This window comes from Chiloscyllium punctatum, chromosome 18 (genome assembly GCF_047496795.1).
Source record: "Chiloscyllium punctatum isolate Juve2018m chromosome 18, sChiPun1.3, whole genome shotgun sequence".
In the NCBI taxonomy this organism is placed as follows: domain Eukaryota; kingdom Metazoa; phylum Chordata; class Chondrichthyes; order Orectolobiformes; family Hemiscylliidae; genus Chiloscyllium; species Chiloscyllium punctatum.
Genome location: NC_092756.1, coordinates 89984567 through 90272924, shown reverse-complemented (window position 1 = coordinate 90272924; position 288358 = coordinate 89984567). Strand labels below are relative to the sequence as shown.

Sequence of the window (288358 nt, the reverse complement as noted above, 5' to 3'; positions counted from 1 at the left end):
ATGCTTGTTGTTACAATTCTCCTCTGCATTTCATATACCTCGTTGTTTGTGTGTAAATTTTAAAGTTGTTATATATTCAATAAGGAAGATTGTTTTTCTAACATGCTTTCACTCATTTCAATTGCATCCTCTTATTCCACTGGTATTCCTTAGGTTCACTGTGTCCGTATAAAATACATTGGTGAGGTTTTGTGGCACAGACGTCTTGCACTCCAACCTCTCAGCCAAAGGACCCAGTTTTGACTTCCAGTCCAGCTACTTGATGACTATGGAAGGTGCATTCATAACACGCCAGTCTCCTGGGTGACCTCACTCAAGCTGTAGCCTCTGGTGACAGGCTGGTAGGCTGTTTCAGAAAACACTATCTACAGAAAGAGACATAAGCATGTACTGTGTCTGCCCTAGTACACAGCCAAAATTGAAGAAGGATGAAGAATACATTGACGCTATAACTGTCTCAAAATAAGACCTTAAACTGAGGCCTGGTGTGCTCTGTTGGACAACATTAAAGACAAGGAGGGGAGTTCCATTTTGTGCCTGATTATCTATCCCCCAACATCACAAAAACAGATTGCCTGCTCATTACCATGTTGCTCTTTGTGGGATCTTGTAGTGTTGGCTGTGCTTTTCTTGTAGTGCAAAGAAAGGACTCAGGAGAATGTGAAGAATCTTGGGACATTCATATGCACATGTTATGTGCTTAATAAGATCACCAACACGTGTGTTTCCAGCCTTGCATCTTAATGTCGGCAGTCTGCTGAACATAAATACTGAGGTCCAAATCCAGGAAGTGAAATGGAATGCACTGTTGACTCTTTCTTTTCAGCTTGTAAAAGAATAACAAAGACTAAGAATAATATTTGACATTGTTTCCCTCCCCCATTCCCCGAAAGAATACTCATGTTTCCGTCAACAGTGTATCGACCTTGTAGCCAGCCCGTTGTGATGAGTAGTTATAAATACCATTCACAAGAATGTGCCTTCAACTTCGAGATGTTAACCCATACATCCTTTACCCCAGTCACCATAGGATTCATTAGACACAATATTAGGATATGGTTTAAAATGGAGTGTTTCAGCCAAAGAGGTTACTGCATCCCTCCAGGAATCAGCAAAGATCGTCCTTTTCGCAGAATTAAGGGGTTTTCTGGTAATGCAGAAGTCCACAAAAAATTTATCCAATTGCTTATGACGTTTTGGCATGAGTAACCTCAATGGACAACTAAAGGGTTTACAGGGCACCCTCCCCAAGACACAAAAGCAAAACAGCACCATACCTTCGGGTGAGACAGTGGCTTCGTGGCAATGTTACTGGACTAATATCCTACAGCGGCAGATTATTTGAATTCCACCTTAGCAGCTTGTGGAACTTAAATTCAATTAATAAAATCTGGACTTGAGAGCTAGTCACATTGATACTAATCATGACTACTATCATCAATTATTGTAAAACCCATCGGACTCTGTAATGCCCATTACAGAATGAAATTAGTCACTCTTACCCTGTCTAACCTACGTCTGTATGATCTGAAGGGATGCATGAGACCTAATGGAATTAGGGAATAGCTGATGGATATATTACTTACTGGTTAATTGAGTGTATAGCTATGGAGAGCTAGTAATCAGTGGGATAGGGTTCTTGTGGCACAGTGATAGTGTCCCTACCTCTGGGCCAGAAGGCCAAGGTTCAAATCCCATCTGCTCCAGAGGTGTGTAATAACAGATTGATTAGAGAAAAAAAGAAATCAACTGGGGGGATGTCAATTTCATGGAGTGTAGCTAACTGAAATAAAACTCTCACTAATAATGTAGATTTGACCTATGTTTAAATACAGTCCCTGATGGATAATAAATATGTGATTTGGGTGACATGGTGACACAGAGGTTAGCACTCCAGCCTCACAATGCCAGGGACCTGGCTTGAATTCCACTCTTGGATAACTGTTGGCGTGGTGTTTGCACATTCACCCCGTGTCTGTGTGGGTTTCCTCCGAGTTCTCCGGTTTCTGCCCATAGTCCAAAAGATGTGCAGGTTAGGTGGATTAGCCATGGGAATTGCAGGGTTACAGCGATGGTGTGGGTCTGGGTGGGATGCTCTTTGGAGGGTTGGTGTGGACTTGATGGACTAAATGGCCTGCTTCCACATGGTAGGGAGTCAATAGTAGACCCGCAGCAACGTGATTGACTCTTAATTACCTTTGAAATGGCCAAGCAAACCACTGAGTTCAAGTTTCAATTACAGATGGAAAACAAATGCTGGCCTCACAATGACAGTCACATCCCAAGAACAAAGGAACGAAATATAAGAATTGAAGCAGAGATTATGTAGTGGGTATTGTACTTTATAGTAAGGTACATCATCATGGATATTTTATTGGGCATTTATAACCTGATAAACTGGGACTGGGGTCCCATTCCCCTTCAGATAAACCCCCATTGTAAAGAACTTGGCACCAGTACTTGAATAATCACGAGGGTGCTTAAAGCAACCCTTTTCCAGGAGGCATTTCAAAAGTTGAAACATAGAACAATAGACAGTTAAAAGTACAGAAAAAAGGCCATTCGACTTCTCTATACCAACTCCCAAAAGAGCTACCAGCTCGTCCCATTCTCCACGCCTATGTCCGTAACCCTCCAAATCCATTACTTTGAAATAGATATCCAGCTCTCATTTGGAATCTTCTATGGAATCCACTTCCTCCACTCTCCCAGGCAGTGCATTCCAAATCCTAAAATCTCTCTGAGTAAAGAAGTTTCTCCTCATCTCAATCCTAGCACTGTTGCTGACAATCTTGAAGTGGACGTGCCGGTGTTGGACTGTGGTGGACTAATTTAAAAATCACACAACACCAGGTTATAGTCCAATTTAGAAGCACTAGCTTTTGAGGCGCTGCTCCTTCCGCAGGTGGTTGTGAAGCATAAGACCGTAAGACACAGAATTTGTAGCAAAAGATTACAGTGTCATGCAACTGAAGTGATATGTTGAACAAACTTGGATTGTTGTTAAGTCTTTCATCTTTTAGAATGGGTTTCGGGTTTCGGTTCTAAAAGAACTTCTTTCGGGGCAACTTTTTCATGCAGTGGGTGGTACGTGTATGGAATGAGCTGCCAGAGGAAGTGGTGAAGGCTGGTACAATTGCAACATTTAAAAGGCATTTGGATGGGTTTGGAAGGGATATGGGCCGGGTGCTGGCAGGTGGGACTAGATTGGGTTGGGATATCTGGTCAGCATGGACTGGTTGGACCGAAGGGTCTGTTTCCATGCTGTACATCTCTATGACTATGACTCTTGAGATAACGCTGACAACCTTGAAATTATGATCCTATTTCAACTTCTTTTTAAAAGAAGAGTTTGCTTAAACTGTAAACTATGGGGTAGGTTTGCTGCCACTATCATTTCAGGGTCTGCTTGATCTAGTGTGGTAGAGATAAACCACTTGATGGTCTAAGAAGAAGAGGTCCTTATCTTAAACACGTTTGGAGTTTATTCTATGTTAGCAACTAGGTACAAGTTCCATGAAAGTAATAGATATTGTTACTGAGACAATGAGGAGGACCTGAATGGTCAGTCTTACTCTTTTGATATTCTAAGCTGTTCTCTAATCCGGTCTGAATTATATAAGTATAGTAGGTTGTGCTTAAAACACCATCGGAGAAAGTGAGGACTGCAGATCAGAGTTGAGAGTGTGGTGCTGGAAAAGCACAGCAGGTCAGGCAGCATCCAAGGAGCAGGAGAATCAATGTTTTGGGCAAAGGGCTTATGCCCGAAACGTTGATTCTCCTGTTCTTCGGATGCTGCCTGACCTGCTGTGTTTTTCCAGCACCACCCTCTTGACTAAAGACACCATTGTTTGCTAAAGGCACTCCTTAAGGTAAAATCCTTCCAGAACGGTGGAGTGCATTGAGAAGTCCCAAGGACATGAAAGACACTATGTAAATGTGATGCTTCCAATAAGTTGAAAATCACACAACACCAGGTTATAGTCCAACAGGTTTATTTGGAAGCACTAGTTTTCGGAGCGTCGCTCCTTCATCAGGTAGTGTGAGGATAGCCACTTGATGAAGGAGCAGCACTCCGAAAGCCAGTGCTTCCAAGTAAACCTGTTGGACTATAACCTGGTGTTGTGTGATTGTTAACTTTGTCCGACCCAGTCCAACACTGGCATCTCCACATCATCCTGTATGTTTGTGTGATGCTAATTTTTCAATTTTGATTTAACATACATTTGTCTGAAACTTATTGAAGGTTTGCATTAGTGAATAAGATCCCAACTTATTCGCGTGAAATTCATCCACCTGTTATTTAACCCACAGAAGTAGTGGACAGAGGAATCTCAAACTAACACATAGGGTAAAGCTTGCCTTACAGATCTCTGAGATCATTGTAATTCTGATCTTGAACATCTCTGATCTTAACTGCTCCACCACTAACAAAGTGATTTTGACTGACAACATTCCAGTGAAGAGCCTTAGGATACTTTGCTACTTTAAAGGTGCTGATTAGGTTGGTGATGTTGAAAGTGTAAAATGTAAATGGAAATAATAATGAAGAGAGATGTGACACTGGTTGCTGGCTTGACTGTTAGTCATTTTGCAACAATTACAAAAAGGCAAGATTTAGCCCTGAATGTGCGTGTTCACTCAAAAGGAAAGTTTGCATTTTTATAGTCTTTGTCACAGCTACAGAGCAGCACGGTGGCTCAGTGGTTAGCACAGTCCCCTCACAGTGCCAGGGACCTGGGTTCAATTCCAGCCTTGGTCTGTGTGGAGTTTGCACATTCTCCCTGTGTCTACGTGGGTTTCCCCCAGATGCTCCACTTTCCTCCCACAGTCCAAAGATGTGCAGGTTAGGTGGATTAGCCACGCTAAATTGCTCATAGTGTTCAGAGATGTGTAAGTTAGCCATGGGAAATACAGAGTTATAGGGTCTGGATGGGATGCTCTTTTGGGGGGAGTTGGTGTGGACTTGATGGGCTGAATGGCGTCCCTGCACATTGTAGGGATTCTATGTCCCAAAGCACGTTCCAACCAAATAAAGTACTTGTTGAAGTGCAGCCACTGCTGTAATGTGGGAAACAGGATAGCCAATTTATGTCCTGCAAGCTCCCACCAAGAGTAATGCAATCATGATCATGGAGTCATAGAGATGTACAGCATGGAAACAGACCCTTTGGTCCAACCTGTCCATGCTGACCAGATATCCCAACCCAATCTAGTCCCACCGGCCAGCACCCGGCCCATATCCCTCCAAACCCTTCCTATTCATATACCCATCCAAATGCCTCTTAAATATTGCAATTGTACCAGCCTTCACCACTTCCTCTGGCAGCTCATTCCATACATGTACCACCCTCTGCGTGAAAAAGTTGCCCCGTACGTCTCTTTTATATCTTTCCCCTCTCACCCTAAACCTAGCCCCTCTAGTTCTGGATTCCCTGACCCCAGGGTCTATTTACCCTATCCATGCCCCTCATAATTTTGTAAACCTCTTTAAGGTCACCCCTCAACCTCCGACACTCCAGGAAAAACAGCCCCAGCATGTTCAGTGTTTCCCTATAGCTCAAATCCTCCAACCCTGGCAACATCCTTGTAAATCTTTTCTGAACCCTTTCAAGTTTCACAACATCTTTCCGATGGGAAGGAGACCAGAAGTGCAAGCAATATTCCAACAGTGGCCTAACTAATGTCCTGTACAGCCGCAACATGACCTCCCAACTCCTGTACTCAATATCCTAACCAATAAAGGAAAGCATACCAAACGCCTTCTTCACTATCCTATCTACTTGCGATTCCACTATCAAGGAGCTATGAACCTGCACTCCAAGGTCTCTTTGTTCAGCAACACTCCCTAGGACCTTACCATTAAGGTGTAGAAGTCCTGCTAAGATTTGCTTTCCCAAAATGCAGCACCTCGCATTTATCTGAATTAAAGATCATTTATTTTTGTGATTTTAACTGGGGGAAGAAACAAAACACCGAGGAGAATTCCCCCCCTGTTTTTCTTCAAATGTAGTGACTATGGGATGATTTAATCTCACCTGAGAGGGCAGATTGGACCTCAGTTTGACATCATCTCTGACAGTGCAGCAACCGCTCAGTACAACACCATAGGGGGTCGGAAGTGAAGTGTCTCTGGGCTATGAATCCATGGCCTGCACATCCCAGGGCTGAAACTGCCATCCACTGGGGCCACATGTGCTCCTCCTACAGGGAGATTTCTTGTTTCAGATTTCCAGTCTCAGCAACTTGAGTTATTTGACAGAATCCTGCACACTTTCGTAGTTGCCTTCCGTTGTGGCACAATTAATTTGCTTAACTTTTCCTTTTGCTTTTTTTTAAATCTTGATGTCCAATAATTCTTATTATAGCTTTCTGCGACAAACAATGAATCTTCATTGTCCATTTGAAGGCTGTTGAGAAACCCTGGCAGCTAATGGGTCCCAGTTGGATTGTCACTGATGGATATATAGCAACCCTGTGTGAAGTCGACATGCTGAAAGGTTTGGGACACATTTGACATAACCTTGCGACTCTGTGAGAACTTGTTATTTCCCAGTCCCAGTCTGGACAAAGTGTCTATTTTTAAAATTGCCAAGGCCTCACATTGAACAGAAGCGCTGCGGGCTAAATGATACCAAACCACGTGCTCCCTCCTGTGTACCTTTATGGTGAGGTAGTGCATTTGTATTGAGTGCAGTTATGAAAATTTCCATTTCGTGGGGAAATTTCCTCCGTTTCCTGACGGCGATGGATCTGGGTGGTGGAGCCCACCGGCCTCTGGACTGTCTGACAGAATATTCAAGCATGACCTTAAGCAGGATCTGATGACAACAACTACATACATTGATCTAGCACCTTTAACATCACAAAACATCCCATGGCACTTCATACATTGATCTAGCACCTTTAACATCACAAAACATCCCAAGGCACTTCACAGGAGTGTCCTAAAACAAAACATGTCGCTGAGACACATAAGGCCAAAAGCACGGTCAAAGGTGGAGGTTTTCAAAGAGTGTTTTTCAGGTGAAAAGCGAGGCAGAGGGACAGGAAAATGTAGGGTGGATTTTCCAGAGCCTGAGGGCTAGGCTGCTGAATTCATGGCCACCAATGGTGGAATAATTCGGGAATAGAACACTTGACAATAGGGAATAGAACTAGTGGAGGCACGATGGGCTGAATGGCCTTCTTCAGTGCCATATTGTTTTTGTGATTCTATGAGTTAAATTGTGGAGATGCACAGGAGGCCAGCAACAATGGAGCATAGATACTTGAAAGGACTGTGAGGCTACAGGAGAGGTAGGGAGGATTGAGGTCGCGGAAGGATTTGAAAACAAGGGCGAGAATTTCAAAGTTGGGGTTTTGCTTGTCTGAGTGGGGAAGGGGATTTGCTGTGAGTCAAGTCTCAAGCAGTCACATTTTGCACAACCTCAGGCTTACGGAGTGAGGGGAGTGGGAGACCAGCCAGGAGTGTGTTGGAATAGCCAAGTCTAAGGTAACTGAGACAGGATACAATACAAATGCACTACCTCAGCATAAAAAAATATTCAAGCATGATCTTAAGCAGGATCTGATGACAATAACTACATACATTGATCTAGCACCTTTAACATCACAAAACATTCCATGGCACTTCATACATTGATCTAGCACATTTAACATCACAAAACATCCCAAGGCACTTCACAGGAGTGTCCTAAAACAAAACATGTCGCTGAGACACATAAGGCCAAAAGCACGGTCAAAAGCACACAGGAGGGAGCACGTGGTTTGGTATCATTACTTGTCTGAGTAATGGCACAAATGTGAGGTTAGAAGCCCATCATCACACCAAAGGTAAACTACACATTCAAATATTACTGTGTTTTCACACAATGTTTATAGCAGGGGGCAATGCATTACCTTTCAGGCAGCAGCCAGGTTTGAAGTTCCTTCCTCCCCATCGTCTCCAGCAATGGAGACAATTGTAGCTTCCTCAGTGGCTCAGACAGCTCAGCCATGCCAACTTAACCTAGACCTGGCACCAAAGTTGACACCAGCACAGCATAGTATGGGCAGAACATAAAATCCACTCATCTAATCCATTCGTAGATATAATCTCATCCTCCCGTTACCCCTGGATGGAAGCAGAAAAGAGACAAAACAAAACTTCAGGAAAAATTTGAGGTATTTTTCTGTGATTCACCAATGACAATGCCATAGTTACCCATAATGCCTCAGTAGACTCAGAATTTGGCAATCCTCTCACTTTAGTGTGTCCTGATTTGATTCAGGTTTTTTGTGGTATAATGGGATTCATGTAAATTATGATGATTTATTGCTTATCGCTAATTGGCCAGAGGGCAGTTAACAGTCACTCACATTGCTGTGGATCTGGAGTCACATGTAGGCCAGGCCAGGTAAGGATAACAGATTGCCCTCCCTAAAGGACATCAGTGAACCATATGGGCTTTTCCAACAATTGACAATGGCTACATGGTCATCATTAAACTATTAATTCCAGTTTTTTATTGAACTCAAATTTAATCATCTACCATGGAGGGATCCAAACCTGGATCCCCCGATGATTACTTGGGTCCCTAGATTAATAGTCTAGTGATAATATCTCTAGGTCATTACCTCCGCTTAAATAGTACATCAGTAGTTGAAGGGCATTCCCTAGAGGTTAGGAACAAGTGACCTGCTGGATAGGCCAAAATTTACTTCACTGGAGCATAGGAGGTTGAGAGGTGACCTTATAGCAGTTTATAAAATAGTGAAGGGTATAGATAGAGTTAAAGGTAGTTGCCTTTTCTCTATGCTGGGGGATTTCAAGACTAGGGACATATTTTTAAGGTGAGAGGAAAGAGATTTAAAAAAGACATGAAGAGCAAATTATTTACTCAGAGGGTAGTTCACGTGTGCAATGATCTTCCTGAGGAAGTGGTGGATGCGAGTTCAATTACATTTAAATGAGTACATGGATAGGAAAGGTTTGGATGGACATGTGCCAGGAACAAGTAGGTGGGACTAGTTTAGTTTGGGATCATGCTCGGCATAGACTGATTCAACCAAAGGGTCTGTTTCCATGCTGTATGACTCTATGACTCTGAGGGATAGTGTATGTTCGGAACCTGGCAACCCAGAGAGACTCCAGATTCGTATCTCAATGTCCATGTAGTGGCATTGACTTAAGGTTTTAGATAAACATTATTCAGGAGTGAAATGAGCATCTCCATCTATTTGATCACTCAAGTCTTCCTATCCTATTTTGTCTCCAACTTCAGCTGATGCGTGATAAGTAACATTTGTGCCAGGCAATGATCATCCCTAATAAGAGATTATCTAACCATCTCCTCATGTCATTTAATGGCTTTACTGAAACCCCCACAATCAACATTCTGGGAATTGCCATTGACTGGAAATGAAGCTGGCCAAGTGATATAAATACTGAGGCACCAAGAGCAAGTCAGAGACTGGGAATTCTGAGGTAAGTAACTCATCTCCAGGCTCCTGTGCATTATCTGCAAGTCACAAGTCAGGAATGTGATGGAATATGTTCCATTTGTCTGACTGAATGCAGTTCTAAAGACATTCACAAATAAGAACTGAAGACTATAAGAAATAGGAACACAAGTAGGTTTTTCAGTCCTTTTAGTCTACTCTGGCATTCAATAGGATCATAGCTGACCCGACATTCCTCACACCCATTTTCCTGTTCTTTCCCCGCAATCCTTGATTCCCCAAATGATCAATAATCTACAGATCTCAGTCTTAAACATATAAAGGACTCTGTCCCTCCCTGAGTTCTCTGTGGCAAGGAGTTCCGAAGACTCACAATGCTCTGAAAGAAGAAATTCCTCCTTATCTCAGTCATAAATTGGTGTCCCTTTATTCTGAGACCATGCCCTCTGGTCCTAGACTCTCCCAGAGGAGAAAACATCTCTCAGCATTTACCCTGTCAAGCTCCTTAAGTATCTAGACATCATTTAGGACAAGGCAGCCTGTTTGATTGGCACTTCCACCACCACCTTAAACACTCACTCCCTTCACCACTGGCACTTGCTGACAGCAGTGTGTACCATCTACAAGATGCATTGCAGCAAGTCACCAAGGCTCCTTCGACAGCACCCTCCAAACCTGTGACCTATGCCATCTAGGAAGATAAATGCAGCATACAGATGGGAAAACCATCACCTACAAGTTCCCCTCAACTATCCATTTAGTGGCAAGGTCTACAGACCAGCTGCTACGTTTCCGTTAATGTGACAGTATCGGAATTTCATGACCAATGTATTGGCTTTAGAGTACTTCCTGAGGTTGTGAATGGTTTGTATTTCCCATTTTGCTTTCAGATGTTGCATCTTTCTCTGAGGAAACTTGCAAACTAAACGTGGGCTAGAAGGGGTAAATCTTCCAAAGACAGAGAGACTTAGAAACGAAGGACATTGTGGTTGAGAACAACATGACATCTAACTTCAAATCAAAACAGAAAATATTGGAAATCGTTCAGCAAGTTTGGGTAGCATCTGCAGAAAGAGAGAGAGAAACACAGACAGATCAGGTCGATAACCTCTCCTCAGAACTCTAAGATCTGATTAGATTACATCTGACTTGTGCCTGGTCTGAAACTGCTTGTCCTTGAGTTTGGGTTTTGAAATAGAAATGTGTGCAATATTCACACACACAAAAAAAGCAGTTTTGACTAAAACATTTCCTGCCTTTGCTTTGGTTGTGTCAGCAAGCATCGGAGACGAACATCTGGATTCGACCAACGGATTTCTTATTCTGAATGTGGTTGACAATGTGATAAGAACCACATAATCTGTTTTTGCAGTGCTGGTTGAGGAATAGATATTGGCCAGAACTCTGGGAATAATTCCCCTCCTCGTTTCCAAAATAATGCCGTGGGATCGTTTATGTCCACCTGAACAGGCACACAGTTTAATGTTCTCATCAGAAAAGCATTAAATGGGTTTAATGCACTCAAGTCTTGGTGTGGGACTTGAAACCCAGATTTTGAAGGCAAAGATGAGAGTGTTACCAACTGAGTCACAGCCAATACACTCAGTTGTATCTTCCAACCAGTTGCTGCTCCTTTCCAATGACAATTGAATAACCGCTGGAAATCAGTATGAGAGAGGTGTGCAATCTGTGCCACAGCCTTCTCATTCGTCCCTGACCGATAAAAAGAACAAAATTCCTTTCGTTAGACAGTTTGTTGATGGAACATAACCTTAGGGGCCAGGAGAAAGACTGGTAATTATGTTGAGTTTGTTGGAAAAAAAAACGAAGTGAATTAGGATTATGGCAATTTCTGTTGTACCCAGTATTGGGAAACCAAGATGATGACTAGAAAAACAAGCAAAGCCACAGGACAGCAGTGGGAGACATTAAAAAATAAGTCAAAGTTCACATGAGCTAGTAATGACACATCATGAACAACAGACAAAACAAAACTGGCTGAATGGTGGGGTGGGGGGGGGGGGGGGGGGGGGGGGTTGTCCAATCGAGAAAAGGATAGCAAAATGAGAGTGCGGAAAGGTTCGGAAACAATGAAAAATTATTTAAGAACACAAGGAGAAACTATAAAATTAGATAGTCGTAAGTGCTAGCGTTACAAAGTACTGAAGAAAGCCATTCAGTCCATTAAGTCAATATTGGAGCTTTATTACCCTGGAACATATATTCAACATGCAGTTGTAAAACAGAAGAACAATCATGACGAGGTAGTCACCAAAAGATTCTTGTGATAAATGAACATGAAATGTGAAATTTTAAATAAATATTGTGCCTTGACATTTAACAGGAATACTACTGTGGTGCAAGAAGCGATTTAAAAGGATGTAAAGTTATTTAGGATTTTTAAAATGAGGTTATATTCAATAAACAAATCAAAAATGAGACAGAATAGAATCCCTGGTGTTGAAGGTTGCTCCCATGGATATTGAAAGCAGTTTTCAAAGAGATGGTGGCGAATTACTTTTTTCTTTATTCATTCATGGGTTGAGGGCATCACTGACTAGGCAATACTTATTGCCGATCCCTAATTACTCAGAGTGCACTTCAGAGTCAACCATATTGCTATGGGTTTGGAGTTACATGTAAAGATCAGGTAAAGAGGCAGTTTCTGTCCTTAAAAGATTTTAGTGAACCGATATGATAAAGAATTGCGGCAGTGGACTGGAAAATACTAACACGTAATGTATAAAAAAGGACATAGAAAAGGTCCAGAGAGTTTTGGTCAATTAACTTAATCTCAGTAGCAAAAATGATAATGGAATCCTTAGTTGTAGAAAAATGCGAAAGGTATCCACTCCAAAAGGGGTCATTCTTGACCATCCTTGTAAAATTCTTTGAAGAAGTGACAGAAAGGATAGATAAGGATCATGAAGCAGATGTAATATATTTATATTGCAATGAATCAGTGGTAGGAAACTGCACTAAAGACTTGCGAATAAGTTCAGAATATGTTGAAATAGAGCACATTCTGAAGTAGCAGGATGGCTATAAAACAGAAAACAGAAAGTATGAGATTAAAGTAGGTATTTTGACTGGCAAAAGGCTGGAGGTGGTGTTCCACAGAGATTGGTGCTAGGATCACATGTTCACCATTTACTTTAACAACTTGAACTGATAGCCATTTTCAAACGTTGCAGAAAACACCAAGTTGGGAGAGTCGTAATTGCAGAGGTGGACTGCATAAGGATTCAGGAATCCACAAATAAACTTGCAAAATGGTGTTGTCATTGACCAATGAACTTCAACATAATTAAGTGTAAGACTTTGTTAGGAAGGATAGGGAAGGCACTTCCAAAAAACAAGTGTGTAAACAAGTGGAGGAATTCAGAGGCAAAGATAAATAGATGACATCAACTATTGTTACCACAGAATAAGGTTGAAGCAAAGGGCAGAGGTTCACTCAAGGAAGCTAGATAAGCACATGAGGGAGGATAGATATCCTGACTGAGTGAGATAAAAGAGGAGACAGATACAGAGCTCAAACATCAGGATGGATTGACCATCCTGTAAACGCTTTGCAATTCATTGCACCCAATGTCCTAGTTCAGTCTTCAGCTGGCTGAAGAAAAGAGTAATTGAGGACCAGCATCTCAAAACCGGATGACAATCATGGTTTCCAAGGCAACAATGATCTTTATGCTCCTGTACACTAATACTGGAGAATCAGTGGTGCCTTGACAAGATCCTCCAAATGCAGAAAGGCATTCAACACTTCAACCCCAGGGCATCAATGTGGACTTCAACAGCTTCCTCATTTCCCCTTCCCCCACCTCATCCTAGTTTCAAACTTCCAGCTCAGTAACTGTCTCCTTGACTTGTCCGGACTTGTCCGACCTGCCTATCTTCTTTTCCACCTATCCACTCCACCCTCTCCTCCTTGACTTATCACCTTCATCTCCTCCCCCACTCACCCACTGTACTCTATGCTACTCTCTCCCCACCCCCACCCTCCTCTAGCTTATCTCTCCACGCTTCAGGCTCACTGCCTTTATTTCTGATGAAGGGCTTTTGCCCGAAACGTCGATTTCGCTGCTCGTTGGATGCTGCCTGAACTGCTGTGCTCTTCCAGCACCACTAATCCAGTATTTGGTTTTCAGCATCTGCAGTCATTGTTTTTACCTTATTCCAACAGCAGTGTCCTCTCCCAACCCAACTTGCTCAGCATCCAGGGGCTAACTATTCAGACCCAGCTCCTCAGAAGGAGACCTGATGGTCGTATGTCTGACACCAGACTCCTGAAGAACTGCTCGCCTCAGAACTCAAGCATGCCTAGAGAATCCCAGAAGGACAGCACAAAGGCTTTAGGGACGTTACTTGCAGCAGAGAACTCAAAGCTAGTCCTTAACCTCTGCAGGCTGCAGCAACAATCCTGGAATCTCACAATGTCTCAATTTAAAATATTTCACCTTTGCTTTTGAGTCTCTTCATGAATCATCTCTGTAGAATCGCCCAGCCTTGTAATCCTCCAAGATCTCAGCAATTCTTCAATGGTGGTTTGTTTCACATCCACCATTTTCATTGCCCCCCTCCCCGCCACCATTGATGGTCTTGCCTTCACCTGCCTGGGTCCCAAGCACAGGAATTCTTTCCCAAAACCTTTCCATCTCTTTTCTACTTCATTATCCTTTAAGAGACTATTTAAACCAATTTCTTTGAGTCGATACCATCTCTTTACATGATGCGCGTCAAATTGTTTCTGATAATCCACCTTCTCCGATATTAAAGGTGTCATATAAATGCAAATAGTTGCTGCTGTGGAGCACCTTGAAATGTTGTGCTACATTAAAGGTGCTATATAAATATAAATTGTTGTGGCTGTTGGGTTATATAAATATGGTTGTAGTTTCTGTTGGAGGGTTGGCAATCCTCAGCAGGTAGGAGAAAGTGAGGACTGCAGATGGTGGAGATCAGAGTGGAAGAGTGTGGTGCTGGAAAAGCACAGCTGGTCAGGCAACATCCGAGGAGCAGGAGAATCAATGCTTCGGGCATAAGCCCTTCATCAGGAAGGAAAAGCTGTGCTTTTCCAGCACCACACTCAATCCTCAGCAGATAAGATTAAATTAAATTAATAATTTCAACTTCCTCTAACCCAGCCCAAAGTAAAACGCGTCTTTTAATTTGCATGTTTCTTTCCATTTTGTCACAATCTGAAGGAAACTTGTTGTGTTCGTGATGGTAACCATGGAACCTCTTGCACAAGAGCAGCTGGTGTTGCAATGTCTTGCTCTACCTTGCCTTATCTTGGTAAAGAGGCACTAAAATATTTACATACAGTAAGGGTGTGTGTGTTCGTGCACATGTGTGCGCGTTTGGAGATGGGGATAGGTGGGATTGTACTACAGGAAACAATTACCCTAATCCCTCAGCATTAAAAATATTGAAAGGACCAGTCAAAAGATAATTCTGCAGCATTTTGTAGTCGCATTCAGTGAGAAGCTGAGTCACAGATCAGTCAGTAGCTCATTATTAGCTACCTGCAGCCTTTTGTCCTAATGGACATGGTTGTGCCATCACACTGAGCTTTTCTCAATATTTAAAAGAAGGCTATATTCTACTGCCATTGAAAACATTATGAAGGCTCAGTAGATTGGCACCTGGGATGAGGGGTTTGTCCTACGATGAGAGCCTTAGGAAATTGGATTGATATTTTCCAGAATAAAAGCTAACTATTGTGGATGCCGGAAACCCTAAATAAACACAGAAAGTACTGACGAAGAATTTTATCAGACTTGAAACACTAACTCTGCTTCCTCTCTCCACAGATGCTGCTAAGCTTTTCCAGCACTTTCTGTTTTCTTAAATTTTTATTATTCCCTGCAGTTCAGAAGACTCGGAGGTAATTTCATTGAAACATTCAGCGTGCTGAAGGGGCTTGTTAGGACTGACGCTGAGAGGTTGTTTTCCCGGGGGTGGAATCTAGAACAGGGGAGCAGAATCTCAGAATAAAAGGGCAATAATTTAGAACTGACATGAGATATTTATTCCCTCAAAGGGTTGTGAGTCTTTAAAATTCCCCCCCACCAAAAGATTACTGAATGCCCCATTATTTAAGTTTGGAATACATGCACTCTAAAGAAATCAAGGGATATGGGAAGCAGATGAGGAAATGGAGTTGAAGTCAAAGACCATTCTTAATGAATGGCAGAACGGGCTTGATGGAAATATTGGTCTACTCTACCTCCTATTTCTTGTAACTTTCATCTCTGGAGTCTGCCATCCATTCTTGGCAGTGCATGGAAATTGTCATTGATGAAATAGTCATTCCTAAGGCCAAAAGACCAGTGATAATCAAGTAAAAAATCAGGATTCATTGGCTTTGGATTGATATGTGTCCAGGATGGGAAATGGCCACAGGCTAAGCTACATGAGAAGAAAGATTAGAGTGGTGCTGGAAATGCACAGCAGGTCAGGCAGCATCCGAGGAGCAGGAAAATCGACGTTTCAGGCAGAAGCCCTTCATCAATATGTGCCTAAAAAGTGTGAAACAACACCATTCCTGATGAAGGGCTCCTGCCGGAAATGTCCATTTTCCTGCACCTCGGATGCTGCCTGACTTGCTGTGCATTTCCAGCACCACTCTAGTCTTGACTCTAATCTCCAGCATCTGCAGGACCCACTACATGAGAAGAAAGCCTGTGCCAAAAAACAAGGTGCTCAAGAATACCATCAGGAGAGAAAATGAAGGCCTCAATATCAATCATGATGCGGCAAATCTAGCACATGATTAATGTAAAGTCTACTGGGAGTTGTAGATTAGATTACTTACAGTGTGGAAACAGGCCCTTCGGCCCAACAAGTCCACACCGCCCCGCCGAAACGCAACCCACCCATACCCCTACGTCTACCCCTTACCTACACTACGGACAATTTAGCATGGCCAATTCACCTGACCTGCACATCTTTGGACTGTGGGAGGAAACCGGAGCACCCGGAGGAAACCCACGCAGACACGGGGAGAACGTGCAAACTCCACACAGTCAGTCGCCTGAGGCGGGAATTGAACCCGGGTCTCTGGCGCAGTGCTAACCACTGTGCCACCGTGCTGCCCACTAGTTGTTGGGTATTGCATAGAGAAAAGGTTAACATGTGGACTCATTACTGGCAGCCATGATTGAACTCACTACATACACACCTTGGACAGCTGAGATGATAAGGCAACAAAATGCTCAGATCTTGCAATAGACTACAACAAGGACATGTGGTTTTAGAAGCTCCAGAGCAGTTGCAAGCCAACAAGAGTTCGGTCTGTATTACCGCGAAGGGATAACTTCAGTTGTAGCATTTGTGACAGACTTTCTTCTCCAGAAATGGCTTGTTCAGCCATCAGAAGGATAATGCCGAAAAAGAGGTGGCCTTGCCAAAGTTCTGGGACTGCATTCCCCTCATCACTTGTTCCGGTTGGCAATGGTCAGGAGTTGGCCGTATAGTTGGAGAGGAAGCTGACTGGAAAATTGAAACTTCAGGTGCCAATGGAAATAAAAAGAACTTAAATTTGTTTCACACTTTTTTAGGCACATCAATATATCACAGAATCCAACTGAATTTTAATCACAATTGTAACATGACAGTTAATTTGCTTGCAGAAAGTGGATATATCCAGCCATTGCAATAGTTCAAGATGCAGGTCCAACACCAACTCCTCAGGACAGTCAGATGAGCAATTGATGTCAAATCTGTCCCCGGAAACTGCCTGTTCTCAACAAATTTAGTAAAAGCACTTCAGCTCCCAGGCCATGGACATTTTGAGCTGGACGAGCTCTCTCCTTGCTGCCCTACCAAACGTTCCCGACTTCGGGTTCTCTGCAAAATGATGCACAGTAAATCATGTTCTAAATACTTTTATTAAATGCTCTGCATCATGGGGGGATATTAGAAAATGTTTCAATGAGGGGTGTGGGGTATATCCAAGATTATTACAATGGGAGATGAGGGGTATATCCAAGAGTGTTACAATGAGACTACCACAGATAATGTGGGAGAAATTCAGGTTTGGCAGTATCCGTGGAGAGAAAGCAGGGTTAATGTTTTGGATCTAGTATGACTCCTCTTGGTCTAGTGAAGAGTGTTGTAGAGTGCTCTAGGGTCTATCAGAATGTCACAGTGAGGGGCGTGAGGTACATCAGAGTGTCACAGTAAGGAGTGTTAGGTTTATCAGTTTGTTACAGTGAGAAGTGTGGGCTATATCAGAGTGTTACGGTCAGGGATGTGGAGTATATCAGAGTGTGACAGTGTAAGAAAAGTGTAACACTCTGATATACTGACATCGCTTGCTGTAACACTCTGATGTCCCCACATCCCTCACAGAGTGTTACTGTGAAGGGGTTGGAGATGTCAGTGTCACAGTGAGGGATGTGGGGTTATCAGGGAATGTTACAGAGAGGGGTGTGGAGCATACTGGAGTGTATTACAGTGAGAGGTGTGGAGTATATCAGAGTATATTACAGTGAGAGATGTGGAGTATATCAGAGTGTACTACAGTGAGGGGTGTGGGGTATATCAGAGTGCTTTACAGCAATGGGGGTATATCAGAGTATATTACAGTGAGGTGTGTGGGGTATATCAGAGCGTATTACAGTGAGAGATGTGGGGTATATCAGAGTGTATTACAGTGAAAGATGTGGGGTATATCAGAGTGTATTACAGTGAAAGATGTGGGGTATATCAGAGTGTATTACAGCGAGGGGTGTGGGGTGTATCAGGGAGTGTTACAGTGTCGGATATGGGCATATTGGAGTGTTACAGTGAGGAATGTGGGTCTATCAGAGTGTCACAGTGAGAAGTGTGCTAGGCAGAGTGAAAATAATGGTCTTCAAAGTAAATGGTGGATGTGTTTGAGTATGGTTAGCATGGCCAAGTAAGAAAGATCACTGAAGTGTAGTCACCAATTCAATTTCATCCCTAAGTTGTGCTCAGTTTCTGATGTCATCCAGTATGGAGTTGGCCTCAGTGACAATGCCAGCACTGGGGATGTAGGTTGACATCAACAATGCCCTTTCTGACTTATCCCAGTGGGAACAATCTCATTATAAGTCAGAAGGTCATCTGTTCAGGACTCTACTCAAGATTGTTAAACACATAGTCTCTGCTGTGCTGCACTAGTGGAGGTGCCAGCAATAAGATGTGATGGTCAAATCCCTATCAAGCTGGATGTAAAAGATCCCTTGGGACTGTTTGAAAGAGGAGCAGGGAAGTTCTCCTCAGTGTCCCAGCCAATATTTATCCTTCAATCAACATTATAAGAACAGAGGGTCTGGTCATGATCACATTGCTGTTTGTGGGAGCTTCCTGTGTGCAAGTTTCCTACATTACAACAGTGCCTGCTCTTTGTTGGTTATGAAAGCAATTTGGAATGTCCCAAGGTTGTGAAAAGCCGCTGTACGTGTATAAGCTCCTTCTGATTTCATTTGTTTCGCTCTGTGCTGTGACATTCTTCATTTCCTGTCCAAGGGTTAAGGCACCCGCTAAGTCAAATTATTTTAAAATACTTCTGTAGTGAGCATATCCCTCACATTGTCAGTGTTATTTGTGGCTCCTACTAATCCGACATGGATTAGCAATAGAAAGCACCTCACCACCTTTCAAGCCAGTACCCTGAAAAAGCCAGCAGAAGCTTAACTTTCTCAACACTAAATCAATTGTCACAGATAAACGGTGTGTCTGTATGCAGAGTTCACACTGAGACTAGGGCTTTCTTGGGTGTTCCCACTGCCGCAGGAATCAGATAGCCAGAAAAGCTGTAATGCTGAGCCTCCAGCTAAAGAATCCCCCAGGTCCATTACCGCGTTAGGGACCAAGCCAACTGGTTGCACTTACGGGAAATATTTGAATGATCACAGTTTAGGGCATAAACACCTCTCGGTTCAGGAAAGTCAAACTAAGGAAGCACTCCTGGTCCAGTGACAAACAACTGAGACTTGGTCAGAAAGAGGAAAATAAAGGCAATATCCTCCCCACTATCAAAGCTACCCATGAGAAGTAGTCATGTGAACAAGATTCCAAAGTGGTGTTGCTACCCATGCATCATGGGCAGGACCTTCAATTCTTCATTAGGACATCATTGACAATGCCAGCAATAATTGCCCATCCCTTATTGCCCTTAATCTGAGCAGTTTGCAAGGCCTTTTTAGAGAGCAGTTGAGTGTTAATCACACTGCTGAGAGTCTGGAGTCTATGTACACCAGTTTGATTAAGGATGGCAGATTTACTTCTGTCAAGGGCGTTAGTAAATCAGATGAGCTTTTACAGCAACTGCTGATAGTTTGATGGTTCCCATCGCTGAGACTAACTTTCCATTCCAGATTAATTGACTGAATTCAATCCCAACAGCTGGCATGCTGGGATTTCAACCCTTGGCCCCACAGCATTAGCATGAGCATTATTAACCTGTGGGTTACTAGCCCAGAGACATTATCACAATGCTGCCATCTCACCAGTTTGAGACAGGTTCCCAAATTGTTGAGTTGCCAGGTGCTGAGGGATGAACCGCCCCTCCCTCTTTATCCATCCATCTCATTGGTGGGTTACAACAAAGTTACTTTCGAAAAGATCTCTCCTTTGCTTTCTCGCAGACTGGTTAATTTGCCTTAAAAAGAGGCAAATTAACCAGTCCTGGACAAGTTAACAGACAAGTCACTTTAGTAGTTACTAAATGCAAGAACAAATAATAATAGAACTCACGTTGATAACAGATAAGTGAATCCAAAAATAGGTAAAAGATATTGTAATCAGTCTCTTTGTGGTTCATGAAGTATTGTTAGTGGAAGATTGATACTTGAACATTCGATTTGGGGATTCTTGATTTTGCGATGAATGGAAATCCTTTTGTCCTGGTTTTTTGACAATGGTTGGCTGGTATCATTTACATCCTGTTTCCTTCTGACCTGCTGATTGGTTAACTAGTTTCTAGTACTCAGAGTTAGGAAGGCATTTACCTATAACACAGGGGTGTCCAGTCTGTGGTTCTTTGACTGACCTTCATGGCACACTACTACTTGAACCCAGGCTTGTACAAGAGTGCCTCAGTTGACAAACTTCTTCCACTAACACACTATATTCCACTAGTACACACAGACCAGAGTTGCAGGTTTTTAAACTCCTTTTGTTTACATGTTAGAAAAGGGCAATAAACAATAAGAATGTCTGTAAGAAGTGGCTTTCTACCAAGAAGGGGATCCTTCTCATTATCTCTTCGTGTTACATCCCACTCTCTGTTTGAAGTCTCTCTACATTCTTTCGACACAACAATCCATGGGTCCCATATGGGGCTTTGCGAGACAGTGACTGAATTTATCCCCGCAGTCTTTTTTCAGTCTCTTTCAAAAATATATTTTGGAGCTAAAATGTAAAATGCCCATAAGCACTTAGAGGTTCTCATCCATTGTCAAAACACTTTGAAAGTGGGAGGTTGGGGAAATTTGAAGCATACACTTGGATCATGTATTCAAGACATTACAAGTCCAGACAATCATGGGATAAGATGGTAATTCTGTTAGGATTGTCCCGGCTACCATTAAACCCCCTCATGCAGGCTGAACCCGAACAGGAGGGAGCCAGTGAGGTTTCCTTCAGTTCCCTCAACCTGAACCCCATATGGGCACAGTGGGCGGATCCTGACACCATCTTATAGAAAGGCTTCTCCTTTAAATCGATGTGAACCATAGCCACAGTTTATTTTAAAGTGTGTAAAAATCTTTCAGTGGACACATGCATCCTGAGGCCCCCTTCAACTGCCCACCTCTGCCAGCCATGGAAATCCAAATCTAGGGTGTGCCCATCAGCTCACTTCACTGTCCACCAGCCCTGATAGGAGAGTCTTCCCCAGATGGCCAGTTAATAGGCAATGGGATAGGTTGAAAAGAGGGCCCTTCATATCAATCATAAAGCAAGCGAACTGCAAAAGAGATGGAGGAGAATGGGGTGGAAGGGTGAAGAGAGAGGGGAAGAACAAATGAACAGAAGCTGAAGCTAACATGAAGAAGCTTCCTGCTCCCAACAGTTGAACTTAGGGTCATGTATACACCAGGGACTTTATCACGTCAGGAACTGCGTGATCACATAGCTCACTCATATCAAAAAGATCACCAGCAAATGACCCTGCTGATAAACACAAATCTTGTTGTCTTTCAGCCTGTGTGTTTTTTTTATATTGGATTTTGAGTAATTTCTCCTTGTTTGGGGCCTGATAACCCATTGTTATGTCAATATCATTAAACTGGAGCAGGGCAGAAACTTGCCAGAGGGAACATTCCACAGGAGCCGGCCTGGAATCCGACAGATAAACTCTCCAACGCCAGCGTGTCCTGCAAACACTTAACTCTCCTGAGAATGACTGATTCTACACATGGGCTGCATTAACTATCTCTGCATTGGAATGAACTTTAGCATGTGGTCTAGTACTCCAATGGTGAGGCAAAATGAATTTGAGGGATGTGGGAGAGCTCAGATAAATTCAAATTGAAATATTCTGTGGACTGCAGGTCAAAGGGGTAAATACCCTTGGGGGTATGGTTAGGAAGGCAGGGGCTGACATCCCTATCTTCCCCCATCTCTGCGGGGGAAGCCATCTCCAAAAACTGGCAGTTTTCATACAGTGATGGTAGAGTGGGTGGGGGAAGAGTCTCACACACCGTTGGTAGAAAGCTGTCTGCCCTACAAAATGACCCTTAACAAGGCCTTTAATTATAACAAGCAAATGCTCATCACTTTGGCACAGAAAGCCTCTATAGTTTGCTGCTAACCACCAGGAACAGGCCTGAGTCCAGATGGGGGGGGCGGGTGGGCATCATCAGGGTAAGGCTTCTGTCATTTTACTGCCAACCCGCTTCTCAGGTTGGTACCTGTATGTTGGTAAAGTTCTGCCCATTTGACTCTGTCATCTTGAGGAAGGTACAGTTCCTCGTGGCTTTCTCCAAACAATGTCACTTTTCTAACCAATCAACATCCTTTTCTCCTGCAATATAAGTTATTGCGATCATTCAAAATTTGTCATTTGTGCATTTGTCCTGACGGGTGCAAGACAACAGGCTTCAGAAAATTATCTTTTCCTCAGTAATATTCAAATTCTGTTCTGTTTTGTCAACAGCTTATTGTTGCCAGGTTTCTGTCTGTTGCTGCTATACCCTCTGCCTTCCAAGACTGTGGCATGATCCATGCATTTTTTCAACCTATTTATCCATAGTAACTGTGTGATTAACATTCTACTCAGCAGGTGAAATATGGAAACATCGGAAAACAGGTGCAACAAGAGGTGTTCTACTGAAAATCACATCATCCTCACAACACAGTACAAGGGTGAAGGGAAAGCTATTGAATGTAATAAAATCATGCACTCTCAAGAGATCAATTCCTCATCTTTATCTACATGTTATTAATGTCAACTGTGACTTGTAGATATCACAACACGCTTCTAAGTCCCGAAGGATGTGAGTTCAAGAGAAGCTTCAGAAAATTGAATGCATAATCTAAGCTGACATTGCAGTCCTGAGGGAGTGCTGCAATGTCAGAATTGACCCCTTTCAGATGAGATGTTAAACCGAGGCCTTGTTTGTTCTCTTCCAGGATCAACAGAAAAAGTCCCACGGGGCTATTTTAAAGAGGAGAAGATGAATTCTTCCCTCTTATTCTGACAAATATGTTCCCAGCATAGGAGATATAATGCTGCTATTAACAGGACCACCAGAATCCATCTGCCCTTGAGTAGACAATGCAGTTGCAACAAGGTACAGAAAAACAGTCTTTTAGATACAATCCTCATACATGTATTTTTAAAACAATTTCTGGGTTCTCCTTTAACTTGAAAATGCAGGGCACAAATCACGTACTAAAATGATGCAACAAACTGTTTGGTACCCAGCTATTGTGAACTGTAAAATGTATAAATAGTAGAATTAATGTCTTGGGGTGGAGGGGGGGAGATCCTGTCAATTTTAAGAAATTTAGCTTGCAATTAGTAAACTGGCATTTTGAAAACATTGCAAACAAGCATTTCATTTCACAATGCACACCTCCTTATCAAATTGGCAGCCAATTTAATAAAATAGTAAATTCATCTAAGTACTGAGATGGATGTTTTAATAAAATGCACTGATGATTCATGTATTTATTTCACAGGCTTTGCTACTATATTCCCAAAGAGAAATTACCAATAGCATGAACACATTTAGGTCCTCATTTTTAAAGAATGTGACAACAGTTACCAAGGTGATAATCAATCCCAGTGATTGACAGGTATGTGAACCCTGGGGTTTTTTTTACTGTGCATTTGCGCATGCGTGTGTGGTACTCCACCTAGTGGTGGCACTGCCCTCAAATGCAGATAATGATAAATGATTATTTGGTTGTTATCATGTTGCTGTTTGTTGGAGTTTGCTGTGTATAAATTGGCGATCACATATCCCACATGACTACAGTGACTATGTTTCAAACGTCTGGAAAAAGGCTTTGAGAAAGCTGGAAAAGAACATTTTGGGATACAACATATAAGTAGCTGAAGATATGGTGGATGTAACATGCTCGCGAAGAACAGTTGAATCTGGACTGACAGTTCCCAAATCTCGCACCATTAGGAGATTTCCTCATCTCCTGTCTGGGTCTGTTGTAAACTCATTCATGGAAATCAGTTGCAATAATTGCCCGTTAATGTCATTATCACATTACTGGGAGTGAAATCTAGATTAACCTTTCTCATTCTTTGCCCAAGAACTCCCTTAAATTGTTTTCAAATTCTTCCATGGCCTGGCACACCCCTCCCTCTCTGTAATCTCCTCTCTCTCTGTAATCTCCTCTAGCTCCATAAACTTTGAGAAGAATGGGCTCTTTGAATTGTGGCTGTTGTGCAACCCTTATTTTAATTATTCCACTATTGGCATCCAAGTCTTAATTGCCCAAATTTGAGAATGCCCTCCCTACATCTTCCCCCAATTTTCCACTACCTAGACACTCCTCTGTGACCAAGCTCTTGATCCTTAAGTGGCTGGGTGTGGAATGTTGTTTTATCACTCTCCTACGAAGCGGGTACTTGGGGTGCTTCATACATTAAGGGTGCACTAAATAGTCATTTGGTAATACAGAACTTAAGTATTGCAGTTTTATCTAGTTGCTGTGATGGGATTTGAACCCCATGTCCCCAGGGCATCAGTTTGGGCTTCTGGATTACCAGTTTAGCTGCATTAACTCCACCAACTCCCCAAAAACAGGGTAGCAAATGGTATAATAATAGCAGCCACAATTTATTTTTATATTGCTGATAAAAGACACATTTTGTCAAAGTTATTCATTTTCCATTCATCAGGACAATTTGCAAGAATATCAATTTAAGGTCTTATTCAGAGGAAGGTATGTATTCAGCAGATGTACAGTTTTTAGTTTGCAGTAACCTCCAGACCAACAGATCTGGAAAGAAGTCCACAATATTTTGACTCAGGTAAGTGGAGCAGAAAAAAAACCTGTTTTTTTCTCTGAAGTTCAATGAGGAGAATGTAGTGAGTTAGCCTGCGTCTGTTTGTCTCTTGGAGAAACAGACAGAATCACATCTGGTGTGTGCAGAAAGTCAGCAAAAAGAAATGCCTGTGACCTCATCATGAGTGTGAAATGTTAAAGTGAACATAGGAGCAATACTTTACTGGAGTCGAGTTTCGATAGAAGATATTGCCAGGAAAAAGGGTTGAATCTTCCTTTTCTGCTGTTATGATAAACTCATTCCAAATTGTCAACTAGCTTTGTTTTCTTTCCCTTATCTCTAATAAATTTATGTTCTTTTGTTAAAAATACATCAGTAGCCTCATACAATTATGTTCAGAAATTGATCATCGCGGTAAGTAAGTTGCAAGTCAAGTTTTACTCTGCAAACTCATTTGTTTAGTATTACCATCAACTAGGATTATAACTTTCGGTCAGCAACAAGATGGTACAGGAATCTCCATAAAGTGCCTTGTGTAATACTTTACATCTAATTGTTCCCGAAGTGAAGTAAGAAAACTCCATTAGTAGCTATTCACCCTCCCAGGCTGACTGGCATTCACTCCTTTATCTGTCCAACTGATCTCTCTCTTTTAGCTCCATCACCAGGTATTATTCACTCTTTACGCCCTTCTATCCTCTGCATAAAAATAATCAACATTTTCCTAGCTACAGTTCTGAAGAAGTGTTACTGAACCCAAAACATTAACTCTGATTTCTCTCCACAGATGCTGCCAGACCTGCTAAGCTTTTCCAGCAATTTTTGTTTTTGTTTCTGATTTCCAACATTGTCGGTTCTTTCATTTTTTTAAATTAAGAAAACTCCTCCCCACGTCACCATCTCCATAACAACCACTTGTTACCATCCTCAAGAGAGTCATGTGAAATGGTCCTTATTAACCTCTGGCTTAACCTTTCTTTTCCTTCACTTGCTTGAGCGTTTTATTGTTCCTATTAACTAGCAATAAGTTACCATGGAAATGTCTGGCCAAGTAAATACTATGGCCTCATTCAAGACTAGTGGGGGCTGCGTGGGGGGTGGGTGGAGGGGTATAATGGCATGTAAGCTCAGGTTCCGGATCTCCATCCAGCTCCCAAGGTGAACTGTATTAAGAGGCCAACAAAGACCTGTAAACAACGAGAGCCGATAGGCCACACCCTCCCAATCACAAGGGAGACTGATTCAGAGGGGAATGGTGGCTGACTGCTCCCTGATCTCACTTGGAAACAGGACAAATGACATTTTCTTTCAATCTCCATGGCTTGCAGAACAAAGGCAGCATTTGCGGCCTCTTCCGAATTGCCCTGGCAACTGAGCGGCTTGCTTTAGGTAGACCGTTGAATCGAGTGCGTCATGGGGATACTGGAGTCACTGGAGTGGGGGCTAGACTGGGCAGAATTACAGGCTTCCCCTCCCCAGATTAGGACAAACAGATTTTCAAAACACAAAACCAAGAGCTCCCTGAGGTAATGTTCCCTCATAACGCAGAACTCCCTTCGAAGTGTCTCAACAGCTTCTCGGTAACTGGCGTGGACGTGAACTGGCACCTTTTCTGCTTTTTCAAAGTTAATGCAAGTCCCAAGGAAACCATGCTCTGGTGATGCAAATAAGTTGGACATGTGCCTTCTGCCTTCCTGTCCCACCTCCACTCATGCGGAAATACTTCCCACACATTATCCCGCAGTGTCACGTTATGGGATGAAACAGTGTGCGATACCAACTGTTTGCAGGTGGCGAAGGGCCACCAATGGTGTTGATTGCAAGGTGAAGCCACAGATCAAGAATGTATGCATGAACCTAACTGCAGTGAGTTCATTCAAACTCATTCCATTCATGCAGAATCAATGGGGAATCTGGAAAGCGGAATCTTTGAACCATCTCGAGGAAAATGTCAGGACACTGGGACATTTAATTAAAATTCCAGACTGTCCTGGCCAAACCCGAACACTATATCAGCCAAGATCATTGGTCACCCGCTAAGAGTTGGCCAAAACTAATAGGAAAATAAGTAGGCCATTCAGCCCGTTGAGTCTCTCTGCCAGTCAATAACATAATGGTCGATCTGATAATTTTCAAATCCCCTTTCCTACCTTTTCTCTATAGTCCTTGATGCCATTACTGATTAAAGACCTGTCTATCTCAGTCTTAAACATACATAATGATCCAGATACAATAGCCCTCTGCAGTAAAGAATTCCACAGATTCACTGCCCTCTCAGAGAAGAAACTCCTTCTTATTTCTGTCTTAAATTCTGAGATTATATCCTCTGGTCCTGGACTCTCCGCAAGGGGAAACAACCTTTCCGCATTTACCTTACCAAGTCCCCTTAAGATCTTGTATGTTTCAAAAAGATCGCCTCCCATTCTTCTATATTCCAACAAGTACAGGCCCAATCTACTCAACTCTCTTCATAAGAAAGTCCCTCCACTGCCATTATCAGCCCAGACACCCTTCTTTGGACTGCCTCCAATGCCAATATATCTTTCCGCAGATAAATGGTCGGCTGTAGTCTGACTAGTGCCTGGTATATTTTTAGCAAAACTGCAGTGAGTTCATTCAAACTCATTCCATTCCTGCAGAATCAATGGGGAATCTGGAAAGCGGAATCTTTGAACCATCTCGCTTTGAAATAAAGGCCATCATTCCATTAGTCTTCCCTATTGCTTGGATGCTTTTATGATTCATGGACATGGAGTCCCAAGTCCCTCTGCTCTAGTTTTTCTCCATTTAAGTAATATTCAGCTCCTCTGTTCTGCCTGTCAAAGTGCATAACCTCTCATTTCCCCACATTATATTCCATCTGCTAAGTTTGCACCCACATGCTTAACCTGTCTATGTCCCTCTGCTGACTCATTGTGTCATCCTCACCACTTTCTTTCCCACCTGTTGTTGTGTCATCTACAAACTTGGCTACATTCACTTTTCCCATCTGGTTTTTCCCACAATCCAGAAGCATCCCTAAATTGTTTTTTTTTCTAATCTTATTGCTTCAGTCCACTAATTTCCATTCAATTGTGTAATTTAGCCTGGTTGGGTTTGAACCCATGACCTCTGGCTCTGTCCCTTAAAAAAAACTGCACTAATCCACATGTTTAGGGAGAAATTATAGGTTATAACCAACCAAAACAGGTTAGGCTTACTCAGAAAGTTTCCTATGTTCTCAGTGCTATGTTTAAAGGGACATTCTCTATGGTTTTCAAAGATTGTAAGATTGAGGAACTGGACAAAATTGTTATGCAAGCAAGAAGATGAATGTTGGCTTGGTTCAACGTGTTATTTATTTGAATGCAAAAAGGGGGAAAAGGGCAAATTTAGTGACAGGAAAGCTTCTGGTGAAAAATGCCATCATGCATTTTGAAGGGCAGCCAGATGGTCAGATGAGGAGAAAACAAATAGAAGGCTTGTGCTGATAGAGTGAGATGAAGAGAGAAGGGAGGAGGTAAATTGGAAACATAAAACAGGAGTCTGCGGAGAAGAAGCTGGGTTTCTACTTGTGATGAGCATCATCAAGTTCAATTGGGTGCCTATGGGTTGTGTGTGTAGGGACCTTTGCCAGACAGATGTACAGTGCTGTGGAGTGGATTGGAATAAGGGTCAGTGAGGTCTGCAGTGCTCTGATGAGGTGGAAGGGCATTGCTTTTGGAATGTGTTGAGTAGGAACTGAGCCCTCTTGCTGAAATAAGTAGCTTGTTTTCCCCCTCTCTCCCAATTCCAGGTAGCTTTTATTTTACACGGGGAGCACCTCTTCTGGCACGATACCCCATAACCACTGGTCAGTCCTGACTGGCTGTTGCCAACTTGGAAATGGGGGTTTTCTCTGGAGGAATTGCCACATGGCTGCCCAGAGTAATCACTGTGCATATAGGGGTGGAATGGCCTCTTGCTTTAACTGTAGATTCTGTGCATCCCCCCCTCCACACCCCTTTCAAGACATTATCATCAAACCAGAATGGTTTTGGATGTTGGGGGGGTCTTCCTAGGATTTAAAGATTGGTCTCCTGGTCACTATCAGCCAGGGCGTTCAGAATTCTGCATGTTTTCTTTTTCATTATTGCTGAATATTTTCTGTTATTGGTGAACAGCAATATTATTTGAGTGGCACAGGGAGATCGGTTGGAGGGAAGAAGGGATGACATGTGACAATATCTATAGAAAAACATCCATTTCAGAGGTCTCAATATCAGCCAGGAGTGGCTCGGGTGGGCAAACCATAACGCTGTTGGTCCATCTGCTGAAGTGAACATTGCAAGGTTTGTGAAGGTTTGTAGCTCAGTTTGAGGTTTAGGGTGTAGGTTTGCTCACTGAGCTGTAGGTTTGATATCCAGATGTTTCGTTACCTGGCTAGGTAACTTCATCAGTGGCGACCTCCAAGTGAAGCGAAGCTGTTGTCTCCTGCTTTCTATTTATGTTTGTCCTGGATGGGGTTCCCCATCCAGGACAAACATATAAATAGAAAGCAGGAGACAACAGCTTCGCTTCATTTGGAGGTCCCCACTGATGAAGTTACCTAGCCAGGTAACGAAACATCTAGATATCAAACCTACAGCTCAGTGAGCAAACCTACACCCTAGAAGTGAACATTATATGAGAGTTGGAGAAAAACAGCGAGATAAGTACCGAGCTCCGACCTCAGTTCCTATCCTCAAAACTTTCTAAAAGCAGTGACTCTTCCCCTCACCATAACATTCCGACCTCACCTAGAAACATCGAAAATAAGAGCAGGAGTAGGCCATTCAGCCCTTTGAGCCTGCTCTGCCATTCAGTATGATCATGGCTGATCTTCCAAGTCAGTACCCTGTTCCTACTTTGTCTGAATACTCTTTGACCAGTGAGCAAACTTACATCCAGAATCTCAACCTGAGCTACAAATCTTCTCAAAACTCACTCTTTGATCCCTTTAGTCTTCAGACCCATATCTGGCTCCTTCTTGAAAACATTTGCCCTCCACCGCTTTCTGTGACAGAGAATTCCACAGACTCACCATTACCTTGGTGAAGAAATTTCTCCTCATCTCAGTCCAAAACGGTCTATCCCATATTCTAAAACTCTGGCCCCTGGTTCTAGACTCCCTGGTAATCAACAGAATCCTTCCTACATTTACCCTATCTAATCCTGTGTGAATTTCATAGGTTTCTGTAAGATCCCCGTCTCATTCTTCTGAAGTCCTGAGAATAAAGCCCTAATTGGTTCAGTCTCTCTTCATATGTCAGTCCATCCATGCATCCAAGGAATTGGCTTGGTAAATCTTCATCACAATCCCTCCATAAGATTAGATTAGATTACCTACAGTGTGGAAACAGGCCCTTCAGCCCACCGAGTCCACACCAACCCTCCGAAGAGTAACTCACCCAGCCCCATTTCCCTCTGACTAATGCACCTAACACGGCCAAATCACTTGACCTGCACATCTTTGGATTGTGGGAGGAAACCCACGCAGTCACAGGGAGAATGTGCAAACTCCACACAGACAGTCACCCGAGGCTGGAATTGAACCCTGGTGCTGTGAGGCAGCAGTGCTAACCCCAACATGAAGCTGACCTTTCAACAGACATTTCATAGAATTCCAACAGTGTGGAAGCAGACCATTCAGCTCACATAGGCCTCCCAAAGAGCATCCCATCCTCCCCCATCCTATTCCTGTAACCTTGCATTTCCCAAGGCCAAAGCCTGCACACTAAGGGCAATTTCACAGCCTATCCACCAAACCTGCACAACTTTGGACTATGGGAAGAAACTGGAGCACCCAGAGGAAACTCACACAGACACAGGGAGAAGGTGCAAACTCCACACAGACAGTCACGCAAGGTTGGGATCGAACCCGAGTCCCTGGCGCTGTGAGGCAGCAGTGCTAACCACTGAGCCACCATGCCACCCAAAGAAATCAAGTCAAACAGAAGCCATGCATTGTGGGAGAAACACAGCCAGTATGGCAGCAACTGCGACAGTTCAGAAATCCAGCCAAATCTGGCCTGTGCTTGCTTCCCACTGCCATTACGTGAGGTGTATTGAGTTTGATTTGCTAGCACTGCACGTTCTCTCTTCCGTGGCAGTGCAATTTAAAAGTGACTGCCTAAGCAGGGACTTGAACCCTGGACCCTCAGATTAAAAGTATGATGCTCTACCGACTGAGCCACCCAGGCTCATGTAAAAAATATGGAATGCTTCACGAATTTGCGTGTCATTATTTAACTTGCCTTATCATACTCCACAGCAGAGTGCTGTGCACTTGTTTGGTACAGGTCATCACATGTACAACTTGTGGACACTCAGCTGAACTCAACAATGCACATCATAACGGAATACTTCGCTTAACACTCTTGGCTTCCTTTCTTTGCAAACATCACTCTCCCATATATCCATCACTGACAAAACCCCACAAACTGGCAGCAACCATTGTTGCTTCATTTTCCACCCCAACTCGACTCGTTCAATCTACCTACAGCCTGCCTCCTGTCTAAATGTCTCATTATGAATCTACCATTCTGAGAAAGATTTGCCAGGAGACATCTTTTGGATCAAGGTGTGGGGAAGTTGCAACAAAATTCCTTGCGACAAATTCTAGCTGTTGAATACTGGGCTTTGAGCTACCGGAGCAAGAGTGATTCTTTACTAAACGATTCAGGACAAGACAGGGCCCCTGCATCCCACTGGATTACAAACCCTTTTATGCACCTGTGGAGAAACACCTACAATGTTGCACACTACCCAACTGTGATCCCTCCACTAGACTAAATGGTGACATGGGTTTCCTCCGGGTGCTCTGGTTTCCTCCCACAGTCCAAAAAATGTGCAGGTTAGGTGAATTGGCCATGCTAAATTGCCCGTAGTCTTAGGTAAAGGGATAAATGCAGGGGAATGGGTCTGGGTGGGTTGCTCTTCAGAGGGTCGGTGTGGACTTGTTGAGTCGAAGGGCCTGTTTCCACACTGTAAATAATCTAACCTAATCTAATCTATAACACCTTAAACTCAACAAATGGGGAGGTGATCGCTTGGCTTCAGGGATTTGCATTCATCAAATAAATAAGGCCAGAAGTTGGGATAATGAATGACTGCTTTTCTGAAAGATTACCAAGACATCAATAAAAAAAAAGCCAAGATTCCCTGAGATGAGTTTGGCAGAAAATGTGTAAATTTTGTAAAGTGGTGCGATTTAAGTGTGTCATATTTAGTAAACATGTGAATAAACTTTATCTGATTTATGTAATGTTTCACTTTATTTGTGGTTTGTTTCCTTACATCTCTGATTCTTCCCAACAGACAGTTGGAACTTACAGCCACATTTAATGTCTCTTTTAGTTCCTTCACTATTTTTTTCCCAAATTGAGCACACACCATCTTGCTCTTGCCCCCATAGTTAGACCCATGTGACTGTGTTGGGGTGAGTACTCTATAGTTCTCCATTAACCGATGACATATGGGAAAGATGGCAACCATAACCAACCAGAACCAGCCAGCGGCAACCACCATCAACTTTTGCCAAACTGCTCCCAATTTTGAATTGCTATCTAGACTGCACTGTTGACCTGCTTAGCATCGCTGTCGAAAAGAGTGGTGTTGGAAAGACACAGCAGGTCAGGCAGCATCTGAGTGCAGGAGAGTCGATGTTTTGGGCATAAGCCCTACACCAGAATGCATCATTCCCTACTCCAGGTGGTTGAGATTAATACAGAAGTTCCCATAAGCAAAACAAATATGCTGAGACCTTCAGGGCTCACAAGAAGCGGATTTAGCAAAAAAAAAGAACTCTGAAAGGTCACCACGTGATTCAAGGACATTCAAACTAGAAGGCAAAACCCAAGCTTCAATGGTACCACTGTCACTGAATCCCCAACCACCCACATCCTATTCTAGACCAGGAGCTTAACCAGATGAACTATAATCATTATCATTACGATCAACAACAATTCCGTTAAAAACCACTCTGTTTTTATTTGTTTATAGGAAATGAAGCCGAGGCCAGTTTACACTACCCATTTTGAATTGTTCCTGAGACGGTGGTGAAGATTCTTGAACCAGTGCAATCTGCATAGTGACTTGTATTTCACTAAAACGGCAAAACAAGGTGTCTCAGACTCAAGTTGAAACTGAGCCACATAAATACTTTATTACGGCAATTCAAGTGATCCAAAGTTTGGTCAAAGTTAAGTGTTAAGACATATCTTAAAGGAGGACAGAGAAGGTTACGTAGAAAATTCCAGTGCTCGGTACACAGGTGTGATCATCAATGGAAATTAGGAATGTGTAATAGGCAAGAGACCTCAGAGGGTTATACAGCTGGAGGTGGTTAGACGTTTATCACAGATAGTGGTTGAAGCGAGTAGCATCGAGCATTTGAGGGAAACAGTTGAGTGAGGTTGATATAGATGGGAAATCTTGGGAGGAGACTTGAGTGTAGCAGAGACTAGTTGGGGCCAAATAGTCTGTTTCTGTGCCATATGTCCTGTGGAATCCTATGTAAGTTTCAAAGGGATTCAAACTCAAGGATGAGAATTTTAAACTTGAGGACCGCGAGACAATGAGGATCAGTGAACACAGGGTTGTCACAGGAACTTGGAGCAGATTAAGGTGCAAATGGGATAGTTTCAGCTGAGTCGAAATTTCAGAGGAAGGGAGGAGATAAGAGGCCATCTTGATTCAAGAGAAGATCCAGATTTCCACAAAATTGGGGGTGAGAGACACAGATGGGAACAAATGTACGTGGAGATAATTTGAAACTTTCTTCCCAAGTTGATAAAGTCTTGCCAGTCAAGAAGGAAAGCAACTTGGCTTTTAAGCAGGTGCCACTGGCTTCCCGACAGATGAAGCCCAGGTCCTGCAACACTCTGAACTGTACCATCGAGCAAGGAAGTGACATTACCCACTCATGACTAACGGGGCACAGTGGATTACGGAGAAACCTCGCTGCTTAACGTCCACAATAAGTGAGCGACAGGCCTTACCATGAATGCGTGCATCTGCCAACCTGGGCCTCTGAGTTAAAACAAAACTGTTCAGGGGAAAAATAATGGAGTGTGCCACTTGCAAAATAAATCTCCCTTTGTCTGACTAAACAAAAAAATTCCTAAATACGGTTTTAAGCAGATTATGGACTGACCCATCTAAAGCTTCTAGGCACCTGGTTGTTTCAGTTTTTGAAAGGAAACAGCTGGGTGTGATCAGCCTAAGTTGCAGAGAAAATGCTGCCTCAGTGTTGCTATTGTTACCGGAAGACTGCGAAACCACACAACGCAGGCATGTCTAAGTACTTTATGAAGCTCCTGCCTTCTGAAACAGCTCACCTGCAAGTACTAAGGTGAATACACTGAGATCAGCCTGAGTCTGGAAAGCAATTTCTGTCCCTTTTGTGGACCCTAATGTCCATCCTCATCCCTGACCCCCTTCCTTACCCCAACCCTCTTCCTCCTGTTATACTCAAAAACAGAATGGTATTTAAATTGACTCCAAATCTACTTAGCCGCATTCCATTAAACACACACCTACTGATTACTAAATCCCCATTTTAATTCAACAAATTCAAACCCAATTAACTCTCAATTCATATAGCCATCATCTGTTCCCTTTTTCCATTAGGTCTCAAGGAGCCTTTGTGGTGCAGTGGTAGTTCCCTACCTCTGAACCAGGAGGCCTAGGTTCAAGTCCCATCTGCTCCAGAGGTGTGTTATAACATTTCTGAACAGGTTGACTGTAAAAATACTTTCCTTAGGCATTCTTTCAGACCATATTAGGTAGTAACATCCTAACCCTTTTGCTTCAAACCAAAACCATTCCTCATTCCGAAACTTTTCCCTACCCCAACTCCTGTTTTAATCTCAACAGCCTTCCTAAGCCACTGACCCCTTCCATGTTCCATTTCTCTTATTCCGAATGGCTGTTCCATGGCAAACACTGAGATGTTGCTCCCTCTTGGCTGGGGAACCAAGAAAAAGGGTGCACTTTCTCAGGATAAGGGACTGATCATTTAGGACCGAAATAAGGAAAAATGTCACATTGAATGGGTTGTTAGTCTGTGGAATTTTCTATCTCAGGGGATTGTGGATGCTCCATTAGTGCTTTTATTTAAGGCTGAGATAAATGGGTGTTTGGTCTGTTTAGGGAACCATAACGTATGGCACCAAGAGAGAAAGTTGAGTTGAGGCAGAAGTTGAGCCAACATTACCATGAACAGCAGAGCAAACATGAAGTTTGTATGATCCACTCCAGCTCCTGTTTATTATGATCTCCCCTTCAACCTGCAATGGGACTTATTTCTAAAGAGAATCAAATGGCAATATGCCAAGAGTTTTATCACAACATGAATTGCGTAAGTGTTTCAGGCCAAGCCATGAGATGAGGAAGCTTCATTCCCCTATTGGTTGGATCAAGGCTTTTGGGGGCACTCATTGAAATACCATTGCCTCATCATGGGTTATTTGGGACTGCACTGTTCTCCTCTGCCTGATGTTGTTAGTTCTTGGCAGTGAAGCTATGAACCAACATTCGCAAGTCTTTCAATCAGACACCACTTCTGCATGTGTAGTAATAATGAGGTTTGGGGCCTATTTTGATTTCAGGCATCCTCAAGGGTTGGGGGAAAATGATGGCAAGTGCACTGATAATCTAACCATTTTAGCAACATTGTCTTTAAAGTGTCAAATGGGACTTTGTATATCAGAGCACATTGGTCTCTACACACACACACACACACACACATACGGGGACACGCACGCACACACACACACACACACAAGGACAGTCTTATAATAGGTACATAACTGACAAACAATATTGATTTCAGATAGTTAGCAAGACAAAGCAATGACAACATAAGGAAATTTATTTCACACAGCGAGTAGTTAGGATCTGGAATGCACTGCTTGAGGGTGTCAAATGAGGCCTTCAAGAGGGAATTGGATAAATATTAAAACAGAAAAAAATTTCAAGGCTACGGTGAAAAGGCAGAGGAGTTGGAATGGCTTAAAATCTCTTCAAGAGCGTGTCCATGGATATGACAATGACCTTTTGTGCTGTAATCACTCTATGATTCCATACCATAATGTTCTATACGATTAAGTGTTTATGGAGTAACGTCTCTGTGGTGATGCAGGAAAACAAAAGACCCCCGTGAATAAGTTGGACAAGTGTTTTGGCACCCAATGCTGCAGGCCCTTTTCAAATGGGCTCCTGCCACATTGTGTCAAGTTCCTAGGAGTGACCCCTCCCCCCTGGTAATGCTCTCCTACAACCTCTTCCATCATGCAGATATAAAAGCTTGAACACACACACACTGGCAGGTTCAAGAACAGCTTCTTTCCTGCTGTTATTAGACTGCTGACTGGACCTCTCTAACTTCAAACAATGTTTTGTGCACCACCTCTGCAGCTGTAACTTTGATTGTCTCACTCTGTCTAAGCACCCTATGATCTATATTTCCTTTATTTGTTAGGATCTGCCTGTATTACTCACAAAACAAAGCTTTTCACTATACTTAGTTACATGTAACTGCAATAAAACAAATCAAATCAAATGTTGACACCATTAGTTATTGGTTACTGATGTGAAGTGGTTGTTTCAATTGGTCAAGAGCTGGTCATCATGACAACAACTTCTCTCTCCAGTTCCTGTTAGATACTTGGTGCTATATTTTCACCCATTTTATAGAGTATTTTAGCAGCTCAACAACATCTAATCAATCATCAAGGAGGCAAGACAGACAAAATGACTAAAAGTCATTGGACTTACCACTTTTCCTCCTATCATTTTATCAACAAATGCACGGAAAGGTTACATTGCTGAAGCAGAGACGGAGTGAATTTCTATTCTATTGAGATTGTAGATGGTGTCTATTACTCATTTGCTTTTTACTAATTAAAAATGCAAATCAGCACATTTGATCTTAGAGTTAGCCACATGTTGTTATCGTGACTATTCTATCAGCCATGCTCAGAAACAGGGAAAGTTAATCAGCAAGCCAGATCTAACAGCTCACTGATAAAATCATTTCCCCTCCTGACCCACATAGACTCATAAACCGTTACAGCACTGAGGGAGGCCATTTGGCCCATCATGTCCTCATCAAATCAACAAAGATCTGAGTACACTGATCCCATTTTCTACCTCTTGGTCCATAGCCCTGAAGGCTATGACATCCCAGTAAATGTCTACTGATTACAGGTAAATGTTATAAAAATTTCTGACTCAACCAGTCTTTCAGTTAGTGAGTTCTATACTCCCACCATGCTCTGGGTGAGAAATTTCTCTTCAACTCTCTTCTTAGTCTCTGCCACGCACCTTAAATTCATTTGTCCTGGTGATTAACCTCTCTACTAATAGACAAACTACCTTTGTATCCACTTTCTTGACACCCCTCACAATCTGATACACCTCTATCAGGTCTCCTCTTCCCTTCACTACTCCAAGAAAAACTGCCTCAGTCTATCCAATCTTCTCATAGCTCAGACCCTCAGATACCTTCTCTTGTGCTGGCCCATCTTTCCTATAATGTGGTGACTGTACACAGTACTACAGTTGTGGCCTAACCAGCATTTTATACAGTGCCAGTATTTGCCTTTTTAACCACCTTAACAACTTGCCCTTTTATCATCAGGGATCTTTGGATATTCTCACCAAGGTCTCTTGACTTAGTCCCTCAGCACTTCCCAAGGTCCTACCATTCATGGTATAATCCTTTGCCTTGTTGGCCCTCTCCAAGTGAATTATCTCACACTTTCCCAAATTGAATTCTGTTTGACACTGCTCTGCCTACCTCACTAGTCCATTAACATCCTCCTGCATTTTACAACCATCCTCCTCACCATTTGCCACCTCAACAATTTTTGTGTCACCCAGTAACTTCTTGATTATGCCCCTACATATAAGTACAATTCATTAATGTACACCACAAACAGCAAAGGCCCTTAAGACAAGCCCTGCAGATCCCCATTGGAAACATATTTCCAGTCACAGGAACCTCCCTCTTCCAACACCCTCTGCTTTCGACCTCTCAGCCAATTTTGGATCTCAAGAGTCACTTTGCATTGTATTATATGGCAAAATACTTTCTTGACAAGTCTGCTATGGCAGACCTTTTCAGAAGCTGTGCCAAAGTCTATGTAGACTGTTCAACTGGTGGAAACTTTGTTTAGTCTCTCCAAACCTTCCACAAATTTGAAAACTGCAATCTGATTTCCCCTGAACATTCTCTGTGCTCTGTTGAAAAATTGTTGCTTGTATTCTCTCCACAAAACTGAATAAATGTTGGCCTTGTCATTGATGTCCACATCCCATGAGTGAATAAATTCATATACACACACACACCAGATATAAACTTTATGAGTGATCTCTCAATTGAGGCTTCTCTTCAATGTAAGCATTCCCAGACTCTTCAACCTCTGTGTAGTTCTGTGCTTGATTAGGTGAGTCTGGGAACTGATCCATGTTCACTGTGCTTGATGGTTTCAGTCTGGGTGTTTACTCAGAGCAAAGTGAATAGACACCACAGAGGCTGAGTGCTGGAAGCTGAGCTGTAAACATGAAATCAGATATTTTGTGACTGCAGAGATGTTTTACCACTCTTGTACATAAATCCATTGCACACTTAGAATGTAGTGTCATCTCTGAATGGGTATGAGTTAAATCAAATATACAGTGTGCTATAGTTCCCATCTCTCATATTTGGTGGGCTTTTTTTTGAGTTTCTGCTGCCTGGATGTGTCTTCCTGCAGTACAGCACAGAGGTTAAGTATGACCATATCTGGGTCTTATGCAGATGCATAATGAGCCTTTGAAGATTTTTCCAGCATTTAAGAGTTATTAGCACCTTTCACTGTTAATTTCAGGAAATTGAAGAGAAAAGGGAAATATGTGAATTTATGTAGAACCTTTCATGAGATCAGAACATTCCAAATCTCTTCACACCCAATGAAGCAGTTTTAAGGTGCACTCTTTGTTGCAAAGCATGAAAAACAGAAGTTGATTCACACATAACAAAGTTAAAAATCACACAACACCAGGTTATAGTCCAACAAGTTTAATTGGAAGCATTAGCTTTTGGAGCACCACTCCTTCATCAGGAGTGATTTTTAACTTTGTACACCCCAGTCCGAAACCGGCATATCCAAATCACACATAGCAAGCTGCCACAAACAGTAGCTTGATAATGGTCAGATAGTCTGTTTCTTTACAATGATAATTAACATTGGCCAAGACACCATAGAGTCATAGAGATGTATAGTATTGAAATAAACCCTTTGGTCCAACTCATCCATGCCAACCAGATATCCTAACCTAATCTAATCCCATTTGCCTGTAATTGGCCCATATCCCTCCAAACCCTTCCTATTCATATACCCATCCAGATGCCTTTCAAATGTTGTAATTGTACCAGCCTCCACAACCTCCTCTGGCAGCTCATTCCATACACGTACCACCCTCTGTGTGAAAAGGTTGCCCCTGAGGTCTCTTTTATATCTTTCTCCTCTCACCCTAAACTAATGCCCTCTAGTTCTGGACTCTCCCACCCCAGGGAAAATACCTTGCCTATTTACCCTATCCATGCCCCTCATATTATAAACCTCAATAAGGTCACCCCTCAGCCTCTGATGCTCCAGGAAAAACAGCCCCAACTTATTCAGCCTCTCCCTCTGGTTCAAACCCTCCAACACTGGCAACATCTTCGTAAATCTTTTCTGAACCCTTTCAAGTTTTGCAACATCCTTCCTATAGTAGGGAGACCAGAATTTCACACCGTATTCCAAAAGTGGCCTAACCAGCGTCCTGTACAGCTGCAGCATGACCTCTCACCTCCTGAACTCAATGTCCTGACCAGTAAAGGAAAGCAGAGAACTCCTTTGCATTTCTTTAAAATCATCCCATTATGGCAGATGGTGCAATTTGGATTCAATAAACATCTGGAATAAAAAGCTAACCTAATTGTTTAATTAAGGTATTTAAGAGGGCATTGGCAGATTTTTGGATAAAACAATATACAAAGATATTGAGGAAAAGGAGATTGGCACCAGGAAGTGAGGCTCATTTAATGACCTGGTGCAGGTATGATGGGCTGAATGGTCTCTTTCTGCGCTGTAACACTTCTGTGATTCTGTGATGGTGTCAGATGTAATCAATGTCAATGGTTTAAAAGCCCATCTGGCTCATTAATACCCTTTAGGCAAGGAACTCTGGTGTCCTTACCTGGTCTGGCTTACATGTAACTCCACATCCAGATTACACCAGGTTGGCTACTACCCGCATTTACCCCAAATCCTAAGACTCATTTTACAGTCTTTACATCTATTTCAGAAGCCTCCATCAATTCCCAGCCTTTATCGCCTTCTCTGACAACCGTATTTGTGACAGTAATCACACAGCACACAGGTGGAGGCCATTCGGCCTACCATGTCTGAACTGGCTCTTTGCAAGAAATGTCCAATTCACCACCCACCTGTGATTCCACATATTCCAGCCTGGTAGCCCTTCCTTTGCAAATATTTATTCCCTTTTGAAAGTTCTGATTGAAACTGTTGCCAACTCCACATTCCATATCAGAATAAGTCACTGCGTTAAAAATAATAATTTTCTCTGTGGTTCATCCACCAATTCTTTTCGATCTCTGTCATTTAGTTACCCGACCACCTCCCAGTCGGATTGCATTTTGTTAATTGCCAATAATGTACACATTAACCCCTCTTCCTTTGTGCAGGAGCATCAGGCTCTGATCATTTGCTTCCAGCTGAGGAGTCACTGTGCCACATCACTATATATCCTGCGTTTGCAACATGACTTTCAACCCTGAGTGTGTGGCATTCTCAAATTCTTCTCTCTCAGCTCGGAAATGAAGGAGATTTCAGCTCTGATACACAAGCCTGGAATTCAGCCTACATGATGTCCGTCACACTCCCCTCATCTTCAACACAACTTGACGCCAGTTATTCTTTCAGATAGTCAACATTTGTTTGCGATGACTCAGTCTCAGGCATGTAAGACTGGATTTGACCCAAGTTAACTCTTAAATCCCATGACTACTAGATCTTCAGGACTGAGGAATTAGGGAGCTTTAGCTATCCATATCTAAGATCTCCATGTCCCCAATTGTGGGGGCCATTTACCCCTCCCAATCTCATCATCGCAACAGTAGGGGTAGCTCTACCCCACTGACTGTAGGAGGAGTTCCACCCCAACCACTCCAACTGCAGGGAACAGTATCCCCACCCCTCTGATAGCAATGGGAGCGTTACCCCAATCCCTCCAACTGCAGGGGGGAGCTCTAAAGTCCCTGACTGCAGTGAGATCTATAGAGGCTTTGGTGTAGAGGGATCAATGCTCTTGACCTCTGTTGTGCATCATGCCCGACATGGGGAACTTATTAGATGGCAACCCACAGATGTCAAACCCCCAATATCTGGAGATGTCAGATTTGGATATATAGCTGGCTTCCCCCAGGGTGTACGTTGCTAATGACTACACACACGACACAGAGAATGCCATATCACAATACTGCGGAATTCATCAACAGGAATGGGTTCCATTCCACCAATGATCACTGTTACCACTTCCTGGAGATGTGTGCCCACCATCCTGGCAGCTGCCACGATTCCTGCATCTTGGAACTCTCTTGTGTATATGGGTTGCTTGAGAGTCCAGGGGTCTTACAAGTTTGATCACTGGGGGGTTAAGGACTACCCACAGCGACCATGGCTCATGACAGCACTGGGTAACCCCTTAACAGATACAGAGCACAGATACAATGTTGCTCATGCTTCAACTAGGGCTGTGGTGGAGCAGGTGATGGGACTGTTGAAGATAATGTGGGAGGACTCTCCAGTATAGAATGGACAGAGAGTACTGCACTATTCCAGCATTACTGTGCACTACACAATCTGAGAAGGCCACAAGGAGATGTGCTGGATGCTGAGGAACTGGGAGAATGGAAGCAGTCTTCCAGGAAGGAGAAGGCTGAGGACAAAGGGAAGGAGGAAACTGTCCTTGTGCATTAAAGAGCCCTGTTGTGTTGGGTGCAGCAGACCACCATGGAACAAACAATAGTCATTAGTCATGATGCCAATATTTGGTTTGGTTTGTGGAGGAAGAGCCACAGCCTCTATTGGTTTTGTCTGTGTTCCCTTTCGGTGGCTGTAAATAAAAGCTCATGTTAGGAACTGTCTGATTGCTTTCCAAAATATGATGTTCCTCTCCTGGACAATGACAAGATGTTGGCATACAGTGGGCACTGGGGACAGGATGACAGTGACCCGGAGAGGATGGACCTATGCTTGGTGGTTAAACAGCGACTAAAGTAAGAGAATGGGGTTGTATGTGTGAGGGGGTGTCAGCCATACTGGCTATGGGCCCTGAGCTATGTGAATGTCTGCTGTGCCATGGCATTGCTGATCAGGGGCCATGCCAGATTGCATGGAGTGGGGTGTGTAGTCAATGAGGTGAGTTTGGTGATAATCCATCCAAAAGCAAGACACAACTCGCACTTAGCCAAAAAAAGTAAAATTCAGTCCATCTGGTGTAGTAATTGACCATCTGTGTCTAGTTTATAAGTGAAGAGTCTGTTTACTTTGCCCGAGTTTGTCTGTAAATCTCTAAACTGGGCGATTGGGAGTTTAGAATTCATGTCCATGCTGGTTTAATGCTATTGATAATCACCATCAGATTAACGACTGAGTTACAGACAATGATTTAATACAAATACATTAATCCCTAAAGTCTGACTTTTAAAGTTTATATGCAGCTATTTAAGTTTCCTTGTTCACTTATATTATGTCTCGTGGCTTCTGTTATTGTAGGTTTTCATTAATTTTGGATCAGGAGCTAAGCAATTATTATAGTGCTTATGGTTCATCATGTCTCCCTCAGTGACTCTGTCTCGATCTTCCTCTGCCTGGCTGGAGGCTCAGTAAATTGGACCACTAGCTGGCCAACCACATGGGACTCTCTTGTCTCTTGTCCCTTTGATCCATCAGATCTTAACCAAATCTCCTTGCCCTTCTCACCCCATCCCCTCAAGCCTGGCTCATGCAATTTGGAGACATATCAGGCCTTTGTATACAGGCATGTCAGACGGAGTACTTTCCCTCGATCCATGTGATCAACAGCTTCAATAATTTTAAAAGCCTCAATTAGATCATGCCTTGAAAAATAAGTGAATACAAATGAAATTGGAAGGGTTCTTGTGGAATAGTAGCAGTGTCTGAGCCAGGAGGCCTGGGCTCAAGTCCCACCTGCTCTGGAAGTGTGTGATAACATCTCTGAATAGCTTGATTAAACATATATACTATTAAGTGGAAACCTTGTGATTCATCAGTCTGTAATAATCTTGCATCTTTAATCACTCCTGAACTTAGCATCAATGATGGAAGTGCAGTGGCTCAAATTTGACTATCCAAAACCTCGAGTTGCCTGATAATTGGAATGCATTCATAAACCTCCTCGGGTCAATTTTAATTGAGTTAACATTTTTTTAAAACATGACATTCAGTTGATAGCTGATACATAGGCACAGTATGGTTCCAGGTTAGTTACCGACTTTAGCACTTCATTCACCAGTCTATCTCATGCTCCAAGTGAGTCTTGACTCTCATTGGACTTGGCTTGACCAGAACTGTACATGGCCCAAACCACCTGACCTGAAATCTGGCAACATCCGAAATCCAGGATCAATCAGTCCCATGGGTGCCGAATTCTGAGTTCCCTACCCTTAGAATGAAAGGAAAACCACCCATTTCTTGCTCGCTGTCCTGACCTTTATATCTTGAACTGGGATTTACTAGAAATTGCCAAAATACAGATGGGATCCTAAGCAATAGGCCTTTAACTGACCTCAGCATGTGTCTGGTCATTTTTCCCATACAATGAGTGCCTAACAGGTACAGTTCCAGAGACGGGCTGTAATTTGGTGACTCGTCATCACATGCTTCACATCCTTTTCTCTCCTGGTCATTGCTATAACTGTGAGCAATGTCAAAGGAGATCAGCTAATAGAAACTCTACATAGAGGAATCTCAGTCAAGACAAAGGTTTTTTGACAGTTGGAGAACCTGATTTAACATGTTCAGTAATGCTTGCAACAGGTGCTTGCAGAACTACATGACCTCAGTATATATTTTGAAATGTATTTTTATTCCATTTGTGATATGTCTAGGCTGGCCCGGCATTTATTGCCCATCCCTAATTGTTGTGGAGAAGGTGGTGCTACTTTCTTAAATTGCTGCAAACCTTAGGGTGTGGAGACAGTGAGGATTCTGTTAGGGGAAGGTGTTCCAGGATTTTGACCCAGCGACACAGTTCCCCTCATTCCAACTGCAGTCTGTTTTGGAATCTCCAGGGAGATTAACGTTGTACCGTGGTTCCATTGCACTCAGTCAGGTATTAACTCTTTCAGAACCTTTCAAACTCGTATAAAATCAAAAATCAGTACGCAGAGGACAGGGCCAGGTAGTGTCAGATTGATCGATTGTAAACAATCCCTTCCTCCCTCCAACCCTTACTTCCAACCCACAAACCTGCAACTGAACAGTCATCCATCAAAAAAAGTTGATAAGTTGAGAATTACCAAGTTGGGACAAAGTGGGACTTGGACACCAGAATGGACTTCTTGGGCCAAATGACTCGTTCCTGTCCTGAAAAGTGTAATAATTCCATGCAACACTCAGCCAAAATCAAAAGCTGAATGCAAAGCATATTCATCACCAGCCCAACTTCATCCCGGACTACCATCTGAACTATTGTCATGTGGATGAGGTAGTTTGAGGCTCACCTTGTATACACTGGAGCTTGGAAAGGCAAGAGGAATGTATAACATCCTGCAGGGTCTTAACACGGTAGATACTGAGAGTATGTTTCTCTTTATGTGAAATCCTAGAACCAGGGATCACTGACTCAAAATAAGGATTGCTCATTTCAGACAGAGATGGGGAGTTTTTTATTTTCTCTCACTCTGGGTCATGAGTCTTTGGAACTCTCTGTCTTGAAAGGAAGGAGAATCTCTGAATATTTTTAGGTCGATTAATGTTTGAGAAGCATGGCAGTGAAAAAAGATCGAGGCGAGAATGAGAGTAATCAGATCAGCCGCAATCGTATTGAATGACAGAGCAAGCTTGAAGGGCCAAATGGCCTACTCCTGCACCTAATTCATATGATTGTATGTGGGCAGCCAACCAGACATTACAGCAACCACAAACATTTCACTTTGGCTCCAATGTGGCCTTCGTTCAAACTTTAAAAAAGGCAAACGTAAGAAGAAGTACAAGTGGTTTCGACAATAAGTGGAACAGGCTCCCAAATGCAGCAAACTTCACCCCTTCTCACTGACAGAGCTTCTCGCTGTCACCCTCAGGGTCATCTCTCTTGAGAGAACCAGTCTGACTGACATTGACTTTCATCATCTCTGTCCAAATTGACATCTAGCAAATTAACAACCTTTCTAGAACCGAAGGTTCACACGACTAATTCCTGGGGTGGAAAAGCTAGCCAAAGAGGATACAGTTGGACAGGTGAGGCCTGTATCTATTTGAGTTTAAAAGAATGAGAGGTGATGTTGTTGAAATATAAGATTCTGAGGGGTTTTGATAGAATGGATGCAAAGAGGATGTATTTCCCTGTGGTGGAACATAAGAACAAGGGGTCAAAGTTTAGAAATGAGGGACCTCCATTTTAAAGCTGAGATAGTGAACAATTTTTCTTTCCGAGGATTGTTGGTCTGTGGAATTTTCTCCCCAGAGACCAATGGAGACTGGCTCATCGAATATCTAAGTGACACAGATCCTAGATCAACAAGGGAGTCAAGGATGGCAGAGGTTTGGGTCCTCCAGCAGTAAGATTGGAGAGGGTGGACAGGCCTCAGACTGAGTTGAGGTCAGCTCAGCCAAGATCTTATTGAACAGCAGGATAGACTCGAGGGGCTGAACAGCCTACTACTACTCATACATCTTGTCCTCTTTATCACTCACCATTGTAAAGCCAATGGGGTAATTGCCCGCCATTTTACAACAAATGGAATAAAGATCTGACAAATGGTTGGCTGTTCCCTTGCCAGAAAACATTCAAAAATCAATGCCACTGCATCCTAAACTCATTTGTTTAGTTTGATTCAATGACCTTCCCTAGTTATTCATTTCACAGCTTGATTGCCCTTTGGATGAAATGTTTTATGAGTCTATTGAGGTAAGCTAATGTTGGTCATAAATACTTCATTTTACGATAGATGCCTGAATGTTAATACAGGGTCAACAGGGGAAATAATTTCCTTTGTATAATTCTGTTCCTAGAACCACGCAGGATATATCCCACAGAATCTAACCAATGTTCAATAGTGATGATAGTGATTGTGCGCACTAGCTTTCTCCTTATGCAATCTTGTACGTTATTCAGGTTTTTCCTAACAATTGTTAATGGCAGTGTTTATAATTCCATCAGAATTCCTTCACGATCTTTCATCACATAATGGCACCATTCCATATAGTACACATTTTCTCTGTTTGATCTTAGTTTATCCTTAGCAGCCCTTCCAGCTTCCTCACTTCTAACACAGTTTACTGTATGTTTGAAAAGTCACCACAAGCTTTCTCTTTATCTCCATCGCCTCAATGCTAATGATTCAATGGTCAACACTGACTTGCATTTATATTGTGCTTTTTCACATCCACTAGACATTTCAGACCTTTTAATAGCCAAACAAGTACTCTTGGGAGTGTCATTGACTGTTGCATAATTCAAGAGTAAAGTCTGCACAGGATCATGAGATTCTGCTATGCAACTGAATGTGCCAATTATTAACTCACAGGTCTTTAGGCACTTGGGGTACAGCACTCCTTGAGATAATGGGACCCAGACTGTAGAATTTGCTTGCTATTCTTTCCTTCTCTGCCACTGCATTTCCTCATGGACTCTCTTAAAAGTGTTTTGCAGCTTGTTGGACAAGTGGTTGCCATTTTGAAAATTTGGTAACCGGGTGATCCCAGTCATTAATATCAATACTGTCACATTCAAATGGACCATTAGAGTCTTTCAAACATAAATCTTTTGAAGTGTAATCACTACTGTAAATGTAGCCAATACAGTGGCCAACTTACACATAGCAACTACCAGAAACCTGCAAGATAACCTGCTTTAATGATTTTGATTAAGGCACAAATATTGGCCAGGACATGAAGTATGACTATCTTGCTATTCTTCCAAATTATAGCATAGGATTTTTCTGTCCATCTACATGGGGCCTTGGTTTTAATATCTCACTTGAAGGTCAGCATCTCCCTCAGCATTGCACAGGGTGTATCAGCCTTCACTTTTGGATTCAAGACCTGGAGCGTGACTTGAGCTTAGTATCTTGTGAATCAGTGTTGAATGAACTACCGATTGAGAAACAGTTGACACTTGTAATGTGGTGAATGGTACTAAGGCTCCTCACAGGAATGTTATTTAGTACAACGTGACACTGAACGAACAAAAAAGGCCTCAGGAAAAATAAACAAAATTCTTGGTCATAGGGTTGGGTATTAAGGAGTGCCTTAATAAAAGAGGAGAGAGAGAGTTTGGGAAAGAAGAAATTTGGGGAGGGAATTGAAGATCCTAGGAGCTAGATGGTAGGAATCTGGAGATTTTCCCTAGAAGATCCTAGCCTCCATCTTTAAAAGAGGAATAACAAAGGCATATTCCTTAGATTATGTCACTTGTAACCAAACTTTCCCAAGTAAATAATTTTATTTGGCTGTTTGGAACTGCAGATCTTGAAGCTAGCTGAAAAGAGAGACATATTTTCAAAACTTTCCATCTTGCACACATCAAGACAAATGCAAGAATACTAAATTTCAAACACTCACCACAAAGTATATCACAGGAACCACTGACTGATTGGTGAGTTGATTCTGATTGGTCAATATGTTGCCATGGAGAAAGCACCAGGCTCTCCAAGTTTCTGGGTAATTCAAAAAGAAAGGGACAAGGCTTGAACATACGTTTTTTGTTTGCAGAACATGGGTCCCTCCAGTTGAGTGCATTTTGCTTTAGGTAAATGTAAATTAGCTAAGTTACAAGCTAATCTTAAAGATCTTAAATCTTAAATCTCATGCAGATATTAGCACACCATTTGATATGTGGCAATCGTGCATTTATCCCGATGAGTGTAATGTGAAGAATTCCAGCAATATGTCTCTCTTTCTTGATCCAGGTTTTAAGCCATCCATAATGACAGTGCATGAAAGGGGTCTTTTCATAACCTCATCTCTTTGTCATGAAGCATAGATATGAAAAGATTTCTGATAAACCATTACATTCCATCAGTATTACATCAGCTATCATTCCAGTAACATCTCTGGGAAAATCCCCAGCAGGTTAATTAATGCTTTTCCTGAATGTATCCCAACAACAATTTAACAAGTTCTGACTTTCCATCACTGGATCCCATAAAACTGTTTCAACACTTTTCCTGCAACCAATATTAAACGTTGTAAACTGACCTCACCCAAATTCTGCCATTGACATTCTAACTCATATCAAGTCCCATTAGGGCGGCACGGTGGCACAGTGGTTAGCACTGCTGCCTCACAGCTCCAGAGACCTGGGTTCAATTCCCGCCTCAGGCGACTGACTGTGTGACGTTTGTACGTTCTCCCCGTGTCTGCGTGGGTTTCCTCCAGGTGCTCTGGTTTCCTCCCACAGTCCAAAGATGTGCAGTTCAGGTGAATTGGCCATGCTAAATTGCCCGTAGTGTTAGGTAAGGGGTAAATGTAGGGGTATGGGTGGGTTGTGCTTCGGCGGGGCGGTGTGGACTTGTTGGGCTGCAAGGCCTGTTTCCACACTGTAAGTAATCTAATCTAGCCTACCACCTTTGTGCTTGCTGACCTACATTATCTCAGTCTAGAAGTAATTATCGTCTTTGCCTTCCATGATCTCACACTCCCACTCTTTCTCTGTGATTTCAACCTCACGCCTTCCCAGGCCATTAACAATAGTTCTCGAACCCAGAGCTACTGGCTTGGCGATGGGATACTATTTGTTGGGTTCAACCATTTGAATGGCCTCTGGAAATCTAAATAAAGAACCACTCTTCGACATCCTTTTACCAAGCAAGCTAATGAGCTTCTCAAAAAACTCAATTAGGTCAAACATAATCTATCCTTCAGAAAGTTAAGCAAGTGTCTACATGCTCCTTAAAAACTATCACCAGCTCCCCCCCCCCCCCCCCCCTACCAATTCAAATGCTCAGTCACTCATCCAAACATCTTTTCTTGGTAATCTTTTTTTCTAATCACACACTTGTGAAACATCTCTGGGAAGATCTTGCTATGTTAAGGGCAGTACTGTGTATATCAGTACAAGTTGTTGTTGCATTCCCAGATGAACTTCCTTGAATGGATATGGATATTGGGAAACGGTCTCAGCAGATGGAGCTCTGTCCTGGTCCCCATGTTAAAAATCATAATGTCACCAAGTTGTGGTTAGGAGCAGGGGTTAGGGGCAAATGCTTGTGTTTCAATGGACACACAGGGTAAATGTAAGGTTTGTTCAGGTTTGTCTCAGTGCTGAGTTATGTCCAAGTTACCTCAGCTAAATCTCATCCTTTGGCATGTTGAAAACGTTTGGGCATATTCGGAACAGGAAGAGGCCATTCAGTCCCTTGAGGCTGTTCTGTCATTCAATGAGATCATAGCCAATCTGTGACCTGAGTTGATATACCTATGCCCCACATCCCTCAATATTGTTGGTTAACAAACCACCCAACTCAGTTTTAAAACTAAAAATTGATCGGGTGTCAATTGACTCAAATAGAGATTCAAACTTCCACTCTTGTTTTGAACTAGATTTGCAAGAGGATTTGAATCATGGGGCATGTGAACAAAATAGATAGGGAGAAACTTACCTACTGGTGGAAAGATTGAGAATAAAAAGGCACAGATTGACAATAATTGCCAAAAGTAGCAAGGGAGACATGAGAAGAAATTTGTTTCCATTGCAAGTGGTTAGGATCTTGAATGCGCTACTTGAGAGTGTGGAGGAGGCAGGTCCAATTGAGGTTTTCAAACAGGAACTGGTTATTATCTGAAAGGGAAGAACATGTATAATTATGGGGGAGAAGGCAGGAAAATTGGATCTAGAGGAATTGCTCATTTGGAGAAAAGGTACGTTCCAGATGGATCAAATAGTCTCCTTCTGCACTGTAACTATTTGGTGAGCTATTCTGGCAAAGTGTTCCTTAGCTTCACTCCTGAGAAGTCTGGCTCTAATTTTCAGACAATTTGCTTCAGTCTGAGATACCTCATCCAGCAGAAATACTTTTGCCCAATCTGCTCATTTTGATCCTCTTAATGCTTCACAAACGTCAATCAAATCAAGGTAGCCCAGTGGCTAGCACTGCTGCAGTACTGTGCCAGGGACCTGGGTTTGATTCCACCTTGTCAGCATGGGTTTCCTACCACAGTTCAAAAATGTGCGGGTTAAGTGGATTGGCTATACTAAATTGCCTATAGTGTCCAGGGATGTGCAGGCTAGGTGGATTAGATATGGAAAATACAGGGTTACAGGGATGGGGCGGGTCTGGGTGGGATGCTCTTCAGAGGTTTGGCATGGGCTGAATGGCCTGCTTCCATATGATTTATCATTTTTTATGATTTGCTAACCTTCTGAACTTCAGGGAATCCAACTGTTAGTTATTTGTAGCTTAACTGCTACAGAAAGTGAGGGCCTTTATCAGGAACCTGATGAAGGGCTTATGCCCGAAATGTTGATTCTCCTGCTCCTTGGCTGCTGCCTGATCTGCTGTGATTTTCCAGCACCACAATCTTGACGCTTAACTGCTAGAGTTCAGGTATTGTTCAACAAGTACTCTGTTAATGGTAAGAAGCTCATCACTGCATCTATGGAAGCTCGTGAGTGCAGACCAGATCATCCTCAAATGGGCCAAATGGCCTCCTCTGTTCTGATTTCTTATGTTATTATCAATTAAAGTTCTTGCTGTTATTTTCCTTTATGACTACTTAAAGAATTAATGGAATCACTTCAAGTGTATTCCAAAAACTGAGAAAATTTGTTTGACTTTGGCAAGAGCTCCCCCTTTTTCTGATTTCTAGCTGTGAAACCCTCATATCAGGAATTACAATGGCATAGAAAGAGGTTCCAGTGATGCACTCCCTCACCACCCCTCACTCTCCCAGTGCTGACCTCTGTTGTTCATTTTTTGTAAAGCAATGGTCGTGACTTGGAAAGAGGAAGTGTGTGCTTTTCTTTCTCTAAGGTGAGAGCATGTGCTGGTTGGGTCAGATCTGTGCCAGTTAAACTTCAATCTGTCACTGAAAATGAATGTGCAGAGACCCAGACATGTACTCGACTGTGGAGAGCATCTTAGTTCAGTTCAGTCACTGTTTCTGAGCAGAAACCCTGTCTACCAGCCCAGGGAGACTCTGTAACAAAGCCCAAACCAGTGTATGGGGATGCCAACAGCTACCTAAGCACAGAGTGTGAAACACACTTACAGCATTCAAATCCCTGTGGTTCTGTACCAGATGCCACACTGATTCAATTGTAGAGACCAGCACGACTTGCCTCTGAGTCAGAAGGCTGGAGGTCCAAGCCTAACTTCCAGAGATCCCCTGAGCCTAAAAACGAGGCTGACTCTCCAAGGGCAGTGTGCAGGAAATGTCACACATGTTTGCAGAGCCACCTTTTAGGTAAGGCATCAAAGTGAGTCCCCATCTCTCCTCTCAGGATCTGCTTTCTTTCTTGAGGAGTCCCAGGCAATAATTAGCAAATGTTGCAAGTCACCGTGCTGTTTGTTGGAGCTTGCTGTGCACAAATTAATTAATTGCTGTAGTTCCTACATCAGTGACTGCACTTCAAAACATGCTTCATTGGTTCTAAAGTGCTTTAAGGTATTGAAAAGGTCCTTTATAAATGCACGCTCATTCTGCACTCAATAAGCCAGAGAGGAGTTACTTGTATCCTTTCCAAACAGCTTGCAAGAAAGTGCTTCAGCAGAGAAATGAGCAATGTTACAAACAGCAGCTTGATGCAAACATGTCTCTAAATAACCTTTACTGCTCCATATCAAATAGAGCAGCATACATTTAAATTGCATGAAGAGGAAAGCCAGTGAAATACTTACATCTGTGTGTGTGTGTGTGTTTGTGACTTTCAGATCCCGCCCTCTTTCAACAGCATAAAACCTACGGTCCACAGCATGAGAGAGCAAAGAGTCTGAGCAACTCTCAGGAGCTGGACAAGTACTGATTTTGGTGATCCTGACACAGGTACCAGTGAGGGAATACTGTACTATACAGCCTGATAACTCAGAGAGTTTGAAGTCCCAGCAACATCAGATCAAATCAGGTAGGTGCTTTGAGTTTATTTAATTTTAAACAAATACCTGTTAGATTAGCATTTGTAATATGAAGTATAAAATCTGATGTGCTTGAATAAACTCTAACCTGCCCTGACATTGTGGTGAGGTGAAACTCTTATCCAGAAGGTGATGATAGCTCCTAGGATACAGGAGTTGATCATTTGTACCAGTTCCATCTCATGGCTCAGTGCATAGCAATCCCCTCTGCTGGGGCACAGGGCTCTCAGTTCAAATCTCACTTTGTGATGTAAGTATTAAAAAAATCTAGGTAGATTCTTCAGTGTATTACTAAGATGCTTTTATCATCAGGGATGCAATCTCTTGCCCTGAGATGTTAAACCAAGACCCCTTCTGCCTTCTGTAGTGAATGTAAAAGATTCTATGTCACCAATGCTGTGCTAAGCTGTATGGCCTCACAGCTGTTGGGAAGCTTTACATTTGCCAATCAGTGTGCTGTCCATTTTCCCTGCAGCCATCCATGGCCCTCAGAGCTCTGTACAGCTGCTGGAGAATTTCGAAGGAACATTGCAAGGCATAGTTTTGAAAAAGAACAGGGTTGTTATCCGTCCCCCTAACTTCCTACCTGATACTTACTCCTCAATCAACATCACAAACAAGCTTATCGGTTGTTCTTGCATGCCAGTTTGTGGGAGCTTGCTGTTTGCAAATTGGCTATTACGACAGTGCAGTGCTATTGGCATCATTGTGCATTGCAAATCTGCCTCCAACTGCACCAGCTGAGGTTACCATGAAGGATTCTCCTTCTCAACCTCTCCCCTTTGCCTGAGGTGTGGTGACCCTCAGGTTAAACCACCACCAGTTCTTTCCCTCTCTAATGAGAGAGTAGATCTATGGTCCTCTGGGATTATAGTATTGTTACCTTACTTCACAAAGTACTTTGACGCATTAGATGGATGTGAAAAATGCTAGATAAATGCAAATCTTTCCAATGGACTATCCTACTTACCTATGAGGATTAGATGATTGCTTAACTTCGGATGTATTGCAATCGTCCCCCATGTGTTATAGTTTCTCAAGTTCTCCATCTCAGAGAGGCCAATTCTCTCATCTTGCTTCCAACCTGCATTAGATCAGATAACCCAATACAGCAGAAGCATGCACAAACTAATCTGGGCAATTGCTTATACTTTTGCCTGTCAGACTTCCCACACATCACTCGCTAGGCAGGAGTATGTTTCTTTTCAGGCAGTCTCTTGGGATTGAGAATGAATTGCTTCCACTCTGGCTTGAAGTATTTCTTTGAAAACAAGCCAACGATAAAGCATTATTGCTGAGCCCTGCCACATGCTGTCACTTTATGGATACATCTCGATGTGACTTATCAGGCAGGATGGGGCTTGAGGATAGTAAGGGCTGGCACCAACCTCTGGAGTTTAGAGTAAGAGGCCACTCGAGTGAAATATACAAAATCCTAGTGGGGCCGTGATGGGTGGATGTGGTCAGGATGTTTTCCTCCTGTGGGAGAATCTAAATCCAGGGGTCATTGTATCAAAATAAGGGTTGACCTTTTAAAATAGAGATGAGAAGAATCCTGTTTTCTCACAGAGGGTCATGCATCTTTGGAACCCTCTTCCTCAAAAGATGGTGGATGCAGAGTCTTTCAACATTTAAGGCAGAGGCGGGTTGTTTGTACACAGAGAAGGGAGTGTAACATTATTGGGGTAGGCAGATCAGCTATGATTTTATTAAATGGCAGAACAGGCTCAAAGGGGATAAAAGGCCTACTCTTGCTCTTAATTCATACCTTAGCATATGCCCTGAGTTTAATTTCCAGTCAGGGCTGAGCTATCTCAGCTGGAACTGGAGTCAGGCTAAGAGTAGAATTCGCCTCAAAGCCAAGTTTGTGAGGAGGTGGGGGGAATAGCAGCCACAGACCAACTCCAGATCAGTGACCCGAGTTGCACTGTGAAGGTGCGTGAGTGCTGGTCTAATGGCGTTCAGCTCTGCCATTCCTCCATTGACACCTGGGAGACCGCGTGCACTGAGGACTGAAACCAGAACCTTTAGTCAGGTATATTGTGGGATAGTTGAGTTCGTGAGAGTCTGGCTATTCAACTACGAGGTACCTGGCATCCAAGCCCACTCTGGCTATAGGCTGGTGAGCCATAGGGTGGCAGTGGTGGGGGGGTTGCTGGGAGGGGAGTAGGTAGGGGTGCGGTGTGCGGTTATGGAATACCTCACTGTCAAGCTGAAGCATGAGTGGGCATGTACATGACCATGAGTCACTGATTTGCATTCAGGAATGGTAACCAAGAGCTCAGTTTTTAACCCGTCCCTAGCCCAGGGGCACTGAAGACAGTGGCTGCACTGGCTGAGAGAGCCTACACAGCCAGTGTTTCTGTAGCCAAGAATATTCTGCTTTATGCAAACTGGGTTATCTATATGAACCATAATGACTCACCAACTGCTGTCTTATGAGCTGGCGTGTGTTTAAAAGCCAGACCTTCATCCATTTGTAGATGTAGGGGCTGCTGGGTAAAGGAATATTCAAATAAATCAGTCATCAGCCAACTCAGGATTCAGCGCCCACAGCTACCTATTCAGCATGTTATTCAATCTGTTTAACTGTCCAATAACTCACAGAACTTTTCAATCACCAAAGAAAAAATCATAGTTATAGAGCCATAGAAATGAAACACAGCATGGAAACATTCTTCTGTCCAAATCATCCATGCCGACCAGATATCTTAAATTAATTTAGTCCCATTTGACAGAACTTGGGCCATATCCCTCTAAACTCTTCTTATTCATTTACCCATCCAGATGCCTTTTAAATGTTGTAATTGTACCAGCCTTCACTACTTCCTCTGGCAGCTCATTCCATACACACCACACCTTTGCGTGGAAAAAGCTGCCCCTTAGGTCCCTTTTAAATCTTTCCCCTCTCACTGTAAACCTATGCCCTCTAGTTCTTGACTCCCCCAACCCAGGGAAAAGACCTTGCCTATTTACCCTGTCTATGCCCCTCATGATTTTATAAACCTCAATAAGGTCTTCCTTCAGCCTCTGACACTCCAGGGAAAACAGCCCTAGCCTATTCAACCTCTCCTGATAGCTCAAACCAACCAACCCTGGCAATATCCTTGTAAACCGTTTCTGAACCCTTTCAAGTTTCACAACACCCTTCCTATAGCAGGGAGACCAGAATTGCACACAATATTTCAAAAGTTACCTAACCAATGTCCTGTACAGCCCCAACATGACCTCTCAACTCCTCTACTCATTGCTCTGACCAATAAAAGAAATGCCCTTTTCACTATCTATGTACCTGTGACTCCACTTTCAACGAACTATAAAACTGCACTCCAAGGTCTCTTTGTTCAGCAACGCTCTCCAGGACCTTACCATTAGTTGTATAAGTCCCGCCCTGAGTTAACTTTCCAAAATACAGCATTTACCATTTACCTAAATTAAATTCTATCTGCCACTCCTCAGCCCATTGGCCCATGTGATCAAGGTCCCCTTTCCTATCATTCATTTCCCAATAAAGGCACTCCATCCCTCCCACATGATTTCAATTCACAGACAGACCTTTCTCACCTCAACCAACTCTTCTTGGTGGTGTCTGCAATTAGATGAGCATTGATGTGTCACTTCTAATACTGTGGAACATCCCAGGGATGCATCAGAGGCACGGTTATGAAACAATGCTTGACACTGAGTCAAGTAGGGAGTATTGGGACAAGCAACCTAAAGTTTGGTCAAACAAGTTGGTTTTTCAGGAGCAACTTTAAAGGAAAGGAGATAGAGGTGAAGAGATATGGGGGTTTAGAGAGGAGATTCCAGTATGCAGGATTGGTCAGAGTATTGAGTCTTGGAGTTGGGAGGTAATGTTGTGGCTGTATAGGAGATTGGTTAGGCCACTTTTGGAATATTGCCTGCAGTTCTGGTCTCTTTCCTTCCTTTTGGAAAGATGCTGTAAAACTTGAAAGGGTTCAGAAAAGATTTACAAGGATATTGCTGGGGTTGGAGGATTTGAGCTATAGGGAGAGGTTGAATAGGCTGGGGCTGTTTTCCCTGGAGCATTTATAAAATCATGATGGGCATGGATTGGATAAATAGACCAAGTCTTTTCCCTGGGGTGGGGGAGTCCAGAATTAGAGCGCATAAGTTTAAAGTGAGAGGGGAAAGATATAAAAGAGACCTAAGGGGCAACCTTTTCATGCAAAGAGTGGTACGTGTATGAAATGAGCTGCCAGAGGAAGTGGTGAAGGCTGGTACAATTGCAACATTTAAAGCATCCACCTATCTGGATGGGTGTAGGAATAGGAAGGGTTTGGAAGGATATGGGCCAGGTGCTGGCAGGTGGGACTAGATTGAGTTGGGATATCTGGTCAGTACGGACGAGTTGGACCAAAGGGTCTATTTCTGTGCTGTACACCGCTATGACCCTATGACTAGTAGTCCAAATGCAAACATAGCAGACCATGGCATGGGAGATGCTGGTGTATAGGTATTGTCACTGGCCCAATAATCTAGGGGTCCAGACTAATGTCATAGGAACAAATCCCACCATGTCTTGTGGGAATTTAAATCAAAATATTAACTAGTCAGCAGTGATAATTATTATCAATTGTTATTTTAAAACAAAATTGGTTCACTAATGTCCTTTAGGGAAGGAAATTGCCATCCTTACCTGGTCTGACCTACATGTGACTCCAGACCCACAGCAATGTGGTTGACTCTTAACAGCACTCTGAAATGGCCTGAGCATATCATTTAGTTCAAGGGCAATTAATGATGGGTAACAAATGCCAACTTTGCCAGTGATGTCCACATCTCATGAAAGAATAAAGAAAATTATATCAAGAATGTGGAGAAAAAGGCTAGCATTGGAGGGTTTGCAGAGATCTCCAAGGGTTGGAGGCTTGACAAGGAAGGGACTGACATCATGGAAGGATCCGTAAACTAGGATGAGGATTTTAAAGTTGACACGTTGCTGGAAGGCTTTGGGTAATGTGACATCATCAGAGTTTTGGACTAAGTTGGGAGATGGAGGTAGACAGTGGAGAGTTGAAATAGTCGACTCTAGATTTCTAAACAAAAATGACCAAAGGATAAGTTAACCCATTTGGGGCACTGTCAAAAGTGATTCTGTCCTCAACTAACATCCGCTCACATCCAAGCTATCTAGTAGGATTTCTGGGTTCAGAACTGAACTCTATTCATATTCTAGATAAGTTGTTACTTGGGTACTTTTTGGAATTACCCAGTAGCTTGGGTAGTCTATAGTTCCCTATGGAAACACTTCCACAAATCAGTCGACTTGCCAACCAGTTAGCATTTTCTACTCTGTAGTATAAATTGTTGCGACAGTTTTAAAATTTGGTATTCTTGCATGAGTCCTCTTGAGTGCAAGATGAAGAACTTTCATGTCTCTTTGTTCGTAAAGGTTAAATATTCTTAGCAAGGACACAGGTAGGTGTCTATTGGCCCAAGTGGGATGGAGATATTCATCTGATGGATTTCCTATCATTGTCCAATGGCCCGGCCTACTGGAGAGTTTCTTAGCAGGCAGGAATGAGATTTAAACTGGCTGTGATATGCCTGCCTCCCATGACTGAATAGCCCAGCCATCCCTTGCAATCTGTGTGCTCACATACAATCAATGGTGACTTGGACAGTTACAACTGGACCTTGAAATATAGTCAAGGAATTGGAAGGTCCAGGAGACAGTAAAATATTCAGCTTTAACCAACTGTGAATTGGAGGATTGTTAAAGTTGATCAATTTGAAGCAGCCCTCCTTACACAATACCAATAAATATTCAGATTTCAAAATAGCTTCCTGGTAGCTCAAGTGTCAGGCCCCTCACAGCTACTGTCCAGCAAACCTGTGGAACCGCTCCAGGTGGATGATTGATTCTTCCTGCAATGTTGTATTAGTCCAGGGCTTGTGCAGTCATAAAACAGTGAAGAGGAGATGACAGGTTTGAAGCCTAGGTAGTAGCTATACACAATGGACCTACACTCATTAGGTTTATGTTACATCCCCTGCATCACCAAACTGTACCAAAGTCTTTATTGCTGAGACCACTCTGACAGCATCATGGAAAGCTTTTCTATCCTATACTAAATTAGGACAATTTAGACTCTATATCTACTCTCATTTTGCATCTGCCCTGGGAGCATTTGATGGGGACAATGTAGAGATAGATCTACTTTGTGTCTAATCTCATCTTATACCTATCCTGGGAGTGTTTGACAGGTACACTGCAGAGGGAGCTTTATTTTCACTTTAAAAGCATAGATGGACCTTTATGCCACACCTAAACCATTGCTGTCCCTGTCCTGGGAGTGTTTGATGGGTACACCATAAAGGGAGCATTGCTTTCAGTTTGCTTTCAGATTACAAGAGTGGATGAAGCTTTATTTTCAATTTAAAAGAGTAGAGTTAACTTTAGATTAGATTCCCTACAGTGTGGAAACAGGCCCTTCGGCCCAACCAGTCCACACCGACCCTCCAAAGAGTAACCCACCCAGACCCATTTCCCTCTGACCCATTTCCCTAGCCCTATGGGCAATTTACCTAACCTGCATATCTTTTGACTGGGGGAGGAAACTGGAGCACCTGGAGAAAACCCACGCAGACACTGGAAGAACATGCAAACTCCACACAGATAGTCGCCCGAGGCTGGAACCAAACCTGGGTCCCTGGTGCTGTGAGGCAGCAGCGGTAACCACTGAGCCACCATGCCGTACTATGTATTTAATTCCATGCTGTATCTGTCCTGAGAGTTTTTGATGGGGACAGTGTGCCAGGAGCTTTACTTTCCATTTAAAAGGATAGAGAGAGTATTAGTCTGAACCTAACCCGTGCTGTATTTGTCCTGGAGTGTTTGATAGGGACAGTGTAGAGAGAGCTTTACTCTGCATCTAACCTGTAACCTCAGAAAACTGGGGTGAACTCTGTATGCAAAGACCAAAGAAAGCTGGAAAGGTTTCAGTCTCATGAAATGACGTCTGATACGACAACAACAGCAACGATTCATCAGAAATATATAAACAACACGATAAAGTTCAAGTCGGAAGTTAATGCTGACGTCTGATTCTCTGGAGACTATTAGATGCAACCATGATTCTCTGTTTGCCACTGTGCTCCAATGAAATTTATTCTGATTATTTATGATTAGTTCATCCCATTACTTTTTTTTTCTTAATGTGAATTCCCTGTGTTAGTTTGAGAACACATGCCAATGTTTGCAAAGTTTCACAGGGTGTATTCATATTTAGAGTCTCCAAGGGTTCCTTTTCCCAATCCATTCCCACCCTCCACCATTTACAGTACTAAAATTACCTTTCTTAACCACTTTCAGCTGAAACTAGACATCCTTTCTGGGGAAAGCCTGTTTTCAGAGAGCTAAACTGAGTAGGGAACCTGAACTCACTGCTTCCTGAACAAGTGGTGGCAGCAGATTTTAAAATACATTTGAAAGGAAATCAAATACTTGAAAAGGAAAATAAAACACAGGATCAGGAAAAGTGAGATTAATCAGAGAACAGTTTTTTCCAAATAGTACAGCACAGGTACCATACAAGAATGGACTCTGTTGTAAGGTCCTATGATTTTAAAACAGGTCATGGAAGGTACAGTATATGGATTAAATACAGAGAAAACCTTCCTCTGCACTGTCCTCATCAAACACTTCCAGAACAGGGACAACATGGGGGGAGGGGAGTTAGATATAGCACAAAGTTTCATTTACTCTTTTAAACTGCAAGTAAAACTCTCTCAAACTGAAATCAAAACTCCTTATACTCTATTCAATTGAAAATAAAGCACCCCTACACTGCCCATGTCAAACATTCCCAGACAAGGACAGTATGGGGTTAGATACAGTGTAAAGTTTCCCCATCTCTTTTAAATAAAGAGTAAAGCCTTCTCTAGTCTTTTAATCTGAAAGGAGGGCTCTCTCTGCACTGTCACCATTACACTCCCAGGAGAGGTACAGCAGAGGGTGAGAGACAGAGGAAAGCTCCATCTACTCTTTTAAACCAAAAGTAAATTGAAAGTAAAGCTCTTTCAAATCTTTTAAACTCAAAGTAAAGCTCCCTTGACACTGCCCCCATTAAACACACCCAGAACAGCGAAAGCACCAGGTTAAATACAGAATAAAGCTTCCTCTACTCTTGTCTCCATCAATGTGTTAATTCCAGCCTCCACTCTCCTCCTATGATTGGTTGAACATTTCCAATATCTATGTTGGTTGCCTGATAAGTCATTGACAATTTAGTAGTGAAATACGTGCTGTGTGTTCTCAGTTGCCAGAGAAGTACTGTTAATACTGGAGTTGAGTAATTTGCATGTTCAGTAATCACTGAGCATAAAGCAATTTGTGAAAGTGCACCACATTGATAAATCAATATTGCATGTCAGGTAAAGCAAGCAGTCATTCTAGTTTTGAATAAGAGTCATATTGGACTTGAAATGTTAACTGTGTCTTGCTCTCCATAGTTGATGCCAGACCTGCTGAAATTTTCCAGCAGTTTTGTTTCAGGTTGTCATTCCAGGCAATTTAAATCAATCTTTACAGATATGCAATGACAGTCCTCAGGAGTAGGTGGGACTTGAGCCTGGGATTCCTGGCCTAGAGGTAGGGTCACTACCACTGCACGAGAGAGTCCTAGAAGCTCATTCTATACTGCTCAGTGGCTCCCTCCAATGGTCATAGTGTAGCATTGTGGTTCTGAGAACATCTTTGCTTATATAAGATTTATAGGCATTAAGACAGAATGGGTGCAGTCCATCATCTGCCTGTCTGTCAGTTGCTTTCATTACCTACTTGCATTTGTGTTGCTCATTTCTCTCTGGATATTGCCTATTTTCATCTACTACTTACGTAAACTCGTTCAAATGAGCTTTAAACTGTGACCCCCTTCTACACTCTCAGGTGGAACGTATATGGTTCTGTGGCTATTATTTCTTGGAAAAGCTGTGGTATTAACCCCTAGAGTCTTGATTTAAAAAAAGAGTATCTCTCAGTCAACATCTCATTATCCCAAGCATGTTGATGGATTCTTGCTATTCGCAAGCCTGCTTGTTGTGTCTCCTGAATGATAACACTTTGGGAAGACCAATGGCCATGAAACGACATTATGAAAGTACAGGTCATTCATTAATTTTACCTGTCGATTATCCACATCACTGTCTCCCTCACTCAAACCAAGGATGTCAGTTGCACTGACTGGTCTTCTCTGCCACCTGGTGTCCACTGCTTGAAAGGGTTCATGTGAAGTCAAGACAATATCATAACTGCTTAGTTGAAGTACATGTTGTTAATCACATTCCCGCTTATGATCAGCAAGTGCCCTTTATTATGGAAGGGGTAGGAGTGAGGACAGATGCCAGATAGCTGTCAATGTCAGCAGGACAGAAGAAAAAGCATCAAACGAGCAGTTACATTGCAGACTTGGAGACTTATTAAAGGTACAGATAAATAGACAAAGTCTTTTCCCTGGGGTGGGGAGTCCTGAACTAGAGGGTATAGGTTTAGGGTGAGAGAGGATAGATATAAAAGAGACCTAAGAGGCAACTTTTTCACGCAGAGGGTGCTACGTGTATGGAATGAGCTGCCAGAGGAAATGATGGCGGCTGGTACAATTGCAACATTTAGAAGGTATATGAATGAGTATATGAATAGGAAGGATTTGGAGGGATATGGGCCGGGTGATGGCAGGTGTGACTAGATTGGGTTGGGATATCTGGTCGGCATGGTGGAGTTGGACCAAAAGGTCTGCTTCCATGCTGTACATCTGTATGACTCTATTTCACTTTTTGAAGTACATTTATTGTTGTAGGGATCAAGGGTTATGGGGAGAAGGCAGGAGAATGGGTTTGACAAACACCTCAGCCATGATCAAATGGTGGAGAAAACTCAATGGGCTGAATGGCCTAATTCTGCTCCTATATTTATTGAAATGTAGCAGTCGACTGGAAGCACACCAAGATCCCACAAATAGCAAAGTGACATCAACCAAATCATGTGTTTTTTTGCAACATTTTTAAGAAGAATGTATTCATGTGATCTGGGCATTGACAGTGTTTATTCACCAAGCTTAACTGCCCTGGAGAAGATAAGCCACTTTTTAAAAAAAAACTTATGCAGTCCTTGTGTTTTGGAAGGACACTGCTGTAAGGGAGGGAGCTCCAGGATCTTGACTCCAGTGACACTGCAGGAACACAATTCCAAGTCAGGGCGGTATTGGGCTAGGAGGGGAACTTGCAATTGGTGGTGCTCCCATGCATCTGTGGCCCTTGTCCTTCTCGGTGGTAGAGACTGTGGATTTTGGAAGAGTGATGTTGGTTGGATAACATTTGCTAAGGCTCTGCACAGTACTCCCTCAGATCCTCTTCAAAATTGTGGCAGCAGGATCTTTTATACTAATATGAGAGGGGAGTTAGGGCCTCAGTTTAAAAGCTCGCCCGAAAGAATGCCCCTCCAACAGTGTAGCACTCACCCAGCCCTACACTGGACATGCCGGTCTCCATTGTGTGCTCAACATGGAGTGGGTGAGCAGGTGAAATGGAAGGCAAAATGAATTGCAGTCAATCCACAAAGCTCTGGTAAAATTAAAACCTTATGATTTAATGATTTGCCGTGAAGTGTTCTAATCTGTTGTACAATGGAGCGTTGCCATGGACGCAGTACTGACATCACATTACCTAAACTGGCAGTCTCATCATAGTGTAACTGAGCTGGACTCTAGAGGGTGGGGGAAGGGGGTGTCTCAAAACCTTTTGAACAAAAGTCAGTAAATTATCTGCTAAAAAAATGGTCATGAGCAGCATTAATGTAACCCTGAGCCTTGCAGGCTCCCAGGTCAGCAGTGGAAAGCTTCCCTCTCTCGGCAAAATGGGGGGGAGGGGCTGAGGGTGACAGTGTAGTGTTGGTCTCTGAACTATTGGCTACAATAGTTAACAATGTGGTTAATAATGAACATTATTTATATTTACAGGTAATTCTCCTACAATACCATAGTTGCATTCCAGCAAAACCTCGTTTAAAAGTATAGCAGAGCCTGAATGATGGTTGAAATCAGATTTATTAATGAAACAAAGTAAATTTAACACAATACATTTAGAAAATATACAAACTCTGCTCTCTGTACAGTACCTCTCTCAAAAAGCTGCTCTGTTGGCAGCTGACATCGCGCACGCGCAGAACAGCACCATGAGTGGCACCGACATCTTGTATGCGCGGAAACCAGAGTGCACAGAAAGGCAAGAATACCAGGGCATGTGCAGAACGGTGCAGAAATTTCAGTGCGCAGAACGAAGTGTGCCAACTGATTAGGGCAGCATGATGGCTCAGTGGTTGGCACTGCTGCTTCACAGCACCAGGGTCCCAGGTTCGATTCCAGCCTTGGGCGACTGTCTGCATGGGTTTCCTCTGGGTGCTCCGGTTTCCTCCCACAGTCCAAAGATGTGCAAGTCAGGTGAATTGGCCATGCTAAATTGCCCATAATGTTAGGGGTGTCAGTCAGAGGGGAAATAGGTAGGTGTGGACTGGTTGGGTCATAGGGCCTGTTTCCACAATGCAGGGAATCTAATCTAATCTAATCCCCGCTGAAATTGTGCTATTCCCAAAGGAGGTAAGCGTCCTCCAAAAAAAAACCCAATTCCCTAATTCTTCAGTAACATTATAGCCAAATCGGGCTGCTGAAACACACGTTATACCAGGACATCATGAAATACCTGAAGGTGCTTCACGGGAAGGTAAAATGAATCATGAGCCACATAAGGAGATATTAAATCAGATGACCAAATGCTTAGGCATAAATGAGCTTTCAGACTCTGTCACAGAGATACACAGCACAGAAACAGACTCTTTGGTCCAACTCATCCATGCCAATGAGATATCCTAAATTAAGCTAGTCCCATTTGCCAGCATTTACCCCATATCCCTTGAAACCCTGCCTATTTATATATCCATCCAGATGCTTTTTAAGTGTTATAATTGTACCAGCCTCCACCACTTCCTCTGGCGTCTCATTCCATACATGCACCACCCTCTGTGTGAAAACGTTGCGGCTTAGGACCTTTCTAAATCTTTCTCCTCTCATCTTAAACCTATGCCCTCTAGTTTTAGGCTCCTCCCACCCCCAAAGGCCAGGGAAAAATCCTTGTCTATCCATGCCTCTCATGATTTTATAAACCTCTATAATGTCATCACTCAGCCTCTGATGCTCTAGTGAAAATAGCCCCAGCCTTTTCAGCCTCTCCCAATAGTTGAAACCCTCCATCCCTGGCAACATTCTTGTAAATCTTTTCTGAACCCTTTGAAGTTTCACAACATCCCTTTTTTAAAAGGGGAAAAAGAACGAGAGAGGCAGAGATGAGCAGCGAGGGAATTCCAGAGCATGGAGCCTCGACAAATGAAAGTGTGACCATCATTGGCAGGACAACCAGGAGCACAGGAACAGGAGTAGGCCATTCAGCCCATTAAGCCTGCTTTGCCATTTAATATAGTCATGGCTGACTTAACACTTAAATGCTTTTTTCCCACTTCACTCCTTTAACCCTGTACACCACTGGTAATCAGAGATCTATCAATCTCTACCTTTAAACTTACACAAAGACTAAATTCCACAGCCCTCTGCGGTAGGAGTTCCAAAGGTTCACAAGTTAAAATCAAAAGTTCTCCTCATCTCAGCAAGTGGCATCCCCCTTATTTTTAAAATTGTGCCCCATGGTTCTAGATTTCCGACCAGCAGAAACAGCTTACCTGCATCTAACCTGTCTGTCACTCTGGGTATTTTGGAGGCCTCAGTGAAATCACTCTGCTTTCTTTGAAACTCTCGAAGAGGTTGAGTTTGTCCAATCTCCTTTCAGGGGATACTTCCACCCTCCCAGTCTGGTGAACGCTTGTGTTCCCTCAATGACAATAACATCCTTCCTGAGACAAGGAGATGCAAGCTTCTGTACAACTGAAGCAATTAGGGATGCTCACAAGGTCAGAATTCGAGGAGAGCAGATATCATAGAGGATTGCAGGATGAAAGAAAGTTACAAAGATAGGGAAAGACAAGGGGGCTAATGATGGTTAGGCCAAGCCAGGGCTTGAACTCAAGTTAGAGAATTTTATCAACTAGGTGTTCCTTGACTAGGAGCCAGTGCCATCTAGTGTGCACAGGATAGGGATAGGGGAAACAGATTTGTTGCACTCTCAGACAGTCAGCAGCAGTTTGGAGAAGAGAGAATATGGGACATCTGCCAAGAATGTGTCAGGATTATCAAGCCCAGATGTAATAACACTGCAAATGAGGATTTAAACAGCAGGTGAGTAAGACAGGGGTCAGGGCAGGCAATGTTTCACAAGTAAAACAAAAGGTTTTAGTGATGGTGTGAATGTGAGGATGTAGAAACAGAGAATAGGAGCCGGAGTAGGCCATTCACTTACTCCACCACTCAACATGATCTTGGCTGATCATCCAACTCAGTCCCCTGTACCCTGACCTGAGGAAAGAAGCTCATCTCGAGGTCAGCAAGAATGTAAACAGACTGACTTGGTCTGTTGCCAATCGGCTGCTAGGGAACATTAACCAGACAGTGACTTGCCATTTGATTAATTCTGCTGTGTCTGTGGATTTTCAGATCAGAAGACCATGACAGTAGTGTTTGTGCTTGTCGTAATGTTATACTTCCACACCGGCGTCCTTGTTGAATCGCAGGAGCTGGCCAGGACCAAAAGGTAAGAGATCATCACACTTTCTATTCCATGCTATTGTGTTTCCAAACTACAACAACTGACATTTATTAACCATTTAACACAATTGAAAACAAAGCACGACACAGCACAGGAAGTGCAGTCAAAATTTAACACTAGGGCCCTTTCGGGGACATTAGGACCTGGTAAGTTTGGTTAATAAGAGAGGCTTTATGGAATGAATTAAAGAAGGAAAGAGTTAACCTCACAATGGGAGACTCACTAGGAATCACTCATTTCTACAACTCAAACATACATCAGACTAATTTAAGACCTGTAAGTTTGTACTCTCTATCAAAAGTGATTTGACACATTGGGTCATATTGACACAAAATGGCTCCTGGTCAATCATTGTCTTAATATTAAAATTCTTCTCCATGTTTTCAAATCCATCCATAGCCTCATTCCACACTTCCACTCCGTCTCTAATTTCCTCCAGACCCACAACCCTCCAGGATATGTGCACTCCCTCTAACTCTGCCTTGTGCAAATGTGATATTAATCACTTCACCATTGATGGCAGTACTTCCATTTCCTCTCTATGTCTCAGCCTCTGCGTCCTCCTTTTAGACCCTCCTTAAAACCTGCCTCTTGGAGCATGTTTTTGGCAATCTAGTCAAATCTGTCCTCATATGTCTTGGTTTCAAATTTTGCTCCTGCAAATGTTTCATCACATTAAAGATGCCATACCAGTATAGGTTTTTTGCTGAATCTATTGGGGTTTCTAATTTAACCTGATTCTGTGTTTCTCGGTCCCTCCACAGGAACCCGGTTCCCTCACCAGCTTTCCAGTTATTTCTTCAAAAACTGCAAAATTCTAACATGAAGCTTTTGGAGCCACAGGTGAAGAGTGTCCCGCAATCCCAAATCACCTCTGCATCTGATCCTGCTACAGATTTCCTGGATTCCAAATCGGAGAACAGCGATGGAAGCATCAATGATAGGTATTTTGTAGTTCTTTAATAGTCATTTGGTGGATGTGGGCATCACATGCAGGGACAAAATTTGTTGCCAATCCCTATTTCCCCTTTGAGAAGACAGTGGTGAGCTGCCTTTTTGAACCACTTGAATCTGTGGAGCGCAGGAAGGCCCTCCGTGCTGTCAGGGAAGCAGTTCCAGGATTTTGACCAAGCCAAGTTGAAGGAACAGCAATATATTTCCAAGTCAGGATGGGAAATTGTAGGTGGTGTATTCTCATGTATCTGCTGCGGTTCTCTTTCACTGTAGACCTAGGACATGCGGTTAATAGTGTGCCAGGGGAGCTGCCCAATAGAGCTCCCTTTTTGTTTCAACTGGGGAAGGGAAGAAGATGCTGCACCTGATTTCTTGATGGGACTGCATTCCTGCCCCACTTTGTTCACTAGTTAGCCTGCCTAGAAAGTCGGCACTGGGTCAGAATATTAATGGGTGTGAGGCCATCACAAACAGCCCACTGTTTGCAGAATGCAGGTCCCTACATATGAATTAATTTGCAAACTAAAGTAATGTGTTGCAAGCCTTGCCTGCTTTTTTAAAAATTTCCTGGCAGCACAGAAAGAAATATAATTTGCTGTTGCTTTCTCCATGACAATGCTTTGGCCAATCAGAGTTCAACCGCCAACTAATTAGTATCTTTTACTCAAGTAGTATAAGTTGCTGTGATAATTTGAAATTTGGCATTCTTGCATTTATCCTGAAGCACAAATAATCAAACATTTAGGCAACACATCTCTCTTTTCAGCAATGTCAGGGAAACAATCTTGAGGAGCATTGGAGACTGAGGGGTGTCCTTATAGAAATTAATAAAATCATGATGGGCACAGATAGGGTGAATATGCAAAGACTTTTCCTTAGGTTAGGGGAGTCCAAAACTAGAGGGCATAGGTTTAAGGTGAGAGGGATAAGTATTTAAAAGGGACCAAAGTGGCAACTTTTTCATGCAGATGGTGGTGCATGAATGAAATGCGCTGCCAATGGAGAGTGTAGAGGCTGGTACAATTAAAACATTTAAGTCATCTAGATAGGTACACAATTAGGAAGGGTTTAGAAGGATATGGGCCAAATGCTGCCAAATGGGACTAGTTTAGGATATCTCGACGTCATGGATGAGTTGGACCGAAAAATCTGTTTCCATGTTGTACATCTGTATGACTCTCCTGCTATGGGGGAAACAGTGGAAGAGGACAGGCATAACAGGTTGCATTTATGTAACAAATTTTATGGAGTAAAATATCCCAAGGTACTTCAAAAGTTTGATTACAAGTTAATAGTTTGACAGCTTTCATAAGAAGATATGAGGTGCAAAGGTTTTGTTAGAAAGGGAAGTGTTGAGAAGCATCTTAAAGGAAGAAAAAGAGACAGTGCACTTAAAGGATGGATTGCAGAGCTTAGCTCTTAGGCAGTAAATTGGGCAGCGCTTTCAAAAAGGTCAGCATATCCACAATGGGATGAATGGCCTCTTATCTAATTGGAATTCATGACTGACTGTTTTTTGGTTTGGTTTGAATTCCAGCACAGTGCCAAAAGATCGAGTCAAGCGTGGCCCCGACAACAAATACAAGCCCTCGCGCTGCTTCCTGGGCATCTGCAACACGCTAAACCTGGCCTACAGGCTCTACCAGCTGGGACCTAAAGGGAAGGAGCCAAGTCCCCCAAAGAGTACGGATGACCCCAACGGCTATGGCAAACGTCGGCGGAGGAGTCTTATCTCCCTTCTCAGCTGGTACAGGAAGCTCCAAATGCATAGACTGGCGAGAAAGAAGTAAGGGGAGAGATTCTGCATGATGTCCTTCACTTCCGCCTCTCACCCAAACTGCACCACACAACCCAGACATGCATAGTCCGCAACCAGTGCCTCTTAGGGGAGTGGAGGAGGTATGGGGGAAAGAAATCAGATGTAAAGTAAAAATCAATAATATCCTCTGGAGAAGGAATCAGCCATTCTTATCTGGTCTATCATCAAGCCTACAGCAATCTGAATGGCTTTTAATTGTCCTCTGAGAATTAGGGATGGGAAAAGAAATGGGACAACAATAGAAATTGCTGGAAAAGCTCAGCAGGTCTGGCAGCACAGTGGAGTGAAATCAGAGTTAACATTTTGAGTCACTCATCTGAAACGTTAACTCTGATTTCTCTCCAAAGATGCTGCCTGACCTGCTGAGCTTTTCCAGCAGTTTCTGTTTTTGTCTCTGATTTACAGCATCTGCAGCCTAGTCCAGCAATGCTCACGCCCTGTGAATGAATTTAAAAAGTAATTATGTTTTTGTTTCGGCTAAACGTAACACCAGATACACTGGCTTCTCCCCTCACGAGAAGGAAATAAAAAAAGGCCATGAAGAAAAAATTCCATTTACCCCTATCTCCAAAAACTGAAAGAGATTGTAGACTTTAAAAGAAAAGCTTATCCGGGTCCGATTTTCCAACGTTGTTTTAGAGTTTGCAGGTGGGCCTGTTAGGTGGCCACCAACATGGCACCCCCACCATTGAGAAATTTGACTTGTTGCCCACCTGGTGTCTCAAGTTGCCAGAAGTTGCTAACCATTTAGCTTCTTGTCCTAAGGACGACCAATGGAGGCCTCCTCCATGGGGGTATGCTCGTTATCATCTTACCGTGGAGATGGGCAGGTCACAGTCAAAGCCATGGAATATCAGACATCCCAACCCTCACCTATTCCAGAAGGGAAAACCAATTTGAGAAACAGTCATGTTTTGATATGAACATGTTGATCTATTTTGAAGTGTAAACGGTGAGTTGAACTAGTACGCCTCATTTGCCAGTTCCGATTGGGTTTTGCTTCTGGGGTGTTTCCCACTGGGGAAGTTGGAGGCCCATCCTTTCTAACCCCACATATCTGGTCGGCATGGATGGGTTGGACCAAAGGGTCTGTTTCCATGCTGTACCTCTCTATGACTCCATGACCAGTCATGAAACAAGACACCTTTCTCACCCACGCTCAAGGCAGGTGATAGAGCAGGTGGTAGATATTACTCATCAACCATTTCAGACATGTCATGTCAGACCTCTGGAGCAAGTGGGACTTGAGATTAGAGGTAGGAACACTACCACTGCACTCCAAAACCTTAAATCCAGGAGGTGTCCAATAATTAAGTGTCCAATAATTGATCGATGGATTTTCTCACCTAAACTTTGAGTGAGATGGTGAGAACAGGATATTTCTCCACAGACAACTGGCCCAATTATTTCCTCTCTGAGCAGTTGCAAGGAGGAGAAAATTGCACCCTTTGAATCAAATAATCAAACAACTTTCCCATTCTCTGTATTTGCTCCACTCATATATATAATATGTATTTATATATCAGAGCTATTTATTTGATACAATTCACAGACTGATCACAAAATGCCTGGTTTGCAGGAAGTGTCAACTCCTTTAGCACCAGAGCTAGAATTTAGCAAGAATTGTCAGCCTTAAAGATGCCATTCCTTCAAAAAAAAAGCTTTTTGCCAATAGAATGGTGTGCTAATAAAGGGCTCATCCTGCAGTGGAAGTGAGGGAAAGGGGTAACTGGAATCTACATCATAGTGCCACCTCATCAGTGCACATTGTTGAGTGGAACTGGTGAACCAGTGGGCCCACCCACCAAACACCCCAGCCCCAACATCTCGTCAACAATAAGAACAGTGCCCCTTTTAATTAACTGACCACTGTCGATGGGCCAAGTTTTCCTCACTGAGGGGCAGGAATGCCTGCGGCTGATGCCGAGAGAGAGGTATAGTCTCCTGTTGACTAGCTCTAGCCTTTCAGATCCAAGGTATAAGCTGCACCCTCCAATGAAGACCAGCAAACTCTGTGACCTATGCGGTCAGAGTGATCAGTGGAATGCTTCAGCTCTCGATTATGGGCATGGTAAAGTTGTTGCATCAAGCATGAATGATTTTATTTGGTTACTGGTTTGCAGAGCTCGAGTCACACACAACTCGGGCTGTTTTCCCTGGAGCGTCAGAGGCTGAGGGGTCACCTTATAGAGGTTTATAAAATCATGAGGGGCATTGATAGGATAAACTCTTTTCCCTGGAGGAGTCCAGAACTAGGGGGCATAGGTTTAGGGTGAGAGGGGAAAGATAAAGAAGAGACCAAAGGGGCAACTTTTTGTGCAGAGGGTGGTACGTGTATGGAATGAGCTGCCAGGGGAAGTGGTGGAGGCTGGTGCAATTGCAACATTTAAGATTCATTTGGATGGGTATATGAAAAGGAAGGGTTTGGAGGGTTATGTGCCAGGTGCTGGCAGGTGGGACTAGATTGATTTGGGATATATGGACAAGTTGGATTGAAGGGTCTATTTCCATGCTGTACATCTCTATGACTCCATGACTTCAGTCTGCCACAAAAAGCCCCTCGCTTGCCCCATCTCTGCGAAATGAACCCCCTATAATAAGAAATTCAGTTTCTCAAACAATTGTGACACATTGCTGCCCCTGTTTGGTGGTAATGAGAATAGAAGGAGATGAAAGGTACTCCGCAGTATCTCCTGGTACCCCCTTACAGGACACAGACAGCAGTCATGGAACATTCACCAGCAGACACTTTCCCACAGAGCTGTGCGGAGTGAACACTTCAAACTACTGGGAAGGGGAAAAACACATTTGTGTTTATGTATATGCAATATTTATATGTATGTATATGTACATGTGCATATATCATACAGGATGTTTATAGAGTTATTTTAAATGTTTTGATTCAATACAGTTCAAATATTTAGGATCCAGCAGCATTGACAACTCATGAAATCACTCTATAATAACCAGAGAACATCAGTGAGTTAGATTGGAAAACTATTTGGATTGGAATGAGGTGTCTTCTCAAAGGCTGCCTATTTCTACCTCCTAGATACCACCCCTGTCTCGGCTCATCCACTGCTGAAACCCTCACCTCATTCAGGCCTTCATGACCTCTTACCTTTACCATTCCAATGCATTCCTGGCTGGTCTCAAATTCTACCCTCTGAAAACCTGAGGTCATTCAGAACTCCACAGCCTGTGTTGTATCTCATGGCAAGCCTTGTTTCTCTAGAACCCTCTGACTCCCTTAGCCTCCTGATTAAGCAAATTTAAAGTGCTCACCCTTCTTCGCAAATTCCTCCATATCTTAACTCCCCCCTTATTCTGTAATTTCTTTCAAATGCTCAGATCCCCGCACTCCTTGAATCCTAGAATCTTGAGCACTCCAGTGGATTTTAATTGATCCACTGTAAGTGACGTGGCTTGAGCTGCCAGGTGCTAAGTTCTGAAATTTCCTGCCTAAATCTCTCTATCTCACTTTCTGCTCAAATGCCTCTCTTTTGATCACCTGAACTAATATCTCTTCTTCCGAAGAACAGTCATATCACACTCAAAAGATTAACTCTGTTTCTCTCTCCACAGATACTACTAAACCTGCTGAGTTTCTCCAGAACTTTGTTTTTATTTCAAATATCGCCTTATGTGGATTGGTGCCATACTTTGTTTTACAATGCTCCTGTGAAGTGCCTTGGGACATTTTATTATGTTAGAAGTGCTATCTAAATATAAGTTGTTAGCGAGTTTTGAGAAGATTTGTAGCTCAGTTTGAGGTTTTGGATGAAAGTTTGCTCGCTGAGCTGGAAGATTCATTTTCAGACATTTTGTCACCGTACTAGGTAACATCATCAGTGAGTCTCTGGTGAAGCTTCAACGGAGACTCACTGATGTTACCTAGTACAGTGACAAAACGTCTGAAAACAAACCTTCCAGTTCAGCGAATAAACTTACATCCAAAATATCAGTTGTGCTGTTGCTGGTGTACCACCAAAGGTAATGGTTATGTTGAACCTAGAAATTAGAACTGTATTGTGACAAAACTTCACAAATAATGACTTTATAATATGTTGTTTACAATTTGCTTCCATCATGTGTACATCCAAAGTCAATCAATTTTAAAGGATTTTATAAATATGTTGGACATATATGTGTGTGTCTTTTGATACATGTACATATACACATACGCTGTGTAACTATTTTAACACTGGAGCTCACTGTGGACTGTTTTGGGTTAAATGTTGCCCTTACCTAGAGACTGGGGCAGTGGCTGATCCTGTGAGAATGAAGAGTTTAATTTTCATTGCCTCCTCCCCACTTTTATTTTTCAAAATGAGTTTGAGGGGGAAAGTACCCATGGGGGGCCTTCAATCAAGAAACTTTGACTTTCTTTGAAAGAATGGAAACGGAAAACGTTTAAACAATCAGTAGATCAGGGTTGGGTGGGGTGAGGGTGGATGAAATTTATAGAAACTGAGTGACTCCCTCAAACATTCTAGAGGAAAAAAAGAAAATTCACTTTCATTATTGATGGCATTTCTAAGCAATGCACTAAACTCTTTGACTTGAGTAATACTTGAAACAAATTGTAAATTAACAATTAACTTAAGTAACAGTTGCATTTTGAGTGCAATGGATGTGCATAGTATAAGGTTCTCGTGTATAGTGTACTGTACATTTTAAATACCTTTTCAAAGTTGATATTTTAAAAATTAAAACAATATTTATGTCACAACTTACTTGTGTTTATATAGTGTTCATTTAAACTGCTGACTGTAGTTGAAAGAAAACGATTTTGGGGAGGATCTTTAATTTAAGGAGTTAATTTTAAAAACACAGGAAAATAGGATGTGAGGGTAAGTGTGATGCCAAGTTTGACACCGACGTAAATAGTCTCCTCCTCAAAACCTGACTACAAAATGCAATATTTACAGCAATGAATATTATATTAGTAGTGAGGCACCTCAGAGTGCAACAGGATGAATAGAGAAAGGTTTATCTCTACTGCAATCCTTGTTATCCTGCTGCCACATTCCCATACTGACTTTCAGATCACATTTATTTAGAATCATAGAATCCCTACAGTGCAGAATGAGGCCATTCAGCCCATTGAACCTGTATCGGCCCTCCGAACCGCATATCCCCCAGACTCATCCCCTTACCCTATCCCTGTAACCCCGCAGTTACCAAGGCTAATCCACCTAGCCTGTACACCTTTGGACAGTGGGAGGAAACTGGAGCATCGGGCAGTAAGCCAGAGCCAGTTTGTTGCATGACAAAACAGGTACAAGTTACATTGACTAATTTGTTATAAGTACTAGGACTATCGTGAACCAGGTATGTTACCTCTAACCCTATCAGGATCAGGTACAAGACTGCCTGATGCTCCACCCAAAGACCATATGGCATAATCAGACTAGATGAAGCTTGATGTATCTTCAACATTAACTTTTTCAGAACCATTACCTTCTCTGACAAGGGGGATACCATGGTTTGCATCAACAGTAATGTCACCAAACAGCCAACTGAAGTATTCATGAACAACAAACTGCATCTCACTTTTAATGTGGTGGATTGTTCTGAAATCTTTTCCAGGAATGATTATGAAATATAGTTTGACACTGAAACAAATAAAGTGGTATTTGGGCTTAGTCAAGGAGGAAGGTTTTAAGGGAACAGAAGAGGGAGCATGGTGACTCAGTGGTTAGCACTGCTGCCTCTCAGCGCCAGGGACCTGGATTCAATTCCCACCTTGGGCAACTGTCTGTGTGGAGTTTGCACATTCTCCCCATGTCTGTATGGGTTTCCTCCCACAATCCAAAGATGTGCAAGTTAGGTGAACTGGCCATGCTAAATTGCCCGTAGTGTTAGGTGTAGGGGAATGGGTCTGGGTGGGTTGCTCTTTGGAGGGTTGGTGTGGACTTGTTGGGCCGAAAGGCCTGTTTCCACACTGTAGGGAATCTAATCTGAAAAAATAGTACAGAGGTTTAGGGAGGGAATTTCTGAATTTAGGGACCAGTTACTCTAAGCATGGAGGATTGAGATTGAGCTTTTTCTTTACTGGGATGTTTGCATCACTGGCAAGGTCTGCATTTGTTTGAAATTGCTGATTGCCCTTGAACCTACTGGCTTACTAGGCCATTTCAAAGGGCAGCTCAGAATTGACTACATTACTGTATATTTGGATACACATGTAGTCAGTATCAAGTAAGGACAGAAGTTTCCTTGGTGAAGGACATTAGTGAATAGGTAGGATGATCGTTATCTGGGACTATATTTATAGTTATTCTCTAAATTTAAATTTCACCAGCTGATATGTTGGGATTTGACCTCTAGTGTCCAAAGAGTTAGCTTCTGGATCACTGGTCCAGTAACATTACCACAATACTACCATCTGCCATTGATGCTTAGAGATGGGCAAGTGGAACATGGTATAAGCTGTGAGATTGCGAGCTTTGAATGAGCTGAAGTTCATGGAAGATGGAAAGTCAGAGGCCAGACGAGCATTGTATCAGTCGATTTTTCAACTCTCATTAACCCAGTGATCCCTTGAAGACGCTAAGAACCGTTTCTCGATGGGATTCTAAAAGTCCCTACCCAATGATAGCTTGACTAGAGTCCACTGATCATCTTGTTCCTTGTGATGATCATTTCAGGTTCCGTTCCCAGACTGTCTGTCGGGGATCATGAATTCATGAGGGGGAGCAAGACAGAAATTAGGTGAATTGCAATTTCAGGCTGAAGTGCACATAGTTCCAATAGAGTCATACAGCATGGAAAGAGACACCAGTCCAACTAGTCCATGCCAACCAGATTTCCAAACTAGTCCCACCCGGTTGTGTTTGGCCCATATCCCTCCAAACCTTTGCTGTTCACGTAATTATCTATATGTCTTTTGTAACTGTACCTACATTCACCACTTCTTCTGGCAGTTCATTCCATTCAATAACGATTCTTTGTAAAAAAAAATTGCGCCTCATGTTCTTTTTGCATCTTTATCTTAAAAATCTTGCCCCTACTTTTGAACTGCCCCATCCTAGGGAAAAGACCTTTGTTATTCATCTTATCTATGCTGGTCATGTTTTATAAACCTCTATAAGGTCACCCCTCAACTTCCTATAGTCTAATAAAAAATGTCCCAGCCTATCCAGCTTATTTTTATAACTCAAATTCTCCATTCCCATACACATTCTGGTAAATCTGTTCTGAACCCTATCCAATTTAATAGTGTACTTCCTATAATAGGGCAACCAGAACTGCACACAGTACTCCAGAAGAGCACTCACCAACATCCTTTACAAGCTAAATATGATGTCCCAATTCCTATAAACAAAGGTCTGAGCAATGAAGGTAAGTGTGCTAGATGTCTTCTTAACCATCCTGTCTGCCTGTGATGCAAATTTCAAAGAATTATGTACCTGAACCCCTAGGTCTCTCTGTTCTACAACACTACTCAGGGCCATACCACTACTCGTCTAAGTCCTGCCCTTGCATTTATCCAAATTAAACTCCATCTCCCACTCTTTAGCCCACCGACCCAATTGATCAAGATCTCTTTGTAATCTTAGACAACCTTCTTCACTGTGCACTATAACCATCAATTTGGGTGTCATCCGCAAACCTACTAACCATGCCCTCCTATATTGTTATCCAAATCATTTATGTAAATGATAAACAAAAGTGGACCCAGTACCAATCCCTATGGAACACTGCTGGTCACAGGCCTCCAATCGGAAAAACAACCCTCTACCTCCACACTCTGTTTCCTACTGTCAAGCCAATTTTGTATCCAACTGGCAAGCTCACCCTGAATCCCAAGAGATCTAACTTTACTAATTACTGTACCATTCGGAACCTTGTCAAAGGCTTTACTAAAGTCCAAGTAAACAATGTCTACAATTCCACCCTCATCAATCTTTAGATTATTTCCTCAAAAAAAAATCAAGTTTGTGAGACACTATTTCCCTCGCACACAACCATGGTGACAATCCCTAATTGATCCCTGCCTCTCCAAATGCATGTAAAACCCATCTCTCAGAATCACCTCCAACAACTTGTTCATTATCCCTGGAGCCATTCTCATAAGTATCTTCTGCACTCACTCACATTAGGGAGGGTTTGGAGGAATGTAGGCAAATGCTGGCAAATGGGGCTAGATTAATTTAGGATTCTGGATTATTGGTGCTGGAAGAGCACAGCAGTTCAGGCAGCATCCAAGGAGCTTCGAAATCGATGTTTCGGGCAAAAGCCCTTCATTAGGAATAAAGGCAGTGAGCCTGAAGCGTGGAGAGATAAGCTAGAGGAGGGTGGGGGTGGGGAGAAAGTAGCATAGAGTACAATGGGTGAGTGGGGGAGGGGATGAAGGTGATAGGTCAAGGAGGAGAGGGTGGAGTGGATAGGTGGAAAAGGAGATAGGCAGGTAGGACCAGTCCGGACAAGTCATGGGGACAGTGCTGAGCTGGAAGTTTAGAACCAGGGTGAGGTGGGGGAAGGGGAAATGAGGAAACTGTTGAAGTCCACATTGATGCCCTGGGGTTGAAGTGTTCCAAGGTGGAAGATCAGGCGTTCTTCCTCCAGGCGTCTGGTGGTGAGGGAGCGGCAGTGAAGGAGGCGCAAAATCTCCATGTCCTCGGCAGAGTGGGAGGGGGAGTTTAAATGTTGGGCCACGGGGCAGTGTGGCTGATTGGTGCGGGTGTCCCGGAGATGTTCCCTAAAGCGCTCTGCTAGGAGGCGCCCAGTCTCCCCAATGTAGAGGAGACCGCATCGGGAGCAACGGATACAATAAATGATATTAGTGGATGTGCAAGTAAAACTTTGATGGATGTGGAAGGCTTCTTTAGGGCCTTGGATAGAGGTGAGGGAGGAGGCGTGGGCGCAGGTTTTATAGTTCCTGCGGTGGCAGGGGAAAGTGCCAGGATGGGAGAGTGGGTTGTAGGGGGGCGTGGACCTGACCAGGTAGTCACGGAGGGAATGGTCTTTGCGGAAGGCGGAAAGGGGTGGGGAGGGAAATATATTCCTGGTGGTGGGGTCTGTTTGGAGATGGCGGAAATGTCGGCAGATGATGTGGTTTATGCGAAGGTTGGTAGGGTGGAAGGTGAGCACCAGGGGCATTCTGTCCTTGTTACGGTTGGAGGGGTGGGGTCTGAGGGCGGAGGTGCGGTATGTGGGCATCTTTAACCATGTGGGAAGGGAAATTGCGGTCTCTAAAGAAGGAGGCCATCTGGCGTGTTCTGTGGTGGAACTGGTCCTCCTGGGAGCAGATCCGGCAGAGGCGGAGGAATTGGGAATACGGGATGGCATTTTTGCAAGAGGTAGGGTGGGAAGAGGTGTAATCCAGGTAGCTGTGGGAGTCGGTGGGTTTGTAAAAAATGTCAGTGTCAAGTCGGTCATCATTAATGGAGATGGAGAGGTCCAGGAAGGGGAGGGAGGTGTCAGAGATGGTCCAGGTAAATTTAAGGTCAGGGTGGAATGTGTTGGTAAAGTTGATGAATTGCTCAACCTCCTCGCGGGAGCACTAGGGGGCGCCAATGCAGTCATCAATGTAGCGGAGGAAGAGGTGGGGAGTGGTGTCGGTATAATTACGGAAGATCAACTGCTCTACGTAGTCAACAAAGAGACAGGCATAGCTGGGGCCCATACGCGTGCCCATGGCTACCCCTTTGGTCTGGAGGAAGTGGGAGGATTCAAAGGAGAAATTGAAAAGGGTGAGGACCAGTTCGGCCAAATGAATGAGAGTGTTGGTGGAAGGGTACTGTTGGGGACGTCTGGAGAGGAAAAACGAAGGGCTTGGAGACCCTGGTCATGGCAGATGGAGGTGTAGAGGGATTGGATATCCATGGTGAAGATGAGGCTCTCTCCCCCCTGTCTCAGTGATCCCTGGGTCACTCTCCCCCTGTGTCTCAGTGATTCCCTGAGTCATTCTCTCTCCCTGTGTCTCAGTAATCCCCGGGGTCACTCTCGCCCCCTGTGTCTCAGTGATCGCCTGGGTCACACTCTCCCCTGGGTCACACTCTCCCCTGTGTCTCAGTGATCCCCTGGGTCACACTCTCCCTGTGTCTCAGTGATCCCCTGGGTCACACTCTCCCCTGGGTCACACTCTCCCCCTCCCCTGTGTCAGGGTGATCCCCTGGGTCACACTCTCCCCCAGGTCACACTCTCCCCCTGTGTCTCAGTGACCCCCTGGATCACTCTCTCCCCTATGCCTCAGTGATCCCCTGGGTCACTCGCTCCCCCTGTGTCTGAGTGATTCCCTGGGTCACACTCTCCCCCTGTGTCTCAGTTATCCCCTGGATCACTTTCTCTCCTGTGTCTCAGCGATCCCCTGGGTCACTATCTCCCCTGTGTCTCAGCGATCCCCTGGGTCACTCGCTCCCCCTGTGTCTGAGTGATTCCCTGGGTCACACTCTCCCCCTGTGTCTCAGTGATCCCCTGGGTCACACTCTCCCCCTGTGTCTCAGTGATCCCCTGGGTCACTCTCTCCCGTGTCTCAGTGATCTCCTGGGTCACTCTCTCCCCTGTGTCTCAGTGACCCCCCTGGGTCACTCTCTCCCCCTGTGTCAGTGATTCCCAGTGTCACACTCTCCCCTGTGTCTCAGTGATCCCCTGGATCACTCTCTCCCCTGTGTCTCAGTGATCCCCTGGGTCACTCTCTCCCCTGTGTCTCAGTGATCCCCTGGGTCACACTCTCCCCTGTGTCTCAGTGATCCCCTGGGTCACTCTCTCCCCTGTGTCTCAGTGATCCCCTGGGTCACTCTCTCCCCTGTGTCTCAGGGATATGCTGGGTCACACTCTCCCTGTGTCTCAGTGATCCCCTGGGTCACACTCTGCCCTGTGTCTCAGTGATCCCCTGGGTCACACTCTGCCCAGTGTCTCAGTGACCCCCTGGGTCACTCTCTCCCCCTGGGTCACACTCTCCCCCTGTGTCACACTCTCCCCTGTGTCAGGGTGATCCCCTGGGTCACTCTCTCCCCTGTGTCTCAGTGATCCCCTGGGTCACTCTCTCCCCTGTGTCTCAGTGATCCCCTGGGTCACTCTCTCCCCTGTGTCTCAGTGATATGCTGGGTCACACTCTCCCCTGGGTCTCAGTGATCCCCTGGGTCACTCTCTCCCCTGTGTCTCAGTGATCCCTTGGGTCACACTCTCCCCTGTGTCTCAGTGATCCCCTGGGTCACTCTCTCCCCTGTGTCTCAGTGATCCCCTGGGTCACTCTCTACCCCTGGGTCACACTCTCCCCTGTGTCTCAGGGATCCCCTGGGTCACACTCTCCCCTGTGTCTCAGTGATCCCCTGGGTCACACTCTCCCCCTGTGTCACATTCTCCCCTGTGTCAGGGTGATCCCCTGGGTCACTCTCTACCCCTGGGTCACACTCTCCCCTGTGTCTCAGTAATCCCCGGGGTCACACTCTCCCCTGTGTCTCAGTGATCCCCTGGGTCACACTCTCCCCTGTGTCTCAGTGATCCCCTGGGTCACACTCTCCCCTGTGTCTCAGTGATCCCCTGGGTCACTCTCTACCCCTGGGTCACACTCTACCCCTGTGTCTCAGTGATCCCCTGGGTCACACTCTCCCCTGTGTCAGGGTGATCCCCTGGGTCACTCTCTCCCCTGGGTCACTCTCTCCCCTGTGTCTCAGTGATCCCCTGGGTCACACTCTCCCCTGTGTCAGGGTCATCCCCTGGGTCACTCTCTACCCCTGGGTCACTCTCTCCCCTGTGTCTCAGTGATCCCCTGGGTCACACTCTCCCCTGTGTCAGGGTGATCCCCTGGGTCACTCTCTCCCCTGTGTCTCAGTGATCCCCTGGGTCACACTCTCCCCTGTGTCTCAGTGATCCCCTGGGTCACACTCTCCCCTGTGTCAGGGTGATCCCCTGGGTCACACTCTCCCCCTGGGTCACACTTTCCCCCTCCCCTGTGTCTCAGTGATCCCCTGGGTCACACTTTCCCCCTCCCCTGTGTCAGGGTGATCCCCTGGGTCACACTCTCCCCTGGGTCACACTCTCCCTGTGTCTCAGTGATCCCCTGGGTCACACTCTCCCCTGTGTCTCAGTGATCCCCTGGGTCACTCTCTCCCCTGTGTCTCAGGGATATGCTGGGTCACACTCTCCCTGTGTCTCAGTGATCCCCTGGGTCACACTCTGCCCTGTGTCTCAGTGATCTCCTGGGTCACACTCTGCCCAGTGTCTCAGTGACCCCCTGGGTCACTCTCTCCCCCTGGGTCACACTCTCCCCCTGTGTCACACTCTCCCCTGTGTCAGGGTGATCCCCTGGGTCACTCTCTCCCCTGTGTCTCAGTGATCCCCTGGGTCACACTCTCCCCTGTGTCTCAGTGATCCCCTGGGTCACTCTCTCCCCTGTGTCTCAGTGATATGCTGGGTCACACTCTCCCCTGGGTCTCAGTGATCCCCTGGGTCACTCTCTCCCCTGTGTCTCAGTGATCCCTTGGGTCACACTCTCCCCTGTGTCTCAGTGATCCCCTGGGTCACTCTCTCCCCTGTGTCTCAGGGATCCCCTGGGTCACTCTCTACCCCTGGGTCACACTCTCCCTTGTGTCTCAGGGATCCCCTGGGTCACACTCTCCCCTGTGTCTCAGTGATCCCCTGGGTCACACTCTCCCCCTGTGTCACACTCTCCCCTGTGTCAGGGTGATCCCCTGGGTCACTCTCTACCCCTGGGTCACACTCTCCCCTGTGTCTCAGTAATCCCCGGGGTCACACTCTCCCCTGTGTCTCAGTGATCCCCTGGGTCACACTCTCCCCTGTGTCAGGGTGATCCCCTGGGTCACTCTCTACCCCTGGGTCACACTCTACCCCTGTGTCTCAGTGATCCCCTGGGTCACACTCTCCCCTGTGTCAGGGTGATCCCCTGGGTCACTCTCTCCCCTGGGTCACTCTCTCCCCTGTGTCTCAGTGATCCCCTGGGTCACACTCTCCCCTGTGTCAGGGTCATCCCCTGGGTCACTCTCTACCCCTGGGTCACTCTCTCCCCTGTGTCTCAGTGATCCCCTGGGTCACTCTCTCCCCTGTGTCAGGGTGATCCCCTGGGTCACTCTCTCCCCTGGGTCACTCTCTCCCCTGTGTCTCAGTGATCCCCTGGGTCACACTCTCCCCTGTGTCAGGGTCATCCCCTGGGTCACTCTCTACCCCTGGGTCACTCTCTCCCCTGTGTCTCAGTGATCCCCTGGGTCACTCTCTCCCCTGTGTCTCAGTGATCCCCTGGGTCACTCTCTCCCCTGTGTCTCAGTGATCCCCTGGGTCACTCTCCCCCTGTGTCTCAGTGATCCCCTGGGTCACACTCTCCCCTGTGTCAGGGTGATCCCCTGGGTCACTCTCTACCCCTGGGTCACTCTCTCCCCTGTGTCTCAGTGATCCCCTGGGTCACACTCTCCCCTGTGTCTCAGTGATCCCCTGGGTCACTCTCTACCCCTGGGTCACACTCTCCCCCGTGTCTCAGTGATCCCCTGGGTCACACTCTCCCCTGTGTCTCAGTGATCCCCTGGGTCACACTCTCCCCCTCCCCTGTGTCAGGGTGATCCCCTGGGTCACACTCTCCCCTGTGTCAGGGTGATCCCCTGGGTCACACTTTCCCCTGGGTCACACTCTCCCCCTCCCCCTGTGTCAGGGTGATCCCCTGGGTCACACTTTCCCCTGGGTCACACTTTCCCCTGGGTCACACTCTCCCCCTCCCCCTGTGTCAGGATGATCCCCTGGGTCACATATCTCGATGTTTCTCCCTCCTCGCCCTCATGACTCAATGATCACCTGACTCTCTCGATCCTTGCCGCCGAGTCTCTCCGCAACGCCCTTCTCTCGCGGCGAACTCTCTCTGACGTCGAAGGACCGTTTGCCGCCGCTGAGTCACGTGGCCCGACCTTTTGCGTCACTGGCACGGGCCGGCCTCGTGACGTCAGGGGCGGTCAGCTGACGGTTTGGCGCGAGCGGCGGCCGCGGAACCAAATCTGGAGCGGCCCGGCCAGGACTGGGGAGGGAGGTAAGCGATAAGGGGAGGTGCTGTCCTGTTAGAGGGCCGCGCTGTGATGGGGCTGCAGTTTGGGGAGGGGTCGTGTTTCGTTAGAAATGCAGGAGGGGGGCTTTAGCCTCCGGGAAGTGTGTGGTGACGGTGAGGGGTCACAGTAACCGGGAGAGGCAGCAAGATGGGGATGCTGTCTGGGGAGGAGAAGGGGCTGCAGGGCGGGGAAGGGTCTGCAGTCTGTAGGGGGAGAGGAGAGGAGGAGAGGAGGAGGAGGAGGAGGAGGAGGAGGAGGGCTGCAGGGCGGGAAAGGAGGAGAAGGGTCTGCAGGGTGGCGAAGGGACTGCAGTCTGTGACGGGGGTGGGGAGGAGAAGGGCTGTAGGGCGGGGAAGGGTCTGCAGTCTGTGGGGGGGGGGAGGAGGAGGAGAAGGGTCTGCAGTCTGTGGGGGGGGGGGAGGAGGAGGAGAAGGGTCTGCAGTCTGTGGGGGGGGGGAGGAGGAGGAGAAGGGTCTGCAGTCTGTGGGGGGGGGGGAGGAGGAGGAGAAGGGTCTGCAGTCTGTGTGGGGGGGGGGAGGAGGAGGAGAAGGGTCTGCAGTCTGTGTGGGGGGGGGAGGAGGAGGAGAAGGGTCTGCAGTCTGTGGGGGGGGAGAGGAGGAGGAGGAGAAGGGTCTGCAGTCTGTGGGGGGGGGGAGAGGAGGAGGAGGAGGAGAAGGGTCTGCAGTCTGTGGGGGGGGGAGAGGAGGAGGAGGAGAAGGGTCTGCAGTCTGTGGGGGGGGGGAGAGGAGGAGGAGGAGGAGAAGGGTCTGCAGTCTTTGGGGGGGGGGAGGAGGAGGAGAAGGGTCTGCAGTCTGTGGGGGGGGGGAGGAGGAGGAGAAGGGTCTGCAGTCTGTGGGGGGGGGAGGAGGAGGAGGAGAAGGGTCTGCAGTCTGTGGGGGGGGGAGGAGGAGGAGGAGAAGGGTCTGCAGTCTGTGGGGGGGGGAGGAGGAGAAGGGTCTGCAGTCTGTGGGGGGGGGAGGAGGAGGAGAAGGGTCTGCAGTCTGTGGGGGGGGGGAGGAGGAGGAGAAGGGTCTGCAGTCTGTGGGGGGGGGAGAGGAGGAGGAGGAGGAGAAGGGTCTGCAGTCTGGGGGGGGGAGAGGAGGAGGAGGAGGAGGAGAAGGGTCTGTAGTCTGGGGGGGGGAGAGGAGGAGGAGGAGGAGAAGGGTCTGCAGTCTGTGGGGGGGGGGAGAGGAGGAGGAGGAGGAGGAGGAGAAGGGTCTGCAGTCTGTGGGGGGGGAGAGGAGGAGGAGGAGGAGAAGGGTCTGCAGTCTGTGGGGGGGGGGGAGAGGAGGAGGAGGAGGAGAAGGGTCTGCAGTCTGTGGGGGGGGGAGAGGAGGAGGAGGAGGAGAAGGGTCTGCAGTCTGTGGGGGGAGAGGAGGAGGAGGAGGAGGAGGAGGAGAAGGGTCTGCAGTCTGTGGGGGGGGGGGGAGAGGAGGAGGAGGAGGAGAAGGGTTTGCAGTCTGTGGGGGGGGGGGGGGGGGGGAGGAGGAGGAGGAGGGTCTACAGTCCGTGGGGGGGGGGGGGGGGGGGGGAAGGGGACTGCAGCCTGGGGAGGAGAAGGGATGCTGAGCAGGGAAGGGGAATGCAACCTAGGGAGGAGAGGGACAAGAGTTGGGAAGGGAGCAGCAGCGAGGCAGGGAGTGTGGTCTTTTGGTGAGCATATGATGGTTAATGCAGCATATGATTGTTAATGCAGTTCTGTTTTGAATGCCAGGCCTCTAGGAATTCCCATGCCTATCTTTGTTTAGCCTGTCCCAGGATGGATGTATTGTCCCAGTTGAACAGGTGTCCCTCTTTGTCTCTGTGTATGGATACTAGTGATAGTTGGTCGTGTCTTTTGGTGGCTAGTTTAAGGCGGTACTGTGGCTCAGTCATTAGCACTGCTGCCTTACAGCGCCAGGGACCTGGGCTTGATTCCAGCCTGGGGCGATTGTCTGTGTGGAGTTTGCACATTCCTCCTGTGTCTGCGTGAGTTTTCTCCTGCAATCAAAAGATGTGCAGGTTAGGTGAATTGGCCATGCTAAATCGCACCCACTGCTCAGACATATGTCAGTTAGGGGCATTGGTCAGGGACAAATATAAGTGATCATGTAGGGAACGGTTCTGGGTGGGTTACTCTTCAGAGGGTCGGTGTGGACATATTGGGCCAAAGGCCCTGTTTCCACGTTGTAGGGATTCTAATTTTAATTGTAGTTGGTGCTCTGGTGGCTAGTTTCCTGCCAGTCTGTCCAATGTAATGTTTGTTGCAGTCCTTGAGGTATTTTGTATATGATCATTCTGCTGGTTGGTATGGGGTCCTTTAATTTCAACAGGAGCTGTTTCAGTGTTGTGCAAAGTTTGTAGGCTACAATGATGCATAGTAGTCTGGTTGTCATTTCTGAGATGTCTTTAATATATGGCAGGATGGCTAGAGTCTCTGGGCGTGTTGTGTGTTCTTGATTAGGTCTGTTGTGTAGGAGCCGGTGGACTGCGCGTATTGGGTACCCGTTGTTCCTGAATACATTGTACAGATGTTTTTCCTTGGCTTTTCTTAATTCCTGGATGCTGCAGTGTGTTGTGGTGTTTAAAATAATGTCCTGATGCAGCTCTGTTTGTGGGTGTTGAAATGATTGCTCCTGTAGTTGAGTATCTAGTCGGTGTGTGTGCCTTTCCTGTGAACACTAGTCTGTAGCTCTCCATTGGCTTTGCATTCTTCTGTGTTGTCTAGGAAGGGGAGTCTGTTTTCTTCCTCTTTGAACTTTATACTGATAAAGATGTTTTGTTTGTGTGTTTCTCCTAATTGTTGCATTTCGTGATGACATCCACACAGCGGACCCAAAGCTTGGGCTTGATTGTGGTAAGTGCTGTTTGTTCTAACCCCTGCATAACTGCTTCTGCTAAGAGTCCAGATGTTGGTGATCCCTTAGGCATCCCATTGATTTGTTTGTAGGTCTTGTTGAAGGTGAAGTGGTTGTGAGGCACCGGTCTACTAGTTTGAGGATACTGTCCTTGCTGACGGAGTTGGTGCTGTCAGGTGTTTGTGTCCTTGGTTCATCTAGCAGTGAGGCCAGTATTCCTTTGGCTTGGGTGATGTTTATTGATGTGAATAGGGCTGTCACATCAAAGGAAACCATGATCTTGCTGTCCTCTACCTTGGTGTCTTTGTTAAGGAATTTCTGAGTAAAGTGAATGGTTTGCACTGCAAACTGGAACACCTAGGAGAAGACTCAAGCCACTCCATCCAGGAGAGAGGAGAGGGTTGCAGTTTTAGAGGTCATGGTGACAGGGCATGTGAGGAATGGGCTGCAGTCTGGGGAGAGGTGGAGGAGTGAGGAAAAGGCTGCAGTATGGAAGGAAATGCAGGAATAGGTGGATGCTGCAGACTTGGAGGTGCAGGAGTTAGAAAGGAGGGGCATGAGTGAGAGACCTGTAATTTTGAGGGAGAGTTCAGGCAGAACAGGATGTGAGGGGTGGGGCTGTGATATGGAAGACTGTAGTGATGGGGAGAGGGCTCCAGTCTGGGGTGGAATTGGACATGGTAAAGACCAGGGGCAGGAGTGAGGAGGATCTGGGGTTGGGGCCACAGTGATTGGGAGGGATCAGGAGTGAGCAGTGGCTACAAATTGCCTGTTGTTCCTGGTGTTGTACCAAATATAAGAGGAGAGTTGAGAGAAAGCACTGACCAGGATTCTGTACTAGATTCGTATAGCACGGAAGCAGACCCTTTGATCCAACTTATTCATGCCAATCAAGTTTCCTAACACCATTAAACAAATCCCATTTTCCTGCAGTTTGCACATATCCCTCTAAATCTTTCCTATTCATATACCTGTCCAAATGTGTGTCATATGTTGTAAGTGTACCTGTATCTACCTCTTCCTCTGCAAGTTCTTTTCACATACAAGCCTATATGAATTATTTCTTATAGACAATTAGACTACAGCTAAACATATTATATAAGAAATGATTTGGAGTTTTAGTCAGTTCCGGGGGAGATGGAAGGGCCAAAGATTGGGAAGAAGTCAGAGAGGAGCAGTTGGAGGCTAGTGAGTGAGGAGAGGGATTGTGTACGGGAGGTTATAGTAGGGGGACTGAGCTGGGAGGAGTCTGAGGAACTGATGTGTAGAGTAAGGAAGGTGCAAGAGTGGGTAAAGAACAAAGGTGGTAAAGCGGGTAAGGAGTCTGAAGAAGGTGGGTCAGAGAGAACAGAGGAGTGTCTAGAAAAGGGAGGAGTTACAGAGAAAGTGATGGAAGGGACCACAGTGAAATGTGCCTTAGGTTAGAGGGAGGGTGACCATGGAGATAGATCATAGATGAAGAGAGCTCATGGAGAACATTCTTCATAAATAAGGAAGGATAAAGGGGAGTTAGGTGATCAATTCGAATAGAGAACCCTCAGACTTGTTTAGTGGATTGGTGTAGCAACATATGATCAGGATCCTGAGGAAATAGCTACAATTACTAATTGGTCATTGACTGAGAGTTTCACAGGACAGAGAGCTGAGTAACAAGGGCAGGTCACAGGAAAAGGGTGGGTTGTAGACTGAGAGAAGTGATGGGGGATGTATGTCACTGAGGAGAGTTGAGCATTGGGTCACAGAGGAGTGACAGAAGATATGAGTCACAGACTGAGAGAGGGGTAACTGTGGAGACGTGTCACAAACTGAGTGATAGGAGGCTGTGCCATCCATGAGGGAGGTGGAGGTTATGGATTTGGAGTAACAGGCGGATAAATGCCTCGTATGGAAGAGAACCAGAAAGCTTGCAGGTGGGTTTCATGAGTTTGTAGATGTTCAAGGGTTTTGTCCAGAGGTGATTAGAATGTGGAATTTGCTGCCATTAGGTGGTGAATAGTGTCAGTTCATTTTAGGAAGCCAGGCACTATTAAGAGGAAGAAAGGTACGGAAGGAGATGTTGATGAGGTTTGAGGGAAGACCTGAGCATATTAATTGACTTGTGTTTGAATGTTAGTATATTGAAATCATTTTGTATATATCTGAAGGTTAAATCTCTTTGTACCCTTTTGAGAAACTAGAGTTATCACTAGGTTTTTAATGCTGGTGGATGTGCTTGAAATATGAAATGCATCAAGCAGTGTTCAATGTTTTTTAATCAATCGATTCAGAGATATTGATTTACGCTTCTGGAGCAGGTGGGATCTGGGCCTCCTGTTTCAGACATTATCACTGCACTACAAGAGTTTTATTTTGTTTTGTCCTTACAAATGTCCTCTCATATTTTTATCTGCACTTTATAACTGATGATGCTACTCTCGTTTTCACTTTTGGTGCAGAATGCCAGCTTTGGACAGGCTCAAATGGAAACCAGGTATTTGCGTCCATCAAGTCAACTGACCAGTTTGAGCTGCTTTTGGATAGAAAAATTAAATTTGAAATAATTAAAATCAAACTTGGAAGGCAAAAATCTGAAAGACTTTGTCAAGCTTCAGAAAACATGTAAATCTATTATCAGACTTAGCTAATAGGGCAGAGCAATTATTCATAGGCAGAAATAATGATAATGGAATACCAAGAAATGTGATGGGCCATTTCAGCACTTGCCACTCTAGCCGATTAGTAGATAGAGGTGCTGCATGAGATACAAATTAGCAAGATGGCTTTCCTTATGGCTTCACCACACTTTCCCTGTATTCTAGTTTGATAGATTTTTGCATCAACTGACCAAAATAACCTAGCTGGTAATTAGAGCAGGTGGTAGCTTTTCTTGGCAGAGAAAACCTGGTAGACAAAAAATTGTTGTATGAGCAAAGTTGAATGTCTGATCCCAAACACTCCAGTATTTGCATTTCTACTGATCTGTGTTTGAGAAGCCAACTGTCATTGCCATCTGAGTATCAGGGCCCATCGAAATAGTTGATGCAACTACTCAGACACAGCTTGATAACCTTGGATGTCTTCTTTCATTATGCATTCAATGTGAAATTCAAAAGTTGAGCCTTTCCTACTGAAGCATTTTAAACATTACTGTCATTCATTTGTTCTCACGTTATCGATGCCAGCTTTGCCCCAAGAGGAGTGTCCACCCAACTTGGCCAAGTGATTTTAAACTCCACTTACCCAGAGACACTGAACACCTCTAAGGCAGCCTGACTTACCTAACACCCCCCTCTACGCAATTTGTTTCATACACATCAACAAAAGGTTTCGATTGAGTTGCCTGTAGTAATCATGGTGTAGATAGCAAATAGTAAATCGTGTTGGTTCTTGAAGAGCTTTATGACAAATTAACAGGATTAAGACCAATCAAAAATAGTTAGAATGTAGCTACAGTTCGTCTTACATAAACTAGCTGCCGAGCAGCCTCCTGTTATTCCTCTTTAATTTTGATATTATGGTTTAAAACCTTTCAGTGTCTCTCAGGATACTTAACACTGCTTGGGAGAATTCAGTTTCATGTGAATGGCAAAAAATCCCAGATGCCCCTCCTTTCCTTCACTTCTTCCAGCAGGAATACGGAACTGAATATTTCCCCACTTGTGACAGGTAATGCTTCCATTCCTGATTACTGTCATGGTCGAATGCCCTGAGACGCAATCCAGTTCTGTGGAGTTCAGACTTCCATTGCTTTTTCCCTGTTCAGCTGTTGTAATCATGTGAGGTGCATGTTGCTAATGCAGCAGTTTTGGTGAAAACTTGAATATTATGTAGCTAATTTTCCAGAATTGCAGTAAATCACTGACTATAAAAGTGCTTCTTTGCCTGTTGAATTCTTCGAGATGTCCAGTGGTTGTGCAAGGTGCTTCTGTCTATTAACAGTGGTGATTGTGATATTTTTCATATCTCAAAGATAAATGCTTATAAATCCATATTGCTTTGAAATCCAAAATTATTTCACAGCCTGAAATGGTTGTTCTCTTGATTTATAATGCTCCTTTTTGCTTCGTTCGTTTATTTTTTGATCATAGTTTATTTTAGGTGTAATCAAACAGTCCCTCTTGCTGTTTATCTGCCTTGGTCTGTTGTTGTGGGTGATATCACATCCGGTCCTTTGTCTGCGAGGTTGGTAAGTGAGGTCCAAATCTATGTATGTTCATGGAATGCCCAGGAATTCCCTTACGTGTCTTTGTTTAGCCTGTCCCAGGATGGATGTATTGTCCCAGTTGAACAGATGTCCTCCTTCGTCTGTGTGTATGGATACTAGTGATAGTTGGTCATGTCTTTTGGTGGCTAATTTAATGTGGCACAGTGGCTCAGTGGTTAGCACTGCTTCCTCAGTGCCTGGGACCTGGGTTTGATTCCAGCCTCTGGCGACTGTCTGCGTGGAGTTTGCACATTCCTCCTGTGTCTGTGTGGGGTAATATAAACTAAATCTAACGATGTGCGGTTAGGTGAATTGACCATGCTAAATCACTCCTAGTGCTCAGAGATGTGTCAGTTGGGGCATTAGTCAGGGATAAGTATAAGTGATAGGGTAGGGGAGTGGTTCTGGGTGGGTTAGTCTTCAGAGGGTTGGTGTGGACTTGTTTCCACACTGCACTGCCAATCACAGCTGACCTTAATATCAATATGAGGGAAATTTACTGGTAAATGTAGCATATCACATGTTGGCTTGAAAATCAGCTAGTTATAGAACTAGGCAGAAGAGGGTACTGCAGATGCTGGAGATTAGAGTCAAAATTAGTGGTACTGGTGAAGGGCTTTTGCCTGAAACATAGATTTTCCTGCAGCTTAGATGCTGCCTGACATGCTGTGCTTTTCCAGCACCATTCTAATCTTGACTAGTTGCAGGACTATAAAAGGAGAAAGTAAATGGAGATTGGCAAAGCCTTTTTGATCACTGGACCCAGATGGGCATGGTGCCTTCTCAAACATAGACAAAACCCCTGAGTTTTGTCTATCAGGGGTTATGGGGTAATGGCAGGAAAGTGGAAGTGAGTATTACCAGATCAGCCGTTATCATTGATTTGCAGGACAGACTTGATTGGCTAAAAGGCTTACTTATGCTCCTGCATTTTATGGTTTGATGCTGAATTTTTAGTCTGAGTATGTTCTAGGCCAGACCTAGATAGGATAAAGTTCATTTGTAGTCTGTTAGCATAAGAATTTAGCATATGGTCATCAATAGCATATCACATAACTTGGAGGATGGGAAAAGATAGCTGAGAGATGAAGACTTTTTTTTTCATTAACCTGTCTGGACGTACTTTGGCACATCTTCAGGGCAAATGGGACTTGGAGCTGAACTTGAACCCTCAGGCCTATAGATCTGAACACTGATTTTAGAGAGGTTTGGCGCAATGCTGTTTCACTTCATGCATCTCAAACGCTCATCATCTGTATCTTTAAGCACCATTTTCTCAACTTTTGCTGTCAACTTCACCAATTTTTGTATATGTAACTCCAATTATGTGTTTCCTGTACTTTAAAATTATGCTCTTTAGTTTATATTGCCCTCTTTATTCAAAACATATCATTCCACAGTTCTCTGCATCACATTTCTTCTGACATGATTTGTGCATTTCAACAGTCTAAGCCCTCTTGATTTTTTTAAAAATATTAACTTGTGGGATATGCTGTTTGCAAGGTCAACATTTATTTCCAATTCCTAATTGCTCTGGAAATGGTGGTGGTGAGCTGTCCTTTAGAACTGCTATAGTTTATGTGGTGTGGGTGGACACAGTGCTGGTCAGCAGGAATGCCAGGATCTTGGAGAAGGTGAAGACTGCAGATGCTGGAGATTAGAATCGGGAATGTGGTGCTGGAAAAACACAACCGGTCAGGCAGCATCCAAGGAGCAGGCGAATCGCGGTTTCGGATGTAAGCCTTTCATCAGGAATTCTCTCTGAAGGGCTTACGCCCGAAACGTCGATTCCCCTGCTCCTCAGATGCTGCTTGACCTGCTGTGCTTCACCAGCACCACGCTCATGTGCCAGGATCTTGTCCAGTAATGGTAAGAACAGTGGTATAGTTCTGGATCAGGCTTTGTGATATGGAGGTGAACCTGCAGATAATGGTGTTCCTGTGCATCAGCTGCCTTTGTCCTTCTAAGTGGTAGAAGTTTCAGTTTTCAAAAATCTTGTTTAAGAAGCCTTGGTGAATTATTGCAATGCAGCTTGTAGATGGTACACACCACTGCCACTGTGCATCATTGTTGCAGTGAGTGATGTTGAAGGTGTTTGATGAGGTGCCACTCAAGCGGGCTGTTTTATCCTGGATGGTTTTGTTATTGGAGCTGCACTCATCCAGGCAAGCAGAGAGGTTTCCATCACACTCCTGATGTGTCTCTTATAGACAGGCTTTGAGTAAGGTGAGCTATTGCAGAATTTCCAGCATTTGACAGCCACAGTATTTATGCACTGGTTTAGTTCATTGTCGGGTAACCCCATACTATGTAGATATTGGAAGGTTCAGTTTTGGTAATGCAATTGAATGTCAAGGGATAATGGTTAGTCTCTATTGTTGGAGAGCCTAATTCAGTATCTGAGGAATTGCTGATGGTACTGAGTGTATTGAGCAGTCATCAGTGAACATTTACACCTCAGTTCTTATGATAGAGGGAAGGGCATTAATGCAGCAACTGAAGATGTTTGTGCCTAGGACATTACCTTGAGGAATTCCTGCAGTGATATCCTGTAGCTAAGATGATTGACACCCAGCAACAATAACTATTTTCCTTTGCTTGGTATGACTCAGTGGAGAGTTTTCCTCTGATTCTCAGTTTTGCAAAGGGTTCTTGATGCCACATGCATATACCGATCTATGAGGTTACACATCTTGGGTTAAAAGCAATTCTGCTTCTGATGGCTACAGTGCCTCACGAATGACCAGTTTTAAGTTGCTAGGTCCTTTGAAATCTGTCCCACACAGCACAATGATCATGCTAGACTCCATGACAGAGTATCCTACTATCCTCTTCATTACGTTTCCAAGTTCTGAGCCACAAAACTTAGATAATTATGATATATCAAAAACCGTAGTGGTCCCAGCATCGGCATTTAAAGTACCACTGCTTACACTCCAGTCTGAAAAACAACCCTTCTTCACAATTTTAAGACTTCAAATGTGCTGAGTCTGTCATGGGACACATTATTGGATGCCTTTCACAGTGTTGATGTTATCAGTATTTCTGCTGTAGTGTAAATGCAATGATTTGTGTGCACAAATCCCACTTTACAGACTTGAGCACAAGAAACACAGTACAGACTTCGCAAAGCGTTTTGTAGTCCCTGCTATAATGCAAGAATTACAGCTGCCAATCTGTGCATATCATGTTTCCAAAAATTACAATGAAACAAATGATGAATCATCTGTTTTATTGACGTTAGTTGCGATATAGATATTTGCTACAGCTCAGAGGAGAATTCTTCAACTCTTCTCCATATAGTGATGCAAGATACAAAACAGAAATTGCTGGAAAACTTCAGTTGGTCTGGCAGCATCTGGAGAGAAAGCAGAGTTAAAGCTGTTCTGAGTATGTCACTGGACTTGAAATGTTAACTTTTCTATTCACAAATGCTGTCAGACCTGAGTTTTTTCAGCACTCTTTTTCTTTGATTTCTAGCATCTGCAGTTTGTTTTTGGTTTTTTGTTAGTGTTATTCGGTCTTTTACATCTATTTGAGAAGTGCTTTGTTGAAGGAATCATTTGGAAAAACTGCATTTCAGTATTATATTGAAGTATCAGGTTATTTACAACATTCTGACTTAACTGGAGTGTTATCATGAGCCAAGGCTCATATCTGAGTGAGAGTGCTCATAGTATTTTGTTGTCTCTTGTTTAAACATTAAATTTAATTTCACAATTTGTCATGGTGGAATTTGAACTTGTGTTGTTGATCTTTATGTTGCTAGCCCAGGCCTGCAATGTCAATAGGAGAAGGTACTGAACCAGTATTGTTGTTGAACCCCCTTTATAGGGGAGTGTTATGAGCATGTGAAGTAGGTGAGCTTATATTGTGAATTGATTGTTAGGCTTGCTAAAGTTAATGTTTGCAATGCCTCAAAGGAGATACCAATAGTTTGGCAAAACGTTTTTAAAAATTCATTCATGGGACAAGGACATCACTAGCTAGGCCAGTATTTAGTGTCCGTCCTAATTGTACAGAAGATGGTTGAGTGTCAATGACATTGCTATGTTTCTGTATTCACATGTAGGCCAGATCAAGTAAGGAAAGCAGTTTCCTTCCCTGAAGGACATTAGTAGGCCAGGTGAGTGTTTTTTTTTCCTGACAATCAACAATGGATTTATGATCATGAGACTTTTTATTCCCATTTTTTTATTTAATTCAAATTTTACCATTTGCCGTGGCGTGGTTTGAACCTGGATGCCCAGAACATTCCCTAGGTCTCTGGTATTATTGCTGGGCAGTTAATCCACTAGGCCATTACATCCCCATCTGTTCTTGGCACCACAACTAGATGAGCCAAAGAGAAAGGCATTAACAACCAAGGAGTGCAAAATATTTGTACCCAATAGAACCATTTTGCATGACAGATTTATAAAACCAATAAGTTTTTTGTGTAGCTTGTTATCTTGGATAGCATTATTGAACCTTGGTTCCGCAGAAACTTAGTTTTGATAGAGTTAACACTAGGTGCTGCACTGACAGTTATGAGGCACCTTCACATTGTTTACTTAAGTGGTCTGAGCAGTTTCCCTCAATGATGTTGGCAAGTGCTTTTGGACAAGATATTAAACTGAATCTCATTCTCTATCTGTTAGAGTGCATATAAAATAGTCCATGGCACTATTTCAATGAGTGGGGGAGTTTTCCCTTGTTCCTTGGCCGATATTTGATTTAATTTTGAAAACCGATTATCTGTTTTAGGGAGTTTAGGGGTGTGCAGTACACAAATTAACTGCTGCTTTTCCTACGTTGCAACACTAATGACATTTCAGGAAGTACTTCTTTAGAGTATTTTTTCACATTCTGTTTGGGCATGGGAAGGTAGTGGAATGTTAATGACACCTTCGGGTGTGATGAAACAGACCCAATTTTGGCTGTCCTAAGTACTTTCACCTGTAATGTGAGAGCAATGAATTGGAGTTGACATAAATGCTCTTAAAAGTGGGTTAGTTCTATATAAGTTTGTAATCAGAAGTTTTTAAAAATCCCTCACTCTTGAAAGTTGAAGGAAAGAGCCTTAAAGTGTTAATGAGAGTTTAAAATGTCTGCTGGACTACATTGAGTGACAGGCCGACTGGTGCAGTTTAGGAAAAATACATTCATATCTGTTCTAGCAGTTTCAATAGAGGTTCCTTGTTAAAATTCTAGAAGGACCTTTTATTATGTCATTATAAACATTTGCTTAAGTTTCAAAAACTACACTTTTCAGCTGGGGTTTGAGTTCACAGTTTGGGCAACTTGGAGTTAAAGGATTATCTTTTGCAGGGTCTAAATGAAAGTTTTATTTTTCTAAGAAATTGAACACTTGAATTGTAAAGCTTTGAATAGATTACATGAATGGGAATTTTTAAAATCATGAATAAAGCCTAGATTAGATTTTTAAAAGTTCAGTTTTCCTTATCGCTTTGAACTACTCTTGCTAGAGAAAATGCAGCCCTTAGTCTTTCACCTAGGGCTCTGAGAAATAAATGTAATACCACCACCACCACACTGTTTGGAAAAGTTCAAATGTAAGGACAGGAAAGGCCAACAGATGCACCAGGTCATGGTGCAGCTGGAATTCTTGATCCTCAATGCCCCTTAGCCACCAGCAGTTGTTTTCTCTGGGAAAGTCAAAAACTTGTCAGTTTGAGGGAAAGGATCACTAAAATTTCTTTGATCCTTGAGCAATCAAACTGAGTTCCAGGAGATCATGGTGACCGTAAAATGAATTGCACAATACTTATTATTTGTACGTTGTGATTTTAGCCATAGCACTTGCTCATTCTTCTTCCTTTCAAATCCATATCTGCTGTATGAGTTGGCAATTTGTTCCAACGGTGAGTACTGTCAGCAAAAATAAACTTTTTAATATCATGTATCTTGCTCCTTTCTAATCTAATTCATATACACCGTTTAATCCCCTTGGTAAAGACAGGCAACATCTATACTTTTCTTGGTTAAAACATACCCAACTCTTGATTTTTTAAGTTAAATATTAATATAATGGCTTTTTCTCATGAAGGTCTCTAAAATCACCCACAAGAGGGAACAAAAACAAAAGCCAATATTATAGATGAGGCTTTCCAAGGTTTGTAGAAGAACAATATTGCGATTTTTGTATTGGATCATCATACCATTCGAATATACTTGATGTTTTGCTATTGCCTTGTACTTCTTGAGAACTTAAGGATATTAATATAAGTTTTGCATCTGGCTACTTACCTACTCAACAATTTTTTGAGTTTGATATCTTTACTGCATAATACACATTTGGCATTAGCTGTATTCATATCATGAACAGCATTTATTCCCTCTGATAACAGCTTCATTTCCCCCATCAAATCTGTTCGCATACATGCGCAAGTGTTTCTATTGTCAATGAATTACTGACACCACAATCCAGGTCACTAGTAAATGTTGTCAAGACCATTGGTTCATAGACCAAATGCTGCAGTTCCTGATGCAGAAATACAGCCTCTAACAACAATCTTTTCTATTTATGAGCATGCAATCAATTCGTTATTCAATACAAGATCCACTTGCCAAAAGATTCATGTTTCGTTAGCCGCGTGTTTAATATATGGAAGAAAGAACTGAATGGTAGAAAATAAGTTGATTTAGGAAGGTGAAACAGTGTTTTGAAGAACCAAGGATTGCTAATGGATCACTGCAGTTTTTAAAAATAAGTAACCCGAAACTCATTGTAAGAACTATTTATACAGCTGCTCGTTCAAGCAGTAGTGGATTTTTTTTTGCGGTTGAGCTGTAGCCAAAGGTTGTGAAGTTTCAGCCAGCAACAAGTAGCTGATTGGTCAGTGGGCTAGTCATGAGTTCCTAATGACAAAGATCTTCTTCTTGTCAACATTGTGATTGGTTTCCAGGTGGCTGGACAGCTTGGTAATGTGAAAAAGATGGTGAGAAGTTGGTGAGAAGTCATCAGATCTGCACAGGCTCAGAAGCTATCTCTGTTCCTTATAGTACAAATCATTTTATTAAATCCACGTTTTATTTCCTATTCACTTCTTCGTCACTTTTTGTGATTAATCTGTTGAGACATGCTGTGACACATTTCTGGAGTGGGTGGGACTTGAATGACCTGTATCATCCAGTGGCCCAGAGGTTGGAACACTATCACTACATGACGAGTGCTCTCTGAGAGTTTGTAAACTGCTCAAACTCGGGCAGCAGCAGGGTTTAAACAATCCCTCCACTGAGACTGGAACCTGAATCCAGAAATTCAAACCACTCAGTCTCATGTTGATTATATTTTCTAACAACCTGTTCAGAGATGATATGAAGCACCTCTGGAGCAGGTGGCTCTTGAACCTGGGCTTCTGGCTTAGAGGTAGGGATACTAGCACAGCACCACAAGAATTCTTGTTTCTAGTTTCATCTTAAATGTATCTACATGACTACAGTTGAAAGAGTAATGCCTAAATTAGGTGAACCCAGTGTGGATAGGAGCCGTTCTTTGCACAGGTCTTCAAAGGATAGAAAATCACTTAGTGTTTCTGTTCCAGATCTCTCTTCAGTAATTCCTTCTGCACGATTCTCCTGCTTCAGCAATCAGTGAGTGCAATGTAAATCTTTGTGTACCTGATGACATTCAACAGTTGGGCTCTAAATCAGCCACTTCGATTAATATAATGATGGACTACTGACAACTGCGAAATGATATTCCTTGATGAAAAACGGGGATATTTGTTAATAAAGGCAAAGGCTGAGTCATTGTCACATTGTTGTGCTGACAGTCTGCTCATGGTGGAAAAGTACATCTGTAATTGTGGATTTTGTGGCTTTGAACCTTTCGCCTTATGTAGTGTTTGAAGGCATTTGCTCATATCATATTCAATTTTTATTTGTTTATCCATAGCATATCATTGCAGAGTTTTCAGCAGTATTTTCATTTGCTATAGGAGGGAAGGCAGTTATGAATATCTTCTATAATGGCCCATAAATGTAAGGTCAGGGAAATATGTTCAGCTTTTAATGACTGTCAGATAATTACCTTAGTACACACTGGATTATACAATCTACAAGAGACTGAAACAACTCGCTCAACGTTCCTTCAAAAGCAGCATCCCAAACTACAGCCTCTATTGACCAGAAGGACAAACCGATGCATGAGAACACCTACTGCATTTCCCTCCATACCTCATACCATCCTGACTTGGAACCATATTGCAATTCCTTCACTCACTGGGTTTAAAATCCTGGAACTTTCTTCTAACAGCAGAGTGTAGCTACTTTGAATGGAGACAGCAGTTCAAGAAGGCAACATGCTATCACTTAGAAATTGGCAATAAATACCGGCCTTGCCTGAAATATCCACATCCCAAACATAAGTAAAATAAAACTTAGAAAGATTTCCAGCAACTGATATCATTTTCAGTTCTGGGTGGACCTATCCCTGAAGGTTTTATTGCAAACAGCTCTGAAGTGCTCTCAGTTGGTCATCTGACATGTTCAGCCTCATGGCACACCATCTTCCTACGCCAGTTGGATATTGAATGCCCTCTTTAGATTTAAACCAAAGAGGTGATTCTTGACTGTCTATTTTTTAAAAATACTATTTTAATATCTGTTAATTTTTTTTCCTCCGATTGCTCACAGCAGTATCTGACAGATTGAACTTGAATTTCTGGAGATGACCCAAACAATCCAGCTGGATAAAGTCTATGGCAAATACAAGTTATTGTAGCGAGTTGTTTGGTGTCACTTATTTGAGAAAAGGAGATTTTAAAAATTAGCATGTCTTGCAGATAAATGCAGTTCCTAGTGAGTGATATTGATCTCAGAAATTCCAGCTTTGACAGTTGGTAGATTCATGGAAACTTGCAGCACAAAAGGACATACAGACCAATCCTGTATGTGCTGATACTATAAATGAGTAGTCAGCTTCGTCCCATTTCACTGCTTTTGTTTGTAAATCTTAAAGTTCCTCACTCTCAAGAACTTGCCTAAATGTTTTTTAAAAATATTTACAGAATCCGCTTCCACCTTTTTGGGTAGAGTTCAGCTTGGTAGCTCAAAACACTTTTTCTGATATTTTCAAAATCACTTAAAATCCTTGACTTCCCCTCTGGCTCATGCAATAGAGTTTTAAGGAATCATTTTTCAACAAAAATCTCTCACTGTCTTAAACTTGCGTTAGATCACCTCTTAACCTTCGTTTATTGGAGAATAGGCTGAAGCTTTCAAACCTCTCCTTGAATTGAAGTTTATCCTGGTAAAACTCCCCTGTACTCTTTCTAATGCTTTTTCAGCTTTCTGAAATGTGGCAGTATGAAAGAATCGTCTATAGTACTCTAGTTGAGGCCTAACCAGTGATGTGTAAAGTTTATATAATCATGACATAGTTACGAAACACAAGGATGCCCTTTGTCTCATCGTGGGCACTGGTTCTCTGAAGATGTGCCACTCCTCTGCCTTTTCCCTTCAACTCTGAAATATTTTCTTTTCAATTAGTTGTGTAATTCCCATTTGAAAGCCTCATTCGACTCCACTATAATTTAAGATAGTGTATTCCAGATCCTAATCACTTGCTACGTTTTGTTTTATTCATTTATGTTGTTGGCTGGCCAGCATTTATTTCCCATCCTTAGTTGCCCTTGGTGAGTTGCCTTGTTGAAATGCTGCAGTCCACCTGCTGTGGATTGACTCTCAATGCCATAAGGGAGAGAATTCCAGGATTTTGACCAAGTGAAAGGTTTGGTTCTTTTGCCATTGATCTTAATATTGTTTCGTCTGATTCTCAATCCTTGCACCAGCAGGAACACTTTCCCCACTACACTATCCAGACCCTTCATAATTTGAATAACTGTATCAAATCCCCTCTCACTACTTCTCCAAGGAGAACAGTCCTAACTTTCCAAATATTTCTGCATAACTGATGTTCCCCATCTCTGAAACTAATCTTATTCATATCTGCTCCACCCTTATAATTCCTTTACATCTGTGTGCCACCTGTGTAACTGGACTCTACCCCAGTTGGAGCCATGCTGTTATTTTCTTGAAATTGAACATGGTTTTCTTGCTTTTGTACTGAGAACCCAAGGGATAAAACCACTTCTGGCACTTGTTTTGATTTGTGGACAAATACATAGAGAAGTCTCTGTTCCAACGGCCTTTAAGTATTTTACTCCTTGTTTTATATTTACTTTTTGTCATCTTCCTGGTAAGATAACTATTTCCCACTTTGTATTTAAATATTGTCTAGCTCTTAACTACACATTCTGCCAACTATGTCTATTTAAAGTTCTATACTATGTTCCTCACGGTTCAGCAATTTCTGACTCTGCTTTTAATCTCTATTTTTCTGTTTATTAGCACAAGTAACCCATGTGCTTCATAAACCACATTCTCATCTTGTCCTTAAGGGATTTGTGGATATAAATCCTGAAATCTCTGTTTTTTTTATATAGTTAGTAGAACTGACCAGAATTGGGAGTACTGTTACTGCTAACTAATGTCAGTCAGAGTTTCCACCTCTGCTTGGAAGAAGTGTGCACAAAGATGAGGATCAGATTGAACTCAGCTGTGGTGTACTGCATAATGGAATTGCCTACTAACTCTATCCAGGCTGAGACACCAAGCACAGTACAACAAATCAGTTGTCAGTGCAACTCTTGCAATATTGTACACCTTCAGTTGAAAACAGGCAAAACAAAACTAGCTGATTTGTACTGGGAAATCTGATAACATTTCAGGTTTTATCATTACTCTGGAGATCTGTGAGGTATTGCAAACCAACTTTTGCCTTTCTGCCAAAAAGAATAGTTTAGTTTTAATTGTTTTAATGTTAAGTGGCTCCATGGTGACATTAATAAATTACTGCACTTGCTATTTTGAGATTAATTTATTTGTATTGCTAATAGACTGACTTTTTTCAAACAGTGACTTTTTGGAAGCAGTTGCAGTTTTTGGTTAATACTGTTATATTCTTCCAAAATTATTACTGGCACAAAATATTGGAAAATTTGTTGTAATAAAGGATGGACTTGTAAAATATGAACCTTTTTTCCCTCAACATGCTAAAATACTTGCCATGTGTTTCCAGCATTTTCCGATTTTGTTTCCAGATTTTCTGTACAGTTTCACTGTCCTAATTCTGATTTGTGCAAGCCTCCCCTTTGTACAGAATGCTACTGATGCAGTGATTCCAACAGTTCAAATGGTTTAAATCTGTAAAAGAAAGAGATTAATTTACCATAAATTTAAGTGCAAGTCTTGTTACACATTCCTACCATCCCTCCTCTTTCTTGATGCTTGAGTTACACTTTAAGCAGTGAAGGTGCTGACTTCAAGTCAACTTGCTAAGCTTGTCTAATAAGAACCGGTTGTATTAACTATTTATAATTTGATTGGTTATTTACTGTGCTATTCTGCACTTATTGAAGGCAGCAACAACCACTGGGTAAGAGAAAAACACCTACTTATGCAGATTCATCTTTAAAACTATAGAATATGAAACTGTGGGGTAAAATTAGTGTAATGGGCTTTACTCTGTGTTAGCTTATTTGAAAGCATTTCATGGGATTATTCATTGGAGTGTGACATACCTCTATTAGTATTAAAATGTGAATATGTGGATCATGTTACATGTTCATTGCAGAAGCTCATTAACGTCATTGCTTGGATTCCTTGTTTGGAGTTTTCAACTGTTTAACAATCTGCAGCAGAGTACGGTGGAACAGAGTTTGAATGAGAGGTTTGTGGACTGGAGAAATCTTGTTTCTGGACTGTGCTAACTAGCTAAGAGAGATCAAACTAAGAATTTGATTCTTATAAACCCCAACACCAGGTCATTTAGAAACTCTAAATTGCTCCTCTAATTTTGCCCTGATGATGATGCTTCAGAGGTACGAAACCTTCCTCAAGTGACTATTGTGTATGTGTGATCTGCAGCTGGGATTGCATTTGGGATGTTCAATTATGGGACATGCACTTACTCCAGTTCTTCACTTAATGCATGCAACATCAAGGTGAATCACTATAATGGGTCACTGAGGGATGAAAGGATGTAAGTTTGTAGTAACTCACTCCTCCACTGCTCTTCTGTGATCTCAGTCATCTCACTAATGGGAATCTACTGAGGACCAGCTGCAATTAGATGAAAAATTGTCTTTGCCAGTGTCTGGTGGATTGGGAATAGATTTTCTATTGAGTTACAGGAATGAGATGATCCATACATCTCACATGACACTGTATGAGCAAGAATTTTGTTATTAATTCTTGGTCCTGATGACCTGAGAATTGACCAGTGCATTGGCTCGTGTGGCACTGTGTCAACTGACATGTCAGAGGACCTCGAATATTGTGAAATAGTTGTAGATCATTAGCCACACAGTGCTGCCTAGAATCTGTAACAACTTAGAGCCTTAATTTTACCTCAGCCAAGTCTTGCACAAGCTGACATTGTACATTCTTTTACCACCTGGCTTTTTAAATTGAGAAATCTCAGTGAACTGCAAAGGTACATTGTGGCAAGATTGAATAGTGTAAAAGAGAACATAACGTAAGTCAGAAATTAGTTTTTCAATGTCAGTCAGCAGCAGTCAAAGTTGTATGTTAAAACTCCTTTTGGGTCCAAATAATGTAAAGTAACACTGCATAGTCCTGCTGGTAAAGTGCTATGATGTCAGTGAAACCTTTCTTCGATGTGATGCTAAAAATAGCCATATCTGTCTATTGCCATGTTATATGGACATTAAGGATCTCTTGGAAATGATTTAAAAAAAAAACAGTGGGTCTCCTGCGAACCTGGTTTCCTTAGGTGGCACCACCACCCAATGTGGATCTGTTTTCCATTTCATTGCCATTGTACATAACACACTATCAGTTTGCTATTTCTGCATCTAAAAGTTTTTGGTGAACAGAACTTTACTGAACGAAATGTGCAAACTAAAATAAACCTTTTGTATCTTTGGACTATATTGGTTGTGTTGGCCTTGCAATTTAGTTTGCAGTTTATTTTAATTTTACTGGTAACATTCAGCTGCTCAATTATGTTTAGTCTTTAAAGCTTTGTCTATTGCAAGTTTTAAATGTTATACAGCTAGAACACAGCTATGTTCTGGTGGTATATGCACGTCATGTCCGTGTTTAATTTTAAACATTTACAGACTCTTATTAAGCTCTTCCTGACTATAACCTCTCACCTAGTTTTCTCAGTCATATGCCTTGTCAGCATAGTGCACCTCCCTCCTCATGCTATGTTGACTCTGCCCTTTGGCAAGCAGCTTGGTGTGTTCACGCTGGAGTTACAAGACTACTGTAAACCTTTGTACTGTAACATTTAATTTCATTCTGCATCGTGCATTTGGTTGACATTCAGAACACCATTTGGAGTTCACAGGGTATAATATATTCTACTTTTGTAAGGTTGTCTTATTTTGGTCACTAACAAACTTCCTTAGTTAAACTGCATAATTTGCATTCAAGAGCTATAATTAGACCATGATTTGAAGTTCTTATTTCTTTTACTTGCATTATGCTTTTAGTGTTTTAGAAAATTGAAATGATATAATACTGTTGATTAAATGACAAGACAGTGGATCTAAACTGATCAAAAAACTAATTTGTTCACTGACCTTTGCATATTATTAAGTGTAATGTTCTGAGGATATTCAACTTGGCTTTGTTTAAAAAGAAATGTTTTATTTTTTTTTTCTTGCCTTCCAGAGACATCAGTTGTTTAATGGCATTGTGTGATTCTGTAGGTACTATTTTCTTTCTAATTGGGCTTGCTGTTTGTCAGTTGAGGTAGCAGTCATAGTAAGCTCTTGACCCTCTTCTTATATTCATATTTGTACACTTCCTAGCAATAGTCAATAAGAAACCCTCCACCGGCACAGAAGCTAGTCTGAAGATCAAGGTGGTGTTATAATGTTAAATCCCATGGATTCTTATAATAGTTAGGCTTTTAGTTATTTTTGATGCATTTTCCGCTAACTCTTCACATGATATGATCTTTAAGCTGAATTGATTTCTATACTGCATGTATCCACCGTAAAATCATCAATAGTATACTTCTGGTCATATGATTAGAGTACTGTTTTTATGAATCATTTGTAAGATTTGTACTTGGGTGCCGGTTGTCGTGGTTGTGTGTATGTTCGCTGAGCTGAGCAGTTGAATAGCAGACGCTTTGTCCTGTGTCATTCATTGGCTATGAGTCTTGCTGGCTCAGACAGCTTTGATTGTCCACCCCTAACTGCCCTGGAGAATTTTGTTTTAAGTGACTATTCTATCATAACTAGATGCAGAGGTCAGCCATTCAGCTCATTAGATCTGTGCCATTCAATGGGATCATTACTAATCTGATAATACTTCATTCCACTTCCTGCCTTTTACCCCATTGCCCTTGATTTCCTTGCTGATTAAGAATCTGCCTATGTTAGCTTTGGATTTGCTTAATGACCCAGCCTCAACAGCTATCTGTAAGAGAACTCCAGAGGTTCACAATCTTCAGAAGAAATTTGTCGTCCTCTCTTTTAAATGTGCAACCACTTATTCTGAGATTATGTCCTTTGATCCCAGGCTCTCCCATAAAAGGATTAACCTTTGAGAGGAAGCACATTTAATTCAGAAAGTGAGTAACATGGAAAGTAATTATACCATCACAATCAATTGTAATTTATCTTACAAATGTTTTATTGGCACATCCGACCCTTTTATTCTCTGGTCTGTCCAGCCTTATTAAATAGGACTTTAGTTCAGTTTTCCATTTTGTTCAGTTACATTGTTGGGGAAAAGTTAAAAAAAGATTTTGATTTCGGAAGAATATTTTCTGGTCAGAATAATTTGAGGTAGGAGCATCGTATTTGAAACAACTGAATTTTATAGTTGATTTGGTGAGCTACTGAGTTATTTAGAGTATTGTAGAGTGAATTCTTGTATTGTTACTAACTTCAGTTGACAGTAGATTGCTATAACCGCAATGAACTTGGGCTGTCGTCATTTTATCTGATGGTTATCCAATTGATGTGCATGGTTTCCAAGTCAGGATATAATTGGACAAACAATGAAGCTTGACATCATACAGCTGTCTATTGTCAGGCTGCAATTAGATGAACAATTAAGCTTTGAACATGGAGAATTGTACATTTTTAGTACCCTTTGAGCTCCCAAATGATATCCCCATGACCTGATTACACTAGTGGGGCACAGTGCGCCATTTGCTATACGAATGAAGGAGCCAGTTTGTGAACAGTAAATGTTTGACAGAATTATGCAGAAAAGGCGAAGCATGATCCTGATTTAAGTGAGGCTAATGCCATTTTGGAGCTCAATGCTCCAGCTAATAACCTCTGTTAAAGTTGCACAGCTCTGTCTGTGTACAGCAGCACCCCAACTACTGCTATTTTAAAAGGGTCATCAATAATGTGATGCTTTTGATTTCTTCTGGTGATCACTATAACTTTACAGATGTTTGGTGCTCCCTATCATTGTTTCAAGTTACAAAATTGCAAAGACAATGATGGAGCAGGTGCTTGATAGTGTTTTTGGTGATTTCTAATCTCCTGTACAAATCAGTTTCTCTGTGTCACAGATGCCCTTTGTTGGCTTTCCCACACTTTGCAGTTATTTGTAATTGAAGTCAACTAATTGACACAAGAATTCAACCTAGCGCACCTAACTAGTAAGCATTCCTGCAGAGCATTTGTGTCCTTCCTTACAGAAGGTGACAATTACCGTGCACGGTTCTCTGGAGACAGTCTCACCAATGCCCTATGTAACTGACACACATCCTCTCTAATTTTATGTTAAATGATGTTCTATTAGGTTTCTAATTTGCTGTATGTGCCTTCTAACCTTTTATGATTCATGCACTTGATTACTCAGATCCCTCTGTAATCTCTTAGCTTTACAGTATCTCACCATTTAGATAAGATACATATTTTTCCTGCTGAAATAGGTGACTTTACATATTCCCACATTGTATTCTAAAGGTTTGACATCTTTGCTCACTTATTTAATCTATTTGTATAATTTTGTAGCCTCCTATGTCACTTCACAACTTTGTTCCTTCCTATCCTTGCCTTGTCAGCACATATGGCCACCATATTGTCCCCCCTGCCATCTAAATCATAAACTGTCAAGGTCTCATCGCTGACCCCTTTGGTATATCACTCATTATATCTTAACAACAGTTTGTGCTTACCCTCTCTGCTTGTTAGCTAGCCAGCCAATCTTCTATCAATGACAATTTCTTGCTCTCTAAGCAATGAGCTTTTATTTTCTACAACGACCTGTGATATAACGCTTTATCAGATGTCTTCTGGAAATCCAGTACAGACCATCCACTGTTCTCCATTATCTGAAGTGTATGTTACTTCCTGGAAGATCTCCAATAGCTACATCAACTTGACATATCTCTTTCATACACCCATGTGGATTCTGCCTGAATACACAGTCATAGAGTTCGACAGCATGGAAACAGACTCTTCGGTCCAACTTGTCCATGCCGATCAGATATCCTAACTTGATCTAGTTCCATTTGGCTCATATCCCCCCTAAACCCTTTCTAGTCATGTACCCATTCAGATGCCTTTTAAATGTTATTAGACCAGCCTCCATCACTTCCTGTGGCAGCTCATTCCATGCATGCACCACTCTCTACAAGAAAAAGTTACCCCTTATGTCCATCTGTCCCCTGTCACCTTAAACCTATGCCTTCTAGTTTTGGACTCCCCTACTCTGAGGGGAAAAAGACCTTAACTTTTCACCCTATCCATGCCCCTCATGATTTTATAAACCTCTCCGCACTCTAGAGAAAATAACCTCACTCCATTCTGTCCCTCCCTATAGCTCAAACCCTCCAACCCTGGCAATATCCCTGTAAATCTTTTCTGCACCCTTTCTAGTTCAAGAACATCTTTGCTATAGCTGGGAGACTGGAATTGAATACAATGTCCCAAAATTGGGCTAACCAATGTCCTGTACAGCCACAACCTGCCTGCCTAAGCCCTGTGCTTAATGCATTAACCAATAAAGGCAAACATGCCATACGCTGCTTTCACTACCCTGTCTACCAGAAATTCCATCTTCAAGGAACTATGAACCTGCAACCCAAGACCTCTTGCTTTCACAATACTCTACAGGGCCCTTCCATTTAAGTGTATATGCACTGCCCTGATTTGCCTTATCAAAATACCTCACATTTATCTAAATTGCGCTCCATCTGCTGCCACTCGACCCATCGGTCTATATATCAAGATCCTGTTGTACACCGAAATAACCTTCTGTGTCCATTACACCAATTTTTGGTGTAATCTGCAGACTGACTAAATCATCCTCCTATAGTCACACCCAAATCACTTATGTGAATGACAAAAAGTCTTGGACCCAGCACCAATCCTTGCAGCGCACAATTGATCACAGGCGTTTAGTCTGAAAAACAATGCTCAGTTACCACTCTGTTTTCTACTTTCAAGCTAATTTTTGTATCCAAGTGATTAGTGCTGTCTGCATTCCATGTGATCTAACCTTGCTAACGTGTCTACTATGCAGAATCTATTTGAATGTCTTTCTGAAGTCCGCATAGACAACATCCACCACTCTTCATCAGTTCTCATTGTCCCCTCTTCAAAAAATGCAATCAAGTTAACTTGGCTAGCATGTGCCCAACTGTAACGTATTAATAATATCTTTTAACATTTTACATTTGGACGTTGGACGAACTGGTCTGAACATTCATGATTTCTGTTCTTCCCTTTTTGAATTAAGGGATTGCATTGGTTACTTTGCAGTATAGTGGAACTTTCCCAAATCAAAGGACCTTTGGAAAATTAAAACCGATGCATCCATATCTCACTAGCCACGACCTTTACGACCTCAGGATGAAGCCCATAAGGATGCAGGCACTTACCAGCTTGCAGCTCCAATGTTTTATCTGGTGATTGGTGATTTTACTAAGTTACTGCTTCCCATTTCCTGCTTTATTACTGCACGTCAGATGTTACTTGTATCCTCTATAGTGATGACTGCAAAACATTTGTTCAATACAGTTGATATTCCTAAAATATTGCAATCTTACGAACTCAAGATTGTAACAGTGGATTAATTATACATTACTACACCACTCTCATTTGTGAGCACTGCTCAATTTGGCTATTCTGGAGTGCTGTCACAAAACCACTTTCGTAAGGGAAGGACAGTTATAGAGTCATATTAAAAGGCGATTAAACCATAGTGAGAAAAGAAGGCATCGTGTGGTTCAAACCTTTACCACTTCCCTCCCTTTAAAGCTCAGATACTCACTAAGTCAAATAGTTTAACGATTATTACTTTAAAGATAGCAAGCATTCTGCTTTAGTGTTGCCCAAACTTTCCCTTAATGAATATAGTCTATTGTTGTTAAGTACACTTTAGTTTACTACTTGTGGATCAATTAATTTTATTTGGCAAAAGTTTCCAATCTTACAGCAGTCCATTAACTGTAACTGTAAAAATATTTTGGAATGTCCTGAGGATAGCTATTAGTTTTCAACAACTTAAATTGGAAAAAAAAACTAGGCATTATTCAAAGCTGTCATATTGAGCATTTTCAAAATGACTTAAACAGGGTAACCAGAATAAGAATGTAAGTAATGGGGAGCAGGAGTAGGCCATTTGCACCCTCCAGCTTGGTTGAGGATTCCTGATGAAGGGCTCCTGCCTGAAATGTCGATTTTTCTTTTTCCCTGCTGCTCTGCTGCCTGACCTGTGCTTTTCCAGCACCACTCTAATCTTGACACAGAGAAGCCCACCTTGCTCCATAATCTGTTTAAATTTCCAGAGGCAAAGAACTAATCCAGAGATCACTGTCTAAAGTAAAAATTAACTATTTTATTATTTAAATCCAACAGAGAACATTAAACCATAACTATTGATAACTCCTTCCTCTTAACCTATCTTTTGCCTCCCGTTCTACAATACTGGTCTGATTTTTAAAAAAAAACCTGATTAAGATTTACAAAAAAAAATCATGCTTCAAAACCAGTCCGCTCTTTCGATTCTCCTTTGTAGATTTTCCTCTGTAGGTTTTTCTCTAGGTTGGCTTTGGTGTTCTACTGCACAAATTTCTTATGGACAGTTACCTTTCAGAGGACTATTCAGCTAGCAGTCTATACTTGTTGGTTTTCTTGGCAGTTCTCCCCCTAACTGATGAAATGTCCAGTTTTATGCCCCAAAACATCAGATCATGTCATTGGTTTGATGTCACAAAAACACTAAATTCAAATCCAATTGGATTTTGGTATCTGGGGCATAGTTTAAACTGGCCAAATTTGAATTTGTTTTTGTTCCATGACAATGCAACTCCAGCTATTTGTTTCAACTAAGCTTAAGTTTTTAAGTTGTTCAGGACATTGTGCTTTCAGTCAGTTTTTGCTAGCTTCCTCTCTCAAAAGTACAGTACACCTTGACACCCCAATTACCCTGAACTCAGAATATTGTAGGATGGAAGCCAACAATTAATTCCTCACAACAATTTAGAAAAGCAAAAGTTTGCAATAAGATTTGTAACTTCCAATGCAATTCCTAATTTAGGGCTAAATAATAGAAACTGAAATGAAAAGAAAAATTACATTTACATATTGTTGTTCAGTGTCTCGATGTTGCAAAGTACATCATGCTAACTGAATTGATTTTGAAATATAGTTCCTAATGATCTGTAGGCACCCAGTTAGCAGAAACAATGAATCTGTTTTTGTGATTTAATGTGGACTGTTGGCTCAAATGTTATGGGGCGAAGTGTTGCTGGAAAAGCACTGGTCAGGCAGCATCCGAGGAGCAGGAGAATCAACGTTTCGGGCTGGAGCCGCCCTTCAGGAATGAGGCTAGGAGCCTCTGGATGGAGAGCCTCCTTCCTGATGAAGGGCTGCAGTCTGAAACATCGATTCTTTTGCTCCTCAGATGCTGCCTGACCTACTGTGCTTTTCCAGCAACATGCTCTAGACTCTGATCTCCAGCATCTGCAGACCTCACTGTCTCCGTTATGGGGAGAAGGCAGGAGAGCAGAGTTAAAAAAACATATCAGCTATGATCGAATAGCAGAGCAGACTCTATGGTCTGAATGGTCTAATTCTGCTTCTGTCTTGTGATCTTCTGACCAGGACATCATCTCCAGTATTAATATGTGTGTGCGTCAAGATTTTGCTTTAAGTATTTATCCAAAAAAAATGGAAAAAAGAATTTACATCTACATGAAGCCTTTCACAGCTTTAGTGTGTCCTAACACTTTCATAATTAAATGGCTTTTGCAATAAAATCTTGCTGTGAAGAAAATATGGCAGCCAATATTTGCACAGCAATCATCTCTAAACAAAATTTGATTGTGATGCATTTATCAGTGTTTTTTAAATATTAATTGAGGAATAAACATTGTGAAAGCTGCCTTGTACTTCCACACTAATTGGTGGACGGGAGGTTGGTGTTGGATTGGGGGGGGGGGGGGGGGGGTGTGCTGCTGCCTCGTCACCTGAATGCAGAGCAGCCTGAACCAAGAACTCCGAGCCCCAGAGAAAAGTCATTGAATCAATTAATGGAATAATCAATTATCCAAACGAAATAGTTACCACCCATCTCGTTCAGATAAGAGGTTCCTGTGTATATGACTGAGTAAAGATTGACTCCTAAATCATCCTTCAATTGGCTTTCTAGAAGTTAACATTTAAAGTAGCACCATGAGATCTTTTACATTTACCTGAGGGGTCAGGAGCATGATCAGTTTAAAGCAATGCTAATGCTGACCATTAAGAGCTCCCTCACACCTGCACTGGGGTGGTTACTCGAGACTTGTATGTTTGATTCTGGAGAGTATGACTTGAACCAGCACACTCAGGATTGTGTGAAGCTGTCTTTCTGGACTTTGCGCTCCAATCCATGTGGTGTGACTTGAACTGATTCAGAGGTGAGATTAGTGCTATTGATCCCAAATGACCTGTTTAGATTAAGTAGGGAAGCTTTATTTGTATGTTGAAGGAAAGGACATCAGAGGAACATTCCCTTCCATAAAAGTTAATATTGTGAGTCATACAGGGTGGAGAAACTCTACTAATTTTTTGTTATAATATGTTTAACTCCTTTTACAGTAGCTGGCCTGGCTCTATTAAAATGTTGGGCTTGGAAAGTAGGTGCACTTCACTTGTGGCTTTTGTTGAAATCAAGCCAAGAATGAGGCATGCCTTTCTAAAATAGAGACTGACCAATATTTTGAGTCATAGGGAACAGTGGTTTATGGTTTGAGAGCAAAAGCAGTTTGCCAGCATTCCGATGAAGCGAACTTACTGGGACAATGGGTCACGTGACTGACTATCGTAAAAATACTAATCCTGAAATAATAGACTAGATTAGATTCCCTACAGTATAGAAGCAGTCCCTTTGGCCCAACAAGTCCACACCAACCCTCCAAAGAGTAACCTACCCAGACCCATTTCCCTCTGACTAATGCACCTAACACTGGGCAATTTTAGCATGGCCAATTCACCTAACTTGCATGTCTTTGGGTAGAAGTAATAGTCACATTATCATTGAATGCATATGCACAGAAAGAGACCATTTGCCTCACTGTGTTTGTACTGGCTCTCTGAAGGAGCCAATCACCAGTGTCACTCCTCTGCCTTCTACAACAGCCGTGCATGTTCTTTCATTTCAAATTGTAATCCAGTGCCCTCTTGAATGTTTTGATTGAACCTCCACCGCACTGTTAGGTAGTGCGTTCTACTTTCTAACCACTTTGTGTGAAGAAGATGCTCTTTCTGTCCCCATTTCTTTTTTTGTCAATTAATATAAATCTTTGTCCTCTAGTTCTTGATCCTTCCAGCTATGGGAACTTTCTCCTCTGCATTTTTTTGTGTTCGTACCCTAGTGATATTAAATATTGGGGGGGGCTCAGTGGTTAGCACTGCTGCCTCACAGTGCCAGGAACCTGGGTTCAATTCCAGCCTCAGCAACTGTCTTGTTTGGAGTTTGCACATTTTCCCCATGTCTGCGGGGTTTCCTCTGGGTGCTCTGTTTCCTCCCACAGTCCAAAGATGTGCAGGTCAGGTGAATTGGCCATGCTAAATTGCCCATGGTGTTAGGTGCATATAGTCAGGGGTAAATATAGGGTAGGGGAACGGGTCTAGGTGGGTTACTCTTTGGAGGGTCAGTACAGACTTGTTGGGTCAAATTTTCATACTGTAGGGAATCTAATCTCTGCCTAGTTCCTTTTTTTAAAATGTTTGTTGCTAAGGAAAACAGTCCAGACATGTTATTGTATCTACCTCGACTGGTATTTCTTTTCCTAAATTTACTTGTTGGACGTAGGCTCCGCTGGCTTCGTTGCCCCTGAGAAACTGCCTTTTGAATCACCTCAGTCTATATGCTGTTAGGGAAGGGATTTCAGGATTTTAAGCCAATGATGGGCATTGTACCAAGATAGAAGCATAGATTAGCTGCCCATAAGGTCCTGGCTCTCTGTTTACTTTGAAAGTAAATAGATAATTTAAAATATAACTATTTAAACCCAGCATTGAGTATCTTTTCTGGGACTTTGGGGACACTCCACCTATCAAGTATTGGCCCAGAGGTTGCTGCCATTATCAGAGTTTAAATACCTTGCATGTTACCACACTCCCAGTAAAATATTAGAGAAACCCTTTCATCTCTAATAACCAAGTCATTTATCACTCTGGTAGAAACAGGTGGGGGGAAAGTCTTTATAATACTGTCCCTTTTAAAATTTCCTGTTCAACAAAATGTATTTGGAGCATATCTAAAGTTACAGGTGTGTGGTGCCGGGTCTGTTAAACAAGAACTACTTGCTGGGCAATACGTTGTTAAGTTTATAGTGCAGAATTCTGCAAAGTGCATTCAGCAAAGCCAGTTTTCAGATTTCTTCCACTCAACTGGAGATAAGATTTGTAATGCAGCTGATTATTTCATTGAGAGTCAGAAGCATATTTAGTGTTTAGTGGTCTAATTTTAATGTATGAAGCCATATGGAAAACGGGGTGCTGGGTTCAATTCCTGGCCTGGTCTTTGCTGAGTCAACTAGGGAAGGGAGAATGGATTGATGTACCTTATTGCAAGAAGGTGCTGTAGGGGAGCAGGTAGCTTGTCTCATTTTCTGTGGATGTTAGAATTTAAAAGAAAAATGCCGGTGCTTGAAATTTTACAGACAGAACGTGAAGCATTAAACTAAAAGACAAAAGTTGCAGATGGTAACAGGCAGAATAATTGGGAAGGTAATTTATAATTGCTGTACACATGCTCTAATACCTTGTCCAAAGCACTGCTGTAGCGGTATGAAACACACTCCCACTGTTACTCATTCTGCTTATAGCATCTTGCTCACCACCCCTGTGTGCAGCCTCCTGTCACTGCAGCAATGTTTTGTTTAAGATTAATAAAGAAGGTAGAAAAAAATAGAAAATATCCTTAAACCTATGAAATTAGGGAAGGGTTTATTATACTGGGGAGCCCTAACTCCAAACTGGTTGACATTGTAACCAGTAACACCTGAGGTTACCCATTGTGAGTCAGGATGGTACTTTTAAATGACTCTCTATGCACTAATGAAAGAGTCAGAAAAGTGGCTGGTATTGGTTGGCCTGGGATTTGCATCCAATAGAGATCTGTAATGTCTGGAATGCTTTTAAAATGCATCTGTGTTTAATTTGAATTACTAACTTTGAATTTACTTTCTGAATTGAAGAAATATTTTGAATTAACAGGCATTAGATTCTGCCAGAAATCTCAAATAGAAACAAAAAACTTGAAGTGCTCAGCTTATTAAGCAGAGTCTGCTGTAAAAGGAAGCTAGAGTTCAGCTTTATGACCTTTTTGTCAGAATAGTAAAACATGGCGATTATATGGAGGGGAGCGGGACAGAGAATTTGGGGAAAAGCAGAGACGACCATAGGAAAGTAATCTTGTACAAGCAAAATCTGTAAAGTGATTGTGGACGTAAGAGAGTAACGCAATGAATGTTAAAGATTGACATCAGGGATGCATTTTTTTCTGATCTTGTCCCAGGATGGGATTCTTGCCACAAAAGCTGTCCAATTTCTCGCACTACTCGTGAAAGCAGAGCTGCGCTTAAGCTCTGAAGTTCTAACAATCAGTGTTGCATCCAAAGGCCTGCAAAGTGCCAAGTGAAAAATGCAAGATGCTGTTTATCAAGCTTGAGTTGAACTTAATAATAACAGTAAGAATATGGGCTGAAGCATTAAAATGGAATGCGCTTACCAGGTGTCTATTTTCCCCTATTGAATGTGTAATTGTTGGAAAAAGTATTGCATCACAGTAAGTCCACAAATTATTTCCTTTAATGCTTAGAATTCAATATGCTGGATAGAATAACACCATATTACATTCATAGACCTAAACAGGGTGGGGCCTATATGTTTTACAGAACTAATTAGCTTCATACCAGCAACCTGATCTGTGTGGTGTTATCTGCAGTGCTAATTGTAATGAAGTTAAAAAGTCTCAACAGGTTTATAGTCCAACAGGTTTATTTGGAAGCACTAGTTTTCAGAGCACTGCTCCTTCAGGTGATTGTGGAGCATAAGATCATAAGACACAGGATGTATAGCAAAGGTTTACAGTGTGATATAACTGAAAATATATATTGAAACAGACCTTGATTGTTTAAGTCTCTCATCTTTTAGAACGACCATGTTGGTTTCAGTTTGTTCTTATGTAAATCGCAGAACTTTTATTTAAAGTTACGTTCTCAAGTGAACCTTAACCATTGGTGTCAAGTCGGCCCAGATAATGCATTTAAGGTGTGAGGTGTCCTGTGTGAGACTCTGGGCCACAATGTTCAGACTGATTCTAATGTAAAAATGAATGTACAGAATCTCACGTCGATTCATGCAGTTTTTGAGCAAAGTAAAATGTAATTCTGCAAATGCAAATTCACCCCACAAACTTGTGTGCGCGTGCATTGTGGAGGTGTGTTTTGGGGGTCTGGGGTTATGAGTGTCTGTGAGTATGTGTATGAATGTAAAAGGATAGAAGTCTGTGGGAGTGTATGAGAGAGGGTCTGTAGGACTCTGCGTGTGTGTGTGTGTGTGTGTGCGTGCGCGCATCTGTCAGTAGTGGAGTGGGATCACGTAGTGTGACATGAACCCAAGGTCCTGGTTGAGGCCACTGCAGTGGGTACAGAACTTGGCTTATCGGTCTTTGCTCAGCCACTTTGTCTTGTCTGTCCCGAAGTCCACCTTAGTCAAATGTCCCAGACCGCTGAAGTGCTCTCTGACTGGGAGGGAACACTCATGTCTGTTGTTTATTGTGTGGTGTCCATTCATCCATTGCCGTAGACTTTGCTCAGTCTCGCTGATGTACCACGCCTCAGAAGCCTTGCTTGCGAGTGTCTGAGATAGACCATGTTGGCCGAGTCGCATGAGTACCTGCCACATACATGTGGGAGGTGTCCCCACACATAATAGTGCTATCCGTGTCGACACTGACATGTCTTGCAGTGTCTACCATGACATGATTGTATGGTGTTGTCCTGAAAGCCAGGCAGTTTGCTCCAAAAAATGATCAGTTTGAGGTTTGGTTGTTTAAAGGCAGGAAATGGAGGCATGGAGAAGGTCTTGGCGAAGTTCTCATCCTTATTAATAATGTGTTGCAGGCTGTGAATAACACCTTGTTTTACCTTGTTTTTACCTCTGTGAATAAAATGGCATAGTTTTTTGGCTCTTGGGAAGTATTGGACAACTAAGGGTAGCCTGTTGTTTGCAACTAGTGTCTGTCTCCTGAGGAGGTCATTACGGTTTCTTGCTGTGGCATGTCAGAACTGGCAGTCGATGAGTTGAGCATCGTACTCCATTCTTATGAGGGCATCCTTGAGTACTTCCAGGTGCCTGTCATGTTCCTCCTCATCTGAACAGATTATGTGCATGCATAGGGCTTGTCCATTGAGGATGGCTGTTTTAATACGCTTCAGGTGGAAGCTGGGGAAGTGTAGCATTGTGAGGTAGTCTGTGGATTTGCAGTAGTGAGGTGCTGAGGTGACCATCCTTGATGGAGATGCATGTCCAAGAATGAGACAGATAGTAGAGTAGTCTATGGTAAATTTGGTGGGATTAAACTCATTGAAATCACTGTGTAGTTGTTTCAGTGACTCTTTGCCACAGGTCCAGAGGAAGGAAATGTCATCAATGTACTTTGTGTAGTGTTGGTTGGAGGACCTGCGTAGAGAAGAAGTCTTTTTCAAACCTATGCATGAAAATATTGGCATATTGGGGTGCAAATTTGGTCCCTGTGGCTGTTCCATGTGTCTGGATGAAGAAGTGGTTGCCAAAGGTGAAGACGTTGTGATCAAGGATAAAGCGGATGAGTTGTAGGATGGCGTTTGGAGACTGGCAGTTGTTGGTGGTTGAGTACTGAGGCTGTTGCCGCGATGCTGTCATTGTGGGGGATGCTGGTGTAGAGTGCTGAAATGTCCATTGTGATGAGGAATGTTCCCGGTTCGACTGGTCCGTGGGTGCTGAGTTTCTGTAAGAAATCTGTAGTGTCACAACAAGCTTGGGGGAATCCCCTGTACAATGGGTTTCAAGATACCTTTGACATAGCCAGAGAGATTCTCACACAGGGACCCCTTTGCCTGATATGATGGGGCATCGTAGTGTGTTGGCTTCGTGTATGCAAAGTGGCCGTGCAGAGGCTGATGGTCAAGTTCAGTACCCATGGGGATGTCCTCAACCAGGGCCTTGCGTTCACATCACACTACAGGCCCCTCCCCCTCCCCCTCCCCCTATACTTGCAGAATTAAATTTTATTTTGCTCAAAAATTGCAAGATCAATGTAAGATTCTGTAAAATAGTTTTTAGATTAGAATCAGTCTGAACCTTGTGACACAGACAGTCTCACACAGGGCACCTTATGCCTTAAATGCATTATCTGGGCCGACATGACACCAATTATTAAAGTTCACTTGAGGATGTAACTTTAAAAATGTTCTGCGATTTACATATGAAAGAACTGAAATCAACATGTTCATTCTGAAAGATGAGAGACTTAACAAACAATGCAGGTCTTTTTCAATATAAAATTTAAGTTACATCACGCTGTAAATATTTGCAATAAATTGTCTTACGCTCTTATACTCTGCAACCACCTGATGAAGGAGCAACGCTCCAAAAGCTAGTGCTTCCAAATAAACCTGTTGGCTATAACCTGGTGTTGTGATTTTTAACTTTTACACTCCTGTCCAACACTGGCACCTCAAAATATTGCCATGGAGACAGGTGACATAAATGTTGTTAGGGGAGTTCATACTGCTATAAGGGCATCAGTTATGATTGGAATTTAAGGTTGTTTTCTTGGATGAGCTACCTCTTTGATATAGTTCCACACTTTCTGCATTCACTCCTTTGTTTATAATTTCATTTGCTAAAGCATTAATTAAGATGACAGAATTTGCAATGAATAGTCTGAACCTCTTTTCCAAATCCTCCCACTCCGAATCTAGCCTGACACTGCAACTGTGTAATATTCGTTTCCCCTTCTAAATATCCTTTTTGCCTCAATGCGATTGCTCATTTTTGCTGAATTGTTTACGATCTCAAGCAGCAAACTTTGTGTTCACTTGTGCTGAACCTTTCTGCCTACCACCAAAAGGAAACTTATATTTTTGCATCTTTTCTGGATCCTATCACCGATGCCAAAGCTGCAAAACTATAGTTTAACTGGCTCTGGCACATTCCCTCCCATAAAAATGACAAATGAGATATTTTGGTCAATCTTAAAAACTTCAAAATGGAAGATCAGTATGACCATGCATTTATTTCCAAGTATTACTGGGTTTTTACAATTTTGTCTGTCTGCATTATCGCTTATACGAGCTGCTTGAGGGTAGGTTCTTGGCTCATTGTCTTCTCTGTCTCTCTGGCAATCAGTCTTTATTTCCCCAATAACTTGCTTCAGTGTTAAACCACCCTGCGGTTCCTTCCTGTTCACTCCTTTATCTTGAAATCTTCATTCCACATATCTCTTACTAGTTGGGTTCCTCTTGAGGTGTTTGAGATACCCTGTGTCCAGTTGCTCTATCTTTTTCATGTAATGTTCAGCATATTTCTGAGTGTTTCCACTCAGCACTTCATTTTGTTTTTTCTGTCCAACTTATCCTTTCTATTCTCCTCCAACTCCACATTTTAAAGCAATTTAGCATTTATATAACATCCTAGAATGCATGATAGCTTCAGTTGTAAGCAACAAACTAAATAAAGAACAAAGATAGTAGTGGAAAAGGGATTGTTGCTAACCAGAAAGGAAGGAACTAAAGAAGCAACTTGTGAAGAGTTTGTTTTGGAGTGTTTTTTTTGTCTGGATGTAAGACTTGGATCTTATGGAATTACAAAGCTAAATTGCTAAATCACTTTGAAATTGACATATTGTAGGTGATTTATTTTTGCTCATCTCTTTAATGTCAAATAAGCAACTGGTTAACTTAGTGAAATGAGAGTTTTTGTTGTTGCAAGCAACTTTGCAAAAAGAGGTGTGAAAAGACTGCTGTCTATAAATAACATTGCTCTTTACACTGCAAAGAGAGTGTGGAAATCCCAATTGAAACATTAACTTTATTTTTGTAGCATACACTGATACTGCCCACCCTTCCAAGTGTTTCCAACTTTCTGTGCTTGTTTTGAATTTCCTGTGTCTGTGATATTTAACTTTTTGACCTGTAGCTCTATGTACACCAGCTTGCAATAGGGGGTGTTCTGAAACTGTTGTTTTGATGTGGGAAAAGGGGGATATGTGGCAAAGTAAGAAATAATTAAACAGCTCCAAGTTCCTCGTTTTAAAATAAAAGTCAGCAGAGACCAGTTAGGCTAATTAGTTGGTGTAGATTCTGTGCATTTTATAGTTGTTGCTGTTGTTCCATGCTAATTTTGATTAAGTTCCCAGTTTGAAAGGACACTGTTGGTGATTAGGGATAAAATTAAAATGTTCATCTAAACAGAAAAATGCAACTTGAGTAAAAAGGATTCAGGAAAAGGTGGTTGCAATGAGCGCATGTAATGGTGCCACTCTGTTGTCTTTTTTGTTTTGCAGGTAGTGGCGTAACAGGAGAACATGGCAGAAGCTCACCAGGCCGTTGCATTTCAGTTCACAGTCACCCCAGAGGGCATTGACCTCCGACTCAGCCATAATGCATTGAAAGAGATCTACCTCTCGGGTATCAGGGCCTGGAAGAAGAAATGCATCAGAATCAAGGTGAGGAGCTTCCATTCCGATTCCAGTCTATCCACCTATTGAATCCTTTGCTTGCCAGTAAATATAAAGTTTGGAGCTAATTTGTCACAGCGATAGAGGCTAAATGTTTGGAGTTGCTCAGAAAATATTCAATACCATGACAGCACAGTTAATGTACTGCAGGGTTATGCTTTATGCTAACATAAAAGTTTGGAGCAGGAATAGGCCACTTGGCTGCTCAAGTTTGCTCTGTCATTGAATAATGTCATGGTTGATCTGATTGTGGCTTCAACTTCACATTCCTATCTACCCCAATTACTACCTTTAATTCCTTATTAGTCAAGAATCTATCCACCCCTGCCTTAGAAATATTCAATAACATGGCCTCCACTACTCTCTGGAGAAGAGAATTCCAAACACTTCTGACTCTGAGGTTGAAGGTTGGAAGAGCCTTTCTCAGTTGTGACAACCAATGGAATTTTCACTTTTTCCACACTCTGTTCATTGTGCAACACACACATTATCATGTAGCTAGTGGCGAAAATGCTCCGAGGTCTCTAGAAGGGATCGTTCCGTTAGCTGTCTTATCGTGGTGATACCCAAGGAGAAAGAGAAGAATAGAAAATAAGTAAAAATTGAAGCCATGTTCTGATTTAATTGTGCTGTTGCCTCACCATAATGCGGCTGGTGTGAGGTTTTCTATATCCAGTGTGATTTTCAACTACTGAATTTTATTGAGAAGCATTGAGAAATGAAAGAATAACTGAGTATTATAGGTAATGCTGAAGAATGTTAGTGTTTTTTTTTCCTCCACTGAGGTATTCGTTCATAGCCTGACATTAATATGAGAGTAGAGTCATAGAGACATATAGCACGGAAACAGACCCTTTTGGTCCAACTTGTCCATGACAACCAGATATCCCAATGCAATCTAGTCAGCACCTGGCCAATATCCCTCCAAACCCTTCCTATTCATATACCCATCCAGATGCTTTTTAAATATTACAATCGTACTAGCCTTCACCAGTTCCTCTGATGGCTCATAAAAGTGGCAAGCTTCCCTCACATTTACAAGACAGGTTTTTTTTTACATTTAAAATGAAGTATTGAGATTTCTTTCTCTTTGCAGAACAATTTTGCAAGTGGTGTCTACCCTGCTAGCCCATCTAGCTGGCTTTTTGTGGTGTTGACTGTACTTGGTACCATGTATACAAGAATTGACCCCTCAATGGGAATGATAGGCAAGCTTAAGGACCACCTCCCTCTAAGGTGAGCAATTATCAGCAACTGATGGAACTGTAGCAGGACTTGAATTTAATCTTTGCTTGAACAGTTGATATTTGCTGCGCTTTTGACTCTAGTATCCTTGTTTATAACCTTAAAATCTAAATTTCTCTACCTGTGTCTCAACAATGAGATTTCTTAGGAGATATTCACTGAATGTTTTACGTTCCCATGTTTCTAAACCCTCTTATCTGACAGGCTCAGGTATGCGCAGTTGAGTCTAAACTGAGAGATTCAAGACAGAAATAAAGAATGTGAAGCATTCTTGCACTTTTTCCTTTTTTCTAAATAAATCTTGGCAACTTTTACTAAAGCACCTTGGAAACTTTTACTGCATTAAAGATACAGAAGTTGAAGTAGGTGACTGTTATTACTATGCTCGAGCTCAATGCAGGAAGTAGAAAAAACTGGAAACCCTGTAACAATTCAGTTATATTAGAAACTGGACATTAAATGTTACAGACTTGCATCCTGCTCTCTTAATATGCTGTGAATCTGAGTGTTCCTGAAAAATTATTTTGTTGAAACAATATGGAAATTATTGAGTTTTGAGAAGATTTGTCGCTTAGATTGAGATTCTCGATGTAGGTTTGCTTGCTGAGTTAGAAGATTTGTTTTCAGATGTTTTGTTACCATACTAGGTAATATCAGTGAGCCTCTGGACGTAGCACTGGTGGCATGGCCCGCTTTCTATTTACGTGTTTAGGGTTCCTTGGGTTGGTGATGCCATTTCCGGTGGTGGTGATATTTCTTGTTTTTCTCAGGGATGAGAAATGGGATCCAAGTCAGCGTGTTTGTGGATAGAGTTACGGGTTGGAATGCCATGCTTATAGGAATCCTCGTGTGTTTCTCTCTATTTGGCTTGTCCTAAGATGGATGTGTTGTCCCAGTTGAAGTGGTGTCCTTCCTCATCTGTATGTAAAGATACTAGTGAGAGTGGGTCATGTCTTTTTGTGGCTAATTGATGTTCATGCATCCTGGTTTCTAGTTTTCTGCCTGCTTGTCGAATGTAGTGTTTGTTACAGTCCTTGCAAGATAATTTGTAAATAACATTTGTTTCTCTTGTTGGCTGTATAGGGTCTTTCAAGTTCATTAGCTGCTGTTTTAATGTGTTGTTGGGTTTGTGGGCTACCATGATGCCAAGTAGTCTGGCAGTCATTTCCGACATGCCTTTGATGTAGGGTAGAGTGGCTAGGGTTTCTGGAGGTGTTTTGTCTGCTTGTTTGTGTTTGTTGCTGAGTAATCGGAGGACTGTTCATTGAGTTACCTGTTCTTTTGGAATACACTGTATAGGTGATTTTCCTCTGCTCTGCATAGTTCCTGTGTGCTGCTGTGTAGTGGCTCATTGAAATAATGTTCTGATGCAGTTTCATTTGTGGGTGTTGGGATGATTACTTCTGTAGTTCAGTATTTGGTGTGTATGTGTGTATGTGTTGTTTTCCTTTAGACACTGGTTTGAAGTTCCTCATTGGCTGTTTGCTCTACCGTGACATCTAGGAATGACAGTTTGTTGTTTTTCCTCCTCTAGTGAATTTTATGCCAGTAAGGGTATTACTGATGGTCTTGAATATGGAAATTATGACAAATTGAAGAAAAGAAATTAAAATTTGAGCTGAACTGGACATTTAGCAGTAGTGATGTGAAACAATGCTAGGAATGTGGCAGTGGAAACTTTGATATCTGTATTCATAATTTTGTACAACATCCCAAGGCACTTCACATGCATGGCTTTGTGTCAAACACTTGGAAAAAACAGAATGTGACGGATCTCAACTTTAATTGTCATGATAGAGGAAAACATTGGGAGAGGAACACAGGTTTCAGGAGAAAACTCCAGAGCATAGACTCTTAGCCAAAGCCATTAACAGGACAAAGGAAATAAGCAAGATGCCAAAGTCCAGCATTAAAAGAGCACAAAATATTGGAATTTTTAGGGTTGCTGAAAGTTAGAGATTGAAACATGCTGCACTGCAGGTAGCTGTTAAGAGATGCACAAGAGAGTCCATCATGTTCAGACTCTCCATGCCAGACTTTGTACAAATTGTTATAGCATAAGAGATGATACGGGATGTAAGTAGAAAAGAAAGGGGGAACTACAGAATGTATCAGCGTGCACCACTAAATGATAGGTATTAGTTTGTTTCAGTGGTAACATACAATCGTGCGCTACCTGTCCTTCATTCTTTTGTGCTATAAAAGCACTTACCTGCTTTTAAATTTCATATTCTATTGTTCTATCCACTTAAATATTGTCCAGCATATTCTGATCTTCCCAGCTTTCACCTGTGATTCCACTGTCCCTCTTAGTTTGCTTTATGTGCAAAATTGCCAACTTTGTACTGAATTTTTGAATTCATGCCATTTATGTAAATTAGTAAAGTTAACAATCCTAACACTAAGCTCCATGGTGCCCCACCTAGTGCTTCACTTTATGGACACCAACCCCCCCCCCCCCCCCCACCCCTTTGTAAAATACTCTTGTTTGCTATCGGACTGCTGTTTTTCACCCTCTTGTGGAGTTTGCTCTAAATCCCTATGGGTTTGAATTTTATTGGAGTTTTTGTTTAGACTTTTTATGTAAACCTTTTGGAAGCCAAGGCATATCATGGCATAGGGCTGCACAATAACCCACAACCCATGATGACCAGACAGAAAATTTGCAAAAAAGCCAAACATGAGATGCAGATCAATCAATTAATTGTAACAAAAAAAGGAGCAAAGGCATCCGTATTTTAACTTAATGCTGCCAATGGCAAACTGGTAAGATTGGGTGTAAGGCTTGTTTTACACCCCACCTGACATTGTTTTCCATTGAAGTCACATTAGTAATCTAAGTATCCTGGTCACTTTTAATACTACAGCACCAGATTATAGTCCAACAGGTTTAATTGGAAGCACTAGCTTTCAGAGTGCCGCTCCTTCATTAGGTGGTTATAGTGTAAGAGGAGATAAGGGATGTATCACCTGATGAAGGAGTGGCGCTCTGAAAGCTAGTGCTTCCAATTAAACCGATGGAAATGTAACCTGGTGTGTGATTTTTAACTTTGTACACCCCAGTCAAACACTGGCATCTCCAAATCATGACTTTTAATACCAGCTGTTGATTTCCATTTTTTTCTGAAAACTGAATTGAAACTTGGACTGCTATGATGAAATTTGAATTCTCCTTTTGTAGATTACTCATCCAAGCCTTTGGACTACTAAACAAGTAACATGATCACTATTGTACCATTTCCTAAATGGGGAAGAATTCTGGTATCCTGGGCAATTTTCCTTTTTCAGCCAATCCCACAAAGAAAGATGAACTGCTCTTTGTTACGTTTGAGAAGCTGATGTGCACAAGTTTGCAATTAAATTCCCTTTCAAAACACTAAACTGCCCTTGAAAACTACTTCATTAGCGCTGAAGTATATTGCAATGCCCTGAAAATGTTAAATTTCCTATTTTACAGCCAAACTTTAATGTTATGTCATTTTATTTAATTTTTTGTAGAAGATATATGTCACACCAGGGTCAAAATCTGGTGAGTGCACTGCTGTTTGCAACAGGACTGTGGCTGGCACTGATTTTTGTGATGCGACAGATTCTCAAATGCCTCCTCTCCTATCATGGCTGGATGTTTGAAGAGCATGGCAAGGTGTCCACCACTACCAAAGTCTGGTTTGTAAGTGTTGAAGCATCATGAAGGTTGATGGTGTGGGTGAGCATGACTGACTTCACAATGATAGTAAACCACAATAAATCTAAGAATAGGTCATTTTGATCTTCAAGCCTGTTCTGCTACTTAATGGAGTCATGGCTGATCTGTGACCTAACTCTAAATATCTGACTTGGTTTCAATCCCTTAAACATTTGGGAACAAAATCTGCCAATCTCCACTTTGTAGTTAATCTAGCATCAACTGATATTTGCAAGAGTTTCCAAATTTATATCACCCTTTGTAATGGAGACGTGCTTCCTAATTTTGCTGCTGAAAGGTCTGACTTTAGTTTTGAGATTTTTCTTTAGTCTGCAATTTCTAAGCACAGGAAATAGATTTTTCTTTATCTGTTGTATCATTTCCCTATAACAACTTGAAAAATTGGGTCGCTCATTCCTTAGCCTACTAAATTCCTTGAAATACATACAAGTTTGTGTATCCTTGAAATTTAACTGAGTCCAGATATCATTCTAAGCTGTACTTCCTTCAGGGCTACAAGATCCTTCCAAAAGTGTGGTGCCTAGCACTGCTCTGTGTTCCAAGTGTGGCTATTGTTCAGCTGTCTCAGAACTTCTACTGTTTTCCAGTTTGCTAGATGTAACACCCAGACATCTATTAGCCTTCTGCAGTTGGTCTGACATTTGCCTGCCATCCATTGATGTGGGCTACCAGCAGGAAATGCTTTATAGACGTTGGAGTGGCCGAGTTTGTTTGTCCTTTCTCAGTTATGTTACTATCTGTGTTCTTGTATTGCCATGGTTCTGTTCAGCCTAATTAGTACAAACCCGTGTTTGGAACTTTGGGTCTCAATCTTACCCAGCTGAATGTTTGCAACAGTGGGAAAATACTGACACGGAAGGTCACTTTCAAAAGCCCAAAAAATTCAAACTGTAGAAATGAGTGAGTATGCAGTGCAAGCCCAAATAGAGCAGTTGCCTGAGCTTGCTGGGCTGGATTGCAATGATTTGTGCCCTGCAGTTCATATCAAATTTTCCTTAGTACAAGGTGTCCAATGAGTGCAAACCAGCAAAGCCTCCCTCTGATTTCCTGTTTGCCCTTCATTTGTCAAGGTCAGATGGGATTGAAGTTATTCCCTGGATTAGGGAGGGCCATATCTGATTGTTGCAACGCTATGGGTAAGTATTGGAAGAGACAGGATTAGACGTAGCTGTGCTGACTCGTGTGTTAGTGGCTTGCTAATACTGGTCAGTTAGTCTCATATGAAAAATAGTTCGGTGGAATTGGAGTAGATTCCAGTACAAATGGCTCTGCGTTTCAGATAAGATCAGTTCTTTGGGGATATATGGAAGAAAACTAAGGAAAGGAAAATAAAGTAGGGATTGCATTTCTCTTTCAGACACTAGTGAAGATCTTCTCAGGACGTAAACCAATGTTATACAGTTTCCAGAATTCCCTCCCACGTCTGCCTGTTCCATCTGTAAATGACACCTTAAGAAGGGTAAGATTAAAAAGTTTTTAACAGTCTAATAAAATATTAGATCTTGCTGGCTGTGGAGAAAATCAAAACTTGAAAAAAAACTGTCTATTTAAATGCAAAATCCAACAATCATTTAAAGAAAGCTTTAGTTTGAATCGGTGAGGATGGGTGAGGTTTTCAATATATTTCAGTCTATGAAAAAGAAGAGTTGCATAATAAGATGAATTGGAACTGGGACAATGTATAATTATAGTCAGGGCAGTTTAGGATTTTTGTTTTAGATTCTCCTTTCATTTTTAACTTGACTTTCCAGTCTTAGTTACATTGCATAAAATTGATTTTATATTTAGAGTTTCCCTTTAGCTTTCTTAGCAAAGCGTGATATTACATTTCAGATATAAATATTTGTAGTCCAAGATAACAATGCAGTTGGCTTAAAAGCATGTGTATATTGTCTTGAGGCCAGTGAAATATATAAAATGCAGTATGTGGATATATTAACAAGATACAGGATGAATGTGTTTAATTGTCATAAAGCAGCTTGTAAACTTGAGATGCACTTTGAGATGTTACATAGTGAGGAAGACTATATAGGATCAAAATGTCTCCATATCATTGACTTCAACATAGTGCTGAGCTGGATCACTCAAATGGCTCTTTTTCTTATTCCTGTACATGGAGAAACTAAAACAAAAGACTCATTCAGGATTGTTTTAAGGCAAACTTGAGGACATAGATGCTGGAGATTAGAGTTGAGTGTGTGGTGCTCGAAAAGCGCAGTATCCAAGGAGCTGGAAAATCGACATACTTGCAATCTTCATCAGAACTGTTTGATTGGTTAAGACTGTGGTGAAGATTAACCTATTCACTTAGCTATAAATCTTTGGTTTTCTATCTCAAAAGTTTGTGGCTGGTCCACAACTTCACATACTCGAGCTGAGATAGACAGATTTGATAAAATGTGGAGCTGGGAAAAGTACAGCAGGCTGATGCTGCTTGACCTGGTGTGCTTTTTCCAGCTCCACATTTTATTGACTCTGACTCTCTAGCATCTTCAGTTCTCACCTCTAAGACAGACACATGGTAGGGTTCTCAAAACAAAAAGTCAAAGGAACTGGGAGAGGATGAGTTGAGGCAGAAGATCAGCCATGCTCATTGAATAATGGAGTAACTTGGAATGGTTTCTTACTTCTATTTCTCAGATTTTTTTACGCTTGTTTTCTTACCTTGACAACGTCACCCCACGGTCAGGTGATTTCTTCACCCAAAATATCATTCATACACTTAACTGCAATAATGTATTGGCAGAATTATAGTCATTGTCCTAGAAATATGTTCATTTTCATTTCTGCTTTCTCTTCCATCTCTGAAGTTTTTAGAATCGGTGAGGCCTTTGATGAATGATGAGGACTTCCGACGGACAAAGGCCTTGGCAAAAGACTTTGAAAGGAACCTGGCACCTCGGCTGCAGTGGTACCTTAAACTGAAATCTTGGTGGGCTACCAACTATGTGAGTTCGATGCTGTATTTAAGCGGTGCTTTCTGAATTGTCCAAGTATTTGTTTCATTCTAGGACCAGATAGATTAAAGTGTAATAGGACTGTTTTGAGTAAATGGCAAAAGGTGTTGACTTGGGTCCTACTCTACTGACTGCAGCCTAGGTCTCAAGTCTTTGCATTTGGGGGTCATGTGGGCTTTTAATTATTTAATTAATAGAAGATGCTGGATATTCTAGGTTGCTGTCCATAACCTTGGGAAAGTTTGGGGAAAATTTAATAGATATACAAAATCATAAAGCGTTTGAAAGAATAACAAAATATAGACTGTTCTCTCACAAGGCGATGGTACAGTTTAAAGGTAATTGGCAAAAAGACCACTGATTAAATAATCTTGACATGCACTGCCTGCAAAAGTGGTGGAAACCCATTCAGTAATAACTGTCAAATTAAATTGGATAAATAGACACGAAGGGAAAGAATAAAATTCTCAGGTTGTGTGGAAAAAGTACAGTGGTACGATCTAATTAGACAGCTCTTTCAAATATAAGAAATAGGAACAGAAATAGACAATATTGCAGGTTGAACTATCTCCACCATTCAGTGGAGGGCTTTCCTGCCCCACACACCCTCTTGCCCTGTAACCATTCATTCCCCCTAGTGATCAAGAACATCGGACAGTCTTAAATATACAGAGGAGCTGTGCCCCTACAGCTCTGTGGCAAGGAATTCTAAAGACACTCAACCCTCTTCTCTCAGAAGGAATGCCTCATCTGAGTCTTAAATTGGCACCCCTTTATTCAGACTATGCCCTCTGATCCTGCACTTTAAATGGGAAATATTTGTCTCACTGTTTATCCATCAAGCCCTTCAAGAATTCTATAATACTCAATGAGATCATCTCTCATTCTTCTTAACTCCAGTGAGTAGAATCACAACCCTTTGCTGATAAGATGGTCCCTTCTTACTGGATCACATTGTGAACCTCTGTCAAAATTTGAATATCGAAACTTTCTCTCATATTACAGGTATGTCTCACTGAAACCCTGAAGGGGGGTGTGATCTGAGAGATAAATAATGTGGGGAGGGGCTGAGGGAAGGTAGCTGGGAAGGAGATCGGTCGATAGAGGTGGGGGGTGTTGATGGTGAGAGGTTGGACAGGAGGGTGGAGCTGATAGGTGGGAAGGAAGATGGACAGCTCAAGAGTGGGGTGCCAAGTTGGAAGATTGGATCTGGGATGAGGTGGGGAGTAGGAGAAATGAGGAAACTGATAAAATTGATGTTGACATATGGTTGGAGGATCCCAAGGTGTCAGATGAGGTGTTCGTCCTCCAGGCGTCTGGTGGCTTGGATATGGTGGTGGTGGAGGCGGCGGCCCAGGTCTTTTTTATGTCCACGGCGGAGTGGGTTGAAGTGGTTGACCATTCCCTTCGCAAATCCTTCGTTAGGTCCCTTTGAACCCCGCCCCCCAACCCACTTTCCACTCCCAGCACCTTTGCTTGCCACTGCAAGAAGTGTAAACCTGCACTTGAACCTTCTTCCTCACCTCCATCCAAGACCCCAAAGGATCCTTCCACATCAGAGATTTTCCTGTACATTGAAATACCTCATCTACTGTGTCTGTTGCTCTTGATATGGTCTCCTCTGCATTGGAGAGACAGAACACCAACTCTTTGAATGTTTCAGGGAACATCTCTGGGATACACACATACCCCTCCCCACCCCCCAGCCAACTATTTCAACTTCCCCTCCCACTCTGCATGTCCTGGGCTGCCTCCACTGCCAAATCCAAGCCACCTGACACCTGGAGGAAGAATGCCTCGTCATCTTCCTTGGGACCCTCCAACCATGTGGCATCAACGTTAATTTTCACCAGTTTCTTTATCTCCCCTCACCCCCACCTCATCCCAGATCCAACCCTCAAATTCAGCACCACCCTCTTGAACTGTCCTACCTGTCCATCTTTCTTCCCACCTATCCGCTCTATCCTCCCCTCTGACCTATCACCATTACCCCCCATTTCCATCTACCTATTGCCTTCCCAACTACCTGCCCCCAGCCCCACCCCACGTCCTCCTATCTATCTGTCGGCTCCCCACAATTCCCACATTCCTGATGAAGGGCTTATGCCTGAAATGTTGATTCTCCAGCTCCTCGGATGCAGCCTGACCTGCTGTGCCTTTCCAGTGCCACACGTTTTGAAGCTGGTTTGAGATGCAGAGTGACGTCAACAGAGCATATTCAGTTTCTGCACCGGTTTGAGGTTATCAAGAAGTTCCTGCCTTCTCAACCATGTCCCTTCTGCCTTGCCCCTTGCCTGAGGCCTGGTGACGCTTAAGTTAAACCAGTCGATAGCAGCCCTGTGGTTCTATGATGACTTAACCTTTGTCCTTACAATACAAAAGATTATCCAAAAGGCACAGGCATGGAGTAATTTGTTCGGTTAATCGAATTCCAGATAATCAAATGCAGGGTAACATAGTTTAGCCAGGCATCGGGACCTTGCGATCTTGCTAGATAATCTGAAATTCGGATAATCAAATGCTGGATCATCGAGGTTCCTCTGTTAGCAAGTTTTTTTAAAACTTCTTTCACTCCAATGCAATGAAGGCCAACATGCTATTTGCTTTTCTGATTGCTTGCTGTACCTGTATATTAATTCCAGGTTGTAAGTTTGCTCGCTGAGCTGGTAGGTTTGTGCTCAGGCTTAACCAGCTCAGCAAGCAAACTTACTACCTTCTGCGTGTGCATGGAATACTCTGAATGTCCGCATTTCAAGGTTTCCTGCTTTTTTAAAAGATATTCCGTTTCTGCTGTTAATACCTGAGTGAATGACCTCACATTTCTATTCCAATTTATGCTTTATCTGCCACCTTTATTGTCCACTTACTTAACCTGCTTATCTCTTTGCACCTGTTTAAATCCTGTAGATACTTTCTTACCTGGCTTTGAATTATCAGAAAATCTAAATGTCTTGCTCTGTCTACTCATCTAAAGCATTACAGATTGTAAATAGCTGAGACCCTGCGGTGCTTGCCTCATCTCAAGTTTCAAACTTGAAAATGTCCCATTTCCTCATTCCTGTTCATTAATTAATACATGCTAATATACCACCACCATCTTCATGAACCCTTGACCTGAGTGTTAACCGTTTGTCATACATTATTGAATATCTGTTGTAAATCTTGGCTAATTTACTCTTGTGCTTTTTTACCCCTTTTTTTAACATTGTGGTTCCCTTTTCCTGGTTTCCAAAACAACGGAATTCTTAGATTTATCTAGTTTGCAACATTACAAAGCACTTTGAAGGGATATTCTGATTTCTCCCCATAGATACTGCTAGACTGCTGAGGTTTTCCAACAATTTGTTTTTGTTAATCTACCAGGATCTGGAACATGAAGAGTGGCTACAGGCAACACAATACTGTAGTTCACTGCACCTGGACTGTGGATGGGAGTTAATGTTGAAACGCCTACATTTGTGAAGAGTTAGATGATTTACTAGCTTGCACTGGAAGAAGAATCTCCATAGAGAAATTCTTTCTTCATGAGTTACCAGGATCAGAAAAGAAAGGGAACAAAGTAAATCCTTAGGATCTAAGAATCACTCTGAACTGGTTCACAAGGAGTTGACTGTCTTTTCAGAAGACAATGTAGAATACACTTGTGAAATGTTTTTTCAATTGTGCTAAAAGAGGTTAATGCTGTATTTTTTGGTTTGGAATATTTATTGCTTACAAAGATATTGTTTAGTCAATAGTACATTTAGTCTTTTTGCTGTAGTAAAGGTCTTCAAATGTAAAATCTTGCCTTCCTTTTAAGTATTAATTAAAAGCTTGAAGTCCCTGAGATTGTAACACCTAATATACACCCCTGTTTTGACTCTTCTCTCCTTTAACATTCCCCCCCCAACCCCCATTCTGACTGGCTGTCAGCACCATAGTATCATGGTCAGGTTGCTCATCGCCCTGCTCTCCTGCCCACAAAAGGTGTAAGAACCTCGCAATTGTCCAACAGCTTGAAGGACTGGGGCTCCTCCATTGCTACCTTGTTGATATCTGTTCTTGCCTCAGTCTTTCTTTGTCTCCTGTCCCTGACCACAGATAAGGTCAGAAATACCTGGCCTAAAGAGTGAGTAGTTCCTGTTTCAAAAACAAAGTGAGCAGGTAATTTTCCCCCATCCTGACACAATGCAGCCTGTATCTCAGATATAGTTTATTAACTCAGAGCTAAAGTTCCTTGAACTGCCGGCTTTTCTGCAGATGTGGTTGCTCTGATTCACATTTGGTGTCCATTAGTTTTCGTGTGCTACAGCTGTAACACATCACCTTGTTCTGCAATTTGTGTGTTTTATTTAAACTGACCAGATTTCAAGCTTAGCAAAATTACTCAACATTTTTCTAATTTACTTGTGGGACTTGGGCGTCACTGGCTGGGCCAGCATTTATCACCTGTCCTTGAGAAGGTGGTGGTGAGCTACCTTATGAAACTGCTGTAGACCATGAGCTGAAGGCAGACCCACAATGTCCTTAGGGAGGGAATACCAAGATTTCGACCCAACTACAGTGAACGAGCGGTGGTATATTTCCAAGTTAGGATGGTGAGTAGCTTGGAGGGGAACTTGCAGGTGATGGTTTTCCCACTTATCTGTTCCCCTTCTCCTTCAAGATTGAAATAGTTGCGATAGATTAGATTCCCCTACAGTATGGAAACAACCCCTTCGGCCCAACAAGTCCACACCGACTCTCCGAAGAGTGACCCATTATTTACCCCTGACTAATGCACCTCACACTATGGGCAATTTAGCTGGCATGCACATGTTTGGATTGTGGGAGGAAATCAGAGTACCCAGAGGAAACTCACCCAGACATCTGGGAGAATGTGCAAACTCCACACAGACATTCTCTCAAGGCTGGAATTGAACCCAGGACCCTGGTGCTGTGAGGCAGCAGTGCTAACCATTGAGCCACTGTGCTGTGGGTTTGGAAGTTGCTGTCAAAGGATCTTAGAATTTCTGCACCCATCCACCCAAGTGAGGAATATTCCATCGCACTGCAAACTTTTGCTTTGTAGGTTGTGGACAGACTTTGGGGAGTCGGGGAGTGAGTTGTTTGTCACAATACTCCTAGCTTCTGACCTAATCTTGTAGTCACTGTACTTGTACATTGTGTTTCTGGTCACTGGCAATCTCAGGATGTTGATAGTGGATGATTCAGTGATGGTAACACCATTGAATGTTAGATGTCCTGGAGCTGACCAACTTCCAACAACCACAAATATATTTCCATGTGCCATGTATAACTTCATCAGTGGAATGTTTACCCCTCAGATCCCATTAATTCCAGTTTTGCTAGGGCACATTGATGCCACATTATGTGAAATGCAACCTCAATGTCGATGGTTGTCACTCACCTCTGGAATTGAGTACTTTTGTCCGTGTTTGTCCGTGCTGTCATGAGGTCAGGACTGGCCCAAATGGAACACAAACTGGGTATTACTGAGTAGGTGACTTTTGTGCAGGTTCTGCTTGATAGCACTGTTGTTGACACCTTCCATCACTTTATTGATGATTGAGAATAGACTCATGGGGCAATGGATTTGTCCTGGCTATTTGTGTGCAAGACATACCAGTCTAATTTTCTATATTGTGAGGCAGATGCCAGTGTTGTAGCTCTACTGAAAGAGCTAGGCTAGGGGAGCAGGAACAGTACATTTTGTAACACATGTCTTCAGAACAATGGCAGAATATTGTCAGGGTCCATCGCCTTTGCATTGCCTGCAACCATTTCTTGATATTGCATGGAGTAAATTGAATTTACTGAAGATTGGCATCTGTGGTGCTGGGGACCACAACAGTCCGAGATGGATCATCCACTGAGTGCTCCTGCTGCAGATTGCTTGTGAATACTTCAGCATTATCTTTTGCATTGAAATGTTGGGCTCTTGTGAATGGGGATAGTTTTCGAGCCGACTCCTCCAGTGAGTAGTTTAATTGTTCACCATTCAAGATGTGACAAGACTGCAGAGCTTAGATTAGATTCATCGATTTATGGGATTGCTTACCCCTCTATCACTTGTTGCTTTTGCCTTTTGGCATGCACATAGTCTTATTTGGTAGCTTCACCAGGTTGACATTTCATTTTTAGGTGCTGCTCCTGGCATGTCCTCCTCCACTCCATTGAACCAGAGTTGATCTTCTGGCTTGACAGTGTTGGTTGATGGGGGATATATTAGACCATGAGGTAACAGATTGCATTGGAGTGTTACTCTTCTGCTGTTGATGGCCCACATTGCCTTGTGAATGCCTAGTGTGTGCTGCAAGATCTGTTTGAAGTCTGTCCTATGTAGCACAATGGTAGTGCCACACAACGTGATAGAGGGTATCCTCAATGTGAAGGAGGGGTGACAGATAAGTCTGCAGTTGTCAGATTGGTGAAGGTGAGGTCAAATATGCTTTTCCCTCTTGGTTCCATCACTGTGTACCACAAACCCAGTATGGCAGCTATTTTCTTTAAGACCCTATCTGCTCCATTGGTTGTGTTGCTGTCAGCCACTCTTCATAGTGGACATTAAAATCTACCCAGAGCGCACTTTGCACCCTTGCTACCCTCAGTAACTCAAAGTATTGTTCAATGTGGGAGAGTACTGATTCTTCCATCCAGGGAAGACTATGTAATAATCAACTGGAAGTTTTCTTGTCCATGTTTGACATGAAGCAGTAAGACCTCATGGGATCCAGACTCTGTGTTGAGGAATTCTTAGGCAACTCCCTCCTAACTGTATACCATTGTGCTGTGCCACCTCTGCTAGATTGGATCTGTCAGTGGGACAGAGCACATCCAGGGTTGGTGATGGTGTCTGGGACATGATCTGTAAGGTATGATTCAGTGAGTGACTATGTCAAGCTGTTGCTTGGTTAGTCTGAGATGTCATTCCCAATTCTGGCATGACGTATTGATAAAGAGGACTTTGCAGGATCGACAGGGCTGTTTTTGCTGTTCTTGGTGCCTAGGTTAGTGCCAGGTGGTCATCCGATTTTATTTCTTTGTTGAGACCTGGTAGTGATTAATCACTTGCTATGCCACTTTCAAAGGCAGTTTAGAGTCAACCACATTACTTTGGCTCTGGAATTGCATGCAGGCCAAATCGGTGAAAGTGGCGGGTTTTCTTCCCAAAGGACATTAGTGAGTCAGATGGGTGTTTCCAACAGTCGACAATGATTTCATGGTCATCAGTAGGTTATTCGTTCCAGATTTTAAAAAAAATTCAAGTTACAAGATCTGCTTAGTAGAATTCAAACCCAGAATATTACCTGAATTTCTCAGTTAATAATTTAGCAATAATACCATCAAGCCACCGTCTTCCCCATCTATAGTTATGTTAAGTGCTTTAACTAGTTAAGCCTTATAGTTAATGCAGTATTTATCTTCTCGTACCAATTTATTATCTATACGGTTTAGGATAACTTACCAACTTGTGCCCGCTCACCTAATTCATGCCCAGAAAACTCACCAGCTATTGGAGGTTTTAAAAAAAAAAGCACCACCTACCACCTGTACACCGAATTCTCACCACCAAGTGTCCAAGTTAACATTTATTCCTCATAGTCTTCCTGTCTGCTTTGTCACTGATTCTAGATCAGGATCTGTGCTCGTAAGAGTTAACCCATTTTCTTAAGTCAGAAGGGGTTTGGTATGCTTTCCTTTTATTCAGAGTATTGAGTACAGGAGTTGGGAGGTCATGTTGTGGTTGTACAGGACATTGGTTAGGCCACTGTTGGAATATTGCGTGCAATTCTGGTCTCCATCCTATTGGAAAGATGTTGGAAAGTGTTCAGAAAAGATTTATGAGGATGTTGCCAGGGTTGGAGGATTTGAGCTATAGAGAGAAGTTAAATAGGCTGGGGCTGTTTTCCCTGGAGCATCAGAGGCTGAGGAGTGACCTTATAGAGGTTTATAAAATCATGAGGGGCATGGATAGGATAAACAGACAAGGTCTCTTCCCTGAGTGGGGGACTCCAGTACTAGAGGGTGAGAGAGGAAGGATATAAAAGAGACCTACGGGGCAACGTTTTCACACAGATGGTGGTGTGTGTATGGAATGAGCTGCCAGAGGAAGTGGTGGATGCTGGTACAATTGGAACATTTAAAAAGCATTTGGATGGGTATAGGAGTAGAAAAGGTTTGGAGGGATATGGGCCGGGTGCTGGCAGGTGGGACTCGATTGGGTTAGGATATCTGGTCGGCGTGGACAAGTTGGACCAAAGGGTCTGTTTCCGTGCTATACATCTGACTCTATGATTCTGAAGCTGTACTAACCAAAATGGTTGAAAAATTAATGTTGGTCTTTGAGCAGAGGGTGCAGAAGGTGGCCTTGCTCTTTGAACTTTTAAATTCTTTCTTTAATTGACTTAAACTCTGAGCTGATAGAAGGATGCAGTGAATGTATAAGGGTTTTTAATTAAGGTTATGTCGCTATCATACCGTTACAGGTGAGCGATTGGTGGGAACAGTACGTCTATCTACAAGGGCGAGAACCAATCATGGTGAACAGCAACTATTATGCCATGGTGAGGATTTTGTGTACACGGGTTAAGTTCGAGTAGGTTTAAACCTCAGGGGTCAAGGTTAAAAAAATGTAGCATTCTACTGATGAGAACTGAAGAAAGTAAACGACTTGGGGATTGCTGCTTAAACAGTGGACCATCCACCAGATGGTTAACGTTCTTAACACTGGGCAATGTTTGCTTTCCCTTTTCTTTTCCCAACTCCTACCTCACAGCTACTATTCTTGAGGTACAAGTGACTAGTGACAAAATGACTATTTTTCATGTCAGCAGCCTGATCTTGGGAATATTAACAGTCTTTTTACCCGGGGGAGGGAGGATACAACTGGTTAGTGATCAGCAATGATACCTTGGCTGTTTTTTTTTCTTGATTAAGCTCTTTGAGTATGGGAGTTGGGAAGTCATGTGGTTGTACAGGACGTTTGGTAAGGCCTCTTCTGGAGTGCTGGGTCCTGTTCTGGTTGCCCATTTAGAGGAAGGACGTTAGTAAGTTGCTGAGGATTCAGAAAAGATTTACCAGGATCTTGCCAGGTTTGGAATGTTTGAGTTAAAAGGAAAGGCTGAATAAGCTGGGACTTGTTTCACTGGAGTGTTGGAGGATGAGACGTGATCTTTATGGAAGTTTATAAAATCATGAGGGATATAGTTAGGGTTAATGGTGGTTGTTTTTTCTCTAGGATGGGGGATTCAAGACTCGGGGGCATGTTTTTAAGTTGAGAGGAGGAAGGTTTAAAGATAGACAGTTTATATTTAAACACTGGTTCACGTGTGGAATGAACGTCCTGAGGAAGTGACGAATATGGGCACAATTACAACGTTTAAAAGAGATTTGGGTAATTACACGACTGGGAAAGGTTTAGAGGAATATTGGCCAGGAGCAAACAGGTCGGACTAGTTTAGTTTGGGATTATGTTCAGCATGGATTGGTTGGATGGAAGGATCTGTTTCCATGCTATATGACTATAAGATGGCTTTAGCGGTACCTGCAACCAGCTTACTCAACGGAAACTACAGATTGAACCTGGGACCTTTTGTGGTTTTTTGTGGCTCATTCTGGTCTCTAAGCCATGGGGCATGTTTGGTAAGGTGATATTTGGAATTGTTTAACTTATTCTCTTCAACTGGAGGTAATTGTTTTCTCCCAATTTCAGGATTTCTTGTATGTGACTCCGACAACAAGTCAAGCTGCACGTGCTGGTAATCTGGTCCATGCTTTGCTCCTTTACAGGCGACGACTTACTTATGAGGAAATACCACCGGTAAGTAGTTGACCACTTATGACATTCATTGATAGTGATGCATGTACTCTGGCATTATTGCAATGGCTAACTAGATCTTTTAAAGAACAGACATTTCTAGTCTGAACAGGGAATGACAAGAAGTCCTGTTGTCTGTGATGCAGGGTGGCTCAATCTTTGAGATTTTTCCTTTCATTCCTTCCAGTTGTAAGGAGGAAGTGACTTCCTGTAAGTCCCTGGTTTTATCTCCCAGTCTGGTGGAGAGCTGGTAACAGTCATAAAGTCTATCCTAACTAACCCAACTAATGGTGAAAAGGCAAGCTGTTAGGTTTGCAGTCGTCACCTTGAGAGTCTGGGACTGCATACTGGATGGCTGGACCAATCTCTGGTCATATGTATGCCTAAAAATGTCAGCTGTTGTGATTTAGGGTTCCAGTAATGTCAATCGTCCTTCCATTTTTTTCTCCTACATGTGAAACAAGACTGTTTTATAGGCTTTTTGACCATTTAAGGGCATCACAGACAAGTTCAACACTGTCCCCACCTGATACTTGTACTGAATAGGTCCTCCTCAGTCTTTACGGCTTTGTTTGACAATACACATTTATCAAGGAATGCTAACTTCAGATTTTGGTATCAATACAATCAGATACTGTGCATGAATAAACTCTGTTGTCCTATATTTTTACCTACGTTGCATATCAGAGGACTGGATCTGCTCTTGCCGTGGTAGGTGGATCTCACCAGGTTTCAAAATACTAAATTGTGAGACCAAACTTTCTGCCTATGACTGGGGTATCACTAGCTCATCAAACGCGGTTCAGTCAGTACTAAAGTTAGGACCTGGGATTTAATTAAGTTTATAGTAATGTTTCCGGTTGTGTGTGACACTCGCTGGAGGGGGGGGGACATATTGCAACTGAGGGTTGGAAAAATATGTGGATGAATGAATGTGCCTTATTCTTGCACATTTCCTGGCATTAGTTACAGAACAGAAGAAGTAGTGCTTTGAATTTAGGGGACTGGATCAGATGAACAGAAGGAGCTAATCTGACCCCCTCCTGTGTTGCATCCTTTGGTGAGATCTGTGACCTAACCCCATTTACCCTTCGTCTTGTATTCATTAATACCTTTGGTTATCAAAACTCTAGCAGTATCAGAATATATTTCTTCAGCCATGCCCCCTTGCTGGGATGCATTGTCAGGGTGTATTTCAATCTGTGTTGAAAGAGGCTTCATGTAAAGACAGAGGGCAGGAGACTCAAGTGGCATATAAACACAAGCACAGTGCAGTTGTTCAGAGGCATCTGTGGCAAACTGTAATTTCTTTGTATAGGAAGTGAGCATTAGTGTACTATTCACATGTAAGAACATCAGATTGAGGTCCAACCTGTCATCCATGCTTTCCAGCAGGGATTACCATCTAATGCTCAGGAGTTAATTGAAGGTTTTAAACTAATCGTGAATTTTAAGTAGTTTTTAAAACTGTGTCTTAACTTTTTAACTCACCTTGCCTTTCTTTGTAGGTCCCTCATACATGCCACCTCCCATCTCCAAATGTAAGGGCAAGTAGACAGGAGCAGAGCCTGGGCTATGCAACCTCTGGTTTGCCCTTTCTGCTTGTTGAGGCCCTTGAGATCAGAACACCAAATGTGTGAAAATTTATGGGTGCATAAACTGTGCACTTTTCCAAATCAAGCTTAGGACCAGCTATGCGACCGAAGCTCGTGCAGCAGGGTCGTGGTTAGTTCATTACCTTTAAATTAGTGTCTTCCACAATGGGCCTCAAGCTAGATCTCTCTGGTTCAGCTCCAAGTCCTACCGCTTATAATGAGTATGGCAACTCAGTAAATGCTGTACCAACCTGTTAGTTCACTTTGAATTACAGCTTAGATATGCAATATTTAATAAAGGGTTGCTATTTTGTCATTTTTTAGCTTTTGAAAAATTTTAAAATGTCGCAAAATGGAGGATAAACTAATTCGTAATCTTTTTTACATTTTTTTTCCCCTTCCAATCCTGCCCATTTATGGCAACGTGAAATGACTTTTTCAACCACTAACATCTGACCCTATTTCCATGGGTCATGTATGTTCCCCCTGAATTCCCTACCCCCATGCCCATTCATATTCTGTTTGGGCGCAGAGTACTTTGCCAGGGTTCCCAATACCTCTGTGTTCAGCACAGTGGGAACGAATGTTCAACACGACTCGACTGCCAGGCGAGGAGACAGGTAAGATTGAAAGGCTGTTGCAGGGCTGCTTGTAACTGCTCGGGCTGGACGGGGGAATACTGCCCACATGTGTCACACAATTCTCGATTCAACAGCTGCCTTACTAACACTAAAGAGTTAATCATTAGAGAGAGCTAATTTATATGTATTGTAAAACATTCAATCAGACGTTGAGTTGGTTATGCTACAAAGCAGTAGATTTGCATTACTGTGTGATGAAGTATTAGTTAAAAGTAAGCTTATCTCAGTTTTAAATGAGCCACTCCCAAGTTTTGGAATCGTGACGCCAGTTCTAGATTGTATCATATCCTTTCCTGGTGTACCCTGTTAGAACCACTCAGGATCTTGTGTTTTTGAGCAAGTTGTTTCTTACTCTTAAACTCCAGTTGATAGAAGCCTAGCTTCCCAACCTTTCGTCATGAAACAACCCCCTTATTTTAAATATTAGCTTTCCTAGTTACTGGCTTTACCTGCATGCTAGGAGAAAGTGACGATACTAACCTTTTCAGATTAATGTATTAGGACACCCAGATTCCTTTGAGTCTCAAAGCTCTGCAATCTTTCATGCCATGGACCAGACCCTCGCCCTGAAAGTATGGTAAGGAAACAGACTAGACCCTAACTTTTTATATTTATTTAAAAGCAAGGATAAGGTGCTCTGTTCCAAATGTGATTTGATTGATCCACCGCTAGGCTTTAAGTAAAAAAGCACTTTATTCTTATAACACAGGTAAAGTACCAAAAAAAAGTATGACGTAACTTTATTGAAATACCTAACAAGACAATCTATTTAACCACTAATCATCAACTGTTCGAATATAGGCAACATCTTAAACATACCTGTTGGCAAAAATGCAATTCAGCAAAACAGTTATAGTTCTCACATGCAGAAGAAAGAAACAGTCTGCACCTTTTTGATTTTTAGGAGGAAGCCTCGCTATCTAAGACTGTAGCAGCCAGGAACTTGAGCTTTTAGCTTCTGTACCCAGCAGAAACATTTGACTAACTGAAAGCAAAACTAAAAGCCTTTCTGGGTCTGAGGGGCCTGGTCCTGGTCCTGCCCACTCGTGATTCTTCGTATAAAACGAAAACCACCCAGGTAGAAGGCAAAAACTGTTCCCCAACTGTCTGCTTGAAGGAGACATTTTGGTACCACTGTGACAGCACCCCTCTGCAAGAGAAACAGCACAGAACTTCTCTGTTAAAGGCACAGTCTTGTGAGATCAAAAATTAGTTTTTGATTCTTTCTGCCAAATTGCAAAATTTCACATTTTCCCACATTATACTCCACAGGACCAAAAATAGAAACAGGAGTATGTTGATTGCCACCCCACCCTCTCCCTAAAACTTGGGTAAATCTCCAGAATTCAAGGATATTTGGAAAACTACCACCACTGCATCCTTTATCTCTGTAACTACTACTTTTAAGATTCTAGGATGCAAGCCAACAGGGCCAGGAGATCTATCAGCCTTTAGCCCCATTGGTTTGTCTAATACCATTTCTGTAGTTATGGTACTTGATTCCTCCCCTGTATTCTTTAGTATTAATCAGATACTTGAAGTATCTTTCACTGTAATGACTAATGCAAAATATCTGTTTAACTCCATTGCCATTTATTTGTTCCTCGTAACTGTCTCTCCCAGATACATTTTTAAAGTATCTATATTCACTTTGACCCCTCTTCCTTTTATGTATTTAAAGAAGCTTTTATTGCTAACTTTTATATTCAATAGACAATAGGTGCAGGAGTAGGCCATTCTCCCTTTGAGCTAGCACTGCCATTCATTATGATAATCCACAATCAGTATTCTGTTCCTGCCTTATCCCCATAACTCTTGATTCAATTATCCTTAAGAGCTCTATCCATCTCTTTCTTGAAAGTATCCAGAGACTTGGCCTCCATTGTCTTCTGGGGCAGAGCATTCCATATAACCACCACTCTCTGGATGAAGAAGTTTCTTCTCAACTCCGTTCTAAATGGCCTACCCCTTCTTTTTAAACTGTGCCTTCTCGTTCTGGATTCACCCATCAGCAGAAACATGCTGCTTGCCTCCAGAGTGTCCAAACTTTTAACTTCCTGTCAGTTTACTTTCATAGTTTATTTTCCAGATCTTTGCCCACTTAGTTAATCATCCTATATCTGTCCTTTGCCATCTGTAAAGTTTGTAACCATATTTTCAGTTTGTTCGATCAAATGATTTATATAAACTGTAAACTGTTCAGATCCCAGCACTGATCCCTGTGACACACCGCTCGTTATATCTATTTATGCCCACAGTTTTTAGCTTGCCCATCTTCTATCCATTCCATTGTTACCTCCTACACCATGAACTTTTCGTAAAAATGTTTTACGAGACATTCTATCAAATAGCTTCTGTAAATCTAAATAACGTACAACCAGCATTTCCCTTTATTTAGCGTATGTGTTACTTCGTCAAAGAATTCGTTAATTGAAGCCTCCCTCTTAATAGAGAGGTTGCTTCTGCCTTATTACCTTGAACTTTTCTAAGCACCCTGTTGAGCAACAAAATAGGTCCCACATGACTCAGAAGTAGGAACATCATTTGGCATTGTTACAGAGTTGCTTTTGTGACATTAAAGTGGCTGACATCTTGCAAGTTGTTTTGCAGTTGATTTTTCTGTTGCTTTGGGGACAGATATCCTATCAGATATCTGATGAGGGAAACATACTTAACATTACATCTGGTGTGCCTCACCCAGAGGTTAAGTATGAGACTCTGCATTGAGTCTAGCTTGACCTTAAACACTTGAGATTGTAGAAGCAAGTAGGTGTTGTTGAACCTTAAACTCTTCGGTTGATTCAGATGTTCTGGTATGTGAATCAATAAATGTTAATATGCAGGTACCAATTGATTAGGAAAGCAAATGGAATGTTAGTGGTTAATTGCAAAGGGAATCAAGTATAAAAGTATTTGTGTCGCTAAAACTATACTGCGTTTTAGTGAGTCAGCAGTTGGAGTGTTATCTAAAGTTTGGTCTGCTTACTTAAAAAGCAGCTCATAGGAGGTCTACTGATTCCTGTGATAGCGGCTAGTTTTCCAGTATAGGTTGAGCAATTTGGGCTGATACCCATTGGAATTTTGAAGAATGAGCTTTTTCAAATGGCGGGGGTGTAGTGGTCCCAATTTACTAGTAATTTATTCTTTCTTGAAGAAAATACAGAAGAATGTTCATTAGTCACCATGGGCTTATACACATAATGGTAAGGTCCTAGGGAGTGTTGCTGAACAAAGAGACCTTGGAGTGCAGGTTTATAGTTCCTTGAAAGTGGAGTCGCAGGTAGATAGGATAGTGAAGAAGGCGTTTGGTATGCTTTCCCTTATTGGTCAGAGTATTAAGTACAGGAGTTGGGAGGTCATGTTGCAGCTATACAGGATTTTGGATAAGCCACTGTTGGAATATTGTGTGCACTTTTGGTCTCCTTCCTATCGGAAAGATGTTGTGAAACTTGAAAGGGTTCAGAAAAGATTTACAAGGATGTTGCCAGGGTTGGAGGATTTGAACTATAGGGAGAGGCTGAACAGGTTGGGGCATTTCCCTGGAGTGTCGGAGGCTGAGGGGTGACCTTTATAGAGGCTTACAAAATTGAGGGGCATGGATAGGGTAAGTAGGCAAAGTCTTTTCCCTGGTGTCGTGGAGTCCAGACCCAGAGGGCATAGGTTTAGGGTGAGAGGGGAAAGATATGAGACCTATGGGGCAACTGCCAGAGGATGGTGGAGGATGGTACAATTGCAACATTTTAAAAGGCATTTGGATGGGTATATGAATAAGAAGGGTTTGGAGGGATATGGGCCGGGTGTTGGCAGGTGGGACAGATTGGTTTGGGATATATGGACGGGTTGGACCAAAGGGTCTGTTTCCATGCTGTACATCTCTGACTCTAAGCCAATGCTATTTTAATTACGTAAATTATAAAATGAAATAAATCATCTGGTATGCCTCTGCTGTCCGCAGCCACTACGCCATTCCCCTGAAGATGAAAAACCACAGAAGTAGTATAACAGAGCAGCCTGTGCTGCTGATTGGACCCAGAACATTGGCTCTGCCAAGAGCTGCCAATGAGACTACAACTCCAAGGAAGAAACATCCTGAAGCCAATTTAGGGGTTTTCCACTTCAGGCAGAGATGAGAATTCCTTTTTCTGTCAGGGACTTGTTAATCTGTGGGATTGTTTACTCTCGAGAGCAGAGGAGGTTGGGTCATTGAATATACTCAAGGTTGAATTAATAACTTTTTGATTAGGGAATCAAGGTTTATGGGTTGGGGCGAGGTAGTCAATTAAGGAAGGGTGACACCACATTTGGATCAGCATGATCTTATTGAGTGGTGGAGATATAGGGAGCATTGATATACTTAATGGGACATTTATTGGTGTTCCCTGGCAACGTGAGTGTTGATATTCTGCTACATGCCAGAGTGCACAAATGTCTAATTGCCTTGTGAATGGTTTGTGTCCTTGCTCAGTTTGTTTGTGATTATTGACAGGCCAACAGGTTTACCTTTGGTTAATTCCATGCATTAGAAAATTGAGGCATAAATAGTTGTCACAATCAGACTGAAGAATGTACTTATCTGGTATATTAACCTATCTGGGCTTCAGAGTAATTGGTGTTCAGTATAAATAGCCAACAGGGCAACGAACAAAGCAAATCAACTCACTGTCAACTAAGTAAGAGAGTTTTTAAAAGAATTACAAAAATAAAGTCCTCATTGGGACTTACCTGCAGTTTTCACAGTTAGCCAGTCACTGCTGAAGTCCTGTATTGTGTGACATGCCTGGGTGGTTAATGCTCTCTACATGCTTCTCTCAGCAGCATTTTCACTGCGTTTGTGGATCCTGTTTGTGCCTTGGTGGAATCTGTTCCCTCAAATTCTCTACTTCAGCTTATTTTTTTTGTTGAATAACTTGTACAAGTGAAGTTTTCTATTATGTGTTTTCTTTGAAATGATTTTCCTGTAATTTGAAGTTTTGTTTTTTTTTTCTCCCTATCTACTAAAATCATCATTGACCCAACAGAGCAATAGGTCTTCTCAAGGTCATCCAAATCTGTTACCAGCCCAGACTTGGGGGGGGGGAAATAAATATTTCTGTCGTAAGGTTTGCACCATGTTGGCATAGTGAAATGATAAGACCAAGCTTTTATTCATGTAAATATTCCACAAACTCTTAATTGCCTACCATGAAGCATATCTTCCTGGCTTGGTGCTTCATTTAATTGGGGTGCTGACACTTCAGATTTCACTGGAACTTGCTGACTAAACTGCCACACCAGACAACAATGTTTCAATCTAGTTTGAAATCAGTTACCAGATTCGGTTCTGAAACCATTGTCCAAAACTATCAATTTGAGTGAGAAAATGTATGTGTGGGAGTGTGTGTGCATGTGATATGTCTTTATTTTTAATATTTTATTAATTTTCTAATGGCTACTTTAACCTGTTCATTTTCAATGTAATGGTGCTGATAGAAAAATCTTTATCTTGAGTCTTTCAAACTCTCTAAATTGTTCTTCTGTTTGACACTTTGAATGGATACTATCTGCTGTACCTTTATTAAAGTTTATCCAGCCTGATCATTCTTAACAATCACCTTTTTTTGACCAATATTTAATTAACTCTTTTATATTCCATCATCTGCACTTTTTCATTTTATGCCCTCATCTGGAAGGAATGGTCAGAATGGAACAATGTGGTGCGCTGGCTCATTTTAGCTTCCATCATTTGTGAGACCACTGAGTTCCGAGCTATTGTTGAACACAGCCCAGATAAACCATAAGCATTGGTGATTTTAAAAAACAAAGTGGAGAGGGCCTCCTTGTAAAATTTGATGTGACTTATAGAACAGTTGCTAAAGTTTGTGCTCCAGGCAACCTGCACCACACTTGAGACAATGAATGTTTGTTGCTAGGTGCACAGGATTGGAAAATGCCCTGCTATCCTGCAGTGACAGATACGCCGTGCTACAAAATTCTTTTGATTGCTTAATAAAAATACTCAGTAAACCTTTCACAGTCATTTTGGACTAAACTTCATGATTCTGCATCAAGTAATAAAATTAAGATTGTAAGTTTACTCACTGAGCTGGTAGATTTGTTCTCAGACGTTTCATCACCATGCTAGGTAACATCAGTGAGCCTCTGGTGAAGTGTTGGTGTTCTGTCCTGCTTGCTGTTCATCTGTCTTGGTTTGTTGCGGTAGCTGATATTATTTCCCTTTTTGTTTGAGAGGTTGGTAAATGGTGTCCAAATCTATGTTTGTTAATGGAGTTCCGGCTTGAATGCCAGGTCTCTAAGAATTGTGTGTGTCTTTGTTTAGCCTGTCCCAGAATAGATGTATTGTCCCAGTCGAACTGGTGACCCTCTTCATCTGTGTGCGGATACCAGTGATAGTTGGACATATCTTTTGATAGCTAGTTGATGCTCCCGTATCCTGGTTGCTAGATTCCTGCCTGTCTGCCCAATGTAATGTTTGCTGCAGTCCTTGCAGGGTATTTTGTATATGATGATTGTTCTGCTGGTTGTTGGTACGGGGTCCTTTAACTCATCAGGAGCTGTTTCAGTGTGATGGTAGGTTTGTGGGCTACAATGATACCTAGGGCCAGAGTAGTCGTCATCATCAGAGATGTCTTTGATGTATGACAGGGTGGCTAGAGTCTTTGGGCATGTGTGTCTTTTTGTTTAGGTCTCTTGTGTCGGAATCTGTGGACTGCACTTATTGGGTAACTGTTGTTTCTGAATATGTTGTATAGATGTTTTTCATCAACTTACTTTCTGGGTACTGCAATGTGTTGTGGCTCGTTTAAATAATGTCCTGATACAGCTCCGCTTATGGGTGATAGAATGGTCGCTCCTGTAGTTGACTATCTGATCAATGTGTGTGGCTTTCCTGTAAACAGTGGTCTGTCGCTGTCCATTGGCTTTTTGTTCTACTGTTAAATCTAGAAAGTGGAGTCGGTTATTCGCTTTTGTCACTTATATCAACAGATGAAGAGGGACACCAGTTTAACTGGGACAATACATCCATTCTGCGACAGGCTAAATAAAGATGCGGGAATTCCTAGAGACCTGGCATTCAAACCCGAACTCCATTACAAATGTATAGATTTGGACCCCATTTTTACCAACCTTTCAGAAACCAAACTGGAAATGATATCAGCTACCACAACAAAGAGAGATAAATAGCAAGCGGGACAGTACCCCATGTTTCACCAGAGGCTCACTGATGATGTTACCTGGCATGATGACGAAACATCTGAGAACAAATCTACTAGCTCCGCTAGCAAACTTACAACCTGAGCTACAAATCATCTTCACTGTGAAATTAAATTTGTCAAAATGGGGTCAGCATTCAGATCATGGTCATCTTTGTCTGAATTTGTTCCACGTTATGAAGAGGGCCAGCTCAAAAGGTTTCTTGATGGTCATTAGTTTGTAGCAAAGTTATCAATTTGGTCTTTGCCAACATCTGTGATCTTATTCCAAAGTACATAAGAATTGCTCCCAATTTAGTTTCCCATCTCCCATTTTGAATGATGTTCCTCCACGTTAACCCTTTTTTCTTAGGTCCACCACGAGGTCACATTTCCCTGGTACCTTGAATGACCAGAGTTAACGTGTTTATTGTCTCTATTTAAGTTCCTACAGGTGGAGGAATCTGAGTTCGTGTTTTATTTTCCCTCTTTGTCTCCTGTATTATAGATGTGTTGCTTATAATTTCTTTGCATGTCCACGTGTTATTCTTTCCTGTTTTTCTGCCTTTCTTCAGCTGTTGATTCGAGGTGTTGTCCCCATGTGTTCTAATCAATATGAGAATATATTCAATACATCCCGCATTCCAGGTCTAGAGTCAGGTATGATGTCAATTCTTTTCTGCAGCTAGGAATTTTAGCTGATAAATGTTGTTCTGTGATTACACTGGGCTCTCAGACTCAGCAGGCTGTGACAAGTGACTGGAGGCGAGACCTTCTCAATTCAGTGGCAAGTTACGCTCTAAAGGATAACTTGAGAGCCTTAGACGGAGGCTTATTGGAAGAGCTAGTCTCACAGCCTGCTAAGAGACAAAGTCCTTTCCATCCTCCTGTAAAGATCACTTGTAAAGGCTGCATGTTGTTCTGGATCCGGGAGCATCTCGTTGTTGCTGGTAAGGATACTTGCTGCAGTAGCCTAAAAACTAAAGTACCCGAGTACCACTGAGACCTACTTGATGACAGGTGGAGATCTTTTAGTTTTGCTGGTAAAGCTCAATGGTTTCATCTGCCACAAGATGTACCAGTCATAGGCCTCCCGGCTGAAGGAGGTTGAGGTGGGTATTTTCTGTACTAATTTACAGTTTTCCCTTAAAAGAGAAAGCTATTTCCCACAATAGTGCATTTATTAGATTCACGATACCTGTTTCTTCAGGGCTGCTCTCATGGCAGACTGCTCCAGCAATGTAGGTTGCTAGAGTAGTTGCTTAAGAGGACCTCTGAGCACCTTTTGATTTTAATGTCCCACCAAGTTTTAATCTAGAGGCACTCACGAGAGGACAGTGCTTTGAACGGAAAGTTACAACCCTATGCCTTTCCTCCTTTGTTAACTTGATGTTTTCATTTAAAAATGAAACGTGCTTGATTTACTCAGCGCAACTCTTGAATTTACAGACTTTATACAACACCGTGTGGACAGCAAGCACATTGTGGTCTATCACAAGGGTCGTTATTTTAAGGTTTGGGTATATCAAGGCGGGCGCCTTCTGAATCCTTGTGAGCTACAGGTCCAATTCCAGTACATCCTGGATGAGAATTCTTCACCTCAGCCTGGGGAAAAGTATCTGGCTGCATTAACTGCGGGGAACAGGTGAGAGCTTTGTCTTTTTGCTTTATGTTCTGTGCTGCAAGTTCTTTCCTCACTGTCTGAATACTTACTCATCTTGAAATACCATTCACTAGGCGCTGGCAAAAATCCAGTCCATCTTCCAACTGCATATTCTGAAGGCTGCTCATCTGAGGACATCAACAACAAATTTATGTTCCAACTTGGCAGCTCTTGACCTCTGTTCTCCAGAACTCCTTTTCTCATCCCTCCTTACTTTTAACGCAGTTCTCAGTACCTTCCACTTCAGCTGTGCTTTGAATTCTGTCCCACCCACCACCACTGTACAGTTTGATGCAAAAGAAATAAGTATTTTTTATTATTTTGTTGCAAGTTTACTTTATTTTCCTTTTGTGCTGTTCAGATTTATTGAATGGATATTTTTTTCCTATAACTTCATAGATGACCATTGCATTTTCTTATCCACTTCTCTGATTGGTGGCATCATGCCAGCAGGACAAAGCAACCGGTGTCTGCTGAGTAGACTTGAGTTTCCTAGTCCTCCTGGATTTGCAAGCTGCTCCTTCCCAGGTTTCATAGCTGACATTGGTTAAGCACCACAAGTAACCGTGTAGCAGTCCATTCTTTTCTGCCTTTTACACTGTTTTCCTGTAGACCCTCTACCACAATATTGATCATGTGCCTCATGAATAGAAAAAAGAACAAGAATATATACAAGGGAACCTCGATTATCCAAACTAGATGGGCGGGCACTATTTCGTTCGGATAATTGATTCAATGCTTTTCCCTGGGGCTCAGAGTTTATTATTAAGGCTGCTCCCCGTTCAGGAGACGAGGCACCAGAACAGTGCGCGCAAGCCCTCGCTCCGTGCCCCTCACCTGGCCCCAATTCTATCTAACACTGCCCTCCCAAACCCCATCCAATCCCCCCCCCCCCCCCCCATCTCATCCAAACACTGCCACCCCCACCTGCGTCAGCCAAATCCGTCTAACACTGCACCCCCCCCCCCACCCCACCCCCAAAAGCCCGTCCAACACCATCCCCCTGCCCCCTTTCTGGGGCAGCCAGACTGGACACCAACAACAAAACTGCTGCTGCTACTGCCTTTTGGAGGAGGGGGTGGTGATTCTACAAAAAGCACGCGCGCAACACACACCACATGGCCCCCCCACTGCACATGTGTTTCTTCTCTTTCCCCCCCACCCCCCCACAAAACGCCCCAACCTCTTTTTACTGCAACCTTTTGACAGGTTCCACCTTTGCCCTGTACAGGACAATGTTAGAGAGATTATCTGGGGAAGAGGGGTTTAGGGTACACACCAGTGTGGGAAAAGAGAGAGAGGGGGGGTGGGAGGTCAATCATTTAGAGACCATGCCTGCGCTCCCCTCAGTCCAGGACTGTTTTCGGCAGCACTTTTAATCATTGTAAACAAAAGACGCGATCAGTGTTGGACACACGTCTTTGTAATGTTTCTGTCAGGACCTCAAGCTCTCCTTCAGATAATCTGATTTTCAGCTAATTGGCATTCGGATAATCAAGGTTCCTCTGTAAATTGAAATTGAGACTTGGAGCCATATCAATTGGAAAGATTTAGGTTTGAATGCATTCTGTGCTGATTCAGCAGGTCTTGATCAGGTGGATGTGATATAATGTAGTTGGTTTCACTGCTTCAGGATTAGAAAGAGGTCTAAACCTGTCACCTTCAGAATATCGTTCAATGGGTTCATTTACAGTGTGTGTGAAAGTAGAATGGGGATTAGGACCATAATCGGCTCACTAGCATCTTGAACAGGGTTTTTGCTACAAGCCAGATAACCTGGTTGGAGCATTTCTTAATTTAGCACACCCATCTTAATTTTAAAGGCCGCTTCAAGTCAAATTTTCACTCCGATATGGTGGTGTCAAGGGAAGAATTTGGTAGATGATGGATTCAGGCCTCCTACCCTAGGAGCAGATTGTAGATGGCCACATGCACAGGTTTGCCTCAGTTCTTTGGGGACTTCATCCCAGTTATTTTTTGAAGCTGTTACTCTCTCCAGCTCTCACATATCCACCTTCCCGTCGTCCATGCCAACTTATAGTCCTGTGCTCCTTCAATCCCCATTTCCACTTTCATAACCACTCACCCAGTAATCTCTATAAACACTCAGGATCAAAGTAGAGAAGAAGAAAAAAATTATGTTCTAACAATATAATAGAATTATCAATCATATACACTTGATCCTGCGACAAACAATTATGAAACTAATTCAAAGGTTGTAAATCCCATCTCTTTAGAAACAAATAAATATTCGACAACTACATGTAAGGCAACTAGTCCTTTTAATAGTTGTTTTAAATAGTTAATCAAAATCTGAACTTGGCATCCCCTATCTACAAACCCTCACTATCTGAGGTGTAAATGCTTTTGAAACTCAGTCAAGCATTATTGTTTACCTCAATTGTAATGACAGCCCATTGGAAATGTCAACAAAGAACTCTACTGAAACTACAGGAGCAGATGAACATGAGATTTACTCCTGACATCCACCTCATGGCCTGTCAATCAAAGCAGTCGAGCAGGACATGTTTTATTAACTCTTAAGTGACAGCTCCAGTCTGTTTTATTAATGTTTAAAGGACAGGTTAAGGCCTTTGGAAGAGTGGTCTACTTGAACTCAGCATTAATTACCCTTTTGAGTTTGGATTTCCCACCTTTTGTGATTTGCACCCTGCCCCCTTCTGACACTAGAAATGGGAATATGTTGGAAATGAAGCTGGAACTGCAGCCAGTTCCCACCTGCCATTTTTTTAAAGATCCATTTCTGATCGTCAGTGTCCTAGTTCATGTAGGAAGAATAAGACTGATTGATTGAACCAGTATGCTGGAGGATTGTCTACATTTATGCTCTAGAATAATGCCTTGGAGGTAGCGAAATTAAGTTGGAAGAGTATTGATGTTTTTTGTTTTATGTTGCTAAGCAGAATTCCTTGGGCTAAGGCTCGAAAAGCATACTTCAGCTCTGGAAAGAACAAGACTTCAATGGAAAGTGTGGAGAAAGCGGCATTTTTTGTCACTTTGGATGACACTAAATATGATCTATTTGTGGATAACCAGGTGCAATCACTGGATGAATATGCCAAGTCACTCTTACATGGCAAATGCTATGACAGGTATTTATTTTGTATGTCAATCTATAGCAGACCATAGGAATATAAGAAATAGGAGCAGGAATACGGTGTGTAGTCCCTGAACCTGCACCATAATTCAGTAAGATTCCCTCAGATTCCAAAAAATTTTCAATTTCAGTCTTCAGTATATTCAATGACTGAGCACCCAGAGTCCTCTGAGGTAGAGTTACAAAGATTGCAGATGTAAATGTTTCTGCTTTTTAAGTTTTTTTTATTTCAAAAATATACTTTATTCATAAATTATTTTGGTCTGTACTGTTGGTCATGCCATACAACGGAAACATTCAATTTCTTTGCATACAGAGATCAGAATTTATCATTTATATATACAGGTCTGTATGTTTATCAATCATATATCCATATATTTAGCTGAGACGTCAGCAGAGCCCAAATGACTGCATGGGCCCCCTGTTCTTCTCAGACAGGCAGATGTTACATGGTGGTCTTTCCCCACCGTGCCTTGGCGGCAGCTGCCCCAAGCTTCAGCGTGTCCCTCAACACGTAGTCCTGGACCTTGGAATGTGCCAGTCTGCAACACTCAGTCGGGGTCAACTCCTTCAGCTGGAAGATCAACATGTTTCAGACCACCCAGAGAGCGTCCTTCACAGAGTTGATGATCCTCCAGGCGCAGTTGATGTTCGTCTTGGTGTACGTCCCAGGGAACAGACCGTAGAGCACGGAGTCCCGTGTCACAGCGCTGCTCGGGGCGAACCTCGACAAACACCACTGCATTCCTCTCCAGGCTTCTTCTGCATAGGCACATTCCAGAAGGAAGTGTGTGACAGTCTCGTTTCCACCCCTCCCCCACTCCGCAGCTGCTTCGAGGGCAGCGTGTGGTGCAGCTGAGAGTCTGGGTGTGCATAAAGGATCGCACAGGCAGAGCCCTTCTCACCACCAGCCAAGCCATGTCTTGGTGCTTGTTGGAAAGTTCTGGCGATGAGGCATTCTGCCAAATGACTTTGACAGTCTGCTCAGGGATCCGCTCGATAGGATCTGCCCTCTCCTTTTCCCGTAGGATCTCAAGGGCACTATGTGCTGACCACTTCCTGATGGACTTGTGGTCAAAGGTGTTTTTCTTCATAAACTTCTCCACGAAGAACAGGTGATACGGAACAGTCCAACTACTCGGAGCGTTCCACGGCAGCGAGGCCAGGCCCGTCCTTCGCAACACCGGGGACAGGTAGAACCTCAGTACGTAGTGACACTTGGTGTTTGTGTACTGGGGATCCACGCACAGCTTGATGTAGCCACACACAAAGGTGATGAAGGAAATGATGGCTCTACACTGCTGACTAAAAAAATGCACAAGTGTTAGGGCACAGGGATAGTAAGCCAAACCACATCAGCCTCGCTATCACTGGATTCACAACAGTGAAATTAAAATAGTCAATGACCCTCAAAACTGTTCCTAACCAGACTATATAAATAACATATCTTAGACACCCAATTTATAACCAACAAAGATTAACACATTATTCTTAAAAAATGTAGCTTTAGCAGAATACACATGAACAACAAGGCAGTTCAATTATTATCTATGATCTCAGCCCAATCCTATTTGATCACAAACCCCTATTCTCTTTCCAATAGGCAAAAGCAATTAAGGAACACTTATTTTAAAAGAGTAGCAGTTTGCCAGTTTGATGATCATTTCAGCGATGGAATTCAAGCAAGATATTCAAAGTCACCAGTCAATGCAAACCTCTACTTTGGGGACCTCTACTTATTTCTGATAACTAGGTTTCTTTTCTCATAACTTTCAACAAATTGATAATTGAAAAATAATAGAAAAAGCAAAGCAAAAAACCAATGCAGTCCAGCAGCTTCCAAATCAAAGCTGTCTCCTGCCCAAAACATAGTCAGAGCCAATTGACTTTTTTTTTCTTTTTTGTATTTCAATGTTCTGTGGTTGGCTGGTCAGCACTGGCACGACCAATCCAAAATTCAACCAGCTGCCACTTCTGTACAGCAGTGTAGTCATAGAGTTGGACAGCATAGAAGTGGACCATTGTGTTCTAACTTGTCCCTGCCAACCAGATATCCTAAATTAATCTAGTCCCATTTCCCAACATTTGGCCCATTTCCCTCTAAACCTTTCCTATTCATATATCCATCCCAATGCCTTTTAAACGTTGTAATTGTACTAGCCTCCACCACTTCCTTTGGCAGCTCATGCATCACCTAATGCATGAACAGATTGCTCCTTGGGTACCTTTTTACATCTTTCCCCTCTCCCCTTAAAACCATATCCTCTAGTTTTGGATTCCCATACACTGGAAAAAAGACCTTGGCCCTTCACCTTAACCATGCACCTCATGAATTTATAAACTTTTCTATAAGGTCACCCCTCACTCTGACACTCCAGGGAAAATGGTCCCAGCCTCTTCAACCTCATCCTATAACTCAAACATTCCGACCCCTTGTAAATCTTTTCTGCACCCTTTCAAGTTTAACAACATCTTTCCTATAGTAGGGAGACCTGAACTGGATCTAAAAGTGGCCTAACCAGTGTCCTGTACAGCCACAACATGACATCCCAACTCCTATACTCGATACACTGACCAATAAAAGTGTACCAAATGCCATCTTCACTACTCTATCAACCTGTGACTCCACCTTCAAGGAACTATGAACCTGTACTCCAAAGTCTCTGTTCAGCAGCACTTCTCAGGACCTTACCATTAAGTGTATATGTCCTGCCCTTATTTGTCTTTACAAAATGCAACACCTCCCATTCATCTAAACTCTGTCTGTTACTCCTTGGCCCATTGACTATTTGATCAAGGTCCTGTTGTATTCGGAGGTAACCTTCGCTGTTCACTACACCAGCAATTTTGGTGTCATCTCCAAATTTACTAATCGTTGTTCTTATACTCACATGCAAATTGTTTATATACAGGTAGATCTGGGATAACACCCATTTTGACAGCATGATTTGATTATAATGTCGCTGAAGAATTAGAACATAGACCATAGAAAAGTACAGCACAGAACAAGCTCTTTGGCCCACAATGTTGTGCCGAGGTTTAATCCTAATGTAAAATATAGTAACTTAACCTACGCACCCCTCCACTCCTATCCATGTGCATGTGCAGCAGTCGCTTAAATGTCCCCGATGACTCTGCTTCCGCCACCACAGCTGACCACGCATTCCATGCATTCACAGCTCTCTGCGTAAAGGACCTACTCTGATGTCTACTTTATAACCTTCCTCCTAATATCTTCAAACTATGACTTCTCGTACCAGTCAATCCTGCCCTGTGGAAAAGTCTCTGGCTATTGACTATCTATTCCTCTCATTATTTTGTACACCTCAATCAGGTCTCCTCTCTTCCTGCTTCTTTCCAGAGAGAAAAGTCCGAGCTTATTCAATCTTTCGTCTTAAGGCAAGCCCTCCAATCCAGGCAGCATCCTGGTAAATCTTCTTTGCACCCTTTCCAAAGCCTCTGTATCTTTCCTATAGTAGGGCAACCAGAACTGGGCACAATATTCCAAGTGTGGTCTCATCAGAGACTTGTAGAGCTGCAGCAAAACCTTGCGGCTCTTAAACTCGATCCCCTTGTTAATGAAAGCTAAAGCGCCATATGCTTTCTTAACAACCCTATCCACTTGGGTGACAACTTTGAGGGATCTATGTACTTGCACACCCAGATCTCTCTGTTCCTCCACACTGCCAAGAATCCAGTCTTTAATCCAATATTCAGCATTGGAGGTAGACCTTCCAAAGTGCATCGCATTTATCCAGGTTGAACTCCATCTGCCATTTCTCAGCCCAGCTCTGTATCCTAGCTATGTCGCGCTACAGCCTGCAGTAGCCCTCAATACTATCGATGACACCTCCAACCTTTTGTGTCTATTGCAAATTTACTAACCTACCCCTCAACCTCGTCATCCAAGTCATTTATAAAAACTACAAAGAGCAGAGGCCGAAGAACAGAGCCCTGCGGGACCCCACTCAACACTGACCTCCAGGCAGAATACTTTCCACCTACAATCACTCTCTGCCTTCTGTCAGCCAGCCAATTCTGAATCCAAAATTAGGGAACTGTATTTTTGAGAATGTTTCCCTCTGTTTGCGATAGCGTAATTCCAGTGGGATTCGGGCTGTGCACTTCAGTCTGCACATGCGTTGATGTCCGTGACATACTGTGCATGCGTGATGTTAGTGCTGGTCTTCATGCCGTACTATGTATGCAGCGATGTCAGCTGCCAACAGTGTAGCTTTTAGTGCGAGGTACTGTACAGAGAGTGGTTTTCTTGCATTTTTTAAATGCACTCTGTTAAATTTAGTTTTGTTTCATTAATAAATATGGTTTCAACCTTCATTCAGGCTGTGCTAAACTTTACATTAGATTTTTGGGTGATATTTGAGCAATTTGAGTATTTTTTTTGCTGATCTGCCCCAACCCCATTTTTTCCATAGGCCCCATTATTTTACTTGGCAATTTTCTATTAAACGAGGTTTTGCTGGAATGCAACTACGGCGTTACAGGAGAACTAACTGTAAATGACAAAGTAGTGGACCCAGCACTGATCCTTGTGGCACACTGCTGGTCACCGGCCCTCAGTTTGAAAAATAACCCTCCACCACCCCACACTGTCTCCTACCTTCAAGCCAATTTTGTATCCAAATGGCTAGTTCTCCATGGATTCAATGTGATCTAACTTTCCTAACCAGTCTCCCATGCTTGAACCTTGTTGAACGCCTTGCTGAAGCCCATACATATCTCAATACTGAATCGTGTACTGTTATTCATGCAGCAGTTAACCTGTATTCTCGTTCCAGGCAAGTTTCCAAGTCTTGTGTTCTCTCTTTTTTTTTTAAATACACGCTACTGTTCAAAGTTCAATTCTCAACTTCAACTCAGTTCCAAACCAAAAATGAGAAAAATAAAAGATAAATAGTGATGGTCTCAACAAGCAAGTTCATGTTTAAAACAATGCAGCAAATGTAACTGCATCAGGAAGAAGCTTATCCTGCTTCTTGGTATATCTCTTGTTTATTCTGAGTTTTTCTCTTTTTTTCACATTTTGCACTTTTGTACTTGTTTATTCCATCACAGTTTTTGAAAGTGATAGAAGCTGCTGTTAATTCTCATTACCTATCACTTCATTGAAAGCTCTCACCTAAGCCATAGACAGAAGAATGATTCCTGTATGTTGATGCACTGCTGCTCCTGCCCATGTTAAATATCTGATTTTCTAAAACTTTTGATAAGGTGCTGCCCACTGTAATTTCTTTTCTGTAACATGATTCCTTTGTCTGGTCTTCCATTAGAGTTGTGTCTTTGCTGTTTATTCATTCTTGGTATTTCTGTCTTGCATTTTCTTGCCATTCTTTTTCCTCTTGCTTTGGCTGTTGCCAAGACTGCTGTGTTCTTTCCTCCCATCAGTGACCACCTCAATTATTCTTTTTGCTGATAATTTCAATCTGCTGTCATCAAATTCCATCACGTTGCACAGTCATGGCACATGCAGTCTTTGTAATGTTGACTTAGAACCTGTGATCTCCATAAAATACAATGATTATTAGCCTTCAAACCAGTTATTGATTCAAATCCCACGAACAATTTTCTATATTGCTGCTTCATATTTATAAAGTAGAGTCACAGAGGAGTACAGCTCGGAAACAGACCCTTCAGTCTCATCAGCCCATGTCGACCATGTTTCCAAACCAAACTAGTCTCAGCTGCCTGTGTTTAGCCATATCCCTCCAAACCTTTCCTTTTCACACATAATCCAAATGTGTTTCAAACGTTGTAGCCACATTTACCACTTTCTCTGGAAGTTCATTCCACACACTAACCACTTTTTTTTTAAAAAAGTGTGCCTCTCCTGTATTTTTAAAATCTTTCACCTCTTTAATATGTCCTAGTCTTGAATTCCCCCATCTATGGAAGAGGTCTGCCATTCACCTTATCTATACCTCTCAATATTTCAGAAACCTCTACAATTGTCTCTCAACATCCTATGCTACAGTTTAAAAAAAAGTTCCAGAATCCAGCCTTTCCTTATACCACCAACCCTCCATTCCTGGTAACATATAGTCATAGAGATGTACAGCACGGAAACAGACCCTTGGTCCAACTCATCCATGCCAACCAAATATCCCAACCCAATCTAGTCCTACCTGCCAGCCCGGCCCAAATCCCTCCAAACCCTTCCTATTCATATACCCATTCAAATACCTCTTAAATGTTGCAATTGTACCAGCCTCCACCATTTCCTCTGACAGCGCATTCCATACACATACCACCCTATGTGTCAAAACATTGCCCTGTAGGTTTTTTCTTTTTTATATATCTTTCCCCTCTCACCCTAAAACTATACCCTCTAGTTCTGGACTCCCCGACCCCAGGGAAAAGACTTTGCCTATTTACCCTATCCATGCCCCTCAATTTTGTAAATCTCTAAGGTCACCCCTCAGCCTCCGCTCCAGGGAAAACAGCCCCAGCCTGTTCAGCCTCTCCCTATAGCTCAAATCCTCCAACCCTGGCAACATCCTTGTAAATCTTTTCTGCACCCTTTAAAGTTTCACACCTTTCTGATATAAAGTTAAAAATCACACAACACCAGGTTATAGTCCAGCAGGTTTAATTGGAAGCACAACTAGCTTTCGGAGCAACGCTCCTTCATCAGGTGATTGCGGAGGGCTCGATCATAACAGAATTTATAGCAAAACTTTGCAGTGTGATGTAACTGAAATTATACATTGAAGAATTAATTGTATGTTAAGCCTTTCATCTGTTAGAATATAGTGATAGTTTCACTTCTTTCATGTGTAAATCACAAAACCCTTTAAGTTGCATTCTCGAGTTAGCTGTTAACAATGGTTAATAGCTGGACAATATGTTGAAGGTGTTAGCCCCCTGTGTTCTCTGTCAATGACCTGATGTTTAGATTGATTCCAATCTAAAAAGTGAGATAACAGTTTTACATAAATTCATGCAGTTTTTGAGCTGAGTTCTACATGAATGTATGTGGTTTTTGAGCAAAGTGCAATGTAACTCTGCAAGTACAAAAAAATTCACCCCACAAAATATGTGTGCATGTGGGTCTTTGTCTGTATGTATCTGTCTGGGGTGGGGGTTGAGAATGTGAGAAAGTGTGTGTAGTGAGTGCAGAGTGTCTTAAGTCTGTGAGGGGGTGCATGTGTGGGCGTCTGTGTCTATAAGGGTCTATGTGGGTGCCTGTGTGTGTGTGTGTGTGTGTGTGTGTGTGTGTGTGTGTGTGTGTGTGTGTGTGTGTGTGTGTGTGTGTGTGTGTGTGTGTGTGTGTGTGTGTGTGGTGCAATGGTAATCACCTGTAATGTGACACGAACCCAAGGTCCCGGTTGAGGCCCTCCCTATGGGTACCGAACTTAGCTATCAGCCTCTGCTCGGCCACTTTCCTCTGCTGCCTGTCCCGAAGTCCACCTTGGAGGATGGTCACCCGAAGGTCCGAGGCTGAATGTCCTGGACCACTGAAGTGTTCCCCAACTGGGAGAGAACCCTCCAGTCTGTTGATTGTTGTGCGGTGCCCATTCATCCGTTGTCGTAGCCTTTGCTCGGTTTCCCCAATGTACCATGCCTCCGGGCATCCTTGCCTGCAACGTATGAGATAGACAATGTTGGCTGAGTTACATGAGTACCTGCCATGTACAAGGTGGGACGTGTCCCCACGCGTAATAGTGGTATCTGTCCACAATCTGACACGTCTTGTAGCGTCCACCGTGACAGAGTTGTATGGAGTTGTCCTGAGAGCCGGGCAGTTTGCTACGAACAATGATCTGTTTGAGGTTTGGTCGTTGTTTAAAGGCAAGTAGTGGAGGTGTGAGGAAGGTCTTAGTGAGGTGCTCATCCTCATTGATAATGTGTTGCAGGTCACGAAGAACATGGCGTACTTTTTCAGCCCCTGGGAAGTACTGAACAGCGAAGGGAACCCTGTCAGTTGCAGCTCGCGTCTGTCTCCTGAGGAGGTCATTACGGTTCCTTGCTGTGGCACGTCAGAACTGGCGGTTGATGAGTTGAGCATCGTATCCCGTTCTTGTGAGGGCATCCTTGAGTACTTCCAGGTGTCCGTCACGTTCCTCCTCATCTGAGCAGATCCGGTGTATGCGTAGGGCTTGTCCATAGGGAATGGCTGTTTTAATGTTTTGGGTGGAAACTGGAGAAGTGTAGCATTGTGGGAGAGGGAGGTGCTGAGGACCCCATTCTTGATGGAGATGCATGTGTCCAAGAGTGAGACGGACAGTCGAGAGTAGTCCATGGTAAGTTTGGTGGGATGAAACTTGATGTCACTGTGTAGTTTTATCAGTGACTCCTCGCCATGGGTCCAGAGGAAGAAAATGACATCAATGTACCTGGTGTACAATGTTGGTTGGAGATCCTGCATAGAGAAGAAATCTTGTTTGAACCTGTGCATAAAAATGTTGGCATATTGGGGTGCAAATTTGGTCCCATGGCTGTTCTGTGTGTCTGGATGAAGAATTGGTTGTCAAAGGTGAAGATGTTATGATCAAGGATAAAGCATATGAGTTGTAGGATGGTGTTTGGAGACTGGCAATTGTTGGTGTTGAGTACTGAGGCTGTTGCTGCAATGCCATCCTTGTGGGGGATGCTGGTGTAGAGTGCGGAAACGTCCATTGTGACGAGGAATGTTCCCGGTTCGACTGGTCCATGAGTGCTGAGTTTCTGTAAGAAATCCGTAGTATCGCGACAGAAGCTGGAGATCCCCTGTACAATAGGTACACACAGACGCGCACACAGACACCCACACAGACCCTTTATAGACGCGTGCTCTCGCACACAGACAGACAAAGACCCACATGCGCGCACATTTTGTGGGGTGAATTTTTCTGTACTTGTAGAGTTACATTGCACTTTGCTCAAAAACAACATACATTCATGTAGAACTCTGAGCTCAAAAACTGCATGAATTTATGTAAAACTCTGTTATCTCACTTTTTAGATTGGAATCAATCTAAACGTCAGGTCATAGACAGAGAACATAGGGGGCTAACACCTTCAACATATTGTCTAGCTATCACCATTGTTAACAGCTAACCCGAGAATGCAACCTTTGTTTAAAAAAAAGAGTTTTGTGACTTACACATGAAAGAAGTGAAACTATCACTGTATTCTAACAGATGAAAGGTTTAACAGACAATCAATTCTTCAATGTATAATTTCATTTACATCACACTGCAAATTTTTGCTATAAATTCTGTTACAATCGAGCCCTCCACAATCACCTGATGAAGGAGCGTCACTCCGAATGCTTCCAATTAAACCTGTTGGACTATAACTTGGTGTTGTGTGATTTTTAACTTTGTACACCCCAATCCAACACCGGCATCTCCGAATCATTTCCGATAGAAAGAGACCAGAATTGCACGCAATATTCCAACAGTGGCCTAACCAATGTCCTGTACAGCTGCAACATGACCTCCCAACTCCTGTACTCAATACTCTGACCAATAAAGATCCTGGTAAATCTCTTCTGAACCCTCTCCAGTGTAATAATTTTCCTATAATAGAGTGACCAGAATTGGGGCAGACTTCAAAGAATCATGTACCTGAACCCCTGGCTATCTCTGTTTTATAGTATTGTCCAAGGCCCTACTTTTAATTGTAGAAGTCTTATCTTTGTTTAACCAAAATGTAATACTTTGCATTTATCCAAATTAAGCTCCATTTACTACATTTACCCAATTATCAAGATCTCTTTGTAAACTTAGTTAACCTTCTTCACTGTCCACTATACAGCCAATGTCTGTGTCATCCACAAACTTACTAACCATACTTTGTGTTCTCATTTAAATCATTTCTATAAACGACAAACATAAGTGGACCCAGCACTGATCCCTGCAGAACTACTGCTGGTTCCAGGTCTCCAGTCCAAAAAAACACCCTCCTCCGTCACACAGTTTCCTGTTGTTAAGCCAATTTTATATCCAATTAGCAAGCTCATCCTGACTCCCATGTGATCTAACTTTACTAATTAGACTAGCATATGGAACCTTGTTAAAGGTTTTAACCAAAATCCAAATAAACAAGGTTGTCTGCTCTGTCCTCATCAATCATCTTGATTTCTTCCTCAAAAAGCTCAATCAAGTTTCTGAGACACCATTTCCCTCTCACCATTTCCCATGCTGAATATCCCTAATTGTTCCTTGCCTCTACAAATGTCTATAAATCCTACTCTCAGAATCACTTCCAACAACGTGACTACCACCAAAGCCAGACTCACGGTTCAGTAGTTCCCAGACTGCTACATATGTCCCTTTTTAAGCAAAGGCACAATATTTGCCTTATTCCGGTCATTCGGCATCTCACGCGTATTTATACATACACAAATATTTGCAATCTCCTCCCCAACCTCCCACAAAGTCCTGGGATGTACTAGATCAGGTCCTGGAGATTTATACACCTTTATATTTTCTGCAACCCCTAGTACTTTTCTGTAATGTGAATGTGAATTGGTTCTAAAACATCAGTATTTATTTCCTGGAGTTCCCTAACCTCCATTTCTTTCTCCACAATAAAAACTGAAGCAAAATATTGATTTAATATCTCACCTATCTCCTGAGGTTCAACACTTAGACGCAAATTTATTTACTATCTTAGCTAAGCGCAAGTAAAATCTCTGCTTTTTCCAAAGTGGCCTTAGTGTTCTTTCTTTGACGAATCTCTGTGAAGCTGAAGACTCCTGTCAGTGACTGTTTCTTTAATGCTGTTGATGTGGTTCAACCTACCTTCTCTCATCTCCAATCCCACACTTCTGGGCTGGAGGTGTTTTTGAACCACTTGGCCCTCCTACGGTGAAAGTCTGTTGTTATACATACACTTTCTTCTCCCTGGATCCTCACTCTTCTAACTTCCTTCACAGGATTGTAAAACTGCAAAATTCTTTGTCTCCCTTTGAAGTCTAAACTTGGTCTCATCTAATCAACAAAAGGAGGCAGACAGACTTGTACTTGTGTAATGCCTTCACATTTTAAGGACATCCCAAAGTGCTTCACAGCCAATCAAGTATTAATAAATTGTAGTTGTTGTTATAATGACGGAAATATTGCAGCCAATTTGTCAAATCAAAATCCTTCTGCTAGTAATGTGTTATATAAAACAATTATTTTAATAAATAATTTCTAGGTCTAATCAATGGTCCAGGTTCTTGGAGAAACCTCCAGCTCCTCTTTAAATTGTGCCATGTAGGGAACAGTACCGGCTGAGTTCTGCCTCTGGCCTGGAGCCTGCACGCTGTACCTGAACACCGCAGGCCCAATCCCAACATCTCCCGCCATGGACTTGAATGTATTAGGGCTCCTGTTAGGCCCAGATGTACTCTCCTGCCCTAGGTGCTAGTCTCTCAGGATTTTTCATGCCCACCTGACTGAGCAAATGAGGTTTTATTCAAAAGATAGCACATCTAAGAGTTCAGCACTTCCTCAGTATTGTACTGCAACGTCAGCGAAGCGTTGTGGTCAAGTCTCTGAAACATAACTTCAGTCAAATAGTTGTTTGTTTTTGACTACCAGTAAGCAAAGATTGGCTTTCTTAAGTTTTCGCTTTTGCTCTCGCTCTATATTTCTTGCTCTCTCTATTGTTAGCCCAAATGGGGATCCTGAATTATAACCCATCATCCAGGTTTATGAATCTAAAATAATATTGACTATTATTGATGAGACGCTTCAGCTACAGGTTGGTGAACTGTCTGGTGTTTATCTCTGCATGCTGAAGTAAAATTCACTTGGAAAATACTTGAAGCAAAATAGAAAGTAGCTTGAAAGCAAAACACACTGGAATATTGCCTTCCATCTGTCTCTAAGTGATACTGGTGCTTGACTGCCTTGAATAAGGGAATGAAACATTGTATTAGGAGGATAGAAACTAAAGTGTGTGTGTGTGTGTGTGTGTGTGTGTGTGTGTGTGTGTGTGAGTGAGAGACGTCAGCAACGGTATTTAGCAAGTTTAAGTAAATCCTATTATCTATTTTCTTGCCCTCCAGATGGTTTGATAAATCATTCACTTTCATTGTGTTTGCAAATGGAAAAGTGGGATTAAATGCAGAACATTCCTGGGCTGATGCACCAATCATTGGACATCTATGGGAGGTAACAGACTGCTTGTTTCTAACTCAACTGTAACCATTAAATACAACATATATGGACTGCTGTTATCTAATTAAAATATCAATTTGGATTTTTATTCCTAAATATTTGTAAAAATACTCCAGAATATAATATTGCAATAATTTATCACTGACTGATTTCATCAATGTTAGTTGAATAATTTTCTAAGAAAGTGATGCAAATATACAGAAATAAACCCTTTGTGTCAAGGATATCAAGCCTTTAGAAAAGATGCTGAAAATATTTACTAGGGTGGCATAGGAATGGGAGACGTCTGATCTTTTGGAGATGTGATGAAAACCAGGTTTGTTCTCCTCACGAAATAAAGGTTGAGAGAAGATTTAATCAAGGTGTTCAGAATTATGAAGAGTTTTAAATAACAGAAAATGGTCCCATTGGCAATAATGAGTTCATGGATTTAAGGTCACTAGTAAAAGAGCCAAAGGCAAGAGGAGAATGGCTTTTCATGCAAGCAAGTTGGAATTTACTGCTGGTGTGATTGAAGCAGATTTAATTGGAACTTGCAAAGAAATTACATGTGAATGTGAATAGGAAATACCTGCAGCACAAAGGAAAACACAGGGGAATGAAGCCAATGGATAACTCTTTGAAAGAGCCAGCCAAAGTATGTTATGCCAAATGACTCTTATATTGTACTGTATAATTCTATCATAACTATTATCTGTGCTCCTCTACATGGCTGTTATGTGACTTAGCAAAATAATTAGCAATTTAGAAGGAAAGTTTTAAGCTAGAAATGTTGAATCAAACCAATCAGTTTTTGAATGGAAAAGGAGTACAGATGGGTTGTTGAATATTTTCAGCAATGAAAATCTGGCTGCTGTATTTTGCAGGATAATATCAGGAATCAGGGTGCAAGCATTTCTTGACTATTGAAAATAATTCAGTTAATTTACTGGCTTTAATTGTGCATGAGTACTCAAAGCAGCATTAAAACTCTTGACCTGTTATGAATGACTGACTGTTACACCCAGCATAGATGACAAAATAGTATTGAGTAAGCAGAGCACATTATTTTAATTGTAGCATTCAATACCCTAATAGGTATACAAAACATTGATTTATATCTCAGCACAAAATGTCAAAAGACAAACTGTTTAGGGTATTGACATGTTTAGTTTGTTGCAGCCAAAATTAAATTCCAGCAAAATTTTTCATGTCAATATCAGAAGAAACTTGCGGCAGGATGGCTTGTGTTGAATAACTAGTTAAAACTGAGTTCAACACAAGGCACCTGTGTACCTAAGGAAAACACAAATCCTAAGGATGGCTGATGTACTTCACCTTGTTCAAGAAGGACCTTGATTCTTCTACCGGACTTTTCTGGTAAGTTCATTATTTTATGAATCCTGTAATATTCTAGATATCACAGTTTCAATTATTGCTTCAAATACTGAATAAATGATTCCTGCACCTTTTTTTGTTCCATGTTCCTTGCTGCATTATACTCGCATCCTTATTGAATTAGTAACTTGTTCACCAGTAGTGATTTTTTTCTCTTATTGAAATATTTGAAGCTGAGCTGGTTGAGTTTATAACATATCAAGTTTCAAACTGTAAAGTAATATTTTTAACTATTTTAATCAAGTTAGAGACTCTTATTTGCACATATTTTCCCCCCACTAGAAAAGTGGAAGTTGCTCTTTATTGATGCAATTCAGAAGGCTCCACATGTTCCAAGAACACTGACTCTTATTCTGGAGGCAAAATGGATAATTTGGTGATATGGCAGATAAACTAAGAAAAGTGAGAAGTAAAGAATGAAAAACAAGAAAATAAAATGTGATACATTATGAAAAAAGAATGAAAAGGGTTTAGAATACAAAGAGAGAAAATAATCTTAGAGATATTAACTCTAACAAAGTTTGTAAATGCTTTTTCTTCATCTTGCGCAGAGAAAATCTTTCCCTATGGTGAATAAGTTTTTAAAGTTGCCTTCAATGGGGATATGTCTGTTAGTTGTGGTTAATTACAGCATTAAACCTTTTTAGTCATTTCTGTAATCTTAATATCAGAGTCTGCTTTTGCACCATAATGAAGAGTTTGTTTTGAATTTTCTGGTACTAAAGTACTGTTGTCACTTGGAGATACCATCAGTTTACAGTTGAAGCACATGCAATATGTCTGCTGTCTATAAATCAGTTTGTTTTTCATAAGTGCAATTTAGTAATATGCAGCATTTCTACCAAATTTACCATTTAATTGACTGACTGAAACAACATATTTCCTTCTTTATCTTTGCAGTTGATTCTTCCAATCCTCAGTGTTCAATAGGAATAAAATATGGGCAAAAGATCTTTCAGTATGAGGAACTTGATGTGGATGTGCAACGGAGTACTTGCAGTGTAAAATCATTATTTTTTTCAAAAGCTTCCTGTACAGTTTTTCTTTTAAATTTGTTGAATAAAGTTTGTATTGATCACTTTGTTATCTTGTCGCCTTTCACTATGTTCTCATTTCACTTGCATAAAAGGAGCTCCATCTTGGTTGTGCAGTGTTGTGCTTTGGCAGTTAAATTTTGTTTTTGGAATGACTTGTGCCTCATGTGTTTCTTCCATTGTGTTCCTTGCCATTTGTTCTACTTTGTGCCATGTCAGAAATTAACAGAACTGTCAAAAAATATGATCTGTCAAAACTATATTTTACAACTTTGAACCAAGGTAAACTAAACCACAATCAATTAGTGGACCAAAAAATCAGAAGCAATGGTTTTCTGTTTAATTTAGCCTTTGCTAAAGCTGCAACTTTGGTTCTACATTCAAAAAGTGAGAATGTATTGATAATAGTTATATTGGAAAAAGAATAAACAGTGTAATCATGTGGAGTGTTTAAAATGTAAGAAAATATCTCAAAGATACAGAACAGGGACAGACTTGTTGGTTTCACTGGGAAAGTTAAAAATGCATGCTCTTCTAGTTTTGTTTACCCAAGTTTCCAATGCCTCTTCAGTTATGAGGGCTTGAAACATTGGATATTTGCTCCTTACCACACAAATCGTGTAGATAATGTGAACTGGTTGGTTCTGCCAAGAGTGAAACTTTTGATTTGCTATGTATTTTGCTCATATCTGGATGACTTCTGCAGAAAAAGTAGTTCAACTCTTTTATAAAACATTTAGTCCTATTTTTGCCAGATTTTGTTACTGTATATGCATGAGTAATAGTTGATCTCCTGTAAAGGTCGATCCTTACTTTTTGGCTGAATAACCTGGAATTTTCCATATCTCATGTAAAATTCAACTCTAGTTCTTCAAAGATAACAGATCAATGTTTGAGTCAGTTTGTCAGCCGTCACATCCCGCTCCAGTTTTCCAGTCTGCAGGTTGTTCTGCTCTGCTACTGGTCTTCCATTCAGCTGGCTGTTGTGTTCCACTCCGGGTTTTCAGAATTACCATAATTTGTTTATTTTCTTTATTCATCAGTTGGACTTGCTAGTGATACAATATGAATTTTGACAGGCATGAATTTCGGTCTGTCAAAAGTAGTATCCATGTTATAGTTGACCCCATAAATTTAACCTTAAGTAGTTAAAAAATTTGACTATTACTCAAGTATATACAGTATTTGCTTGCTTTTATAACTTGTTCTGCATCCTTTTTGTTACACAGTATGCTTTGGCCACAGACAGTTTTCAACTGGGATATGATGATGATGGTAACTGTAAAGGCGAAGCAGATACTACTCTTTTATTGCCACAGAGACTGCAGTGGGACATCCCAAAGGAGGTGAGATATTTCCCTTTCTACCTCTGCCACATTATTGACAAATATTGAGGACACCGTAGGTTTTCTTCAGCGTAGCCTCCCAAGCTTCCACCACTAAAGAGCTAAGGGACCATTGTGGGCACTACCTTTAACTTTTTTTCTAACTTGGGCATGTACTTAACATTGGAGAAAGTGACGACTGGAGATCAGAGTCAGAGTTGATGCTGGAAAAGCGCAGCCAGTCAGACAGCATCCGACGAGCAGGAGAATCGACATTTTGAGCATTAACGCATCAGGGATGAGGCTTGTGGGCCTAGGGGGCTGATAGATAATTGGTGGGAGGTAGTTGGGAATGCGATAGGTAGATGAAGGCAGGGTGGAGCAGATAGGTGGGAAGAAAGGTGGACAGGTAGGACCGTTCAAGAGGGCAGTGCTGAGTGGAAGATTAAGATTGGGATGAGGTAGGGAGGGGGGAAATGGGTAAACTGCTGAAATCCACATTGATTCTGTGTAGTTGGAGAGTCCCAAGGCAGAAGATGAGGCGTTCTTCCTCCAGGCATCGGGATTAGGGTTTGACTATGAAGGACATACAGGTCCTGGGCCGCTTCCACCACCAAACCCTAACCACTCGATGCCTGGAGGAAGAACGCCTCATATTCCACTTCTGTAGCCTCCAATCACATGGTATCAATGTGGATTTCACCAGTTTACCTATTTTTCTCCCTCCTCCCTCCTCCCTCCTCAACCTTATCCCACCTTCCAACTCGGCCACCTCCCTTTCGAACTGTCCTATCTGTCCATCTTCCTTCCCACCTATCTGCTCCAACCTCCTCTCTGATATATCACTTTCACCCCACCTTCCTCTACCTATTGCATTCCCAGCTACCTTCACCCCCACCCCTCTCCCATTTATCTTTCAGCCCCCATGGCCCACAAGCCTCATTCCTGATGAAGAGATTATGTCTGAAACTTCGATTCTCCTGCTCCACAGATGCTACCTGACCGCTATGCTTTTTCAGCATCACACTCTTCAACATTCCCTGCTGTCAATGGGCTAAAAATCCTGGTTTTTCTCCCTTGATAGCATAATGGAAGTATATTTTCTGTATGGACTATAGAGGTTCCAAAAAAAGCTCACTACCATCTCTTCGCACATTGCTTAGGATGACCAATAAATGTCATCTTTCTTGTGACTCTCATGTCATAGGAAAGAATGTCAAAATTGCTTTCATTTTTCATTGTACATTCTACATCAATTTTTTGTACTACTCCTCTCTTTTTCCCCCCCCCCCACCAACTGAAGATTTGGCATTTTAGGGTATGCTGAATTCAGTTGCTAAAGTGAAAATCAGTTATCATGTGGGCTCCTGGTCGGCATGGACAAGTTGTACTGAAGGGTCTGTTTCTGTGTTGTATATCTCTGTGACTCTAATATAGACCTTTACTGAGGTTCTGGATTAGTGGTGCTGGAAGAGCACAGCAGTTCAGGCAGCATCCAAGTAGCTTTGAAATCGATGTTTCGGGCAAAAGCCCTTCATCAGGAGGTGACAGTCTTGCATGTGTAAACCTAGACAGTTGAGTCCTCTATCCTATTTAATGCACCGTCTAGTAGCGAATTGCCAGTAAAGAAAGGATAGGGGAACTCTGATTTATTAAGACTAATAGGAGCACCCCAAATGAGATCTAATTTGGAAAAAGCGGAGGCTCAAACTTGGAACTTTTGAATTGTTTATGATTCGATGCAACATGTGATATATTTACTCTTGAAGCAATTCAGCACGTTTGTCAGAGTAACAGTCTGTATAACCGAGTCATTGAGATGTACAGCACGGAAATAGACCCTTCGGTTCAAACTGCCCATGCTGACCAGATATCCCAACCCACATCACTCCAAACCCTTCCTATTCATATATCCATCCAAATACCTTTTAAATGTTGCAATTGTACCAACCTCCACCACTTCCTCTGGCAGCTCATCCAGACGCATACCACCCTCTGTGAAAGCGTTGCCCCTTGGGTCTCTCTTATATCTTTGCCGGCTCACCCTCAACCAATGCTCTCTTCTCTGGGGTGTGGGAGTCCAGAACTAAAGACCTTGTCTATTTATCCTATCCATGCCCCTCATGATTTTTGTAAACCTCTATAAAGTCACCCCTCAGCCTCCGATGCTCCAAGGAAAGCAGCCCCAGCCTGTTCAGTCTCTTCCTCTCGCTCAAATCCTCCAACCCTGGCAACATCCTTGTAAGTCTTTTCTGAACCCTTTCAAATTTCACATCTTTCCGATAGAAAGGAGACCAGAATTGCATGCAGTATTCCAACAGTCCTGTACAGCTGCGCAATATGACCTCCCAACTCCTGTACTTAGTACTCTGACCAATAAAGTAAAGCATACCAAATACCTCCTTCACTATCCTATCTACCTGCGACTCCACTTTCATGGAGCTTTGAACCTGCACTCCAAGGTCTCTTTGTTCAGCAACACCCCCTAGGACCTTACCATTAAGTGTATAAATCCTGCTAAGATTTACTTTCCCAAAATGCAACACCTCGCATTTATCTGAATTAAACTCCATCTGCCACTTCTCAGCCCACTGGCTCATCTGATCAAGATCCCATTGTAATCTGAGGTAACCTTCGCTGTCCACTACACCTCCAATTTTGGTGTCATCTACAAGCTTACTAACTATACCACTTATGCTCACATCCAAATCATTTATATAAATGATGAAAAGTAGCAGACCCAGCACTGATCCTTGTGGCAGGTCCTGGGGTTTTATTGACCTTTATGCATTTCAAGACACCCAGCACTTTCTCCTCTGTAATATGGACATTTTTCAAGATGCCACCATCTATTTCTCTACATTCTATATCTTCCATGTCCTTTTCCACAGTAAATACTAATGCAAAATACGCATTTAGTATCTCCCCCCATTTCTATAGCTCCATACAAAAGCCAGCTTGCTGATCTTTGAGGGGCCCTATTCTCTCCCTAGTTACCCTTTTGTCCTTAATGTATTTGTAAAAACCCTTTGAATTCTCCTTAACTCTACTTACCAAAGCTGTCTCATGTCCCCGTTTTGCCCTCCTGATTTCCCTCTTAATTTTACTCCTACTGCCTTTATACTCTTCTAAGGATTACTCTAACTATCCTGTCTATACCCAACATATAAGCTTTCCTCTTTTTCTTAACTCAAACCCTCAATTCCTTCAGTCATCCAGCATTCCCTATGCCTACCAGCCTTCCCTTTCACCCTACTAGGAATGTACTTTCTCTGGCCTCTCATTATCCCATTTCTGAAGGATTTCCATTTTCCAGCTGTCTCTTTACCTGCAGACATTTGCCCCAAGACCCACCTTGTGTCTGGAACAAGTTCTGGTGCAAAATTGCTAAGCACTAATTGATCAGATATAATCGTGGTTTAGAAATTCTGCAAGGTTCAAATGAAAGAAAACATTCACAGAGAAAAACAAAATCATGTATTAAGAAAAACATTAATAAATTCCATCTTTTGTCTTAAGCCAAGCCATGCAATAAGTCCAGTTAAACTATCACTATCTCAATTTTTATTCATTCACTGATATGGGCAGCTGGTTGGCCAACATTTATTGCCCGTCCCAAGTTGTCCTTGAAAAGGTCTTGGTGAGCTGCCGCCTTGAACTGCTGCAGTCCATGTGCTGTAGGTATGCTATTAGGGAGGGAATTCCAGGATTTTGGTCCAGCGACACTGAAGGAATGGCAATATATTTTCAAGTCAGAATGGTGAGTGATTTGGAGGGAAACTCCAAATGTGGATGATGGTGTTTCCATGTATCTCTATCCTTGTCCCAACAGTCTGTATAAGAAAATATTTCTTTCTTATTACTGCCCAGCCTGAAATTTTCTTCTGTATTAATCAACGTTCTGTTTTCTCTCTCCCTGTTGGTCGGCTGACAGTCGCAAGTTGTATGAAATAAAATCCTCCAATCTCACAGCCACAACACACATTCTCCCACGCATGCAGTAGCCAACTGATTGCTATGATAAAGTACTTTTCACTTTATGCTCTTGTGACCCAGCTGCTGGCCTGGCCTTCAAAATGAGCTAGACTTACTGCTGGGTTTCAGGCAGCCTTCCACAAGATAGCCTTGCAGATTCCACTTGAGATAGATAAATCCAACCTAATACTGCCACTTCCATCAGCCTAAAATGGTTACACATCTGACATTGCTTAATGGCATTGGTGGAAACAATTTGGAGAGAAAATTGAGTGTCACACTTGGAATCATATCAGATATATTGACCTAATGCATTTGAAGAGAGGAAATTAATATTTGATAGACTTGTTAAGCTCATAGCTCCCTTGTTGATTGTGCAAAACTGCTTTTTAGTTTTGTTACTCATTTTTCCTTCAGTGCCAAGAAGTGATCATGTATTCCCTGAAGGTGGCACAGAAGCTGGCTGAAGATGTTGATTTCTATGCATTCCCCTTCACTAAGTTTGGCAAAGGTATGATTAAGAAGTGCCGAACCAGCCCTGATGCCTTCATCCAGATTGCACTGCAGCTCGCCAACTTCAGGGTAAGGGCCCAAAAAAGACCAGAGAAGCAACTTGCCATTGAGATTTGAAATAGAATGAAATTCGAAAGTATGAGCAAACACGAGTGTTTGAACTGGGTTGCTTAGTTGCTGGTGTGGTTTTGAGTAAAGTCTGTGTTCTGCTGTTTCCCGCTATGGAAAGTACGGTAGAGTTCAGTAGTGGCTTTAGAGTTACTGCTGTTTTATTTTTCAGTTTCTGTAACTTATTTTATGAAAGAGAAAAGCCAGTCTGCTTTTGTATTAGGCAAAAGGAAAAATGTGCTTGCTGTGGTTCAGAACCACTGCTCTTGCGTTAGAGTTTGATGGGTCAGATGGTTGCTGAGCCGCTCAACAAAAAGCGGCAGGAAAGTTGGGGAGGGGAGGGCCTGAGCCAACAGACAAGGAGGCTTCCTTTTTTAGATTCAATTCTAATATTGTTCTGGAAGAGGTCTCTTTTAGTGTATGTGCCTCCTACATAAATGACATATTTGGTTCTGCTAAATGCAACTTCTTAAATGACTAGCAGAGATAAAACTAGTTAAGTGTGTTTTGCTTTGACCTGTTGTGGTTAATGTTTCATAAAATTTGCTATCCACTCCTTAAGAGTTGAGCATGACATAGAGACTGAATAGACCTGCTGCAACGTTATATACTGAGTCTCAATACAACAGAAGATTGTAAACCAGTCTGATGAATACAATAGGTTCTGAACCTGGACGGGAAAATATTCCCCTGGCATTGGTTTTGGATGGTTCCACCCATGATCCCTTACTCCAATAGCTTAAAAATCTAGAGCCTGCACTGGCTCATTGTTCCCCAGTAAAAGTTTCCACTTCAGTGTTGCATCTTATTGCTCATAGTTTGCAAAGAACTGCAGCCTTTTTATAGGAATGGAGGTTGGGTAGATGTTGGATTATCGAGCATCCTGTGAAATTTGTCTTTTTAATGTTTTCTCAATTTAATAAGGTGTTAACTGGACCAGCAAGCCTCAAGGACAGACCTTGAGTAAATTGTCCTTTTCAGGACTAGCAAACAACAACAAAGGCTTTCTGGTCTTTAGATCATCTGGGAGCAACGTGATTACCTTCAGTACTGCTGAAAACACTGAGAACAAAAAAACAAATCTGGCAGAAACAACCAAAAACTTCAGTGGGCAAGGAACTAAGGCAGAATTAAAATTTTACACTGAATAAAGGGCATAGTTCAGGTGAGCTGTAAGCCCTTCATTTCTGATCCAGAAGCAAATCCAAAATAATAGGTCATCAAGTGTGAGTTCATTATTGAAGTGTAATCCAGTGCTTTATATGTAGGGTAAAGTGACATGGTGATTATATTACTAGGCTTGAGCTAATTGTTCTGTACAAGAGTTGAGATCCCAGCTGGGGAATTTATATTCAATTAATTAAATTGGGAAAAAAGGGCTAACATTGTAAAGGTGACCATGACAACGGGATTGCCACAAAAACCCATCTGTTTCACTAGTACCTTGTAAACAATGGAACAATGCTGTCCTTACCCAGTCTGACCTACATGTGACTTTCCACCCTCAATGCGATCGATTCTTAATCGGCCCTTTGAAATATCTGAGCAAGCCACTCAGACGTATTCAAGAAGGTAACTTACCACGTCATGGTAGGCAATAAATACTAACTTCAACAATGATGCCAACATTCCGTGAGTTGTTAATTTATTTTGGAAAGCTTATGTCCTCCTCAAAACAGAAGATTGGAATAATGATGCATGGAGGATGCACTACCTTCTCATCCTCTTCCTGGAGCAGCGCGTAAAACTAATAGAGAATTGCTGAAAAAAAAAGACTCATTCAGTCAAAAAACTTTTCTTGTTAGGATATTTCAAAGCAATGCCAGAGTAAAGAGAAAGTAACATTTATGCTGCATGGTGTGGTTAACTGTTAGTCGTCGTCGAGTCTGTGGCGACCTATCTACACTGGACCCATTTTTCAGCACTTGGCCCATAGCTTTGATTGTTATAACATTTCAAGGGCTCACCCACACTCAACATTTATTCCCCAATATCACGCAAACAGGTTACTTTTGGGCATTATCACATTATTTTGCAAGAGTTTGCTGAAAACAAATTGGCAGCAGTCTTTCCTACATCATAACAATGATTACAATTTAAAATGCGATTGTCTAAAGTATGTTCAGAAGTCTGATGGTTGTGGAAACACTATATAAACGCATGTTTTATTTTTTACTCCAATTTCTCTGTTTGCAGGATAAAGGTTCATTCTGTTTGACCTATGAATCATCAATGACTCGACTGTTCCGTGAGGGGAGGACTGAGACCGTGCGCTCATGCACAGTTGAGTCGTCCAACTTTGTGACGTCCATGGAGAGTGAGAAGTTTTCAGTAAGGAAACGAATTTGTACTTTAAGTGTGTGGAACGGGATAGAGGGGGAAGTTCACTTCTTTCATTGACTAAATTGTAATTTCACAACCCCAAATATTGATGTAGATAAGGAAAGGCTGCTATCCCTGGTGATTGAGATAACAGGTGAATAAGCTTGGAGAGAGAGTCATATAGCATGTATTTAAGTTGGTGATTGGGGTTTATTGTTTATTTAATTGACTGAGTCACCATAAAGGAGGAGCAGGTGTGATTGCTGTGTGAAAAGAGTGATCAACATTTATCAACTCTATCCACAAAGATAGGGATGGGTGAGAAACAAACCCAAGAAACCTAATTTCCTATGAACTGAGTGCATTGCTAGGGCCGTTTCAGAAGGCAATTAAGAGTTAACCACATTGCTGTGGGCCTGAAATTGCATGTAGGCTAGATCAGGTAAAGACCGATTTCTTTCCCTAAAGGTCAATTGTGAGCCAGATGGGTTTTTAATTAACAGTTGACCGTGGTTACATGGTTCCCATTAGGCTAGTTTTTTATTCCAGATTTTCATTGTTGCAAATCTCATCATCTGCCATTGTGGGATTCAAAAACATGCCCCAGAACATTGCCCTGAGTCTTTGGATTACTGCTCCAGTGACAATACCGTTGCACCTCCCACTTCTTAAATGTTCTCTTCTCAGGTTGATGAATGTCTAAACCTGTTCCGTATCGCTGCCAAAAATCACCAGCACATCAGCCGACTTGCCATGACCGGATGTGGTGTTGATCGTCACCTCTTCTGCCTCTATGTGGTGTCCAAATACCTTGGAGTCAACTCACCTTTCCTTCAAGAGGTTAGGCATTGTTCACTCCAATTTTAGAAAAAAAAAGCAGGTTTCTGGTAAATCAAGCCTCTATTAATAATTTCATAGCACAACAGATTATTAAACACACTATTGCCAGTCAACAGGGCTGCTAGCTCACAATTAACTCCTGTATCTTGCATCCTGGTGACTATGCCAACAACACCATAGAGACTCCTTGGAGCAATTCGCATTCTTGCAGGTGATCAGCATTGGATCCAAGACATCAAGTGAAGGAAAGATTGGTGCAATGATGAGGATCTTCTATTAAAATGAAAATCTACAGTTGTCAGCGATCTGAAATAAAAACAATACAGGAAATTCTTGGCACGTCTTTGCAGCATCTAGAGAAATGGAGTTAGTAATTCAGGTTGATGACCCTGGGTGGAATTTGGGTGGAATCTTGTGCTCTCCCAACATAGCGATGCGCCACTACTTCATTATCAGGATGGTTCTGTATCATGATTTGAGACTTAATAGGCATATGATGCACATGAGGTGTCTCCTGGAGATAAAGGGGATCCCTCATTCAAGGCACTTGAATGTTGGATCAAATATCTGGCATTAGTAGGGCAGCATGGTTGCTCAGTGGTCAGCGCCAGGAACCCGGGTTTGATTCCAGCCTCTGGTGACTGTCTGGGGTTTGTATATCCTCCCAGTGTCCGCGTGGGTTTCTTCCGAGTGCTCCGCTTTCCTCCCACACTCCAAAGATGTGCAGGTTGGGTGAAATTGGCCATGGTAAATTGCCCATAGTGTTAGGTGCATTAGTCAGAGGGAATTGGGTCTGGGTGGGTTACTGTTTGGAGGGTCGGCGTGGACTGGTTGGGCAAATGGCCTGTTTCCACACTGTAGGTTAACTAATTCAGTCATGAGGAGTGGAGGAGACTTGCAGAGAGCAAACCCAGCTGCCCATGCTGTCAACTCCCACCCTACAATTCCTGTCCTGCCATCATTTTTGTGGTTGGGATACAGTGACAATCCTACTGGAGAGATGCCACTCCTTCCCCAAAGCCCTTGATCTCAGGCGAAGACCCATTAAGTGCCCAAGTTGGCCTTGCAGCAAAAGACAGTACTGGGCTCGAGATGGCAGCCAAAACAGCACCTCCACAAGATTGTTTTTCTCCGCAGATGCTCACGATCTGCTGAAAATGAAATGCTCAGTATTTAATGAACATAGTGATTTTAGGTCATTATAAAAACTTACTAAACATTCTTGTTGTGACATGCCATGAAAACATATTGGAATAAATAGGGAATTAGATGTTGTCATGTTTAGATTTGATAGTAAGGGAGGAAAGACTGACATGAGAAAATTAAGTTTCCAAGTTCTGGAAAAGAATAAGCAAATGTGCATGACAAGGATAAGTGTCTTGAATTGACAGTAAGAATGAAGGATGAAACACTGGATTATCATGGTTGATTCTGACTTTTGTGCAATAAAAGTGTATATTTTTGTCGATTGTCTTGTCTGTAACTAAACGTAGATTTATTTTTAGGTGCTTTCTGAACCATGGTGTCTGTCAACAAGCCAAACACCCATCCAGCAGATTGAGCTATTTGACCTTATAAATCATCCAGAATACATCTCCATTGGTGGTGGTTTTGGCCCAGTGAGTAATGTGACTACTTCTTCATTATACTTAATGTTTTAATTATGTCCCCTCTTCCCCTCCCAATCTCCCCCGCTGCTACCTTCCCCCTCTCCCTTCACCACCTCCCCCTTTCTCCCTCTCACCTTTCTAAATCTGTGGCAATCAGTCAATGTCAGAATTGGGTGCAGCACAAGAAGAAGCTATTAGGCCTGTTGTGACTATCCTGACTTTGTGTTAGGACAATCTACTTAATGCCGCTCAACTGCATTTTAATCTTATGCCTGTAAACCTTTCCAAGTTCACTTTTAAAAAGCTCTGACTGCACCTTCCTCTGTCACTGTCAGGTCACACATACCAGATTCTAACCGTTTGCTGTGTAAAAAGGTTTTTCCTTTGCCAATCACCTTTAATTTGTGTCTTCTGGTTCTTGATCCTTTCAACCAAAGAGAAGACTTTCTCTCTCATTAATCTCCAGATCCGTCATGATTTTGAACACTTTTATTAAATACCCATGCAACCTTCTCTACAAGGAGAAAGACTCCAGATGCCCTAATCTACCTGTGTCACTGAAGTTAGTCTTCCCTGGAACTATTCTCAGAAATCTTTTCTGTACCGTTTGTGATGTGCCTTGCCCAGAAATGGATGCACTTCTCTCGTTGAGGCTGAAAACGGTGTTTTGTACCGGTCTATCAAACTTCTGTGCTTTTGTACTGTGTCCCTGTTTATAAAGCCCAGTATGCTTATGCATTTTAATGTCTTTTTAAACCATTCCTTATCCTGTCCTGCCACCTTCAATAATGTTGGACTCCGTTATATTGCCACTCCTCCAAACAGAATTACTCCACAGATCTCTGCAATTAGAGTACTGTATGCTCATTCTGCTGTACCATCAATAAGACAGTGCTGTATCTCAAGTGATGTTTACTGCACTGTGCTTTTGAGAGAGTTTAAAAATAATTCAAAGGTACTTGTTAAGTTTGTGCTGAGTCATTCTTTGTTTCAGCCCACTCTTGACCAGTGAACACCTTGGCAAACTGTTTGGCACCAGTGGAAACATATCAGCAAGTAACTGACAGGACGGTAACTTGATGATGGCAAACAGTGATAACTATATAGCTGGCTGAGTGATGGAACACAAGGATACAAAGTGACCGGGATAAAGGAGAAATGTGACTGGAGAAAGGCAGTCAAGATTAAACTTAATGGATAAGAAAATTCACGTGTTTTGTAAAGATATGTAGCAATATAATCAAAACGTGGTTGGTAGACAAAGGGGTCGCATAGAGTTGTTTTGCTTGAATTAGAGGACTTTTTTAAAAAAAAATTTAAGGGATGTGAGTGTCACCAGCTAGTTCAGCATTAGTGCCCGTTCCTAATGGAATTTGAGGTGATGGTGGTTGGCTGCCTTCATGAACCACTGCAATCCATGTGGTGTAGCTGCACCCTCAATGCCTCTTTATTTGTATTTCAAACATTAAAGTACTTGAACTCGTGATTCCCTTAGTTCATGTGCACCTTTCAGAATCTTTGTCTTGTAAAAGTCCTGTCTTCTTTTCGACCAAATGCTATAATCATTTGACTATGTTAAACTAGCATGTTGAGGTGCCAGTCTTGGACTGGGGTTGGCAAAGTCAAAAATCTCTCCACACCAGGTTAAGATCCAGGTTTATTTGAAACGGCAAACTTTTGGAGCCCCCGCTCCCTTTGCTAGCTGCCTGAGGAAGAAGCGGGGGCTCTGACAGCTTGCGGTTTCACATAAACCTGTTGGGTTATAATCCAGTGATGTGATTTTTGGATTACATTAAACTACACTACCCACCAGCCTGTCCATTCTACTAAACTGTCTCTGCCTTCCTCAAGTCTCTTATCTTTCTCCACACTACTCAAATCTTTTACATGTGTCCATGATAAAATTGAGCACAGTACTAACAAAAAGTACACCCCTTGCACTAAGAAGTAACCATCCTCTACAAGGGAGAATCTAACCAATGTTCCTTGACATTCAGCAGTGTTGACATCACTGAATTCCTCATTATCAACATTCGGGGCATTACCGTTGACCAGACTCTGCTGAATTAGCCATATAAATAGTGTGGTTACAACAGCAGATCAGAGGCTAGGAATCTCACAGCAAGTAACACCAGCCAGGACGAAGCAGCTTGCTTGATTAGCCCCAATATGTACATACACAAGATTGCAGTAACTCACCAAAGCTCCTTTGAAAGCACCAGCCATGTTTGCAACCTCATCCATTTGGAAGGACAAGTGCAGTAGTTGCATGGGACCACCGCCTGCAAGTTCCCCTCCAAACCCCACACCAGCCTTGGAGCTATATTGAAGCTGTTCCTTCACTGTTGATTTAAAATCCTGGAACTCCATTCCTTATAGCATTGAATATAACTTAACCAGATGGACTGCAGCTGATTCAGACGGTAGCTCACCCTGACCACCTCGAGCAATTCTGGATAGGTAACAAATGCTGCCCTTGCCTGCAATGCTCACATCCCTTTAAAAAAAGTAATAAAAACTTTGTTATTTATTCTTCTACCTCATCTTTTTTAAAAAGAGGCACCTGTGCTCTGCAGCGCAACTTAATTGGAAGGACTGCCAGTGGGTTACTCCCATGACATTTCAGTGTTACACAGTGTTCAGTTTATGAAAAGAGCAGTGGCTTTGAGCTTGCAATATTGGAAACTTGATTGTTGAGCAAACAAAGATCCCACCCTGGAACTCCCCCTCCCTAGAATGTCCAATCGCTCCCTGTCTACAAGTCCCAAACTTTCCTAAGTCCGGGATGTGTTGTACTCTTAGTTCTCATGCTACTCTGACTGCTACAGCTGCTTGCCAACCAGTGTTATCACTGCAGACAACCTTTTGCTATAATTTGTTGCCATGTCCTAAGGGCATCCTTTAGATAAATGATTCTGTGCCAATTCAAATTACATTCAAGGCAACTGGGGACCTTTTTGAATTCAGTTAATTAACTGAATTCAGGAAAAAAAAACAAATATCAATTATGGTGACCACGAAACTACTGGTTTGTTACTTGGAAAATTCTCTCGTTCATCTAAAAGCAAGATACTGTGGATACGGTACAGCACGATGGCTCAGTGATTAGCACTGCTACCTCATAGCAGCAGGGAACTGAATTTGATTCCAGCCATGGGTGACTGTCTGTGTAGAATTTGCATGTTCTCCCCATGCCTACGTGGGCTTCCTCCGGGTGGTCAAGCTACATACAACAGTCTAAAGATGTGTAGATTACGTGGAATGGCCATGATAAATTGCCTGTAGTATCCAAGGGTGCTCAGGCTGGGTGGGTTAGCCATGAGAAATGCAGGGTTACAGGGACAGAGTAGGGTGGTAGGTCTAGGTGGGGTGCTCTTTAGAAGGTTAGTGTGAACTCGATAGACTCTATGGCCTGCTTCCACACAAGGAATTCTGATTCTATACTGGAAATCTGAAATAAATCAAAGTACTGGAGAAATTCTATAAATCCTGCAGAATCTGTGGAGGGAAAAATGTCCAGTATAACTCTCTCCCTTGGAACAGTTCCGAAGAAGAGTCATGTTGGACTCTGTTAACAGTCTCTCTCTTTCCACAGACAGTGCCAAACCTACTGAGTTTCTTAAACAGTTTGGTATTTATTTAATCTGTTTTACTGATTTGTCTTTTGAGGGCTGAAATCTGCCATCACTAGCTGGTCTGGTTTACATGTGACTCTAGGCCCACAACAATATGATTGACTCTTGTCTGTCTTCTAAATTGGCCCCTCAAGGTTGTGGTAAACCACTACACTTTATAGAGTAGAATTATAGATTCTATTCTGTAAAGCATAGTGGTTTACTACGACCTCACTACGCTTGCAGTAGGAGGACAAATTGCTGCCAACTTCTCAAGAGGATTATTAGTGTTGAGCAATCATTGGACCCAGCCAAATTCATGAATGTGTTGTACAGTGTACATCCCACAACTACTCAAAGTAGAGACTTATTTTTGTATGTATGAGCTTAATCTGCAGTGCTGTATTCAGTGTTTTTAAAATATATACTCCATTCTTCAGTTCTGGCTTTCCGCTCTTTCTACTGCTTTGAATACTTTTCTCTGGTTAAGCCTGGATGTGGAATCAATTAAGGACAGTGAATAGAGATCACCTATTCACCACTCTGTCAAACAAATAACAATTGAACATGGTATAATATATTTAAAAGATGTTCCCAGCTGAGGATGAAAACTTAGATGAAGCCACAAAAGGATTTTTTAATTAAACACTTTTGCAACTCTTTTGCTTAGGTTGCAGATGATGGTTACGGTGTTTCTTACATTATCGTCGGAGAAAATCTCATCAACTTCCACATCTCTTGCAAAGTCTCCAGCCCATTAACGGTAAAGTTCCAGCACACACTCCTTTCTTACCTTTTCATTTGTGTTGGAAGCAAGTTTGTGCTTTCATTGTACTTTCAAAATCTGATGTCCAGGAAATTTTTGGGTAGTCTGCAGCTTCCTATTGGTATTCTGCGTTCACAGACAAAGACTAAGGAATATGATCAGGTGATCCACATTGTCATAAAGCATACGAGAGCACAACTGAGCTATTAGGAATAAGATCTGTGCCTGGAATTTCAGTGTGCTGTGGAAGCAGCTCCAGTTTGAGCCAGAGCTCACCTCAGCAACTGATAACTGGTCTTTATCAAATCCCTCAAAAGCACTGGAAGCAGAATAATTTAGGGAGAGAAGTCCAAGAGTGTTGGGATATATAACTGTTAGTCATTGGGGAAATGGAAGCAAGGAATGGACAGGAGATCAGTTCACAGAACAAGCAAGACCAATTGTTGTGCTAGAGAAAGTGAAAGGTTAAAAGTGACTCAAGCTGAAAGTTAGTATTTATGATGCGTGAGCAAACTGAATTATGCATTAATTTTAATGAATTGGGTTTGTTTTTGTGTGATTGTCCAGAAAAATCATACTGCCTATATGTAGAGGCCACTCAATTGGAGAAAAGACATATAAGATATACGGTTCTGAAATGGTACTAACAAAATCCTTTCCCTTATTACTTTCCAAAAGGACGCACATCGATTTGGTAAACACATCATCCAAGCGATGTCAGACATCCTTGCGCTCTTCAATTTGGATGCAAGAAAGCCCTAAATGTAGCCATTTTACCTGCCTGACACAACAAAAGGGAGGGGAAGAAAAACACTGAGGATCCTGCACACCCGAGGTTGCTTGAACAGTTTATTCTGCTAAAGGACTTGGTGTGCGTATGCACTGTTTTTTTTGTCAACTTGCATTATTTATTCATTTGTGTCAAGGGGGCGATCTTAAATTAAAGAAAAAAAAGCAACAACAATGCAAAAGAAAGGGATTTACCGTTGGAATTCTGATGTGCGGAGGAGACAGGGCTTGAACTTAACATTAACTATTTGTGCCATTTTCCCGACAAAAGGTTAAGCTATAACATTTTTATTATTCTTGCCATTCTCCGTTACCCTGCGTGACCTGCACCGTGTATTCTACTTTGGTGTTACACACCTATATATCTTTGCAGTTGGGATATACAGTAGAGCAGTGAATGTCTAAATCTCACATGAAGACTCTGGGAATACCAGAATACAATCAATCAGCAAAGTGGGAGAGATTGGCCTACTATAGCCTGGGAAGGGAAGGCTGATACTAATCTGGAACAATTCACTTCCCAGGTCTGCAAATGCAGTGATGAGTGGAGTGGTGAAAGGTTTAAAAATAACATTTGCTGCAGCTTTCTGTTTGGTTTGAGGGCATCATTTTGCTTAATGTGCCTTGGATCATTACGGAGGAAAAACTATTCTAATCAAAGAGAAAAGGGTTCCGATTTTAATTGCAGCACCACACCCCTTGTACCTAATTGCACAGAGCTTTCAAAATATAAGAGGACAGCAAGAGTGCAAAATGTCCAAACATCTTTACTAGACACAATGTATTTCCTTAAAAGCTTGATTTTTTTTAATGTAAAAAAAATCTGGGTATAGTCAATACCCAAAGCACAGTACAGCGCCTGGGGACAGCATTACTTTTCCACCACTGCTACTGTAGTACTATCATTATTGTAAAGTCAGTGGTGCCGTTGGATTAGTGAACTATATCTAACAATGAACAACTGATTACCGGGGTCACGGCTGATGTGGTGGTCAGGAGTAAGGGGAAGGGACATGTATTTATAAATAGCAACTTCAAAAAGTTGAGAAGTCTTGATTGCATTTAACACATGGAAATGGTTGCACTTCTCTGAGAGAGATTTCTGTTCCATTCATTGGGTACTGAATCTGATTGTGATGGCTAGCAATGAAATGATAGTTCCCTTCTCCAAATCACTATTAAAATCTAAATTCCATTAATGTACAGGGCTAGGCAGAAGAATGTACTTGAATGCAGAACAAATCAGTTGTTTCACTCTTAATCTGCCAATCATTTGACATGTACCCTGAGAAACAAGGAACAGAAAGCTGCATCAAATTCAATTACTGTAGAGAAAGTATTTTGCATCCTATCCACATCTATTAATTCACCATCAGCCTTGTGGTGGTGAATTTTAAGAAAGAAATTTGGATTTTCTGTGTTTAAACATAATCTTCTGAAGATTGACAAAACGTTCTTTTTTTTTTTTGAGCCATTTTTATCTTTGGCAATTGCCTTGTTTTTAAAACTGTTAAATTCAAGCTCTGTCTGTTGAAGCTGGTGCCTTTTAAATGCAGTTATTAAATATAGAATTTATTTGTTTTCATTAAGCTGAACCTCTGGTTAGCCAGTTTTCCATTGGAAGTTAAGTCCTTCCCATCGACCACAACTGGAGTAAAATTCACTGGGAACTAAATAAAATGTGGCAGTGGAAAAGGAGCTGGGCATGCAGGGGAATCATGGATTGAATAAAAACAACTATTAAGATGAATCTATAGTTATCTTTTTGGTTCAGGTGGGGGCTGTAGGAATTGAATGCACAATGTTGCAGCCCTCATCACACAACATCACAGCAAATTTGTAACTGTATTTGGGAAGGTTGCCACTATTTGCCTTTTTAATCAAATTTTGGGTGTGATGTTTAACTGATGCTCAGATTATAACTGTTTAAAATCAGAGGGTTTCTGCTTCGTCCCTTACATCCACCTCCTTTTTATAGTAGTGATACTAAAATGTCACTTCAAAACTGTGCAAGCTGACCCTGCGAGCCATTTCTTTTCACCAATTGTTCTGCCCTCACATCTGCAGAACTAATCATGCCACAGCCAAACCCAGACTAAGACATGTATTAACAGATTTGTGAATAACTGGCTAACCAGAAGCAAGAGGATGAGTTTAGGTCCATGGTATTTATAATGTATTTGTATGTATTCTATTAAACTAACAATTCCATGAAGCCATTACTGCGAGACACTAGGACTGTCTGGCAGGACAGCAACACGTAAAACCAAAAGGGAGGAGGAAGTCGAAGCTGGGAGTCATGAACACTAGAAACAGATTGAAACGATGGAATTAAGAAGTGATTGAAGGATGATTAAATGGCAATCACACTTAAAATAACTTTCTGTAACATTTGCAAAACTTTGATCATAGCCGATAAAATGCAAAATGGAGATCTTGGGTCTCGGTAGGGTTTTAAAATGCCCCTTTTATATATGAAAAAAAATAAGTGAGAAGGATTTGTTTCAACCAGGGTTATTTTTCACACACTTTCTCTCTTTGCCTTTAAGAAAATATAATCTCCCCCTTGCAAATCATTTTATAAATGTTTATTTAATTGGCGTTTTAATAGTACGTCAAATCTTACCAGTCCTGAGCACGACAGCAGGGCTTACGACATTGCTTAAGCAGCGTGACACACACTGGCACTGTTCGAGATTCCACATAGCACGTGAAGGCGTGTGTTGCTGGTAACTACTAAGCCACCTGCTTGTCAGGACGCTCACGTTAAGGGCTGTTCATCAGGTTGTTGCATTTGTTCAATGTCAGCAGCTGATTCTGTACAAATGTTGCCTCTGAGAAAATCTCATGTTGCACAGCATGAGAGTTGGGGGAAAAAATCTTAGCTCAGGTGCAAATAAATTACAAAAAGCCTATCCCATAATTCGGAGGAAATCTGATATTATTGGTGGCATTTTGCAATTGTATTCAGTTTAATCTTGACAGTGCTGACTTGTTTTGACACATGTCCCATAGGGAAGCAAGTTATCAGACTAGATCTGGTTATACCAATGTTCATAAGCAATTAGTCAACTTGTCCACAATTGATCTATTTTAGCAACAGTGATGTAAGTTTGATTTAAAGCAGCACATTCCAGATATGGTGGGAGCTGAACCAAAATTAAACCAGACCACACTTGTGATGCAACGTGTGTGTCAGTGATCCTCAGGACTCTGCATTTTCAGGGTATCACGGTATGACCTTTGCCTATATGAGAGAGAATAATTTACAATTACGATTAAACAATTAGCTGATTTTGGCATGGGATCGAAAGCTGTGTGTGGTGATCATAAGGACCAAGTTTGAGATCAATTGCAGAAGGTTCCTGACACGTTACCAAAGAGCAGTGTGACCAAAGGACCATATTATACGATTGCAGTTTTCAGTCACACCAACACTTATCTCCACTGTACGTTTATGGAATGAATGTCTTTTTCTGTTACATTTCTGGTATTTTTAAAATTGTTAATATTTTACTGTTTTAGATTTTGCCCTTAAATCATTACACCTCTTAGCCTTTAGTGCAACAGTTTCAGCCTAACCGAATGAGTTATATTTAAGATAGATTTTGAACCGGTTTCAAATTTGTGCCTTTTTTCCAGTGGAAAGTCAAGGATAAAAGTGCACAACTTGAGGGTCAAATTCAGGAGTGGCTCAACTGTGTGAAAGGAGTATCAAATTACCACAATACGGTGTGTTCAAAAGTGCAATGTACAGCAATGAAGTGCCATACTAGTACAATGTGAGGGGTGCGCAGGGCTGTGTGGACTTAATAGTTTGAGATTTCTGTCCCTCTTCCATAAGACAGGAAATATATTGCCAGGAAGAAAGAATGGAGATTGATTACAAAGACCTCCACTAGCAATTTCATAGCTGCTTCTGATTTGGCTGTGGTGTATTTTCATTAGAAAGCTTGGTGCGACACTGTAAAGTGGTCTCTGCCAAGGTTAAAGTTTTGGAATGAGCCCTATGTAGAGTTCCAACATTCCTGCTTGTGAGGCTTGGGGAAGGAGAGAACCACAGAATTTCACTGGCCTGCTTTAGCGGTAGTGTGAATTTACGTTTTTCAGATGTAGAGTAGAATCAACCAGGTCATGCTCTGTGGGAAAGATTTGCTGTCTGATTCATAGACACACAGGTTCCCAGTTACCTGAAGCTTACTGTGGACATAGATAACACAGGAGGGTTTTAGGGATCCCCAGAATGACCCATTCTGAGAGTAAGATAAGTTCACATGACACCGATTCAGAACATGACTTTTTAGAGCTGCAGTGTCCGTCTCATTGGCCCTGTCCAAGTGGAGTTCAAAACCTGGATAGTTTTACCTAGTGGCAGGAGCACCAAACTTATTTACCAGACAGCTCCCATCCTGTGTATTGCCTAGCATTCCTGAAAACCTCAAATTTGTTTGAGTTAAAGCTGCTGCACCACCCATGGCTTAAAATGTCCTGTATCCAGGCTGAGCTGGGAGATCAGGCCTGTCACAGGTGGTCCTGAGTCCCTGCTGAGTTAGCTGATCTCAGCAAGGGTTGTGGAACAAGAGTAGGTGGACCAGGGAGGGGAAAAATCCACTATGATTTCACCCAGTCACTGCTGCTGGAGCATGTTGCTATCTGTGTGTGCCAGTGTCTGTGTCACCATCTGGGGGTGGATGGAAGAGTTTGTGTGTGTGTGTGTGTATGTATGTCACCATCTGTGTGCACGTGTGTGTGGTTCTCTTGATCAGGCTCAGCTTTGATGTTCTTTTAAGGTTGCAAAGTTTGTTGCTGCCCATTGTCTATGAAAGAGGCACTGGATGACATCTGATACCCAGCAAGTAGTTGGCGCTCTTGGTGAAGAAGAGGTCTTGAGCTTCTTTGGCATCTTCACCCCCAGTAATTAGAATTTTGAAAGACTATAGAATATTGCCTCGATCCTGTGTGCCCCATCTCTTGTGACTCTTGATGCATTGCATAGAGCGGTGAATAATAATTTCCAATCTATGTGATAGAACCTGGTATAATCCCATGAATGTAATCCATTCTTTCAAAGCCCTCAAATTTAAATCCTAGTTCCAAACTTGTAATAGCTTCTTTTTCTCTTACATATTCATAAAACACAAAGACTACGTGGTATGAATTTGTCCACATTATTAATAATCTAGTCTGTAATATCTTTAAGACATAGATTCCTAGTTGGCCAAGTGGTTTGAGGATTTAAATCTGGGCTTGAAATGCTATTGTTTGAATAGCTCTCTGTTTAGCAGATGCAGTTGTGGTTCATGACTTCTGCTATCCACTCACTTGTTTATTGGTCTACTGTGAATTATTCCTCATTGCAACTCCCAGCTGCCTTTCTGTAGGAATAAAATGGGAACAACAGCGAGTGCAGAATTGTCTTTTTGAGTGCTGAACATTTTTTTTTAAAGTAATGCAGCAGAACATGTGCAGGAACAAGCAGCACACCTACGAACACCTTGTCAGCCTGGTCAGAACTGCAGTCGCACAAAACTCCTGTTAAATATTGTGCACAAAACCCACTTGCTTTGAGTGGGAACGGGTATCTCTCTCCATTTGGTGCTCTCATTTTCAGTGTCATTAGAAGAATTTTGTCTCCTATGTCAAATCGTGTTTGTTGCATTATCGGTTGTTTTTATTATCTCTGAATTCTTTTGAATTTCTTTCTTTTCTGTAAATGTCTATGCAGGTATCAATGCAATCAGTAAGGGACATTCAGAAGTAAAATATCAGTTGCCTGAAACTTATCAGTGTACTGTCTCCATTATTTCTGGATGGTTTATGAATGTGTGTGAATTTCTAAGCCTGGCCATTTAATGTGAAGTATGTGTTTTTGTTTATGAAAATATGTGACTGGCTGTGCATATGCACCTGGAGCCAAATGTCATTGTGACCAGATATTTTTTCCAGAATCGTAATCGAGACTTTGCAGCCCATCTGGATGTAGAAGACCCACACCCATTTTTGACAGATTTTAGTTTTTGCTGGTAGAGGGCAAGGAGTTAAATTGCACATGAAGGAAACCCAGACTGAGTAGAACCATACACCCAGGCAAGGAAGTACTGAGGAAGGATCTTCTTGCGATAGCAGTAATGCAACAAAGGTTTACCAAATTGATTCTTGGCATGATAGGACAGATGAGGAGAGATTGAGTTGGTTAGGATTCTCTGGAGTTTAGAAGAACGATGTGGAGAATCTCATGGAAATCTATAAATTCCCACGGGACTAGAAATGTTGGCCTCAAGAAGGATATTCCTAATGGTGGGGGAATCCAGAACTAGGGCGTCATAGTTTAAGGATAAGGGATAAGTCCTTCTAGAAGTGAGATGAGGAGAAATGTCCTCAGCCAGAGAATGGTGAACCTGTGGAATTCACTGCCACACAAAACTGTTGAGGAGAAGCCATTGTGTTTTCAATAAAAAAAGGTAGGTTTTGTGGCTTAGGGTAGGATGAGGCTATTGGGCTCAATGATTAGACATTGAGTGGTGAATAGTGCACAGGGTTGAATAACCTATTCTTGCTCCTAATGTCTGTTTCTATATCTATGTTACTATGATTCTGTGAATTCAGACCGACTCCAAATTGCATTACAGCAAGGACATTAGCCTGTAGTGTATGTGTGTGTTTAAGTTTAGAGGAGTCATTAATGCCCATGAAGGGGGCACAATCCTTTGGTCACAACAGTTCATCTGGTTGGATAGTGGGGAGCTGTTTGTCGAAGATTCTGTGCAGCCAAGCTTTCTCACTTTAAAGGTTTTCTTTGAATTTAATTTTTAGTTATGAAGATAAATTGGAGAATATGGGACTTTTCACCTTCAGGAGGAGAAAGCTGAGGGAAATTTGATCGAGGTTTCCAAAATCATGGCGAGTGTCTGAGGGGACCGCACATAATAGATGGGTAGAAATTGTTCCTGCTTCTATAATCATACAAAGATCAAGACCCAGAGAGCACAAATTTGAATTGATTTGCAAGAGAAGCAGTTGCAATATACCGAAATACCTTTGTGTTATTGAGTGGTTCACATCTAGAATCTACTGCCTGGAAATGTAGTTCATTCGAGGGCATTATCTGAATGCAGACAATTCACAAGGTTACTGGGAAAAGTTTGGAGATTGGCACTAAGTAATGCTCAGTTGGAGAGCCAGTGTGGTCGTGATAGGGCTAAACGGCTGCTTCCTGCACCTTCATAATTTTGTGATTCTGTGATATTAAAACTACACAGTACAGTTTGCATTGTCCAGCACGCATGAGGATTGGGTGGTACTGGTAAATCATCGATGCCTGTTAAACCACTCTAGTTCATGGTGGTAATAATAGGAATCAAACTAAAATATGCATTGACCTGTGCTGCAGAGACTTGGAATCTCTCTACTATTGACCTTTATAAACATTAAAGGAGGTGCTTCAACTGTCATCCGGTTTCCTTACATTTCAGACTGACAGCATTGGTAACAGTGGTATCAGTAACATGGAGATATTGAAAGTTCTGGTGATTGAGTGCTGGCTAACATTAATTTCACCACATTAGTGCAGAGGGGAAGAAAAGTAGTTCTCTGCCATATTTCCTCTCCTTTGTAAGCCTCATAATTCTGAATATTCCTGTCAGGGTTTAGACAGCCTTTGACCAAGTAGCCATTCTTGTGGGAGCCGCATTGATGGCTTTAGGGTAGCCATACCTGAAAACCAGGAACACTGGCCAGACAGTAGACCAGTATCAAGCATGGAGCTGACAGTAATCATGAGCCCTCCTTCCATCCACTAGTCCTCAACCAAATAGTAAGAGCATAGAAAACCAACGAGGCAAAACCGGTCCACAGCACCCCCTCGTCCAATGCCTCATTACAAGTGAGCAGTTGAGGTATAAGGGTAAACTGACCATTTGCGTTGGCAGTGACTGCAAAATTTTTTAAATCACTAGGCGTAAAGCAAGAGTCCATACCTTACAGTTGCTAAGCCAATAATAAACCAGAGGAATGACCGTGCTAGAGCAGGGCTTCCAAAGTGGGGGTTGTGAGCTGGAGTCTTGAGCGTGCAAACTTTGAGACCGCAGTGGCCACAGCAGAGCTCTGACCAACTTGTGCAGCTGTCCTCCCACTCGAACAATTCTCACTGAAGCCTTGTGATCATTCTCAAGCCTCAAAATGGAGGGTGGGCAGGACCACAGAGGGGAAAAGGTTTTAGAAACTGGATCTGAGCGCTGCTCGGACATGGGCATTGTGGTAACTCAACCTATTTCTGTCCCTATCCGATGTGCATGTGTGCCCCGTTTGCTTTTCAGGGAGGACATGAAGGACTCCATTCTGATCCAACACAGCAAACTCTCACGCACCATGCAGATTCCAAGCAACGTAGTTTTCAGAAGGGAGTCACTTGGGTTATGACTGCTCTTTTTCCAAAGCTGAGAAACTTCCATCAAGAATTTCACTGCAGTTACCAACAGTGACTCAAAAATGAGGATCCAGATCTTCAAGTGACAGCTATGATGTGTGATGTCTTACAGGTAAGTCTGGGAGAAAGAATGGAAAATGTTCATCGTTTTGCAGGAAATGGGGCATGTTCAGATACCGATTCAATGATGTGACGATGAGCTTTAGTGATTCCTCTGTGCCAGGCTCTGCCCTAGAACCAATGGGCAATACCTCCTAAATCCCTCCCCCTGCCCCCCACCCCCTCAAGAGTTGAGCTGGTCTCTTGGATCAGGACTAGGATGCCATGGTGTGAACACTGTTCAGGGATGATGAACCTTATACTCTCCTCCTGAAATTTTCTTGAGACCTAATGCAAAATCCAATCTGTGACAATCAAAGACAACATCAGAGAATGATAATGGACAGGAGACCATTCACCGATTGTGCCTATAATGGGTCTTTAACAGACCTAATCAATCATTGAGGCGGCTCAGTAGTTAGCACTGCTGTGTCACAGCGTCAGGGATCTGGGTTTGATTCCAGACTTCAGTGACTGTGGAAATTGTATGTTCTCCTCTCTGTGTGAGTTTCCTCCCACGGTCCAAAGATGTGCATGTTAGGTGGACTGGCCATGCCAAATTCCCCAATAGTGTCCAGTCTAGGTGGGTCAGCCATGGTAAGTGTGAGGTTATGGTAATAGGATTGGGTTTGGGTCTGGATGGGATGATGTTTGGAGGGTTGATGCAGACTTGATGGGCCAAATGGCCTCTTGCTGCACTATAGGGAGTCTATAAATTCTATCAAAGTACAATGCACTTACCTCAAAGCTGTGCTTTGGTCCCCCTTTATCTATTCAATCCATTTTAGATTTGCAGATAGTACATTTGAACTGTCACTACATACTGCATAAAAGAAAATCTCATCTCTAGTTATTTTGCCAATTACTTTAAAAGTTGTCCCATTTAACTTTGTTTACTTTATATATTAATGACCTGGATGAAGGGACTGTGGGGGCATTCTGGCAAAGTTCACTGATGATATGAAGTGGGGTGGACAGGCGAGTAGTTCTGAGGGGATGGGGAGGCTGCAGAAAGATTTGGACAGTTTAGGAGAGTGGTCCAAGAACTGGCTGATGAAATTCAACATGAGCAAATGTGAGGTCTTGCACTTTAGAAAATAGTCCATGCCTGTTTTTTTTCCAAACGGTGAGAAAATTCATAAAACCAAAGTACAAAGGGATCTGGGAGTGCTAGTTCAGGTTTCTTCTAAAGTTTGACTTGTAGGTTGAGTCAGTGGTTAAGAAAGCAAATGTAATGTTGTCATTTATCTCAAGAGGATTGGAATGTAAAAGCAGCGATGTGCTACTTTGACTTTATAAAGCTCTAGTTAGACCCCATTTGGAATACTGTGTCCAATTTTGGGCCTCACACCTCAGAAAGGACGTACTGGCACTGGTGCATGTCCAGTGGAGATTCTCACAGATGATCCCTGGCATGGTAAGCCTAATATACGATGAACAGTTGAGGATTCCTGGAAAGTATTCATTAGAGTTTAGAAGGTTGAGGGAAGATCTATTAAAACTTACAAGATGATGCATGGCTTAGAAAGGGTGGACACTGGGAATTTGTTTCCATTAGGCGAGCATACTAGGACTTGAGTAAAGCCTCAATTAGAGGGGTCAATTTAGAACGGATTGAGACATTTCTTCAGCCAGAGAGCAGTAGGCCTATAGAGTTCAATGCCACAGAACGCAGTGGAGGCCAGGATGTTAAATGTCTTCAGAGCAGAGATTGATAAAGTCTTGATCTCAAGGAATAAACTGCTATGGGGAGTGTGCGGGTAAGTGGCGTTGAAATGCCCATCAGCCATGATTGAATGGTGGAGTGGACCCGATGGGCTGAATGGCATTACCTCCACTCCTTTGTCTTATGGTTTTATTTAAGACATAAAAAAACTTTTCTCAAAGGATAGTGAATCTATGGAGTTCTTGCAGACAGTGTAGAGGCTGGGTTGTTCAGTATATTCATGGCTGAATTAAGGGGAATCAATGACTTTGAGGAAAAGGCAGGAAAATGGAGTTGAGGATTTTCAGATTCGATATTATCTCAGCGTGGTGGGGCAGACCTAATGGGATGAATAGCTTACTTCTGCATCTATATCTTATGGTAATAGTTTATGACCCTCTACTACTGGAAATAGTTTCTCCCCATTTGTTGTAGAAAAGTGCCAGATTATTTGTTTATTTAAACCATTTTTCTCATGTCATTTGCCATTCATCTTATATTGGTTGCCATTGGTCTTCATAGCTGCCAATGGAAGAGATTCTGTCTATCTGCTCTGTCCAGCCACCTCATGACTTTCAGCACCTCCATAAAATCTATCAAACTTGTCAAGGTGCAATAGCCACTTTCTGCAAACTGTTTTAAAAAAAACCAATAGCAGTTCCATTTCACAACTGGGAGTCCAGTGAAATTATTTTGGGTGAAACTGAGAAATAAGAAAAGAATGATCACTTTATTGGGAATATACTGTAGGGCAGTGGGAAAAGGAGAAGCAAATTAGTTAAGAGATCTCCGATATCTAAGAGATATTGTAATGGTAGGGGATTTTCACTTTCCAAACACTCTGGCAGTCTCAGAGTGTTAAGGGCTTGGACAGAATGAAGTATGTGTACACAAGAAAATATGTGTTGGTATATGAATGTTCCTAATAGAGAAGGAGCAAAACTTGACCTTCTCTTGGGAAATAAGGCAGGATGAGTGATTGAGATGTCAGTGGGTGAGCACTTTGGGGCCAGTGATCATAAGTCTATTAGTTTTAAAATATATACAGAAAAGGACAGACCTGAACTAATAGTTGAAGTTCTAAATTGGAGGAAGACCAATTTTGATGGCATTAGGCACAAAGTTAAATTGATTGGGGAGGTGGTGGGCTGGGCGAGGGAGGGGAGGGGTAGATATTCACAGGTAAAGAGATGACTGGTAAGTGGGAAACATTAAATAAAGGATCCAGAGACATTGTGTCTGTTAGGGTGAAGGGCAAGACTGGTAGGTATAGGGATTGCTGGATGATGAGAAATTGAGGCTGTGCTCAAGAAAAAGAAGGAAGCATATGTCAGATATAGACAGCAAGGATTGAGTGAATCCCTAGAAGAGTATAAAGATATAGGAGTAGACTTGAGAGAGAAACCAGGAGGGCAAAAAGGGGACATGAGATAGCTTTGGCAGATAGAGTTAAAGAGAATCCAAAGGGATTCTACAAACACATTAAGGACAAATAAGTAATTAAGGTGAGAGTAGGCACCCTTAAAGATCAGCAAGGCCACCTATGTAGAGAGTAGGAAATGGGTGAGATGCTAAACACTTATTTCTCATCAGTATTTACTTTGGAGAAGGCTAGAAGCTTGAGAGCTTGGGGAAATGAACAGTGATATCTCCAAATGTGTTTATATTTCAGAGGAGTCGGTGCTGGACATCTTAAAATGCATAAATTCCCAGGACTAGAACTTTATGGGTAGCTACGGAAGTGACTGCCAGGCCCCTTGTTGAGATATTTGTATCATCGATAGCCATGGGTGAGGTGCTGAAAGACTGGAGGTTGGCTAACATGGTGGCATTATTTAAGAAAGGTGATAAGTAAAAGCTAGGGAACTATAGACCGTGAACCTTGTGTCATTGATGGGTGAATTGTTGGAGAAGATTGAGGGACAGGATTTACATGTATTTGGAAAGGCAAGGACTGATTAAGGATAGTCAACATGGCTTTGTGTGTGGGAAGTCATGTTTCACTAACTTGATTGAGCTTTTTGAAGAAGTGATGAAGATTTAAGGCAGAGTGGTGGACATTGTCTATATGGACTTCAGTCAGGTGTTTGATGGGGTTCCACATGGTAGACTGGTTAGCAAGGTTAGATCACATGGAATGCAGGGAGAACTAGTCATTTGGATACAAAATTGGTTTGAAGGTTGGAGACAGAGGATGGTGGTGGAGGATTACTTTTTGGACAGGAGGCTTGTGACCAGTGGTGTGCCATAAGGCTCGGTGTTGAGTCTACTGCTTTTTGTCATTCATATAAATTATTTGGATGTGAATATAGGAGGTATGGTCAGTAAGTTTGCAGATGACACCAAAATTGGTGGTGTAGTGGACAATGAAGGAGGTTACCTCAGCGTACAACAGGACCTTGATCGGATGGGCCGAGGGGTGGCAGATGACGTTAAATTTAGATAAATGTGAGGTGTTGCATTGTAGTAAGGCAAATCAGGGCAGGACTTATACACTTAATGATAGGGTGCTGGGGAGTGTTGCTGAATAAAGAGACCTTGGGGTGGGCAGGTTCCTTGAAAGCAGAGTTGCAGGTAGACATAATAGATGGCATTTGGTATGCTTGCCTTTTTTGGTCATTGCATTGAGTATAGGAATTAGGAAGTCACGATGGGACTTTACACAATGTTGGTTAGCTCTCTGTTGGAATACTGTGTTCAGTGCTGGTTGCCGTTCTCTAGGAAAGATGTTGTGAAACTTGAAAGAGTTCAGAAAAGATTTAGAAGAATGTTGCCAGGGTTGGAAGTTTGAGTTACAGGCAGAAGCTGAATAGGCTGGTGCTATTTTCCTTAGAGCTTTGGAGGATGAGAGGTGTCCTTTTATAGAAGTTTATAAAATTGTGAGGGGTCTGGATAGGGTGAATAGCCAAGATCTTTTCCCTAGGGTAGAGGAATCCAAAACTAGAGGGCATAGATTTAAGGTGAGAGGGGAAAGATTTGAAAAGGACCTAAGGGGGCAACATTTTCACTCCGAGTGCAATGTGTTGGATGAGCTGTCTGAAGAGTTGGTGGAGGCTGCTACTGTTACACTAATACAACATTTAAAATGTACTAGGAGAAAGTGAGGACTGCAGATTCTGGAGATCAGAGCTGAAAAATGTGGTGCTGGAAAAGCGCAGCAGGTCAGGCAGCATCCAAGGAGAAGGAGAATCGACGTTCGGTTCTCCTGTTCCTTGGATGCTGCCTGACCTGCTGCGCTTTTCCAGCAACACATTTAAAATGTTTTAAAAAAATGTGTTTGGATGAGTAGAAAGGAGCTTAAATTAATTTAGAATAGCTGGTTAGTATGGACTGAAGTTTCTGTTTCTGTGCTGTTTGTCTCTATGACTTTTTACATAGATAAATACATTTGTAATGGATGCTTCTTAAAAATTTATTCATGGGAAACCGGTTTCTCTCGTCAGCTCATCCCTCGTTGCAAGAGGACAGTTAAGATTCCCCCACATTGTTATAGTCGATAAAGGATGGACGCCTTTCTTTCCTCAAGGGCATTCAAATGCCTTCATCTTCCTGGATGAGGTTCGCACCCACACCATTATAATTCCCTTGAACGGGTTTTGTAGGTTGCAACAATGGATGCATTTTCCAGACGTACCGTCTGGGGGCGTCCGTGAGCCCTCCTATGATTGACAGCGGATGCCGCGCGTGCGCAGTGAGGGCCCACTGCTCCTTGACAATGCACACGGTCAGCATTTACACTGCACCGGAGATACGTTCCTTTTGAGATGAGCTCCCATTTTGTTCAGTGCCAAGGAGAAACAAACGTTCACATCGCAGGAAATCGACCTGCGCGAAATCCTAGCGCGTTACCCAATCAGGAAGGAGGACGGATCGCCAATCATTACTGTGGGGGTGGGGCCTTCCCGTGATGGGCATCGCCGCAACCAATAAGGATGGAGAGCGATGTGGGCCCAGCCAATGGCCGAGGAGGGGGCGGGCTCTGAGGGGGACGGCGGCACAGGCGGGGACGCCCGCCCTCGTGAGGTCATCAGGCTGCGACACTCGGTATCGGCGGTGCCGTGGGAGGCGGTAAGGACCGGGACCGGGGCCGGGACTGGGACTGGGACTGGGACTGGGGGTGGGAAGGGGGAGCGGGGGCGGATCGAGGCCTTCTGACAGATTGATGTTTATTTACACAACGCCCGCTCGCCTTTTCCGGCACCGGGTGGAGAGGGTGGTCTCCCCCCGCCATTGCTCTCCGGACCTCAGTGAGGGGCCCCATCCCCCTGTTAGACCCCTCTGTCCGCGCACTAACTGCATCAGGTTCACCCCACCCCACCCCCTCCACCACATCCCCCCCTCCACATCCCCCCTCCCCTCCCCTCCCCTTCCTCCGCATCGTCCTCTCACCCTCAACCCCTCCTGTAAATCACTGCACAGATCCCCTCACACTCACCCCCTCCCCCACCCACACCCTCCTTCACACCCCCTCACCCCCATCCTCTTCTTCCACATCCCCCCCATCCCTTACTCCTTCCATCCCCATTCCCATCCCCCTCCTCCCAACTCCATTCCCATCCTCCTCCTCCCTCAACCCCTCCTGTAAATCACTGCACAGATCCCCTCACACTCACCCCCTCCCCCACCCACACCCTCCTTCACACCCCCTCACCCCCCCCATCCTCCCATCCCCCCATCCTCCTATCCTCCTCTTCCACATCCCCCCCATCCCTTACTCCTTCCACCCCCATTCCCATCCCCCTCCTCCCAACTCCATTCCCATCCTCCTCCTCCCTCAACCCCTCCTGTAAATCACTGCACAGATCCCCTCACACTCACCCCCTCCCCCCACCCACCCCCTCACCCCCCACCCACCCTCACACCCCCTCACCCCCACCCACCCTCACACCCCCTCACCCCCACCCACCCTCACACCCCCTCACCCCCACCCACCCTCACACCCCCTCACCCCCACCCACCCTCACACCCCCACCCACCCTCACACCCCCACCCACCCTCACACCCCCTCACTCCCCATCCCTTACTCCTTCCATCCCCATTCCCATCCCCCTCCTCCCAACTCCATTCCCATCCTCCTCCTCCCTCAACCCCTCCTGTAAATCACTGCACAGATCCCCTCACACTCACCCCCTTCCCCCACCCACACCCCTCCCCCACCCACACCCCCTCCCCCACCCACACCCCCTCCCCCACCCACACCCCCTCACCCCCCCATCACTCCCCCATCACTTACTCCTTCCACCCCCATTCCCATCCCCCTCCTCTCTCAACCCCTCCTGCACATCACTGCACAGATCCTCTGACACACCCCCCTCCCCCACCACCGTGACATCCCCACCCCCACTGCCCACACCTGCCACCCCCCTCCCCTGACAACCCCAGAATCTCGCCCCAAATCCACTCACGCGAACCCCATCCATTCATGTGCTTCCTCCCCATATCCACTTGGGGTACCATCCCCTCATATCCACTCAGCCTCCACATCCGCCCCCCCCCCCCCCCAATATTTCACATCCACACACCATCACAACCCTCACCCTCCCCCCTCCCCAAAATCATTCCAACATCATTTGGGGGCAGATGATGCTGTGGTGGAAAAAAAGAAGTACATTATTAAGAGCACAAAGAGAGCAGTGTTTTGGTTGCACAGAATCTTGACCAGGTGTTCTGTATCTTGTTTAGACAGTCACTTCAGGAATAGTCTGTTCACCTTACACTGATATCAGAGCCTAAAGGGTTTGAGTTTAAGGGCAGGAGTAGAAGAACCTGGAACAGCATAGACTAGTAATGGCAGATTGGATGCCACCAAGACCCCAAATTCAGATAGTACAGGGTAGCTGCTTGTCTGGGGTGACGTTGGAGAGTTGTACCAGTTTCATTCAGCTGATTCCTGCAATGAAAGTATTTGTCATTTGAGGAATGTTTGAGTAGGTTGGGCCCATACTGATTTGCGTTTAGAAGAGTGAGGGATGTCTTATAGAAGGCCCATGACTTTCAGTTGCATGATCAACTAAGTGACTGATGCGCTCAGAATCTGGCATGATTACAGTCCAGCACTGGTTCTCTGTATACAGTACTATTCCTGAGTTATCCCCCTCCTTTGCAAGTTGCAGGCTTCGATTCCACTTTCTTACAGAAGGCTCATTGCCCAGCTAAAGGTGAGAAATCGCATGGAAGTGTTTTGTGGGGAGGAGACAGCTGAAGTCACAGCCTCTCTGTGTACATTTAACAGAATGACACTTGGCAGTTCGTTATAAGCTAACTTAGGTCATGAGGTCCATTGTTTATCAGAATGAGAAGTTTTAGTGCTGTAGATTGCAGTGTCAAGGCATGAATCACTATATCACGAATTTCGAATTCCTTAATGGTAGTCTTTAATGTTGACACTGCTAACAATAGTTCTGAGTTATGAGAGTATAAAACAGAGATCTTGATAGTATCACTGTAACTTGTTGATCGCACTTCAATGTTGATTTGCAGTCAGGCGCCTCGTTGTATGTACATGTCAGTAATCAGTCATTGGGGGCAGTCACTGATACAGGTGACCCTGAAAAAAAGCACTGCTCACAGAAACTGAGATGTGGACATGCCAGTGTTGGACAAGGGTGGACAAGGTCAGAAGTCAGACGACACCAGATTATAGTGTTTCTCCACCTGACGAAGGAGCCGCACTCCAAAGCTTGTGATTTCAAATAAATCTGTTGGACATAAACCTGGTATTGTGATTAGGCAAAAGTGAGGACTGCAGAGTTTAGATCAGAGTGGTGCTGGAAAAGCACAGCAGGTCAGGCTGCATCCGAGGAGCAGGAGAATCAACGTTTCAGGCAAGAGCCCTTCATCAGGAATAGAGGCAGGGAGCCTCCAGGGTGGAGAGATAAATGGAGGGGGCGGGGGTTAGTGCTGGGGAGAAGGTAGCAGAGAGTACAGTAGGTGAATGGGGGTGGGGATGGAGATGATAGGTCAGAGAGGAGGGTGGAGTGGATAGGTGGGAAGGGAGATTGGCAGGTAGGACAGGTCATGAGGATGGTGCTGAGCTGGAAGGTTGGAACTGAGGTAAGGTGGGGGGAGGGGAAATTAGGAAACTGGTGAAGTCCACATTGATGCCCTGGGGTTGAAGTGTTCCGAGGTGGAAGATGAGGCGTTCTTCCTTCAGGCGTCGGGTGGTAAGGGAGCGTAGGTGGACGTGGCCCAGGACCTGCATGTCCTCGGCAGAGTGGGAGGGGGAGTTGAAATGTTGGGCCACGAGGCGGTGGGGTTGATTGGTGCGGGTGTCCCACAGATGTTCCCTAAAGCGCTCTGCGAGGATGCGTCCAGTCTCCCCAATGTAAAGGAGACCGCATCGGGAGCAACGGATACAATAAATGATATTAGTGGATGTGCAGGTGAAACTTTGATGGATGTAAAAGGCTGGTTTGGAGCCTTGGATGGAGGTGAGGGGGGAGGTGTGGGTGCAGATTTTGCAATTCCTGCAGTGGCAGGGGAAGGTGCCAGGACGGGAGGGTGGGTTGTTGGGGGGCGTGGACCTGACCAGGTAGTCACAGATGGAACGGTCTTTGCGGAAAGGGGTGGGGAGGGAAATATATCTCTGGTGGTGGGGTCTATTTGGAGGTGGCGGAAATGTCAGCAGAAGATGCGGTTAATGTAAAGGTTGGTAGGGTGGAAAGTGAGGACCAGGGGGGTTCTGTCCTTGTTACGGTTGAATGGGTGGGGTTTAAGGGCAGGGGTGCGGGATGTGGATGATATGCGTTGGAGGGCATCTTCAACCACGTGGAAAGGGGAATTGCAAACTCTAAAGAGGGAGGCCATCTGGTGTGTTCTGTGGTGGAACTGGTCCTCCTGGGAGCAGATACGGCGGAGGTGGAGGAATTGGGAATACGGGATGGCATTTTTGCAAGAGGTGTAATCCAGGTAGCTGTGGGAGTCGGTGGGTTTGTAAAAAAAACATCAGTGTCAAGTCGGTCGTCATTAATGGAGATGGAGAGGTCCAGGAAGGGGAGGGAGGTGTCAGAGATGGTGCAGATAAATTTGAGATTGGCGTGGAATGTGTTGGTGAAGTTGATGAACTGCTGAACCTCCTCGCAGGAGCACGAGCTGGCGCCGACACAGTCATCAATGTAGCGGAGGAAGAAGTGGGGAGTGGCGCTGGTGTAACTATGGAAGATGGACTGTTCTACGTAGCCAACAAAGAGACAGGCATAGCTGGGGCCCATAGGGGTGCCCATGGCTACCCCTTTGGTCTGGAGGAAATGGGAGGATTCAAAGGAGAAATTGTTAAGGGTGAGGACCAGTTCAGCCAAACAAATGAGAGTGTCAGTGGAAGGGTAGTGTTGGGGATGTCGGGAGAGGAAGAAACAGAGGGCTTGGAGGCCCTGGTCATGGCGGATGGAGATGTAGAAGGATTGGATGTACATTCCCTAGCCCCAACTCCCTCATTTATCTCTCCACCCTGGGGGCTCCCTGCCTCTATTCCTGATGAAGGGCTCTTGCCCGAAACTTTGATTTTCCTGCTCCTCGGATGCTGCCTGACCTGCTGTGCTTTTCCAGCACCACTCTGATCTAAACTCTGGTGTTAAGTGATGTCTGATGCTGAAACTAAAGATGCTTCTGCAGCACGTGTGCAGTTACTTTGCACACACTTGGTGTTTCATTGTACTTCTGCACATAAATGTGCAGGCACTTTAATCCTCACTGTTCCGCTACCTGTGCCTGGGGTATTACTATAACCGTTGCATATTTCAGTGCTCACATCTAGACTATCATACATCTGCATGTTACTATCCTCACAGCCAGGATCTTATATCAATGCATGTTACTATGCACGTGTCTGGCTTCTTTTAGAACCTGTCTAGATTTTCTTGCTCACATGAGTGTATCCCTGCAGTCATATGTTCACCTGTCCCCTTGCTGTATCTATTTAAGCAGATATGTTCCCACAACTTAAGTCCAAGTAAGTCAATACACATGAGGCTTTATGTTAACACATGCATTTGCTAATAATGTTTGTTTTAAACCCAACAGATGTTTAGCCCACTAGTGTGTTTTCTATAGGAGTATTTCTTGAACCTGCAGCACTGATCTAAGTCCTGGAAATCCAGCTACATAGACAAGCAACTTGTTTCTATTCTGAAGCAGTCATACTGGACTCAAAACATTAACTCTGTTTCTGTCTCCGCAGATGCTGCCTGACTTGAGTCTTTGACTTTCTGGTTTATTTAAATCCTGTTTGGTTTGGATCACATTTTCTGATTTGTCCTATTCAAATTTAAGGTGTGGCGAGTTTCGCTTTGTGTGTTAATTCCTGACACCAAGATCTGGTGAAATCACAAACTTAACGTGTAGATTACTGGAAACATAGGGTTGCAGTTTATTTGCTGTCTGTCTGTTCCCTGTAACCCACAAATGCAACCACTTGAATACTCTCTGACTGCAGCTTTAGTCTGTCTATTTAAGGAAGGATGCATGTGCATTGAAGGAAATAGAGCTAAAGTTGACCTGATTAGTCCCTGAGGTGAGAAATTTGCCCTACGACAGGTGTAATCTGAGACTATATTCTCTAGCGTTTAGAAGAATGAGACACAATGTCATTGAAGAATAAAAGATTCTGAAGGGGCCTGATAGAGTGGATGCTGGGAAATCATTTCCTGGTTCATGGAAACTAGTATGTGGAGTACAGACTTGGGATAAGGGAATGGTTATTTTGGACAAAGATGGGAGAAGTAACTTCATCCAAAGGTTAATGAATCTTTGAATTCCCTATCTCAGGCTGTGGAAGCCTTAAGACTGAGATATTGTGGATAGGAAGGTGGAGTTGAAGCCCTTATTGAATGGGGGGGGGGGGGGGGGGGGTGCAGGCTCAACACACTGAAAAGCCTGCTCCTGCTCCTATTCCTAAGTTGCAATGAGCATGGATTTGTTTGCTTTGTTCCTGTGAGAAGGGTTAGTCACTTTAGGTCCTACTAATATAGGCTGGTTACTGATGAAGGATCAATTAAAAACGTGGACGCAATGCCACCGAGTGTGCAAAGGTTTTACATTGAGGGCTCGTGTAATAACTTACCTGTTTGTTGGATTCTAGGTGGCAGGATGGAAGGGGAGGTCACTTTAGATTCGGTCTATCAAGCCGTCCAAGCTTTGTACCATCATCCAGAGCCACAGGGCAAAGAGAGGGCCTCAGCCTGGCTGGATGAATTCCAGAAATCGGTAAGTAAGTGCTTGGTTATTGATGCGTGGACCGGGCTTGTGTTTATTCATTTGCATATTGTCGTTGGTCAGAATTGAGTTCCTATCTGCAATTCAGCAGATAGGATTGTCAACTAGCGTCAATACAAGAAAGAAATCCTGAGAGTAACCTGGAGTATATCTAACAAACGTCCAGATTTTTGGATCATAGTGTCACCAGATCAACAGTTTACTCCCTGCTTTCATGGTAGAGGTATGATACAACAATACTGGAGTTGCTAATTAATCACAGTCATCTTAGAAACATAGGATATAGGAACAGGAGTAGGCCATTCAGCTCTTGGAGCTTGCTCTGTCATTCAATATGATCATGGATAATTATCCACCTGAGTGCTCTGGTCCCACTTTCTCCCCATATTCTTTGATCCCTTTAGTCCTAAGAACTATATCTACATTTTTGTTGAAAGGCCTCAGTAGTTTCCTGTGGCAGGGAGTTCCATAGATTCACTACCCTCTGGGTGAAGAATTTTCTCCCCATCTTTGTCCTAAAAGGCCTACCCCTTATCTTGTGATCCTTGTTTCTGTTCTCCCTGGTCATTGAGAACATCCTTCCTGCAGCTACCTGGTCTAAATCTAGAATTTCAAAAGTTTCATTCTTCTAAATTCTAGTAATCTAGTCCTAATTGATCTAATCCCTCTCTATATGTCAGTCCCACCATCTCAGGAATCAGTCTGGTCAACCTTCCCTCAATGGCCGGAACATCCTTCTTCAGATAAGGAGACCAAAACTGCAAACCAATGCACCACGTCTTACCGGAGCCCTGGACATTTGCAACAAGATGTCCCTACTCCTGTACTGGAATCCTCTCGCTATGAAGGCCAGTGGACCATTTGCGCCATCACTGCCTGCTGCACCTGCATGCTTACTTTCAGCAACTGGTGCTTGCGGACACAAAGGTCTCATTGCATCTCCCCCCTTTCCCAATTTATCCCTATTCAGATAATCTGTCTGTTTGTTTTTGCCACCAAACTGGTTAACATCACATCTATCCCCATTGCACTGCATCGGTGCACTGACTGAACTGGTCCAAGTCAAACTGAAGCTTCTCTGCATCCTCCTTACAGTATAGTGTCCCACACAGTTTTGTATCATCTGCAGACTTGGAGATATGACATGTCGTTTCCTCATCGGTCTCCATCAATGAATATACAACAGACCCAGACAGGGTCAGGAGTATTTTGGAGCCAAATTCACCTGCTCCCTGTCATGTGTCACTATATGCACAACATGTAATCTTTTTGAAAGAAACCCATCTGAAATCAGTTTGAATAAATCAATACTAACACCTAAGGAAGTCTTGTTTAATTCTGTACCAGCTGTCAAAGTGTGTAAATATTAACCAACTTCTTATTGTTCCTTTTGGCCAGATGTTTTCGTGGCAGATCTCTGACCAACTGCTGCGGCTCCAGCGTGACATCGAGTCTTGCTATTTTGCTGCCCAAACGATGAAGATGAAGATTCAGTACTCATTTTATGAGCTACCCCCGGAGATGCACTCCTCACTCCGCGACTCTCTGCTCACGCACCTGGAGTGCCTGAAGGACCTGTCCCAGGCCATCGTCACACAGGTACATCGGGGAGTTAGCTCAACACTTGCACTCACTCACCAAAGAATCTGATGGTGGCCTTTCAACCCCTGGGTCCCAGACTCCTGTCTAGTGCACATACAGATGTACCCCCACCCCAGCCTCACCACCGTCTCCTTCCACCATTTCCTGCTGAGTTGGCATTCCGTTAGCATCAGTAGCTTTGTTGTCATTCCTTGTGAATGGGTCTCGATAGCATCTGTAAGTTGTACACGCTTGAGGAATGTTTTGCTCAAGCCCAATTCTGAGCCATACTGACACCGGTAAAATGTATGTAGGTTAGCTGCAGGAATGATCCCTTGCCCCCCCCCTCAAGCCTACTGTGCCATTTATTAGGAATGTAGCCAATAATATTTGGCCTCATCAACTTTGCTACCTAACGCCCATAAACTGCAGAGAAGGAACTGGCACATTGATAATATAACTAGAAACCCAGGCTCATGTTCTGGGGACCATTAACCATGGTTGACTGTCATTTACATTAGATTCCCGACAATGTGAAATCAGGCTATTTGGCCCAACAAGTCCAACCCTCTGAAGAGTAACCCACCCAGACCTATTCCCCTACATTTACCCCTGAGTAATGGACCTAACACTATGGGCAATTTAGCATGACCAGTTCACCTGACTTGCACATCTTTGGACTGTGGGAGGAAACCGGAGCACCCGGAGGAAACCCATGCAGACACAGGGAGAGTGTGCAAACTCCACACAGACAGTGCCCAGGGGTGGAAATCGAACCCGTGTCCCTGGCGCTGTGAGGCAGCAGTGCTAACCACAGAGTCACCGTACTGATTCACTAATGTTCTACAAGGAAAGAAATCTGCCATCCTTACTTTGTTTGGCCTATATGTGAATCCACACCCACATCATGGAAACAGACCCTTCGGTCCAACTTGTCCATGCCGACGAGATATCCCAACCTAATCTTGCCCCACTTGCTAGCACCCGGCCCGTATCCCGTAAACCTTTCATATTCATATGCCCATCCAGATGCCTTTTAAATGCTGTAATTGTACCAGCCTCTGGCAACTCATTCCATACACTGCCATCTTTAGGTTGTCCCTTATGTCTCTTTTATATCTTGCCCTCTCACCCTAAACCTATGCCCTGTAGTTTTGGACTCCCCTACCCCAGGGAAAAGACTTTGTCTATTTATCCTATCCATGCCCCTCATGATTTTATAAACCTCTGTATGGTCACCCCTCAGCCTCTGACACTCCAGGGAAAACAGCCCCAGCCTATTCAATCTCTCCCTATAGCTTAAATCCTCAAACCCTGGCAACATCCTTGTAAATCTTTTCTGAATCCTTTCAAGTTTCACAACATCCTTCCGATAGGAATTGCATGCAATATTCCAATAGTGGCCTAACCAATGTCCTGTACAGCCAACTCCTGTACTCAATACTCTGACCAACAAAGGAAAGCATACCAAATGCCTTCTTCACTATCACTGCCCTCTGGGCAATAAGGGATGCAGTAAATGCTAACCTAGCCAGCAATGCCTACATTTCAAGAATGAATTTTAAAAAAACTCTGCCTCCCCTTGCAATTATGATTTTCTATCTCACTGGGACAGAGAACTCCATAGACTAAGGATCCTCGGAGAAATTAAAATAAAACCTCCACACCATTCTTATGTTGCAGTAAGATCAAATAAACTTATTCAGAAATGGATCTAATTGTACTGCAGCAGCTCATTGATAGTGGACTGAGCTTGAAATTTTGCATTGTGTATTTGGTACTGAGCTGAAATTGTGTTGCTGAAAAAGCGCAGCAGGTCAGGCAGCATCCAAGGAGCAGGAGAATCGGCGTTTCGGGCATGAGCCCTTCTTCAGGAATGAGGAAAGTGTGTCTAGCAGGCTAAGATAAAAGGTAGGGAGGAGGCACTTGGGGGAGGGGTGTTGGAAATGCGATAGGTGGAAGGAGGTTAAGGTGAGGGTGATAGGCCGGAGTGGGGGCGGAGAGGTCAGGAAGAAGATTGCAGGTTAGGAAGGTAGTGCTGAGTTCGAGGGTTGGGACTGAGACAAGGTGGGGGGAAGGAAAATGAGGAAACTGGAGAAATCTGAGTTCATCCCTTGTGGTTGAAGGGTTCCTAGGCGGAAGATGAGGCGTTCTTCCTCCAGCCGTCATGTTGCTATGGTCTGGTGATGGAGGAGTCCAAGGACCTGCATGTCCTTGGTGGAGTGGGAGGGGGAGTTGAAGTGTTGAGCCACGGGGTGGTTGGATTGGTTGGTCCTGGTGTCCCAGAGGTGTTCTCCGAAACGTTCCGCAAGTAGGCGGCCTGTCTCCCCAATGTAGAGGAGGCCACATCGGGTGCAGCGGATGCAGTAAATGATGCGTGTGGAGGTGCAGGTGAATTTGTGGTGGATATGGAAGGATCCCTTGCGGCCTTGGAGGGAAGTGAGGGGGGAGGTGTGGGCTCAAGTTTTGCATTTCTTGCGGTTGCAGGGAAAAGTGCTGGGAGTGGAGGTTGGGTTGGTGGGGGGTGTGGACCTGACGAGGGAGTCACTGAGGGAGTGGTCTTTTCGGAACACTGATAGGGGAGGGGAGGGAAATATATCCCTGGTGGTGGGGTCCATGTGGAGGTGGCGGAAATGACGACGGATGATACGATGTATCTGGAGGTTGGTGGGGTGATAGGTGAGGACCAATGGGGTTCTGTCCTGGTGGCGATTGGAGGGGCGGGGCTCAAGGGTGGAGGAGCGGGAAGTGGAGGAGATGTAGTGGAGGGCATCGTCGATCACGTCTGGGGGGAAATTGCGGTCTTTGAAGAAGGAGGCCATCTGGGTTGTTCGGTATTGGAACTGGTCCTCCTGGGAGCAGATGCGGCGGAGACGAAGGAATTGGGAATATGGGATGGCGTTTTTACAGGGGGCAGGGTGGGAGGAGGTGTAGTCTAGGTAGCTGTGGGAGTCTGTCGGTTTATAGTAAATGTCCGTGTTGAGTCAGTCGCCTGAGATAGAAATGGAGAGGTCTAGGAAAGGGAGGGAGGAGTCTGAGATGGTCCAGATAAATTTGAGTTTGGGGTGGAAGGTGTTAGTAAAGTGGATGTACTGTTCAACCTCCTCGTGGGAGTACGAGGCAACGCCGATACAGTCATCGATATAGCGGAGGAAAAGGTGGGGGGTGGTGCCAGTGTAGCTGCGGAAGATGGACTATTCCACATATCCTACGAAGAGGCAGGCATAGCTGGGGCCCATGCGGGTGCCCATGGCTAGACTACACCTCCTCCCACCCTGTCCCCTGTAAAACGCCATCCCATATTCCCAATTCCTTCGTCTCCGCTGCATCTGCTCCCAGGAGGACCAGTTCCAATACCGAACAACCCAGATGGCCTCCTTCTTCAAAGACCGCAATTTCCCCCTAGACGTGATCGACGATGCTCTCCACTGCATCTCCTCCACTTCCCGCTCCTCCGCCCTTGAGCCCCGCCCCTCCAATCGCCACCAGGACAGAGCCCCACTGGTCCTCACCTACCACCCCACCAACTTCCATATACATCGTATCATCCATCGTCGTTTCCGCAACCTCCAGACGGACCCCACCACCAGGGATATATTTCCCTCCCCTTCCCTATCAGCATTCCGAAAAGACCACTCCCTCCGTGACTCCCTCGTCAGGTCCACACCCCCCACCAACCCAACCTTCACTCCCGGCACCTTCCCTTGCAACCGCAAGAAATGCAAAACTTGCGCTCACACCTCCCCCCTCACTTCCCTCCAAGGCCCCAAGGGATCCTTCCATATCCGCCACAAATTCGCCTGCACCTCCACACGCATCATTTACTGCATCCGCTGCACCCGATGTGGCCTCCTCTATATTGGGGAGACAGGCCGCCTACTTGCGGAACGTTTTGGAGAACACCTCTGGGACACCCGGACCAACCAACCCAACCACCCCGTGGCTCAACACTTCAACTCCCCCTCCCACTCCACCAAGGACATGCAGGTCCTTGGACTCCTCCATCACCAGACCATAGCAACATGACGGCTGGAGGAAGAGCGCCTCATCTTCCGCCTAGGAACCCTTCAACCACAAGGGATGAACTCAGATTTCTCCAGTTTCCTCATTTTCCCTCCCCCCACCTTGTCTCAGTCCCAACCCTCGAACTCAGCACCACCTTCCTAACCTGCAATCTTCTTCCTGACCTCTCTGCCTCTGCCTCCGCCTCCGCCCCCATCCCCACTCCGGCTTATCACCCTCATCTTAACCTCCTTCCACCTATCGCATTTCCCACGCCCCTTCCCTAAGTCCCTCCTCCCTACCTTTTATCTTAGTCTGCTAGACACACTTTCCTCATTCCTGAAGAAGGGCTCATGCCCGAAACGTCGATTCTCCTGCTCCTTTGATGCTGCGTGACCTGCTGCGCTTTTCCAGCAACACATTTTCGGCTCTGATCTCCAGCATCTGCAGTCCTCACTTTCTCCTTGTGTATTTGGTAGCTGAGCTATCATATCAGTGTCCTGATATGTTGATTTGTTCCACTGGCCAGGCTAACATCATACAGTACTGAGTACGTACGTGTCTAGTTGACAAAACGGTATTGAAATTGCAACATGGAGACAGGTTGTCTCCACGTTAGGAGCAGTCTCAATTCCATGGGTTCATTCTGTTCCCATGTCCTTCTGTTTCAACTCCCCAGTCTAATCTTAAATGGTGTAATTTCTCTGCTTCACTGCATTGTATAGCCTCACAAGTACTTTACCAGAAAATTATCCCCTCGTGCTGTGACTTTAAAGTTCATGTATTGAATCTTGTTTCTGCCTTTTTATTTTGGAACCCTTACTGTAAAACTTTGAATTTCCAGCCATCGTGGCATCATCTTTGCAATAATTAATAATAGCCACAGTTTTTAAGTTAATGTTTGTGTTTTCTCATGTGAGGCGGGTTCCTGGTGAATTTGTGCAACACCCGATCTTTTGCCTCTTGAGGGACACTGGTAAAGTACTAATGTCACTGTGCTCAGTAATCCAGCAGTCTACTCTAATGCTCTGAGGACATGGGTTTAAATTCTACCCACCAGCCCCCATGACAGCTGGTACAATTTAAATTCAAATCATAATTCTGGAGTATAAAATTGTCTTCAATAATGGTGATCATGAAACTATCATTGATTTTCAAAAGAACCCACCTGGTTCATTTGGAAACCCACTCAGTTCAAGGGCAGTTAGGAATAGGCAACAAATGCTGGCATTGTCAGTGGAACCTATGTCCTGTGAAAGAACAATACAGTAAAACAAGTTCTACACTTCAGAGCCTAAATCTGCTAGTACTCTAATTGATTTCTTGGGAAACTGTTTCTAAATTGACTATTAAATCTCATTTTTTTAATATTCTGTATCTCTTTTCACGAAACCAATTCAGTATTCTATTAGCACTTCTTAAAGATGGCATTTAATTGCTGATAAATCTGAACACGTGGCCATTCCTGCTGCCACCACCAGTCCTTCTATTCTTCCCAATTATCCAGCTATCTCTCCCTCCTGCCTCCCAAGCCCAAATTCAAAGTGTAATTAATGTTTGGAACACAAAAAGAGGCACAAGGCCTAAGATTTTAATTTGGACTTATCAGGAGGGACATGTGAGGAGCCAAACTTGGAGAGGGGGAAGAGTGAATTTATACCAAGTGAGAATGGGATGCTGATTGGCTGGACCGTGATTAGCATGGAGATGCAGTGTGAACTATTAACTGTCGATTTTAGTTAGCCAAAAAAACAGTTTGGTGAGGGAGGTCTACTCTGTTTGGTCAGACCTGGGCATGCAGGAGGGATTAGCTGTCTCCATTAACTGTCCTTAATTTAAAAAAATGTATGGATATTCCTTTCACCTACAAAGAGAAACATCCTGTGTGTGAATATATATATCGATTCCAGTAAGCACAAATGAATCACATCAAAATTTAGTTTCCAGTGTAATTCTTCACAAAGTTAGATTTATTCAGTAAATATTGTTCAGTGTTGTGGTTCTGTTCACAGAGCTGGGAATTTGTTGCAGACGTTTCGTCCCCTGTCTAGGTGACATCCTCAGTGTTTGTGAGCCTCCTGTGAAGCGCTTCTGTGCTGTTTCCTCCAGCATTTATAGTGGCTTGTCTCTGCCGCTTCTGGATGTCCGTTCCAGCTGTCCGCTGCAGTGGCCGGTATATTGGGTCCAGGTCGATGTGTTTGTTGATAGAATCTGTCGATGAGTGCCATGCCTCTAGGAATTCCCTGGCTGTTCTCTGTTTGGCTTGTCCTATAATAGTAGTGTTGTCCCAGTCGAATTCATGTTACTTGTCATCTGTGTGTGTGGCTACTAAGGATAGCTGGTCGTGTCGTTTCGTGGCTAGTTGGTGTTCATGGATACGGATCGTTAGCTGTCTTCCTGTTTGTCCTATGTAGTGTTTTGTGCAGGCCTTGCATGGGATTTTGTACACTACATTGGTTTTGCTCATGCTGGGTATTGGGTCCTTTGTCCTGGTGAGTTGTTGTCTGAGAGTGGCTGTTGGTTTGTGTGCTGTTATGAGTCCTAGTGGTCGTAGTAGTCTGGCTGTCAGTTCAGAAATGCTCTTGATGTATGGTAGTGTGGCTAGTCCTTTGGGTTTTGGCATGTCCTCGTTCCATTGTCTTTCCCTTAGACATCTGTTGATGAAATTGCGGGGGTATCCGTTTTTGGCGAACACATTGTAGAGGTGTTCTTCTTCCTCTTTTTGCAGTTCTGGTGTACTGCAGTGTGTTGTGGCCCTTTTGAACAGTGTCTTGATGCAACTTCTTTTGTGTGTGTTGGGGTGGTTGCTTTCGTAGTTCAGGACTTGGTCTGTGTGTGTGGCTTTCCTGTATACCTTTGTGGTGAATTTTCCGTTATGTGTTCTCTGTACCATCACGTCTAGGAATGGGAGTTGGTTGTCCTTTTCTTCCTCTCTAGTGAATCGGATTCCTGTCAGTGTGGCGTTGATGATCCGGTGTGTGTTCTCTATTTCTTGTTTTTAACGATTACAAAGGTGTCATCCACATATCTGACCCAGAGTTTGGGTTGAATTTGTGGTAAGATTGTTTGTTCTAATCTTTGCATTACAGCTTCTGCTATGAGTCCAGAGATGGGTGAGCCCATGGGTGTGCCGTTGATTTGTTCATATATTTGGTTGTTGAATGTGAAGTGTGTTGTGAGGCACAGGTCCTGTAGTTTGAGTATGCAGTCTTTGTGGGTAGGTTCCCCGTCCTGTTGTCTGTTCTGTATGTCCAGCTGGTTGGCTATTGTTTCTCTGGCTAGAGTTTTGTCGATAGAGGTGAACAGTGCCATTACATCGAATGAGACCATTAGAGAGGACGAAAAGGACAACGAACTCCCATTCCTAGGCGTGATGGTATAGAGAACACTGAACGGAGAATTAACCACAAAGGTATACAGGAAAGCCACACACACAAATCAAGTCCTGAACTATGAAAGCAGCCACCCCAACACACACAAAAGAAGTTGCATCAAGACACTGTTCAAAAGGGCCACAACACACTGCAGCACACCAGAACTGCAAAAAGAGGAAGAAGAACACCTCTACAATGTGTTCGCCAAAAACGGATACCCCCGCAATTTCATCAACAGATGTCTAAGGGAAAGACAATGGAACGAGGACATGCCACAACCCAAAGGACTAGCCACACTACCGTACATCAAGAACATTTCTGAACTGACAGCCAGACTACTACGACCACTAGGACTCATAACAGCACACAAACCAACAGCCACTCTCAGACAACAACTCACCAGGTCAAAGGACCCGATACCCAGCATGAGCAAAACCAACATAGTGTACAAAATTCCATGCAAGGACTGTAGAAAACACTACATAGGACAAACAGGAGGACAGCTAATGATCCGTATCCATGAACACCAACTAGCCACGAAATGACACGACCAGCTATCCTTAGTAGCCACACACACAGATGACAAGCAACATGAGTTCGACTGGGACAACACTACTATTATAGGACAAGCCAAACAGAGAACAGCCAGGGAATTCCTAGAGGCATGGCACTAATCCACAGATTCTATCAACAAACACATCGACCTGGACCCAATATACCGGCCACTGCAGTGGACAGCTGGAACGGACAACCGGAAGTGGCAGAGACAAGCCACTATAAATGCTGGAGGAAACAACACAGAAGCACTTCACAGGAGGCTCCCAAGCACTGAGGATGTCACCTAGACAGGGGACGAAACGTCTGCAACACAAATTCCCAGCTCGGCGAACAGAACCACAACAACGAGCACCCGAGCTACAAATCTTCTCACAAACTTTGAATATTGTTCAAATATTGTTCATCTGATGTTGGACATAGTGTTCCAAAGTTTGCAAGCACAGGCTGGGTGAACATATTTGGTGAGCTGCACACTGGAACATTCAAGGAATATATTGTTTGATATGGTCCACAAATCATCAGGATATACATCTTAGTAAACTGGCATCCCACCAGCACTGATATCACATCATTTATTTGTGTGGGAGGCAAAAATGTCTTATTGGCTTGGTGCCAGCATCCTGTTAAAGTAGCAAACTACTTGAGTGTGTACCTCAAAGTAACAGCGTGAGACAGCTAGCTTCAGTCAAATGTTTGAGACACCTTCCTGTGACTCACTCATGCAAGCTGGAAGCTACACATATTAACTCAAGGACCCTTATTCAAAAGCAAAAGGAATTTATTTAAATTTTACACCTTCCTTATTTGAGGAATAAGTCAGGGAGGCTGGTCAGCTAATTCCTTTAAGGATTCCAAAACAATGGGTCACAAATATAACACAGGAACCAATAAATTCAAGATGGATGGTAGGCAAAATCTCTTTCTGCATGGAGTTGTTAGGGTAAATAACATTGCAGTTACAGGGAAGCTAGTTAATTGAGTGGGATAATGGAACACAAGGATTTACTAAATGAAGAGGAGTGGTGGAGATTTGTAGGGAGCATGTATTTACTAGTTGGACAGAATGACATGCTTCTAGGCTAATTTGATGTAATTCCGACTCTTGACTTCTTCCATTCCATTAGGGTTTAAACACAGTTTGCTTCTCTTTCACCTATTTTTCTAATCAGCTTGTTCAAAGATGTCACTACTCATCTCTGAAACAGGTGCGATTTAAATGCAGGCCCCTCAGTCCAGGGGCGGGGAACTTACCACTGAGCCCCAAGAGGAGCCTTTTGCTACTCTTTTGATCAATGCTTTTAATTTATTCGGTTTGACTTCTATTTGGCACCTGGTCAAAGGTTGGAGGATCTGAATTTTAAAGGAACTTGATCTGAATCCAAATTATTAATTCTACCTGGTAGAACATGAACATTGTTAAAGTGAAAGCAAGTTGTCAAAGTTTTTCATCTTGCAGTCACAAGGACAAAAGCAAGAATACCAAATTTCAAATGAACTCAGCAGTTTATATGTCAGAAGGAGAGTGCCGATTGGTTGGTAAGTCTTCTGATTGGCCGAGATGTTACTAAGGCAAAGGTGAGAAGGATTCCTAAACTCCCCAAGCTCCCAGTAATTCAAGAAAGATGCAGAGCTTGAATTTATTCTCTTTGTTTGCAAAGGGGCCTCTGCATATGAATGTATGCCACTTGTAGTGAGCATAGTTGACCCACATTGTTAGCTTAACTGATTCTCTTAAATTGTTAGCATCACCATTAGCAAAGAAAGCTGTTAAGAACCTGATAAATAGCGCTGAGCCTGACTGAGCCAGAAGCAGCTGAAAATGGAGGTAACCATAGAGCGAGTTTGATAGGGGAAGATTGTGTTGATTGTTAATTGTAGAATGATTGAACATTGAATGATATTGAGGTGGTTAGTTTTAATTGAAGATTTGCTTGGGCTCCTATATTTGAAAGCTTTGGCTTTTTCTTGAAGTGCCCTTTTAAAGGGTGATTTCTTAGTGATAGAGTCATAGACATATACAGCATGGAAACAGACCCTTCGGTCCAACCCGTCCATGCTGACCAGATATCCCAACCCAATCTAGTCCCACCTGCTAGCATCCGGCCCATATCCCTCCAAACCCTTCCTATTCATATACCCATCCAGATGCCTCCTTAAATGTTGCAATTGTACCAGACTCCACCACTTCCTCTGGCAGCTCATTCCACACTTGTACCATCCTCTGCGTGAAAAGGTTGCCCCTTAAGTCTCTTTTATATCTTTCCTTTCTCACCCTAAATCTATGCCCTCTAGATCTGGATTCCTCCACCCCAGGGAAAAGACTTTGCCTATTTATCCTATACATGCCCCTCACGATTTTATAGATCTCTATACGGTCACCCCACAGCCACCGACACTCCAGGGAATACAACCCCAGTTTTTTTCGACCTCTCCCTATAATTCAAATCCTGCAACCCTGGCAATATCTTTGTAAATCTTTTCTGAACCCTTTCAAATTTCACAACATCCTTCCGATAGGAAGGAGACGCAATATTCCAAAAGTAACCTAACCAATGTCTTGTACAGCCGCAACATGACCTCCCAACTCCTGTACTCAATACTCTGACCAATAAAGGAAAGCATACCAAATGCCTTCTTCACTATCCTATCTACCTGCAACTCCACTTTCAAGGAGATATGAAAATACACTCCAAGGTCTGTTTGCTCAGCAGCACTCCCTGCGACCTTACCAAAAAGTGTATACGTTCTGCTAAGATTTGCTTTCCCAAAATGTAGCACCTCGCATTTATCTAAATTAAACTCCATTTACCACTCCTCAGTCCATTGGCCCATCTGATCAAGATCCCGTTGTAATCTGAGGTAACCTTCTTTGCTGTCTACTACACCTCCAATTTTGGTATCACCTGCAAACTTACTAACCATACCTCTTATATTCACATCCAAATCATTTATATAAATGACAAAAAGTAGTGGACCCAGCACCGATCCTTGTGGCACTCCACCGGTCACAGGCTTTCCCTCCACCACCACTCTCTGTCTTCTACCTTTGAGCCAGTTCTGTGTCCAAATGGCTAGTTCTCCCTGTATTCCATGAGATCTAACCTTGCTAATCAGCCTCCCATGGGAAATCTTGTTGAACACCTTACTGAAGTCCATGTAGGTCACATCTACTGCTCTGTCCTCATCAATTCTCTTTGTTACTTCTTCAAAAACTCAATCAAGTTTGTGAGACATGATTTCCCACGCACAAAGCCATGTTGACTACCCCTAATCAGTCTTTGCCTTTCCAAATACATGTACATCCTGTCCCTCAGGATTTCCTCCAACAACTTGCCCACCACTGAGGTCAGGTTCACTGGTCTATAGTTCCCTGCCTTGTCTTTACCACCCTGCTAAAACAGTGGCACCATGTTAGCCAACCTCCAGTCTTCCAGCACCTTGCCTGTGGCTATCGATGATACAAATATCTCAGCAAGGGGCCTAGCAATCTCTTCCCTAGCTTCCCACAGAGTTCTTGGGCGCACCTGATCAGGTCCTGGGGAATTTATCCACTTTTATGCGTTTCTAGGCATCCAGCACTTCCTCCTCTGTAATATGGACATTTTTCAAGATGTCGCCGTCTATTTCCCTACATTCTATATCTTCCATGCCTTCATTGCTTAAGTATATTTTTTGTTCACTGGATGCTCTAATAAGTGTAGCAGCTTCAGTGTCAGTAGTGGTCATTCAGGTTTGGTCGGTGATGTTTATAAAGTTGACCCGTACCCCTGTAAATAAAAGGTCATTAAGTGTGTAATGATTGAATTCCAGTTCTTGCCATCACTGCCTGGGTTTCTGGATTAGAATAATTGGATTTTTGGGGGCTTTGCTGCTGTACTTTGATCGGTCAGTCGCTGTGATGTAAGGTGTTGGTCCCAGCGACAGTCAGAGAAACACCAAAATACAAAGTAAAATGCTAGTATCTCTGCCCTGTTTGTATAACAGAATTTGCCAATGATTAAGCGCAAATATTCCATCCCTTGTGTTTTTTTTCCTTCAGCAACAATAATGACTCACTGTTTTTTTGGACCCAGCTAGCTCTTGCTGTTGCAGACCTTGCCATACAGATGACATCATGGAAAAGCTGTGTCCAGACGTTAATTGAGAAGTGAGTGTTTTTTTATACGTTAAAGATGTGGGGCATTGGTGGACAAATGATTCATTTCTGGATCAGAGGTTTGGACTTAGAATCCACACTTCCATTCAATTAATTAAATAAATGTGGAATAAAATATATTATCAGTAATGATGATCGTGATTTGCATCTGGTTTACTAATATCCCTTAGGGAAGCAATCTGTCCTTTATTATTCAGTCTGGTCTCTGTGTGTTTCCAGACCTACAGCGATGTGGCTCGATAGCTTGATTGAATTCTGAAATCAGGAAGGTATTCCATTGTAATGAAGAATGTGACTCATTGCCATTTTCTCAACAGCATCCAGAATGGACGATAAATGCTGATCTTGCCAGCGATGCCCACATTCAATAAATGAATAAATTAAAACATTTTCCCTTGCCCATCTTGGCCCATGTACCCCCACCACCCGGTATTTGTTCTGAACTGTGAAAAAGTGCTTGTCGAAAGTTAAAATCTTAGAATTTGCTGGGGTGGGCAACTGGGTTACTACCTTGGGAATTCTCTCAGAAGCTAGTAAGCCTTTTGTGTAATCCCAGTGCTTTCTGTTTCTCCTCCTTATCCCTACGTTATTGCAACATTAGTGAAGTGAAATTGTCCTCTGGAAAGCGTGTTGAGGTTTCCTCAGAATCTTTTTTTGACAAAGGAGGCTCATGCCAGGCTGAGGGAACCATTTACTCCACTTGTTAACCAAATTTCCTCGGCCAGCTTTGGTAAGAATAAAAATGCCGGAAATACTCAGCAGGTCAGGTAGCATCTGTGAAGCGAGAAACCATTTCAGGTTGAGATGACTTTTCGTCCACACATTCTGTTCTGAACTGTTCAGATGAAAGATCAATTGGAACAGAAACAGTAACTCTGTTTCTCTTTTCACATGCTGCCTGAGCTGCCGAGAATTCTTTTGACGTGTATTTGTTTATGTTTTAGTGCATCCACTATCCACCGTATTTTGCTTTAGTAATTGAGTGCCCAAAACCGCTGTTTGCTTTGGGTGTTTAAAGAAGGTTTGATTAATCGTCACTCCACATGTGCTGACTCGTAGATATGGCAATGACGAGTCTGCACTCCCGTTCCTGCTGGAGATTCTGACAGTGCTCCCAGAGGAAGTGCACAGCCGCTCACTACGAATTGGCACCAACCGAAGGACTGAGGTCATCGAGGACTTGGCCTACAATGCCAGCATGGTGATTGGCTTATTGGTGAGCTGTTTTTGGGAACGAATTTCATCTGAATGTACTTGACCCTGTGCAAAATAAAATCATGGTATCTTCAGCACTGACTTGTTGCCCATCCTCCTTTAGTGTGCTGGCTTTTGGACTGCAGTTCCACAGGCACTGCCACCTTGTCCAAGTAGCCATTCGAGCTAACGTTGTGAAATATCAACAGGCTCTTCAGTTAGTCAGTGTCACAATTCAGCTCTATCCTGTCCTTAGCAGATACCTAAATGCCCGTAAACCCTGGGGAGATCATTAGACAGTGATCGGGAACTGTGTTCTAGACCATTTCCCTGCAAGGCCAGCTCTAGTTGACCATTTTATTTTTAAGCATGTGGTGATGGCGGAATCTCTGTTCCTGTCATGTTGCTGTTAAATGATAGCTCTTAAACTGCCCTTCAATTATCTGAGGAGAATTGATTGAAGGCAGGCCAGCTTCCAGCAAAGTGTTGTATCCGGACTGACTTAAACCACGGAATTCATGACTGGTTCTGAAACAAAAACGCACACATTGTCATTTATGAACAGGAAGTATTTTCTTCAGATTTAACCTCTCAATATTTGTATCTTGTACACCCTTTGTTTGGCATTTTGAAGATTAATGGAGACCTCTCCATGATTTTCAGTGCCGGAGGAGGATTGGCAGACATTTCTCGGTGTTTTTTTGGCAAATTGGATACGCAATTGGCTTGATGGTAGGAAACAGAGGGTAACAGAAGAAGGATGCTTGTCGGACTGGAAGCCTGTGACTAGTGGAGTGCCTCAGGGTTCAGTGCTGGGCCCATTGCTGTTATCTATATCAATGATTTGGATGAGAATGTACAAGGCATGATAAATTGGTTTGCTGATGGCACTAAAATAGGTGGTATCGTGGACAGTGAGGAAGGTTGTCAGAAATTGCAGCAGGACCTTGATCAGCTGGGGAAATGGGCCACAAAATGGTTTAATATAGGTAAGTGTGAGGTCTTGCATTTTGGAAAGTCAAATCAAAGTAACTGTTTCATGGTGAATGGTAGGGCCTTAAGGAGCGTATTGGAACAGAAGGACCTTGGAGTTCAGGTGCATGGTTCTCTGAAAGTGAAGTCACGGGTAGACAGGGCAGTGAAGAACGTTTTTGGCACACTGGCCTTCATCAGTCAGGATAGTGAGTAAAGACGTTAGGAAGTTGTTGCAGTTGTACGCGGCATTGGTGAGGCCACACTTGGAGTGTTGTGTTTTGGTCACCTTGTGAAAGGAAGTTTCTAAACTGGAAAGAGTGCAGAAGAAATTTACTAGGGTATTGCCAGGACTAAACGGTTTGAGTTATAAAGAGAGGTTGGACAAGCTAGGACTTTTTTCTTTAGAGCATCGGAGACTGAGGGAGGATTTTATAAAAGTGTATAAGATCATGAGATGCATGGATAAGGCTGAATATTCCCCAGGGTTGGGGAATCAGAAACTAGAAGGGATCAGTTTAAAGTTAGAGGGGAAAGAATAAAAGGGAACCTGGGGGACAACCTTTTTACACACAGAGTGGTACACATATGGAATGAGCTGTCAGCAGAAGTAAGGCAGGTATATTAACGTTTAAAAAGGCATTTGAACAAATATATGGAAAAGAAAGGATTAGAAGGGCCAAGTGCTGGGAAATAAGGTAAGCGTTGTTGAACAGTTTGGTCAGCATGGACCAGTTTGGACCAAAGGACTTGCCTCCATGCTGTAGGACTCGATGACTCTATGTTTTTTGTTTCTGGGCTTTTCATCATTGTTGCAGCCCTCAAACAATCACTTGGTTTACACTGTGTTGGGGACGTTGTGATGCAGAGAGAATGCAGTTTTGTGGTAGAGGCTGTATGGACCAAAGAGTCTTTTCCTTTTCATGACTGTGCATTTGTATACTGTTAGTTTGGGATTCAGACCAGACATTAATGGACCCTTCTTAAGGGCCAAGGCTTCACCTATAGTCGCCCCCAAAATACCTATTGTCAGGACATCCTTTAAGGCATTAAATAGTGCGTGAGTTGTATTGAGGTTGTGTTTTATAAAGCTTCACCTCGTATCTGGGAATTTTTCAGACAGCCTACATGGAGCGCTGTAGTCACGATGAGAAGTTGGTGATTAAAGTCTTCCGATGCTTGATGAGCTGGATTAACCTGGGCATCCTGCACACTGATCACATCGCTAACAGCCAGTTACTGGTGGCACTCTTCCAAGTCCTTGTGAGTATGAACTACGCAACTAATCAGCTTTTCAAAGTCAGTGCTTTAATTGAGATAATGTCAGTGTCTTTTGTTAAACATAGTTCTCTTCAGCCTTCTTTTGAAGTTTCTGTCTTAGGCTGAATGGAGTGCCGTTCCACAGGCTGCGGCTGTGAGCAAGACTCTGACTAGTTTTCCTCATGACTAAGTTTGGGGTGCGAGGATCAATGTTGCAGCTAATTTTCCCTTTATGGCCATTTGATGGAGGATGCACAAAATGGAGGATTGAATCTAAGACCTTTCGATTCTATGAAGTATCTTTACCCACAAGAGCAGACCTGTTTCTTTGATTTGTGCCATCCTTAGCAATTAGAAAGCACATGCCTTTGGCGTCATATCTTCTTCACCCTTCTTAATGCTTGGTCTCTCTTGTAATTTTAATCCTACTTGATTGGAAGCTCAGGATTGTTTATGGCCACATTGATGTTACTGCGAGGGAGCTCAGCTGTCAGCAAGAATTATTAATTCCAGTGGCTCCTGTTTTAAGAATTGCCCTTTCTTCCACACCTGGAAGCCTTTGTGCTACATCTCATAATATGTGAACAAATTCTTCAAGTGTGAGGCTAAATTGATTATTGTCAGCAGGCTATTTGGCCAGGCATTGAGTGACAGAGTCTGATGGTAATTTCACCCAGCACGTACTCATGTGACCAGAGGTGGAATAACTTGAGGCATTGATTTAAGTCTCTCACCCAGTCCAAGTTGGAACCAGTGTATTGTCTCCAGTCCAGGTGAGATCAGCCAAATGCACTCAGTCTGGGAATTGAAGCTAGGACTTTCTGTTCTTGGTACAATGTTGCAGCTTAATCTGCTCACAAGGCCAGCCTTTGTCTTTAGTATAATCTGCTTCTCTCCGGTTGACATTGTGCAGTAGTTTTGTTCTGCCAACCCAGGAAACTTGTGCCTGCTGCTGTAATATCATCTTCACCCTTTGTCTGGCCTCTGCAGTGTTTAATCCCAATCCTGGTTAATTGCCTTGATGTTCTGGTTTTGTTTACAATTCCTTGTCGGTATTTGTATTGACATTGCCTCCAATTGAGCTCCTCTGTTAAAGGAGTACTCCCAGGCGAGGATCCAAAAGGGAAGGTGTAGGATTAATTCTGCTTGGAGAGATGGTCTGTTGTAGAATGTTAAGTTTGCTGCTGAGATCTGGCAGAGGACAGGGGGTGGTGGTGATTGACAGTTGTGTGTTTTGCCATGTGGGTGAGGTATTGCCCTCTTATTGTTCTGATTTACATCCCAGAGGCCTAATAAAGCCAGATGAGGGGGTGATGCAGTTACTGGATAACCCAGCAAATCAAGGAAGGCCAAGTTGGTTCTCCATATCGTGACTGTTTGAAGATATTATAGCTGTGGATATACTCCAGTGGTTCAAAGTGACAAAGAAACAGTTCATCATAGCACTAACTTCAATTAGAATAATAGACTTCTGCTCTAGTCACAGATTTGAGCTCAGGGCTAACCACGATTCAGAGTTACCCCAATCTCCAAGTTAGTGAGAAGAAGATTAGCCAAGATTCCTGCAATCGTGCAATCCATTGAGAGGTGTGTGGATGTTGTAAATGCTAGGTCAGAGGTGTTCCCCCACGTGCTCACCTGAGCAGCATCTTAGATTACTTAGATTACTTACAGTGTGGAAACAGGCCCTTTGGCCCAACAAGTCCACACCGCCCCGCCGAAGCGTAACCCACCCATACCCCTACATCTACCCCTTACCGAACACTACGGGCAATTTAGCATGGCCAATTCACCTAACCTGCACATCTTTGGACTGTGGGAGGAAACCAGAGCACCCGGAGGAAACCCACGCAGACACGGGGAGAACGTGCAAACTCCACACAGTCAGTTGCCTGAGGCGGGAATTGAACCCAGGTCTCTGGCGCTGTGAGGCAGCAGTGCTAACCACTGAGTTGTAGGAGGCCTGGTGGCTGAAGGTACCTCAGCAAGAATCATCACCTTCGTGAGGAGAGGTATGCACGGGGAGGAGAGGAGAAATGATTTAATTTTTGTTAGAATGGTTTATTTATGTCTTTGGAAAGGCTGAAAAGCTGCTGAGCTGATAGTGTCACGGGGTTATCAGTTGTAATTAACACTAGGCACAGAAGTTTTTGGTGATAGTTAACCTCGGCCAGAAAGCCTTCACACTCCTCCCAGCGATTCTCTGCTATAGGTGATGTCATCCCATTGTCATGCACAGGCTTTGCTGAATTGTGATCAGGACCAGGAGCTTTAGCTGTCAAATCAGTTAACCGTGCAGAATAAGAGTTGAACCACAATCTCTCCTGCATGATATGTCACCATCACGTCCTGTTAAAGTCCTTGCCCTCTGAGCCATCGAGGATCTGTTGTATTGGGAACTTCCTTAATGCTGATCCAGTGACTCACTGGAACATAACCAGGAGCAAAGTCTGCTTTGCAAACCCTACATCCGATCCTGAGCGCAAAATCCAGGCTGATGCACCAGTTCAGTATTGAGTGAATGCTGCTACTTTGTTGATGAGACATTGACTGCATGTTCTGCTGGCTCAGTGTGTTTTAAAGAAGCCGGAATGGCATTCAAAGAAAAATGGGCAATTCTGTCATTACCTTGATCAATATTCCTCTTAACCCATACCACCAATGTGTCATTCAACTCATTGATTTGTGTGTGTGTTTGGGGGGACATTCTCATTCTCAGCAAATCAGTCGCCATGTTCATCAATTTAACAGCGAGTGCACTTCAGTGTAATTGTTTATGAAATGCTTTTGCGATTGATCAGGCATGTGAGAAATGCAAGTCTTTCTGTGCATGTTTGAGTGGAATGTAACGATGTTCACGTTATTGAAAGAGAAACTGTACCTGAATTTCAGAGGCACAACCAGACATCCTCAAACCTGCACGAGGTGGCGAGTGACTGTGTGTGCGCAGCACTTTATGCAGTCGAGGGCTTGCAGGAGAGTCTACGGCTGGCACTACAGCTGCAGGAAGGGGTGACAGCACTGGAGGAAGCCTACCATACTGCAGTCGCCTGTGAGGACATGGACAAGTACGTTACAGTTAGGTTTCACACTTTGGAATAGGTTTGGAGTTATGCCAGAATGCTTTTGTGAGGATCACCTCGGGGATCTGTTGGTTAAGGCAGCAAATACAGTCTAGGTTTGTCCTCTGGCCCCTACAGGTGAGCTGGTCTCATCTAGGCCACATTTGAGCAGTGTATCTGTGGAAATCATTCTGCCAAGGTGGAGGCAAGTGGCAACAATCTCAGCAGTCTGTTTTAGAAAAAGCAAGATCTATTTGAACAGCACACTACAGCAAACAGTCTGCAGAGTTTAAACCGGACAGTACAGCAAGCACAACTCATAATTGCAGCTACTGCAAGGCATCCTGATACAAGGAGGGTTATTTCTTTGAAGAACAAGTGGTGAATAGTTACACATGTCTATAATCAAAGACAATCATTTACATCCTTGCAGTCTCCAGGTATAATTGATGGGTGAAATCACTCAATCACTTCCACTCTGACCCAGAATAGTGACATTGTATGCAGTCAGATTTAAGGTCTCAATGTCCCTGTGGCAGGAGAGTTTCTTTATGCTGCCTGCTTCTAATCTCCAGCTGGTCATTCCTACTAGAAAATCCAGTGGTCTGGATAGAAGGAGGGTGGGGCCTGGGTGTTAGAGGAATGCCCAGTGGTAGAACAGCTGAACTGCCAGGGCTTGCTTGTGAAGGTTACCCAAATACCTTGGTAAGGTATTGAGCATTAAATGCATTTATGGAATCGTAAATGGCCTAGTGGTATTATCACTAGATTATTAATCCAGAGGCCAAGGCAATGTCCTGGGGTCCCAGGTTCGAATCCCATCATGGCAGATGGTGGAATTTGAATTCAATAAAAGATTCTGGAATAAAGAGTCAAATGATGACCATGAATTGGCCATCGATTGTTGGAAAAACTCATCTGGTTCATTAATGTCCTTCAGGGAAGGAAACTGCTCTCCTTACCTGGTCTGGCCCATGTGTGACTTCTCATCTATTTTTGGTTATCTCTTGTGCTGCTCTCTGGGCAATTAGGAACGGGTAATACCCTTGACACCCTCATCCCATGAATGAATTACAAAAAATCCAACATAAATACTGCCCTCCAGAGCAAATTGTTTAAAAGGCTAGATGCATCATCACTAGTAACTGAGTTATTGATGCTTTAGAAATGAGAAAAGTTAATACAATCCAAGCTGTTCAATTTGAATGATTTAATTATATTTAAATGGTTGTAGATTGCTATGAGATTTTAATCAGTTCAATTAAACCTTTTGCACTAAAGGTGACTTCAAAGTTTCAGGCGTTTGTAGTTTGTCATCACAGTTTAAATGTTCCTATCAACTGCAGAAACTCTAGTATAGAACTAAACAAGAAATGTCACCCTGTTATACGTTCTGTCACCTAAAGAACCATGTGCCAGCCTCTTCCACAGTCATAGCAAGGTGACACTGACCGATAACATCATAGTGGCAGCTGCTGCACTTTACCCAGAATGTGATTTGAATATGGAACGTGCGAGTGCATTCAGTAGTTGACATAAATAACATGATTACTTTTAGAATATGAAGCATATGAAGACTAACGGAGCAGAAGGATGAGTTGATCAGGTTGCCGTAGTTGTGGGTATGTTCACTGAGCTGGGAAGTTGATTTGCAGACGTTTTCATCTCGGTGACATCTTCAGTGCTTTGGAGCCTCCTGTGGTACTGGGGTTTCTGGAGTTTATTTGGTTTCATTTCTGCTGAATCCAGTTGCTGGTTCCAGCTGTTCGTCGTAGTGGCCGATATATTGGGTCTAGATCAATGTGCTTATTGATGGAGTCCGTGGATGAGTGCCATGCTTCTAGAAATTCTCTGGCTGTGCAATGTTTAGCTTGTCCTCTGATTGTTGTGTTGTCCCAGTCAAATTTGTGGTCCTTGTCATCTGTGTGTATGGACAGGTAGTCGTGGTGTTTAGTGGCTAGTTGGTGTGTGTGGATGCAGATTGCTAGTTGTCATCCTCGTTTCTCCTATATAGTGTTTCGTGCAGTCTTTGCATTGAATCCTGTAAATTACATTTATCTTGTGCATGATGGGTATTGGGTCACTATAGGAAATACTATACCCATGTACCCACAACTACGGCAACTGGCACACAAGCTACAAATCTTTACGCAAACCTTGATCAGGTGATATGGAATGTGGTGGAAGGAGCATAAACACCTTCACAAACAGATGGAACTGAATGACCTTTCTCTACCTCTTCCGTGCTTTACCTTCAAGTTTGTTTAAGTCACGTTCAATTATGCTCAAAATAGTCCTTTAATCAAGATATGCTAGCCTACACATGGTTGATAAGTTAATTGGAAAAGTCACTGTGCAGTAAATAGAGTGAAGTTATACTCTAAATGAAGAAAACGGAGCTTTATTCTGAGTCTAACCATTGTAACTGCATGTGACAGTACTTGATAAGATAATACAAGGAACGTTTATTTATAAGTATGTAAGTTAGCTCATTGAGCTTGAAGGTTTGTTTTCAGATGTTTCGTCACCATATTGGGTAACATCATCAGTGAGACCCTCCGGTGAAGCGCTGATGGTATATCCCGCCTCTCTCTTTATTTCAGTGAACTACATCACATTGCAGCACCCAAGAACTACAAAAAGCAGAAGAAGAAAATCTATACAACGTTTCAAGACAAATGGGTACCCAATAAACACAATCTACCAATTCCCCAGAAACAAACCCAAACAAGCAGACACAACGCAACCAAAAACTATAGCCACATTATCTTACATCAAAGACAAATCAGCAATGACATCCAGACTACTCAAGATTAGAGTGGTGCTGGAAAAGCACAGCAGGTCAGGCAGCATCCGAGGAGCAGGAAAATCGACGTTTCGGGTAAAAGCCCTTCATCAGGAATGAGGCAGGGAGCCTCCGAGGTGGAGAGATAAATGGGAGGTGGGTGGGGCTGGGGGAGAAGGTAGCTAAGAGTACAATAGGTTGGTGGAGGTGGGAATGAAGGTGATAGGTCAGAGAGGAGGGTGGAGCAGATAGGTGAGAAGAGAGATTGGCAGGTAGGCCAGGTCATGAGGACAGTGCTGAGCTGGAAGGTTGGAATTGGGGTAAGGTGGGGGAAAGGGAAATGGGGAAACTGGTGAAGTCTACATTGATGCCCTGGGACTGAAGTCCTGAGGGTTGAAGGCTGAGTTGTCCTTCCAAACTACTTGGCATCATAAAATCCCACAAACCTACCAACACACTTAAACAGCGACTAATTAACCTAAAGGATCCATTAGGTATCACCAGCAGAACTAACTTCATTTAAAGATGCCATGTAAGTACTGTTAAAAAAACACTACATCAGACAGCAGGAAATTTGCCACCCGGATACATGAACTCCAACTGGCTACCAAACAATACGACCCACTAGTTTCTATACATACAGACATAGAAGGACACCACTTTGACAGGGACAACACACACATCCTAGGATAGCTGAAACAAAGACACGCACAAGAATTCTTAGAGGCATGGCATTCCAACCAGAACTCCATCAATAAACACGTCGATTTAGATCCTATCTACCTTCCTTTTTAAAAAAACCGGAAATGACATCAACCACATTAAGAAACCAAAACCTATAAATAGGGAGGCGGGACATACCACCAGCGCTTCATCGGAAATTCTCACTGATGATGTTACCTAGTCATGGTGATGAAACGTCTGAAAACAAACCATTAAGCTCAGCGAGCTAACTTACGTACTTATCAACCTGAGCTACAAATCTTCTCAAAAATCGCTGGTTTATTTATGCCTAACCTGTGCTGAGCTGACTTGATTGTGCCAGGGACAGTAGAGGGAGCCTTTGTGCCATTTGTACCATTTTTGACCTGAGGCCTTGTGTTTTCCAGGGCACTGAACTATTGCCGAATTTTCACTGAACTGGCGGAAACACTGTTGGAGATGGTTATCCGTTCACCAGGACAGGGATTGGGTGATCTCAAAACGCTCAATCTCATCTTAAACTGTGTTGGACATGAGCAGTATGAGGTCAGTTAATACTCACCTTCAATCCAGTCAGTTCAGGTAGCAGTGTTCATGAGTTGAGGCCAACATGTCCTAAGCTGCTTAACAACAGAGCAACCCAAAAAGTCTCTGTGCAGGCAGACACAACTCAGCCACTTGAAGCTGCTTTAAGTGCATGACCCCACAGCAAAATTGACAAGGGTCACGTATTTAAACAAATTGCTGCCCATAATCGAGAGAGTTCATTGGTTGAGACTCCCTGTTACTTGGACCTGTTGTTCTTGTGTGGGTATTAGGCCCTTTGCATTTCACTAACCCCATGTCGAAGCACTGACTGAAAAACAAAGCTATGTGATCAGTCATAAAAGACAAGACAAATAACTGAGCTGTTTCGGTTCATTGCGTTTGAATTGTGCAGCTGTTGTATTGTCCTTGACTGAACCAATTCCACTGATCACGCAGGAGCCAGTCTCAAAATTAAACAGCAATCACTAAATTCTGAATAGGTCCCAGGCTAGTAACAGGGCACTCTGACCTCTGTAAGCCAGCTGGTTGTGGTTCAGGTCCTAGTCCAGAGACTTCCACACAAAATCCTGACTGTGCTTCATTGTCAGAAGTATCATCTTTCAAGTGAGATGCTAAGTCAGAACTTTCCAACTTTTTCTTGAAATATAGTGACATTTTGAGTCTTAAAAGTTGCCACTACCTCAATCAGAGCAAGGTAGGGAGGATAGGCGAGAGAACGGGTGTAGGTGCTGGGTTGGGGGAAGTGCAGAGCTGAGTGAGTGGGCTGGAGGAAGGGTGCTGAGGTGAGTGTATGGGCTGGATGGAGACTACAGAGTTGCGAATTCAGCTGTGGGGAGGCTGCAAGGGTGTGAGGATGGAGTTAGGGGGGCAGTTTTAATCTTGGAGCAAGAATCAGGCCTCAAGGAGCAAAGAATTGAGCCACATCCACTAATTTAAAGGAGACGTAGGTTATTAGCAGTTGGTCCCCATAGATGCTCCATTGTAACCATCCCTGCTAAACATTGGGAAGCCCTCTGTAAAACCAGGGTCCTCAGCTCTTTGGGCTGATGTAAAAAGTCCCATGACACTTTATCAATGAGTTGTTCCTGGCATCCTCACTGGTTATTCTTTAATGAACATTGCTAAATCAGATTCTCTGGTCATATGGCAATGCTATTTGTGAGAGCTTGCTGTGTGTAGCTTGCTTACTTTGTGCCATTCATTGCGATGACTGCTTTTCAAAGTGTCTTACACGTTAGGAAACATTTTAGTCTGGAGATCATGTATAAATAGGATCAGAAAGTGCTGGAGAAACTCAGCAGGTCTGTGGACAAACAACAGAATTTCTAAAGAGTCGTCATATTGGACTCAATGTTTCTCTCTCCACAGATTGCAGGAACCACGTTTCCCAAGCACTTCAATTTTATTTCAGATCTCCATTACTTGCTTTTACTGTATATGTTTGAACTTTCTTTACTTTGGTTGGATTTTACTTTTGTATCTGATCTTTATGTGCCTGATGTCGAAGTGCTGTATGTTCTCATTGACAGAGGTAAATGAGAAACGTTCAGTTTTCTTGTGCTTAAAAACCATAAATATTTCTATGAAATAATGCTGGATTGAAAGGTGAGTTTGGTCTTGACTGTTAGTTTCTCTCTAACATACTCTGCATTGTGCAGGTGGCGGAAATCACATTCAATTTCTGGTATCGGCTAGCCGAAACTCTGCACAGGATGAAGGACCCCTCGGTAAACCAGATCTTCCGGCCGTATTTCCAGAGACTTACTCAGTCGCTAACCTTCCACTCCCAGATGGACCCTGATCACGTATGTCACCTTTGATAGGAAAGCATGCAAATGAGTTGATGTATAGTAAGCCCTAGGCTTAAACAGTAGGAAAATGTTAGAGACTATCCCAAATCAAAATTTTCATAGTATTTGCTGCTCCCAAGACTGTCCAATGCACTCCTGCCTTTATCTTCTAATGATTTTAATGTTCTGTTGTTTGCACAGTAAGAGTTCAGGGAAGGTTACATGGTAATCTGGTAAGCAATGAATCAACACTGAGATCCCCTTGATGAGTAAATGAGCATCATAAAGTGAACATTAACCCTTACCTCCACAAATGTCAGTTCAAATCCAGCCCTGTATTAATGGGACAAAAACCTACTGTACGGTGACAGCTTGTATGAAGTGAGTTTGGTCTCACATTAAGCAACAATTGCATTTCAGTACGGAATCAGCAAACATGTTCAGACCCCACAGGGTGGCTGATGTGGACATGTAAGATCTGCAGTGCTGCAGTGGTGGTTGCTTAGGTGCATTGTTGAGGCTTGAGTTGAGGAAGCTTTCCTTTGTGCCTGTGGGTACGATGCCTGTCTGGATGTGCAGTATACTCATACTGAATTTGCAGCAATGTAAATCGCACTATTCCCCAGTGTTAACACTTTGAGCAAATTCACCTGATTTTATTAAAATATTTTGTTGGTTTGATTCTTAATTTGATCTTTTGCTGAACAATTGAAGTCTGAAGGGTTAGTTTTCTCACACCTCCCAATGCCATCTGCCATTTGCTAAAGGTTGAGTTGGTTTCCCAGTGCAGAGGTTTTGAGGTCAGTGTTACCAAGTGTATTGGCTCTGTGCACCCTCTGGTAGCAGTGCTGACTGAACTGTTTCTTTAACAGGAGGGAGTCCTGGATGAGACGGATGATTTTTTCGAGTTCAGACTCCGGGTCTCTGATCTTCTGAAAGATATTATATTCCTCATTGGAGCTTCGGAGTTCTTCTCGCGGGTAAGTAAGGAGCAATTTTCCCAACCATTAGTCCGTACAGCTAGAAGGAAAGCAAATGAATATGGGAAGACCCATTCAACTTATTCATTCAGGCACCCTTTCCAATATCCCACTGTTAAATACTTAAACTTAGCGTGCGGAAGACCGTTCTCCAAACGCACGCACGCACACACACACACACAGAGTCCAGAATGTGCCCTTTCATCCCACTGACCTCTTGTCCCACGCTGTGTTTAGTTTAAGATTGTTTTGTAAATACATTTTGGGTGCTCAATTATACTGTTCCTTTCTAGTTGTATTCAACACTGAAAGATGGCAGCCCAGCCTGGGAGGAGACGGAAGCTGTGCTTTTCATCATGACAGCGTTGGTGAAAAACCTAAACCCGTGAGTGAGAGATCTGTTTGACCACGTGGAGTGATGCTGAGCATGTGGTGGTGCAGTGTGAGATTGGCCTGGCTTTTTGGGGAGGAGCAAGGGCCCTCAAGCATCCTCTTTCCATCAAATCAGTCATCTTATTTTGAATGGTGGGGTGTTATAGAATTTGAAAATCTTTATTTTTGTGGAATAAAGTTCTATAGCTGCTGATAATCACCAAACATGCATACACAGATAGTATCAACTAGGGCGGGTATTGCACCTGAAGTTAGTTGCAAAGTTCACTGGATAGCAACAGGAAACTGGAGTAATGAGATAAGCCAACTTTACTTTTCCCACTTATTCTCCATTTTAACTTTCTTTTACCTTTCTTGACTATATCCCTGTGGTGATAACCCTGATGAATTATGGAGTGAGTGGTGAGTACAGGTATTTGGTATCTGGAGGTTCTTGTGCTGCTTTGGGCACTTTGATTTGGCCTCTGCATGTTCACAACAAAGTCTTGCAGAGTGTTCGATGCTTCCCAAATGAGCCTTCTCCATTTTGGCCGGTCGTAACCGGCATCTCCCGCAAATCGGTGGGGATGCTTTAACTCTTCAGGGAAGCTCTGAGAATATCCTTACAGCTTCTGATCTCCTCCAGGGAATTTCCTGCTGTCACCAAGTTCAGAGTGAAGCAGTTGCCTTGGGAGTCAGGCATGCAATCGATTGGAATTTACTTTCAAGGTGCCTTGGGAGAGAGGGTGCTGCTGTTGAATGTCTTCCTTGCCAGTAGGCTGCAGTGCAGGGAAATTCACATACTGATTGTGCTCACTCTGTTGAGTGCAGTTAACTTTCAGAAGGAGCAAATGTGGACTGTTGTCTTGACGGAATCACAGACCTGAAAATGTGTTGCTGGAAAAGCGCAGCAGGTCAGGCAGCATCCAAGGAGCAGGAGATTCGACATTTCGGGCATGAGCCCTTCTTCAGGAATCATGCCCGCAATATCGATTCTCCTGCTCCTTGGATGCTGCCTGACCTGCTGTGCTTTTCCAGCAACACATTTTCAGCTCTGATCTCCAGCATCTGCAGTCCTCACTTTCTCCTGGAATCACAGACCACCAGGAAATATTTCCAATCTTCATCCTTTAACAATCTGTGGCTTAATGGACTAGTCAGAGTAGCTGTTTGTAGTTAGTCTCCTGTCTGAGGACTGTTGCATGATGTTGAGAAACAGTGTGTTGGGATATTTGTTGGGTGGATTCAGGGAGGTGGGGGGGAGGGGGGAGTGGCAATTTTGTCCTGCTTGATTGTATGTATCCATTAATGATGGTAATAAATTGGATTTCCTCTGTTCTTTCCTCTTAAATCTCAATGTTGTATGTCTTTGGGTTGACTCCTAATCCACCTAATTTGGAAGGAACATATATTATTCAGTGTCTCAATTTGAAACATTGGCCATGCTGATAGGAATATTGTTAGGTGAGGACAGCACTAGTCTATGATGCAGGACTACTTGTGATCCAATGTCTTAGTGACACTATCCAACCTTTTGTATTAGTAATGGCTACCTGAGTGTAATACTGAAGTATCTTAACTAAACTTTGAGAAGGGGAAGCACATTGGAAGGTTACAAAGCATAAATAAAAACCTGCTTTAAGTTGCTCCAACATCTCTTGAAAGCTGTTTGAATGCAAGGTATTGGTGATGAGATAAACTGTCTCTACATGTTCTCTGCTGATCTGCAAATGCCTCTGGTGGTAGCATTAACAGTGGCACCTAGTGAGCCCAGGATCTTGATGGAGGGGAACAACTTTGAAATTAAGAAAACTGATCTTTTTCTTTGCACTTAGGGAAAAGGAACAAAGGCTGGGAGATGTTGTTCAGGCAGTAATCAGCCTCCCTGACAATACTCATTTAGCAGTACAACATTCTGGAGTCCAGCTGTTGGGTGAGATGGGTGAATACATCAACAATGTGCGATGTCTAGGTCAGTGCGGGTTTTTTCTTCCCCCTCATCGATTGTCCTTGATGTATAAGGTGCATTGTTCCTCATTCAGTACTAGGCTGGAGTTATTCACTGAAAAAGATCATGCTGTGGTGACATAGATCCTCCTCCCTACCTCCCCGGTGTCACAAAATCGAGTTGCCAGTTACCATGCCAAGAACTGAAGGAGCTGAATCTGCTTGCTGCCCCTTGATTAAGTGCCATGTATACAATAGCATAGAGTCATAGAACTGTACAGCACGGATACAAGCCCTTCGGTTCTACTCATCCATGCCGACTAGATATTCTGCATTAGTCTAGTCCCATTTGCCATCATTTGGCCCATATCCCTCTAAACCCTTCTTATTCATGTATCCATCTAGATGCCTTTTAAATGCTGTAATTGTCCCAGCCTCCTCCAATTCCTCTGGCAGCTCATTCCATACACGCACCACCCTCTGTCCTCTTGGTCCTTTTAAATATTTCCCCTCTCACCTTAAACCTATGCCCTCTAGCTTTGGACTCCTCTACCCTGGGGCAAAGACCTTGACTACACACCCTATCCATGCCCTTCATGATTTTTATAAACTTCTAAAAGGTCACCCCTCTCCATCCAACTCTCCAAGAAAAGTAGCCCCAGCCTAATCAGACTCTCCCTCTAGCTCAAACCCTCCAATCTTTGGGCCAATGGTATTGTGTTCCTCAGATCATTCCCAGGTGATCTGATAAAGGCAGCGAGCGAATAACTGAGCCATGAAGACCAGGAAATCCCATTTTCAGTGACTGAATTGTGCTGAGTTAGCACAGATAATTGGTGAATGTTACAGTTGTTCTTGACGTTCCTAGTTTGAGGGAAATTGGCCATAGTTTTCTTTTCAGGTCACTGCCCAGGAAATTAGATGCATTTGAGATTTGTGTTGATTTTAACTTTGTTTCTTCCAAACTCTCTTCCCAATGTCCAATATGGTGAAATAGCTCACTGGCTATTTCATTCATGAAGAAAAATCAAGGCAGTTTTGAGTGACTGATGCCCATTGAATGGTGTCCCAGTTAAGATTAATGCCTTTGGCTGAAACAATTAAAATTTCAAGACGAATTAAATGAGTATATTGGTCAGAATTTTGAACTTCACCAATATTCATTTTAAGATGGTCTGTTACAGCGCTGGTTTTACTGATCTTGACAGAAGTCTCTAAAGGCAAATTATTCTTGAATGCTTGAGGCAGTCATTTAGGTCAATCGACGTCCTTAGTTAGATTGTTCTGTTGCCAACAGCCAGGCATAGTCCTCCCATCACGTAATATTTACATTTGATTCCCAGGGAGAATCAGGACTACAACGTACGAGTAGATGAGTTAGGTGCAGGAGTAAGCCAATCAGCCACTTGCCTCTTCTCCACCATTCAGTAGAACTGATTTGATTGTAACCTCAGCTCCACACACTCACCTGCCCCCAATAATCTGTCACCCCTTACTCACCAAGAATGTGTCTATCTTGGTCTTAAAAAGATTCAAAAACTCTGTTTCCACCAGCACGGTCGCTCAGTGGTTAGCACTGCTGCCTCACAGCGCCAGAGTCCCAGGTTCAATTCCAGCCTTGGGCAACTGTCTGTGTGGAGTTTGCATATTCTCCCCGTGTCTGGGTGGGTTTCCTCCAGGTACTCTGGTTTCCTCCTACATTCCAAAGATGTGCAGATCAGGTGAATTGGCCATGGTAAATTGTCCATAGTTGTTAGGTGCATTAGTCAGAGGGGGTGGATTTCTGTTCGGAGGGTTGGTGTGGACTTGTTGGGCTGAAGGACCTGTTTCCACATTATAGGGAAAGCAATCTAATCATTTTTAGCAAGAATTCCAAAGACTGAAAAAAAAATTGTCTTAAATGAGTGGCTACATAGTTTTAAACAGTGATCCTTGTTCAAGATTCTCCCACAAGGGGAAACATCCTTTCCTCTCCTGTCCTATCTTAGCAGATGCAAGCCTAGTCTGGTCATCCTACCCAACCTTTCCTTGTAAGGAAACCTCACCAGTCCTCGAATTAGTTTGATAAACCTTCTGAGTGAATCCTTGGCTGTGGGATTTTCTCCAAATGCTTTGTATCAATCTTCCTTCAATCCTAAAAGTAACAGAATAAACATGTCAGTCCTCTTGCTGCTTCTCTGCCTAACTGCTGCTAGATTTGCTTACAAAATAAGTTATAATTTCCAGCAATTAATTGTATGTGACGCACTTGAGGGTATCCCAAGAGAAGGGATAATGTACCATATAAGTTGCACATTATCTCTTTCTCTATCCCCTATTGCTTCCCACAGTCCAGTGACATTTGAGACATTTTGCAAAAGCTGACTTCTCTGATTCTGATCATTTACCACAGCACAGAGCATAAGCTGAATATAGGACTTTACTGATTCTGTCTCATTGTTATGCTGTGAGGTGCATCTCATATTTTAAAATCTAAAACCCCTCCGTTTAAAGTTGTTGAAGTTTGTAGTTGCAGATTCAAGAGTAGCGTATTTCTGGAAAGACATTTTATTGTTTCCTTCTCAGAACTGGTGCTTAATTTCCTTACCCAACGCTTGAAACAGAAGGAGTTAGCGAATGCAGCTGCCAATTCAATCCAGAATATCTGCGCCATGTGCAGCGACGCGATGACTCGACACATGGAAGGTCTGCTGCAGGTCGCCTCATCCCTGGATGCCCTCCCCATCTCTTACGACTCCTCCATCGGGCTTCTGCGAGGTACAGTCATAAATCTCTTACCGCGGTGAGCAGCATGCAATAGTCATGTTTTATTCATGATACATCCTAATTTATATAAGCATAGCTATGAATGGTGTCAGCTGGCTGCACTTGTCTCCGGAAGAGCTGTTTATTTTAAAACGACCATCAAGTGAAAGCAAAATACAGCTACTGCTGGAATAATGGGTTTATGGGCTTTGGGCATCGCAGGTTTGGGAATATTTGTTGTGCATCCTGAGTTGATCTTGAGAAGGTGATTTGGAGTTGCCACCTTGAACCATTGCAGTTCTTGGGGTATAGGGGCACTCGCAGTCGTATTAGAAAGGGAGTTCTAGGATTCTGGCCCAACGATATGAAGGAGCAGCGACATTAAACCAAGTCAGGAAGGTGTGCAGCTTTGAGGAGCTCCTGCTGGTTATGAACTTGCCATGCGTCAACTGACCTTGTCGTTCTAGGTAGTTGAGGTTTCCTGTTTGAATGTCAAAGAAGTTTTGGCGAATTATAGCAGTGCATTTTGTCAGTGATACGCACTGCTGCCACTATGCATCAGTGCTGGAAGGAGTAATTCTTTTTTAAGTTAGTTATTGGGGTGCCAGTTAAGCAGACTCCTTTTTTCTACAATCTGAAATAAAATTAGAATGTGGTGCAAATGCTTAACCTATAAGACAGCATTAATGGAGTGAGAAGTGTTCCAGTTTGATGGCTTTTCATCAGAACTGAGTCCTGGTCATCATCCTGAAACATTAAGGCTTTCTCCCTTTCCAGTTGCTTTCCACCTTGCTGAGTGTCTGCAGCATTTTCTGCGTCATCAATACTTCAGTTTATTTGCTAAATATTTTCTGTTCTATTTCAGTTTCTGTAGCATTGTTGACCCCAGACTCGATTGCCCTGCTGATGTTATACATTATAGAGCAAAACTGCCACGTAAGGTAGCACAGCGTGATGACACACACAATTGACTATCTCGGGTTGCTTGTAACATTGACTGTGACAGAAACTTCACCTGGCTTCACTGTAACAGTACGACTGAAAATGCATTCTTTGGGTTAGTCAGCTGTAGAAAGACAAACTCTAGTTGCAACTGCTGTGTTTCTGTCTGTGAAAATTTCACCTGCTTGATTCATTCAAGTCCTAGTTACTACTGCTGCCCTCCATGTGCTGCCATCTGCTATGACTCAGTCTCTGAGGCCCTGCTAATGTGCTAATAACCCAAGGTATCTTCTCTTTTGCACGAGTGTTCACAAGTAGAGGAAAAGCCTGTTTCTTGAAAAATCTTGATCCTGGTAGTGACTGGGATTTGGATTTGTCATCTTTTTTGATTCTCTGCCCTCGTAAGTAAAACTCCTCAGCATTTTGTTGAATAAGTTGGAAATTAATTTGCTTGAGTTCAACGTGTTTCTAAATTAACAATATCCCCAACCTAGTGAAACATTGATAAAAATTAACAACAGGATCATTAATGCCAAATTGATCACACCCCTTTGGATCTGATAAACCACAGCCTGGACTTAAAGCTGCAATCCCACTTTGATTTTGCCCTCCCACCCTCTCATTTTTCCTTCCCAGCTCCATTTTCTGACTTCCCTGATTGCTAAGTATTAGAGTCGTCTTGTTCTAACATACAACTTTATATTAATTGAAATTTATAGCTGAGCTTAAAACAATTAGTTACCTGTTTGTCTTGATATCTGTGCATTATTACTAAACCACGTGATTGCAAATTTGACTTTGTACTGCAGTGATTAATTCTTGGCCTTGCACTGCCCCAGTTAGCCTCCGGATCCGTGGACGAGGAAGCGAGGTGAGGGAACTATCAGGTCAGATTCCAGCTCCTGATTAGCCGATAAGGCAGCATTAATGGTTCATTGATAATTCCTGATCCACGGAGCCCTGTTGGTACGGCTTATGCTGCACAGTGTTTGTGGCCTACTCACCTGAGGAATGGCCAATGGCCTGGAGCCCCAGTGAGGGCTGAGCATGACTCTCGAAGCAAAGCATAGAATAAATCAAGCCTTTTATTAGTGCAAGTACCAACCCAAGGTTGACTTGAGAAGAACTATGTCATGAAGTTTTTTTGATTTGTGTGAAATACTGTTCTCGGAGAAGATGATGTCGGCTGCCCTGTTGTGAAGTGATGAACAATCTTATTCTCACCAGGTGCCTCCTTGGTGTTATCTCGGATGCCATCAGACAAAATCGAAGAGACCTTCCAGCGCCTTTGTTCTATGCAAGTCACTGCTCTAAAGAAAGTAAGGAAAGTTGTGGTTTCTTTTTAAAATGTTCTTTTATGGGATGTGGGTGGATTTGTTGCCTAGTCCAAATAGCCCTTAAACTGAGTGGCTTGCCTGGCCATTTCAGGAGTTCACTTAAGAGTCAGTCTTGTTGCTAAGAGTCTGGAGTCGCACATGGGCCAGACCCAGTGAGGATGGCAGGTTTCCTTCCCTAAAGAACCGTAGTGAATCAGATGGGATTTTACAACAATTGATAGTTTCATGGTCTGACACTAGCTTTTAATTCCAGATGTTAACTGAATTTAACCTCACCAAAAGTCTTGTTGGGATTTGCATTTGTGTCCCTGTTGCATTGGCGTGTGCATCCAAATTACTAATGCAGTTGTGTCCCAGCGATTTGTTAAATGTTATGAGCATTAATTCCATCTCCTTTATGGAGCAGAATAACTCTGAGAAATTGTGATTGACTGTTTGGCCCTAACTGACTTAACTCACTTGCATTACCCTGGGGAATTGTCACAAGTTCTTGGATTTTTGGGGCTTTTTTTTTTAATCTGGTAGAAATGTATTTCTCTCCTTTCCTCCAACCTTTCTCTTTCTTCTCAGGCTCACCTAGGGAATACAAGAAAGTAGAACAGAAACACTGGGATTTGCCACATTTTTGGCCATAGATGGTGGTATAGTGATGGAGTTCTCTTGGTGACATCATAACTCTCCCTTTGATAATAGACAATAGGTGCAGGAGTAGGCCATTTAGCCCTTCGAGCCAGCACCACTATTCATTGTGATCATGACTGATCATCCACAACCCTGCCTTATCCCCATAACCCTTGATTCCACTATCTTTAAGAACTGTATCCATCTCTTTCTTGAAAGTGTCCAGAGACTTGGTCTCCACTGTCGTCTGGGGCAGAGCATTCCATGTATCCACCACTCTCTGGGTGAAGACGTTCCTCCTCAACTCTGTTCTAAGTGCCCAACCCTTATTTTTAAACTGTGTCCTCTGGTTCTGGACTCACCCATCAGTGGAAATATGCTTCCTGCCTCCAGAGTGTCCAATTCTTTAATAATCGTGTACGTCTCAATTAGATCTCCTTTCAGCCTTCTAAACTCAAGTGTATTCAAGCCCAGTCACTCCAATCTTTCAACAAATGATAGTTCTGCCATTCCTTTGGGTTAGCTCAGTTGGCTGGACAGTTGGTTTATGATACAAAGTGATGCTAACAGCATGGGTCAATTGCCATGAAGGATTCACCTTCTCAATTTCTCCCATCACCTAAAGGCATGATGACTCTCAGGTTAAAGCACCACCAGTCATCTCTGTCTAATGAGAGAACAACCCTATGGTCTTGTAAGACTATGGTGACTATATCTTCCCTTTAACCCTCCCTTTTCTGAATATTTGGGATCAAGTTGTGTTATTGTGCCTGTGGGGTGTCTGACGTTGTTACTGCAGTGAATGTTGACCTTTGTCCCTTTAAAGCTGCTGACATCTGAGCAGATCAATGGCTTCTCAGCAGACCCAGCTGTATGGTTGGACAGACTGGCAGCAATATTCAGGTACGGCTACTGCTTTTTGAAATCCATGTACTTTTTTATTCTTTAGGATGTGGGCATGCCAAGCATTGTTGCCCATCACGAATTGCCCTTGAAGGGAGAGGATTTTTGCACCATTCCAGGGGTCAGTTAAGAGTCAGCCACGTTGCTGTGGATCTGGAGTCGCATGTAGGCCAGACTAAGTAGGGATAGCAGATTTCCCTCTCTAAAGTGCTGCACTGTCTTTCTCCTGAGGTGGAAAACCGAGGCCTGTCTATCCTCAGATGGACTTAAACATTTCCATGACCCTACCCCCGGCCTGACAAGCATTCTCTCTCTCTCAGTTGACACCATTTAAAAGAAAATGACCTGATCATTATCAAGTTGCTCTTTGTGTGCAGTTGCTGTGCACAGAATTGATTATAATACTTCAGAGTGCTTCTGCACTTGCAGAAGACTTGGCAACATTCTATGGTCATGCTAGGTGTGATATAGATGTAAGGTTCTTCCTTTTAACTGTAATGTTTACCTATTTCTGGTGTTTTGATTTTATTTCTGAAATGACGTACTCTGCACCTACCTCCCGCTGCCATCTCACTCCCCATCTTCTCTTGCACTGCCAGGCATACCAACGCAACAGTGGGCGAAGGGAGGCCGCACCCCTGCCAGAAAGTCATTCAGGAGGTAAGGTCACAAAAACGAATGCTTGTTATTTGTAAAGAAGGACGTTCTGCTGTCAAGGCTGAAACAGAAAGGGAAATGCGCACAAGGTCAGTCAGCATCTGAAAGAGGGTCATATTCTGGGTGGGGGCCATCATCAGAACACAACGCCCACCTAGCGTGCTAATCCATTAAGCTACGTCTTTACAGCATTTTCTCACGTCAGGTTCACCCTGTTTGTACCCATCTCTGCTTTAGGTCACTGGTTGTAATGGAAGAGGGCGTGTTTCTTATCAAATTCTGTTCGTTCGTAATGAATTAATTCGCTCTCAGGACCAGACTTCCCTGCAACTGGAGCAATTATTCCAATAAAGCCAGGTTTAAAAGCTTGAAGGAATCTGGAATAAAGAGATAAAGGCCATACAATGTACTTTAATCTCTAAGATTTTGTTTTTAGTTTGATCACATTGATCGAATAAAAGTCACCTCTTTCTGCTGAATCCCAGATGTTGTGGGATCAACATATAGAATGGCCCCTTTGCTCAGCACTGAACGTAGAGATGGACAAATAAGGGTGGAAGTACAATTAATGTCCTGGGCTCTTCTGAGCTTGGAGCAGACTCAAGGGATATTTAAGGGATCCTGATGTCACAAATCTGAAGGTATATAACATAAATTGAGCTGCATCTGATTTTGAACACTTCATTCGAGCAATGAATATAGTTTAACTCTTCCACATGCTGTATCACATGGCAGTAGTTGGTACTGACTGGAGCAAGGCTAAATTTCATTGGGTCTAAAATCTCTCACTTTGCCCAACACTTGTAATTCAAAGTTCTTTTAAGATGAGTTGAATTTTTGATTGCAGGCTGAGAATTGGTGAAAGTGGTTCCCGATGAAAGCTCTTTTCCTTAAACTGAATTTCATCAAATCTTTTCATTTGCAGATATGGCCAGTGATTTCTGAAACGCTGTACAGGCACCAGGCGGACAATAGGATGGCGGAGCGTTGCTGTCGGTGCCTGCGTTTTGCAATCAGATGCGTGGGTAAAGGATCTGCTATGTTAATTCAGCCCCTGGTGTCTCAGGTGTGTGCCTGCACCCAGATCGGTCCACATTATGGTTCTGCACTGCGTGGGGCAAATAACTGGGGAGATGTGATAACTGCTGAACCACTGGGGAAAACAAACTTCCTTTGAAGCATGCTACAAATCCCAGACTATTTTGGGCACTTGGTAATGTAATTCCAGGGTGAAGCTATAGGCAGTTGGGCAAAAGGATAAATGTGCTCTAAATTGCAGGTATCTGTAAAGGAAAGAAGTATGGCTGGCTGATTTGCAAATGCAGGAGACACAAGGCAGAGAGGGTTGAGATAAGAAAGTGAAAAGAACGGGCAGTTTAAAACCAAGGGTCCAAAGCAAAATTGAAAAATGTTGCTTTGTTTGTGGTGCTATATCTGATTTCAGTTGATTGAGTGGTTTCTAAAGAGGTTGACAGGGTAGTTGCTGAAAGGATGTTTCCCTTTCTTGGTTACAGTTTAAGAATAAAAAGTCTCATTTTAAGATGGAATTAAGAATTTCTTTTTTTCTGATAGTTATGAATCTTTGGAACTCTCTTCCTCAGAGAGTGCTGAAGGCTGAGTCATTGAATTTTTTTTAAGGCAGAGTTGGATTCTTGGTTTAAAAAGGGAGTCTTAGGGTACAAGAGGTAGGCAGGAATGTGGATTTGAGGTCACAAACAAATTGTTTTGAATGGTGGTGTAGGCTGGAGGGGCTGAATGGCTGCTTGCTCATAATTCAGATGTGGTATGGGAGGTTGAAGTTTTGTGTTGCTGTGAACGAATGAACTGTAATTACCTTGTGCATTTCTTGCTCTGTCTTCTCCCTTCCCTCTACCCTCCGCAAGATGGTGAGTGTGTACCAGTCCCATCAACACTCCTGTTTCCTGTATCTTGGCAGTATTCTGGTGGATGAGTATGGCAGTGAGGAGAGCTGCACGCAGGGCCTGCTCGAAATGATGCAGGTTAGTTTGCTGGCTTTTGTGCACAGACCCTTAATGGAAGTAACGTCCATATATTCTTGGATCCTAATTCAATTTGAGCTAACTTTTGGTTGTCAGCAACTTTGTAATCAAATCCTCAGTGATCCAGAGATGGAATTCCAATTAAGAGCTGTCTGTTAGTTTGGGTGTGTAAAAATAAAGCAGAGGAAGAGAGGACCCAAGGTCACCTCACAAAAGATATATGACAGTTTAATGTTGCTAATACATTTAGGAAGTAGCCATAATATGCTGATTCCCTACAGGTTATTCTTTAGTCATCTATTAGCTGCACTGTTCCTCAAATCTTGAAGTTGTTTAACTAGATTCCCAAGTTTCAAAATCCAAAAATTATTATCATCCTTCCCAGTGAATACAACTATTTCCCATTCACCACCCACTGATTCCTATTTTTCAATGTCATTAGCTCTCTCTGACTGTATGATCACTGACTGATTCCTGGTAGATGAAGCTTTACACCCATTCACAGCACAAGTTGTCATTGGCAACCCCAAACGTCGTCTGTCAACCAGCTAGACTCCTGCAGGGAGCATTACAGCTGAACAACACCTAATCTGATGTCCTCCAGGAATTACTGGAAGTAGTCAGGGTCCTTGGCTGACTTTTCTCAACCCCGCCCTAGTTCAAGGGCATTGAAGTTAACCATCGCATCCGGGTTTCATCGAATCCCTCAGTGTGGAAGCAGGCCATTCGACCCATCGGGTCCACACTGACCCTATGAAGAGCATTTCACCTAGACCCACCTACCCCCACCTACCCCCATCCTCTCCACGTAACCATGCATTTCCCACTGCAAATCGACCTAGCCTGCACATCCCTGGACACTATGGGCTAATTAGCATGGCCTAATCCATCTACCTGCACATCTTTGGACAATGGGAGGAAACCAGAGCACCTGGAAGAAATCCACGCAGACACAGGGAGAATGTGCAAACTCCACACAGACAGTCACCCGAGGCTGGAATCTAACCTGGGTCCCTAGCGCTGTGAAGCAGCAGTGCTAACCACTGAGCCACCATATTCAGCACTGACTAGGATTCACTGGTCTGTCTACTCTGTATGTATTTATCCATGGATGGTGCTGTGTGTTGTTAATATGGTCATTATTTAAATGAATATCAAATATTTTGTTGCAATTCTTTCTTTCAGGCATTTTGTGGACCAACATTTCGGCTGCTCGAACAACCTCGAGGTTTCCAGAATCATCCTGACACTGTGGATGACCTTTTTCGCTTGGCAACGAGGTAAAAGTTAGCTTCACTCACAGAAATAAAGCAATGTTCCACTTTCATGTATTTGTCAGTTGCTAGTTACCTCATAATGGTTGGTTAGAATAGATTCCCTACAGTTGGAAACAGGCCCTTCAGCCCAACAAGTCCACACCGACCCTCCAGAGAGTAACCCACCCAGACCCATTTCACTCTGACTAATGCACCTAACACTAACACTATTCAGCATGGCCAATTCACCTAACCTGCACATCTTTGGACTGTGGAAGGAAACCGGACCACCCAGAGGAAACCCACGCAGACACGGGGAGAATGTGCAAACTCCACACAGACCAAGGCTGAAATTGAACCCGGGATTCTGGTGCTGTGAGGCAGCAGTGCTAACCACTGAGCCACCATGCCGTGCACAGTAACAAATAAATGACCTTATGTTTATGAATTTGGGAAAATGTATACATGTATGATTGCATGTAAGCTGTTGGAATGAGGGTGACGCTAAGACCAAAGGTGGAATTGACTCCTGGGGTTAGTCATGATCTGCATGTTTGGAGGGGCCAAGTGGCCTACTTTGATTTATGTTTTTGTACTCCTGGCAAGACTTTGCTCATAGAGTCTTTTTAACTTGGGGTGTCTATTGCAACTACCACATGATTCTGGCTGACCAGGAAACCCTCTGCTATTCGTGCCTGACATAGGCATATTGAAAGGATTTCCCAATTGATAATGACTGATAATGTGACTGTAATGAGTGCACCGCCTTTAGCGATCAAATCCTAAGGTGGAACTACTGCTGCACAGGATCTTTAGGCTTATGAGTATTTGGTAGCATCAGATGATAAATGTGTGAATAGATTCCTGTAATGGTCCCTTACTGTGTCAGATGTATTCAGTAAAGTGTAGTGGAACATTGCAGCACAGGAACAAGCCCTTCGGCCCACCATGTCTCTGCTGAGCATGATGCTATTCCAATTAATCCATGATGCTATTCCAATTAATCCCATCTGCCAACACGTCATCCGTTTCCCTCTGTTCCCTGCCTGTTCATGTGTCTGTCTAAATGCCTGTTAAACGTTGCAATTATATCTGCTTCTACCATCTCCTCTGGCAGCACATTCCAGGCACCTGCTACCCTTGGTGTAAAACAAAAACAAAACAACTTCCCTGGCATATCGTGTTTAAACTTTCCCCCTCTCACCTTAAAGCTATGGCCTCCTAAGTATTTGACGTTTCCACCCAAGGAAAAAGACTCTAACTATTCACCTTATCCATGCTTCTCATAACTTTATGCACTTCTATCAGGTCATCCCTCAGACTCTGACACTCTAGTGAAAGCAGTCCAAAATTGTCCAGCCTCTCTCTATAGCTAATTCACTCCAATCCAGGCACCATCATGGTAAACCTCTTGTGCTTCCTCTCCAAATGTGACATAACCAAAGTCTTTTACCGTTGCAACACGACATGCTAACTTTTCTCTTCAACACCCTGACCGATGAAAGAAAGCATGCCCTATGCTTTCTTTGCCTCCTCATCCATTTGTGTTGCCACCTTCAGTGAGCTTTGGATCCCTCAGTGCTGCTGTGGTTATGCCGATTTACCCTATACCTTCCTCTTGCATTTAACCTCCCAAAATGCATCACTTCGCACTTGGCCGGATTAAACTCCATCTACCATTTCTCTGCCCAACTTTCCAGCAGATCTATATTGTGCACCCTTTTGTATCCTTTCTCACTATTCACAACTCCACCAATTGTTCCTCTAATTCCCATTGGCTATTGGGAGGCCTTTGGTATAACTCCATCATAGTGATTGCACCCTTTGTTAATCTTAAGTTTACCATAGTGCCTCGCTGAGTGCGCCCTCCAAGATGTCCTCCTTAATACAGCTGTGACATTCTCCTTAATCAGTAATGTAACTCCTCCACCCCTTTTACATCCCTCTCTATCACACCTGAAACTTCGAAACCCTGGAACATTCAGCTGCCAAGCCTATCTTTCTCTCGGCCAAGTTCTTGTAATGACTACAACATTGTAGACCAAGTATTAATGGAAGAGTGAAATTCTCAATCCAGGTACAACTAAACTGCAGAGAAACCCATATTACAACCAGTAGGCCTGAAGAAGAGAGGCAAGTTGTTACTGAGACTAGGTTCAGTAGGTCATTTAGTGTTCACATTGGGTTCTAGTTCCAGAAAAGGTGTGAGAGCAGTGTAAGAAAGTGAAGCCACAGGAGTCTGCCACTAAATGGTTTGTCACTTTTTGTAGAAGATGATTACTGGGTGTAAGCATCGCTGGCAAGGCTGAGGCTTACACTGTAAACTGAATTTTCTTTGTAAAGTTTGTGGTGAACACTTCTTGTGAGCCACTACTGTCCCTGTGGGAAGGAGCCTCCTGCGCTAGTTATTGTCAGAGAATTTAGCCCAATTAATCAGAGATCACAACCGCACAGATCGGACTGAGAACTGACAAGGATTTATTTAACAAACATTGCGAAAGAGACTTGACCCCACTGAAACAGTCACTGACAGGCCGTTCAGAAGGAGCCACTGCTTCTTCCCCGAACAGAGAATACAGTGGAGATTTATACCCTTACAACAATGAAGGGTGAGGTATGAGACAATGGTGTGAGTTGTATAAAAAAAGAGAAATAAACTTCATTCATTGAAAAAATTCAAGTGTCCGGTGTCTGGCAATGAGTTTCTTAATTGACTCAGGAGATTCTGATCCTTGGCTGAAGTAGGTGTTAGTGGGTTTCATCTTTGTGTTAATTCGTATTGTTGAGGGGGCAAGTGAAGTACCTTTGGTGCTTCCTTGTCTGGGTACACTTTGTGGGGGCTTGATTTCTAGTGGGGTAGGAGCAGCTGTGCCCTAAGGACATCAGAGGTACTGGGCTATCGTGGAGTGAGAGGCTCATTATCAGTTAATCTAGTCTTGGGCTGGATGACTCATGTCCTGAGGTATATGTGGTGTCTCGGATGGCTGGTTTAGCCAATTTGAGGCATTGTGGGTAGGCTCAGTGGCTAAGTGCAGACATTTTGTGGTGTCTGTTTTGTGGCCATGTCGTAGCGAGGCCGGGACCAATATTTTCTCCCAGTTATCCTAAACATCCTTGAGGATTTTAGTGATGAAGAAGCAGAGATACCTTTCCAAGTTGGAGTGTTTTATGCATTTTGGAGGAATCTGGATGTGCAGATATTACCATATGGAGCTCTGCAGATGCTGGAGATCAGAGCTGGAAAAGCACAGCAGGTCAGGCAGCATCCGAAGAGTAGGATAATCGACGTTTCAGGCCGGAGCTCTTCATCAGGAATGATATTCCCATATGCTTGCTGTCCTTGGCTTCCTGGGCGATGGAATTCAGAAATTTGTAGAGTACCTTTGAAGAGAGCATGCTTTGATCTACCTGACAGATTTTGCAGATAAGCCACAATCATATTGAGTATCAGAACAGGCTCAGGGGGTCCGAGCAACTTCTTCCTGCTTCCAATTCATATCTTTGTGTTTAGCCTTTCGAGCCCCTTCAGCCACTAACTGAGATCATAGCTGATCTTATGCTTCAACACCATTTTCTCACACTATCCCCATGTACCTTGATGTTTTGGGAGAAAATATTTATTGAAAACAACACTTTAACATTGCTGAAAAGAAATCTGTTCCTGAAGATTTTCATTTTCACTCATTTCAGGAAAAGAAAATTATGAAATTTGGTATTATAATATTTGTCCTGATAAATGCAAGATGAAAAGGCTTCAGCAACATGTCTGTCTCCTGACTGCTGCCTCACAGCGCCAGCGACCCAGGTTTGATTCCATCTTCAGGCGAATGTCTGTGTGGAGTTTGCACATTCTTCCTGTGTCTGTGTCGGTTCCCTCTGGGTGCTCCGGTTTCCTCCCACAGTCCAAAGATGTGCACGTTAGGTGAATTGGCCATGCTAAAGTTACCCATGGTGTTCAGGGGTGTGTACATCAGGTGCATTAGTCAGGGGAAATGTAGAGTAGTAAGGTAGGGGAATGGGTCTGGATGGGATACACTTGCGACTTGGTCAGTGTAGACTTGTTGGGCCGATTGGCCTGTTTCTGCACTGTAGGGATTCTGCAATTTGGCGCTTCTCTGTGGGCTGTTTAGTTTGTGTATTTTTTTTAATCTTGCACTTTTAACGTATTCCTTGAATCTGATAATGTCGGTCACTTATACAAGTAGCTTCCTTCCCCTGCTCTGATCTCCTGCATCTCAAAGTGGTTCATCCTAATGGACCAGGGGTCAGGGAGCAAGGATGAGAATAACAACTTTCCATCCAAATAATCACAAATAAATTCCCACATTGACATCTGTTGCCTCCCAAGTATTTACCTTCTAAAAATAATAGAGAGTTCGTCCATCACAACAGCAAACTTCTTGCTTTCCCAGGAGGTGTATGTTGCTGGGAAAGTCTCAAGTGTTGGCCTCTGTGGGATCATGGGTCACTGAAGAAGCTAAATTTATTTGATATTAATTTACTGATGCATATGAAACGATTTCTGAAAGGATGCCTGTAATTTCCTTGAGTGTTCTTAACTCTTGGCTATGACTGAATTAACTAGTTGTATACATTGCAATATTTTTCGGAAGTTTCTAATACTTGCATGTAGAATTAGTAAATTGATTGAATCTGGCACTTCCAAATTATTTTTGCCCATTGACTTGGTACTTAATATTCTGTCTTTTGGCTTTGTCGCTTTGAAGCAGAGAGCAACTCCAAAATTCTCCACTTGTACTCAAAATGTTGAGTCCAGAGATCTGTACTTCAAGTGATGACACCCTACTGTATCTCATGTGAACACTGTTTAAATCCAGATCATTTGGCCACTATGCCACCTTCTCAGTGAAGCCACAATCCTTGCTTGCGTGAATGCCCACGGCATAGACTTTTCAGTGGAGAGGGTGTTATCTTGATATGATTGTAAATCTTTGTTGGATTTGTCCTGTCCTCTGCACTGCACCGCTGTGATGTAATGTGATCCTCGCAAGCTAAAAATCAAACCTAGTCCACCCCAGGCCCAACACAGTGACCTGTTGAAGAGCTGCTAATAAGATGTTCAACAAATTCAGTAAGGACTTGTATTGATCTACAGCCTTTGACATAATGAACTGTCCCAAGGTGCTTCACAAGAGCATGAGAAAGCAAAGTGTGACACCAAACCCAATGAGATTGTAGTTTCACTGACCGAGGGATTGATCAGACATGTAAATTTTAAGGAATATCTTTAAGGAGGATAGCAAGGTGGAGAAGGACAGAGGTGTGGGTTGGAATCTTATTGATTTAGATTTTATTGTCACGTGTATTCAAGTACTGAAGGAGTACAGTGGAAAGCGTGTAATGTTGCCGCACACAGCACTATCTTAGGTACAAGGACTTGGGTACAAAATAGTCAAAGAAACAAAGTTGAAGAAGTTAAGCATTACCTTCAGAGAATTACTAGAAAATAAAGTCAACATTAAAGTCCTTCTGAATATAAACTAGAATTCCAGCGGGTATTCTGGAGTTTGGGACTGAGACAACTGAAGGCTCACTGCCAGTCATGAAGTTATTTGGTTGGGCATGTCGTAGTGGTGAGAATTAGAGAGCGTGAGGTGTTGGAGGGGTTTAAAACCAAAGTTTATAAAGTAAGGTGTTACTTGAGCAAGAGCCCCTCTCGGTCAGTGAGTACAGAGGCAATGGAGGACTGCGGCTTTCTGCAGGTCAAGATGTGGGCAACTAAGCTTTGCATCACCTTGAGCTTATGGACTTCGGCTTGTTAAAGTTCATTAATTTTGCCACAATCCCAGTGAAAATTTACTTTACTCTCAGATTTAAGTTAATGGCTAATGAAATTAATGGTGTATAGCTTCATTTATGGTTTATATATTAAATCTGCTACCCAGAATGGTACTGTTCTGTGTAGGCCGTTAAATCCTGCGCTCAACCCCCGGTCTACACGAATTTATTTGGTCACCATGAAAATGGTTGTAGGTCACTTCATTTGTCCATGGTTTTGTTGGGCTAAGACAATGAAAGATCAGCCAAAGCTCCTTCTTTATTGTATGAGAAGGATTTGAATAAAAAAAGGGGCAGTTTTGACAAAACGATAAAAGGCATTAGTCAGACCACAGTTGGAAAACTGTTGACAATCTTGGCCCCCTATTCTGAGGAAAGGTATATTGGAGGCAGTCCAGAGAAAGTTTACTAGGTTGATCCTGGATATGGAGGGACCGTCTTATGAGGCGAGGTTGAGTACATCGGGCCTGTACTCATGGGAGTTTAGTGGAATTTGAGGTGACCTTATTGAAACGTACAAGATTTTTAGGAAAGGGTTTTTTCTCCCTTATAGGGGAGTCTGGGACCAAAGAGCCTAACTTCAGAATAAGGGATCACCCATTTAAGGCAGAGTTAAGGAGGAGCTTCTTCTCTGAGAGTAGTGAATCTGTGGAATTCTTCATCGCAGGGAACTGTTTTGGTTGGGTTGTTAAATATATTCAAGGCTAAAATAGAATTTTAATCAATAAGAAATTGAGGCATATGGGGAAAGAGGTAGGAAAGTGGACTCGGCAATTTATCAAATCAGCCATTATCTCATTGAATGATGGAACAGACTTGATGGGATGAATGGCCTACTTCTGATCCAGCATCTTATGGTCTAGTGGAGAAGACATTGAGCAGGAGCATGCCACCCTATGATGACCTCTACAATTCAATCACCTGCTGATATGCTCTGTAGAAATGTATGACATAATTTAAGCGCCATCCTTAAAGTTAGGCTGCAAGGTAATTTCCACTTCCAATACAGAAATGAAGAATATGCAGAGAACTAATAACATGTAAGATAATTGCCAAAATTGATGTTTTTCTCTGCAGATTCATTCAGCGAAGTCCAGTTGTTTTGATCCAAAGCCCAGTGATGTCCTTAATCATTCGATGTGCATTGACAGCAACAACGCTGAACCACCGAGATGCCAACTCCAGTGTGATGAAATTCCTGCAGGATCTGGTTCATGTGGCAACAATCAATAAGGTGGGTCTGAATGTGCACTCGAAGGTACAGACGGACGCAGTTTCAAAGGACAGTCTGTGGTAGCTGAAACAAAAAGCAGAAATAGTCTCAGGAAATCTGGCAGCAGCTGTGGAGAGAAAGCGGAGTCCACGTTTCAAATCCAGTGGAAAGTCAGAAGACAGTCACCCGACCTAAAATGTTGACTCAGCTTTCTCGTTCTAGCCGCTGCCGGATTTGCTGAGATTCTCCAGCTATCTCCGTTTTTGTTTCAGATTTCCAGCATCTTTTGACCACCAAAAACCGATTCAGCTGATCATTTATTTTGTTGGTTGTGGGAATTTGCAGTTTGTGAGGAACTGATTCTTAGCTTTAGATTGGATTAGATTAGATTACCTACAGTGTGGAAACAGGCCCTTCGGCCCAACAAGTCCACACCGACCCGAAGAGAAACCCAACCTCCCCTATATTTACCCCTGACTAATCCACCTAACACAATGGGCAATTGAGCATGGCCAATTCACCTAACCTGCACATCTTTGGATTGTGGGAGGAAACTGGAGCACCGGGAGGAAACCCACACAGACACAGGGAGAATGTGCAAACTCCACACAGACAGTTGCCCGAGGTGGGAATTGAACCCGGGTCCCTGGCGCTGTGAGGCAGCAATGCTAACCACTGCTGCTGGCAATGATTTATTAGCTGCGAAGGACTTTGCAAAGCTGGGAGCTATAAAACGGCAAGTTTGCTTTTAATAACAGGGAGGAAAAAAATTGTAATTTTCTGCTTTCTTTTTGATATTGCTAATCACTAAACTTCTTCTCTCTTCCCAACTCTCCTTCACATCGTTCTTGTGTCACAAGATCTGCTTGTGTGACTTAGTGTCAAATATAGTTTGACCATTGCATTGTTTTTCTATGTTAACTGCACTATCTCAATGCAAGTTGTTGATGACATTGGTGTTCCTATTTATAATAATTAAAGCCTGTGGCCTTCAAGGTATGACTCAGGTTACACCTTGGTGCATGTCAGCAGAACAATGTATTGCTTTGAAAGTATTGTATTGCTGCCCTCTGGCTTTACCTAAGTACAGCCAAATCTCCTCCAAAGCTCCATTTAGATCATGTGGTAACTTTGTACCTGTTGTCACATTGTAGCACAAAGAAGATTTTGAGCTCCGGAAGAACCTGGTCCATAGATTTCTCGGGGAGAGCGGAGCACTGCTTGTTGCACAGCTTGTACAGGCGTGCTGCTTCTACCTTGTACCAAGCATGCTGGGTAACGTGGCTGACGTCATGTGGGAACTCCGCATTTTTGACCGGAAGGTGTGTAGCAGGAGCCAGTTAGTGTAATTCACGTAATGCCTGCTTAATTTTTCCTGGCTGCTCATGAAAGCTTGGTGGGCAACACACTGTTTTTGCTCAATAATAACGTACACAGTTTGCACTCACCATTCTCAGTATTGTTTTAGCTGCAGGACAAGGGAAAGATTGGGCCAAATTCTCCCCATTGATGGCTATCTGATGTGACTTGTTACAACTACATACATATGGATGACAGGAAAAGACAGGCCAAGGTGTGAGGCTCTGTGCATTTAAATGTCCTACAAATGGAGTCATATGAACTCGACTCACTTAGGTGTGGTGCCAGAGGCAGCAGGTTGCCAGTTTCAAGTAATCTAACAAACTCTGGTATGTTTGAGAGATGGGTCTGAAAAGTTTGTGAAAGGGCCAGGCTGGCTAAAGGGGAAGAATTGAAATTATATCCACAAAGACTGAAGTGGGTGGTTTACAGAGAGAGGAAAAGAATCCTAAATATTGGAAATGTACAGTGGGTCTCAACATCTGAAGGAGAACTATAACATCTGTGGGGACAGAAATGCAGATGCTGTCTGGCCATGAGTGTTTTCAGCAGTTTATGCTTGCACTTGAAATATTGCAGATGCTGTAAGGTTAACCTGTGTACATGATGGGGAACGTTTCCAGCATTTGCTAATTTTCATTCTTTTTGTACAAGAAGCTGACTCAACCCATAAATTAGAGATTGAATTCATCCCTGGGCCTGGGATTGAAAATTGTGAGAATGAACGTCTCTCCCCACATCTATCTTTCTCTTGCAAACATCCCCTTTAGCCCCAAACATAACTTGCTCAAAGCATATTCAGCTAAACAAAGTTGAAATCAGGCTCTTTCTCACATCTTCTCTCTTCGTGCATTGATTATTCCCATTAAAAGCAGGTCCAGCGACAACAATGCTATTCGTTTTTGTGACAAAGCAATTTCTAATAAATTGTTTTGTGAAATGTGGGTGACATTGTCCATATGAACATTTATTGCCCATTTCTAATTGCCTTAGAGTAGGTAATGGTGAGTCTGTAGTCCATGTAGTGCTGTTAAGGAGAGAGTTTCAGGATTTGGACACAACCACAGTGAACCTCTGTTCCAAGTCTGGATTGTGGGGAACTTGGAGCTGGCGGTGGTCCCATGCGTCTCTTGCCCTTGTCTTTCAAAGGGCTTCTCCTGATCTGCATCACTTGTGGGAGTGAAGGCGAGTCAAAAAGCCTGCTGGATTAGGTATGGCAAGGTGATGGGTACAGAATCAAGATGGTAGGTGGGTTTGAGATGTGCGTTGGGCCATGATCTAATTGAACAGAGGAACATGCTTGGTTTGAGTAGCCTGCCGATATTACGACGCATGTTATGAATGTTGCAGAACTGTTGGACAGTTGACTAACATTGTGTGTGGCCTGCAATAAATAAAATAAATGGTTCAGATAGTTGACCTCACAAAATGGAAGGCTCAGAAGGGTTTTACTCTGAACTGCACGATTTATGTTTCTGTCAACCACTAGCAGGTTGCTGTTGGACACCATGCTGGTGTGGGCACAGCGTCTAGTGAGCAGGCAGGTAACACTCTCACTCCCATTTTCTAGCCAGTTTGGGTTGGGATGGCCAGTATTGATGTTCAGCTGTTTGCCAAGGGATTGCTGCAGCAGTTTGAGTTTATCATGTGCCTAGTGACTATAGACTTGGAACTGCTACATACATTCAGCCAAAACATTGCAAGTTCCTGTGTAGCCTATCTGCAATACTATTTACGCATATCCCTCTGAGTGCCCGTCAGGGTATCAATAGCCTGTTTTGTTTTTTGTATTTATGAAATTAGACATTCTGTGGGTGGCTGGAAGACGCTCTCAAAGCCCTCCCAAAGGAGCTTTCGGCTGGGGCTATTACAGCTACAGAGAAACAGATGACGGAATTCCATAAACAGGTCATGTGGTAAGTGCAGGTGCTCCTAACCAGTCACAAATTAGTTAAGAGCCGTGATGTTATTGTCTCTCAGATCCCACAGTTGATAGGAAGAAACCAACATGCAGATTTATAAGTTCTGCACCATCCATGCATGCCAAAGATTATTAAATGCTGTTTTTGTTGTAATGTAGGAAAATGCAGCAACCAGTTTGTATCCACTGGTGTCCCATAAGCAGTATGACAAATAAATCTGTTATAGTGATGACTGCTGGATAAATGTTGGTCAGGGCACCAGAAATAGTCACCGATCTTTAAACAAAGCAATGAGGTAATTTATAACCTGTTTGAAAATCTGATTTAGAAGCTTATTCAAAGGTACACCAATATAGCAGGCTGATCGTGAAGTGGGCTTAGCAGTGCTTTTGCATGGTTTCCAGTGGACTAACTTGAGTTTATTTAGCACGTGGCTGAGTTATAACTGAAGGGTGCTGGATTCAGTACGTCACCAGTGGTGAAATACCGACCATAGCGACGTGGAAGATCTTATAATGGGATAACATATCACTGCAGTATTAAGAAGGTACTGCGATGTCAGTGATGCTGTCTTTTGAATGAGACAGTAAAATGAGGCCCTATTTCCGCCTCACAAGGAAGGAAAAGAACTGCTGCAAAGACAAACAGGGTGTTATCTCTGGTGTCCTGACCAATATTTCTCACCAAAGTATCATTACAGATAGATTATCTGGTCACTTTCAAATTACTGAGAGTTTACAGTGCAAAATTGGCCACCAAATTTCCTATATTGCGACAATAATGATGCTTGGCATTTGAAGGTCTTGCAGTAGAGCACAGATTCACTGAAGTAGTTCCAGAGATGAAACATAGGTCAATTGGAGAAGTTGCGACTGCATGCCTTGGAGAAGCAAAGGTTGACAGACCTGACAGTTATTCCAAGTCATATTGGGTGGGGGGGGGTCTGGACAGAGCAGATAGGGGAAAAACTCTGCCCAATCGTGGAAGGATCCAAGTTGACACAAACCTAAAGGAATTGGTAAAAGAAGCAAAGTGGCATGGGAAAAAATCATCTCACACTCAAGGTTAACGTCAGGAATGCACTGCCTGAGTGTGTCCGTTTTGAGTGATTCCACTAAACCAGCCTTCACCACACTGTTATTTGAAACTGAGGAATGTCCCGAGTTACAGAGAGAAAGAAGAGAAAGGCACCAAATGAATTGCATCTCCAGAACCAATGGAAATTCAACAGGCCAAAGGCCTCCCACTGAACCGTAACAATTTTATGATGTTTTGACTTCAAAGTACCTAACAGGCCATATTAGACGTTGGTAAGCAAAGGCAGTAAATAAATGCAAGTCTTTCTTTTTGCTTGAAAATCCTTCCTTTTAAAAAAGAATACCAAATGTCTAGCTTAAGCATGCCACTCGGTTCACCTGATCTACGCCTGGGTTAATGTTTTATACCAGCACGCAGTCTTTTCTCCAGACTGAGCTGGATGATCAGCCCTGCTCATAAGACATGGTGGAATAGGCTCAATGGACCAAATAGCCTACTCCTACTGCTAATTTCTATGTTTTCACAACATGCAGCCTTTTTCTTAATCGGTCTATTAGGACACATTGTAACATGTCTCTGTGGTTGGAGGTAGGGACACTACCACTGCACCATCAGTACTGTAGAATATCCAGTTGTCTTTGAGACATAACGCATGACTGTATTTTGTAACATTTAAAGGTATTGTATAAATGCAATGTAAAAGTTTCAGCAATTGAGTTTCAGAGAAGGAATTTTTTTCAATATCAAATAAAGCTCTCTACCCATCTTTCTCCCTGCAGCGCTGAAGATGCTACAATGATAGGTTGGTCCCTGATGGAATTCTCTGGGTTCTACAGGTAACACCATCAAGTCACCAAGGAAGTATGATGTAAGTATCTTTCCCAAGACCTGCAATTGTGTTTCGCTAGTCTGGCCTGTAGAAACTACCCATGGGTGCACACATTCTCTCACATCATGAGTGATGAAATGATGTGGGCTTGCAGTGTCTAAGACCTGGGAGTCAGCTGAGCAAGGGCATTTATATTCTGCTTCCTCATACTACTTTGTGGCTTCGGGAATCGCCTTGGCTGCTAACAGCCTGAGTTTGAAGCCTTGAAGCTTCACTGGCACCAGAGCTGATCCTGAGCTCTCTCGTAATGTATTTCGCCAGCTGGGTCTAGAAGCAAGGTACTGTGTCTGGTCTCCAAACCAGCAGGAATTATTTTTTTCAAGTTTAGTCATGTTGAACAAAATTGAGGGGCCCTAAATAATGAGGAAAGGAAGGATCTGTTCCTGATCAGTTGTTAACCAAGAGCGTGGATGTAAAATAATTTTCAGAAAGATTAGGATTCTGGGTAATCCAAGATGGAGGACGGGAAAAATTTCTGGCTGTAAGCGCTGCTCCTTTTTTTTTGAGGTATTTTAGGTGTTGAAGGTGATTTCCTCGAATTCCAGGAGCAGCAATTACTGTTTTATATGCTGTTTCAATGTTTTGGAACTTTGGGGGAAAAAAAGTCGAAACAACAGCAGCTTAAAAGGGAGAAGGGCAAACAAAGGAAGCACATGGTGAGGACAATGCAGGAGAGAGAGAGAGAGAGAGAGAGAGAGAGAGAGAGAGAGAGAGAGAGAGAGAGAGAGAGAAAATCTGCACAGTTCTGCCTTTGCTGTTTGAATTCGTGTATCGCTGGACATCGGAGTGCATCTGGGAAAATTAACAAACAGTGAAATTCACAACTAATCTTGGAAGAACTGTTGGGTGAAGTTCACAGCACAGAATTAGATAAGTTAATTGTTGTTTTAAGTCTGTCCAAGAGAAAGGCTGCAGTAGTGGGTACAGTGGATTCTTTCTTGATTATATGTTTTTGGAGATAAGTCTCTTGATTAAACTTAAAATATAAGCCATAACTATTAATTTAACCTGGGGCAGTGTTTGTAGAGGAATAAGACGGTGTTATTTTCTGGGTCTGTAGATTGTGAAGGAGCAAAAATGGTCTTTGCAGTGATATGTACTTCTTGTAGATGTAGGAGTTTAAAGAAGAGTTTAAGGGTTACTGCGAATTATATCTGCCATAAATGCTATTGGATGCAAATCTTATCAGATCGAGTGGATCGGTTGGAGAGACAAATAGAAGCGATGAGGAATTTGCAACAGCTATAGTATGTGATGGATGGTAGTTATAGGAAGGGGGGAAAGTCTCGGATACAGTCACATAGATGGATTAACTCCAGGAAGAGTAAGAGAGGTAGGCAGCTATAGCAGGAGTCTTTTGTGGATATACCCATTTCAAACAGTAATGCTGTTTTGGAAAATGTAGGGGGTGATGGATTCTCAGGGGAACGTAGCATGAACAGCCAAGTTTCTGGTATTGAGGCTGGCTCTAATGCAACGAGGGGTACGTCAGCTTCCAAGAGATCAATTGTGTTAGGGGATTCTGTAGTCCAAGGTACAGACAGACGTTTCTATGGCCAGCAGAGAAAAAGCAGAATGGTGTGTTGTTTCCCTGGTGCCAGGATCAAAGATGTCTCAGAGAGGGTGCAGAGTGTTCTCATGGGGGAGAGGGGCCACTAGGAGGTCATTGTCCACATTGGAACCAACGACATTGGAAGGGAAAAGGTTGAGACTCTGAAGGTAGATTACAGAGAATTAGGTAGAACTTTAAAAAGGAGGTCCTCAAGGGTCCTCTGGATTACTCCCAGTGCTATGAGCTAGTGAGGGCAGGAATAGGAGGATAGAGCAGATGATTGCATGGCTGAGGAGCTGGTGTTTGGGAGAAGGATTCACATTTTTGGATCATTGGAATCTCTTTTGGGGTAGAAGTGACTTATATAAGAAGGACGGATTGCACCTAAATTGGAAGGGGACTAATATACTGGCAGGGAAATTTGCTAGAACTGCTTGGGAGGATTTAAACTAGTAAGGTGGGGGGGGGGTGGGACCCAGGGAGATAGTGAGGAAAGAGATCGATCTGAGATGGGTACAGCTGAGAACAGAAGTGAGTCAGACAGTCAGGGCAGGCAGGGACAAGGTAGGACTAATAAATTAAACTGCATTTATTTCAATGCAAGGGGCCTAACAGGGAAGGCAGATGAACTCAGGGCAAGGTTAGGAACATGGGACTGGGATATCATAGCAATTACGGAAACATGGCTCAGGGATGGGCAGGACAGGCAGCTTAATGTTCCAGGGTACAAATGCTCCAGGAAGGATAGAATGGGAGGCAAAAGAGGAGGGGGAGTAGCATTTTTGATAAGGGATAGCATTACAGCTGTGCTAAGGGAGGATATTCCCGGAAATACATCCAGGGTGGAACTGAGAAATAAGAAAGGGATGATTACCTTATTAGGATTGTATTATAGACCCCCCAATAGTCAGAGGGAAATTGAGAAATTTGTAAGGAGATCTCAGCTATCTGTAAGAATAATAGGGTGGTTATGGTAGGGGATTTTAACTTTCCAAACATAGACTGGGACTGCCATAGTGTTAAAGGTTTAGATGGAGAGGAATTTCTTAAGTGTGTACAAGACAATTTTCTGATTCAGTATGTGGATGTACCTACAAGAGAAGGTGCGAAACTTGACCTACTCTTGGGAAATAAGGCAGGGCAGGTGACTGAGGTGTCAGTAGGGGAGCACTTTGGGGCCAGTGACCATAATTCTATCCGTTTTAAAATAGTGATGCAATAGGATAGAAGTTGAAGTTCTAAATTGGAAAAAGGCCAATTTTGACGGTATTAGGCAAGAATTTTCAAAAGCTGATTGGAAGCAGATGTTCACAGGTAAAGGGACGGCTGGAAAATGGGAAGCCTTCAGAAATGAGATAACAAGAATCCAGAGAAAGTATATTCGTGTCAGGGTGAAAGGGAAGGCTGGTAACTATAGGGAATACTGGATTACTAAAGAAATTGAGGGTTTGGTTAAGAAAAAGAAGGAAGCATATGTCAGGTACAGACAGGATAGATCAAGTGAATCCTTAGAGTATAATGAAAGTAGGAATATACTTAAGAGGAAAATCAGGAGGGCAAAACGGGGACATGAGATAGCTTTGGCAAATAGAATTAAGGAGAATCCAAAGGGGTTTTACGAATATATTCAGGACACAAGGGTAACTAGGGAGAGAATAGGGCCTCTCAAAGATCAGCAAGGTGGCCTTTGTGTGGAGCCATAGAAAATGGGGGAGATATTAAATGAATATTTTGCATCAGTATTTACTGTGGAAAAGGATATGGAAGATATAGACTGTAGGGAAATAGATGGTGACATCTTGAAAAATGTCCAGATTACAGAGGAGGAAGTGCTGGATGTCTTGAAACAGTTAAAGGTGGATAAATCCCCAGGACCTGATCGATCAGGTGTACCCGAGAACTCTGTGGGAAGCTAGAGAAGTGATTGCTGGGCCTCTTGCTGAAATATTTGAATCATCGATAGTGACAGGTGAGGTGTCGGAAGACTGGAGGTTGGCAAACGTGGTGCCACTGTTTAAGAAGGGTGGATAGGACAAGCCAGGGAACTATAGATCGGTGAGCCTGACCTCACTGGTGGGCAAGTTGTTGGAGGGAATTCTGAGGGACAGAATGTACATGTATTTGGAAAGGCAAGGACTGATTAGGGATAGTCAACATGGCTTTGTGCGTGGGAAATCATGTCTCACAAACTTGATTGAGTTTTTTGAAGAAGTAACAAAGAGAATTGATGAGGGCAGAGCGGTGGATGTGATCTATATGGACTTCAGTAAAGGCATTCGACAAGGTTCCCCATGGGAGACTGGTTAGCAAGGTTAGATCTCATGGAATACAGGGAGAACTAGCCATTTGGATACAGAACTGGCTCAAAGGTAGAAGACAGAGGGTGGTGGTGGAGGGTTGTTTTTCAGACTGGAGGCCTGTGACCAGTGGAGTGCCACAAGGATCAGTGCTGGGTCCTCTACTTTTTGTCATTTACATAAATGATTTGGATGCGAGCATAAGAGGTACAGTTAGTAAGTTTGCAGATGACACCAAAATTGGCGGTGTAGTGGACAGCGAAGAGAGTTACCTCAGATTACAGCAGGATCTGGACCAGATGGGCCAATGGGCTGAGGAGTGGCAGATGGAGTTTAATTCAGATAAATGCGAGGTGCTGCATTTTGGGAAAGCAAATCTTAGCAGGACTTATACACTTAATGGTAAGGTCCTAGGGAGTGTTGCTGAACAAAGAGACCTTGGAGTGCAGGTTCATAGCTCCTTGAAAGTGGAGTCGCAGGTCGATAGGATAGTGAAGAAGGCGTTTGGTATGCTTTCCTTTATTGGTCAGAGTATTGAGTACAGGAGTTGGGAGGTCATGTTTCGGCTGTACAGGACATTGGTTAGGCCACTGTTGGAATATTGCGTGCAATTCTGGTCTCCTTCCTATTGGAAAGATGTTGTGAAACTTGAAAGGGTTCAGAAAAGATATACAAGGATGTTGCCAGGATTGGAGAATCTGAGCTACAGGGAGAGACTGAACAGACTAGGGCTGTTTTCCCTGGAGCGTCGGAGGCTGAGGGGTGACCTTATAGAGGTTTATAAGATCATGAGGGGCATGGATAGGATAAATAGACAAAGTCTTTTCCCTGGGGTCGGGGAGTCCAGAACTAGAGGGCATAGGTTTAGGGTGAGAGGGGAAAGATATAAAAGAGACCTAAGGGGCAACCTTTTCATGCAGAGGGTGGTACGTGTATGGAATGAGCTGCCAGAGGATGTAGTGGAGGCTAGTGCAATTACAACATTTAAGAGGCATTTCGATGGATATTTGAATAGGAAGGGTTTGGAGGGATATGGGCCAGGTGCTGGCAGGTGGGACTAGATTGGGTTGGGATATCTGGGTCAGCATGGACGGGTTGGACTGAAGGGTCTGTTTCCGTGCTGTACATCTCTATGACTCTATTAGAAGAAAATTGTGTCTGTTTTTTAGAAAAAAAAGTACTCTGGCTGTAGGGGTCTAGAATTCATTGCTGGAAATCATGGAGTAGGCTGAAACCCTCAATGCAATTTAAAACAAAAGCTTGCCAGTCTGTTTGCGTATTGTAACCAATGGGATTGTGGGCCAACAGTGGGAGGTGAGATTAGAAGGTGGGATGGCTCTTTTGACCAATGTAGGCATGGTGAACCAAATGACCTCCTGACCTGTAAATCTCTGTTTCTGGAATGATTTAAATCCCACATTTTGCAGTTACTTCTGTGTAAGATGGGAATTGCTTAAAACGAATGTCCGTTGGACTACCCCTGTCCCTTTTATTGTGTCAGAACATGATCAGGCTGCAATGCTTTTGATCAGTCCTGTTAGCTCTAACTCGGTGTGACAGCCTTCCTACTGAGCAGCCAACAGACTTGGTCTGTTTACATTGCTATGGCTGTCGCTTCCCTCGGCTGAGCACTCTCTGCCAAGTAACTCGTTCTCTTTGCTGTTTGAAGGTGACCCAGAGAAGGCAACTAGCTGGTGGAGAGTTTGTGGTCAGTCTCTTGTGGTCACCCTGGATGGAGAGTAATACAGTTCCGAACTGTTGCTTCAACCATTTAAATTCTCAAGCAAATGAGCTGTCTTCCTGTCTCCAAATGCACTCAGCAGTTAATGATGCCTGGGTATAAACACAGGCGGCATCCAGGAAGCTTAATAAATATTAATTTCAGAAATGCCCAGCTTGTTTTCCTGTACGAGTTTAAATCTCATCCAAAAGTTGAGGTTTACAAAAGATTTAAAGCCAGCTTTAAATTGCAGTCTGTCTTGTTTTAACATGAGGTACCCCTGTTCGCTGACACACAAGTTGATTCGCGCAGACGTTCAAATATGGTTAAATCGACTGTGTGCTGTGGCTCAAGGCCACACAGAATAGGAAAGACCCTAAACCAGTGCCAACTTAGCTGATTCGCAATAGGAGAGGTGAGGTTGGTGGAGCGGGTACTGTAATAACAGTCAATGCCCTTAGCCTCGGAAAAGCAAAATAATTAGCATGGTTTACTGATCACTATCCTCTTGAATAAAGTGTGCGATTGTGCACGTCTCACTGGGTTCATGAGTTCCAATTCCCGAGTGTCTCTTTACCAGTTATCTGTTTGGCTAATAGAGAATTGAAGTGAAATTGTTCACTTGAAGAGCAGTAGAATATATAATTTAAGATTTGAGCTGCGTATTTGGATCTTGCTTTTTAAATGTGACCCATTAGATGTCATATTTAATGTGTGTTTCTACTTTGGATTCTTCTTGCACAGTCTCATAAGGTGTAGGCTTACCCCAGGTTGTGATGGATCTGATAAAGTGTGTCAGCCTTCCCTGCTCATCTCCTTTGCTTGATGGGTGACTCCTACTTTGCCCAAGTGGCCATTTTTTGTTAAACCAAGTTAGGTTTTGGCAAAGACTGACCTGTGAAAATATTTAGCCCACTTTTGATCAATATCTTAGCTGACGCCAATGAGCACGCATTCTGCCTTGATATCAAAGGTACTGACTGATTTTTTTATGTTTTTTTTCCCCAATATCCCTGACACAAGATAGGTCACTTGCAGCTTTCACTGATTGACACAGAACCTTGGGTGAGATAAACTAACTGAACTTAGGAGCAAGTCTGCTTAATCAAGCTGAATTTGCCAAGGTTTTGGGGACCATGTGGGTAACACTTGAGCTTTTGTCTCTCCTCCCCTCCTGTAATGATACTCCTCTGTGCACATGTGTTTTGTTTTTTTTTTGTTGAGGCTGAATGACGGACAGCAGCTATTCCCACTGTGCTGGGTAAAAATATACATCGGACTCAAGAAGGCTATCATTAAGCTGCTACCTGAGCCCATTGCATCTTTCCTATTTTCAGAATCTCTAATGCTGCCTTTGCACATCCCATTGGCATCTCAGCCTTGTGCACTGAGAAGTAATTAGACAATGCCTGTCCCTTGACTGTCTCCAGCGAACCATACTAAAAAGCCCCGAGTTTGGAATATGCATTTTATCTGTCCAGACTCCAGTCAATAAAGTTGCTTTGTATTCTTTGACTAAGTTCTGTGAAATAACTGATCTGTGACAGACTATATTACAGTGCTGTTTGACTGTGACTGACATTGTATCCAAAAATCCCCCACATTTTGTGCGACAGAAGGGGCAGCCTGGTCCATCATCAATCTGGCCTTCCTACTATTGACTCTATCTATACTTCCCACTGGCTCAAGAAAGCAACCAACATAATCAAAGACTGCTCCCTCCCCAGCTATACTCTCTTCCGCTGTCTTCCATCAGACAGAAGACACAAACATTTGGGAACATGTACCAAATGATTCATGAACAGGTTCTTCCCCACTGTTATCAGACTTATGCACCTCATACATTAGAGTTGATCTTTCTCTGTACCTCCTCTATAACTGTAATGCTATATTCTCCATTCTGTTCTAATACCCTGATGTACTTGTGTAAGGTATGATTTGTCTGGATAGCACACAGTACAATACCTTTCGCTGTATATCAGTATTTGTGACAATAATAAATTATTTGGTCCGTCATGCTGGCATTAACTCTCCAAGTAAGCATTATGACTTGGTGCCATTCCCCTACCTTTTACCCACAATTTTCACATTGTTTTAATTTAAGTGATTATCTAATGCTTTCTTGAATACCTCCATTGAACCTGCCTCTATCACAGGAGAAAGTGAGGCTGCAAATGCTGGAGAGGCAGAGTCGAAAATGTGGAAAAGCTCAGCAGGTCGGGCAGCATCCGAGGAGCAGAAGAGTCGACGTTTCGGGCGTAAGCTCTTCCTGATGAAAGGCTAATGTCCAAAACGTCGCCCCTCCTGCTCCTCAGATGCTGCCTTACCTGCTGTGCTTTTCCAGTGCCACACTTTTCAACTCTGCCTCTGCCCACAATCGGGCTGTGTTTCCAGACCCGAACCATTTGTTGTGTGAGAAGTTTTTATCTCACCTCAGATTTGCTGCTTTGTAAATCACTTTCAACCCGTGCCCTCTTGATTGTTGTATGATTGGGAGCAGCTTTTCGCTTTCAATCAGGACCTCCCATGATTTTCAAAACTTCTGACAGATGTCTTCTTAGCTGTCTCCTTTTCAAGGAGAACACTCCAAACCCCTCCGATCTATCATCTTAACTGAAGTTTCTCATTTCATGGAACCATTCTTGCCAAATCTCTTCTGCCCTTCCTCCAATGTGTTCGCATCCTTTTATATATTGCAGCATCTAAACTGCACACAGTACTTCAGCTTAAGTCAAGTAACTTATACAAGTTAAACATCATCTCTTTGCTGTTGTACATTATGCCTTTATTTATAAAACCTAGGGTCATGTCTGTTTTATTTACTGTTCTCCACCTGACCCTGCCACCTTCAGTGATTGCTTGTCTTTCTGACTCTCTGTTTTTTCTGCTTTATAGGTTAATACGAGAGGAAAGATTGACAGGAAAACATGCCAATTGTTAATTTTATGTCTCTTTTATTTCCCTTTATAGTTGTACAAAGTCCTTCCTCTGGACCCAGCGACACCATTAAAAGTGAGGAATAAATTAGTCAGAACTCATTAAACTGGAGAGAAAGCAACAACAACTGAATTCCACAAGGGGTTACCCAGCTGGTTGCGGGTGGGTGGGGAAACGGGACAAATCTTATCCAGCTATTTAAAGGGGTATTTTGTTAAGATTATACTCATGTAATTGGGGCGGTACAGTGGCTCAGTGGTTAGCACTGCTGCCTCACAGCACCAGGGTCCCAGGTTCGATTCCAGCTTCGGGTGACTGTCTGTGTGGAGTTTGCACATTCTCCCCATGTCTGCGTGGGTTTCCTCCGGTTTCCTCCCACAGTCCAAAGATGTGCAGGTCAGGTGAATTGGCCATGCTAAATTGCCCATAGTATTAGGTGCATTAGTCAGAGGCAAATTGGTCTGGGTGGGTTACTCTTAAGAGGATCAGTGTGGACTGGTTGGGCCGAAGGGCCTGTTTCCACACTGTAGGAAATCTGATCAAAAAACTATCATGACTTCAGAAACAAAGGATGGTGTTCTAGTTGTCTCAATCAAGATGAATTCATCAAATAGAATTGTGTGTTACAGTTGCACCTTGTTTCAATACTGGCATCAGAAATGGGCACCATCCAAGATGGAGGTGGCTCAATGCTGTGTTGGCTTTTGCTGCAAATGACAAGGTCAAACGGGGTTATTCTGTATAACTTGCACAATAGTCATTCAAGGAAGTACCAGATTATATTGAGTTAATATAAGGTGATTGCATTGTAATATTGACTGATAAGGATGGTAGTGTTCATTGTGGACTGTGTATTTGAAAAGTGAATACTGTCAACTTGCATTGCCATTGTCAGAAAGTGAAAAAACAGTTTCTCTGACTTGAAAATGCACCATTTTGAATTTCTTGTGCTGACATCATATGAGTTCTCTCGGGGATGCAAAGATCTGATGATTAAGTCTGGGCCTTAGAGCTAATCCAGAAGTGTCTAGGCTGATTAAAGGAGGACTGACCCAAAGCATGCACACAACTTAACTTTTCCCAGTTTAGGTAGCTTCATTAGCAGTGTGCCTCAGCTAGTAGCACTCACCTTAAATCAGAAAGTGGTTGGTTCAAGGTCTTGAAAATGCACAATCCAGACTGAATGCAGTGCTGAGGGAGTGTTGCCTTGTTCATGGATTGTATTTTCGGATTAGGAATATATCCAGTGGTGTCATTATTCCCCTCTAAAGCTTCAACCCCTAAAATATTAACTGGCAATTGATCATATTTGATATTTGTTGGACATCTGTAACCCTGGCAGCTGCTCTGACTCCTTTGAGAACTGGGCAAGTGCATATTTGTTACTTTAGTCCGAGCCTACTGTCAAAGCAGTATTCTGAAACAAATCTCTGAATCTGGTGGGGTTTCCTCGAAAAAGATTAGAGATTGTCCATACTGACCCTTCTCTTCTCCCCATTCCTCAACTTGATTCTCCTGAATTAAGAGGGCACGTAATGATTTAAGAACTGTATCTTTTAACATTCTGTTGCTGCCTGTCACAAACATGCAGTGGTCACTGTTTGCATTGTAAACAAGCACCTTTAAGCGTATTTCTAAAATGAAGCTCAAAGCCACCTCCTTACTTGAGTGACAGTTTCTGGCAGAGCTAACTCAGGCAAATTTGTGTGGGATGCATCAGCTGAAATATTAGCCATGGTGACAGTCAGCAGTATTTATGTGAACAGTGAGTAAGATAAAGGCAAATGAGCATTGCCTTCAGATGATTGTTAGGAAAGGAACTTCTTATAGGTCTGTGGTGCAGGTTTATTGCTGTATTTCTTAGGAGCAGCATTTAGGCCATTTGGCCCTTTGAACCTGCTCTACCATTCTATAAGATGGTAACTGTTCTGGTTGTGCTCCCCCTTACATTTTCCTGTCTGCACTCCATACTTTGTGTAGCAAATTTATACTTTGAATAAATTTTAAATCCCAGCCTCCCCTATCTTGTGGGGAAGAGAATTCCACGCACTACACCACGTTCCCCCTCCTTTTTGCAGTCACTTCACAGATCTCCGTGCACACCAGTGACTTCCGGAACTGCAAGTCAGTTTGTCAACACGCCTGTCGGCATGCACGGATCCTCCAAACAGCTCAGAGGGAACATTGCCCCTCAGAGAAAATGATCCTCTCTGTTTTAAAAGAGAGTCCTCTTATTCTTTCAGAGATCTGCATTTTGTCCTGTCTCTGTACAGCTGATTGTCCGTGTCAGTCCCACCTTGGTGAAGCCTGCACAGTACCCCTGGTGCTGGCACTCGCTGGGGCAAAGAATGCAGCAGGTCCTGGACCTGAATTTAGTTTAGACACTGTCAACAAATCCAGGAGCAGAATATGCCATTCTGAACTTCGTTGGACGACCAGAAGGTCCACACTGGGTTCACAGCAGGAAGAGCAGTGGCCAAATGTGTCCACATGAGCACCAACAGCACTGAATTGCGATGACCTTCACGAGAGGAGGAGGGGGGAGGGGGTGGTTTCTGCTCATACGCAGCAGGGAATGCCAGAAGCTGATTGAGATCTTCCTCTTAACTGAGATTGAGCAGTGTGCCAGGTTGTTTGGTGAACCTCATGGAAACTACACTGACTCTGGGGTGAGGTGAAGAGATACATAGATTGGGAGGTCACTGTTGATGTGCCCAGTCACGGTGCGATGACATTTCCTTATTCCATTACTGATTCCTGGCGCCTCTGGGCAGACGGCTGCCAATGGGCAGTGGTCAGCTGAATTCCTTGGGTGCCAGTAGACTTTGGGGGAGGGAGGGTGTTGGGGGCATAGAGACAAAAGCAACGCAAACTAGTGATGGGTTTTTTAAAGTTTTTTTTTAATAACAGGCTTAAACAATTCAGAACAAGTTCTATTTTTTCAGTTTTGCAGCAGTTTAAAAGCAGATGTTAAATGCAAATATCTTGTCCTCTGTGTACTGTGCAGTCCTTTCAAATGTGAGTTAATTTAACACTCGTGTTGTGCTGTCTGATTCATGTGAAATATTTTGTCCGTGTTTAGTGGTGGTATTAATGTGTGCCGGTGTACAGAATTTTGTTTTATATTAAACTTTGGAACAAAATGTTGCTGCTTGTGCTTTAATCCCAAATATTTTGTCCACATTGCCTTTAGGGGAGCTCCCCATTTTCTTTTGATGTAAGTAATGCATAAGGTCTTAATCAGGTCTGTTCTCCCAGTTGCAATGGATAACTTGTACCCGTTCATTCTTTCCCGTTCCTACATCCCCCATGTTGGCTGGTTGTCTGTCTTTTCTCCCATTCTCATTTCCCAGAGTTGGACCACGGATTTTCATTGGATTAGTCCACACTTCTGGTTAAAGTGCTGCTGCTGGGGTTTACCATTTGCAGGATGGGGGACTCTTTCCCCCTATTACTCCCAACCATCAGGTGTATTGGAAGGATTTACAGGCTGACAGTCAACTGGCTTGGCCTGGTTATGTGTGCACCTTCCACAGCCAACAGGTCCCAGCATGGGACTTGCAGACCCAGAACCTGTGGTCCAGGAGGAGGAGGAGGAATGTCGCCCACTGTACCAAAAGACCTCGTTGCTAGTAATGAATTATAATGTCTTAATTGGATTATGCCCCCTTCTGTCTCAACCCAGCTTCATGAGTAACTCTGCAGTCACTGAATATATTCAAGGTAGGTAGATTTTAAAGGCATGAGCGGGTATGGGGGTTGTGGGGAGGTGGGAATATGACCTTGAGAGAGAAAGTTAGCCATGAACACACTGAACAGCAGAGTAAGCTTGATTGGCCAAATGGCCTACAGCTACTCCTAATTCCTATGTTTCTGGGAATGGCAACCCTCAGTCTGACAGTGAGAGAAATTCGTACATGTTATGTTTGTTGTGTAATATATACCCATTTCTATCCACGAGCTGCTTTTTTCCCTCTTAATAGGGGAAGCCAGTGGCCTAATTGGATTAATAAGGTAAAAACAATGACTGCAGATGCTAGTCTAGTGATAATACAGAGACGAGAATAATGATCTTGAGATGCCATTCAAATCCACCATTGCAGATGGTTGAATTCAAATTCAATTAAAAACTTGGAATTAAGCGTCTAATGATGGCCATGAAATTAATGTCAATTGTTGTTGTGGAGAGTGGGGGAGACCCATCTGGTTATGGAAGGAAACTACCATCCTTACCTGGTCTGGCCTACATGTGACTCCAGACCCACAGCAATCTGGCTGACTCTCAGTTGCTGTCTAGGTAATTACGGATGGGCAATAAATGCTGACCTAGCCAGAGATGCCCACATCCTATGAATACATTTTTTTTAAAAATCCCCCTTCTGTAAATTACATTTAGTAATTAAAACATAACCTACACTCCCGATCGATGCATGATGCAGTGCGCTATGTAAGCCCCCCTTAGTAAAAACCATCTCATGTCAGTGTCTGTCCTCCACAAAAGCATATCATGCTTTCATCCACTTCTCTTTCTAAACTGCCGATTACAGAGAAACGAGAGGTTAGTTACTCCTCTTCATTGGTTGACTCCTACCATAATGGCTGATTCTAGTCTATGTCTCGTTCCTCTTGACATAAATCGTTCACATCCAGTGAATGGCATTACTTAAATTGTATCAACCACCCACGGAACTTTGCTGCATATAAACAGCTGAGATCATTGATAGTGAAAAGGAAAATGTTTTAACCACTTCAAGAATGTTAAGGCAGTTTGACAGACTGGTAAAGGTGCCTGTTATCCTGTTGGCTTTATTTTCAATTTTTCGAAACAAATAAATGGCCCTCAGTCCTAGTCATTGTAACACAGGAGGCTAATCACCTCATTAGGTCTCTCCTTGTGTTCAGCAAGCCTCAAATGTATCTATAGTTCCTGTGCGGAGGGTAACCAGGAAAAGCTGCGTTGATTTGGTCTGACCACAAAACAATCCGATTTCAAGATGACAGTTCAAACTGAAGCCCCATAAATGATCCCTTGCAATGTGAAGAAGAGTAGATTTTCTGCTGTTCCATTCCGTATTTAGCCCTTCACCAACATCTGTTTCATGTCGCAGTTTGAGAGAACATGCTGTGCCAAAGATGCCTGCCACTGTTTCCTATATTATACAAACAGTGTCTACGCTTCAAAAAAGTACTTAATTTGCTGCAGATTGCTTTGGGCTGTTACCAGTCAGCCAAACAGAGATGTCTTTTGGATAGGCTTTCCGCAAGAAGCTTAATCGGTCAAGAAGTCCTTCACTGAACTCAAGCTGAAACTCCGTGTAGACAAGCTCATGGTAGCGTTTGAGGGGATCCTGGGTATCTTGTCCATCAGCTTCGAGGAGACCTTCCGCCGAAAGGTTGACAGCACTCCACTGGTTGCCATCTCCCGGTAAAGTAAATTGAAGACGCCCACCGTCTCCTCGTAGCTGTCTCGGGCTGAGATCTCAAAGAAAGGGCACTTGAGTGCCTGGGCGATGCCATCGCCCTCCTCCGTGGTCACCATCCGATCGTACTCGAGGTCCTTCTTGTTGGCGACGATGACCACAGGGGGCGGGGCATCGCTGTGACCCCGCTTCAAGCTGGAGTGGACGTGGCTGATCAAGAACCTCAGTCGGAGAACCTCATCAAAGCTACACCGGTCTGTCACTGAGTAGGCGATGATGAAACCCTCCGCCCACTTGATCTTTTCCTCGATTAACATCGCATCCTCTTCCTTTGGTGGAGGGAAGAAAAGTTATTTATTCCCTTTCTTGTGCAATATGTGAGAGATTCAGTTGCAGGTTATCATTATCAGGTCACTATTTTAATACTGTTTCTGGGAGCTTGCTATAATATGTTTCCAACATTACAAGTGACTATGCTACAAAACACTTTGGAAAGTCCTGAGTTGGTCCATAAATAGAAGTTCTTTCATTGGCTGCAACCTCTCCATATGCTCACCAATGAATGCTGCAATTAAATGTCAGTGAACCCCTTGCTTTTCTTGCATCCCCAGCCCAAGCTGTATTTTTTTTTGTCTGGTTGACTTTGCTGTCAGCAGAATGGGCCCATTTCCTCCCTTTTACATCTGTCTTTTAGTCCCATTTTACATCTCTATCGCCATTAACACCACAGTAATAATGAGGTCAGCCAGGTGGAGCTCAGAACGAGTTTTCACTGATTGTGGTTGTTAAATTGTCCAATCAGGAAGTCCTGGCTGACATAAGAACAGGAGTGTCAGAGGTTCTGTTCACTCTGAGAGCTGGCTCTGAGAGAGCTGGATTAATGTCAAGGACTCTCCACGTGGAAATAAAGGCCGACAGGATACTGGCCTCTCTGGAGAACCAGAGGACACAGCTTAAAAATACGGGGTAGACCATTTAGGACAGAGATGAGGAGAAACTTCTTCACCCAGAGAGTGGTGGCTGTGTGGAATGCTCTGCCCCAGAGGGCAGTGGAGGCCCAGTCTCTGGATTCATTTAAGAAAGAGTTGGATAGAGCTCTCGAGGATTGTGGAATCAAGGGTTATGGACATAAGGCAGGAACAGGATACTGATTAAGGATGATTAGACATGATCATATTGAATGATGGTGCAGGCTCGAAGGGCAGAATGGCCTACTCCTGCACCTATTGTCTATTGAGTTATTTCAAACACTTCCTTTGTCTTTTTGCTCTGGGTATCCTCCCCATCTGTTCCACTCGCTCCTCCTTCACTTCTGGCAATAGCATAAAAACTCCTGTTTTATCAGCCCTTTCAGTTCTGAAGAAGTCACATTGCATTTGAAGCATCAACTCTGTTTCTCTTTCCCCAGACCTGCTGAGCTTCTCCCACACTCTGCTTTTGTTTTAGATTTCTAGTAGCTGCAGTATTTTGCTTTTATTTGAATACTCTTTGAAACCTCCAGTTTGTGGAGGTAATGACCCTTGTTCATAATGACCCCGTGATTACATTACCTGGCCTGCAGTATCGAGAACTTCAAACTGCACACATTCCCCATCCACCGAGGACACATGTCTGTATATTGTTTCTGTGAATGAGCGCAAATGTTGGTTATAGTTTGGACATTACTGGACATCTTCAATTGCATTTCTATACTATCGGCAATCATACCTGTGGCTGCCTGGACCCCGTGCTCCAATATTTCCTCTTTAAACCTGTTCACTTCTAAATCTCTTGTCTTACAAGTCAGAGTCATAGAGATGTACAGCAAGGAAACAGACCCTTCGGTCCAGGCCAACCAGATATCCCAACCCAACCTAGTCCCACCTGCCAGCACCCAGCCCATATCCCTCCAAACCCTTCCTATTCATATACCCATCATTTGCGATACTTGGCTTTATTAGTCAAGAGTCAAAGAGTGTGGTGTTGGAAAAGCACAGGCAGCATCCGAGGAGCAGGAGAATCAACATTTCGAGCATAAGCCCTTCATCATGAATGAGGCCTGTGGCCCAAGGAGGCTGAGAGATAAATGGGAGGGGGGATGGAGCTGGGGGTAAGGTAGCTAAGAATGTGATAGGTTATTGAACGTGAGGGGTGAAGTTGATAGGTCAGAGAGGAGGGTGAAGTGGATAGGTGGGAAGGAGGATGGACAGGTAGGACAGATCAAGAGGACAGTGCCGAGTTGGAAGGTTTGATCTGGAATAAGGTGGGAGATGGGGAAATGAGGAAACTGGTGAAATCCACATTGATTCTGTGTGGTTGGACGGTCCCAAGGCGGAAAATGAGGTGTTCTTCCTCCAGGTGTTGGGTGGTTAGGGTTTGGCGGCGGAGGAGGCCCAGAACTTGCATGTCCCTGGGGGGGGTTGGAGTTAAAGTGTTTGGTCACAGGGTGGTGGGGTCGGTGGGTGCGGGTGTCCCAAAGACGTTCTGTGAAACATTCTGCAAGATGGCCTCCTGACTCCCTGATGTAGAGAGACCACATCAGGAGCAAAAGACACAGTAGATGACTTGTGGAACTGCAGGTAAATCTATGTTGGATGTTGAAGAATCCTTTGGGGCCTTGGACGGAGGTAAGGGGGGAGGTGTGGCCGTTGGTTTTACAATTCCTGCGGTGGCAGAGGAAGGTGCCAGGAGTGAAGGGTGGGTTGGTGGAGGGCATGAACCTAACAAGGGAGTCACAGAGGGAATGGTCTCTCCAGAATGCAGATGGGTTGGAGAGGGAAATATATCCCTGGTGGTGGGGTCTGTTTGTAGGTGGCGGAAATGGCGGAGGAGGATGCGATGTATCTGGAGGTTGGTGTGGTGGAAGGTGAAGACCGGGGGTGTACTGTCCTTGTTACGATTGGAGGGGTGGGGTTCAAAGGTGGAGGTGCAGGAAGTGGAGGAGATGTGCTGGAGGGCATCGGCGACCATGTAGGAGGGGAAATTGCAGTGTTTGAAGAAGGAGGCCATCTGGGGTGTGTGGGAAGTGGAGTAGATGCACTGGAGGGCATCATCTGCAGGTCTACAGATAGTGATGGTAGAGGCTCTGTGAATCTCTTCATTGTGTGGCTGACCAGGAATCTCCCACTCTTCCTGCCTGTCAGTGGTATGTACCTTATTAGTCAAGGCATTGAATACAAGATCAAGGTGATTATGTTGGAGCTGTATGTAATGTGTGCAGTTCTAATTGCCACATTTTGGGATGGAGAGGGTGCAAGAGAGATTTACTAGAATGTTACTTGGGTTGGAGTGATTCAGCTGTGAAAAGAAACTAGATAGTTCTAAGGAAGGGTCACCAGACCCAAAACATTAACTCTGATTTGTCTTTATAGAAGCTGCTGAGCTTTTCCAGCAGGTTCTGTTTTCGGTTGTAGATGAGCTGGGGCTGTTTCCCTTTTAACAGAGCAGGCTGGAGCTTTGGGGGGATCTGAATGAAGTGTGTAAAGTTCTGAGGGGCACACAGTAAACAGAACAAGACCCTTTTTTCCTTAGTAGTAGGGTCAATAACTGGGTGGGGGGGGGGGGGGGGTGCAGCACTGTTTTAAGGAATGAGAAGGATTGTGAGGGAAAATAAGTGAATTCACAGGGTTACAGATATGTAGAAATATTGCTTTCTGGGTGGTAATGGTGGGAACCCTCAAGACATTTAATAAATATTTAAATGACCACTTGAAGCACCACAACATGGAAGGCAGTGAGCCACGTGCTGGAAAATGGGTTTAGAATAGATGGACATTTGGTGAATGGTGTGGACACGACAGGCTAAAAGGCCTTTTCCCATCCTGTAAAAACTGAGTCACTCCGTAAAACCTACTTGTTATGAGATATTAAGCTGTTTCATTACATGCTGGTGGTATGTTACAGTTCACTGAGGGACTCTGGGTTTCATGGGTGGAACCATGCATGTTTTACAGGAATGATGTAGTCTGCAGCTACAGATATTGACAGTAGAGGCTCTGTCAATCTCTGCATTGTATGGCTGACCAGGAATCTCTCCCAGTCTTTCTACCTGTCAGTGGTGTTTACCAAAGGCTGAGGGGTGACCTTATAGAAGTTTATAAAATCATAAAATCACATAATCCGGGACCTTGGAGTGTACAGGCACTCGATAACTCCAAGTTATTGTGATGCAGAAAGCTTACTCAAGTGGTGAGTACTGAGGTAAAAATACAGCATGTGTTGTACCATTTTATATGCTTTAGAGTCCCTGCAGTGAACTTACTGAGAGCTCTATTGTTTGGAGGCATCTCCTAACTACAGTGCTGAATTTCACTCCTGCCCGTGAAGCTTCAGATTTCAGCATGTGGGTGAGACATTGACAACTCCAATCTCTTGTTTCTCACATGCTGGAACAAGCTGTGTATGGGTGTGAGACATTCCGGCTGTTATCAGTTTGTTCTGCTGTGATGGACACACACACACACATGCTGCATATCAGCGAGATCATTTGGGCTGTTGGCAGTCTGGCAGAATGTGATAGAATGTCCAATTGGGCTAGGTATTTATATTAACTACAAATCCCAACAAATACACAGAGCAGCATAGAGTCATAGATATGTACAGCATGGAAACAGACCCTTCGGTCCAACCCATCCATGCTGACCCAACCCAACCCAATCTAATTCCATCTGCCAGCACCCGGCCCATAACCCTCCAAACCCTTCCTATTCATATACCCAACAAATGCCTCTTAAATGTTGCAATTGTACCAGCCTCTACCACTTCCTCTGCCAGCTCATTCCATACACGTACCACACTCTGTGTGAAAAAGTTGCCCCTTAGGTCTCTTTTATATCTTTCCCCTCTCACCCTAAACCTATGCCCTCTAGTTCTGGACTCCCTGACCCCAGGGAAAAGACTTTGCCTATTTTCCCTATCCATGCCCCTCATGATTTTGTAAACCTCTGAAAGGTCACCCCTCAGCCTCCGACGCTCCAGGGAAAATATCTCCAGCCTGTTCAGCCTCTCCCTATAGCTCAAACCCTCCAACCCTGGCAACATACTTGTAAATCTTTTCTGAACCCTTTCAAGTTTCACAACATTTTTAACTGCAATGTTGTAAATACCCTTTCACCAAACATACAGTAGCGTGCACACACCCCATTCACTTGGAGGGATCCCTTTCAGGAGCCACTCTGCGCATACTCACCCAAAGTGGGATCATACTCTCCGATGAATCTTTTAGTTATGAACCGTACGGTGATTGCTGGAAAAGCAAAGGTGTGAGAGTTAGATGTGAAGTGGAAAACTGTGCCAACTGACCTGGCCCTGATCTGTACTTCAACATTGTTTAAACATCAATAGTCCGTGGATGCTCTGTCAGCTTCCAGCGCTGAGACAGGCCACTCACCCCAAAAGTTCCATGCTGGTCTCCTCCCATCCCTCTTCATCCAATCTGATCAACAATTTACATCGTGTGATCATAAGATATAGGAATTGAAGTCAACCATTCAGCCCCTCCAGCTTACTACGCTGTTGTGGCTTATTTGATCATGGTCTTAGCCCCACTTTCCTCACTGTGGCCCTAACCCTCAACTCCCTTGTCTATCAAAAATCTATCCAAATCAACCCTGAATGTATTCAATGATTAGTCTCCAGTGCTTTCTAAGAGTGAGAGAGAATTCCCCAATGTCTGAAAGAAAAGTAGTTCTTTTTATCTCTGTCTTAAATGTGAAACTCTGAGTTTTGTACTGTGGCCCCAAGTTCGAGATTCTTACTCGAGAGGAAACAGCTACCAGCATTTACTCCTGTCAACTCCCCTCAGAGTCGTATGTTGCAATTTTTCGAAACTGAGTGCAGGCCCATGTAGCTCAATCTTTTCTCATAATCACATCCATTCCAGGCAGTGAGCCTTCTCTGAGCTGTTTCCAATGCCCTCCTATTCCTTTCTCTCTTCATCAAGCTTCCCCTTCAACATTCATCTCAGCTTTTCCCTGTAGCAGCAAGTCTCAGACAGTAAAAGATTGTTTTTTTTCTGAATTCTTATTTGGGTTTATGAGCATCTCTGTTAAATGTATAGCCCCATTACACACCTATTCTTCCCACTCGTTTATGTGGAAACATTTCTTGCAGTCATAGAGATGTACAGCACAGAAACAGACCCTTCGGTCCGACTCATCCATGCCGACCAGATATCCTAAATTAATCTCGTCCCATTTGCCAGCACTTGGCCCATATCCCTCTAAACTCTTCCTATTCATATACCCATCCAGGTGCCATTTAAATGTTGTAATTGTACCAGTCTCCACCACTTCCTCTGGCAGCTCATTCCGTACACGCACCATCCTCTGCTTGAAAAAGTTGCCCCTTAGGGCCCTTTTATATCTTTCCCATCTCACTCTAAACCTATGCCCTCTAGTTCTGGACTATTCCACCCCAGGGAAAAGACTTTGTCTATTTATCCTATCCATGCCCCTCATGATTTTATAAACCTCTATAAGGTCACCCCTCAGCCTCCGACACTCCAGGGAAAACAGCCCCAGCCTATTCAGCCTCTCCCTATAGCTCAAATCCTCCAACCCTGGCAACTTCTGCTGGGATCTGTTATAGTTTAGATCCATATGAGGCCACACTCATCTTTTTTCTGAGAACAAGAATCCTGTCCTGTTCAATCTTGAACTGAACGTTAGAAAAACTGCAAGATGGACGTACAACAAATACTTCTGAATCCCCAGCATCCCCAACCAACCAATATTAATGATTAAGTCAATGCATTTTAGCTGTGATTTCAAGATGGACTTGCACTGTTTGGTCTTGTGTTTTGATACTAGTTGGTCAGGGTGATTTGACAGCAAGCCGCAAAATCACAAAATGGTCACAGCGCAGGAAGAGACTATTCAATCCATCCTGTCTGCACCAGTTCTCCAATGACAATTCCCCTACCTTCACCTCGAAGCCCTGAACATTCTTCCATTTCACACAACAATCCAACACCCTCTTGATTGAATCTGTGTCCACCACATTCATGTGCAGCGTGTTACAGATCCTAACCCATTCACTGCATGAAAAGGGTTTCTCCCTTGGCTCCATTGCTTCTTTTGCTAATCCACTTCAATATGTCCCCCCTCTTTCTCAATCCTCCCCCAGTGGAAACAGTTTATTGCCGAACGACACTGTCTATGAGACCGTAAAAAATAGCAACAGGAACAGGCCATTAGTCCCTGGAGCCTGTTTCACCAATCAGTAAGATCTTAGCTGATCCAACATTCCTCATGCTCACTTTCCTGTGTTTTTTCCTGTAACCCTTTATGATTTTGAATTCTTCTTTTTAAAAATCTTCTTTAACGTTCACAGGCTCAGTGTTCACTGGGTTTTTCTTGATTATTTTTCTTTAAGCTTGGTTTGCTGGCCTTTCTCTTTTACAAGTCATGATGTGGAGGAGCCGCTGTTGGACTGGGTCGGGGGGGGGTGGGGGGGGGATGGGGGGGGGATGGGGATGGGGGGGCGGGGATGGTGGGGGAGGGATGATGGGGAGGACAAAGTTAAAAATCACAACACCACGCAATCTAGGTTTGTTCAAAAATCATTTCAGTTGCACGACACTAATCTTTTGCTATAATTCTGTGTCTTGTGATCCTGCACCACAGCCACCTGATGAAGGAGCAGCGCTCCGAAAGCTAGTGCTTCCAAATAAACCTGTTGGACTATAACCTGGTGTTGTGTAATCCTTTACAAGCGACACAGAGTCCTTAAAGGACTTTCTCTTACTGTTTCTCTTACTTTGTCATTGGAAAAATGTAAATGGAATGAGTTGATAATTTTTTAAAGATATATTTAATTGTTAGGATAGGGGCGTCGCTGTCAAAACCCAACATTTATTGCCCATTATCAGTTGCTCTGAATAATTCACTTGTCTACTTTAATAACCAGTTGGGGTCAGTCATGTTGGCGTGTGGGTCTGAGGTCATATAAAATGCTAGACTGGGTAAGGAATTCCTTCCCTGAAAGACATTAGTGAACTGTTTGGAATTTTACATCAATGTTAAAATTACTTTTTACTGCTACCAGATTTTTAATTTGAATTCATATCTTTAAATTGTTATGGTGAGATTTGTACACTCAGTCCTCAGAGTTAATAGTCCAGAAGCTCAGTAGTATGAAGTTTGATGTTAAGTTTGATCTGATTTTTGCGATGTTTTTGCTGTGCTAAAGATACTATATAAATGCAAATATTTTCACGAACAGTTTGAACCAGGTGGTATTTGAGGTGCCAGTTAGTGTGAATGCACCACCTACCTCCTATCATAAATAATAAACAGTTATTATTTATCCGCTATGTTGAATAAAAAGTGTAATCAGAAACTTTGAAGCCAATCGGCATCCTCAATTTTCCTGCATATATACTTCAAGCTGAGAACAAGGACATTGAACATAGAACAATACACCATAGAACAGGCCCTTCGGCCCTCGATATTGCACCGAACTGTGAACTATTCTCAGCTCGTCCCCTTACACTATCCCATCATCATCCTTGTGCTTATCTAAGGATTGTTTAAATCTCCCTAATGTGGCTGAGAAATTAATCACTTTTTTAAAAATCTGAGATGGGGAAGAAGAAGAAGATGGGGCGGCAGGGTGGTTCAGTGGTTAGTACTGTTGCCTCACGGCGCCAGGGACCCGGGTTCAATTCCCACCTCAGACTGACTGTGTGGAGTTTGCACATTCTCCCTGTGTCTGCGTGGGTTTCCTCCGGGTGCTCCGGTTTCCTCCCACAGTCCAAAGATGTGCAGGTTAGATGAATTGGCCATGCTAAATTGCCTGTAGTGTTAGGCGCATTAGTTAAGGGAATGAGTCTGGGTGGGTTACTCTTCGGAGGGTTAGTGTGGACTTGTTGGGCCGAAGGGCCTATTTCCGCACTGTCGGTAATCTAAAAAAAAACCTCGGAATAGGATTACCACCATTCCCACAGTCAGACCCACCGGATGAACAAGGTTTAGACAGGCTCAGGAGCTTGGAAGGAGTTTCGGTGTTTGGCTACCTGCAACGGGAAGCTAACTGCAGACGTTAATAACTAACCACTCCACAATGTTTCATGAAGGACAGAAAGGTGAACTGGGCAAGAGATAACAAAAGGGTTTAAAATGTCAGGAAGCCAATGAGCTCTGATTAGAAGGGATTCCAATCAATTATTTTTTAATCAATCTGTTTGACCATGTTATGGCACATCTTGGCAGAGTCACGCAACATGGAAACAGACCCTTCGACCTAACTCGTCCATGCTGACCAGGTTTCCCAAACTAAACCAGTTCCATTTGCCTGTGTTTAGCCCATATCCCTCTAAACTTTTCCTATTCACGTACCTGTCCAAATGTGGACTTGGGTTCAATACCAGCCTTGAGTGACTGTCTGTGTGGAGTTGGCACGTTCTCCCTGTGTCTGCGTGGGTTTCCTCCGGGTGCTCCAGTTTCCTCCCACGATCCAAAGATGTGCAAGTTCGGTGAATTGGCCATGCTAGATTGTCCATAGTGTTAGGGGCATTAGTCGGGGGTAAATATGGGGTAGGGTAATGGGTCTGGGTGGGTTACTCTTCTGAGGGTCAGTGTGGACTTGTTGGGCCAAAGGGCCTGTTTCCATACTGTAGGGAATCTAATCTAATCTCTACCAATGTTGTATCTGTACTTGCATCTACCATTTCCTCTGACAGTTCATTCCACATGCAAACCACCCTCTGTGTAAAAAGGTTGCCCCTCAGGTCCCTTTTAATCTTTCCCCTCTCGCCTAAAAATTATGACCCCTAGTTTTGAAGTCACCTACCTTGGGGAAAGGAGCTTTGCTACTCACCTTATCTATGCCCTTCATGATTATATAAACCTCTATATGGTCACCCCTCAACACTCCAATGAAAAAAGTCCCAACCTCTCTTATAATGCAAACCCTCCAGCCTTGGTAACATTCTTGGAAATCTTTTGTGCTTCCTTTCCAATTTAATAATATCCTTCCTATAGCAGGGTGACTAGACCTGTACACAGTACTCCAAGCGTGGCCTCATCAACACCCCATACAACTGCAACATGACGTCCCAACTCCTGTACTTAGTGCTCTGAGCAATGAAGGCAAAAGTGTCAAATATTGTCTTCACCACCCTTTCTACCTGCAAATACACTTTCAAGGAACTATGCACCTCACTCCTAAATCTCTCTATTCAACAACATTCTCCAGGACCTACCATTAACTGTGTAAGTCCTGCCTTTGTTTGTCTTACCAACAGCTCACATTTATCTAAATTAAACTCCATCTGCCACTCTGCAGCCCGCTGGCCCTGTTGATCAAGTCTTGCTGGGTGCTGAGGGTCTGGAACACACTGCCTGGGAGAGTCGTTAAGGTGGGAAACCTCACAAACTTTAAAAAGCACTTGGATGAGCATTTGAGGAGTAGGCCACAGTGTATTTTTGGCAGTGAAGACTCGATGGGTTGAAGAGTCTCTTCTGTACCATATGATTCAATGGAACATGAACTTCGACCTTCTAGTCCAGAGATAGAGACACTGTTCCACCTGATGAAGGAGCAGTACTCTGAAAGCTAGTGTTTCCAATTAAACCTGTTGGACTATAACCTGACGTTGTGTGATTTTTAACCCAGTGTTATAGGGTTGAGTATGAATTATTTGACACTGAATAAACATAAACATACAGTTATACAGGGAGTCCCTTTCAACCCTGATCAATCATTGTGCAGGGGAATTAAACGTGCAGCGTTTCAGGATAGAGCAGGGCCAATGGGACCCGATTGGATTCTGCAGAGGGCCAGCATGGATGGGCAGAAAGGCCTCCTCCTTTGTCGTAATGACCCTAATGTGCTGTGACAGCCGGAACTCAGTGTAACTCTAGCCCTCCTGAACAACCATTAATTCCAAACACTGCCTAGTCCTTGCCCTGCTAAATCACTGGGATTCCTGTGAAGTTTCTCTGCTGTGCAAGATGAAGCAACAGATCTGGATAGCCTCCGGAAACAAAAAAGAGAAATGAGTTTTGATTTTGTGCTCCTTACCAGTTTTCCCCACAGCCCCTTGGCCCAGAATGGCCACTCTCACAGTCCTGCAGCCGGCCAAGTGCTGAGCTCTCTTCAAAGGACGGGGCAGCTGGAAGTTGGAGTTCATGTTGGAGTCTCAGCTCCGGCTTCCTGCTGGGCTTTGGAGCAGAAGGGACTCTGGAGTTCCCAATCTCACAGAAGCTTGGATCCAGTCCTTGCCTAACTGCATTCCGTCTTCTGTGCTCCGGGTTAAAACGCAGAGAAGGCTTCTTCCCACAGTCCGAGAGTTGGAGATTTTCTGAAGTTCCTCTGTTTGGAGCTCAGAGTCCAACAACTTCTGTCTGACACAGATCCTTCAGTCCTGATTGTTTTCTGCTAGCTCCCCCTACTCTCTCTCTCTCTCGGAGATGTGATGCTAAATAGTTTGGACCAAACACCTAACAATCTGTTCCACTCTAGTTCCTGTCTTGACGTACGTTGTTTGCAGTTTCTACAGAGCTCCCGTGGGTCCTACTGCCCTCATGCAGCTCGGTGAGAACTGAAAAAAAAGACTTGCATTTATGTAGCACCTCTCCCAACTGCCGTTCATCTCCAAAGACTTTACAGTCATTCTTATAATCTGATCCTTACTTCCAGATTCTCCCACAAGTGGAAACATCGATTCAGTCAAGTCCCAACCAGTCAAGTCCCCTCTCGATCCCCAAATGGACAGGGAAAATGTTTTAAGGCGGGACATTGGTTAGGCCACTGTTGGAATATTGCATGCAGTTCTGGTCTTCCTATCGGAAAGATGTTGTGAAACTTGAAAGGGTTCAGAAAAGATTTACAAGGATGTTGCCAGGGTTGGAGGATTTGAGCTATAGGGAGAGGCTGAATAGGCTGGGGCTGTTTTCCCTGGAGCGTCGGGGCTGAGGGGTGACCTTAAAGAGGTTTACAAAATTATGAGAGGCATGGATAGGATAAATAGACAAGGTCTCTTCCCTGGGGTTGGGGAGTCCAGAACTAGAGGGCATAGGTTTAGGGTGAGATGGGAAAAGATATAAAAGTGACCTATGGGGCAATGTTTTCACGCAGAGGGTGGTACGTGTATGGAATGAGCTGCCAGACGATGTGGTGGAGGCTGGTACAATTACAACATTTAAGAGGCATTTGGATGGGTATATGAATAAGACCATAAGACATAGGAGCGGAAGTAAGGCCATTCAGCCCATCGAGTCCACTCCGCCATTCAATCATGGCTGATGGGCATTTCAACTCCACTTACCCACATTCTCCCCGTAGCCCTTAATTCCTTGTGACATCAAGAATCTATCAATCTCTGCCTTGAAGACATTTAGCGTCCTGCCTCCACTGCACTCTGCGACAATGAATTCCACAGGCCCACCACTCTGGCTGACGAAATGTCTCCGCATTTCTGTTCTGAATTGACCCCCTCTAATTTTAAGGCTGTGTCCACGGGTCCTAGTCTCCTCACCTAAGGGAAATAATTTCCTAGCGTCCACCCTCTCCAAGCCATGTATTATCTTGTAAGTTTCTATTAGATCTCTCCTTAATCTTCTAAACTCCAATGAATACAATCCCAGGATCCTCAGCCGTTCTGCGTATGTTAGTCCTACCATTCCAGGGATCATCCGTGTGAATCTCCGCTGGACACGCTCCAGTGCCAGTATGTCCTTCCTGAGGTTTGGGGACCAAAACTGGACGCAGTACTCCAAATGGGGCCTAACCAGAGCTTTAAAAAGTCTCAGTAGCACAACGGTGCTTTTATATTCCAACCCTCTTGAGATAATTGACAACATTGCATTCGCTTTCTTAATCACAGACTCAACCTGCATGTTGACCTTTAGAGAATCCTCAACTAGCACTCCCAGATCCCTTTGTACTTTGGCTTTACGAATTTTCTCACCGTTTAGAAAGTAGTCCATGCTTTTATTCTTTTTTCTAAAGTGCAAGACCTAGCATTTGCTCACATTGAATTCCATCAGCCATTTCCTGGACCACTCTCCCAAACTGTCTAGATCCTTCTGCAGCCTCCCCACTTCCTCAGTACTACCTGCCTGTCCACCTAACTTTGTATCAGCGGCAAACTTCGCTAGAATGGCCCCAGTCCCTTCATCCATATCATAGGAAGGGTTTGGAGGGATATGGGCTGGGTGCTGGCAGGTGGGACTAGATTGGGTTGGGATATATGATCGGCATGGACTGAAGGGTCTGTTTCCATGCTGTAAACCTCTATGACTCTATGACACTTAAGACCTCATTGCAAAAAGGACACAAATTTGCAAAGGGAAGGAGCCTGCCACACACTGCACCACGAGCAGCAACCCATCCAACATGTAGACTCGAAACATTAGCTCACTCTCTCCCCATGGATGCTGCCCGACCTGCTGCGATTTCCAGCATTTTTTGTTTTCAAAACATCCAACAGGTTGGGGCACAGTCAGGGTAAACTTGCTGCAGAGAAGGATATCTGGTCAGCATGGACAAGTTGGACCAAAGGGTCTATTTCTATGCTGTACATCTTTCTGACTCTAAGTTGTTATGTTCTGGTATGCACTGCCTGTAAGCTGCCCCTCCACACCTCCCAGCTTTCCCGCTCTGTTCCACAGCCAGTTAGCTCCTCAAACATTAAGCAGCAATGTATCAGAGAGGATGGAAAACAGCCAGTCAGTTCATCAGGTTATAGTCCAACAGGTTTATTTGGAAGCACTGAAGGGGAACTGAAAATATACTGAGTATGGAAAATTTTGGAAGGAAATTCAAAAAGGACTGGTTTCAAAGCGATTGCACAGACATCTGTGAACTAAATGACTTGGAGGTGCTGGTGTTGAACTGGGGTGGACAAAGTTAAAAATCACACAACACCAGGTTATAGTCCAACTGGTTCATTTGGAAGCACTAGCTTTCAGAGCACCAAAAGCTAGTACTTCCAAATAAACCTGTTGGACTATAACCTGATGAACTGACTGGCTGTTTTCCATCCTCTCTGATACATTGCTGCTTAATGTTTGAGGAGCTAACTGGCTGTGGAACAGAGTGGGGGAAGTTGGGAGGCATGGAGGGACAGAGGGCAGGTTTGTGACCTTTCTTTTTAACAGTTCATTCCATTCCTCATCAGCAAGTGAGACCGAGCCAGAAAATATATTTTTAAAGACCCACTCATGTGCAAAACAACAGCACCGCAGGCAAGCACAGAATTCGGCAGACTGCGAGAGATCACCAGAGTATAAAAGCAGCTAACTCAGCAATGCCAACTCCAAATTAATAATAACAGCCTTGCAACTTCTTTTCTTTGCTTGCTGGTATTTCAACTGGTGAATATGTTCTTTAGGGTAGAACTGTCATGTAGAAAACTGCTCTGTGCTGATTGATACGACTTCAAGCAAGTCAGGAGAACTGTCACAGTGGAGCTCAGTCTGGGAAGAAAGCAGTATAATTGTTGATTAGTAATCCAGAAGCACAGGGTGATTTTCTGATTCTAATTCCCACCACGGGAGCTGCTGGAATTTATATTTGATTAATAAATCTAGAACTGCAATCTAGTCTCAGTGAGAGTGACTGTGAAACTATCATTGATTGCTGTACAAACCCATCCGGCTCACTGATGCCCTTTAAGGAAGGAAATCTGCCTTGTGTGGACTGTGACCCTGGGCCCATGGCAATTTGATTGACTTCTTCAAAATTCACTGCTGGCATGTAGGTGTCACCGGCTGGACCTTGAGAAAGGGTGTTTAGATCAGAGTGGTGCTGGAAAAGCACAGCAGGTCAGGCAGCATCCAAGGGCAGCATTCAAGAAGGGCTTTTGCCCGAAACGTCGATTTTCCTGCTCCTCAGATGCTGCCTGACCTGCTGTGCTTTTCCAGCACCACTCTGATCTAAACCCTGGTTTCCAGCATCTGCAGTCCTCACTTTTGCCTTGAGAAAGTGGTGTGGTGAGCTGCCTTCTTGAACCACTGCAGTCCACGTAGTGAAGGCCACAGTGAGAGATTACCTGGAATATGACCCAGGGGTGTTGAAGGAACAGCGATATGTTTTCAAGTCGGGATGGTGTGTGGCTTGGAGGCAACTTACTGCTGGTGATGTTTCCATGTGCCTGCTGACCTCGTCCTTCGAGATGGTAGTGGTCGTAGGTTTGGAAGGTGCTGTGGAAGGAGCTTTAGTGAATTTCTGCCATGCACCTTGTTGGTGGTACACACTGCTGTTGTTGGGTGTCAGTGGTGGAGGGAGTGAACGTCACCTGTGAATGTCATACCAATCAAGTGGAGCTGCTTTGTCCTGGATGGTGTCGAGTTTCTTGAGTGTTGTTGGAGCTGCCCCCATCCAGGCAAGTGAGGAGTATTCCATCACACTCCTGACTTGTGCCTTGTAGATGGTGGACAGACTTTGGGGACCCCTTTGAAATTGGCTCAGCAAGTCATGGAGGCAATTAGGGATGGGAGCAAAGATTGGTGATACCAGGGATGCCCACATCCCACAAAAGAAAGAAGAGCCCCTCGGTGCGACGCTAGAGCTGGTGTGATGCTCCACATGAGCCTCCTACATCCAACCTCATCAACACGCCCTTTTATTCCATTTTCCCACTTGCATTTCTCCAGACTCCTGTTCACTGTGTCTGCCATATTCACCTCACCGCTCCCTCGGGGAGTGGGGTCCACATTCTCCCCACTCTCTAGGTGAGGAGATTTCACCTGAATTCCAAGCTCTGTTAATGACTAGTGCTATCATTTATATTTATGGTCCCTGTTTCTGGCCATTCCTGCAAGTGGAAGTGTATTCATTCTCAAGAGTGGTTAGTTGCGGTCAGGAACATGCCTGGCTGTTCACTCCCAGAGTCTCAGGAATTAAGGGATTTTCAGAGTGGGGAGAGGGTGGTGGTTGGGCAGGGGTTGTGAGGGAAGGCAGTTGTCGCTATGGGCAGGGTTTCTGAAATGCTTCCCCCCCTCAACCCCCATCTCTGGCTACAAACAACTCCGTGGCTCCTTGTGCACTTCAAATCCAGCCGTGGGTCTGCCATTCACCCACTGCACTCTATATAGAACATGGAACATGGAACAGCACAATAACAGACCCATGTCTGTACTGACCATGATGTCACTCTAAACTAACCCCATCTGCCGGCACATGGTCCATATCCCTCTATGTTCTGCCTGTTCATGTGTCTGTCTAAATCCTCTAAAATGTAACTGCTTCCAACACTTCCCCTGGCAGTGTGTTCCAGGCACTGACCACCCTCTGTGTGTAAAAAATGTTCCTCACACATCTCTTTTAAACTTTCCCTCTCTCATCGTAAACCTACGCCCCGTAGCATTGAACATTCCCACATTGGGAAAAAGACTCCAACCGTTCCCCTCTCCATGCCTCTCATAATTTTATCTACAGTACTTCTATCAGGTCATCCCTCAGCCTCCAACACTCGAGGGAAAACAATTGAAGTTTGTCCAGCCTCCCTTTGAGCTAATACACTACAAACCAGGCAACATCCTGGTAAACCTCTTATGCTCCCTCTCCAGAGCTTCCACATCCTTCCTGTAGTCAGCAAATTGAACTGTACACAATACTCCAAATGTAGCCAAACTAAAGTTTTATGCAGCTGCAACATGACTTGCCAACTTTTATACTCAATGCCCAAAGTGATGAAGGCAAGTATGCCATATGCCTTCTTTCCCACCGTGTCCACTTATGTTACTTCCAGGGAGCTAACAACTTGCACCCCAAGATCCCTCTGTATGATTAGATTAGATTAGATTCCCAACATTGTGGAAACAAGCCCTTTGGCCCAACCAGTCCACACTGACCCTCCGAAGAGCAACCCACCCAGACCCATTCCCTCTGACTAATGCACCTAACACTACGGGCAATTTAGCATGGCCAATTCACCTGACCTGCACACCTTTGGACTGTGGGAGAAAACCAGAGCACCCGGAGGAAACCCACGCAGACACGGGGAGAATGTGCAAACTCCACACAGACAGACGCCCAAGGCTGGAATTGAACCTGGGACCCTGGTGCTGTGAGGCAGCAGTGCTAACCACTGAGCCACCGTGCCACCCCAAAATCTATGTTGCAAAGGGTCCTGCCATTTACCATATACTTCCCTCTTGCATTTGACCTCCCAAGATGCATCATCTGACGCTGGTCCAGATTAAACTTCATCTGGCATTTCTCCTCCCTCTCCAACCTTCCAACTGGTCTACAACCTGCTGTGTCCTTTCACAAGCTTCCTCACTATCCACAACGTCTGTGCTGCCTACAAACTTACCAATCAGACCACCTACATTTTCATCCAAATCATTTGCATAAATTGTACACATGCAGCCAGAGGTAGTGGGAGAAGTTAACACTATAGAAATGGCAGGCTGGGGATATAATACTGTAAAGCATTTAAAAATCATTGAAAGCTTGCTCTTTTTCAAAAAGAAGACTCCTTCCTGCCGTTGGGTATGAAAGAGTCAATTGTTGAGATCTTTTAAGATTTCAAACGGTGAAATTGCAGGAATTTGAAAACCCTTGATCTTGTGTAACTAAACATTAGAGCATAGAACATTACAGCACAGTACAGGCCCATCGACCCTCATCGGGACATTAATAGCAGAGATCAGACAGTCAGAGCTGTCAATCAAACAGGGGATTAGCTGTGACTAATGGATAGCCTTGCTCTGAGCCAAGTGTGTTGATGAATTCTGTGCTGACAGTGCTGCCATCCATTACTCTGTTGAAACCCCTAAGCCCCTCCTTGATTGACATCTCTGCTATACCTTTCATAATTGCATTGTGTGACTGGAGAGAGGCACATCAGCAGGATGTTATCTGAGCATGCAAGGAAGGAATCATAACAAAAGAACCCCATGTGTCCTCTCTCGCTGAATATATAACTGTTGCTATCCCGAGAACCTCACTACCCTGTTAAGACTGAGCTCATTTGGCCCCTAGGTGAAACACTGGCCACTTGTCTAAGGGAGCCACACTGAACTCTAGCGCAATTCCACCCGGGGAGCCGGGCATCTTCCATCAGGGAATGGTACAATCGTCTATGACCTGTCCTGGCTCAGTTGGACACTAAACCCAAGCTGTTTGAGCTGTTTCCGACGCTGCAATAAGGGTTTGTTTGGAAGAGAGTGGCCAAGGGAGCAGACTCAGGGACAGAATCGGTGGCTCTGGTTGGATGTGTTCCTTGACACTTCATCACATGATTCTCTGTCACTAACCACGCCCACTTGTCCAGCCTGCCAATCATTGTCACTCATTGTCATGCCTTACTCCCCCTCCAACCCGCTCCTTCTTAAGCCAACAACAACTTGCAATTATATGGCCCCGCAGAGGAACAAAACAATGAGCTGCATTCCCAATGCTGAGGGTTCACTCACACGATATTTAGTCACATGGCACTCACTGCAGTCTGTGAATGTGCGTCAGTACAGACAAACTTCCTGACAAATACTCTGGAGTTTATTTCCTAGGTGAGAATACTGCTGATAGAATTGTGGTCCTATTTGACTCCAAAGTCCAGATTCCACCCCCCATTCCGACTTCCTCAGCAAAGTCGCTCTCAAATATTTAAATCTCAATGTTTCTACACTCAGCACACCCGGCACTGCCACGTGAAATAGATGACAAATCCTTGAAGGTTAGCTCAATGTGAACAACAGGAAAAGCTGTGGTCATAGATGGAGGCAGGTGCTCTATGAAGCTCCAATGCTTTCAGAAAAAAAACTACAAACATGTGAAAGGAGGAGACCAGTCAGCCCCACTTTGAGCCTGTCCCAACTCTTGAGTCAGCTCATGGCCGATCTATAATCTGTCTCCAATTACTTGTCTTGGGTCCAGTCAGGTTACAGAGGGACTTAGATAAGCTGCAGAGCTAGGCTGAGAAGTGGCAAATGGACTTTAATGAGAAAAAGTGTGAGGTGATTCACTTTGAAAGGAGTAACAGAAATAAAGTGTATTGGGCTAATGGTAAGATTCTATGATTTGGAGATGCCGGTGTTGGACTGGGGTGTACAAAGTTAAAAATATCATGGTATTCAAACAGCTGAAAGACTCAACAGACAATCAAGGTATTTTTCAGTGTATAATTTCAGTTACATCACACTGTAAACTTTTGCTATAAATTCTGTGCCTTACAATGTGCCCTCCACAACCACCTGATAAAGGAACAGCGCTCCGAAAGCTTGTGCTTCCAATTAAACCTGTTGGACTATAACCTGGTGTTGTGTGATTTTTAACTTGGTAAGATTCTAGCTAGTGTAGATGAGCAGAGAGATCTCAGTGTCCATGTACATAGATCCCTAAAAGTTGCCACCCAGGTTGATAGGGTTGCTAAGAAGACATACGGTGTGTTAGCTTTTATTGGTAGAGGGATTGAGTTTCAGAGCCATGAGGTCAGGCTGCAGCTGTACAAAACTCTGGTGCGGCCGCACTAGGAATATTGCTTACACTTCTGGTCACTGGATTATAGGAAGGATGTGGAAGCTTTGGAAAGGTTTCAGAGGAGATTTACCAGGATGTTGCCTGGTATGGAGGGAAGGTCTTATGAGGAAACGCCGAGGGACTTGAGGCTGTTTTCATTAGAGAGAAGGTTGAGAAGTGACTTAATAGAGACATACAAGATAATCAGAGGGTTAGATAGGGTGGACAGGGAGAACTTTTTCCCTCATATGGTGATGGCTAGCCCGAAGGGACATGGCTTTAAATTGAGGGGTGATAGGTATAGGACAGATATCAGAGGTAGGTTCTTTATTCAGAGAGTAGTAAGGGCATGGAATGGCCTGCCTACAGCAGTAGTAGACTCGCCAACTTTAAGTCTAGATTAGAGTGGTGCTGGAAAAGCACAGCAGGTCAGGCAGCATCCGAGAAGCAGGAAAATCGACATTTTGGGCAAAAGCCCTTCATCAGAAATAGAGGCAGGGTGCCTGCAGAGTGGAGAGATAAATGGGGGGGGGGGGGGGGGCGGAGAGAAAGTAGCATTGAGTACAATAGGTGAATGGGGGTGGGGATGGAAGTGATAGGTCATTGATATGTGTTGGGTGATACACCAACTTTAAGGGCATTTAAATGGTCATTGGATAGACATATGGATGAAAATGGAATAGTGTAGGATAGATGGGCTTCAGATTGGTTTCACAGGTTGGCACAACATCGAGGGCTGAAGGGTCTGTACTGCGCTGTAATGTTCTCTGTTTTATGTTCTATGCAGTATCCTTCTCTCCAAGAGTCTGACAATCTTGTTTTTGACATTTTCACTTGCATTCTGCTAACATGCCCCCCACAGACCCCACTGTCACTATCCCCACCCCCCAGAACCCGGAGGGGAACATTACCCCAGCTCATGCCTCCACCCCCATTCCCCCCACCATCACACCCACTCCAGGTACTGGCTCCGACCCCACTCCCAGCTCCACATCCACACCAGATCCCAGCTCCCGGCCCTGCCGAGTTTTCACCATCCCTCCAGACCTCCCACTCACTGAGGATGAACGATCAGTCCTCAGCAAAGGACTCACCTTCATCCCCCTCCGTCCACGCATCAATGAATTTAATACACGCCGTGATGTCGAACAATTCTTCTGTCGCCTCCGCCTCTGAGCTTACTTTCACAATCAGGACTCCCGCCCACCTTCCGAGGACCCCTTCGCCCACCTCCAACACACTGCATCCACCTGGACACCCCGCGCTGGCCAATTACCTGCCCTCGACCTCTTCATTTCCAACTGCCGCCGGGA

The 288358-nt window shown here is 43.2% G+C and overlaps 3 protein-coding genes and 1 non-coding gene across 9 annotated transcripts; 2 read left to right on the top strand and 2 right to left on the bottom strand.

The window, feature by feature from the left end:
• Positions 1-31025: 31025 nt before the first annotated feature.
• On the bottom strand, positions 31026-31098 carry trnak-uuu (transfer RNA lysine (anticodon UUU)). The gene has a single exon. It is a non-coding gene; the product is annotated as a tRNA-Lys (tRNA).
• Positions 31099-82631: 51533 nt separating this feature from the next.
• On the top strand, positions 82632-187103 carry LOC140489309 (carnitine O-palmitoyltransferase 1, liver isoform-like). Of its 4 annotated transcripts, XM_072588710.1 has the most exons (20): positions 82663-82750; positions 85576-85602; positions 118851-119012; positions 120121-120260; positions 123768-123939; positions 125333-125434; positions 126786-126923; positions 135401-135478; positions 136627-136734; positions 138859-138946; positions 147607-147802; positions 150745-150933; positions 162940-163045; positions 166692-166808; positions 171180-171344; positions 173580-173714; positions 174393-174545; positions 176051-176164; positions 180440-180532; positions 181214-187103. In XM_072588710.1, exons 3-20 carry the CDS (start codon positions 118872-118874, stop codon positions 181295-181297), a joined length of 2319 nt encoding a protein of 772 aa, XP_072444811.1. In that variant the 5' UTR covers positions 82663-82750; positions 85576-85602; positions 118851-118871; the 3' UTR covers positions 181298-187103. The 4 variants fall into 4 exon arrangements, with proteins under 4 accessions (XP_072444813.1, XP_072444810.1, XP_072444811.1 ...); XM_072588712.1 differs by lacking the exons at positions 85576-85602; positions 138859-138946 and adding an exon at positions 146733-146817 and having other exon boundaries at positions 82632-82750; XM_072588709.1 differs by lacking the exon at positions 85576-85602 and having other exon boundaries at positions 82632-82750.
• Positions 187104-195568: 8465 nt separating this feature from the next.
• Positions 195569-265376, top strand: LOC140489307 (transportin-3-like). Of its 3 annotated transcripts, none has more exons than XM_072588703.1 (24): positions 195569-195621; positions 201629-201753; positions 203161-203361; positions 215351-215424; positions 216493-216649; positions 218719-218862; positions 221752-221927; positions 225816-225954; positions 227616-227762; positions 228620-228727; positions 229021-229112; positions 230935-231071; positions 233612-233803; positions 235961-236052; positions 237518-237594; positions 238194-238254; positions 239177-239317; positions 240135-240251; positions 241437-241531; positions 248384-248540; positions 249674-249841; positions 251682-251794; positions 253618-253706; positions 262267-265376. In XM_072588703.1, exons 2-23 carry the CDS (start codon positions 201637-201639, stop codon positions 253676-253678), a joined length of 2766 nt encoding a protein of 921 aa, XP_072444804.1. In that variant the 5' UTR covers positions 195569-195621; positions 201629-201636; the 3' UTR covers positions 253679-253706; positions 262267-265376. The 3 variants fall into 3 exon arrangements, with proteins under 3 accessions (XP_072444804.1, XP_072444805.1, XP_072444806.1); XM_072588705.1 differs by lacking the exon at positions 195569-195621 and adding an exon at positions 197654-197711; XM_072588704.1 differs by lacking the exon at positions 249674-249841.
• A 77-nt stretch (positions 265377-265453) lies between these two features.
• On the bottom strand, positions 265454-279172 carry LOC140489308 (ras-related and estrogen-regulated growth inhibitor-like). Its single transcript, XM_072588708.1, has 4 exons — positions 278658-279172; positions 272821-272877; positions 269204-269277; positions 265454-267982 (listed from the first exon to the last, which is right to left on the bottom strand). The coding sequence occupies exons 1-4, from the start codon at positions 278764-278766 to the stop codon at positions 267503-267505; spliced, it is 720 nt and encodes a 239-aa protein (XP_072444809.1). The 5' UTR covers positions 278767-279172; the 3' UTR covers positions 265454-267502.
• Between the last annotated feature and the right edge of the window lie 9186 nt (positions 279173-288358).

Coding starts and splice junctions, on each gene's coding strand:
- LOC140489309 (XM_072588709.1), top strand. CDS start 118,872: ATGGCAGAAGCTCACCAGGCCGTTGCATTTCAGTTCACAGTCACCCCA. Junction 147,803..150,744: donor GCATTAACTGCGGGGAACAG/GTGAGAGCTTTG, acceptor GTTGCTAAGCAG/AATTCCTTGGGCTAAGGCTC. Junction 150,934..162,939: donor CATGGCAAATGCTATGACAG/GTATTTATTTTG, acceptor CTTGCCCTCCAG/ATGGTTTGATAAATCATTCA.
- LOC140489307 (XM_072588703.1), top strand. CDS start 201,637: ATGGAAGGGGAGGTCACTTTAGATTCGGTCTATCAAGCCGTCCAAGCT. Junction 233,804..235,960: donor CTCCATCGGGCTTCTGCGAG/GTACAGTCATAA, acceptor TATTCTCACCAG/GTGCCTCCTTGGTGTTATCT. Junction 240,252..241,436: donor GCCTGCTCGAAATGATGCAG/GTTAGTTTGCTG, acceptor TCTTTCTTTCAG/GCATTTTGTGGACCAACATT.
- LOC140489308 (XM_072588708.1), bottom strand. CDS start 278,766: ATGAACTCCAACTTCCAGCTGCCCCGTCCTTTGAAGAGAGCTCAGCAC. Junction 272,878..278,657: donor AGGGGCTGTGGGGAAAACTG/GTAAGGAGCACA, acceptor TTGCTTTTCCAG/CAATCACCGTACGGTTCATA. Junction 267,983..269,203: donor TTCTCGATACTGCAGGCCAG/GTAATGTAATCA, acceptor CCTCCACCAAAG/GAAGAGGATGCGATGTTAAT.